The 261,140-nt window shown below is 37.2% G+C and overlaps 2 protein-coding genes and 1 pseudogene across 2 annotated transcripts; all 3 read right to left on the minus strand.

Annotated features, from left to right (window-relative positions):
• Positions 1-44,459: 44,459 nt before the first annotated feature.
• Positions 44,460-54,015, minus strand: KCNJ8 (potassium inwardly rectifying channel subfamily J member 8). Its single transcript, XM_069490135.1, has 3 exons — positions 53,711-54,015; positions 52,426-52,860; positions 44,460-46,122 (listed from the first exon to the last, which is right to left on the minus strand). The coding sequence occupies exons 2-3, from the start codon at positions 52,797-52,799 to the stop codon at positions 45,222-45,224; spliced, it is 1,275 nt and encodes a 424-aa protein (XP_069346236.1). The 5' UTR covers positions 52,800-52,860; positions 53,711-54,015; the 3' UTR covers positions 44,460-45,221.
• Positions 54,016-70,373: 16,358 nt separating this feature from the next.
• Positions 70,374-189,774, minus strand: ABCC9 (ATP binding cassette subfamily C member 9). The gene is made up of 39 exons (XM_069491280.1): positions 189,717-189,774; positions 188,217-188,378; positions 185,444-185,585; positions 180,425-180,546; positions 172,809-172,975; positions 171,630-171,872; positions 169,105-169,299; positions 166,642-166,794; positions 165,967-166,122; positions 163,892-164,026; positions 161,984-162,146; positions 157,826-157,866; positions 156,773-156,915; positions 149,339-149,447; positions 144,898-145,002; positions 140,906-140,978; positions 137,589-137,694; positions 128,209-128,247; positions 126,698-126,799; positions 124,604-124,688; positions 123,214-123,294; positions 116,926-117,063; positions 116,614-116,739; positions 112,644-112,740; positions 110,115-110,344; positions 109,264-109,412; positions 108,979-109,048; positions 106,824-106,981; positions 102,606-102,698; positions 94,382-94,484; positions 85,783-85,884; positions 85,083-85,203; positions 83,698-83,828; positions 82,842-82,920; positions 80,792-80,900; positions 79,305-79,408; positions 77,423-77,556; positions 75,678-75,740; positions 70,374-70,835 (listed from the first exon to the last, which is right to left on the minus strand). Exons 2-39 carry the CDS (start codon positions 188,356-188,358, stop codon positions 70,698-70,700), a joined length of 4,647 nt encoding a protein of 1,548 aa, XP_069347381.1. The 5' UTR covers positions 188,359-188,378; positions 189,717-189,774; the 3' UTR covers positions 70,374-70,697.
• Positions 189,775-213,027: 23,253 nt separating this feature from the next.
• On the minus strand, positions 213,028-213,522 carry LOC138397369 (translationally-controlled tumor protein-like; annotated as a pseudogene).
• Positions 213,523-261,140: the final 47,618 nt, after the last annotated feature.

Below are 261,140 nucleotides of genomic sequence, written 5' to 3' on the forward strand. Positions count from 1 at the left end.
CACTCTGGGAGGCCAAGGCGGGTGGATTGTTTGAGCTCAGGAGTTCAAGACCAGCCTGAGCAAGAGCGAGACCTCATCTCTACTAAAAATAGAAAGAAATTATATGGACAACTAAAAATATATAGAAAAAATTAGCCGGGCATGGTGGTGCATGCTTGTAGTCCCAGCTACTAGGGAGGCTGAGGCAGGAGGATTGCTTGAGCCCAGGAGTTTGAGGTTGCTGTGAGCTAGGCTGACGCCATGGCACTCTAGCCTGGGCAACAGAGTGAGACTCTGTCTCTTTAAAAATAAATAAATAAAATAAACATCCCTAGTATTGGAAAAATTGGTATTTCATGATTTTTGAAAGTTTTTCTCAAACTCTGTTTACTCAGGACATAAATATTACAAGGACACGTATTTAATTTCCTCTGATAAAGTGCCTGGCAGGAAGTTGAAAAAAAAATGGAAAAGATGGATTGCTCCACAAGTGCTTAAAAGTTGTTGAAGACATAAACACCACTAGGACAGAGATCCATTGAAGGAAACAGTATTTTTTTCCTGAGACAATGACCTATTGTCCCTTCTTACAGTTTGCTGAATGTGAATTTGCTGCAGGGTAATCACAGAGAGCCAGTTTTGCCGGATTCCAAGAGCAGCCATCCAGTGGTCTCGAGCCAATGGCAACATGCTGGAGACGCACAGGAAATCCACTGCTTTATGGGTGAAACAGGCCCTCCAAAGTATCTTTCATAGCCTGCTGTTATTTCACACGAAGCTATTAAACTGTCTTCATGAGAGACTTTCACTCCAAAGATCTTAGTCCCTTTCACTTTGGGTTTTGTGGCTATTAGGTAACAAACATGTATAAATCCAATTTGAAAATTTCAAGTCTTGTAAAAGGCCCAGAAAATTTCAGGTCAGTTAGCCCAGTTAAGCAGGCTCCTGGCAAGGTTTCTGCAATACTGAACAAGCACGTTTCTATGGGCCGTAAATTCAACAAGCCTTCACAGGAGTTTAAATAGCTTATTCTGGAGGTAGTCTTTGACAAAATGAACCTGAGAAGTGCTGTGTTGACCCAGGAAAAATGATGATTTAATGCCTTCTTTTATTTTCTTTTTAAATGACCAAAGCCTTGTATTTCATGAAATTACTTGGTATATATCAATATTAACATATTCTTGGTAGATTAGTGCATTGCCATCATCAGAAAGTGATAATGGTTGATTGTGAAGGTCTTGTCCTATCGAGTGCATAAAAGACAAAGGGCAATGAGGGTTTATTTTCCTCTAAGTCTAACCAAGAGTTCGTGGGAGCTTCTAACATGGCTTTGAAAGAGACAAACTTAGCAACAGTAATATAATCAGAGAGCATAAACCTTTTAAAAATCTTGCATTAAAAAGTCATGCAGAAAGGAGAAATTTAAGTTAAATATTTGCTTTTTTAAAAGAATGAAAAACTTACACCCATTTATCCTTTGCAGTATCCAAGTCCTATTGTTTCTAACTTATGTATTAATGGTGTGATATTTGGCAAGTTGCTTTAACTGTCTGAGCATGTTAGTCTTTTTGGAGTTAATTGTAAAGTCTGAATGAAATAATATGGATAAAAATACCTAGAACTTAATAATAGCTCCACAAATGTTTATTCCTTGTGACTAAATATAGGCCTTACAGGATTCACCACAACTAGAATAGCACAGGTGCCTTACTGAATCAATTTGCTCAGTTTATTTAACATATAATCTTCTCAATTTATTTCTTTTTCAAACAGCTAAAATTAAGGTGAAAAACTGAGATCTTGTTCACTGTAGGTAGGTTCTCCCTCTGTATGCTTGCTCATCCAGTGGTGGAAACTTCTTCTAACCTATTGTGTGTGTTGCAGGTTGAGTTCCCCCTCACCCCTGGGGAAAAAGCTCTAAGCTGGAGATCAGCATGCAGGAGGTATTTCACAGAATGCTCTCCATATCAATGTTTGTGGAAGAGAAGGTAAGGAAGCAGGATTGGGATGAGAAAAAAGTCATTTTAAGGCAGTCTCAGTAGAAGCTTCAGTCAACCTTCTAGGAAGTTCTGAAGAGGAGATGACACTTCAAAGTGGACCTAAGTCCATTGAGATGAAAGAGATGGACCTTTATAGACCTATGCCAAATAGTCTTTGGATGCAGACCATCCTGGAAAAGAACTTGACCTTGGACAAGGTGACTTTTCAGCTGAGTTGATACCTGAAGGAGGCTGACAGCTAGGGGCTTTGTACAGGCAGCTCCCCCACCAGCAGGGGTAACAAGTCCTTCATCACAGCAGGGGGATCTGAACAGTATTTTGTAGTGTTCTCTAGTCTGAGTAGCTGGGCTTGTGCAAGGCGGGTTCTCAAAGCTTGAAATACCCTCAAGGAACAAGCAGTGTGATCTTGACAGTTAATGCCATCACGAGACTATAGTGAGTACATGTGGCTCCTTATTCACGCAGATTTTATCCTGATGCAAACCAGCACAAGCAGATATTTATCCATTTGAGTGATAAATGGTGAAGAAATGGACTTGATTTAATACTCATGTTTGAAAGGACAGAAAGCATTTCTGGGTAACGTACAGAGTACTAGCACTGAATAGGTACTCAGCAAATACTAGTTGAATGAGTACGTGCATGCAAGGAAAAGGTTGCTGAGGTCATACTGTGTGGTTGAAGGTGAAGTTGAGGAGGAGTTTATTGGTCTTCTAGCCCAGGGAGGCTTTACGGAGGAAGCAGAAGCAACAAGAAAAAGGGCTAAGAATAAAAAGGGTTTGGGGATCTATATTTAGCACACAAGTTCAAAATGAGAAAGGTAAAGTTGTTGAAGAGAACTGGGATTGAATGGATCCAGGAGGGTCTTCTGTAGATTTAAGTCACAAAAGACGGGAAGGAGTATGGAGTGACTCAGAGAAGCAGTTTAGTCATAGGACTTTCAAGAGAATGCACCTGGGTGTCATAGACAAGATAAGGCACATAGAAGGCAGTCCTGGCAGTCGTGGTCATTCTATGTAAAGAGAGCATGAAGCAGGGAGTGCTGGCGGTTGAGATTTGGAAAGGAGGCTGTTTCAATAATCATAAGAAATGTTTCAGTTAGCTTTGGTAACAGCAGAGAATGAAGCAGAGGTTATGGGCAGGAAGAATTTAGGCACAGTTGAATTTTTCTTACTTGGAAAATAGTGCGTATAGGGCTGCAAATCACTTAGGGTTATATTCAGTTAGTATGTAGCCATGAAAACTGAGTTTTGTAAAGCACTATTTCTGTTTTTCGATAATAACCCCAGGATATAAAATTCCAGATTTGGAAAGGGCTGTAGAGGTCATTTAGTTCAACGCTTCCATTTTACAAGTGAGAATAGCAAGGAACAGAAACATGAGCAACCCGCTCAAAGCAGCGGAGCAGGAACACGGGGAGGACTCTGATCGCCAGGGCTATTTTCTTCACCATTTCTCTTGGACGCAAAGAGAAGAATGCGGATCATCTATAATCCCAGATTGTGCTGCTGCATTTACAAAGGATATTAAAAAAAATTAAACATATAAAAATATTTAATGTTAACCTCATACCACGATAATATGTACTGGGGCTTCACCCAAACTTCCAATCAGAACCATCAGATGGGCCTTTTCAGAACTAAAGATTTCGTAATATATTTTTAAAGATCCACAGATGATTTTGTTGCTGAAAAGAAAGGTTTAAAATGTAAACATCCTAAAAAATCAGAAGGCATAAGTAATAAATCAAGGATATACCCACAGGAAAAATTGTATTATGCTTGTGAAAACGAAATGGAATGTGTTTTATATGTATATTTGTGCATTCTCTGCAATCTTTGCTTGCATGAAGTTATTTGCAGAAATCCTGGCTCTACCAGATCGTTTTACAGAGAGACACAGATTAGCTCAGAGCCCTTTCTGCAGGGCCTCCACCGGAGACTAGGGAGGGGGTGAGTTTCAGAACTCCCCAAGTGTAAAATATGATACTTACCAAATATTTTAAGATTAAAAAATAGCATATTTATGTAAAAACAACATGTATTGAGAACAACCCAGTTGTTAGTGAATAGTTTAAAATATGTAAGATTTTCCAATGTATTTTTTTTAATCTGTTAGTTGTAAGAGTCAGTGTTCCAAAAGTAAATAGATGACACATTTAGATTAGGATAATTTCAAGATGGTTTAATAATGGGTCTCTTTACATGGGTGTGGGTGGGGTGTAGAGGAACCATAAAGGATAGGGCAGTCCAGCTGGCTAATGTCAGCAGAGCTGTTACCATCCCTTCTCCCAAAGCAGTGGGGGGAAGCAGCAGTTACTAGAATGGGGAAGACGAACTGCGTGCAGAAGGCCACCTTGAGAGGAGTAGTGACCTTAGGTCAAGGGGCACAGTCACCTCAAGGTGACCATACAAGGAGCTCAGAGGCAGCAGGAGAATATGTACTCTGACCTCACTCTCTTCTCTCCCCTTAATTTCCTATGATGCTCCCCACTGGCCAAGCCTCAGAAGAAAGCAAAGTGCAAGGGGGTTGGAGCAGGGCTGAGAGTGGACGTGGGAACAGAGGGAAGCTATGCAGTAGAGGGTCGATGGAGAGAAGTCGAGACCTTGGAAAGGTTAACATCAACTGGTAATGTGGTTAATTTATCCATCAAACATTTACTGAGTATTTCACTATGCATCAGGCACTGTCTCTAGTCATTGGGAACACAAAGATGAATAACTCCCAGTCCCCCCAGGTTAGACAGAAAGATTCACAAATACATGCAAGAAGTGGAAGGTTAACATTCTAAGTGAATGACAAAAGATTTGAAGAAGGATCTCAGCAACTGCTCATAAGAGGATATTTTCCTGCAAAGATTCCCTAAAGATAACAGGAAATCCACTTCCAGGAAGAATGTGGAATCTGATGGGTGAGCAGGAGAAAAAACAATATCAGGATGTTACATCAAGACCTGAGCGCAAGAAGTGAAGTTGATAAAAATGTCCAATTAGGGAAGTTTCTACATACACACACGTACACTCAAAAATTACTCACATTTCTTGAGAGAGCCATTCACAACAAATTTGTTATGTCTTTTATAGATTTTATGGAAAATTTTGCTAAGATAGTGTGGGGAATTAATCATAAAAAAGTGTTCCTCATGAACTGACCATCCTTTCTGTCCTCTCTCCCCATTTCTTCTCTCTTTCTCCCTCCAGATTTCCCCCCAGAAACTTCAATTATTTCTATCATTGTTAATCTTGTCAAAAGTACTTTAGCAAATATTTTTACTTTAGCAGGCTTAGTGGTTCTCCAAGCTTAGTGTTATCACAGTCTCCTAGAGGGTTTGTTAAAACACAGATGTCTGCAGTCTGAGAATTTTCTTTCCTAACAAGTTCCCAGATGATGCTGATGCTGCCGGTTTGGGGACGACACTTGCGGTGGCTTTAAGTTATAACACAGCACGTCTCTGACGACCACTTTAACTTTCAGGTGATTTCATTCCTCTATTGATGTCACAAGGACAAGTGCAGATAGATGACTTCAGAAAGACAACTCCAGTAACTTTGGAAAAGAATGTTTCTTTTCACTAAACTGAATTTAATCTCCTACCCTGGTCATTCTGAAAATATTTCACCAGGGCACGGTTCTTCTTTGATAAGAACTTACATAAAACCAAATCGTGCCATATTCCTTGATTTAATTAGTTATATGAAAATCAGGGAAGATAGTGATAGACTAGAGATCATTACATGATTTTTAATACTGGTTTGCCACTTCATAGTACTAATATTTGATATTAACTCTTATGTGTACTTCTATTGTTTATAAAAATAGACCCTCTGTTTAAAAGCAAGTATTTAAGATTAAATAGCAAAATCCACCAAAAATGTTTCCTACTGTTAAAGTTACATCTTGATTTATTACATTTATTATATTTTATATTTATTTTAACAAATATTTATCAATTCTTAGTATAGGCAGAGCACTTTCCTGTCCTGGGAAGAATATAAAATTTAGTGAAGGCTAAGTCTTTGGCTGATGGTTTGGGATGTAAGGGTAGACCAGATGGTGGAGCAAGGACCCCAGGATAAGGTGAGCTCTAGTGGCCTATGTCAGCTACCAGCATGTCTATCTACAAGTAACAGAACACCCAGCCAATGGCAGCATACATAAGCACACCTCATTTTATTGCATTTTGCTTTATTGTGCTTCATATATATTGTGTTTTTCACAAATTGAAGGTTTGGGGCAACTCTGCATTGAGCAAGTCTATCTCTGCCATTTTTCCAAAAGCATGTGCTTACTTTCTATGTGTCACATTTTGGTAATTATTGCAATGTTTCAAATGTTTTCATTATTGTTATATCTGTTATGGTGACCTGCGATCAGTGATCTTTGATGTTACTACCGTAGCTGTGCTCGCCCATGTCAGATAGCAAACTTAGTGGCTAAACGGTCTGTGTGTTCTAACTGCCCCACTAAGGGGCTGTTGCCTCATCTCTCTCCCTCTCTTTGGGCATCCCTATTTCCTGGGACACAACAGTATTGAAATTAGGCCAATTAATAACCCTACAATGGTCCCTATGTGTTCAAGGGAAAGGAAGATTCACAGATCTCTTACTTTAAATCAAAAGCTAGACATGGTTAAGCTTAGTGAGGAGGGCATGTTGAAAGTCAGGATAGGCCAAGAGCTAGGCCTCTTGCACCAGTCAGCCAAGTTGTAAATGCAAAGAAAAGACTCTGGAAGGAAATTAAAAGTGCTATTCAGGGAACACACAAATGAGAAGAAAGCAAAACAGCCTTATTGGTGATATGGAGAAAATTTGAGTGGTCTAGATCTGCGGTCCCCAACCCCCGGGCCCCTGACCGGCAGAGCTCCACTGCACCTGTCCCCCACAACCCGCCCGTGGAAAAATTGTCTTCCATGAAACTTAGGAAAGTAAGGTGGGGGGCTCACAGCAGGAGGCGAGCAGCAAGCAAGGCCAGTGAAGCTTCTTCTGTGTGTACAGCTGCTCCCCATCGCTCACATCGCCGCTCAGTCCGTGAAACTGGTTCCAGGTGCCAAAAAGGCTGGGGACTGCTGGTCTAGATAGAAGATCAAAGCAGCTACAAAACTCCGTTAAGAAAAGCGGGGTCCAGAGCAAGACTCTCTTCAGTTCTGTGAAGGCTGAGATGAGGAAGCTGCAGAACAAAAGTTAGAAGCCAGCAGAGGTTGTTTCGTGAGGTTTAAGGAAAGAAGCCATGGCCATAAAATAAAAGTACAAAGTACGGCAGCAAATGCTGATGTAGAAGCTGCAGCAAGTTATCCAGAAGATCCAGCTAAACAACAGATTTTCAGTGTAGAGGAAACAGCCTTCTATTGGAAGAAGAAGAAGCCATTTAGGACTTTCAAGCTAGAGAAGGTAAGTCAATGCTTGGCTTCAAGTTTCAAAGGACAGGTTGATTTTCTTGTCTGGGGCTAATGCAGCTAGTGACCTTAAGTTGAAGCCAACACTCACTTACCATTCTGAAAAACTCTTAAGAATTGTGCTAAATCAACTCTGCCTATTCTGTATAAATGCAATAACAAAGGCTGGATGATGGCACATCTGTTTATAGCATGGTTTACTGAATATTTTAAACCCGCTATTGAGATATACTTCTCAGAAAAATATTTATTTCAAAATCTTACTGCTCATTGACAATGAACGTGGTCACCCAAGAGCTCTGATGGCAATGTACAAGAAGATGGATGTTGTTTTCATGCTTGCTAACTAACACTGCATCCATTTTGTACCCTATGAATCAAGGAGTCATTTCGACTTTCAAGTCTTATTATTTACAAAATACATTTTGCAAGGCTATAGCTGCCATAGATAGTGATTCTTCTCAATGGATATGGGCAAAGTAAATTGAAAACTTCTTGTAAAGAATTCACTATTCTAGATGCCATTATGAACATTCAAAATTCATGGAGGTCAAAATAGCAACATTAACAGAGGTCTGGAAGAAGTTGATTCCAACCCTCATGGATGACTTCAAGAGATTAAAGACTTGGGCAGAGGCAGTAACTGCAGATTTGGTGGAAATAGTAAGAGAACTAGAATGAGAAGTGGAGCCCAAAGATGGGACTGAATTGCTACAATCTCTGATTAAAACGTGAATGGATGAAGAGTGGCTTCTTATGGATGAACAAAGAAATTGGTTTCTTGAGATGGAATCTACTCCCGATGAAGATACTCTAAACATTGTTGAAATGACAACAAAGGATTTAGAATATAACATAAACTTAGTTGATAAACCAGCAGCAGGGTTTGAGAAGATTGACTTCAATTTTGAGAGAAGTTCTACTGTGGGTAAAATGCTATCAAACAGCATCCATAACATGCTAGCAGAGAAATTTTTTGTGAAAGGAAGAGTTAAGCAATGTGCCAAATTTCATTGTTTTATTTTAAGAAATTGCCACAGCCACCCCAGCCTTCAGCAGCCACCACCTCAATCAGTTGGCAGCTGGCAACATGGAAGCAAGACCCTCCACCAGCAAAAAGATTAGGACTTGTTGAAGACTCAGGTGATTGTTAGCATTTTTTTAGCATTAAAATATTCTTCAATTAAGGTATGTACATTGTTTATTTAGATATATGCTATCTCACATTTAATAGTCTGCAGTACAGTGTAAACATAACTTTTTTTTTTTTTTTTTTGAGACAGAGTCTCACTCTGTTGCCTGGGCTAGAGTGCCGTGGCGTCAGCCTATCTCACAGCAACCTCAAACTCCTGGGCTCAAGTGATCCTCCTGCCTCAGCCTCCCTAGTAGCTGGGACTACAGGCATGCGCCACCATGCCCGGCTAATTTTTTCTATATATATATTTTTTAGCTGTCCATATAATTTCTTTCTATTTTTAGTAGAGACAGGGTCTCACTCTTGCTCAGGCTGGTCTTGAACTCCTGAGCTCAAACAATCCGCCCGCCTCGGCCTCCCAGAGTGCTAGGATTACAGGTGTGAGCCACTGCGCCTGGCCTAAACATAACTTTTATATGCACTGGGAAACCCAAAAATTTATGTGCTCACTTGTTTTGTGATATTCACTTTATTGCAGTTGTCTGAACACAAATCTGCAATATCTCTAAGGTATACCTGTATTTTCTTTTTGTAACAAGATGTCTGGGGATAGGTGGTCTGGTGTGTGTGTTCAGCAGTTCAAATTCATTGTCAAGATCTCTATGGTTTTGTTATTGTTGTTATTGTTTTTAAGACTTTTCCCTATGGTTTTAAGGTGGCACCTACAGTTCTATCAGCTTCTTGTATGCATTTGAGAAAGGACTAAAGGAGGGAAGATTCTAGTCCCCTTTTATTAGGAAAATACAAAGTTTCCAGGGTCCTTTGCAGAATTTTATTTACATATGATTGGCCATGTGTCACATGGCAAGCTCTAGCTGCAAGGAATGATGAAAAAGTATTTAGAGAGGTCCATTCCCATCCCAGATAAAAGTGTCTACTTTTGGAAGCTGTTTAATCCCATCAGGCTGGTACTATCAGTCCTCTGCCTGATTCAGCTCTATCAGGACTCACACTTGGGGATGTGGTGAATACAACAAAAATCTCAAGCTCTAGTATCCTACAGCTTTACAGTTTAATCTTGGTTTTGGCATTTACAAGCTGTGTGACCTTGAACAAGTTATTTGACCTATCTGAGCTTCAATTTTCAGAACTGTAAAATAGGGATAATAATATTATCTACTTCCTCAGGTTTTTGGTGATCTTAAATGAGGCACTATAGGTGGCACGTTTCCTTCAAGGCCTAGAACACAGTGAGTGTTCAATAAATTAGAGACTTACAGTTTTAGTCACAGAGATCCGTCTCAAGGAAGTGAAAGAATGAATGTTTCCAGGATGACTGCAGAAAAGACTCATGGTGAGATGTGGAATAAATGATAGGCTGACCCATAGCTCGTTACAGTCTCTCAAATTGTGGTTGTGTATATTAGCAAATTCTTTCCAGTCTACTTTTAGCCTGGCACCATTCACACTACTAAATTTTACAGACGAGTGTTTGTGTGAGCCAATGAAAATGAACTGTAACTCATGAAATGTAAGTAGAAGAGGTTTACGTGCACTATTGTAATGTGCATGTGGTAAACCATTGGAGTTTTCTCTGAATCGCATTCTCTTCCTTGTGAAATACAGAAGGTCAGTTTTTAGGTAGTTAAAAGTAACTTTCTACTCCTGATTCAATTCACTTAACTAATTACAGAATTTGTTTTATGACTTTTGCTTGATATTATGAAAAAAATAAGTCCTATATTTATTTATTGATTTGTGCCAGTTGCCATTATAAAATGGCAGCGCCATTCCTGTGCACCCTGCAGAACTAGTCATGGGAAGAGATGTCAGTTTCGGTCCCTGTAACTACGTGACTGGCAGGAATGCCCTGCATCAGAAAGAGCCCGTGGGCTAGGAGAGACCGCAGCAGCTGCTTCCAAGAGTGGCTAGGAGTGGGGGCAGTGAAGGAGTTCATTGCTGAGCCAAGGATTTGGTAACTGAAGAGGACAAAGTTGCAGCCATGTTGAGTGGGCAGCACAGGAACAAGGGCTCAGAGGCTCCATTCCAAGTTAATGTCATGGTGGCACCTGGTGCTGCAGAACCACATCACCTGCCAAGCAGATGTATCTGCTTCTCTGTCCTTTGTTGAGTGTCCCCATTGTCAAAAGGAAAAGAAATGGCTCTCCTCCTTGAGTCACCCTCCAAAACTCATCCTGCTTGGCCCAACCCATTTTTTCTTCTCATTGAATAAATATTAGGTTATTAACTATGAAATGCCCCATTTCTTTAAGTACTAAGTTTGACAGTTGATATCTCTGACATTTCACTCTGACACTTCTTGTTTTCATTTTATTGTGAAGGTAACGTCCACAGTTTTTCAAATGCACGGTTTGGCTCGTGATTATCTTTCAAATTTTTTTAGAGCAATTTTTGTGAAACCATGGATAAGTCCAACGAATTGGACCATTTGAAACAAATCAGCAAGTAAAGAAGCTGGATAGATGGGTTCCACATGAATTAATATGCATCAGAAGAGAAATCATCTCGAAACTTGCTTTTCTTGCTGTCATGACATAAAGACAAACCATTTCTACATGGTATTGTTACATGTGATGAAAAATGGATTCTTTTTGACAATCACAATTATCCAGCATGATGGTTGGATAAAGATGAAGTGTTAAAACACAGTCCAAAATAGAATATTCATCAAAAAAGCTACTGGTGTCTGTTTGGTGGCCCAGAGCTGATATTATCCACTACAGTTTCGTGAAACCTGGTCAGTCTATGACAGCGGATGTCTACTGCAACCAGTTAGATGAAATGATGAGGATATTTGTGATTAAGAAGCCAAAATTGGTCAGTAGAGTACAGGCCAATCCTCTTGCAAGACAATGCTTGACCACATATTGCACAAACAATGCTGTCCAAACTACAGAAGCTGGACTTGGAAACTCTCTGTCGTCCACTGTATTCACCAGATCTTGCACTACTTGGCTACCATTTCTTCCAGGCTTTGGACCACTTCTTGCAAGGAAAAATACCCATTCTCAATAAGCTGTGGAAAAATGCCTTTTGAGATTTCATCACCATTCACTCTCCAGGCTTTTTTGCTGCTGGCGTAAACAAACAACCATTAAGATGGCAAAACTCAAGATGTTGATAGTTTAGGCACATACTTTGATTAATTGTACTGTTTCTTATTTGAGATGTAATAAACTAAACTTTTGATTCAAAATTGGACATTTCATATTTAATGACCTAATCCCATCATCAGATATCTGCTGTGTGCCAGGCACAGTTCTAGGCAATTTGAACTTGGTCCTCCCTTTTCTTGGAATGTTTGCTTCATAGATGAGATCTTGCTATGTTGCCCAGGCTGGTCTTGAACTCCTGATCTCATGACCTAGATCTTTAAAATTGCATCCTTCACGCCCCCAGCCTATTCCTTCCTCCTTCCTTACTTTGTATTCCATACCTCACACCACCTTTGAGTATGCTAGGATTTTTACTTATTTTTGTTTATTTTCTATATTCTCTGTCTAGAAGGTAAGCTTCATGAGAGTTTTTCTTTATTTGTTTTTATTCTTTTGCTGTTCTGTTTCTTTTGCATCTCCATAGTCAAAAAGAGTCACTGACACCTAGTAAGTTCCCAATAAGTATTTGTGGAATGAAATAAATAGACTCCAAACAAATCCTTTTGTAATCTGTGTAAACCCCACTGTTAAACAGCCTGTGCAGGGATGATTCTGTGTATCTGGACTATGTACACCCTACTTTGGACCCTGGTCTTAATACTAGGGTCTTTGATAGGCAAAACCAGGTAAGCAGCACCTTTTATACAATATGATCTTACTAGGATCTTCTAACTGTGTGTATGTATCCATGTTATATTCTCTGCAAGTACAAATGGGTCCTCTTGGTTGGACATCCCACAGTTAAACGAGACTTCACTTTCACTGGTTTTGACAAATCACCTTCAAAGCACTAACTTTAAAACTGCATCCACTCCTGCCCAAGAGCTATGGCCTCTGTACTGAATGGCACCTAGATAAAAGAATTGTGTCTCTTGGCGATTTCTCTCCTAATTCTTATGCATTATTTCTATGAAAGCATAAGCAAAACAAATATTTTCCTTTCCTTGGCGTTTCACTGTAGATAATTTGAAAATATGTTATCTATTAGCTCCGTTTGGGTTGTGGGTTTTTTTTTTTTTTTTTTTTTGAGACAGAGTCTCACTCTGTTGCCCGGGCTAGAGTGCCGTGGCATCAGCCTAGCTCACAGCAACCTCAAACTCCTGGGCTCAAGCAGTCCTCCTGCCTCAGCCTCCCGAGTAGCTGGGACTACAGGCATGCACCACCATGCCTGGCTAATTTTTTTCTAGATATATTTTTAGTTGTCCAGATAATTTCTTTCTATTTTTTTTTTTTTTTTTTTTTTTTTAGTAGAGTCGGGGTCTCGCTCTTGCTCAGGCTGGTCGCAAACTCCTGAGCTCAAGCGATCCTCCTGCCTCGGCCTCCCAGAGTGCTAGGATTACAGGGGTGAGCTACCGCACCCGGCCTATTAGCTCTGTTTTTCATTATATTTTTCTATTGTAACAAATTCATACATGTGGGAACATGATTATTATATTATTTAAATGAATAAAGTGTTGGATAATACTCACTGTTATTGAGTATTTACATAGGTCACCTGTTTTATATATTTTCCATATATTGACCCATTTAATTCTCACAACTCCATGCATTACCCTTATTTTACAGGTGAGGGAACAAAGGTCCAGAGACGTTATGTTAAGCAAAGCCTAAATACCACCTAAATTCCATAGCAGATTAAGACAGAGTATTTGTGAATTGCACCCTCATGTAGGTTTCTAAACTCAAATATGACCACTGATCAAGAATTTTAGCACTCTTTGGAAGGTGACAACAAGAAAAATATTTGAGGTTCTTGGTTTTCTGGTTTCTTGAGCCAAGGTGACATTTATATTCATATGATTGCATATAAAAATTTACCCTAAGAGAAAAAAAACAGAGAGATTTAATTTTACTGTTTTACTTACTCTTCCTGTTTATTAAACAAGACCAGTGATCATGAAGGAAGGAAAGAATGGAAAATAGAAGATAGTAAATATATGCACATGAAGAAGAAGGTAGGAACACTAAGTGTAATTTGCTTTTCATAACTTCATCATGCAATAGAATGTTTTGTAAATGCTGCTGCAAAAATACTAATTCCCATTATTGCTAAATATCACAAATCTGCTTTTAAAAATTCAGTCAGGTGGCTAAATCTGGGACCAGATTAATAACATGCATTGACAATCTTTATGATGATTATTTCTGGCATCTCAATTTTTTATTGCTAAGAAAGTAAATCAACACCAAAATTCTTGCCTGTGAAATTTACACCATTTTGTTAGCTGTTGGGATTTATGATTTGGTTGCTTGTATTTCTGGCTTAAATTGTGAGTCCAATGGCTGGAATCCTATTTTCTGAATGTTTTGTCTAACATTAAGCATACTGTTGGCTCTTAGCAAATAATAAATTATTTCAGTCATAACTTCTAACACTCTTGTCTAGACAGTCATCCATGTGGTACACTTGTTCTTGTTTCCATATTTTCATCAATAATGGCAGAATGAATCTTGAGGTTTATATACAGATTTTTTAAAAAATCACAGCTTCTCAAAATAACTGGTGTGATCTATTCTGGGAGCCATATTTTATAACAGAACATTTTTGAAAATGCTCTAATTAGTTTGGAGGGTTTCAAAGGTCATTTTCATATCAAGTAGATTTTAATAAATAAGGAATTTATGGTATAGACATCTGAGGATAAACAATTGCTATCTCCCTCTCTATTGCTTCTGTCTAATGATTAATGCCTGGGCTACTACCCACTGCACAATCAATTCTGTATCCTATAAACAAGAATTCAATTTTTATTAAAGGTTACACAAATCAGCTTTATGTAATGTTTGGAATTCAGAATTGTTGATTTCTATTTCCTAAGGCAGGATGTGCTGCTACTACTAACTTATTTATTCTTCCTATATGTTGAAGTATATTTAAGAAGGGCTATGAGCACTAATGATATCATTCATTAAAACCTAGATATCATTTATACCTGGGACTGCCAAACAAGACCTGGCAATTTTAAGAGGAACAGGATTTTGTGTGCTATATAAAGTATGTTGTCGTCTGTTTAAAGATGATCTAACACATCAAAAAATACTGCTTATTAGAATTTAAATACTGTTCAATAGAATTTAAGCAATAAAAAATATTGTTTATTAGATTCCGTCAGTCATCTTCTGGGTTCTTGCCTCTGTTTTACTTTCATATTTCTTTGTCTTTTTAAAATGGGCAATGTGGCTCTTAAAATAAGAATATATTGAAATAATTTGGAACTAATACTGTGAAATATATTCTGATGAATTCAGTGATTTTTTTGTTTGTTTGTTTTTTTGTTTGTTTTTTGAGACGGGGTCTCACTCTGTTACCCGGACTAAAAAGTGCAACATTGAATTCCTGGGCTCAAGTGATCCTTCTACTTCTGCCTCCTGAGTAAAGTAGCTGGGACTACAGGTGTGTGCCACTACTCCTGGCTAATTTTTTAAAGCTTTTGTAGAGATAGGGTCTCACTGTGTTGCCCAGGCTGGTCTTGAACTCCTGGCCTCAGGCATCGTCTTTTATCTCAGCCTCCCAAAGCATTGGGATTACAGGCATGAGCCACGCTGTGCCTGGCCCTGAATTCAGTTCTTGAGAAAACTGGGCTAACATGCCTGGAGAGCTCTCATTGGTTATAGCAGTGATTTTCAATAAAATGTTGCCTGAATCTCCAATATATAAAATAGATAAAACGACTGGTTTACTAGAAGAGGGCTGGCCTGGAGCTTCATCTCTTTGGTCTCTCCTTGGATCCTGCAGGGGTGCTTGAAAATCCATAGGCTTCTTTAGAAAACAACTAGCTTATTGAATGAAGTCTCCGCTCTTTCGTTATCTGGTCTCTTCCTACCTATATAACACAATTTCCTTCTTTTCCCTTTTTGTTATGCTTCAGCAACATTGAATATTGCCATTTCTAGGACCCGCTTTTTTGTGTGTGTTGTCATTTACTTTCACAAGTTATTCTTGTGGACTAGAATGCCTGCCCCATTTCTTTTTGATCCTTCCCTCTCTTCCTACTCTTTGACATATCTCTCGGCAGCCTTTCTCAATTTCCCCAAGAACCCTTAGAATCACCTACATCTATGGTTCCATAATCCAAACTTTGTGCATCCTAGCAATTATAGAACTGTGGATTGCGTGGATGTCCACCTCTAAAGTGTAACCTCCTTCAAGTTGGCTCTGTATCTTTTCATCTTTTCTCCTCTTGTTCTTATCTCACTGTAGGTGATCATCACTGAATACACATTCAGTAAACAAAGTAATTCAAAATGTATTTGATGCAAATAAATCTATTGTTAATTTTCTATAGTTAAAATTATGTACCATCTAGGTTGTTGTACATCATTCTTGAAAACTTGGCTCCAGCTTAAAACATTGTCATGAAATCTGAGTAAAAAGAAAATTATCTCCTGTTGTACTGAGCGGAAGCTGCTATGATAGTGGGACTGCGGGTAGACTATTTTCTATTGGTTGAAGAATTCTTTTTTTTTTTTTTTTTTTTGTTTGAGACAGAGTCTCGCTTTGTTGCCCAGGCTAGAGTGAGTGCCGTGGCGTCAGCCTAGCTCACAGCAACCTCAAACTCCTGGGCTCAAGCGATCCTCCTGCCTCAGCCTCCCGAGTAGCTGGGACTACAGGCATGCGCCACCATGCCCGGCTAATTTTTATATATATATATATATGTATATATATATTTTTAGTTGTCCATATAATTTCTTTCTATTTTTGGTAGAGACGGGGTCTCGCTCTTGCTCAGGCTGGTCTCGAACTCCTGACCTTGAGCGATCCACCCGCCTCGGCCTCCCAGAGTGCTAGGATTACAGGCGTGAGCCACCGCGCCCGGCCTTGAAGAATTCTTGATTATAACTATATATATTTAGGATTTTGGAAGTAAATGTCTTGGAAAAAAATGGTTTTGGTGCTTCTTTGCTCATTTGGCTCTGCAAGCCAGTTCCTTTAATTCACTTCGCAAATTATCCTCCTGCTTTGACATGAGACACTTAGTTTGAACTTCAGCAGAGGGCAAAAAAGATAAACAGCCAAGCGAGGTCATATGAGGATAGTAAACTTGGCTGACTACTCTGTTCTCTTCTGGAGTTTGATCAATATCTGTAGGTGAAAATAACCCTCATTAGATCATTGAAATGTTTATTAGCTAGTTTCAAGTTTTCTGCTTTCCTAACTTTCTGGCATTATAAACTTTCTATATTTATTTAATAGTGGTTTTTGAAAATCATATATGGATTTTTAAAAAAGATTTATTTGGACATCACATAGACACTGGAACTTTTATAATCTTTATCTTCACATGCATATAAACAAATATTGATTCCATACAACTGTCATTTAGGGATTAGTGAATTTTAGTCATAGGTTTGGTCTGTTGGTTTTCTTCCATGTTCCTTCTGGGATGCCAGAAAAACCCTACTTGGCTCCAGTAATTCCAGATTATTCCAACAACTTCTTAAGATTGATAAATATTACTCTCAAAAACTATAAAGGCTAAGAGGGAGAATAATTAATAAATCATAGCTTATATTGCAATGAATGTTTGTTATACGAGTTAAATCCATTAATTGTGTAGGTTTTTTTTTTTAACCTAAATTTTTCAAGACTGATTGTTGTATAAAGACTTTTACAGGATTTTTAGCTCTTAGTAAATTAAAAAATTTAGAATTGTAATTAAAATAAAACACTCAAGGTAACAATTTATTTCTATATAATGCCCAAATATGTGATCACATCTGATCTTACAGCAATCTTGGGATGTGACTGTTATTTCTATTCTACAGATAACCTGTCTAAAAGTATGTTTAAATTTCACAAATTTATCCTTAGAAAGTTGAAGTTGATTAATTACTTCTCTAGTTGGGTTTTATAAAAGATTCTAGAACCTGTGGTTTTATTAGTTTTGAGATATTGTTAGCTTTTATCTCTTCAAATACTGCTTTTGACCATTATCTCTCTTTCCTCTCTCTCTCTGGAACTCTAAGTACAAGTATTTATACCTGTTAGATTCTTCCTCTCTCCTCTATGACTTTTGTCTTCTTAGTTTTCCACCCATTTTTTCTTCTGATCTCTCTTTCAATTCAGTAATTCTCTTCTCAGCATTTCTTGCCTGCGGCTATATCCTTTTATTATGTTATACATTGAGTTCTAATGTGCTATTATATATATCCATTTCCAATTCACTACTGAAATTTTTAATTTTGTCATTTTCTTGAACATAGTAAATATTGTTATTTTAAAGTATGTCTCCAATATCTGGAGCTTTTGTGTGTCCGTTTCTACTGTCTATTGTTTCTGTTGATTAGTTTATGTCATTTTATCTCCTGGTATGTCTGATTACATTTGATTGTACGTGAGACCTTGTGTTATGAACTTCATATTGTGTCCTCCCAAAATTCATATGTTAAAACTAACCCCCAATGTATGGGTATTAAGAAGTGGAGCCTCTGGGAGGTAATTAGGTCATGATGGTGAAGGGTCTCATAATTTTTCACTACCTTACTAGCTATCTGATGCTTTTAAACAAAATTTTAAAAATTACTTTGCTAAATTCTCTATTGCCTTCAGCAGGAGGCTAGTTCTGAGTTATTCAGTTTGCTATTACCCAGAAGCAGAAGACTTTTGTTGCTTCTCTGCACATATGTATACCTGGCCTACTTTATAGAACAAATAGGAAAAAAAATATGTTTCTTAACATATAACTAGTCTTAGATGCACACACAGCCTTATTTTCAAAAACTTTTTTGTAACTTGGTTGTTTGAATGTGAAATACACTTTTTTCTATAAAAAGAACTACATACTAATTAGGTTATCAGGCCTATTCATAAAAAATTCTGTTTTCCTCACGTCTTGGATTTGGTTTCCTAGAACAGAGCCTGACTAGGATCCTTTTGCAAGTTGGTTGAGAGAGTGTTCTCAGAAGAAAAACCTGTGAAAAACAAGGGGCAGCAGGATAGGGCAAGGGAAAAAGCCAGACAAAAGTGGGCTTCAGCTGAAGTCTGGCCTCACCCTTGGGGAGCTCTAGAGTATAAAATGTGCCACAGTATTGTCCCAAATGGAGGCAAAGGGGCTAAGCTTTTGCAGCGCTGATTAGTCAATCATTGACCACAGGCTGCTCCTGTGGAGGAAGGTTATTATTTCCCAGGCATTTTCATGCAAGGTAGTTCCTGCCAGTTCATGGCAATTCTGGGAGAAAACGGTGGCTGTGACTTCTGAGCAGCCAGCTCACAATAGGTGAGTGCCCTCTCTGAGGGAAGGGGATCTGGGCAGGACATCAACAGCAATCTTCTACATCCCATAAAGTACCTGAAGGATAGGGCAGTATTTTTGATACTATTGAATTTAATCTCTAAGAATAATAGTGTGTGTTTGAGAACATGCATTTAGATGTTATACTTGGAATACTTTTCTCGTTCTGTTGAGGCTGGCGCAACTTTCCCACACTTCCCAGCTGCCAGACAGATAAACAGGGATTTCTTCAGCAACAAGCCATAGCGGCAGGTCCGGTAGTCTGGCAGAGAGTGTCCGGAAAAGGAGATGATAGAAAGGCAACAGTCTTTATGGAGCCAGATAATAATGAGTTGTGGTGTGCTTGTGAGGAGCCAGGGAATCAGGACTATTCTTAGACTTTCTAATTTCCTGGTTACCTTCTGTTTTTCCCTCCCCACCCCCCCAAATTGTCTTTCCTGCTTTTCTTGTCTCCACCTGTGCCTTCCTCACAGGACTTCTTCCTGGACTTCTATGGAACATAAGAGCGACATACTTTCTGTCCTTTTCCTTTTCCTTCAGTAAAAATACAAACCTTTTGAGGATTCTCTCAGATTGATATTCTCCTATTTTCCTCTTTTTCATTGAGACTATGTATTAGAAAAAAAGGAAAACTAAGCTGCAAAGAAAAAGTCATTTTTGCATGGTAAAATGCACACCAATTTGGAGTTATGCAGATCTGGGTTCAAAGCTATCTTGGCTCTATTAATTACTAATTGTATTCTGAATAATAAGTAGAACTGTTCTAAGGATTATACAGTATATAGTCACTAGGAGAAAGGTCATGAAGGATCTACAAAAAGAAAAAAGTAAACGAAATATTTAAAATTATCTACATGGTATAACTTTATGGAATAGTCTTTTTTATCGTGGTAAAAAATACACAACATAAAATTTACCAGCTTACCATTTTTAAGTGTACAGTTTAGTAGTGTTAAGTATATTCACATTGTTGTGAAACATATGTCCAGAACTTTTTCATCTTGTAAAACTGAAATGCTATGCTCATTAAACAACAATGCCCCTTTTCCCCCTCCTCTCAGCTTTGGTAACTACCATTCTACTTTCTGTTTCTATGAATTTGATTACTTTAGGTACTTCATATTAAGTGTATCAAATAGCATTTGTTTTTTATGACTGGCTTATTTCACTTAGCACAGTGTCCCCAAGGTTTATCCATGCTGTATCATGTGTCAGAATTTCCTTTTAAGGCTAAATAATTTCCCCTATATGTATTAATATGTACCACATTTTGTTTATCTATTCATCCTTTGGTGGACATGTAGGCCGCCTCCATTTCTTGGTTATTGTGGTTAATACTGCTATGAACATGGATGTGAAAACATCTCTTTGAAATTCTGCTTTTAATTATTTTGGATATACAACCAAAAGTAGAATTGCTGGATCATATGATAGTTCTACTTTTAATTTTTTGAGGAACCCTCATATTGTTTTCCATAGTGGTTGTACTGTTTTATAATCCCAAAAACAGTGCACAGGGTTTCAATTTTTCTGCATTCTCACCAACACTTATTATTTTCTGTTTTTCAGATAGTAGCCATCCTACTGGGTGTGGATTAGTATCTCATTGTGATTGTGATATGCATTTTCCTAGTAATTAACAATATTGACTATCTTTTCGTATGTTTTTTGGCCATTTGTATATTATCTTTGGATAAATGTCTACTCAAGTTCTTTGCCGATCTTTGAAATTGGGTTATTTGATTCTTTGTTGTTGGGTTGTAAGAGTTTTTATATATTCTGGATATTAACTCCTTAACACATATATGATTTGCAAATATTTTCTCCCATTCTGTAGGTTGCCTTTTCACTCTATTGATTGTAACCTTTGATGCACAAAAGTTTTAAAGTTTGAGGTAGTCCCATTTGTCTATTTTTGCTTTTGTTTCCTGTACTCTTGGTGTCATATCCAAGAAAACATTGTAAAGACCAATGTTATAAAGCCTTTTCTATATATTTACTTCTAGCAGATTTATAGTTTTGGATCTTAATGTTTAGATCATTTATTTATTTTGAGTTAATTTTTGAATATGGTTTAAGATAAGGTCCAACATCATTCTTTTGCATGTGTATATCTAGTTTTCCCAGCACCACTTGTTGAAGAGATTGTCCTTTCCCCATTGAGTGGTATTGACACATTTATTGAAGATCATTTGGCCATATAATTCATGACCTTTCTCCTAGTGGCTTTATTTCTGAGCTGTCTGTACTATTTCGTTCATTTATATTTGTTGTTATGCCAATACCACACTGTTTAATTACTGGGGCTTTGTAATATGTTTTGAAATCAGTAAGTGTGAGTTCTCCAACTTTGTTCTTCTCTTTCAAAATTGTTTTGGTTATTTGCTCTCCCTTGAAATTTTATATAAATTTTAGTGTGAATTTTTCTACTTCTGAAAAAGACTTTAATAGAGATTTCACTGAATCTATATATCACTTGGGTAGTATGAACATTTTAATCATATTAAGTCTTCCAATCCATGAATACAGAATGTCTTGCAATTCTATTTGTGTCCTCTTTAATTTCTTTCAGCAATGTTTTGTAGTTTTCAATGTACATGTTTTTCACCTCTTGGTTAGATTTATTCTGAAGTATTTTTTTTATTTTTGATGCTATTGTTAAGTGGAATTATTTTCTTATTTTTATTTTTATTTTTTGAGACAGAATCTAGCTCTGTTGCCTGGGCTAGAGTGTCGTGGCATCAGCCTAGCTCACAGCAACCTCAAACTCCTGAGCTCTAGCGATCCTCCTGCCTCAGCCTCCCAAGTAGCTGGGACTACAGACATGCCCCACCATGCCCAGCTAAATTTATATATATATATGTATATATTTTAGTTATCCAGCTAATTTCTTTCTATTTTTAGTAGAGACGGGGTCTTGCTCTTGCTCAGGCTGGTCTCAAACTCCTGAGCTCAAACGATCTACCCGCCTTGGCCTCCCAGAGTGCTAGGATTACAGGCTTGAGCCACCCTGCCTGGCCTATTTTCTTATTTTTATTTTGTATTGCTCATTGTTACTGTATAGAAATGTAACCCATTTTTTTCATGTTGACTTGATATACTGCAACTTTGCTGAATTTATTTATTAGTGCTAACAGGTGTTTTTGCAGAATTTTTAGGTTTTTCACACGTGAGATTATGTCATCTGTGAATAGAAATAATTTTATTTTTTTTCCTTTTCAATATGGATGCTTTTTATTGCTTTTACTTGCCTGATTGATCTGACCAGTAATTCCAGTATTATGTTGAACAGTAATGGCAAGAGTTGGGATCCTTACCTGGCTTCAAATCTTAAAGAAAAGGCTTTCAGTCTTTTACTATTGAATGTGATGTTAGCTGTGGGCTTTTAATATAAGTACTCTATTATTTTGAGATAGTTTATCTCTATTTCTAGTTTGTTCAGTGCTTTTTCCATGAAAGGGTATTGAATATTGTCAAGTACTTTTTCTGAATCAATGATCGTGTGGCTTTTCTATTCCTTTATTCTGTTAATGCAATGTATTATATTGATTGATTTTCTTATGTCAAAATAACCTTGCATTCCAGGAGTAAATCCTACTTGGTCATGGTGTATAATCCTTTTATGTGCTGTTGAATTCAGTTGACTAGCATTTTGTTGGAAATTTTTGTATCAATATTCATCAAAGATATTGGTCTATGTTTTTTTTTGTCTTGTGTCTTTGTTTGGCTTTGGTATCAGAGTAATGTGGGTCTCATAGAATGAATTTGGAAGTGTTCTCTTCAATTTTTTTGGAAGAGTTTCAGGAGGATTGGTGTTAATTATTTTTTAAATATTTGGTAGAATTTTCTGGTGAAGCCATCTGGTCCTGGGGTTTTCTTTGTGAGAAGGTTTTAAATTTCTGATTGAATCTCCATACTAGTTATTGGTCTGAACAGATTTTCTATTTATTCATGATTCAGTCTTGATAAGTTGTGTGTTTCTAGGAATTTATTTTTTCTAATTTGTTGGCATAATATTGCTCATAATATTCTGTTATAATCCTTCTTATATCTGTGACATTGGTTGTAATGTCCTCTCTTTCATTTCTGATTTTATTTATTTGTCTTGTCTTCTCTTTTTTTCTTAACTAATCTTGCTAAGGGTTTGTCAATTCTGCTCATCTTTTCAAAAACCAACTCAGTTTTGTTGATTTCTTTCTGTTGTTTTTCTATTCCCTATTTGATTTATCTATGCTCTAATTTTTATTAGAGCTTTAGGTTTAGTTTATTCTTGTTTTTCTATTTTCTTGGTTAGGTTGTTGATTTAAGATCTTTCTTCTTTTTTAATGTACATATTTAAAGCTATAAACTTTCCTCTTAGCACCGCCTTCACTACATCCCATAAGTTTTGATAAATTGTGTTTTCATTTTCATTTTTCTCAAGGTAATTTGTAATTTTCCTTGTGACTTCTTTGACCTATTTGTTATTTAAGAGTTTGTTGTTTAACTTCCATGTATTTGTGCATTTTTCATTTTTCATTCCACTATTGGTTTCTGGTTTCATTTCACTGTGATTGGAAAAGATACTTTGTATGATTTAAATCTTCCTGAATTTGTTAAGACTTTTTGTGGCCTAAAGTGTGGTCTATCCTGGAAAATGTTCTATGTACACCTGAGAAAAATGTATATTCTGTTGTGTTGGGTGGAGTGCTCTATATATGTCTGTTAGATCCAATTGGTCTATAGTGCTAAGTTCTATATTTCCTTATTGATCTTCTGATTTTTTTATATTATTGAAAGTGGGTTTATTGAAATATCCTACAACTTTGATGTTGCTGTATATTCGACCCTTCATTCTGTCAAAATTGTCTTTATGTGTTTAGGAGCTCTGAGGTTTGTTGCATGAATGTTTATAATTATTATATTTTATTGATGAATTGGAATGTCTTTCTTTTTCTTTTGTAACAATTTTTGACTTAAAGCCTATTTTATCTGATATTATTATAGTACAGAAACCCCTGCTCTCTTTTGGTTACCATTTGCATAAAATATGTTTTTTCATCCTTTCAATTTCAGCCTATGTGCACACATTCCTAATTTGCAAATATCCCTCAAGATGATAACATGTTGTGAAATCTCAATCATTTAACACAGTTCTCTACATTAGTTCATTTTATGACTTTTTCTTAGACACCTAGATGAGGAAAGAAACTGCAAAAGGTCAAAAGTGAATCTCTTGCAGACAGCATGTAGTTGGATCCTGTTTTTAATTCATTCACCCAATCTATGGCTTCTGATTTTGGACTTTAATTCATTTATATTTAAAGAAATTACTGATAGGGAGGAACTTACTATTGTCATTTTGCTAATTGTTTACTGTATGTCTTAAACCTTCTGTGTTCCTTCTTTGGTCTCTTACTGCCTTACTTTGTGTTTCATTAATTTTTATAGTAATTCCCTCTTTATTTCCTTTTATGTATATTCTGTAGATATTTTCTTTGTGGTTACTATTTCCATTACATAAAACATCTTAAAGGTGTAGCATTTTATTTTAAACTAAAACAAGTTCATTTCAATAACATAAATAAAAACCTCTACTCCTTGCTCCATCCCTGACTTTGAGTTAGTGATGTCAAAAAATACATCTTTATATATTGCATACCCATTAACATATGTTTATAGTCATTTTTAATGTTTTTAAATTTTATACACCACAATTACCAAAATACAAGTTATTATATTCGTCCATGTATTTACCTTTACTGGAGAACTTTATTTTTTTCTATGGTTTCATGTTACTGCCCCTTTGTTTGAAATTGATAGATTCCTTTTAGCACATCTTGTAGAGCATGACTACTGGTCATAAATTTCCTCAGTTTTTGTTTATCTGGAAAAGTCTTTATTTCTCTTTATCTTCATTTTCAAAATATAATTTTGCTGGCAATAGTATTCTTGGTTGACAGTACTTTAAATAGATAATCTCACTCTTTCTGACCTGTAAGATTTCTGCTGAGAAATCCACAGATGATCTTATAGAAGTTCCATAGTATGAAATGAGTCACTTTTCTCCTGTTGCTTTTAAAATTCTTTCTTTTTCTTTGACTTTAGAGTTTATATTGTGTCTTCTGTCTTGAGGTGTTTCTTGGGTTTATTCTGGCTATAGTTCTTTGAATTTCTTGAATTTGTATGTTTATTTCTCTCCTCAGATTTGGGAAGTTTTAAACAATTATTTCATCAAATAAGGTCTCTGCCCTTTTCTTGCTCTATTCTCCTTCTGAGAGTCCCATAATGCATAGATTAACCTGTTTGATAGTGTTCAGTAAGTCCTTTAGATGCTCTTCAATTTCCTTCATTCCTTTTAGCTTTTTGCTCCTTTGATTCAATGGTTTTGAATTACTTGTCTTCAAGCTCACTGATTTTGTCTTCTGCCTGATAAGTCTTCCATTGAACTCCTCTAGTGAATTTTTCAGTTCAGGGTTTGTATTTTTCAGCTCCAGAAATTTCTGTTTGGTACTTTTAAATAGTTTCTATTCCTTTGTTCATATATTCTTCTTTTTTTTTTTTTTTTTCTTTGAGACAGAGTCTCACTCTGTTGCCCGGGCTAGAGTGCCATGGCATCAGCCTAGCTCACAGCAACCTCAAACTCCTGGGCTCAAGTGATCCTCCTGCCTCAGCCTCCCAAGTAGCTGGGACTACAGGCATGCGCCACCATGCCCAGCTAATTTTTTATATATATTTTTAGTTGTCCGGTTAATTTCTTTCTATTTTTTAGCAGAGATGGGGTCTCACTCTTGCTCAGGCTGGTCTCAAACTCCTGACCTTGAGTGATCCTCCCGCCTCGGCCTCCCAGAGTGCTAGGATTACAGGCATAAGCCTTCGCGCCCGGCCCTTCATAAGTTATTTTTTCTTAAAATTGAATACACTACTGTGAGAATCTCATTACCTCTTGCTCTTCTTTACTCACTGGGGAACCAACATCTGTATTACTAGTAGCATCTTGCATAGTACCTTCCCAATACATTTGTCTGTTCTCTTTACATATTGTAAATTATAAGTGAAGTTGCCAGCCAATATTTTCTATGTCAAGTTATTCCTTCTACCCATTTGGGAAAACTCTCTTGCATTAAAGTTACAATTTCAAAAAATGTTTTTAAACAATTGCTTAAATGCCAACATTTTTTTTGTTGAGCCTTTATGATCCAGGCATTATGAATTTGAAAACAAGTCTGCTGTGTTCTACTATTATGATAGAACAATCATGGCCTAAATAATAGATTCCTGCCAGACCTTCCTTGGTATTTCAGCTATCAGTTGGAAAATTATAGGGCACTAAGTGGTTTCCCCAGGTCCTGAAAGAATTTGGGTAGCTCTTTAAGGAAGCTATTTTTCTAACATGCTATTTTTGTTAATGCCTTAACACTGATGAACACTGAGTGCAGTAGAACATGAGATAGAACAACCTATTTGCTTTTGAAAATCTAACCTGCCAAGAAAACACCACCTCCTTCTTGGCCTGCACCAATGTAGTTGGAGAGGTGCTATACTTTTTGTGTGAGTAGGAGCTTTACTTTTTTCTTTGATTATCAGAAGTTGCGACTTGCACTTGTTCTGCCCCCCATCCCAGGTTGCTATTCAGAATGTCTCAAGCAAATTTTCTAGGAGAATGGAGCATTAGCAGATCCTTTTTCCATTTAGATCTGGGGTTTTTGTTTATTTCTTTTTTTAGAGTTTGTGTCTGGGATATCTGACGAGTGATTAGGAATATTAGTCTATAAATCTAGGCATAGAGTTTACAGAGTTGCCTCTCATTCTCCATTCTTCCTTTTTTATTTCTGTCCAGTAATGGACAACAGTAGAAGCAGCAGTCCTGTTCTAATATCCCTGACAGATTCAGTCTTGCACAGGTTGCAGTTTTCCAGCCTAGGCTGTTTCACCTGACACACAAATTGAGTCTTCTTGAGATCTTTACTAAGGAGCCTGTTCTCATAATGTTTCCAGACAAGCTGTTGTTGTTTTAATATATCTTTAGTAGACATCCTGACAATTTTTACAAGAACTCAGGTGGAGGACAAGATGCATCTGCAGAAACTAGCAGTGGATGCCTGGCTCCAGGAAATGGACTATTTACAATGTGTAAGCTTGATGGCCTGGTAGGTGTACCCCTATCCAATTTTATCTTTACTGTTTTCTTATTCACCTTTATCTCTTTTTATTTTCTCACCTTATCTTTCTCTTCCCCTCCTCTGCTCTCCCGACAAAGGTTTCCAGGAATAGTGAAATCATGGCTTATATCAATGTTTGTATTACCCTCCTCTTAAGTTTTTTTAAAGGAGTAGAAGCCAACAGCTCCAAAATTGTCATTATGATGTCTCCCTCCCAGCCACAAAGTTCTTCCTCTATAGTTTTCTTTCTTTCCTCAGCTAGGTGTCTAAGAAAAAGTCATAAAATGAACCAATGCAGAGAATTAATATGTTAGTGACTGAGCGAGCACAACGTGCTATCACCTTGAGGAATATTTACAAATTAGAAGTATGTGCAGGAGAGGCTTAGTCCCTAACCAAAGGTCTGCATTGCAAATATCTGCCTAGCTGTTTATGTGTTGGGGAGGGAGATAAAGATGGAAAGGAGGTTATTCTAGAGTGACAACAGGCTACACATGTACATAAGATCAACCCAGACCTGCTTTGTGTCTATCCCAGATGCCCCTGTCATTTGCAGTGGGCCTACCTGTCATATTGTTTCACATTTACTCAGGGTCCATGGCATCACCTGAGCTTCCTTTTACTTTAAGGGGGCCTGTTACCTGCACCACCTCTGGGACACCAAAATTAAAAGAGAACTAAGTAATGTAGGTAGCACTGAGCAATTCTCAACTGTGATTTCACATGGGGGCATGGGGAGAATGAGAGTGAGAGGGTTAAAATTTTCCAGTCCTCCCACTTTTATTTTTGAAAATCAAAAGCTTTGTTAATGAAGTGAATGAGATGATGCTAGCTGAGTATCGGCTGAAACTTTCTTCATTCCAGACACATTCTAGAATAAGATTCCACAGTATAAGAAGCTTCCCTTGGGCCTGAGATGAAAACAAGGTCATTTTCCCAGGGGAGTAACCCATCGAGCAAGCGTTTAAAATAAACAAACTGCCTGGCTCTGGCTTGAAACAAGCAGTAGTTATCAAGATTTACTGCAACTGACTTTGGACCTCATTCAAACGCTGAATTAATGCAAGTTTCATATTAAGTAAAATGGAGTCTCATTTTTGGCAGATGCAATAGAAAATCTCCTTTCTCAGATTCTGGGAGACTCAATTAATTGCCCTCTCATCCCCAAAATGGGTCTCTAAACATAGTCACGAGAGAAGCAAGTATCTTCTTAAACAAAGTAAGGTTTGTTTAAGAGGTCTGATTTCAATGTTCATGAAACAAAAAAGCAATATTCATTTATAACATGCATCATTGGGACAGCCTTCCTAGTAAGTTTTCAAAAATATGTAGCAACTCACTGTTAAAATCCCACCATGTACATACACATATACATATGGTGGGGTTTTAATTGTGCAATATATATGGTATATGTAATTGTGATAAATATGATATGATTTTAATATTTTTGTCTTTTTTCCAAGCATCTATATTGCACAGTAGAAAAGGCAGCCTACTGTGAGTTAGGTGCACTGGTTTGGCCCTCTCCCAAACAACTTGCCCTTAGATTTTCATCTGCAGAACAAAGAGGGTTAACTTACATAACCTCAGTTTCCTTTTAATCATAACATTATAAGGACCTACATAGCTTTTTTCTTCTTTTCTAGAAGATGAGAAATGGCTCAGCATTTCTAAGGAGACTTGGCTCTTCCATGCCTGCCCCACTAGTGGGTATTTAAATATAGGAATGTAAAAATGAAGATGTGACCTGGGCTTGAGGTTCAGATTTCAGAGTCATCTAATGACGTTTTGAAAGTAGATGAGGTTGTCTTGCTTTGGGAGAACGAAAAGACAGAGGAGAGACAGGGAATCGCTGAGAGTACATAACCTAAATCTCACTAGGACAATGGACCACTTTTTAAAAAATGTCAAAGACCCTTACTCACAGCTTCAAACCTTCCTGCACCTTCTGTGCCTGTACAAGACGACTGTGGGAAGGATAGTGGTTAAAAATCAAGTATCATCAGATTTGTGGGAAGTTCTGTGGTTTTTTCTCTTTCTCTCTATGAGACCAGCTCCAAGAGAATCACTCACAAAGTTTAGAGGTCCCTGTACAATATGAGGACTGCCATTACATGCCTTGGATCGATGTTAACTAAGTTACAGAACTTACAGGTCCTCTCAGATGGAGTGGGTGGGCCACTTTTTCACAAAACTTTACTAGTGTTTCCTAGAATATGCAAAACCTATATGAATATAAAGTCTAGTTTTGGCTTGTCATTTGGAGAAGTCTGAAGGTATGAGGCTTGATGGCATTGATGGCATTGATGTGACAACAGGGAGAAAAGATTGTGTTATAGTGTCTCTGGGAAAATGAGAGCAACCTTGGCCCCAGACAGATTCCCTATGGCTTTTGGAGAATGCAGACCTCAGTTCTTATGTGGCTCCACATGAAGGAGCGAAGTGAAGGAGGATAGAGGACTGGGCAGGAGAATGGGAGTGGTCCAGGTTTACCCAAAGGAGACTATTGCAGTTTGGGTCTAAGATGACCCCCGGGGTCTGAGCTACCTGGTATTCTCACCCTGCAACTCACTTACAACCAGTAGAACATGGTAAAGGTGACGGGTTGTCACTGTCAGGATTTCATTGCTAAGAGCATAATTTACATCTTGCCAGCTGACTCTTCCCATCGCCTTCTTGGCTGGCATGCTTTGTGGAAGCGAGCAGCCACGTCGACAAGCCCACGTGGCAAGGAACTGTGTGTGGCCTCTGGCCAAACATCATCTAGAAACTGAGGCCCTCAATCCAATAGGTCTCAAGTGTGGACTGAATTCTGTCCAACACCCATGAGCCCAGAAGCAAATCCTTTCCCAGTCTAGTGTTCAGATGAGACTTGTTAAGCCTCATGAGAGATCCCAGCTGACACCTTGTTTGAACCTGATGACAGATCCTGAAGGAGAGCCCACAATTGAGCCATGTGTGGATTTCTGAACCTCAGAAACTGTAAGATAATAGATGTGTATTGTTTTAATCCATTACATTGTGGTAATTTGTTACACAGCAATAGATAACTAGTACAGAGAAGTGAAGGCATGGCCATTGGCAGAGGATGAAAGGAAGCCCTATGGGGGTACGGATGGGGGTACTCAGTCATAATGGTGCTAAATCACCCCAGGAAAAATACACACACATCCCGTGGGTGGAGACCATTATACTGGCAGAGGCCACTAGCAAGAGATGGAAATATATTTGGTACAAGTTACGGAAGATATTTTCTACCATCTCTCTTACTTCTTGTCTCCCCAACACTCTGGGTGTCAAAAAGGAAAAGGGAGAAGATATCCAAGTGAAAGGCTGTTTCTTCAAGGTGAGAGAGGGAGGAGAGAAGGGTGAAAAGAGCAGGCCATGCCTTCCCCACCCATTCACTTCAAATCTTTGGGCCACACCTTTCCAGTGATAGAGGAGAAGAATTTTTCCATCTTATATATGATTGAAATTTTTAAGTAGACCAAGTTTTTGGAAATCAAGAGATTTTCTACCCAACCAGGAAGGAAAATTTGACAAAGTGTGCATAGGATAATGCTTGGAGAAAAATCGAGCTATTTTATGTGTATACATCCACCAAGTTAAACTCTTCATTAAATGAGTTACATATGAGTGCAGCCAAAAAGGAGTCTGAGGCTCTAGAAACTGGAGGATGGCTTTGGAAATGGGTTTTAGACTCTGAACAGGGAGAAAATGCTTCAACACATGAGAGGTACCAAGAACCACTTTTGTCCACTGACATACAACCAGTTAATTTAATATGGAAATTTCCAAATGTTTGACAGGAATTTATCCATACCTGAACGTAGACTCTGATGAAGTCTGCCTAGAATATCTCATGAGTTATATATATTAATACTCAAGTCAAATCAGGATATTGAATCATCTTAAAATATGATTTGATACTGACCACAACAGCTTGTAGAGATTTATTTTCCTAACGTTTTCTGTCACTTAAATACTATTGATCACTCCCATTCTTTGGGGAGTTCTTGTGTTTTAGGGCTTCTGTGAACTATTTTCCAGGGCTTTCTCCTTTCTGATTACTTCTCTATTTTCTTTACTTTTTCTGCTTCCAGGCTTTTGAAAGTTCAGCAAATTTTCTTCTTGGCTCTACTTAACCGTTGTTTTTTTCTCTTTCTTAGCAGGCTCTCTACTGCGGGGATTTCATCTGACTTGTCTGTGTAGATGCCCCCCCCCACACACACACACATTTATTGCTCTAACTCAACTCCTACTGCAAAAATTCTGTTGAAGATCATGCTTAACATATCAAAAACAAAATTTACTGTATTTCCTAGTAGTCTGCTCTTCATCCTGAATCTTTTAATGGTGAAACCCAGAGCTGAATTATGGTTGCTCTTTTTTCCCCTCATTGTCCCTTGCCTTCTCCTTGATAAATCAGTTTCCAAATTTCGTAGATTTCCTCTAGCAGGATGTCCTGTGCATCTGTCTATTTTTACACTCTCCTTACTCTAGTCCAAGCCCCTGTTGCCTTTTGCCTGAACTGCTACAATTACCACCAATCTGATCTTCGTGCCTCCCCTGTCTCCAACCAATTCAACATACTGTTAATGAAATAATTTTCATAAACGTGAAACCATGATCATGTCCTTTCTTTAAAAAGTTCAAGGGCTTTGTCTTTTCTTCTAAATTAAATTCAGACTCCTCATGCTGACACTTACTAATCTACTTTCTGAATTCATCTTCCTCCTTCCACTCATTTATTTCCTTTATACAGACTAATTTTTATCTCCTCTTGCTGTTCTCTAGAAAGACCCTTTCTTTTTCACTTTGCCATCAGCTGCAAGAATAAGCTTTAAAATATACATTGTCTCATATATAAATATAAACTAACGGGCAGTAATCCCTGCTTAAGTCCTTTCAATGTCTCCCCATTGCTTCTAGAGCAAAAGTGGAGGCTCTTGGTGCTGTGACTTTCCAGGTACTTTTCCCCTCAGGCACATGGCCCTTGTCTTGTTCCTCAAACAGACCCTGCCTCAAAGCTTTTGCACTTCTCATTGCCTTCACCTGGCAACCTCTTGTCCTGTGTGCTCCCATTCAAGTCATAGTTTTTCAGAGAGCCTTTCCCACATCATCTCACCTAAAAGAACATTCATCAGCACTTGCTCTGCCCAATCACATCACCCTGTTTATGTCTTTCATCACTTTTTATTTCTATCTGAAATTATCTTGTGATTTAAAAAGTATTGTTTACCTTTTTGTTGCTTGTCCTCTTTCATAAGATTGTAAACTCCACGAGGCCAGGGACGTTGTCTATCTTGGCTTATAACTGTGTTCCCAATGACAACCTCTTAGTGTCATCAGTATGCTCCAAAATTTATTATTTCTACATCCAAGTTAATGTCCATCCTTAGTGGTAATTAGAAATGCTAATAGAAAAGCAAAGCTTATAGTTTTATTTGATAAAACTATAAGGTAGCAACAGGGAGATTAGAATACGAACAGGATGTAGAATGTCCAGACCATCAAGAGACCATACGGTGGTTTGGTCCAACGTTTAACACAGTGTCATTCCCTGCTTAATAAATATATGTTGGATGAATTTGTGAATCTATGCCATTTGTTCTGCTTTGGTTACCCTACTTGCCCATCTCTGCCTGTTAAAATAATGTTCACCATTCAAGATCCATTTCTAAGTCTTCCCATTCCTTTGTCTTGATCTCTGAACGTTATTCTCACCCTAAATTTTTTTACATAGTGTTTTGTTTGCATACCTCATATGACCCTTGCCAGATTCTGTCTTGTTATTTTTAACCTTCCACTATCCCTTTGTTAGACTACAGTTTTCTTGAGCAATGGGGCTTTGTCATATTCACCTTTACATCTCATTACTGTGCCAAAAAAAAAAAAGTGTAGTTGAACACATCGTGGATAAGTTGAATTAAAAAGCAAGAGATAACACAAGAAATAATGCTAAGGTTTCACAAATGAATTCATAGTTCTGTTAGTTTTAGGGTTTAAAGGATGTCGTTGTGGAGCTAATTACTGATGCAAGAATTATTTTATGATATTCAAAATAGTACCAATTAATAGTTGTAAAAGGCAGATAACATAAGTCACATAATTCCAAGAAAAAAATCAAAGATAAAGATTTTTTTCTTTTTAGAATAAAATAAGTGGTTCCATGTCTATGGGCATCTAATAGACATAAGGGAACCATAATATAAGCTTGACTTTATTTCAAAAAGTAGAAGTGAGTAAAGCTGACAAAATACCAAAACTATATTCAAGCATAATTTGCTAGATTCCCCCTTAGTGCTCATTTCCAGAGGTGTCGCTTATGTTGACATGATTCATTTTCTTTATGCCATTTTCCACTCTGTTATATGTGTTTGTTTTATTTTTACTTTTCTTCACTTTAACTGGATTTATTGACTATTCTACCTCCATATGATCTCTTGGTGATCTGGACAGTCTGCATCCTGTTCACATTCTAATCTCCTTGTTGCTACCTTATAGTTTTATCAAACATATATAAGCTTTGCTTTTCTATTAGCATTTCTAATTACGATTACACATTTCTCTTTTTTTTTTTTGAGACAGAGTCTCACTCTGTTGCCCAGGCTAGAGTGCCATGGCATTAGCCTGGCTCACAGCAACCTCAAACTCCTGGGCTCAAGCAATCCTTCTGCCTCAGCCTCCTGAGTAGCTGGGACTACAGGCATGCACCGCCATGCCCAGCTAATTTTTTCTATATATTTTTAGTTATCCAGCTAATTTCTTTCTATTTTTAGTAGAGACAGGTTCTCGCTCTTGCTCAGGCTGGTCTCAAATTCCTGACCTCTAGTGATCCTCCCGCCTCTGCCTCCCAGAGTGCTAGGATTACAGGCATGAGCCATCTCGCCTGGCCTGCATTTCTAATTCTAATGACATTAACTTGTATGTAGAAATAATAAATTTTGGAGCATACTGATGGCACTAGAGGTTGTTGTTAGTTTTGCTATGTAGTGAAATATTTACAGATGCAAGTGTATGATGTCTGAGATTTTTTCAAAATAATCAGAGAAGGAGATAGGGAAGTATGTGGAGATAAAAAAGAAAGAAAGATTGGTCCCAAATGGGCTATTATTGATGTGGGTGATGAATACGTGGAGTTCACTACACAATTGTCTCCACTGTTGTATATGGCATATGTTTAAAATTTTCTATAATAAAAGGTTAAAAAGAGAAAAGAGTCACATTTTCTTCCAGTGAAATACAATTGACATTAATGGCAGTTTGCAGAAGGAAGTCAGGGATAGAATAATTTTATTTTGAATAAATCATGCAGAAAATCTTTAAATCAGGTGCCAGAAATTTTATTTAAGTTTGCTAAGTTCCCCTTGTCTACTGAACTCTTGTTCCTTAGTTATATTTACCATTCCAGCATTCCAGAGTAAGCTTTCTATGTGTTTCTCTGAACATTGCCTCCGTCATGACACACATTTCTACAGCTACTACACATTCTCGACAACCTAGTTACACTCTTTTTTTTTTTTTTTTTTTGAGACAGAATCTCACTCTGTTGCCCAGGCTAGAGTGCCATGGCATCAGCCTAGCTCACAGCAACCTCCAATTCCCGGGCTCAAGCGATCCTACTGCCTCAGCCTCCTGAGTAGCTGGGACTATAGGCATGCACCACCATGCCCAGCTAATTTTTTCTATATATATATTTAGCTGTCCATATAATTTCTTTCCATATATTTTTTAGTAGAAATGGGGTCTCACTCTTGCTCAGGATGGTCTCGAATTCCTGACCTCGAGCGATCTTCCCGCCTCGGCCTCCCAGAGTGCTAGGATTACAGACGTGAGCCACCGCGCCCAGCCCCTAGTTACATTCTTGAAATCAGTTCTTTTTTTCTCCCAGATCTAGGGTAATACCATTCAGCTGCAAAGACCATAGGCATGCCAGAAATCCTTTCCGTCTAGTGGGAGTTCCACCTAAAATGGAAATACTGTGAGTGGAATTGTGTTACGGGGTGATTCTTTTAAAAAAATATTTCATGCATATGTCAAATTTAGGACTGTTAGAAAATGCCAAAATTGTGATCTGTCAAGAAAATGTATTATTATAAGTAATTTTAAAACATAGATTGTGACCAAATGTTAAGAAACTTCAAAGGGTGTTGAATAAAACTTTAATTCAAATGCTATACTCAGCTGGGACTCTCTTCTTTTCCTCGGTATCACTAGTGGTGGCCCCAGTTGTCTGTGGACCCAAAGCCCCATTGGCCTCCACAGAAGCCTCAGACACTAGATCCCCAATTACTTATGACGCCAGTCATTGTGTGTCCGCAGAGCAGCACACATCTGCCACAGCCCTGCGATGTCCCTCTAGCGCTTCCCAGCCCCCACCATCTCTGAATGTTGGATAGTTCCTGACCTTTCTTGAAAAACCACCTGTCTAGCCACTGTGCACCTTCTTTTGAGTGACTATGGGTAATAGGTCCCAGCTCTGATGAGTTTTCCGAGCAACTCCCTTCTATTCTCTTTATCTTTTCCAGGACTTCCCCAAAATTTCTTTCCCACTGATGAAAGTCCTTCTTGTTTACTGGGGCTGCAATAGATTAATTCTGATTAAATTTTTTTTTCTTGGTTATTTCAAAGGCAAAGGCTAAGCTACAGGTATAGCTTACCATTTTGAGCTAGAAATCCTACTCAGACTCACTCTCCGATTCTTAATTGCTCAACCTCTGTACCTGCCTTAGTTGCCTTTGTTATGGCGGAGGAGAGCCACATCAGAGACTCAGAAGAAAAGAGTTTGATAGCTATCTATTTATCTCCTTTCCTGCCTTAAAATACTCAATTCTAAGATATTTATGTTGTTTGTGAAGTTAGACACTTGACTTGGGGGGGAAAGAGGGACGAAGAGCTGATGACCTGGCAGCCGTTATCAGCATCATCCTCCATCGTCTTCTTGTGTAGTCACAGTGGTTATTTTAGGACAATCTAGGCTTAATTCTCTGGTCCTTCCCATTTCCTTGGTCCCTTCTTGCCTTCTCTGTTAGACGTATTCTTTTTTTTTTTTTTTTTTGAGACAGAGTCTCACTCTGTTGCCCGGGCTACAGTGCCGTGGCGTCAGCCTAGCTCACAGCAACTTCAAACTCCTGGGCTCAAGCAATCCTCCTGCCTCAGCCTCCCAAGTAGCTGGGACTACAGGCATATGCCACCATGCCCGGCTAATTTTTTCTATATATATTTTTGGTTGTCCATATAATTTATTTCTATTTTTTTAGTAGAGACGAGGTCTTGCTTTTTCTCAGGCTGGTCTCGAACTCCTGAGCTCAAATGATCCACCTGCCTCGGCCTCCCAGAGTGCTAGGATTACAGGCGTGAGCCACCGCGCCCGGCCTAGAGGTATTCTTTATTTCCTCCCCCTTGATTGAGACTGCTGTGGAAACACCACCATGCTACTCCTGCTGTTACTGCTAAAGTAATAGTAATAGTAATTATACTAATAATAGTTAAGACTTATTGAGGAGTTAGTTACTATTTTTCAGATACCGTGCTGAACACAAATTCTAAATCTTCAAAATGACTATGAGACATATATAGTATAATAATGAATATATGTATATTATATATATTATATATAGTATTATATATAATAAATAATGTAATACTTAATTTAACCAATATGTTAAGTAAATTGGTCCCACTGATGTGAGAGCCAGTTTCTTCTGACTCCAAAGTCCCTACATGTAACCACTGTGCTGTGACATGTCTCTGCAGGTATTGTTTGGTAAATGTTTCTGTTCCATTAGGCTGCAGGCAGCTTGTGGTGACTTGGTTTATAATTTGTATCCCCAGGGTTTAGCATAATACCTGACACAGAGTCTTTGTTAAATAATCATTAAATGAATGATTATATTCATACTCCAGCATGAGCTACAAGTCCAATAGATCATGACAATAATGGAAATAAATGTATTTTAAAATTATATATTAATTTTATAGAGTCTTTTGACTGTCAGTCAGTATAGAAAAATTCAGTGCATTTACCACACAATTAGAAAAGTAGATTTTCATCAATGTTGATTAATTTTTAGTAATTCATTTTTTACCTGTCATTTTTCTCTTCTCTTTAAAAAGTATTTTCTAGGCCGGGCGCAGTGGCTCACGCCTGTAATCCTAGCACTCTGGGATGCCGAGGCAGAAGGATTGCTCTAGGTCAGGAGTTCGAGACCAGCCTGAGCAAGAGTGAGACCCCATCTCTACTATAAAAGAAAGAAATTAGCCAAACTAAAAATAGAAAAAATTAGCTGGGCATGGTGGCATGTGCCTGTAGTCCCAGCTACCCGGGAGGCTGAGGCAGGAGGATCGCTTGAGCCTAGGAGTCTGAAGTTGCTGAGGTAGGCTGATGCCACAGCACTCTACCCCAGGCAAGAGAGTGAGAGTCTGTCTAAAAAAAAAAAAAAAGTATTTGCTTGCCTAAATTATTTTAAATTTTATTGAAGGAAATTATGCATATAAAAAAGCACACAAATTATAATGTACAGCTCAATGTATTTTTCCAAGGTGAATATACCTAAGTAATTAACACATATTCAAAAAAAAAGAACATTAATAGAAACTCAGAAGTTCCCGCATGTTGTCTTTAAGGTACTACCCTTTTTTCCTAAGGATAAGTAATATCCTGACTTATAAACACCACAGAGTTGTATGGACTGTTTTTGACTTGATATAAATAGAATCATATAGATAGAGTCTTTTGATTTGCTCGATACTCTGTTTATTAGATATATCAATACTATTGGGAATAATTGTAAATTATTGTTTCTAATTGTTCTGTAGTATTCTATTGTATAAATATATGGCAATTTGTATATCTGCTTTATTGTAGAGGAACATTTGGGTAGTTTCCAGTTTAGGAATGTGTTCCGTTATTGCTATGGAACACAGTGATAATGGAACACATTCTTGTGTAAGCCTTTTGAGCATGTACCTAAAATGGAATTGATCAGTCATAAGGTTTGTTATATTTTGTTTTACAAGACGCTGACAGTTTTCAAAGTGATCATGGCAATATACCCTCTCTCTTGTAATATATTTGAGTTCCAGTTGCTCCTTATCCTCTTTAACACTTTTTTTTCCAATTAAACAGTTCTCATGGCATATAATGGCATTGCATTGTGGTTTTAATTTTGCATTTCTGGATTAGTAATGAAATTGCTTACTTTTGGATATGTGTGTTGCCTTTTTGGGTTTTCTCTTTTATGATATACTTTTCCATGTCATTTGTCAATTATTTATATTCACTTGTCTGCATTTTTCTGATAGATTTGTTAGAGTTCTTTATAAATTTTAGACATGAGTCTTTTGCAGAATATGAAGATTGCAAATATTTTCTGCCACTCCGTGGGTTACCTCTCCATTTGATCTAATTTAGCATTGTATTAGTCAGGATAAAGGCTAAGCTGTAGTACAGTAATAAAGCATGCAAACAAGCAATCAAAAAACAAAATAAGACAAACACTAAAATAATATAGACATTTATTTCTCTCTTTCTCTAACTATCTAGAAGTATGCAGTCCAGGCTGGTATGGCTCTATGGCACAGAGTCATTTGGTGTGTGAGGTTACTTCCATCTTTTTGCTCCATAGTTGTGTCTTCATCAGCCTGGTCGAAGTTGGATCTCCATCACATATGTGCCCAGTCCAAGGGAGGGGAAGATGTGGAGAAACACAAGCTCAGGGTTTTTAAAGTCAAGAATTGGAAGTAGTCCATTGGCTTCTGCTCACAGGCCATCAACCCCAAATTAGGCACATGTACACAACTAACTGCAACAGTGGCTGGGGAATGTACAACTTCCAGCTGAATGGTCACGTGCTTAGCTCAAACTCTGTTGCTATGAAGGAAAGAAAGAATGGATTTTGGGGGGATAACTATCAGGCGGCTATCGGCATCTATTTTAGGCAAGCCCTGTGATAAGTAGTTTGGGTAAAAGACAATCTAGTGGGAGAGCTACATGATATGAGAGTGATTATGCAATAACCAATAAATAGAATTATATATTGCAGGGATAAAGGCATAATTTAAGTGGAAGATTTGAGAAAGCTTTGCAAAAGCAGTAGTTTTGGTGGATAGAGCAAGTACAGGATTTCAGCCCCAGCAACTTGCAGACTTGAATGTGAGAGAACCATTCAGTGAACTCAAAGCATTGTAAGGTGTTGGGGGTGGGGGCAGAAAATGAAGCTGGAAACGTGTATCGGAATCAGACTACAAGGAGACTTGACTATCATGCTTAGAGACGATGGGCTTTCTTCACCAGTCAGTGGCAAATAATTGAAGCCATTTGAAAACTGTTCGTCTGTACAGTTTCAGTGACAAGCACTGCCTATCTTAACTTCATTTCTACAGATAACTGTTTTATCCCCCACTTTTTCAATGCACACTGAAGCAATCCAGTAGTGTGTGGAAATCCAGGCTTAATATTTTTGTTTCTTCAAGTAATTGAAATAACCTCGGTGTAATGCAATAGTTTTGTTCCAACTACCCCAGGGAATATTGGCATGGAGGGAGGGGTGCCACAGGGTACAGCCAAGAAAATGTTCATGAGAACTAGAACACCTCATGAAAACCAGTACTCATGAAGATGTAAATAATCTCAAATGAAATTGGACTCTGATGTGGTATTTTGATCTGGAGTTAAAGGCTTAAAATTTTCATGAACTTAAACTTATCTTTGCAGTAAATTATCAAGGAGTGTAATTAGAGTCACATCCTTCCTAGGTCTGTGGGGGAAATTCCCATCACCATTGATGAGAATTGTGTGTAAAGATCATGGGAAGCGCATGGCCCTGGGGTTTCCTCTCAAACAGCCTGTAGGATTTGTTATGGTTGCTTTAATGCGCTGGTCCTTGGAGACACTAATTTCAGTTCTGTCTCTACCTTCTACATGCTGAAAATAACAAAAGTTGGGGGTGGGCGCCCCAGGAGATGGAGATATCTTTTCATTCTTTCTTCTTTATCTATGATGGATTTATTATCAAAGAGGAAACTTCTCGGTCTAGGAATGCCAAGTCATTAAACAACAACAAAACGAATCCAACTATTAGAAGGGGAAAAAAATGCTGCCCTATGTTCACTAAGTGACTAACTTACTCTCTGAGAGTTAGATTTTCTTTGGGAACTAAGGTCATTTCCTTAAGCCACTGGGACACTGTCGGTTCTGTGATACAATTATGTGTCAGAACACTTGGCAAGGGATATTCAGAAAGGGCTATGTGCAGGGGCAATGGGATTTTTACTTAGAGTCTTGAACTAAGTGGGAGATTATGAGGAATTGTAGAATAAAACCCTGGTATTGGGATACAGTAAAGCAGGGAAAAATGATAGTTCCAAGGACAAACAGTGTTCTATTTCCTCACCCAGCTCTCAGCAAAGCTACATGGGCAACAGTTCTGGATCTTCCGCTTTCTTCCCATGCCTGCTCAGTAACTAGGCGTAGGTTTCGATTTTGATTTTGAGATGGAAGTGCCTCTTCTGTCATTCTGGCGTGGAATCCAGTTTTTCTCACCTGATACTTTCCACCTCTGATTACTCGGGAGCAGAATCAGCACGTGCCCCAGCCATCAATTTTTACTCCTCTTTAGGGAAAATAGACACACTTAGTTATTTTTGCCAGATGGTAAATGTCCAAAATGGCAGATGTTCAATATATATTACTAAATGAATGAATAAATGATAGACATGTGAAACCAGAAATCTCTGTATGCAAAATGTTTCTCTTTATACATTTTAATATTTTATACGTGATAATCTTTGAAGACTGGCAAGTGGTAGATGTCAAAGAATCAGAAAAAGCAACCGGGAACGGGAAGATGTAAGGTCTCTGCTACAGAGTATTTTGTTTTGTTTTTATAGAGACAGGGTCTTGCTCTGTCACCCAAGCTGGAGTACAGTGACATCATCATAGTTCACTACAACCTCTAACTCCTGGGCTCAAGCGATCCTCCTGCCTCAGCCTCCCAAGTAGCTGGGACTACAGGCACATACCACCATGCTGGCTAGTTTAAAAAATTTTTTTTTGCAGCCACAGAGTCTCACTGTGTTGCCCAGGCTAGTCTTGAACTCCTGGGCTCAAGCGACCCTCCCACTTGGCCTCCCAAAGTGCTAGGATTACAGGTGTGAGCCCCCATGCCCAGCTTGGTTGGAGTTTTTAAGAGATCAGATTTAGGTTGCAAAGGTTTTTTGTTTTTTATATCTCTGTGGTATAGAAAAAACAATGTAATGCACTGCATTAGTCATTTACTAAGAGTCCAATTTGTTTCAAGTCGTTCTTTACCTCAAGCATTTGCTCTGGGTGAATGAATTAAATTCTTTTAAGCTCTTTATATATGTTAACTCATTTAATCCTCACAAAAAACCTGAGGGAGATACTATAATCATTCTGATTTTATATATTGGGAAATTGAGGCACAAAGAAGTTAATCTTGTCAAAGCCTCACAGAAGCTAACTGTTGAAGTTGAAATTTAAACTTAGAAAGTCTAGCTGCAGAATATTTTCTTAACCACCATACTCTACGGCCTCATGAGAGGGTAAGCAGAGACCTAAATAACAGGAGACCTGGCCGGGCGCGGTGGCTCACGCCTGTAATCCTAGCACTCTGGGAGGCCGAGGTGGGCGGATCGTTTGAGCTCAGAAGTTCGAGACCAGCCTGAGCAAGAGCGAGACCCCATCTCTACTAAAAATAGAAAGAAATTATATGGACAGCTAAAAATATATATAGAAAAAAATTAGCCGGGCATGGTGGCACATGCCTGTAGTCCCAGCTACTTGGGAGGCTGAGACAGGAGGATCCCTTGAGTTCAGGAGTTTGAGGTTGCTGTGAGCTAGGCTGACGCCACGGCACTCACTCTAGCCTGGGCAACAGAGTGAGACTCTGTCTCAAAAAAAAAAAAAAAAAAAAAAAAAAAAAACAGGAGACCCATGAGGCTTTCTGGGGTGGGATGGGGGGGTAGGGTGGGGGGAGGGGAGGTGGGAATGCTCCAGGTAGAAGCAAACTCTGAATGAGGAGGACACACGTCTCTGTGTCAAAGACCAGAAAGGCCAGCGTGGTAAAGCAGGGACTCACTGAGGGGAAGGGTAGTGACAACAAGATGTAGTGGCTCGTGGGCTCTGGTAAGAATTTTGGTTTTCATTTTAAGAAAAATTGAAAGCCAAAGGAGGGTTTTAAGAAGAGGTGATGTAATTTGAATAATGATTTAAAAGAATATTGTGGCTGTTTAGGGTGGAAGTGGAGAACCTAAATACTGAGTGTAAAATAATATTTCATTTTAATACATATCAAAATCATACATATAGAGAGAGAGACAGGGAGACAGAGAACAAGAGCATCAATCTTCTTGTTTCCTAAAACTAAACTATATAGTTCTCAAAATTGCTTACCGAATGAAATATATTTTAGCAAAAATAGGTGATAGGCCGGGCGCGGTGGCTCACGCCTGTAATCCTAGCACTCTGGGAGGCCGAGGTGGGCGGATCGTTTGAGCTCAGGAGTTCAAGACCAGCCTGAGCAAGAGCGAGACCCCATCTCTACTAAAAAATAGAAAGAAATTATATGGACAGCTAAAAATATATATAGAAAAAATTAGCCGGGCATGGTGGTGCATGCCTGTAGTCCCAGCTACTCGGGAGGCTGAGACAGGAGGATCGCTTGAGCCCAGGAGTTTGAGGTTGCTGTGAGCTAGGCTGACGCCACGGCACTCACTCTAGCCTGGGCAACAGAGTGAGACTCTGTCTCAAAAAAAAAAAAAAAAAATAGGTGATAAAATCATGCTAATACTCTCTAAAACATTTGCAGCTTTTTAGAAATTGTTGATGGGGTCTTTTGTTTGATGTGGCTGTCACTAGCTAAATGAGGTCCCCATCTGAGTCAGGACTTGACATAGGGAAGGGAAGCCCCATCAAACGCTTCCATGGCTTTGCCAGTTAAATTGATGGTCATTAGGTCCTTAGCACCCAGCACTCGGTTGCAGCTGGAAGGTGGCTGGGGGAACTGCCTGTGCTCCACAGCCAGCTTCGCCCCTGGTGCCCCTGGACTCAGAAGTCCTGCATGTCAGCTCCACTGACTGTGTCCCAACATCACCTGCCCTGCAGCCTGTGTCACCTCCACAAACCTTGGGCTGCTACTGACGACAGTCAGGCACCAGATGCATTCGTACTGCTGGGGTGGCAGCTGCCTTCTGGGTTTGCTCAGCTGCCATGGGGCGGGGAGGTGGGAACCCGCATCCGTTCCAGAACTGCGACGAGGTCTGATATCCACCACTGTAGTTGCTGTTGGGCTAAGTGTTATTAAGATAGATTTTCCTTAGCAACATATAAGAAATGTTTTGCTGTTCTAACAATTGGCCTTCATACACACTGGGTGATGAACAGCCCTGCTTAGACTCTGACGAAAGTGCTGCGGTGGAGAGAATGGGTCATACTCTGGATGTATTCTGAAGGCAGAGCCAAGAGATGTTGCTAAAGGAAGGCATGGAAGGCCTGGAAGAGGCATCAAGGATGACTTGCTGGTGTTGGCCTGAGTGACTGGAAGAAAGACTGGACGGAGGGGCAGGCTTTGTGAGTAGGAATGAAACATTTGGTTTTACACATAAGTTTTAACTGCTTATTCGATATCCAAGTGGAGCTTCAAGTACCTGTTTGATCTATGAGTCTGGAGTTCAAAGGAATGGTTAGAACTTTTTCAGGAATGATTAACTCAATAACCTGATAACAATTTCCATTCACCTGGTTAGAATCATGAGTCTTTTGTTTAAGATAGGATTGGAACATATTTATGATTACCTGTCTATTTCAATGTTCATAAATAGAATAAAATAAACACAAACCAAAAATCTATGTGAAAGGTTATACAATAGCTCAGCTTTCTGATGTTTAGTTGTATGAAATATTAAGAATAAAGCCATACATAGCTTAGTAACCTAGTACTTCTCTCTACTCACTCATTCCTTCCTTAAAGAGGCAGGAGCTAAAAATGGTTAAATCAAGATTTGATGGAAAATCTCATATTAGCAAATGAGATAAATGCTAAATCTACGTATGCCAGGCCTGAATTCAAATATTAATGGGAAGGGAATATAGTTTTTAGATGGGAGGTGGGAGATTCAAAGAAAAAAAGCTTATAGGATTTTCATATTTCAGGCTGAAAAACCAAGAGGACATTTTAAAGCTTTAAATAAAATCAAAACAAAGCAAAAAAAAAAAAAAAAAAAGAAGGTAGTTCTGTTGGCAATAGATCTCAGAGAGAGGAATCTCAGAGGTGAGTGGTATCACTGTTTGACATCTCTTTTACATGCCTCTAAAAATGTTTTTTCATGAGTTTTAACTTGGGATGATTCTGTGAAAGAGGAATCACAAAACTACAGTGAGTACAAAGAAAATGTTTTAATAAAATATTCAATATAGTATTTCCCTGTGGGGGCTCCTAAGAAGTGAGAAGTTGAAGGAAGTGGCTGTCACTGTTGGGAACCCAGTCCTAAATGAGACAGGAGTTAGCTTTTGTCCAAAGACTCCTTGTCCAGTTCTGCTCAACAGGCTGCATATGGAGGACCAGGAAACCCCTGGAAGTCATTATGAAGGACCAAGTGAATGAACTGAATCCAATTAGACACACATTGACCTAAGCAGTTTCTGCCTGAGGCTTCCAACCAGGTGTGGTATCATAGAGAAAGGAGAAGTTTGATATGCAAAAGGTGTTAACATCATTTTGGTTCTCCCTCCTATTCTGTTTGCATTCCTAGAGAATAAACAATAGAAACAGATCTCCAGTTTCACTACCTAAGCATTTCAAACAGACTCATTCCTTGGCCAAATTTTGCATTAAATGTCTATTACTATTAATGTAATTCTTGTGTTTCAAATGGAAATAAATGAGTGCACACCACTTCCTATACATAATTTAAGCATATCACTGCAAATTTTGCACATAGAAAACAAGTATAAGCCATGAATCCTTCACTTTGTGTATTATTGTTTATTACTATAGAAAGTGCTGTTGCTTGAATATGAATATCATTTAGTGTAATATAATATAGAAGGACAAATTATTGTGTTCCAGCTATGGTTTGGCCTGACAGTGTCAGGCATAAACCATCCAAACTTGATAAAAGACTGTCTTGGAGTATCTTGCTGTCATGACTCTGATGTGTTCTGATTTCCTTCTGGAGTCATAAATTGCACCTTGGGCACAATAAGGGAAGAGTTGTTCCTTCGGATAGAGTTATTCCTCCTCATGGAATTGTTTCTTCGCATGGAATTGCGCTTCCTCAGAGAATTTTGATGGGACAGTTCACTCTTTTGGAGAGTCTGAATAAGGATGGAAGGCTTCTCATCCAGCTCTCGGGCACTGCACCGAGGAGCAGCTACTTTAACAGTGTTGCCAAATTTGGAGTAATCCACAGAATACACTCCTTCCTCCTCGGTCACGATAGACACAAAGCGGTGGCCCCACTGGATCTCCTCAGCAATGTAGGAGGTTCGTGCTTGTGTGGTGATGCCAGTAGTTTCAACCACTCCTTCCAGGATGACTATGACCTCCAGGTCTTGGTTGGCCAGGTCAGTTGCTGAAATCTCATACAGGGGGCTGCGCTTGTCAATCACGTGGCAGATGATCAAAGGGGCCACCAGAAAAATGTTATTGCTCTCAATGGGGTTATCGACAGGGATATCCAGTTGGTGAATAGGCACCACCTCCCCTTCCGGCGTAGTTGTTTTCTTGACCACCTGGATGCGCACTGAGGCACTAATGATCATGCTTTTCCTCAGGTCGCCCACTCGGAACATGAAGCACAGCTTGCCATTTCGGACGGCAATCACAGCATGGCGGCTGAAAATCAAAGTTTCTGCCCTTCTGTGAGCCTGAGCTGTTTTCATGAAAATGCAGCCTAACATGACTGCATTGATGATCAGACCCACAATGTTCTGGAGAATCAAAACTGTGATGGCCAGAGGGCATTCCTCTGTCATCATTCTCCCTCCAAATCCAATGGTCACTTGAACCTCAATGGAGAAGAGAAAAGCAGAGGTGAAAGACCTGGAAGGAGTGATATCAGAAAACAACAGCATCAGGTCAAATTGTGAATAATGAAATGGCATGGCAAGCTGCACTTTTCTTTTTCTTCCTCCAAAGATTATGAAATGCTTTTGGAAAGACTAGCTAACTTAACTTGGAATGCCCTCTCTGTGTTGCTCTCTCACTCTCTCGCTCTTTCTTCTGCACGCATCTACCTCCAGACTTCTGGGATCCCATTCTATTAATGTTGCCTAGGTCATGGGCCTAATTGTGTGAAAGTCTTCATACAATAAATATGGATATTTATATTCTTAGGTATATTTTAATTTGTCTAATACTTTACTTTCACAAAGGCATAATTTACTTAGTAATACTTTCTAACAGGTAGATGTTTCTTATTTATTGCATATCTATGTTTAAGAGACTTGACTCATATGGGAGGTACTGAGTAATGCGTGAACTTTTTATTATTTATAATCCCTAAAATCATATGCATTAGCTAACAGTTATTTTCCACCTTATATAGAGAAAGCAGAGTGCTAAAAAGTGGTACAAAACACATCATTCCAAAATACTAGTATTTTTAATTAAAAAATAATGTTTTTCCACTTGAAAAGAACTGTTTCTTATCTTATTTTGTTCTCTAAGTGCTCAAGAGAATATGGGGCTACTAAGGGAAGAATTAGAGGCAGAGATTAGTAAATGACTCCATCATGATCATGTACAGGCACACCTTGCTTTATTGTATTTCACAGATACTGTATTTTTTTACAACTTGAAGGTGTGTGGCAAGCTGTATCCAGCAAGTCTATGAGTTCCATTTTTCCAAGAGCACATGCTCACCTTTGTGTCTCTGTGTTACATTTTGGTGATTCTCACAATACTTCAAACTATTTCATTATTGTATCTGTTATTGTGATCTGATCTTTGGTGTCACTATGGCAATTGGTTTGGGGCACCAGGAACCACGCCCATATAAGATGGCGATCTTAATCAATAAATGTTGTGTGTTCTCACTGCTCCACACGCCAGCTGTTCCCTGTCTCTCTTTCTCTCAGTTTGGGCCTCCCTATTTCCTAACACACAACGATATTGAAATTAGCCCAATTAATAACCCTATCGTGATGTCCAAGTGTTCAAGAGAAAGGAAAAGTCACACTTCTCTCACTTTAAATCAAAAGCTAGAAATGATTAAGCTTAGTGAGGAACGCATGTTCAAAGCCAAGACAGGCTGAAAGCTAGGCCTCTGGCACCAAATGATTAGCCAAGTTGTGAATGCACAAAAAAAATGCTGGAAGAAAATCAAAAGTGCTATTCAGGGAACACACAAATGATAAGAGAGCAAAACAGCCTTATTGCTGATATGGAGAAAGTTTGAGCGGTCTGGATAGAACACCAAACCAGCTACAACATTCCTGCAACCAAAGTCTAATCCAGAGCAAGAATCTCTCTTCAATTTTATGAAGGATGAGAAAAGTGAGAAAGCTGTGGAAGGAAAGTTTGAAGCTAGCAAATGTTGCTTCGTGAGGTTTAAGGAAATAAGCTTCCTCCATAACATAAAAGTGCAAAGTCAAGCTGCAAGTGCTGATGTAGAAGCTACAGCAAGTGATTCAGAAGATTCAGCTAAAATATAATAATTGATGAAAGTGGATGCACTAAACAACATATTTTCAATGTAGATGAAACAGCTTTCTATTGGAGGAAGATGTTACCTAGAACTTTCATAGTTAGAGAAAAAAAGTCAATGTTTGGCTTTAAAGCTCTAAAGGACAGGCTGACTCTTGTTAGGGGCCAATGCAGCTGGTGAGTTTAAGTGGACATCATTGCTCATTTACCATTTTGAAAATCCTAGGGTCCTTAAGAATAATATACTAAACCAACTCTGCCTGTCCTTTATAAATGGAACAACAATGCCTATATGGCAGTACATCTGTTTACAGCAGGGTTTACTGCATATTTTAAATCAACCATTGAGACCAACTGCTTGGAAAAAAAGGGATTTCTTTCAAAATCTTACTGCTCATTGACAATGTGCCTAGTCACCCAAGAGCTTTGATAGAGATGCGCAAGGAGGTGAATGTTGTTTTCATGCTTTCTGACACAACATCCATCCTGTGGTCCATGGATCAAGAAGTCATTTTGACTTTCAAGTCTTAATATTTAAGAAATACATTTTGTAAGGCTATAGGTGCCATACACAGTGCTTCCTCTGATGGATCTAGGCAAAGTAAATTGAAAACCTTCTGGAAAGAATGCACCATTTCAGATGCCATTAAGAACATTCATGATTTATGGGAGGAGGTCCAATATCAACAGGAACAGGAGTTTGGAAGAAGTTGACTCCAACCCTCATGGATGACTTTGAGTTGTTCAAGAATTCAGTAGAGGAAGGAACTGTGGATGTAGAAATAGTAAGAGAACTAGAGTTAGCAGTGGAGCCTGAACATATATGACTGAATCGTTGCAATCTCACGATAAAACTTGAACGGATAAAGAGTTCGTTCTTGTGGATGAGCAAAGAAAGTGGTTTCTCGAGATGGAATCTACTCCTGGTGAGGATACTATTCACATTGTTGAAATGACAACAAAGGATTTAGAAGATACATCAACTTAGTTGATATAGCAGTAGCAGTAGCAGGTCCTGAGAGGATTGACTCCCATTTTGATAAGAAGTTCTACTGTTTTTACTATGGGTAAAATGTTATCAAACAGCATTGCATGCTACAGAGAACTCTCTCATGAAAGGAAGAGTCAATCAATATGGCAAACTTCATTTTTGTCTGACTTTAAGAAATTGCCACAGCCACCCCAGCCTTCAGCAACCACCACCCTGATCAGTCAGTAGCCATCTACATCAAGGCAGGACCTTCCATCAGCAAAAAGATTATGACTTACTGAAGGCTCAGATAATTATCATTTTTTAGCATTAAATTATTTTTTAAATTAAGTTATGTATTTTTTTAGACATAATGCTATTGCACACTTAGTAAACTATAGTATAATGTAAACATAACTTTTATGTGTACTGGGAAAAAAAGAATTTGTGTGGCTCATTTTACTGTGGGGCTCTGGAATCAAAACTGCAATAGCTCAAGGTATACCTATAATTGATATGAACTTGAATCCTCTCAATTCGGCCTAGTCCTCTGAACGAAGCAAAGGAAGGGGGCCAAGAAGTGTCAGGATTTTGTTGGGAAGCTTTTTCAAATTATACGTATCTGAGTAAATTACTCCATATCTGAGTAAACAGCCATTGATTTGGTAGGTTCATGGTGGACCTGGTGAAGACTCTTGAAAAGCTCTCGGGTGATTCTGATTTATCCCCCTGCTGAGAACTATAACATTTGGTTATTATTAATTTATTCACTTAACTACCTATCCAGTGCTGCCATGGCTTCTTCACAGAAACAATCTTTGCTCATCCTCTATTTCTAACTTATCTAATTTTATAGAAGACAAGCCCTGCATCAGCCATCTGTCAAGGTATTATCTATTTATTAATGCCACGGGCAATGAGTGAGTGAAATGTTTAAACATTTGAGTAGTTAGTATACATAATGCACTTCGGCAGGAAACCATGAGGGGTAAGCAAAAATACACAAATTACTCTTTCGATTAACTTTTAAGTGGAGTATTAAAGTTGCTTTTTCTCTCTTTTGTTGCTAAAATGAATCACGGGAAACTGCAGTAATTGCTTTTTGCACTAGCAACACATAGCAAGATATATAGTGTGGTCCAAAAACATGGCAAAGAGTAGAAATGGACCCCAGAGGACGTGCATGGATACAACATTGATTTCTGATAATGCTTCCATGCTTCAGGGAGCAGTGTGCTGATGAATATCCCAAATGTTTTGTTTTAATGGCTTGAGAGACTATTCATGTTTTGTACATTGTTTATGAAAGAATTTAATTGTAAACATTATAAATGGTGCAAGACCCAGCCTTTTATTGACACCTGCCATGCTAAGCAATCTCAAGAGATAAAAGTGTCTAGCTGCTCCTTTGTTCTGTTACAGAGAAAGTTATGCTGAATACTAATGAGAAAGAGGAAATATATTGGACTATTTTCTGACTTATTAAAAAATCATCTACACGAAGGAGAAAGTGAGTCACCCTAAAATGCAAATGGTCAAACATGATTTGGAAATACTGCTGAATATCCATTTTAAAAAGTTGTTTCCAATTTTGATGATATGGCTGGACATTGAACTTATGAAGGGAAAGGACATGCAAAGAACTAGAATTATTATTGGTCAACTTTTAAATTTCCATTGGGAGGTAATAAGGATTTTTCTGTTTCTGTATTTTAGTGAAACATTTTTTATTATGTACGGTTTGTTATGAGTAAACTATGTTGAGATTAAAGTATAAATAGAACCATAACATTAAAATAAAATCAATAAGAACAACCTCAAAAGATGTCAAATAATTTTAAGTAAGAAGTGCAATTTAAAATGCTAAAATTGTTATGCTGATAAAATCAACTTTGTCCCATTGTATTTTTGACACCATATCTCACAGTTGTCTTAATGTTCACACCAGCAGGAATGTTTCAGGGAAATGAATATGCTTCAGAACACATCTTATTTGAAAAATACAGGTACCAGTAAATAGCTTTTAATAACCAGTGTAGCCTGTAAAATTCCTTCAAAAAAACTATTAAAGGATATCACTTTTGATGATATATATTTAATAAATTGCTCAACAACTTCTTATTCACAAAAATATATTTGTCTTGTGAATAAAATCTGTCATTTATTAATATTTTCAAGGTTTATTATCATTTCTTTTGTCTCTTTTTATCAGTACCCACCATATCATTTAGTAGATTTATTAAACATTTAATTTGATATGAAAATGATTCAATTAGTGCCAAGTTTCTTAAGGAGAAATATTATAGATACTATTTGAACTTCAAATATCTATTAAACATTTCCATAGCTATTTTAAGTATTTTGTTTCCTTTATATCTCGTATACTGATGATCACCTATGTTTTTCACCTATATTTTCTTTGAGACAACAAAGTTTGAGAAAAGAAAATAATATCTACTCAATGGTGAAAGCAAGGGATCAATTCAATATAGTTTCGCTCCTCAAAATTCCACCTGAAATCTGTGATCTCTGCACACTAATGCTGCCTTCCCTTCCTGAAGGGCTGACATTGTAGTTGCTTAGCAAATGGAAGGGTGGACAAGTTCACAGTCTGGGGTCTGCTGCTTGCAGTGATATGCTAGCTTCATAAGATTACAGGGTCACTAAAGGTCTTATTCTTTACAGTTTCCTCGCAGTATGGTGATTTTTCAAGTATCTTTGCTTTGCACATTATGTGACTTTAGAATGTTATTCAGAAAATGTTCTGGAAAATTTTCCAGTATTATTCCACTATTGTTTCACTTCAGAGTAAATATTTTTGCAATTGATATAAATTATCTGTCTTCCAACAAAACAACTTAAGAAACAAATCACCTCAACTAAATGTTCTTAGGGCCTGTGACAACATGACAGGGGAATCACTGAAATCAAATTCATTTTACCTATCTTTGAAATACTTACAATATAAAAGACAGAAGCCAAAGTTAGGTCATCTAAGAACTGTCTTATTCCTATTCTATTAAAACTCTGAAAGACCATAACATTCAGTTGCTTCCACATAATCCCTGCCACAAAAACTTTGGATTAATTTCCATTAAAAATTAATACTTTCTAGTTCTGAATCTTAGCATAACTTTTAACTTCTGGATACAAAGAAATCAGCTATGTTAAGATAATCTTGATGAAGACGGGCTTATATTTATTTGTCATTTCATTTTTAGTAGATTTTTAATCTAGGACACTTCCACTCACCCCGTGTCTTCCCATTTTTCTTACTATTTCTGAAAATGTCATGGGTAAACGAAGTCTTGGAAAAATGTCACTGGCATTTGCACAATATTTTTTATTGATCCGAGATATTTACTTGTGGACACTGGAACTATGGACAGCAGCTTTTTCATACAGAAAACTGTGTGCTTTTTTTGGAGCAAGTCACTCTGTGGAATCCTTTGAACTACCATTTTTTTCATAACTGGTATAATATTTTCAAGGCTTAGCCCAAAGGACTGAAGCTCGACATTTTCAGACTCTTTATCTATAAAACCTCATTTAAAAAGATGTTTAACATACTAGGTTTTGTTCTTTATTTTGCTTTTTTGTTTCTGAAGGTTCTAAAACAAACCCTTTATTTCACTTTCAACAAAATAAACAGAATGGTAAGAGAAAGGGCATTTTGATATTTTTCCTATATTGTTTTCAACTCCTGTCGCATCCCACTGCCTTCTTACCTGACATTAGTCACACACACAGTGGAATCCAAAGCACTTTTCTCCATTCCACTTTTCTCCATGTAAGCATAGATGTCCCCGTGGGCAAAGGCCACCAGCCACCACATGATAGCGAAGAGCAGCCAGCTGCAGAGGAAGGACATGGTAAAGATGACCAGCGTGTGGCGCCATTTCAGGTCCACCAAGGTGGTGAAGATGTCCTGCAGGAAGCGTCCTTGCTCACGGATGTTCTTGTGGGCCAGGTTGCAGGCCCCGCTCTTGGCGATGAAGCGGGCTTTAGGGAGGCGGTCTCGAATGCGCGGCTTGCGCAGGTTCTCTGCCGCGATGCGAGCCAGCACATACTCCTCAGGGATGATGCTCTTTCTGGCCAACATCGTCCTGTCACCATAGCCAACCTATGCACCTGCCTCGGATCTGGCTCTCCTTGCAGTCCTCCTGCACAGGGGAAACGCTGATTAAAAAACTTAAACAAACTCCATATCCTCACCTATTAGTCCTTGTATTGAGGGATATGTCTACACATCTGACGTGTAAAATCAAAGGTTTGATTTTATTAACCCAAACATGAATCTAGCATTGTGCTCGAGTTCTGGGATCCCAGATAAATTATTTGGTCTGAATCGGAACTGTTTCAATTTTTCTTATCATTCTGAACACACATGGGCATAGCCTTAGTTAAACAAAACCAGGAGCCTCCTGTAAACAGCAGGTTCAGAGATAATTCTCTGCTATTAACCGCGTCTCTAGATTAAGGCAAGGATACAAGCACGTGGCGTCGATTATGAAAATTAAGGCCAGCTCGATCTACTCATTAAAGTGTTTCGATGATGTAGCATTATTAAAGAGGAGAAAGTCTTCCTCCCTTATTTTTAGAAGTAAGCAAAGGCAAGGCCACGGCCCTTTGCGCAGTATAAATAACATGTTCAATGTAATCTGACAAAATAATAATAAGCGATGTGGTATGGAATTTAAAAATGATGAAGAATTATTTTAAATTTGAAGGAAGTCTGAGTTGCATTTTAAAAAGCCGACAAAAAAGTTTCCTATGGAACTCATAATATTATAAACTGAAAACTTTTTTCTTTTACAACGAAGGGATCAAACCGTACAAGCTGCAGGAAAAACCCGGACAGCAGCCTGCGGGCTGCGGTAGAGTTAAGCAGGGAGTGTGCCCCGAAAAGTCCATCCAGCACTGTAAACCGCCGCTGTGTTTTGCATTTTAAATCATTTGCGGGGACGCGGACAGCCTCCCCCTCCCCTCCCCGGGAGGAGCGTTGAAACTTACAGACTCCGGGCAGCGGGCGCGGCGGCACCTCCTCGCACTCCCCGACCGCCCGCCGGCAGGTCGCTCGCTCTGCCATCCCCGCGCGCGGGAGCCGCGGCCGCCAGGGCCGGAGGGACAGATCCGGGGGCTGCTGGTCCTAGGGGAAGAGTTACAATAATAAAAGGTGCAATTGACTCTAAACGCGGGGTGGGCTGGAGGAAGGGGGATGGGTGTAGATCTTCCCTTCCCCCTGCTCTGCTCAACTCCCTTGGCCGCCGCCGTGGGCGGAGGAGGGGCTGGGGAGAGGGGGGGGGCGCGGGATGCGCCACAAATCAGCCTCCCAGTTTGGGCTTTGACGCGCGTCAGACCTCGGAGGCCGCGGCTGTGGCGGGGTGGGGGCCAGAGGGGAGGGGGCGAAGGCGAGTCCCGGGGAGGGAGGGCGCAGGCCCGAGGGAGGGGCGGCGGGGGAGGGCGGGCCCTGGGAGCCAGCTCTTTGCCCAGTAGCCGCGACCTCCCTGCTGCCAGCGTGCCACACAAGTCTTTAAAAGGCTCTCTGCTCAGGGGAGAGAACTTGGAGAGTCCAAGTGCACTGACGTAAAGAGATTTATTTTGTTTTTTTATTTTTGTTTTATTTTGTAACGTGAGTAGATAAATGGGCTACTTCGGATTGAATAAAACCAGATAAAGAGGTCAGAAAATATTCTTCCCGGGCGTTCAAGCTGTGCGCATACACAATTTCATTTACATTAAATTTCCGTCTAGTGGGGACGATACAGGTGGAAGATGTTGTGAAACCCACTGTAGTAAACTATGTCTTCACCAGCCAAAGCAAGTTCTCGGGAAATTAAACACACACACACACACACACACACACCCCAAAAACAATGCCCAAAAAAAAGAAAAGAAAAGAAAAGAAAGATAGATGAAAGAAAGGAAAGGAAAGCGAAGGAAGGAAGGGAGGAAGGGAAAGAAAGAGAGAAAAGAAAGGAAAGAAAGAAAGAGAGAGAGAAAGGAGGGAAGGAGGGAGGAAGGAAGGGAGGGGGGAAAGAAAAGAAAGGAAGGAAAGAAGGAAGGAAGGAAAGAGAGAGAAAGAAAAAAGAAAGAAAAGAAAGAAAGAAAGAAAAAAGAAAAGAAAGAAAAAGAAGCCACTCGCAGCAGTCTCTTTCAATGAAGAAATTTTACCCCAAACAGGGACCGCGGTCAACACTTGAGCACTGAAATGATCATTAGGTCTTCAGTAATTGGTTGCTTTCTGAAATGTTGCAGCTTCTTCCTCTTGTCTAGATTGTCTGAATGATAAAACAGTAATTGCGCACAAGAAAGGCCCTACAGTAAATATCTATAGCTTTTTGAAAAGAAGCCAGCAAAGACAAATGTGCTTTCTCCCACAGGTCAAGCCTCCTGATTTTTGGCACTTGCGTTAATGGAAACTTTAATTCTTGGAAATTTCATCTATTTTCCAAGACTCTCAGGGTCTAAAGTGTATGGAGCATAAACAATGTGTTCATTTAATTACCAAAAGACCTAAAATTAGTCTTTAATGAAGGCAAATGAAGAACAACTTTTTCCCCTTGTGGTTAGATCTGCGTAACCCCTTCAAGCCTGTAGATGCTGGTGTGTTAGCCGTAGTTGTCCTCTCTATTGGCATTAATTCTGCAGTAATTTATGTAGGAGTTTTACCACAAGCATGGGGGATCAATTTGTATAGTCAGTCCCTTTCACTGTTCTATTTTACAATTGTGTTTGGTGTACAAATTGTTATTCATTAGTTTAGCTTGGGGAACATTCATTGAACACTTATCGTGTGAATTTTTTAGATTTACGTATCTACAGATATATAAATATATCATAGTTGCTGCTCTTAAGAGACAGGTGTCAAGACAAGACATTGATGTCATAAACTCTAATGCAGCAAGGGTGTGATTAGGTGGGAGAGGAACTACAACAAAGTGCCATGGGAAATCACACGAGAGGTATTTAACACTCGGAGGCTAAGGAAAGCTTGATGGATTATTTGGCATCTGATTTTGTCTTCGAAATATTAGATATATTTGGGGTATACAGAAAAGCAGAGAAAAGACATTTTGCAGAGAGGGAACAGCATGAACAAAGTCATGGAGTATTGATAAGAGGGGGCCGTGTTTTAGGAACAGAAGCTAATTTGATCAGCATTGTAGTAAAGTCGCCAAGATAGCAGGATTGGACACTTGAGTCCAAAGCTCCCTGCCTGGGCAGCCTCTTTCACCACGATTCTCAACACTTGCTGAGTTATTTGTGCACTTGTCCCCATCCTTCCTGTCCCGCCTCCCTTAAACTGAGAACTGCTAGAGGAGAGGGCTGTGACGCGTTCATCTTAGTAGCAAGCCTCTAGCATGATCCAAATTACAGAGGTGCTCAAAAATACTTTTGAATCAATGAGTGAAAAACATGAAGTTGATAAAGCATGTTGGGGGCTTGAAAAAAAATGCATAAATAGCCTTAAATCCTCAACAAAGTAGTCTGGAGAGTCTTCATCAGGTAGTGGTAAGCTGTGGAAAGATTTTCATCAGAGAACAACACAGTAAGAGCCTGTTTTAGGAGGATTGATCAGGAAGCAGAGGACACAATAGCTTTAGGACTGCATTTCTAAGTAGAGTTCCTTCAGGCCCCAAAATTCTGTGGTTAGCAGGAGGGGAAACCCTGGAAACTATTACATCAATTAGAGAAGGAATGAGGTCTGGGGCTAACAGGCAATGTCAGTGGGCAATATAAAAATACATGCAGAAGGAATATTATACAAAGTCAATACTGCGAGAGGGTAAGGTCAGAGGTGACTGTGATACTTACAGTAGTGATGCAGAAATAATAAGAAAATTGGAATGAAGAGATGAGTTGTTGAGGATAATTTATGGGAAGATTTGCATCAAATAAATCCATATCTGAATTCTCTGGAAAATACTGTTCTTTTGCTATAACATTAATTTCAGAGTCAAATTTTTTCCAGTGAGATATATTCTTCCAAATATGCAATCTTAAGTTTTGATTTGCTTTGATGACAAGCTATGTCATATTTTTATTAGTCAATAATTTAAATTGATAAAAAAATAAGGGTACATCATGAAGGTCAAATTTTAAGGAATTTGTAAGTACATTTTTGATGATAGTATGCCTAAATAGTAGCCATTTAGAAAAAAGGTGAAAAATGTTTACCATAAAAATATTACAGATTTTTTTTCTTTTCTCTTTCTATTTGCTTCCACTCTTCCTTAAAGAGTGTGTGTCTTTTTTCTTTAACTAGTTTTTCTCCACTGAGGGCACTTTGCACGTTATCACCACACACCCACACCCCTCAAATTGTTCTTAGTAGTAGGCACTCAGTAAATACTTGTTGAATGAAGGAAAGAAGGAATAGTGCTTGGTGTTTCTCTCCTTCCCGTATTTATTCTTTCATTTCTCTTCCCTTCATGGTTTTGCAACCGTTTCTCAGAACCCACATAGGAAATTTAAAGTTTGGCATTCTCTGTGAAGTCTATGGCGGTACCTGTCTGCAAAGATCTCCTTACTGTCTCTTCTCTCTTTACCTTTCTGTTTTTCTCCTTTCAAACGCTCCCATTTCTCCCTTCCTCAGCAACATCCCTTACCACTCCAAGTCAGCAATACTTAAACTTGCTAGCATGTGCTGGCTGTATTTCTCTTTACAACTCAGTTTTGTGCTTAGTGGAGATATACCTCTTGCTGTGTCCCCTTAAAGTCTTTCTGGACACACAGTAGCTGCTCAATAAATAATTATTATTGACAGATCTCTAGCTCCCCACTTTTCATCTTCCTCTTCTCATATTATGGTCCACATAGTGAGCATTTAAATTTACCTTGGGTGAGAAATTAGCAAAGGAAACTAATTAATTTTTCAAGAACACATTTACTGCTTAGGGCTTATTTTACTGATCTACTTATTCAATCACTATTTTGCTGAAGTCCACTAAAAGTTACAACTATTTCCTTAACTTCAATAATTTTCCTAATTTTTCTTTCAGGAGTGAAGACTAATTTGTGCAGTACTCCTAGAGAAGACCAGTAATAAGTTTAGAACAGAGCTAACTTTATTTAAATATTATGATTTTCTCGAAGACTCAGGAATCCTTTTAGAATCTGCTCATGTTGCATACCAAAGAAATGTATGCAGTTGAGAAGTAACTCAGGAATATCTATTCACTTGTAAGTTTGCATCTAGCAGGTTCCTTTTAGACCCCATGGGCATTTTATTTGAGTTTCTGAAATTCTCATTCTCTTAAGAAAAAAAGCTTGTCAGGTGTCTTCAGACAAGTGGAGAAAGTATTAGGCTGGTGCTTTTCCCAATTGTCTGCTGCTTTGATTACCAAATACAAATCAATAAAGTCCTTGAAGGTACCCTGAGATCAAGGGTGAAGTCCTTGTATTTGATGACTTTGCCTTTGACTTGACTTGTGAATTTTGAACTCTTGGATTTCCTGAGCCATACTAGACTTAAGAATTTGGAGTGTCTTCAAAATGACAATGGAAACGATTCACGTTAGCAGCCCAAATAATGGCTGTTCTGTTTGCTTAGTATGCTGCTTTATTAGTGTCCTCATATAAACCACTTTGGAACATAGTGCTTTGGAATCAGCTTAATAAAATTGTTACATAAACTAGTAATCAAAACAGCATGTTATAAACTCACTTTTTTGGAGTTATCATGAAATTGGAATGACAGTAGAACTCTTCTTAGTTATCTGTTCCAGTGAATTCAGAGAATATTTCTTTTTGAGATATGTATTTATTTGTGTGCAGAAAAACATCACTCTCCTTTAAATTGGGTCACCCCATTTCTTCTTTGTATGTTCAACTCCTCAAACTTAAGCTAGCCCATAGGTGTGAATCAGTAAAGTCAGGAAGGGGCATTAATATAATAACAATCACTACCCTTCTATTTGCATCTAGGTGAACAAAACCAAATCCCAGCTCCAAGGCATTCTTGGGGAGGAAGCTGTTAGCAAACAAGTAGATAAGTAATACATTATATAGTTATCAATAGTGTTAAAATTTATAAAGAAAATAAAGCAGGATAAAGATTGAAAGTAACTAGAGCCAGAGATGGCAATTTTAGACAGAGTTCAGAAAAGGCCTCTTTAAGATGGTGAAATCTGGATAAAGAATCAGCCAGGTCATCAACTGGGGAAAGTGCTTCAGGCAGCTCAAGAACAAGTGCAAAGGCTCTGAGGCAGGAAATAGCCTGATGTGTGTGAAGGACAGTAACAAGATCGGTAGAGTAGATGAGGAAGAGGAAAGGCAGAAGAGGCAGGAAAAGTGGGAAGTGCATTCGCTGATCTATCATCTCTCTGCATTTACCCAATGAATAAAGATTGAGAGTAGGCCAGGCACTAGGCTAGGAAATCGTTGACCTAATCCTTGAGACAGCTGCATGAGAATTAGGTTATTAATATTTTCCTCATTTTGCATATGAGTTGATTCAAGTGGAGCAGAACGGCTAATGTAAACTCACCTACCTAGTAGGTGGAAAGCTATGACAAACTCAGATCCCGATCCCAAACCCTGTGCTTTTCCCACTAGACAAAGTGTATCTCAAAGACATGGTTGTGCATCCATGGCCCAGCTGCATGAGAAATGCCTGGTAATGTTATTTTATGCTCCTCCAGAATTTTGTTGAGCAAGGATAGAATAAGATATAAAATATTTGGCCTGGAAATTAAAGTATCTCTAATAAGAAGGTATACTTCCAATAAAGTAAAGCACACTTAAAAGTTACCCTGGAGATTCTCTTGCCCGCTCAGGTATCAGAACCTCTTAGAATTGTTATGAGAGCAAGACAAGATGACATAAAGTGCTTAGAATAGTTCCTGGCCTGTGATGTGTACTTAATAATGTCAGCTCCTATTAACATATTCGGGCTGGTTTGGGTTTGGTGATACTCAAAAAGTTCTCAGAGAACAGTGTAGAGTAGAAAAGGGGGAGGTATAGCTCACAGATTTATTTTATCACTTTACAGACTTGAGTATTATTTTTTAAATCTTACCAACCTTCAGAGTGCTAACTAACTGATACTGGTACTGGCGTCTCTTCAACTCTTGAATTTAATTAAGACACTGAGGATTGAAAGGAAGCCAACCAAGGTACGGGTAATAAAACAAGGGCTCGAAAATTAACACATCTGTTTTACTGTAATAGAGTCTCCAGGAGAAAAGCAGTTCCTTGAATCAAGGAAAGAGTACCCGTCATGATTATTTTCTACTGGTAGGCTACAAAATGCTAGTAATAAATAAAGCTGGTAGGGCCTCTCCCAAGAGAAGATGAGGTATGGTGGCTGTCACTGTTGATTTTTTTCAGGGCCTGATATTCTCATGCCAAAGAAAGGCAAGTTCGCATGAACCTGGGATCTGTCCTGCTATAGGAACTCTTCACAGGGTTTCTGAAGCTATTTTCAAGAATGTCCTGATCCATTGGTGTGCTTTCACGTCACTACCGTTTTGCAAAATCAGTGACTCATGGAATGCTTGGAAAGAGAAACCTGACATTTTCCAGAACTCTCTGTGGAGCTGCTCCTTATTGCCACCTTTCAAAAATGTCAGCTACAGTGAGGTTTATAGAGGTTGAAAGTTTTAAAGTGATATTCAGACTTGTTGGGCCCAATGAAGCCAAGATTTTTTTTTTCTGCTATTAAATGATATGTAGGGTTTTTAAGGTAAAAACTATCTGTGCCAGAAAAGCTTTCACCAGGTCATTTTTTCTAAACAGATTCACACTGGAATTAAATATTTGAGATTTGTTGCTAATTTAAAATTCCAAATTACCTCATTTATTGTTAGAATAAATGGGATAATAAAATAATCTCCTCTCTGTAAACCTATAGAAATTTATTATGCATTTGAAAGTCAATCTCAAAAAAAAAAAAAAAAATACCAAGGAATTGTGGAGGATGCATGAGATATAACCTTCTGTTTAAGTTCACAGAGCTTGAGAGGCAGAAGGATTTGGGATCGAATACCAGTTCTGCCATTTACTTGGTCGATGGCTTTGAATGACATACTTGCCCACTCTGAGCCTCAGTTTCTTCTTCTGTGAAATGGAGACACCAATATCTATCTCTGAGAGTTGTATAAATTAGAGTATGTAAAGAATTTACCATAGGCCCAGAAAAACATAATATTTTCTAAAATAATTATAAATTTCATATAGTTTCCTTAATATTTATTATTTAATTGATTTATTATTTTATTTTTTCTTAGCTTGCTTTTGTTAGTATTTTTAGATCAATGGTAAATAATAATGGTGATAACAGGGATGTTTTTCTTCTTGGTGATTTTTTAAAAAATACTTCCAGAATATATAATTTACATACTTATTATTTTAAGGTAGTGTGCTTTTTGTACTTTTCTGGTTTTTTCCAGTCAGTGATGGATATTGAATTACACTAAATGCCATTTTAGGATTTACTGTGTTGATCTTTTTTTTCTTTGTCCAGTTAATATGGTGAATTAAGTTACTAGATTTAAAAAAAAATGTTGAACTATTTTTACATTCTTGAGATAATATTTTTACATTCCACTTGGTCATGGTGAATATGTTAAAATATATTACATTTTAATATGATGCTGGATTGTTTTTGTTAATTCATTTAGGACTTTTGCATAAATATTTGTGAGTGAGATTGGTCTGCATTATTTTTTCTGTGTTATCTCTGCCTGGTTTTGGATAAATGTTATGAGTCTTTGTAAAAAGGATTGATCTGTATCTTCTCCATAGATTGGAATAGTTTAAATAGAATAGGGATTGGCTACTTCTTGAAAGTTTGCAATAATTTTGAAATCATCTGAGTCTGGATTTTTTAGGAATAGCTCTTGGCTCTATGAACCCTCCTCATCCCTCCCCCCACCTCCCTTGCTGGGATCCCTAGTTCAGACCTTCTCACCTCATTTTATCCTCATACATTCCAGTTGTTCATCCATGTTTTCTATCTGCTTGTTCTGGGCTGCATTCTAGATCTGTTTCCAGTGGGAAGAATCTCCCTTTATCTAAGCTTCATTGCTGTTTAATCTATCTATTGAATTTTTAAATTAAAAGTTTAATCGTTTTTTCTAGTTCTACTTGAGTATTTTAAATTAATTTGTTCTTTTTACCATCTTTGGGAACCTACGTATACAACTATATAATGACCACACAGATAATGGATCAAGATATAAGACATGTCTATCACCCTAGAAGATTTCCTCTTGCCCCCTTTCAGCAGAGCTCACTCACCCTATTGTGACTTATTTCATCATCAGTTTGTTTTGCTTGTTGTTGAGCTTTGTATACATGGAATCATACAGTAGGTACTCTTTAGGGCCTGCCTTCTTTCACTCAACTTAGTGTCTATGGGGTTTGGCAAGGTTGTTCTACACACTAGTTTTACATACTAGTCAATAGTATTTCATTGTGTGAATATAACAACATTATTTATCCATCCTCCTAGTGATGGGCATGTGGGCTGTTTGGGGTTTTTTTGTTGTTGTTGTTTTTTTACTATTATAAATAAGACTGCTATTAACATTTCTGTACAAGTCCTTCTATAGACATAGGCATTCATTTCTCTTGGATACGTGCCCAGGAATGGAATTGTTGGGTCGTTGGTATAGGCACATATTAGCCTTGGTAGAAACTGGCCATTTTTCCACACTGGCTGTGCCACGTATACCCCCATCAGCAGCGTATGAGAGTCCAAGTTTACTACACTTGGCCTTGTCAGTCTTCATCATTGTAGCCATTTTGATGGGTAGGTAGTTGTTTTTATTTGCATTACTGATAAAGAATGTTGTTGAATACATTTTCATATGTCTGTTGGCAAATATACATATCTTTAAATCTCTTATAGATTGTTTTATAATTATTTCTAGCTTTTGTGCTAATATTCCTATTTGTTGTGTCCCTTGATTTTCATCTTGGTGCTTCATGTTCTCATGTGGTTTTAATTTTGAATGTGAGCTAATTTTATTTATTTTTCTCCCTAGGGGATCTATATTTTACCCCAACCAACTGATTTTGCATTTTTCCTTTCCAGAACCTCAGGGGTATCAATATTCTGGAGCTATTTTTATATTCTCATCTCAAATATATGATCTTACCCATTGCAAAGTTGGAATTTCAATTTGTTTTTAGAGTAAATAAGCCATTTATTTTGGGTTTTAAGAAGTCCCACATAGTGCCCACTAAGATGTGGTAAATGTAGTGGGTTCTCAATACTAATTTGTCACATTGGAGTATGCTTTTCAAATCATTTTATTTGAGATTAATAAAAACTCAGTGAGGCCAGGCGGGTATTTGTTGTAATGTCTTTTAGTTTTCCTTTTTCAAATGAGGAAATGGGGACTCAGACTATAAGTGATAAATCCAAGGTCATGTATCCAATTGATAGAACCAGGACTAGAACTCAGGTCTTCGTGGTCCAGTTCACTTTTCAGTAGTATCAATTATTTCAGTAGGCTCAAATAATTACTCTTTATTATATATCACATATCATATAAACCATTAATTCTCAAGAAAAGTTAACTCACTAAATTAATCTTTTGTATAGCACATGGCTAAGAGTGTGGCTTTGAAGTAAGATTGCCTGAGTTTGCATCTCAGTTCTATTAATACTAAACCTTGGGCAAGTTAGCCTCTCTAAACCTCAATTGTAAAATGTAGATAATAATATTTACTTTGTGGAATTTTTTTCAAGATTAAATGAGTTTATATTTGTAAGGCTCATTTCATATCTGCCTAATATCTATTAGCTATTATTATCCTTACATCAAACTTTTAATGAGGTGGTGTATGCAATATGCATTCTACTAATATCTGCATTGGTTTCGTGTTGCTTCTCTCTTCTTCTCCCCAGTGATTTTTCTTCTCTAATGTTGTTTGATAAAAGATGATACTAGACATTACACAGATTATATGATACTTAAATCATAAATCATTATGTCATCTCTATGCTTTATTGGCACATATAGCTAAGCTTTATTAAAATATTATTTAAACCAAGAATTTTCCATGAAATATTAACCTTGCTAATTTTTTCCCTACATTTTTGGCCCAAAGACTAGATGCCTTGTATTTCCAATAGAATGTTTTGTTGCTAGAATTTCAGTCAAGTGGGAACAAAGAAGAGAAGCTCCTATTTTCAGGTGAAAACTTGTCACCCCAAATCACCACTGCCTCCCATCATCCTCTCATTCCTGTTTGCCAAGGACATAGGAAATGCGGTGCCTGGGTTGAGTGTGTGGCACTTGTAAGTGTCTGAGCGTGATAGTCACTGGGAGAAATGGCTGCTTCTATCTGAAGTATGCTTGTAATGATCGTATGTATTGGGGATCCTAAACTGGGTGGAATAGCACAATTCTGGTGGGGGTTGTTACTGCTTGTTTTGAGTGGGCAGTTGTGAGAAAATGTCTCATAAACTGTGTGTTATGCAGTCATTCCCATGGGGAAATAAAACTTGGGCTTAAAAAGTCAATATTTGGAGGTGGTTACTTATGGCAGGAGATTTTGTTTTGTTTTCTTGTTTTAAAAGAAAATTACATCTTTCTTTCTCTAGAGCAAAGGTAGTGTGGAAGAATATGAGTAGAATGGACAAGGGTTTTAGTAACCCAGCTTATTTTAGTGCTGTTGTGATAGAAGAATGGTTTTCTACCTCCCCAGTTTTTTTTTTTTTCCCCCAAGAAAGATAACCAGTACCAGCCCAGTCTCATCACTCTGTTTCTGGAACTACTGGTTGTGACTTGGGTTTGCATTCTTGCTTTCATGTCACTCTCCAGACTGTGTTAGCTTCTCCTCGGCATAAGACATTACTTCGCATTGGCATATACTACCTGGCCACAGCTTTTTAGATCAGAGGTAGACCCCTGCCCCAAAGTGATGTAATTCAAAGCTGTCTAGTCATGTATAAGGTAAAAAGATAAGCTAGACAAGGTAGATTCCTCGCTTAATACTTTAAAATAGACAATCTGAGAAATGGAGAGAGTGTGGGCCCAGAAGCTGGAAGATTTCATCTCAGAGACAGGAATGGTTCACAACGGTTGTGTGTAGGATGAGAAAGAAGTAGGCAGAGATAAGAAAGAGGCAGAAGAAAACTAAAAAACTGGAACAGAGAGATGGAATTGAAGGAGTACACTGTCCCCTAGACAGGTCCCCAGACTGCCTCAGTCCTCCCCTTCCCACTCTGATGATGCTGATTTTCCTAGATTCCAGTACAGATGTATCCTTTCATTTCCAGCTCCATCTCTCCACTTCTCGACCCTGCTGTTTAAAAGTACAGTGTCTGGAGCCAGACAGGCAGACTTCAAATCAGTGATTTGGGGTAAATCATTTAAATCCTAGTCTCAATTTCTTTATCTGTAAAGCAAGTAATAAAGACACTCATTGCTTAAGATTTCATACTATTTTTAATATACTGTCTAGTTATGGCCTACCCTGACGAATAATCTCCTTGAATAGTGCTTTGCTACTCAAAGATGAACACATAGAAGATATTCAACAAATTATCAGTCAAGATGACATAACCAAAGTTTATTTTCATGTAGCATCCCCTGGAAGAGAGGCAACCACCTCATAGATACCCAGTTCACTACCTTTCATGAAAATCATTATCATTCCTTCCTTGAACTAAAAACAGCCTGCCCCCTGTAACCCAGCAATGTGTTGTCAGTGTTGTCTTAAAAAGTAGGTTTTTTTTTTTTTTTTTTTTTTTTTGAGACAGAGTCTCACTCTGCCGTGGCGTCAGCCTAGCTCACAGCAACCTCCAACTCCTGGGCTCAAGCGATCCTCCTGCCTCAGCCTCCCGAGTAGCTGGGACTACAGGCATGTGCCACCATGCCCGGCTAATTTTATATATATATATTTTTAGTTGTCCAGATCATTTCTTTCTATTTTTAGTAGAGACGGGGTCTCACTCTTGCTCAGGCTGGTCTCAAACTCCTGAGCTCAAACAATCCACCTGCCTCAGCCTCCCAGAGTGCTAGGATTACAGGCGTGAGCCACCATGCTCAGCCAAAAAGGTTTTTTTAAAAAACAGCTGAACCTCATTATCAATAGAAACACATTTTATGATCTATCTAGAAGTGAAATTTCTTTCTAAGGTAATTTAGGTCTGGGAGATATACTTCTTGATTATTGGGGTTGTAAGAATATTTCTCTTTATGCCATCCATTCTAGCCATCTGTATTTGAATTTTCTATGCATTGTGTCAGTATGTGGTGTAAAGATTCATAGCAACTGCATCCTTATTTAAAGCAGCAAGTTAAGGTAAAATGTGAGTGTATACATTTTACACACATGTACTGAGGAGTCAGAGGATAGGTTGTAACCTGTAAAATAGAGTTAACAGTACACTTTAATGGATTCAAACAGCTGGAGATTCTGTTTATGTCTAACTTCAAAGCATTGGTATACATTTGGGGTGACTGAAAGAGATTAAGAATTGTTTACTCTTTACTTGACTAGTGTTGGAACAAAGCCCCAAACTACTATGAGTCAAAGAGCAAATACCTAGATATGAAAAAGCTGGCCTAGATCCACTTGGCTCTGATAACACTGAAGATCAGTAGTCTTTCACTTAATAATAACTGGAAATGTGTCTAAACAGTACATAGTTCCACAATTCTCTTAGAGAAAAACAAAAATGAAGTAGCACTTTTGATATGTATGAACAAGTTACTTATTTTACCCAGTGGGCAGATTATGTAACAAAAATAATGGTCTGAAAACAAAGCACTTTGACATTAAGATGGAGTGTGTAACTGGAGATGGTCCGTGATGGTAGGGGCACTAAATCACAGAGTGCGTTCCTCTTAGAGCCAATTAACTGTTTAGCCAGATATGGCTCTCTTGATCTTTGTCATTTTTGAAATGGCACTGGTAATCATAGCGGGACTGGCTGAAGGCAATTTGCTACTGTCCATAGAGAAAGAAATAATTTAAATTCCATGCGCTAGATCTGTAGAATGAATATATCACGCTTCATACGTCAGAGATGACGACACTTGCAGAAAAAATCATGAAGATGGAAAGGAGAATAGTCATCACAGATAATTTTCTTTCCTTCCATATTGTGAAATATGAGTAGTGAAACCTCCCCAAATTGGTGACATGTGCATACTAGTAACCTTTGAAGCACTGCATCTTTGTGAAAAAGTTTTATCCTTACATCACTTGTTGCTGATTAAGCCACAAAAAAAATAGTGTTTTAAGTCCCTGTTGATAACTTCTCAGCTCATTAAACAATGTTTCCTTTTTGATGAGCTCAGGCAATTCACTTAATGACACTAAGAGGCTTGTTTTAGCAATTCAGGATAAGGCAATATCAGCAAAGATAGGAAGCAGGTAAAAATCACCTTTAATATTTTATGGCTCCACGTTCTGTATAACAAAGAAAAACTGGCATGAGGATTGAGGTAGATCAGTGATTCCCAAACTTGGTTAGTTATGAATCTCATTTGGAGGCACTTGCTAGAAATACAAATACAAGCTCTTTCATTGGAGAAGTTGATCCAGGTGAATCTTACTCATACTTCAGAAAAAATTTGATGTAAATGATATGTAGTTACTAAAGAAAAAATCACCCATAAGTTACAAGATACATCCTCTTGGGTCTTGATCATTGCTTCTTATGTTAAAGACTAAGATTGCATTTAACTTTGGATAATGAATCACTAAGGGAATTATTATAGTACTGTAAATCACAGAACTCCAAAGACTATGTTATAAAATAAATGATAAAAGATGCATTGGGCTGGGTGTGGTGGCTCACACCTGTAATCCTAGCACTTTGGGAGGCCAAGGTAGGAGGATCTCTTGAGCCCAGGATTTCAAGACCAGCCTGAGCAACATAGCAAGACCTGATCTCTACAAAAAAATAGAAAAATTAGCCAGGCGTAGTGGTGTGCGCCTATAGTCCTAGCTTCTTGGGAGGCTGAGGCAGGCAGATCCTTTGTGTCCAGGAATTTGAGGTTGCAGTGAGCTATGATGATGCCATTGCTCTCTAGCCGGGGCAACACAGTGGGATCCTGTCTCAAAAAAAAGAAAAAAAGATATATTGGAAAAAAAACATAGAGTTCATCAATAAACCTTGGGAAACAGTCCAGACATTCAGTTATTTAAATAGAGATGTAAAAACATTTATTAATATAGCTGTTCCACTTAATGGAAACTTCTCTAGGGTCCATATACAAAGCAATAAAGTGCATGACTTGCAAGTGTGAAACAAGATCATCAAGGTAGAACCAGGTATTGTTTTGAAACTGGTGTCGATTTGTACCTATTGATCAGTCCTGGTTAATACTCAGTGGGATTATAAGTGAAAAAATAATTACTCTCTTTAAGCAAACAAAAAGAGTAATTTATTACATAATGGTAAGTCAATATGTTTTTATATATTATAGAGATAAACATATTTCATATATTGTAGAGAATAAATAGTAGCATAAACACAACATAGAAAAGTGAAGAGAATAACCCATAGTTGTGGGCATATGGCTAGTGGCAAAACTAATCAATGACTCAGTCAACTATATTTATTAGGGCCAACTGTGGGCTAGGCACAGGGCACAAAGACAAACAAGAGATGGTCCCAGATCTCAGGTATCAGTTGCTTAGAAGTCTTCTGGTAGCTAATCTACAACTGAGTAGACTTTTAAATGAATCATGACTAATAGAATAAAAATAGAGGATGCACAGTCCTTTAAGGGAAGTATCTTTTCTCTCTCAGTGACATCAGTAGCCCTGTTATTTTACCATAAAGCTTTATGCATTTATTGCTTTTTGTAAATATTAAGGAATTAAAATTTCTCAAATTGGTTTGGTTAATTAAGTGTAAAATTTCATTTGGTTAAACTGGTCTTTTATAGATATGTACCTATACAGTAAAAAATTATTTCATCATGAGTCATTTCTATATTCAATAGATAATACAGATAACAAAATAAACAATTGATCAATTAAAAACATTATGCTTCACTTTATTTAGTCAATTTAGTTTTGTAAACAATTAAACATTTACTCAACTTAAGTAACTAAAAGTTATGAGGGGACCAGCAACCACGTGGGTGTAACGTGATTCTCAGTATAGTGTGGTTAGATATGCTTCTACTGAGGTTGGCTATATAGTAGTATAATTTAAAAATATCACAAGAGATTATTTCTATGGGTAAAAACCCATTTCTCTGAGAATGAGGTATAACTCAGTAAGAAGCATCATGCAAATTCAGCCCTACAAAACATGTTTACACCAGCAATATTTTAGGAGATTGGTTCAATTTTTAGAAAATATTTTCAAGATCGAATTAATGGATACTGATTCTGTTCTGTTTAACTTTCAAGAAAAAATACAGTTATTTTCTTCCAATGAAATTTTATATATACAACAAAGGGTGTCAATTTACGCCAAATAACATGAACCACTTTTGTCCATCTTTATGGAATTTATTTTTTATAAATATTAGGATTCTATATTTGGGTGAAGACAAAAATTACATATTCTGGATACACAAGTATTACAGATTTTCCAAGAGTGAATACACCATACAATAAATGGAACACAGGAACTGCAGGAAGGCAGTATAATTTCTCTTTATCCATCAATTGTAAGTCTTCAAAATATTATAACACATGCAGATCCTCATATGAAAATCAAATCAATGATATTTATACTGGGTGGGCACAGAATTGTAGAAACTGTGGTTGCTAGCGTTGACAGTGAAGGTAACTTTTAGTATTTTTAAATTTATTAATTTACATTTAAGCAAAAAATAACACCAATATCCCATCAATTTTTGATATACTCTTTCCAGGCACATTAAAATTCGAATAACATTTTTGGTATACTTTTTACATGCACATTAAAATTACAGCAGCAGCAAATGGACGCATGTGTGAGACACCATTTGGCATAAATGTCTAGAAGAAATAAACTCTTCCAACTAGAAATAGATACTTGTTATATGTATAACTTCAAAGTGTGAGATATTTTCACCCTACCATTGGACTGTTTTGTAGGAAGTATCTGGCACCTTAGAGGAATGTTCACCTGCCATTATTAACATATGGCTAAGATATGGTGTGTGTGTGTGTGTGTGTGTGTGTGTGTGTGTATTCTGTGACACGTAAGGCCACTTCCCTATGCTCCTTTAAATCTTGACTAGTGTGGCACTTAAGCGCTCAGAATCACAACCACAGCTACTGATGAATTAAACTAGAGAAGGCTTAGCTGGCTTACCACTGAAAAACTGAACTTAACCACTCTTTGAACTTCAGTCTGGAAAAAGCACATTATGCCTGGTATTGTAAGAATTCTCTCCTTACTGAACAGGAAAACAGAGAAACTTAAGAATAATTTTTCAAATATCCATACTCTTTTCATGATCTTTCTAGTTAAGGCTTTGGCTTTATAGAACTACTATAAATGTGATAACTTCTTGGTGACAGGAAACAATTTAGAGGGAAAAAAAAAAGAGACTGCTAAAGACATCAATATTACTAATGTTAATGAATATAAAAAGTATTCTCCTAAAACAGGTAATGAACATGAATGTTTCATTAGAAAACGTGCCCTTCAAAAGAATAAAAATTCTCTTCCAGGAACATCTGCTGTTCCAACAACAAAGAAAATATATTCTTACAAATAGGAGGATAATAATACTGACTACTCATTGCAACTTCTATGCCTGAGAGATATTTACCAAAGTTATGAGAAAACATAAGCTGTTGATTTACCTCTTAAAGTAGCGTACATGTTTTAATACAACCTGTTATCCTTAAAAGAGGAGTGGCTTGATCATTATAAAAACACCAGTAATGAGCACATTAAGCAGTAATATCTCAGAAAACTGTTTAAAAAGCAGGAAAAAGAAACGTCAACTTCTTTTTTTGTGCAAAATCTTTAAAAGTTTAAGATGCCACTTTATGAAGGTCAATCTGATGATCCATTAAATAGGTTACAACTGCATTATTTTAAACACATACATCATTTTAAGACACCCCTTCACATGTCTGCACGAACGAAAGAGGCGAATACTCCATCTTCCTGAGCCAAGAGGCTTTCTGGAGTGTCATATTCTAAAATATTTCCTCGCTTCATCACAATAACCAAGTCCGCCGTCAGAATAGTGTGAACCCGATGCTGTGAGTAAAAAGAACACATGTGTTTGTTACAAATTTCAAGGCACAAGCCAAAACAATGGAATATGTATATTTCACAAATTATTCAGGGACATTTATTTATCTTGGGGTGCCAGGAGATGCGGGAAGCACAGCCCTTCTTTTTCTTCTTATTGAAATTATTGTTTATTTACCTACTTTTAAATACCAGCCTCTATGGCTGGGTTTTGTTTTTTTTTTTTTTTTTTTTTTTTTGAGACAGAGTCTTGTTCTGTTGCCTGGGCTAGAGTGCCCTGGTGTCAGCCTAGCTCACAGCAACCTCAAACTCCTGGACTCAAGTAATCCTCCTGCCTCAGCCTCCCGAGTAGCTGGGACTACAGGCATGTGCCACCATGCCCGGTTAACTTTTTCTATATATATTTTTAGCTGTCCAGATCATTTCTTTCTATTTTTAGTAGAGACGGGGTCTCACTCTTGCTCAGGCTGGTCTCCAACTCCTGAGCTCAAGCGACCCTCCCGCCTCAGCCTCCCAGAGTGCTAGGATTACAGGCATGAGCCACCACGCCCGGCCCATGGCTGGGTTTTATATGGGCTGTATCAGCTTGAGTGTAGCTAGTCTATCAGTGTCATCATTTTCACGGAATCTTAAGTGTAAGTAGGCTAATGAATGTTTGTCAAATGATTCAGTTCTAAGAGGGGCCATCGTGAACCACCTGGGTTATACTTTAGTCTCAACAACTATTCTCTCTTGTGTGGAGTCAGCTAATTCAGTGGGCTGGTACACAATTTGAAGAACCCTAGCAAGTGATTGAATTCTGGGAAGACAATATGAGGCAGTCTACTGTGACATGCATTATTAGAATGGATTATCCAGGCCGTTAGACATGTAGTCTCTTAGTCTTTGGAGATCACTGCCACTCACTCATTCATTCTCACTTTCCACGTGGCCCTCTTTGGAGAGAGGCCTTGGTGTTAGTAATTAATAATGATAAAAGCTACCACCTATTGAGCATGTGCCAGACCTTAAGTGCTTCATATACATACTTGTGAATCATCAGAACATTCCTCAGCTGTGGGTGTTATCTCTCTCCACTTTACAGGGGAGACCACTGAGGCTCACAGAGAAAAAGCAAAATCAGGAGATCACACTGGTAATAGGTGGCAGAACCAGTACAAAAACCAGGTATACTGACTTCAAAATGTGAGCTATTCGCATTCTGCCATCTAACTGTTTCAGAGGGAGCATTTGGTACCTTAGAGGAATGTTCACCTGTCATCATTAGTGTTACGGTTAAAAGTTAAGCTGGGTTTGTATATTTCAGCTCTACCACCTGTTAGTTGTGCCATCTTGAGCAGCATACTTAAGTTTGTATCTTTCCAGTTTCACATCTGTAAAATTATGGTAATAATAGTATCTGCCTCAGAGTATGGTGGTGAGGTTCAAATGAGACAATCCACATAAAAAAGATCAGTACCTTGTCTGACACATAAAAACAAATAATAAACATCAATTACTAGTAATATTATTTTTTATTTTCATAATTTAGAAGGGAAAAATCTGTGTGGTTGACCTTTACTCTTGGTACTATCAGTGCTGTCCAACAGAAACATAATGTGAGCCACTTGTAATTCAAAAAGTAGAAATAAATAGGTAAAAGCACTTTTAAGATATTTTAAGCCAATCTATTCAAAGGTTATCATTTTGACATGTAACAAATATAATAAGTATTAATGAGATCTTTTATTTTCCTCTATTAGTACGAAGTCTTTGAAGTCCAGTATGTATTTCACACTTCTAGCACTTCTTAATTTGGACTAGTCACATTTCAAGTACTCAGTAGCCACATGTGGTTAGGGGCTCCCATACTGAGACTGGACCATGTAGGTCAAGATATTACTGTGCTGATGGGAGCTCCGCCCAGAGCTCTAAAGCTAGAAATACCATCTATTTAGCTCATACATAGTCTTCCAAAGTGCCTTCTCCTAACAATTCAAAATCCAGTCTAAAGCTATCCCCATAGGCAAAGACCTATGTTTTGCCCTGTTCCATGTAGATGGAGTGGTTTCAATGTTCATGCTTTCAGAAAAGCAAGCAGTTAAAGTTGTGACTCACCACTAGAGGGGAAAAGAAACACGTATACATAGTGTGATAGTGATGTCAGTTTAGAACATACGCCACTGTTTCCAACAGCCATAGACAAGCCTATCATTCCAATGTCCATGTCCAATTGGACATGTATCATTTCCAGTACACTGAGTATTGGAAATAAATGATATACATTTTTAGGAATAAACAATACTTTGGAGAATAATGTTTATCTTTGAGAATGGACCAGAGCCATTTTCACACCCATGCATTTAGACAAAAAATAAACTTAATTAACTGTTTAATATCTCTCTGGAAAAATATTAGTTCTTCAAGGACCATATCATAGATGCCTGAAAAAAAATGTGGCCTCTAAATCCATAAATATATATTATAAACATTGCCTTGATAGTCTAAAATAATGTTTACTAGAAAAAAATAAAAACATTGAAAAACCTTGGCCAACAGGAATAACTATAGTTGGTATTTATCCCATTAATCCAAATTATTTTTTCTCTGACAAAGTGTAGTGTCAATTGTAATTGTGTTGATGAAATTTTCAAAAGGGTCTAGAGAAATTAATCTAATCAAGCACGAAGAATAAATCGCTTTCATAAGTAAATACCATGGACTGTTCTGTTGTGTGAGTACTTCTTTTAGAAGCTGGAAAAAGTTATCTTTTTAAGATATTCCACAATTTTCAGAGGCAGTTAACCAAAGTAATGCAACAACTTTTAGGCTGGGAAGGAAAAATAGTTACTCTTATCAGAGGTGAGGATCATTCTACAAGGAGTCTACCACAAGTGTGGTGGTGTTCTGTGAGCCTGTTATGAAGAGTTGATCCTCAGAAGAATCCTGCAGTAATTCCTCCCCAATAGTATTATGTATATTGGGAGAGGGGAGCAATTCTAAGTATCCTGCGGCCACCATGGTAGGACCATACTGGTGGTCCTGAGATGAAGAATGGCTGAAAGATGCGTAAGTCTATGGACAAGTATTCAGTGAATGTAGAAAAACATAAATCAGGTAAGAGAACATAATTTTTTGGTTAAAAATACAAATTATGCTCAAGTAGTATTCCAGCTGTAGACTCAATGAGACCACTCCACAAGGCCATGCTTCATGCAAAGAAAATAAGTCTTCCGAGTAGGCAAGGGTAGGCTTTCTCCCTCTCCGCCCTACTTAGTTAGGGGCAATGGGAAGTTCTTTCTCTCCCAAAATATCTCCTTACCTTTTCCAGTGAGAATATTCTTAAAAATATTAGAGAACTGTTTTTCAAGTTAGCTAATTCTCTCATCCCTTAAATCATTCACACCTTAGTATAAATGAGTTAATCGGGTGACTTTCCTCCAGGGTGGAGGAGCCACAGAGTTCACTGGGAAAATGAGAGACATTGGGTTTTTCTTTACTTAGGCACAGCTTGCAGAAAGTGGGCCCTGCTGGGAAGTTATTTCCTGCCATCTTGAAAGAGCTGCAGTGCAAAGGGCTCTATTTCTCTCAGGCATCATCCACAAAAGATGGAAGCATAGCAAGCACTCCATACACAACTCCCAGTATGCAACAGTTAAACTTAAGTAATTACTTAAATTAAACAATGCATCCTTGAGGGCAGGTAAGGAGAGTGTATGATATTTTTAAGGATGCCTACAAAACATCCCTAAGGAACAGTGAAATTTTTTGTTAAGGTGGAGGTAAAGCCCACTCCTGAGTTTCATAAAAACTCTCTCTTGCATGTGTGCATTTGAAAACACATGCATCAGCCTCATTTAGTATTGAACATAACTGAAGCATTGGTTGAGCTGACTTGGTAGTAATACCCTGCAGTTTGTTCCTTCACCCCCGCCCTCCCCTTTAATCACAGTGTTAGCCTCGCCTTAGTGAGGGGACCCTGCTAAGATAACTACCAGAGAATGGGGTACTTGGCAGAGTAGATCAGGATGGTCTACTTGTTGGTCATCACCAAAGTGGAAAAGAGGCCATTCTTGTGGGCGAGCAAGTTTGGAACAGTATCACATTCCACTAAAATACCCTCAGAAAAGACTAAAACAAGGCCTGCATCCAAAATAGAAGAGACACGGTGCTGGAAAGAAAAATGGAAAGAAGAGAAGAGAATCAGCAGGAGGAAAGATGTCCAAGTGGCTCATTAAAAAAGTTTTTGTTAAGCAGTAAGCCTAAATGTGAGCAAGAACTCATCCATTTGCAAAGAGGAAAAGACAGAAAACCATGCCTATTTTAAGTAAGCTATAACATGAATTACAAAGATTTAGGCAATTCTTCTATTTGGTGCTATCTAAAATAGAAAAAATTACCTGCTCCTGCTGTGAGGTATCTCAATGCTTTTTTTTAAAAAACAAAACAAAACAGATAAGTGAATAGAAATATAGAAATTAAATATAAATAGTAGCAGAATTGGCAATCAAATTTAGGAATTTTGCTTCTTCCACTGCTCATCAGACCCTCAGATTTCAATGAAGAGAATTATTCTGTATAAAGTACCATCGTATCTGGTGAACAAGCAGAGGCCATGACCTGCCAGAATCCTTAGATTTAAGATGTCCAGTCACTGTAAGTTACAGGAGTCAGCTAGAGCAGACAGTTTGGAAAAGAGCAACATTTTCAAAATAAAGCTTTATTTTTCCTTCTTTTTGCACAGACGGAAACATTAGCAAAGAAATGCAGACTTTAACACAAGTATATTTTAACTGCTCGAACTTAAAGATTATAGCATCTTAGAATAAAACCAGAGAAAAGTATATCTACTGTGTCTCCTATACTTACAGCTATTGTCACAACGGTGCGGTCAGCAAAGGCCGTCATTACCACTTTCTGCAAAATGTTTTCCTGCCGAAAAATAAATAGAGTGTAAATTTTCTCTGGACGACTTTCTCTTGCCATAATATTTTGCCCCCAAGAACAATGTCCCACCACGCCCAAACCCTTCGGAGCACTTTCACTCCTAAGTCTTCCGTGGGAGATGGCAGCAGGCGCATACTGGATTCTGTCCATGTCTTCAAAATGCAAATAGAACTTGGTGATCAGCTGGGAATGAGCAACGGATTTATTGCCAGGAAACCCAAGGGGGAAAATGAAATCAAATGGGCATAAAATTGCTTACTGGAGTTATACCACAAACAGTATGTATGCAAAACTAAAACCCTGAAAGGTTGTTAACCTTTGAGTCAGAGAAGGGAAAATCTGAAATTCATGCCAAAAATTTGGACTTTGACCCATAGAAGAACATTCTAGGCAGGAACCGTTTTTATTCCCACCACAAACGACTTGTATCATTATATTTTAAAAGATGTTCTGGGTAAAGATTCCATCTCTCTCCTAGAGCAGTGGTCCCCAACCTTTTTGGCACCAGGGACCATTTTCACGAAAGACAATTTTTCCACACACCGGTAGGTGGGGGCTACGGTTTCGGGATGATTCAAGAGCATTACATGTACTGTGCACTTTATTTCTATTATTATTACATTGTAAAGTATAGTGAAATAATTGAACAACTCACCATGGGTTGGGGACCCCTGTCCTAGAGCAAAGATCGATTATCTAAATCTTAAAGTGAAGTAGTTTGTTTTTTCAATCAAGTGGCTCACTGTTGCTTAATTCATTTTCTCTGTCTCTCTCTCTCGTTTTTCACTGTTGGGGAAATATTATCCTTATAAAAACTTAGTAATTAATACTAATTTTGATGGTAGTTATTTAGTGAAATGACTGATTAAAGAATATTTTATTGCTTTAAATTATGTTAACTTTGAGAAGGCTGGATAACTTTGTATAGGTGCTTTGAGTAGTCTTAATAGAAAAAAGGATGTCAAACTAGTAGCTCCATGTATATTGGCTCTCAACAATCCTGAAACTGTTTCACTTATTTAGGTAGTTTTACCCAATCTCAAGAGGGCAGCAGGAAAATAACATGAGGTTGTGAGTGGTTTTTTCTTTTTCTTTTCTTTTTTTTTTTGTTGAGACAGAGTCTCACTTGGTTGCCCAGGCTAGAGTGAGTGCCATGGCGTCAGCTTAGCTCACAGCAACCTCAGACTCCTTGGCTTAAGCGATCCTACTGCCTCAGCCTCCCGAGTAGCTGGGACTACAGGCATGTGCCACTATGCCCGGCTAATTTTTTCTGTATAGATTTTTAGTTGTCCATATAATTTCTTTCTATTTTTAGTAGAGACGGGGTCTCGCTCTTGCTCAGGCTGGTCTCGAACTCCTGACCTTGAGCAATCCACCCGCCTCGGCCTCCCAGAGTGCTAGGATTACAGGCGTGAGCCACCGCGCCCGGCCAGTTTTTTCTTTTTCCAAAAAGTTGTAGCAAATTAATTTTGTTTATTGGTAATAGGAATGCCTTTAAAGTGTGTTGTGCCTCATTTATTACAATTCTCAATGTGTTATCATCAGTTGATCAGGGGATGACTGAGAAGACACTCAAAACAATAATACTGAGGATTCAGAACCCAATCAGGAAAAAAATAAATTGTAATTTTCATGCACATTTCTAAAAGCTGAGCTAATGCACTCACCGTGGCCATGTCAATGGAAGCTGTCGCTTCATCCATAATGAGAATGCTGCTCTTGCGAACAAAGGCTCGAGCAAGGCAAAACAGCTGTCTCTGTCCAACACTAAAATTCTCTCCACCTTCAGTGACAACTGCATCTAAATCAGAGAAAGAAGCAAGGATTTCATGAAAGAAATGCTACTAACATTTTCCTTCCTTGGGCAAAGGACATAGTAGCTGAATAAAACGTTGTACGGATAAATGAATGGTATGTCCTCAGTATCCTTTCCTTTTTTGTTTCCATCTACATTTCATAAACTATACTATTGTGAGTTTAAGACAAATTCTGTTTCCAAAATTTCTTTTTTTATTAGAATTCAGTTTTTGGTAAGTTCCTGGGAGAGATTTCTCTTGATTATATTCTTGCTGCATCAAATTCTTATAATTTCTCATGCTTAGAGGCTATGTATTTATTCTCTAAATTTTAATTTATATAATAAATAAGGAGGATGCTGGGCATGGTGAAAGTTCTTCACTAGAGTTGGCCTGAGCCACGTCTCCATTAAGGAATCGATGTAATCTTTATAAAGACAATGAGCCCCAGGTTCAGTGGGTCACATAGTGTAAGTACAATCCCCTGTTGCTTACCCTGCACCATAATCCACAAACACTATGCCCACAATTCAAAACAGGTGTATGCAGCTCTCATGTTGGTGAAAAGGTGTATAAAGATGCAATTGCCTGTCTTTCCAGCTATTAATGGTGGGAGGGAGGGTCTCTAAATGCCAAGAGAGAAAGTACTGTAAACATGTATCAATTTCCCGAGTAGGCCTGCTGGACTCTCCATAGGAGACATCAAAAATTATTATGGGAAAGTTCATGAAGAGTTCTAGAATTACTCCCACAATCTGACACTGGCAAGATCAATAAACTTTTCCTTAAAGACATGTTGTCTTAAGTTTTGTTTGTGGCATGCCTTCTCTTTGGAACTTAATTAAAATAATAAAATGTAGTGTTTGAGGATAGGTTCTTCTTTCCAAATAAACTAACAAATAAACATGGTTTTATTTCATAGGTTGATTTTTAAAAAGCTCTATGCAAAAACAGCACAATCAATTTGATGACTGTGTATTATGTATTAAACTTAGAATATCAATAAACTATTATCTTTCCTATTGCTTTCTTAAATGCGTTCAGGCTTCAAGGAAGCAAAAGTCTAAAACTATAGATGTTCCTTTTTATGAGTTAAAGACTACAGGAATCTATTGTTTCATTAATCATGTTGTTCTTTCACTCTGTCATGGTTTATTTTTCAGAAATTGTACTGCCTCTTATCAGTGATTGAGTACGTGTTGGCTCTTTACACAAGCGGCTAAAATTGACACTGCATCAAGAAAAACAAAATAGTGTCTTCAAACACGAAGAAAATTGTGTTATATAAATAAAAGAAATATGCACTCCAAGCAGCATAGAAACTGGCCACTAACATGGAGAAATTGCCTTCTAAATGCTGCCAAGGACTCTTAAACTTAACAGCCTCTGCCACCCTGTTATCCATTTCCTGAGGTAGGTGATAGTATAGGGCACCTGAGCAAGAATGACCACAAGGAAACATTCTGATTAAAACGACCTGTACCCACCAATAGTGAGAAGACTGAAAAGATAAATGTATTCATTGGAATATGTTGGAGTGTTCACGTAGAACAGAATTTGTTCTAAGGTTCATCCTCTTGTACTCCATACAAAATCATTAGATTTTAAAATACCCTAATGACCTGTAGGAGATTATTTTAAATATAAGGGGATTTAACACTAGAATTATCTGACTATAGAATTACATATAGACAGAGATATGTAGAACTAATTGCATATATAAAAAAATAAATGTACTGTTTAGAAAATATACCTAGACCTCCTGGTAGAGATTTGACCATGTTCTTCAGCTGAGCAATTTCTAGAGCCTCCCAGAGTCTGTCATCTGTGCATTTGCACTCCGGATCTAAATTAAATCTGTAGGGGAAAAATCAGTTAATTAGTCAATAAATAAAAATAGAGAAAAAATCATGTATATTTGCTTATTGCTTTTCTTTCTTTAAAAGGTAAGTTCTATTTGTATTGGTTACTTCTGTCTATTCAGCACCTAGAACAGTGCTCAGGTCAGAACAAGCACTGAATTCATGCTTGATGACCGAATGAATGAATGGCTCAATGATCTTAATGCTATCAAAAATGGTTCTGATGAATCATTAGGTAAGTTTACATTCATAATATGTTATGATCAGCTTTGCTGTGTGGATCCATCTACTCCATATTATGCTTAGTATAACCTCGATAGTGTTTAGCAAAATATTCCTGCAGAACTGATGTTAACCTCATAAATCTATAGGGGAACAAATGATGCTATTTTAGATAAGCTGTGCTGTTCCAACCACAATAGTAGTATTCATAATAAATATACTCGGAGATATAAATTCACTATGGTATTGTTAATTAACTTGATATATCCAGAACTTTTAATTAAAGTAATTTTACAGCTGAATATTCAGAAATTTTACAGACATTTTCTCCTCAAGGTGAGTACTTAGTAAAAGGGGGTAGTAAACACTTCTTAGTAATTAAGTGGACGGAGGAGGAGAGCAAGAGAAAACAAAAGATGGATGAAATGAGAGACATGATTTGGTGGATGATGCCCGGGTGGACTTTGAAATCAGACAAAATTCACATGCAATCGCAGTTATACCACTTATTAGGCAAATGAAGTTGGGTAAGTTATGGCTTCTTTGAGTTTCAAAACTCTCCTCTATAAAATAAGGATAATATGTATCCTAGACCAATGCTTTGAGAATTTAATCAGACAATATATTTAAAGCACCTTGCAGATGGTAGATCTTCCTGTGTGTTTGTGTGTGTGTGTGTGTGTGTGTGCGCGCGTGTGTGTGTGAAACCACAAACCAGGCATGGAGAAGGCTGTAGCAGCTTATTCAAAGCAATTTTGGCTGAAGGTAAAGTTATGAGAGGTAGGGGGATAAGCAAAACTTTTAGCCAAAGTCAGAATATCTGCCGAAGCCAGGCTAGATACACAAGAGGCAGACAGGCTACCTGTAGGGTAGAACAGCTCAGAAATGTCTGCCAAGAAACACTCTCCCAAGTATAGAGGAAAAAGTGGCTTTTATAGAATCAATTTGAAAGAGATTTCCTGGAGACATAAGGGATTGGCTTCTTCTATAGGTTAATTTAGCAACTCTAGGGTTTTCCAGCCCAAATCCTTGAACACCATATTTGATCTTAGTGTCTTGATAATGTCATTTCACAACTATATGAAAAGCAATTCTTTCTTGTGAGCCAAAGGGTAAATCCTGAGGCACATATATTTTTGTTGAACATGTCACCTACCTGATAGAACCACTGAATAGGATTGGATCCTGCAGAATGATTGAAAGTCTAGAACGCAGTGTGTGCAGTGGTAGTTTAGAAATGTCTATCCCATCAATGACAATCTTTCCTGTTAAGGAAAAACAAAATTTACAGGCACGTAGGAAAATCACGAGCAAAATAATATTTATTTACAAACTGAACGTTCTTTTTTAGTTTAGGGTTGAAATTCAGATGATGAAGCTTTCCTCTTAAGTATTAAGTGTCATTATGTGTCTGTAAGAAAAAAACACAGTTTGGTGATAGTCTGTCTTTCTTATATATTTCTCCTAAAGGAATTTTTAGTTTTTATTTAGTTTATATCATCATACAAACCAAAAGTACTTTTTTTTTTTTTTTTGCCTCTTGAGTCCTCTCCTTTCTAGTATTCCTTTATCCTCCTTCCCTGCTTTATTTTTCTTCACAGGATTTGTAAGAATCTGCTATTCTGTATATATTTACTTATCTTTGTTATTGTCTTGCCCCCAACTAGAATATAAGCTCCGTGGAAACAAGGATTTTTGTCTGTCATTCATTCTTGTATTGATTGAATAGTACAATGCATTACAAATAGGAAAGTAAATTCTAAGATATAGATAACACATTTTAATAACTTCCCCATACTCTATGTGGACTTATAGAGACTTGCACAATGTTGATGTTCTTTCCTTGAGCTGAAAGATTCATTTTATCAAATCACTTTTGTGCAAAGACAGTATCTCCCTGTGAGGTAAGTATGCCAGGCTCGGAAGGACAGCTGCAGTCCTTTCACAGGGTAGATGCGGATTCAAGAGCAGTTACGAATAATTAGCTTAAACTGTACCTTTCAAGAATAATAAATTATCTACTAAAATCTTAATAGCCTAATGCTATTAAAAAGAGAATAATAGTTCACAGGGGGCCTGAAATCATGTTTCTGGATTCATAAGGATCAGAATAACCTAATATGATCTGTCATAACCACAGTTTTTTAATGACAAATGTCAGTCAAGTAATTTGGGATCATGTAATTGCCTTGTACTGCAAATCCCACCGAAAGTCCTTAAAGTATCTGTGCATTATGACTCGCCATGGAACAAGCAAGCTGCCAACCCAGTGATAGATGCTTACCCTGTTCCTGAATCTAAGCCCCCCCAAATTACCATTATTATAGTTCAACTTTGTTTCCATAAACTGACCTGTTTATCTCACAGAGCTGTTGTGTATATTAAATTCAATAATATAAACTGTCAAGTACAATAAATATGCAAAATACAATAATCATCATCATAATCATCACAGATGATAACATTAAACACTTCCTTGAACTAGTGGTCAAGTTCATTGCTAGATTCCCTGTCATGCAAGATGGTTTATGTGCTGGCCTATTTATAGGCTACTTGATAGACTAAATAATCTGACATATTTTTTCTAAAACAGGTTAAATTATTTCTATGCTCTTGTGTATCATGTTATAAATAATTTGGTGTATGAATAAATATTTTTGTATATCGTTATCACGAGCTTAGCACTTTATAGCAAATGTTGCCTCCTCACAAAATGTTTAACATTATCAGACCATGTTATTAAGAAGACGATGGTAAGAGCTATGCACCAAAATTAAAAGTCCATACTTATCTTCTTGTAATTACTTATCTTCTTGTAATTTTTTCCTTTGATGGAAAGTGATATATTTTTAGTCTCCGGGAAGCAAAGCAGTCTTCCTCTCTTTTCCTTCCTCTTGAAATGCTACCTCCATCCACTGCTATTCGAAGTGGGTGGCCCTGTTTTCATTTGACCGGTTTATCAGAACTCTTTAGCAATAAACTCTAGACATGAGTGTAGGGCTAATTAGTTTATTTCCCCAATTCCATGGTTTTTTTTTTTCTTGTTTTTACTTCTGAGCTGTTTATTTGCGATATCTGCTTCAAACCATGTGTAGAACACAAAGTCCTTATAAATATTTGCTTTTTATTTCTGCAGAATTAGGTAAGTTGATTTTTTTTAAAGGAAAGCACCACATAGCCAATTAAAAATTGAGTTAGCAACTCACCATCAAATATATCAACCATTCTGAAGAAAGCCAGAGATAGAGACGACTTCCCACTGCCAGTGCGACCGCATATGCCCACCTAAAAGAGCCACTGTCACTCAAAGAGAAGAGGACTCAGACAAAGGACACAAAATGGGCAAAAGTATTTTTCACTTAAACAAGAAATTATAATAAAACTCCAATTCTATTTATTAATAAATGGTTACATCACAATCATCATTTTCTTCTCAGAGCTCCCTTATGAAGCATCAATATTAAGATAAAAACACGAAGTTCTTGCCAAATCTTTAATGATTCCATTCTAATTCTTTTATTTCCATGCTGTTGTGCTTTTTTTTTCTTCATGGCTTAATTTTTACATTTAGTATATTGTTGGACTAAAAAATAACTATTCCATTTATATTAGAAGTGATGGTTTTATAACAAAAAGTAGAAAGAGATGATTTTTTTTCTGCACACTTATTCTTTTTACAATAGCTAAAAGAAGTCATTTTGGGAGTGGAGCTATTATGAATGCAAAGGTTCCCTAGGGAATGTCTAGTATGGCCATGAGTCACAAGCCAGAAGCCAGAAATTAAAACACCACCACCACATGCCTATTGTTGACTTTTTTGATCTTTAAGGGAGACTAATGTATGGCAATATGACTTAGAGAATATATATCATACTCTGGTCCTGTCTTTCCCTTTTTTCTTTTATGCAGATAATTTGACCTCTACTGGGTAGGAAATATTATGTGAGCCCAGGGAGAATATACTTGCTCGGCTGGGATGTCCGAAGAGCTTAGATGGTCATGGAATGAGCTCCTTTGGAGGTTTTATGTATAAAACAAATCAAATGGCAGTGAATTCCATACCTTTTGCCCAGGTTTGATGTAAGCCTTGACATGTTTAAGAACAGGTTTCAGATTGTTTTCATATCTGACACACAGATCATGAATCTTGATCTCCCCTTCCTGTGGCCAATGTTCTGGAACTTGTGAAGGATCTGGGGAGGGGTGGGGAATAGACAGACAGATAAATGGATAATAGCTAGAGATGGATATAGACAGAAACATACAAATACTTAAATATATTTATACATACACATACACATATATCTATATAAATATATATACATCAATTTGTTTCTAAATTTAAAGTAATACTGAACCAAAGTCTGTACTGTTTTATTTTTTTAATTTAAATCACATTTAAAGTAAATTCCTCTTGATTAAGAACTCTTAAAATAGTTCTTTTGGTTTGTTTTTGGCATATTCACCAGCATCATGTCTCTTCAGTATTCCACCACTCAATTCTACTCAAGGTGAATAGAGATAGTTCATTTGTGAATTGACTTATTTGTTCATCAAACATTTGGGTGTTTAAAATGTGAGAGGTGCTGGGCATATGGAGATGACAGACGTGGCTGGAGGTGCTTGCTGTGTCTTTGGGGAAGTGTACAAGAAGCGCAGCATCTGCAGCGCTACACAGAGAGGGAAGGGAAGTAAACCCACGGTGTTCTGCAAGCATCTGAGAGTTCCAGGACAGCTCCAGGAGGAGGTTGTGCCTAAGATGAATCTTAACGGATGAGAGATGGGGAAATTTATTTCAAATATATATACAGAGGAGAACAAAGATGAAAAAAAAAAAAGCATAGCATGTTAGTGTGGCCAGATTAAAAGTTGTACAGGTAGATGATGAAAAATGAGACAAGGTAGGTGGGCAAGGGTTGTCTGGTGGTCTTAGCTAAGTTATTTGGGTTTCATCCTTGAAGAGCTACATAGCTGTTCAATGACTGAGGTGAAGGAATGCCTTGGAAGCTTGAGATTTGCACTTACTAAAGATTATTCCACCCTCAGTATTGAATTTCCTGCCAGTTTTATTCTAGCAAAGCTGAGAATCTCAGTCAGTATTTTAAGATCCAAGTTTCTTGACATCAAAATTAATACGGTCTTGAGAAAGAGAATACAGTAGTTTATAGTTTACTTTGGCAATTAATGTAATAAAGCCCAAATATTTCATAATTCTCTTTAAATATCATTAAATAATAGCTATTTGGACTCTGGCTCTATCTAAGACTTTTCAGGCCTAAATAGTCCTATCTCTTAGGTGTTCATAATTTAAAAAAGTCAAGATGGCAGGGGACTCTCTGGATATTGAAGTAGAAAGCAAAAGCAAAACCAACAACGTGCTTAACACACACTAATATTTGCTTAAAATAAATACTTAAGTGAAAAAAAAAGAATATTCCGAACAATACCCATGGTGCCTTCATAGTTCTCTGACTCCATAGTCAAGAAACTGTTCACTTTCTTCACTGCACCCATCTGGACCTCCAGGTCAGCCAAGTTCCTCACAACCCAATTCAGATAATTGGTTATCTGTGTCAGGTGACAAAAAAAATCAACATATTTAGGTTAAAGTAAGACCCTTTTGTAATTGCTGGATATTTTGGGATAGGATGACGTAGATGGTTAGTGTGTACTATGTGGTATAACTCATAAGGATATTAGAGAATGTCATGGGATATATTGGCAAAGAAAGGTGTCTGCTCTCTTCAAGGGTCCCCAGCTGTCACTGATTTGTGAACTGTCCTCTGATTTCCCTGCACAATGGATAGTTGTGTACACTTCTGTTTGTACTCATCTCATGAGTGTTCACATTCACTTTAGTGTCCCCAACTGAGTTGGGAACAACTCAGGAGTGGGATCCTAAAAAACCCTAGGAGCACCCTGACCATGGGATCTGAGCAGTTTTAAAAATTGGTTGACAATGTCAGAAATGAATCCAAACCGTCCTAAAATGCAGGGTTTGGGTCCTGATCTATAATTATTTGCAAGATGTCAACTTTTTATGAATTTCAAACTTCTCCTCTAACGTCCATGAATAAGAGTTGATAATAACTATGGCAAGTACCACCAACACTACACAAAAGGAGAGAGATTTTCATCCATACCTACCGTAAGTGCATACAGAAGACCTAAGCCCACTAATCCAGAATTGGAAGACCCACTAATGCATGCAATAGATGCAGTGAGGACAATGCAAGCTCCCAGATAATCCTAAAAATGAGCAAGAAAAAAATAAAAGATTATTCCCAAGTTTTTAAGCCAAAGATCTCAATTAACTTACAGAGGTGATCACGAGAAAAATACACTCCATTCTATGTGTGTCTTGTTAAATTTCAGAGGAAGAATACCTAAGATGTACAAAAATGATAACTTACAATATAGGGCTGGAATGGAGAGTGATGCAATGTCCTCATTATATATAAAAAGATGCAGGTTCAGAGAAATTAAATACCGAGGCAGAAGTTAAGTTGCAATTGGTGGTACAACCAGGATCAGATGTAGGATTTCCTTTTTGTCCCTTTCTACTGCATTGTGTTGCCAGATAACCAACTATTTTTGGACCTGATTTTCTAGCTTAAATTTCATGTGTTCTTATGTCAGGACTGTGATTAGCTCTTCTGTGTGCTGTAGCAAGGCCCTTGCAGAAATTTGCCTCTGGTTAACTTGGTATTTGTATCTGACCTTTTTGTCAACTATCTGGGCTCAGAGTCTGGGACATTCAATCTATAGATTTCACGTAAATAGGAATAAAGGCTGTATTTTCTCCAAAATTCTAAGTATGGACATGTCTTAGTGTATCTGGATTGTGTCTGATTCAATCATAAACTCTTTCACAAAACTTTAAAAATTCATTAAGGGTCACCTTAGACTCAAATGAGAGACAGAGACATCTGTCCCTTTTCTAACACCCTCTTCTTTTCCCATCTCTCAACATTCTTAGGTGTTGTTCTGTCTTATCATTCAACAAAGAAATCCTAAAAACTTCTCATGCTAATGTATCACATGTCCCAAATGCAGGTAGAATTTCAAGCATGGGTAATTCTAGAATTTTCTCGAGTTTCCTCCCACTGATGAACTTTTCTAGCTAGACACATTTCTGGTCCTTCAAAAAAAAAACCCAAAACAACAACAATAAAAACCAGGTAGCAACTAGGTGGTAATACATTAATGACAGTAATGGAGTGTTTAACATGTTGAAATCAAAGAATGAAGTTTCTCAAATGAGCTCACATGTGTGCATTCCTATCTCTTTTAAAAACAGCTCCAAAGATCAAACTGTTGGAGAATAATCAATGATCCCAGCCTTGGAGTCAGAATCTGGGTTCAAACACTGGCTTTGAGCTTAGACAAGTACTTTAAGCCCCTTTGAGACTCAATTCCTTCTTTGGAAAATAGATATTATATCTAATTCACAGGAATTTTAAAAGGAATAAAAATGTTAAATACCAGAAAAATTTCCCCATCTCCATGTACCAGTATGTTTTTTCTCTCTTGGATAATTTTCAAATGTATGAAGCAATGTTAAAAAATTTGTGTGCATCATAAAACACCAAAGGTTAAAACAGGCACTAAAATTTAATACCATATTGATTCCCATGCTCTTTAACCAGAATAAAGAAAAAAAATCAAATAAAGTTTATCCTTAATAAATTCCACAGAGGTAGTAAATACTTCTTTGATTATTTCTTCTGATGTATCCATTTGTTAACAACTTGTCACACCCCAATCAGACAGTTCTTCCTCTTTTCCCCTTTATTGGAAGCAGACTCTTATCAGTGTGGGCTGTTCTTTTTATGGTTATAAATGCTAATGTACTCTCAAATACTTATAAAATATTTATAGCAATATGAATTTTTTCCTTTCAGCCCTCTTGTGTAAAGTTAATACTTTCAAAGTTATGTTATACATTATTTCCATATTGTATTTTCAAAAAAGATACATGAAAGAATTTCTGTGATAAGTTCCAGAAAGTAAATTAGTACCAGAGTATATTTCCAGCAAGGTGTTCCTGGCCGGACATAAAGAAATATGTTATTTGCCTGATGGGAAATTTCTGTGGGTAACATTAAACGTTAAAGGTTTTAGGCAAGGCACTCCTTTTATTAATATTAACTTCTATTCTCTGCTTTCTGCCACGTGACTTCACTGGGAAGGAAAACCTCATTCATTTATTCATTCATTCATACATTTTTTTTAAAGTGTAAGTCAGGTCATATAATTTGCCTCTTTAGAATTATCTATACCTTCCTATCACACTTTAATAAATTCACATTCAGATGAACTACAAAGCCTTATATGACATGACATCTAGATTCTATGCTCTGTCTACTCTGACCTTATCTGAGATTCCTTTCCTATTCCTTCATTCTGCTCCAACCACACTGGCATTTTTCTTATTCTTGGGAACACATCAACTTTGTTTCTGCCAATGACTGCCTGAAATGCTTGTCCACAGGTCTCTGACACCTGGCTCCTTCTCATTTAAGGGTCAACTCAAATATCCCCTCCTTGCAGAGGTCTTCTTTCTTGGCCCCTAACTCCATCCCTGGAGCTGTTCTCCATCCCATTGTCCTGCTTTATTTTCTCAAAGCACTTAGAGCCATCTGAAATGATCTTACTTGCTTAGTTGTTTACATGCTCATTATCTATTTACTCTCACTAGAATCTAAGTTCCATGAGGACAGGGTCTTGGTCTGAATTTTTACCACTATTATCTCCAGCAACAGGAATAATGCTAAGTGCATTGTAAAGGTTCAGTGATTCTTTATGGAATAAATGACTGGATACATTCACCCTTTCATAAAACAGTCGATGAGTTTTTTTTATCAGCCAAATATCTTCTAAATTAGAACTTCTCCTAACTGCACTTTTAGGATTCCTATGAATCACTTAATTCTCCACCAATCTCTTTTCCAGATTTTAAGAGTGAACATGTAAAGATATTACGAGGATGCATTTTGTTATAAAGTGGGAAGTCCAACACCAAGTTTTAAGACTTTTTTATCCCCCATCTAGAACTGTATGTGACTGTCTCTCAAAAAGCTTTGCTATGTATTAATATAAGTGTTAGGGTTGTTTCCCTTTCTAAAGTGATAAGCAATCTTTCCTAAGCTATGAACTTCATCACACAGTTCCAAATTATTATTATTTTTTACTATTTCAATTGTGGGGAACAAACTCATAAAATGCTGTGTTGGTGTGTTCTCCTTTATAAAGAGCAGATCTGAATAGGACTAGACTAGAACAAGGTCACATCTGAGAAGCTGAAACAGCAAAAATCACTGGGTCTAAATAAAAGAAATTAAGCAGTGAGTCTAATACAAATATAAATATAATAAAAAAATAAAAAAGTTATGCACTCTCTCTCTCTCTTAAATTTAGTTTATTACAGAAATCTTTGTATGCTATATTGGGCTCAGGGATTCACCTGTTGTATAGAAAGAAATGGTAGCTCAATTAGATGACAATTTTTAACTATTTTCTATTGAATTAAAATAATAATTATGGTACCATGTGGGTAGTTTTATCTTGGGGAAAGAGCCAGAAAGTGAAGTGAAAACAGATGAAGGGAGAAAAAAGAGAAGGCTGATCAATAAATTGTCAACATATATTTCCTGGGCCTCCTTCACATGGCTAATTTTTCAAAACTACTCATAAAGCTTTAAATACGATCATTAGACATTATTAATTATTGGTTTGGTAATTAAAATATGCACAAATTCATATATAATGTTATGCAGATAATGTGTTTGACACTTCAGCAAAAAGAAAGCATAGCTTTTTGAGATATATTTTGCAGCAAAATTTCCAAGAGATGAACCCATTTTCAAAATCTATAATCTACTAAATTCAAAGAGATATGATAGCTTGAAAGCCAATATGTTTATAGTTTAGTATCTATAACAAAACTGTTATATTTATCATAAAAATATTCTTTTATACTTTTTTAGAAAGTGCTATTCATATTTTCTTTTAATTATACCAACTACTTTCCAGCTCACTCTTGGATTATTACCACAGCTGAAAAATATTTTTTCTAAGGAATTGAAAATGTTTTGGAGGCATTTGATCTGCATAGGGGATGAAGTTCCTTTGTGTACAATGTTTATCAAGAAATTGCACAGCGAAATCACTAAATTCCAATCACTTCCCATCAAATAGTATAGTAGTATAAAAATGTAAAATTAATAGACAATATAAAAGCCTATGTTATCTCCCCAATTTTCCACTTCCTTTACCGTTAAATTTAAGAAGTTTAATGAATCACAAAGTGACCCTATGGTTATACCTTCTTTCCATTCTTCCACAAATATGTGAGTAGCAAAATGGCTTAAAAGCAATAAATAGAAAAGGAGAAGCAAATGGTCTGAATAACTGACACACAGGAGAGCAAATACCTAGGGATCATCAATAGCATTTATTTTACTGCTATGGCCTCACACATCCCAATCAATCTATTCAGTGTAAAACATCTTCTGTCAAAATGACACAACAGAATACAAGATTCAACCTAGGAAACAGAAACTACTACATATATGAATTATTCACTTTCAAAAGAGGGCACAAACATCAGGACATTTTATATGTATACTACTAAATTACAACTTCCAGCCATTTTGTGAATTCAACACTCCCCTCGAGAAGAGAAGTCTTTGATTCCCATGTCACAAAGAGAGGCCTCTTGCCTGATTTCTAGTGATTCAATGACATCTACCTGTATGCAGGATTATAATGCAAACTGTAATTCTCTACAAAACAGATTTGTAAATACTTAATAACAGCTGAAAAATACACAGTCTCTTTCCTTCCTTCACATAGCTCTCGAGAGTACATGCCTATGGTACCATTCATTGGGAGATTGTATCAGGGCCTTCAAATTATAAGATCAGTGCACACCTGTCTATTGTGGAGTTGTGAACACACACAAAAAAACTTTGTGTTATTACACAAAATAGACTCTTGTGCAAGCTCACCCTGAAGACTATTTTCACTTTAGCCTATTGACTCTAAAGACCTTTTTTTTTTCTTTTGGCTTCTCGATGTGAATTTTCTTTTATCCTTTCACCACACAGCAAGACAAAGCCTTGGAAAGACAGCCTTTAGATAGAGTTACACAATTTTCGCAACTGGAAACACTGATGCCAAAGAACTGGAATTGTTTAGTGCAGAGGGATGAAGAGAAAACACTGTGCTGAACAAAAGAACGTAAGCAGCACTCAAAGGTTAGGCGATGGTGACACATCGCACACAAGCGTGGCCCGCTTTACTTGGCACCCGGAGGAAAAGCAGTCCCCTCTGCTGCCAAAGCAACCCTGGTGGCCACAGTCTAGCTACTTTTCTACCAGCCAAATTATTTTATTCTTTTAGACGCTTGTCCTTTTGGGATTTGACTATGTTGTGGCCTTTACTTCTTTCCCAATTCAAAATGAATATGAAATGAATATGGTGGACCAGGCTAAATCTTCCACAGGGAAAACTGTTACCCATAAAGAATAAAACATGATTGTCTTAACTCTTACTTAATATGAATGGGAAAAGAAGCAAAAGCTATTATAGTTTTAAAACATTTTGATGGGGCTCAGACAGCTTCTCAAATTCAATAAAAGTTGTTTTTACTCTGGTTTCCTTCCTTTTCTTCTTCGTGAGATTTTCTGTCAATAGCAGCGGCATGGCTTTGGAAAGCTGAAACCAGGAATGAAGAGAAAGTGAAGGGAAATATAGCCACAGAAAGCTACGATACCAGGTTTTCTCCTCTTTCCCTTAAGGCTCTGAGTGCATCAATTAGAGTTGGTGAAGTCTGCATCAAGAAATCCTGCTTGCCTCTTCTAATTTATGCCCTAGGCATTGACCTTTTTGACATTTCTTGTATCTTTTTTTTGTGTTTCTGCTCTGAAAACTCTAAGAATGTTTACTATAAGCAAATATTTATGATACGTTACTGAGTACTATGGCAAAGATAGGCAAAGGAGGGGACTGTGTTGATGCTGTAGATAAGATCAATGCAGACATACTGGGTCAAATAGAAGTTTTCATTACTTATTTTTTTTTAATGACTTACAAGGCAGAATATGTCCAGATGTGGGGTTCAGAGAACAGTTTACACCCTTGTCTCCAAGGTCCTATATCTCAACGTTCATACTTCTGACACAGATCCAGTTATTTCAAACTAAAATCATGTCTTCAGTGATGTGGACGTGTCCACAGGAGCACAGTAGTAATGAGGTCATTTGCATGTGTACAATTGGGAGAAAAGGTTATCTCCCAATAGAAGTCATCAACTTAATTTATTTAACACTCCTGTTATGGCATATGTGCTTGGATTATAGCATTATTGGATTAAATTATATTTATTTTTAAGTATTCCTGACCCTTCCTCTGAATACACTGTAAACTCTCAGTGTATTCAGGACAGAATGAGAATGAATCTGACTGGTCATGGATCTCTGGGACTGTCTAGAGGGTTGTGTGTGTGTGTTTGTGTGCACATCACATGCATATCCATATAAACTTACTGACACATAAATACAACAGATGGAGACATATCATACACAAAGGACCTTGAACCCTGTCAGCAAATATGCCTGGAACTTTGCAATAAATCAACAAAAGTTTCTTGTCAAAATTTACCTTGACCCATCAGAAATAAAAGCAAAGGACTCCTTAGTTTTTTGTGTTCATTTTTAAGGGAGAGTTATAGTGATGAAATTAGATAGCAAATCTTGGAAGGATTATAAAACACAGAAAGCAAAGAGAATACATAATGACGAATGTATTACAAAGTAACAAAATGAATGGCAGATTCTGTCCTTCCTGTGTAAAATGTCTGTATTTTCTACAGTTTTCTGCAAGTGGAACTAGATTTGTTTATATTCCAGTAGGTTCAGCTGTTTTTTCACATGGGGGTTAAAGTACCGGGTTGTGAGTCCAATTAGACTAAAACATTCTGATTTTGGCTGCTGTTCCTTTCTAATTTATCCTGACCTTCCCTTTCTTGGCAGTCCTAAGGCTCTAATATCTTGTCTTTTGGCTATGAGAACAGAGCATATGGTTTGCTTGAAGGTTCCTGTTCAACACTTATCTATTAACCTGACAGTAGGAAGTGCTAAAGAGCAGGCACAGGAGTCACAGTGCGACTCTCACCTCAAGTTCAGAGCAAACACACTTGCCCCTTAAAAGACGTGCTTGATCTTCAAGTTCAGGAAAATCAGATACAGAGGTAACTACTAACATTTTTCCCTTATGATTTTGAGACATTCTTTCATTAAGCTATTTTATCATTAATTATATTAATCAGTATTATTATTTTCCCTTAGAGAAAACAGTAATAAAAAAAAAAACCCACAACAAACAGAAGCTTAAAACAAAGATTTATGGTCTGGGGCTAGGAATAGTGTTTTGGTTTTGTGATAAATCCTAAGCAACGCTTGACTTGCCTTTATGGTATCTATAAGTCATTCTCAAGAAACTCTGCCCTGCCTCCTTCCAAATCTCACAGTTACCTGGAAGGAATTTATCAACAACCAACACTTCTCTCAAAAATTTGTGAAAAATTATTGTGCCATGTTGCTGAATAATTTCTATATAATGACTAATTTAGTAGTAGAGAATCTTTGTAAACCAGTGAGTAATCATAACCAAAGCTCACAAGGGTGTCCAAGATTCTGTATCCATCTATAGCTGTCAATCAACTACTCAGATGTTAACTTGGCCTCCTTCATGTCAACCCTATCAGATTCTCTTTACCATCTTCCCTCTCTGGTATATTGAGTTTTGAAAGAAAGCCAACATATGTTAGGAAAACATCATCAGTGGGAATAAGGTTCTTGTAATAGTACAGATAAACCTGCTTTTTCTTTTCAAAACTGACAGATGACTATTAAAAAAAAATTAGTGTCAACTGACCATTGCCACCAAAGTAGCTTATTCTCGCTGCAGATTACACAGACTGCAAACTATATTCCTTCCCTTCCGGAACATCTATCTCATCTGTCTCCCACTTTATACTCCCACTGATTGGCTTATAAACTATTTACCAGGGTAGGTACTATTTCCATTCATCTATTCTTTCATCTATACATTCAAAAGACATTTCATGATTGCATTTGCCAATCAATATACTAGGGGATTTATACTATTTTTAATACAAGGTACATATTCTTATTCCTGTTTTATAGGTGAGAAGCTGGAATGCAAATAAATTAACTTGCTAGATCAAGTGTGATGCCTGAGCTGGTGCCTGTTCTACATCGTACAGGACAGAAGAAGGCAACAGATGATTAACTGTAGTTTTTTACATTTTATTCTAAAATGATCCTACATTGACTCACAGCGTAGAAAGTTGCCATCTCTCCCAGGCCTGTCCAGCTCAATAAAGGAAATGAGTACGACTGTTTGCTTGTCAAATGTACTCTTTTGGAAAAAAAAAATTAAAGTTATACAAATATTTGCCATTCCATTAACTTATGTAATCTAGAGACTAATGAACACAAAATAAATTTTTGCTTTTTGGATTATTTACCTTGTCATTAGTGAAAACATTATGACAAATTCCATCCATAACATAAACAAACCTGAGCTATTTTAAAGTCCAGGAAATGTGAAGCTAGTGCTAAATCTCAGTGGAAGACTAATTTTTACAACTGTCTGCCTCTTTGTGTCAGACGTCTTCTCTGTTTGGTTTCATTTTGAAATCATGAAATGAACGTACCGTCCTAACCTCCAGCCATCTGTTGGCAGCTGAGAGAAATAAGTAGGCTATGTTGTTTGTGTCTGTCAGTTCCAGCATACGTTGTTTAAATCTGGTTTCATGCCTGCAAAAAACAAAAACATTATGATGTTAGCAGGAGAAGCAATAAAATACAGTCACACTTACTACTACACTATTTACTCAGCATAGTGACACACTGATGAGATGGGATGACTGGTAAATGGACTCCTTTTTCAAAATAGAGACCAGCTGCTACTGCTCTGCTGTATTCTTAGTAGAGATGGTGTGGTCAAGTGTATCTTTCCTTTCTTATACAGTTACCAGGAAAAGGAGTCGGTCTAATGACAAAGTTTTATTAAAGATCATTTCATAAGTTTCCAAATAATTATATAGCCATGAAAACAAGCCATGGCCTATGTTGCAAGGGTCTTAGAAAAACCAGAGTAAGTTGTTCAGAAATGCAATATACTCTACCTACTTTTTATGGATTTATTTTACTTTTCCAAATGACGCAGTTAGAGTTGGGTGGGAGGTGCTGGATGAGAACCAGGGAAGACAGAAAACTATGCATTTGCAACAGGCAAATATATACTTTAAAAATTCTCTTTTTGTCTCTTGTTTCTGGGAACCAAAGAAGAAAACTAGGGTGGCAAGAACTAGCAGGGGGTGCCTTGGAGATGGCAAATGTTCTCGTTAGATAAGATAGTTGTACCCCAAAATTCTAAACTATTTGTAAGGATGGTCACTACATAAGAGGAATTCTTGGTTTGTGGTACTTTCAGAGTTCTATGATACATACAGTTTAGATATTGATATTGAACCCTGACAAATTAAGGTCATCCTTGGTGCTCAAGATAATCATGCCAAATCTGTGTAATCTATTTTATAAATTAAACTGCTAATAAAAGCCTTAACCATTTGAACATCTAAGCAACTATCTTAAAGAAACTCATGCTACGTGGTGAAAAATCTTTTCTAAATCACAAAGATAGTCTCTTCATTTTTCAATTATTTTCCCCAAATAACAGAAACAATGGAAAGCTGGATAATCTATTGAAAATAACCAGTATGAAGGTTGGGGAAATGCCAAATAAAAATGTGGTTTATTCATGCTCTGCAGCCATGGCTTGTCTTATATAGACTTCCCATCTCCTATGTGTTCAAGGAATCACCACATTTCCTCTGACAGCATGCCGATGTTTCCTGTTTGATGAAAGACTGCTCCAGCACCCCTCACCCCATCAAATCTTCAAATAAAATTGCAAAACTTCATAATGAGCCATCGCTTATGTCAAAGAATGAAGTCCTGGGTGGGGTGTTCACTTGGCCCACTGAAGCAATCCATACAGGCCAATATAAGGCAGATACTTGATATCCATCCAATCGATCTGATCATTCCAATATGGCAAACTAGATAGATAATTTAGTCAGACAGCAAGCTCTGATACACAACAATCAAAGGATTTGGAAATTAGAGCCAAACAATTATCTCACTTTGAGCTATGCATCCTTGACCCAAATGCCACGCACAGAAGGACCTGGCAGAAGGCAACACACTGATGTGGGACCAAGCACTCCAGGGAACATTCTTTCCCTCCAGATGATCCTTTTAGGGATGAGTATAGTAAATAACTAAGAGGTGGGGAGGGCGAGCTCATGGAATTATAGGATTTACTGAGATAGTGGACAGGAACTGTAAAGAGATATATACACATAAGGCTCATTTTTTTAGTATTTGCTAGGTACACGTTAGGTAGATTTTCATCCATTCATTCAGAAGCATTTAGCAAGCATCACCTCTATGTGAGACATTATGCTAGACGCCAGGGATATACACATGACCAGGACACGACCTCCTCCCCTGGGGAGCCTACTGACTAGGGAAGGAGGTGAACACAGCATTAACAAGTAAAGATCGTACAACACACCCTATAATGATCTTGTGCACAAAATGCTACATGGACGTGAAGAAAGGCTATAATTTGCATTGACTGGAAGATCAGGATAGTAGGAAATGGAGTGAGGGATGGGGAGAGGGGAAAGGTTAAATGAGATTTTACAAAAGACAGGGAAGATGATCTGAGATGGGTTTTAAGAGATGAGTGGAATTTTTTAGGTGAACAAGGCATTCTAAGTAGCAGGAACAACATAAGCAAAGGCACACATTCGAGAAAGCCCCACATGTTCAGGGGACTAGAGACAGGTTCCTCTCCCTAGAGGACTGTGAAGATGGAGGGACTAGAGGTGACTATATTTGAGATGAACATCAAACACTCGATTCTGCCAAAGGGCTTCGTCTGAGACTCTTCTGACTCTCCACTTCGTTTGGGATACTGTTTCTGACACACTCTTAGAGAGTTTGTAAATGGAGTTGGCAACAGTTTGAGGCAGCAGTGAGAGGGGAGGGGTGAAAATGCAGCGAACATTCTTTCTGCGTGTTTCTATTTGGCAAGAAACCTTCTGTTTTCCTAATGGAAACTTTGACACACTCAGTCTGTATCTTTTCATCCACATCCAGCTCATCCTCTGAACATTCTTAGACCTTTATTCTGTCAGACAAAAAGAAAAAAAATAATAGGAAAGGTCACTGAAATCTCAATCTAATTTAACTGTGATAGTTCGCGGTACACTACTTGAGGGAGTTTGTTGCTTTGTCTGAGTACACCACGAACCCTCCGCGCAGGGGAGGAAAAGCAGCCTAATCAGTAAATACTAACTTTCCAAAAGAGCTCAAGACTCTGGGGACTCTGGGTAGTTTGAAAGAGAGGAACAGACGGATGGAAAACAACGTGTTGGATTCTTGACCATGAGCACCAAATGTAAAGATTCTAGAATTTTATCCACGGCACCAGGGCCATCCCCACATTTATAAGACTTCTTTTGGTTTAAAAAAATGCTGACATTTAGGGTATTTAATATTTACTTTAAAAATGAACTCTGGAAGATCTAAACTAAATGAGTATCATGCCGGCACTTCTACAAAGAAGTTGGGCTGTCTTTTGTATCTTCCAACTCTAATTCAAGCATTGAAGGTCAACAGAAGATTTTGTTCTTTGTACATCTATCTAGAATTTTTCCTAATTTAAAACTAGCAATAGCTCTCACTTTATGTCCTTCCTTTGGCTCTTTTCCTGCTGCAACAAGGGGCCTGGTTGTCATCTGTGGCATATGTACCATGCTCTGTAAACCTATATCTTGCTCTTGCCCTGTAATCCTATCTTTCTCTCCTCAATAAACCTCATTTTCATACTTGCCTAAAAAAAAAAAAAAAACAACTAGCAATAGTAATACTAAATTTTGCTCATGTGTCCAGTGAAGAAGGTAAATGAAAACTCTTAACCTTGACACCTGGTCAATTTCCTCTTTCATTTTAAATCTTCTCATTCCTTTCAATATGTTCTGGCTCATTCTTGTCCCTGTCCCTCTCACAAGGTAATCTCACTTTGTCCCTCTGAGAGAAAATAGAGGCTGTTATATATTGAACCCATCAACTTCCTGTTATTTGACCTACCAGCTTGCCCGAATCCATTCACGTCCTTTCCTTACCTTCACAGAAGAGCTATGTACCAAATACTGCTCAAGAGGAGCTGGTCTTTCCACTTGGGCACTTGCACAAATTCCTGCTAATCTGCCGTGAAAATCTGCTCCATCAGTTGTCCCATCCTGCCTATATCTCCAAGCAGTCTTTAAAAATTTTTATCCCTTCAGTCTTTAAAAATTTTAAGCTCATTACCCTCTCAAAATAAAAAGACAGAGGTTAAAAAAAAAAAAAACCCTCCTTCTTTTAATTAGCTCCCCCTCAACTTCTTCCTAGCACAGTGAAACTTCTTCAAAGAGTAGCTTTTCCTTGCCACATCCGTGTTCTGACTTTCAGTTCATTCCTTAACCTTCTGAATTCTGACTTTACTCCTTTCACTTTATCATTCCTGTTCTTGCTAAGGTTGCCAAGAGTTGCGTGGTTGCCATATCCAATGGGCACTTTTAATTTCTTTTTATTCTACTTCTTTCGTTTTTACTACCATTGACCATTCAATTTATTCTTAAAATGCTCACTTTTATACATTGTAAAATGCTTTTATTCATCCACACTATCCTGATTCTTTGCCTACTACTTAGATGGTTTATCCTCCCATAGTGGGAAGATGAGGTCTGCCCTACTAAATGGTACCATTTGGCACTGTTATATCATCGAAGTCTTAGGAGGAGGAGTACAAGACTGAATTAAGGTCCACTACAATGATGTTGCCTAGGGTACATAAGAATCAAACATAGGTACAGCAGTCCTTTAAGCCTTCTAGACTTGTCCTTGGCCTGGATAGAGCTACTGGACATACATGTTTGCTCACCATAAGGTGTCATTTGGCTGAAGGGCTATCAAAAATCTGAACTGACCATTTAAGGGCCTTAGGAGCCTCAAGGGAGGCAAAGTGCTTGGGTGCTGGCCTCTCCTATCTGGATATATCCAATGAAGGGACGTCTCAGTGAATTTGATCTTTACCACCCTTAATTTCTCAGTCACAGGGTAGTCGATTTTTACAGGGACCAACTTGATAAAGCAGTAGTCACAAGATCAAGGTTGCCAAGACCTAGACCCTCCTTCTTTAGAGAAGGCTTTGGTTTGGATTTGATAGCATCAGGCTGGCCGGTGTTGGGGTCGGCCAGGCTCAGGAGGAAGTAGGTAAGCAGGAGTGTTAGCGGGATGCCTGAAGCCACAACAAGGGGCAGTACAACCCTTCCCCTTTCCTGAGGAAGTTGACTGGAAAACAGAGCTCAAAGAAGCTCTCCAAATTAGAAGCAGATAAAAGAAGTTGAAGAGTCATTACAATATCAGCAGGAAGCAACAGGTTGAGCAATGGAGTGTCCTTTAATTCATTCATGAAACATTTGAACACCTACTGTGTGCCCAACTCTGATAATATTCTGAAGATAAAGATTAAAGACACATTACCTGCTCTTAAGGAGCTCCCAATCTTGTGGAGGAATGCACACATGCAGTTGATTATGATACAGTGTGGCAAGTTTAGGATACAAGTTAACATAGAGATCTCAAGGGCATGGAATCTATATTCTAATGTTCAGGGAAGGCTTCCTACAGTAGATGATAATAATGAACTGATATTTCAGCAGTGAGATAAGCACTAGTTAGTCAAATATAAAAGGTGGTCAGAAAGGACAAGTAATATTATATATCTTACTCTGAAGCATAACTAAGAGAAGCAGCTTTGTTTAAAGAGTTAGCAATTGGAAGATCGTATTTTCCATAAGATCGCTTTTATCTGTTTGCTCCTTAAGTGCTGGTAGTCTGAAAATTTTGTCCAAGCTCCTCCTTTCTTAGTCTACACCCTCTACCTTGGCAATCAAATCCATGGCCAAAACTTTAAATAATATCCATAAGAGGGTGATACCATACTTACTATCATTTAAAGGGTACATGCATACACATGGACATAGAGTGTAGAATGATAGACATTGGGGACTTGGAAGGATGGGGAGATGCCCTAGGATATCTCTTAAACTCCAGACCTATATACCTAATTGACCACAAACATCTCCACCTGGATATTTCATCAGCACCTCTACCTGTCCATAATTAGATTCATCATTCGTACTGCAATTCTCCACATCATCTTCAGTTTTCTAACTTGGAAAACTACTTACTCATAGGAATCAGAGACCTAGAAAGAATTACTTTTAACTTCTTCTTCAATCTTACTCCTCACATTCCGTTTGTCTCTAAATCTCAACTATCTCACTTTTTACATATTTTTCAAATCTGCACTTTCTCCCCAGGTCCTTAGTTCCTGAGCTAGCCTTTGTCATCTCTCACCTGGACTATTGTCACAGCCTCCTAGAATCTTCTTGCCTTTAGCCTTAACCAACCGCAATTCATCCTTTACAGCAGACCAGAGTTATCCTGATGAACACAACTCTGATCACGTCATTTTCCTTTATTTCTTCAGTAACTTCCAAGCATGGAAAGAATAAAGTCCAAGCTCCCTAAAGGTATTTATTATTTACCACTCTTTATATACGAGCCTCTCTTTATGGTTTCAACCTTCATCCCAATAGCCACCTTCCTTGTACTTACTTTATATTTCAATAATACTGGATTCTGTGATTTCTATATAAAACGAAATCTTCATGCATTTGTACATCTATCACCTCTCTTTTGAACATTCTATCCCTTTTATCTGCCAGGTCAACTATTTATCATCCAAAGATTTGTTATTCAATAATTATCTCCCCATTCCTTTGAGACAGAGTGCTACCTTGCTTTCTCATACAGTTGTTTCTTGTGATACGTGTATTAGACTATGTATCATACTGTATTGCTGTTGTTTTTCTTAAACCCTCTCTCCTACTAGGCTGTGAGCTCCTTAGGACAGAGTCCATGCTAGCTAGTTAGTCAGTATGTATTTCTTGAGCACTCAGTCCTGGGCATTTTCCCCAGGTAATGTTTATAAAAGAGTATGGTGGGGAGGGAGGCCTGACAGGGCTCACATTCTCCTGGAAAGGGATAGACAACATGTCAACAAACAAACATAAAAGATAATTTAAAATACTCAGATAAATACCATAAAGGAAGTAAATAGGATAATATGGCAGGTATGGGGTGTGGGAGAAAACAGTGTCACTCTTAGCTGGGGTGAAAATGAAAGGCCATGCTTTTTAGTCTTTATATATCCACAGGAAGAACAGTACCTGGCATATGTTAAATACTCAAATATTTCTTAAACAAATTAACTTGAAAGAACTTATTTGGTGAAAAAAGTAATATTTGACATAGTATATTTATTGATACCACTGGTCATTGCTGGCTACTATTAAAATATAAATTTTATCTTAATATCTATATTGAATGCCAATAAATAGTTTTGACATCCCCCATGAAAGGCATTACACCCCCAGTGTAGAAATGGTTTTTTTTTAATTTTTTTATTTTAAATTAAAAAAAATTTTTTTTTCTTTAGAGATGGGGTCTCAGGCTGGTCTCGAACTCCTGAGCTCAAGCTATCCTCCTGCCTTGGCCTCCCAGTGTGCCAGGATTACAGGCCTGAGTACCACACCTGGCCAAGTGCAGAAATGTTTTAAGCATGTTTCACGACGAAACCTACATGGATTTATGCAGAAATTCTATGATATATAACGTTGTGGATAGTTGCTTCTTTATAGTCTACTCTGTGATCTAATTCTATATTTAAAAATAAATTTCTTAGGTTAGGAAAATCTCTGATTAAAATCCATACATGCTTGCAATTACAGCTGCAGAAAGATATAATACTTTAAAATATTAATTTTTCTAGATTAAATGAACATTCAATAATGTTACCTTCTTTTCTGATCTTACTTGAAAAGGAAAACGGAGTTAGAATTTTTTTTTTTTTTTAAGAGACAGGGTTCTCACTCCATTGCCCAAGCTGCTAGAGTGCAATGGCATCATCTTAGCTCACTGCAACCTCGAATTTGTGGGCTCAAGCCATCCTCCTGCCTCAGCCTCCCAAGTGGCTAAGACCAGAGGCATATACCACTGCACCCAGTTAATTATTTTTTGTAGAGATGTGGTCTCCCTGTGTTGCCCAGGCTGGTCTCAAACTCTTGGCCTCAAGTGATCCTCCTGCCTCAGCCTCCCAGAGTGCTGAGATTACAGGTGTGAGCCACAGCACCTGGCCAATAATTTTTTGAGGGTTAAGTATTAATAAATACTCTCAATCAAAAGCTTAAGTTATTATTTTGTTTATAAAAATTGAAGAAAAAGGATTAAATTATAAAACAACTTTGGTGTAACAGCATTATTCTTAAGATCATTATTATTACTATTATTATTTATATACTTATTTTACTGGATGCTTCTTCAATACTCACTGTGATTAATGCTTTACATACATTTTATCAATTAGTCCAGTGACCCTAAGAAGCAAGATTGATTTCTCCATTTCATAGGATGAGAAAACTGATGCTAGGGAATTTAAAGCCTTGTCCAAGTCACACAACTAGTATTTTTCCAATCTGTTGCTTCATCCTTTCTTTATTTTTGGTAAAATTTCATCAGATGATTAAACTCTAGCTCTGATCATTTCTGTCCACATTTTTCTCACTCCCAGCTTAACACACTATCAGCACATGGTGGGCATCCAGAAATGGTAGCAACTGTCAGTTATCTGCAGATAAACATTTGTCGATGACATAAGTGGCTAATCAGCAATATGAAAGCATGTTTGCTCACCTAAAGGCCCGAATGGTGGTGAGTCCCTCAGCTGTTTCTGAGAAGTGGCAAAGCAGAGGCAGCTGGGTGGTGTCATCAAGTTCTTGGAGGTCCCTAGGACAGATAAAGAGGCAAAAATAAATGTCACACGCATCTAGGTTCAAAGACCACCGTGTTCATTCTAAATAAAGATTATTTTATCATTATCTTTGTGTTTGTCATTGTAACTATTCCCCCCAGCACACAAGTAACAAAAGCTTCAACAGCTTCCAACCTAAAGAGACAGAGAAGGACGGGTGCATAATGAACACAGGTTGAGGCTGAACATAATGTGTTGTACAAAGCTGTCGGCTTTGTGTAACAACTGAAGTAAAGTGCTGTAGGACACAGAGAAACGACACTTAATTCATACCTAAGAGATGGGTGGGGTTTTCTTTGAGCAGGTGGAATTTAGGCCAAATATTAGGCCAGCTGAGGCATTTAATGAAATAGACAAGAAGTGCATTCCAGCTAAGAGAGTAACAAGAGCAAACACAGGTGTCTGAAGAACCTGGCAAATTTAATCCGGCTGGTGCCAAGAATCCTTTCTGGGTGTTGCAATGGGAAAAAGCTATGTCAGGGATATGGCCTTGTAAGGGTGGGAATAGATCCTAGAGGATCTTTATGGGCTGAACACAAAAAAATCACTGGAGCCTAGAAATAAGATGATCATACTGGTCCTTCCTCAACATAACTTGGGAGACAATGGAAAGGATGAAGGAGAAGGGGTGAGTAGGGAAGGCCAGTTAGGACAGCCTATATAAGAGGTTTTTTAAAAGTTCTGAAGTAGTGTGATGCTGGTAAGATTTAAAGCAAGGAGGGGGCAAGTGTGAGACTGTTGACTTTCTAGTCTGTTGACTGTTGACTTTATAAGCTGCAACAATCAATTAGTTTTTCCAGGGTAAATAAGAGAAGAATCAAACACGGCCTGGCTGTTTCTAGTTTGGCAGACTTGAAAAATGACCACGCTATTTACCAGGCCAGGGGACACAGAAAGAAGAGATTTGGAGAGAAAAGATAATCATTTTGGCTTTGGCCACAATGAGTTTGAATCCCTGCCTTCCTGAAACTTCCATGCACAGTTCCTCCAAGAAACTCTGTGTGTGTGTGTGTGTGTGTGTAAAACACAGGTATAGAAAGTATTCAATGGATGCAAATACTTGACTTTGACCTTTTTCATGAAGATGCATATTCATGACAACTTTTCTTTAAACCATAGGATCTAGCCCGTCCAGAAGACAAACTAAGAGTTGTATCACATGTTTCAAAGCATTCCTCTTTTTTCTTCTCAGTCTTTTTTTCCTGCCCTTCTCAAAGTCTTTGGGGTTGAGGGAATCAGAGAAGCAGCATCAGCATTCACCTGCCAGAGTCAGGTGAACAGACACACACGGTTCCACAGTCTTCAACAATTAACTTAGGCCGCTCTGGGCTGCCTGTGTAGTCTCACCAACAAATGCCAAGTCTTTTCAATCTGGAGTCTCTAAAATGGATTCCCTCATTTCAGACACTGCACGTGGGAGTTTAGGGAGAAAAAGACAGAAAGATGGGGGAAAAGGAATATGAAGGAATGTGAATTGTCTGTTTTTTTTAAACATAAAACCAAATGGCCATTTGTAAATCTGACACAGCAACAGGTGGTCACTATGCTGAGCAGCGAAGGAAAAAAACTTAGGAAGGAGGAATGTTTGTTTATAGGACTGTGTTTCATGGAACCAAAGAGGTGAGGACACAGCTTGATCTTGTATTCTTGCAACAAGGAAACACTTACTTACAGGGCTAACCACACATTAGACCTTTAATTTGAGATACCCAAAATTTCACGGCATTTCCTGTAGCTAGTTCCTCAGAAATGTAGCTAGTTCCTCACTTAAATTCTTTTTAGCGTATGCAAAAATAGTCTGTCAAGTTGCCTGAGCTTATCAACATGGGTGAGTCCTGAAGCACCTCAACATCTAGAAGGATCCTCTTGTCTGTGAGATTTCATATCATGCGGTTATTTTTTTATTTTTTATTTTTTTTGAGACAGAGTCTCGCTCTGTTGCCCAGGCTAGAGTGCCATGGAGTCAGCCTAGCTCACAGCAACCTCAAACTCCTGGGCTCAAGCGATCCTCCTGCCTCAGCCTCCTGAGTAGCTGGGACTACAGGCATGCGCCACCATGCCTGGCTAATTTTTCTATATATATTTTTAGCTGTCCATATAGTTTTCTTTCTATTTTTAGTAGAGACAGGGTCTCGCTCTTGCTCAGGCTGGTCTCGAACTCCTGAGCTCAAATGATCCACCTACCTCGGCCTCCCAGAGTGCTAGCATTACAGGCGTGAGCCACGGCGCCTGGCCTATATCATGTGGTTATATCAGCTAACTTCCAGAGAATTTCAAATGAAAATGGTATATAATCCATTATCAATTTTAATTCTTTGAAAATGATCGTCTCTCCTCCCTATTTTAGTCACTACCAATGATAACAGATTATTCTCCCTGACAAGGAATAGAATTCGCAATTCAAATTTGTAAGGAACTAGGATTATCTGCCTAAACTTTGCATTCAATTTATATTGCTAAAGGGCAAAATAGGCCCAAATAAGTGTATGATTGAAGTAAGATTGATATTAGTGGTGGGATGGCAAGCATAGCTTTGGAAACAGTGGAAATGAAATAACTTTGAACTTCCTTATCCCTCCAGCAAGCGGCACCAGCAACAATATTAGAAGAAATGAAAAGAAATAGTGAATTTGATTGCGAGCTTCTCCCTTTTGGTCTGAATTTGCTGCAAGCAAAGAAGATGAGTCTGGGAATGAAAAAAATACTCCAGATTTAATATGGATCCCTGACATTTGAAGGATCTGAATTTCTAGCTCTGAGGGAGAAAAAAGCTACATTGTTTTAAATTATGAAATGTTATATATGTTACGTTCAGAGGTTCTCAACTACAATCTTTCCCTTTCCTTCTTACCTTCCCCTATATTCCTTCTTCTTCCCTGTAATCAGGTCATATTCATATTTTCAATTTCTTGAATAAACTCAATATCTGCCTTCTCATCCTAGCACTTAATCCACATATTAGGATGATTTTGCATATGTTTTATCTTCCCAAGACACTGTACATTTTTTGAGAACAGGATTTGTCATGCTGAGCTCTTCATCTGCCACGTGGCTTAACACAGTTATTTGTACCACAATAAGTGCTTAATAAGTATTTGTTAAAATAACATGATTCTTGCAGTAATATAAAATTTGCTGTACTATTTATAGCAGGGCTTCAAATTTAAACTGAAAATTGCAAAACCGGCCTCATATTTCATTTAACTATTCAACATCTCAGCAAATGACAAAACCCTATATTAACAGGAGAATCTAAAATTCACGGCTACTTTTTATTTATTTAACTGGATCTGCTTAAATTATAGCACTCCTGTCAGATATTCAAGATTATCTACTTTTATAGTCATCATTCTGATTTATCTCTTCAACCTTTCTTTACTTCTACTAGTATCTCACACAATGTATTTTAAGAATTTTTAACTTTTTTTTCCATATGTGGACTAAAATGATATTAATTCACTTATTCTTTGTGATTATGTTTGATTTTGTAAGCTTCCTGTCAATGTCATGTCCAGAAAAAAGGACTATAGTATGAAAAATTTGGCAAGCTATGGACTCAAAACTCAATAGATCAATCGACATGTTGATAGAAGCCCAGGGTTATGTAAGGTCCAGACAACCAATTACAGAAATAATTCTAATAGATCTTCAAGTGAAACATAATGTAAGGGTAGGTTTCATCATGTTAAAAATAGGTTGCATTTCTAAACTCCATACCGTATCTTAAAAAACACAGTAAATAAAATACAGTTGTCCCCATAGGGGATTGGTTCCAGGATCTCCTGTGGATGCTCAAGTCCCTTGGGTAAAATAGCATGGTATTTGCATATAACCTACATAATCCTCCCATCCACGTTAAATCATGTCTAGGTTACTTATAATACCTTATACAACACCTACACGTCGTTTCATTAGTGTGGATTCACTGTAGCACTTGGCATATGACAAATTCAAGTTTTGCTTTTTGGAACTTTGTGGCATTTTTTTTTTTCAAATATTTTCGATCTGCGGTTGATTGAATCCATAAATGTAGAACCCACTAATACAGAGGGCTGACTGCAATAAGCTTTTGAAAAAGAATGGAATGCTGTTTTACTTACTTAGAGGCAACTCGGAAGTATTTCTGGATAAAATAAAAGGCAACCCCAAGGGGCAAAAGAGCAACCAGGAACATAGGAGTAGCAAAAGAAATCATCCCGATGGCAGACAGGCAGAGCAGTGTTGAGCGAGTTAAAGATTCCAAAGTTGGAGGGATGTGCTATTAAGGTAGTTTGAAAGAAAAATATGTTTTAGCTCAAATGAAACACTGGTTACAATGAATCAAAAATATTTATTTTATATTAATGATAAGTTATATGATTAGTTACAAAAGTATTAAATAGTACATAAACATGTTAATTGTAAGTAATTCTTCACTTAATTCCCGAAGTTTAGTATATCTATGTATCTATTTATCTATATACATATCATTGATTAGTTATCTATCTACCTACTTGAGTATTTATGTAAACAATACTACACTATAAATCTTTGTTCATGTGCTTGTTTTATTTTACTGAACAAGATAGACTATAAACCTTCTCATGTCAGTGCATTCAAATCTATTTCTTTTTAATGGTTGCATGATATTAAAAAGCTTATTTAGCTATTTCTCTCCTGTAAGACATTTAAATTAATTTTCTGTAGTTGCTTGTCATTTGAGTATTTTTGATTGGATTGTTTATCTTTTCCTTATTGATTGGTAGATGCTCTTTGTATACTATGATGTTTATTTTCTTTCTTATACAGTTTTTGCAAGTTTTTGTCCTAGTTTACCTATTATATTTAAGTTTGTCTTTGGTATTTTAGCTCAATAAAAGTTTAAAGTTTTTTATAGTCATTTCTATTGGCCTTTTTGGTTATTGTTTCTGAGTTCTGGGTCTTATTTAAAAAACCTTTTTCACACCAAGATAATAAAACTACTCTCTTACATTTTATTTTATAACTTTATGTTTTTATTCTATATGCATTTGTTTTGTATTTTATGGATAACTAATTATCCCAATATCATTTATTAAAAAAATAATCCTTTTCTTACTAAGATGCTACATTTATCCTATGTTAAATCTCTACATATGCTGATGTTTTTGAATTTCTTCGTTCTGTTCTTTTGATCTACTTGTCTTCTGTGATCAACAGAGTGCTTTAACTTGGTAGTAATCTTTGAATATCTGATAGGGAAATTCTATGTATACACAGGATTTTTATGACTTCTGGGATTATTGGATATCTTTTCTTCATATTGCCTTTATTTCTGTTTGTATAGTTGTTATTATGAATGGAACTTATTTTTCACTAAATTTTTAACTGGTGCAGAGAAAGTTGCCAATTTTCATATGATATATCTTATGCAGATGCTCTGCTGAATTTTCTAATTGGTTCTTTATTTTAGTAACTATTCTGAATTCTCTAGGTAGCAATCATATCATCTTCTAAATAATGACTGTTTCATCTATTCTTTTTCAGTATGTATTCTTTATGAAGTGTTTTAGGTGCAATGTAATTCAACACTAATGCTGTGAAACCATCAAAATTTCTCAGCATACTTTTTAGTCAGCTGCATGTATCAAACATTTGTTTTCTAAACTAGGGGTAATTTAGGTGGAAAGTCAGAAGAGGCAAGGGCCAAATTTGATGAATTCCTTTCTCAATCATCCTAAGGGTTCTGCTCTTGGTGTGATCCAATTTAATAGTTTGATATCTTTAATTTCAGGATAAACTTCTAGAGAACTTAGGCTAAACTGGCCATTCTTAGAATACTCCCTAAAATATCATATCATCTAAAGCTTCAAGAACCAATCTAATGAAAGTAAAGGGCATCTAAGACAGTTTGGTATTCCATCCTTCACTTCTGAGAGACACTCTGTGTGAACACTAAACTTTTAAGAACTTCATATTATGAATGGCGATACAACATTGATCAAAATTATTCCTTTCTATAGTGAAAATTTTTAAACGTTAGATCATTGTTTACTATTTCATGCTTATTCTCTAAGTATTCTCTTTTACATAAACAAATTAGTTTGTATTAAGGTTTTCCCTTAATATTTTATCCTAGAAATCATTTGAATGTATAATATTGATCTGAATGCAAATAGGCCTTCATTTAAATTTTAGCAATACTCTATTATTAATAGGAATCACACTTTATCTCAAAATCCTTAGTTTTACATGAAGAAATTTATTTTAGAACTTCGAAGTAACTCAGGCACTCACCTGATCAATGATATTAGTATCAGCTGAAAAGCGATTGAGAATTAGTCCTAGGGGTGTAGTATCAAAGAACCTAGGAAATAAACAGATTGAAGTGCATAAAAATGCTAAATTACCTGGAACTTGAACATGGCTAATGGGCATTCTTAGAGTGATGAAATTGAGAAGAACCCTGTTCATTTGCTCAAGGACTAAAGAAATTCTTTAAACTTTCCCATTTCACTTTAATTTTAAAATGCATGTTTTAATGATTTTGTGTGTGGGAATGAGAAATAACTACATTTTTACCTTATTGGTCCAAGAATTATCTTATTGAGAAGATTGTGGTGAAGATTTTTGGCAGCTGTGAGACCCATCCATTCTACAGTGAGAGATGTAACCAGGCAAAGGAAAATACCTGCTCCACAAAGGATGCTAAATCCAGCCACATAGTAGGTCTAAAAAGCAACCAACACAATAAGTGCATAGGAAATTACCAGTTGAGCTTTTTTCTTACTGGAAAACCAAACGTCAAAGTCAGACAAAATTGTTGACTTCATGATTTTTATACGTTTAGGCAGTTGAAGGAGTGTAGCTCTTGGAGGCTCAGGGCAGTATTCCTAACACAATCCCAAGCCCTACTTGCTCCCTTCACTCTTTTAAGGTTTGCCTAAGAGCAGATGAAGATACAGAGTTTGTTTTCAGGTCTGGGGCATATTCTTGGCTTTCCATTGTAGAGCTCATTCTTCCCATCCCTAATCTCAGAATGACCTGAGATTAGTGTATTAGTAATACACTAATACAGGTAGTTAAAATCAAATACCATCAGAACGATGAAAAAAAAAAAAGTTTGGATGTGTATAACATATATAAACATATATCTAAAACATATGCACATAACTCTCTTGAATACAAATCCAAACATTATCTTTAAATGTTTTTTATGATAAGCTTTTAAAGATAAAAGTAAAAATAGCAGATTCCATTTTTCACCTTTTTGATGATTTATTCTAATTTAGGTCCTATTGTAATTATTAACTTATTGAATCATCACAGAAGTCCTATGACATCTGGGCTATCATTTCCTAACTAGATGAGACGGTATCACTGTTAATCTCAATATTTCCTTGAAGATTTAAAAACAGACATAACCATTGTACCTGATCAGTTTTTCCAGTACTGTTTATACTGTACTCTGACGTCCATGTGGCCAGCCAATAGTCTATACCTACGATGACTGAATGCTTCAAAAGCTTAGAGAAAAGCATCAGGAGGAGCAAGATGAATCCTCCAGAAGTGAGGTACCGCCAACAGGTTTTCCATGGCATTTTAGTCCTAAGCCTCATTACAGTGGACATGTTATCATCCTCATCTTCCTCCTCTTCTTCCTCTAAATATTAAAAAAAAAAAACTTATTTAGGCTTCAGATGGGCACCAGATAGATAGAATTTTTGTTGTCCCACAAAAAAGTATGTACGTTTTACTTTTGGAAATTTTAAATGCTTTTAGCAGGACAAACCTCATTTCTTTTTGAAAACACGTGGGAAATGAATGAATGAATGAATGGTGAATGACAAAATAAACATAGAACTATGTCTGAATGAGATTATTTGCTGCTTTTCTGCACATCAAATTGACTTGGAAGTGTAGGCTAGAAGCTTAGTAAGTTATTGAAGGAATTGTGTTGCCAATAAAACCACATTCCTGGACTATAAACATCTATAATTATTTTTTACCTGTAAATGTCTGAATATATCAAACCACAGCAAGAGGAAATAGGCTCTAAAACCTGTGCACAGCACAGGAAGGGTATACCCCATGCTCTCTGGGGCCTATTTTAGACGCAGTCATGCAGGGGGGTGGGCAAGGAGGAGCCTTCTAGAGGGCAAAGTCAGGGGCCACAGAGGACAACAGGCAGGGAATTCCTCTCAGATGTTTAAACCACTTGGAAATTCTGAGATGGGCTATCCTCAGAAGGTACTCCACTGCTAGGGCAGGGAATTTTTGCATTTCCCCACCAGCAAAATCAGATCATTTGTATGGTCCAGTGACTGCTGCCTGTTTGCTTTCCTTTTCCCAAGGCAGTTTTCATTAACGTTATCCTGTATATACCTCACTACCGTGTACTTATCAGGTTGTGGGTGGGAAGGACAGATAATGTCTCTCTAGTTTATAGGTTATCAGATCACAGAGATTCAAATATGAATATGATAAGCATCGCCAAGGATTTTGATATTTGAACTGGCTGCAGTAAATGACCAGTCTCAGATTCTCTCCCCTTTGGCAGGGGTGCGTTTCCTGTGTGAGAAGGACAGGAATGGAAATTTGCATGACCAAAGGGATACAGTTGCACACTGCTAGCTGTCTCCCCGATGTCCATTCTTTGCTTCTACATTAATTGAAATTTCAGCTCCCCAGCTAAAGACAACATTTCTTCATTTTCCCTGTACCTATTCTGTCCAAGTAATGACCTAGCCATAGTAAGTAGAAACAACACATGTGACTCCAAGTCCCTTAAGGGAAAGGAATTGTCCTCTGTTCTTTTCTTCCCCTCCTGGTGGCTTGAACAGACATACTGATAGGACCTGGAGCAGTACCCTAGTGGGTAATATGCACTGTAATTGGGTCTTTCACATACATTACTTCATTTACTCTGTAAGGAAAGTATTATTATTTTATTTTATACCTTAGAAAATGGATTAACACAGCCAGCCAGGGGCAGCCTCACCATCCCCAGGGATATATTTTTCACTGGAACACTGGAGAGAGTAATCAGGCACAACTCCATTTTTTAGAGTGCATTAGAAGTAATTGGTTTAGAATTCTAGAAGCTGATGTCTACAGCACCTAAAATTCCTTAAGAACATTTTTAATCATAGAAACTGAAATGCAAAATTTGTGCTTCATTTATTCATTCATTCATTCACAGAATAAGGATTTGTTGAAACACTAAATAGCACATTTTGGTACTACTTGGCTTGAAATTATAATATTCTCTGTTTTTTATTTGTTTTGTAGAACTGTAGTCTTAAGTAAAAACTACATAGGAAAAACAAAGTATCACGCATTTACTCTAGGGACTTAAGAGGTGGTTCTTGGCCACAAATGTCAAAGCAATGTAATTATTTCATCTCATTCTTCAAATTTCCAGTCAATCTTTTTTTTTCCCCCCAGGATACCTTATTATACCCAGAAAATTGAAATATAACAAATGGCTTTCTATTTTTTTTATCCTTCATTGGTACATTGTCATGAAAACCTCAGGAGGACTTACTGAATAGATCAATCAGATATTTCAAAACACTCTCTTTCCCATATTTCCCATTTATTGTTTATTTCCAAAGGACTGAAATTTTCTTCAACTTATACTGGACCTTTCCAATTTTTTTTTTTGAACAAGGATCTAGATCTATTGTTCTAAATCCACTGTCTTTCCGTTTTCTCACACACACAGCACAAAAGAGTGAGACTCACCGTGGGGAGCCCCTCAAGACACCAACTGACGGATCACACACACTTTCCCTGGACTCTTATTCTTTACATTTTCAGTGTCACGTATTTGACTTTTCCTTTCCCCCCTACAAAGTGGCTTCTTATTCCTCACAGAGACTCTCACGCATCAATTGCCACGGTAAAACCCTCGCATCCTATTACCTCATCTGAATAGTTCAGAGACAAGAAAGATCTACCTTCGTCTTCATCCTCCATTTGGGCTTTGGCCTCTCTTGAATACATGGCCCTTCGGAGAGTTTTCCTCTCTAAAGTTGTCTGGTCGGCTTCCATGTCCTACAGTAGACACGACGCTGTCATTCAGGGGGCTCACGGCCATAAGAAGGCTTTGACTTACCCGTGAATGACCCACGGGTACCAATGGTTAGTTACCTTTACCAGTCTCAAGGGCTCTCTGCTCGCTCTAGAGATCCACAACTCTTGTCTCGGGAGCGGTTGTGGGGGCAATGACTTAGATCTGTAGGAAGTATCGTGGCGCTCAGAGGCACAGGGCAGTATGAGGCCAGGAAAAGCAGTGACAGGGAGACGGAGCGGGGCCCAGGAGCAGAGAGATAGATCCTTGAACCCTAACACATAGTTCCATCTGCTGCTTGTTTTATTTGTACATCACTTTAAGACATTCCCTGGAGTTTTTCTGACGAAGGATTCATTCATGTTAATAAATGTTAAAAATGTACATAGTTCTAGGTTGGTTAGACTGCTATCCACCATCCACTATTATGAATTATTAAATCAGAATGAGCTTCGTTAGCATCTCATTGAGGGAGGTGCACGAAAGGGACTTCAATAGGATCTGAAGGAATGTACGCACTTTTGAAATAAATAGGCCGTGAGGGTATTTAGGTGCCTAACAGTTGAGAAGAAATATGCAGAAAGAAAAGGGAGAGGTGCCCAGAAACAAACTTTGCAAATTTTTGGGGGTTGCTGGAGAGCTGTCCTGTGCCCAAGAAAGGGAGAAGCATTTTGTTTTCTCCATGCCCTGGCTTCCAACACCCCAGCTCCCCCAACCTCAGGACTAGAGTAGTAATATCAGTTCGATTACACTGCAGGTTAAATCAGGCTCTGCAGATCAGTCTGGAAAATTAACCACCCCCCAATTTCTGTGGGGCAATGCATTCTGAGTTTCAAACAACTGACCCACAAACATTTGGAATCTACAGTAAATTGGAGGCTTCTTGTATACGCCAGTACAAAGGAAAAAAAACTCACACAGTTTGATGGTTACATCAATAAACCAATAAACCTTTGGTGGTCGGTCCCTAGGTAGTGACCTTGGTTTTTCTTGTTTGGACCTCATACAACATGTATGATTTAGGAAACTTGCTACTCTAGGGGGCTTTATTATTTCCAGATTCTTGATTAAAAAGAGTAAAAACAAAAATGTCTCCTGAATATCATTTTTACAGAGGCAATTTGACATCAGACTTTAATTTTGCCTAAAGATATGAAAACCAACAATTGTAAATGAGGCTACATAAAACACAAAATTAAAAAGCATCCCTGCCCTTTGTGTATCATGTAACAGAATAAAATAAACCTGCACACTGAAAGTAGATTTAGCTTTGATTCAACTTCCCATGCTGTGTAAGCAAAAGATTGAACATCTCAGAGACTTAAAAAACAAACAGAAAACAACCTTTAAAGCAATTTTTCTTAAGCATAAATGCTCATATTAAGCTCACTATAGGTTAAATATTTTAAATTGTGTTGATGTTTGGATTAAGTAAATACAAACTTAGTTTCATTTATCCAACAAATATTCAGTGGGCCAGGCCAACGTGAAGACAGGGACAGGGAAGTGGGGAGCGTCAAATGATACTAGTGCTTATAACAATATGGAGATAATGGTTGATGCCATCCAAACTAGAATTTTTAATAACATTTAAGTCAGTTAAAAATGTCTCCTCCTCCTTCTCTGTAGTTTTCCTTACTAACATTTTAGCATACTCTTTCCCATCTGTCTGCCCCTTGATGCTTAAACTGCCAGTCCTTTCTAAAGCCCTGAACTAGGAGGTTTCGTGTGTCCTTTGGTTTCATCTTCCTTCTCCACTTGCTTGATCTGCTCTGGCTTTAGACCAGGCTTTCTCAACCTTGGCACTGACATTTCAACTGAACAGCTTGCTGCGGGGTCTGCCCCGTGCACTGCAGAACGCTGAGTAGCATCCCAATCTTCTACCCACTAGGTGCTAACAGCATCCCCCTGCCCCAGTTGTGACAAAGCAAAATGTCTCCAGATGTTGCCAAATGTCCTCTAGGGGGCAAAATTGGCCCTGGCTGATAGGTAAACACCTCGTCCTGTCATGTAACAGACTAAACAGAGAGCTGTTTGTACAGAAACTTCTCCAAAGTATTCTAGTGGTCTTATTCTCTGCAGTGTGATTCTCTCTGGCTCCAGATGAATTCAGGTGCCTGTCCTTTGCAACGTGGCAGTGATCTCTTCCCTTCCCACATGAGGTTTCTGGGCAGGTGCTTGATTCGTTCCGGCTTCTACTGGCCACCATTCCTCCTCACAACTGGATTTCCCTGTACAGAACCTAACATGCTCCCTACCTCCCTCGGTTGATATATAACCCTGTAATGTGTCTTTAATTATAGAGCTATGCTATCTCAAGTGATCACTTCATTTCTAAATACAACTTAATGGACTTTCTTCCTGGCTTGCTTAGCAGTAATACTATAATATCCAGCCAACAGTTCTCATTTTTTTCCAGATCTCCTTTCCAAAGTAAACCATAAATTGTCCCACTCCTTAAGCTTACGTCATATTCTTTTGTCCCTGGCATTCAGATCACTGAAAAAAAATGTCATTTGGAGCTATCCCCAGTACGTTTATAATCAAGCTTCCCACAGTGCAATTCCTAAGTGGGCACTTGTTGACTATACCTTGTAATGTTTTGGGGGTTTTTTGTTTGTTTGTTTTGTTTTGCCAAATATCCTCATTTCAATGGTTCTGTGATTTGTCCTATTCTACTCCTAGATTTTTACATATATCTTTCCTTCCTTATGTGGTTTGCTTTTGAGATCTTCAGCAAATCTGCAGTAGATAGAGAAATCACAGAATTTGACTGACTTTTTAATCTCCCCTTTACTATGGAAACAGAACCTTTTGTCCCCTTCTAAAATAATATATTTTAATTTCCTGACATTTTTTAGAAATTTGCTGACATAAATATTTTATTTTATAATGCTCATTCCTGGCCAGGAATACCAAATTCTGGACGCTTCCTACTTCCAACTCAAGAGCAAAACATTTTAAAAATTTGCAAATTTAATTTATAATTTCACCTTTCAACTACAAGTTGTTCCCCTTTTATTGCACTTAATCCGGTTTCCGACTCTGTTATCACCTCATTCAATGTTATACTTACATCATCCATAGCATTATATTGGAATTACATTGATTATGCCCCTGGGTTTAAATCCCACTGGTATCACTTACTATATATACAGTACAACTTTAAGTAAGTTACTTAACCTCTCCTAGCCTCAGTTTTTTTTTATCTGTAAAAGTAAGATAATATTTTCTTTGCTTATTTCTCAAGAGTTTTGAGAGAACTAAAATAGATCATGTAAAAAAAAAAAAAAGGCTTTGTGGACCTGAAAAAACTATGAAAATGCAAAATTTTATTTTTATTTCCTTCTGATCATCTCTCTTCACCCCCCCCCCCAACCATATCCTAGACATGCCTTGCAACTTTGCTCACCGCTCACAGTTCTTCCTTCTTTCAAAGTCATTTTGGCTTTTGACTTGCCCATGACCCCCTCTTTGTAGATGGTGAGTGAAAATATTCTCATATTACAGATGAGAAAAATAAGATACAAACAAGTAAAAATAAGACGAAATAAAGAAATGTCATGCTTCAGTAGTTAGTCTGTCTAGGTTTTAAACATACGTATAATTGCGATATGATTCAAATAAAAATCCTCTAATAACCTGACAGCACTTCATCTAAAAGATAGCATAGGAATTTTATAGGTTCTAAGTAACCTGTTCATCAATAATGTATAAAGATATAATTACTCTGGATTTCAAACAAGGACTATTATGTTATCAAGCGTTAAATAGTAATACTTCTTTAAAAGCACTCAGTAATTACACAGTACATTTCTGAGCTGGACTCTGAACTCCTCTGAACTATAAGCAATTACCTTTTCTAATTCTTGATCTTGCCGATTCATAAGTGTTTTCCAGTGTTCATAAAGCTCAACGTCTTTGGTTTGAATGTCCTTCAAAGTCCCTTCTCTTAGTACACTTCCATCTTTCATAGCTATAATCTAAGGAAAGCAGATATTAATAGAAATGTGACAAAAAGCCTAAATTGCCAAACGAATTACCTTTATTTCAGAAAGAATTTCTTCCTCTTATTTTTTCTTTTTATACCATGTTGAAAAAGAATTTCTTAATGTCTCTATTCATATGACTATAATATAAAATTAACAAAACTCTCTTTAAACTCTTACCCAGTCAGCATGTGTCAGATACTGTAATTTGTGAGTCACAAGAACGAGTGTCCTTTTGTCATCTTGGAGAAATTTCAAAATCCCTTCCTGCATTAAGTGATCACTCAAATGAATGTCCAGGGCAGAGAATGGATCATCCTGCAATCAGTAAAATGAAGGAAAGATGGACACTTTCTATACCCTTTACGTAGCTTAATTCCTCTAGAAAGCAGAGACACAAATAACTAAGGACAAATTATCCCCCACATGCAATTTATAAAAAAAAAAGACTGTATAATTTTTTAAAAAGTAAATAACAATATTCAAAGTTGTTTGAATTCTTATAAAATATTCAAGTTCAAAAACCAACATTCATTAGCAACCTATAACAACAGACCAAAGCAAAGAATGAAAAGATAATTGGAGTAGCTGAATTCTAGGTAACAAAAATAGGCATTGAAAATGTTAATTGGATCACAACAGGACTTACTTAATGGGGATGGTCTCTGCATTAAATGAGATAATACGTATAAATTGCTTAGTATAGTAAGTATTAGATACAAAAGAGACACTAGCTACTATTATTATTAGGTATAAGAATAACATGCCTAACACTTACCAAATGCCAAGTGTCTTGGGAAGAAAGAAAGTTTTCATGCACCAAATGATTAAGATACTTAGAGAATAATTTAGGAAACTATATTCATTGACTTTTTCATGATGACATTACTATAAATGATTTTTATATATATTTATTCCTATAATGTTAAATAGAGCATCAAATTACATGTTCCACATTTTTTGTATATTTAAAAGAAGAAAACTAGAAACTAGTGGAGAAAACTAGACTGTTTCCTCAAAACTATGAATCGGAAAGCAAAGTAACCTGTAGGGAGGATACTGCAGTAGCTATGCAATCACCTCTTAGAAACAGCAGTGACCACAGGAAATGAAGGGAAGAAACTGAGGGAGCACTGAAGGGACAAAGCAATAAAAAATGGTCGCAGTTCCTGGTAAGGAATTAGGAAGAAGGAACAGAACAGTGGGCAAAAAAGTTTATGAATGTCTTCTTCATTACCCTTCTTTCTCTGTTCTTTCTCCATATATGTAATATGCAAACAAATTTCTACTTTATCTTAGGGGCCCAAGAAAGAAGTAGCTGGTTTCTCATCCTACTACACATAGGCTGCATATTGAGATATTTAGAAATTATAATTCAGCAAAATTTTCTGAACAGTTGAGTACAATCATAGTCCCTATACAGATAAATTGCATTTGTTAGTTATCTGGATAATGAAAAATAAAAGCAATTTCTACTGAGATAAAATTGATGTTTGGAAGTTAAATTTATGTGTGTGGTCATTATAGACAGTGATATGATTAGCTCAATAATTTTTCAACTCTCCATCAATCTGCCTGCATAGATAGAAACTCTAAGCAATATGGCTTTATTAAAGGATTTAGGAGAAGCCTTATGAAAAAGAAATATTAACAAAACATTTAGATAAACGGTGATTCAGAATTGTAATAGGCTTTTAAAAATCAGTATAACTGATTATCATGGTTGTGAATAAATAAGTGACATAATTGTCCTCAAATGGCTTTTCTAGAAGTACATTTTACAACACGACACACTTCCAGTTATTTTATTTATTTAAATAATGGGATATTTTGGATAATGTAATAATTGACAAAGTAATTGCCATTATAAACATATACATATACACATACATGCACATATATATATATACAGGTATAACATATCTCTTACTCTCTGTATTTAAAACATGACAATGAAACAAAATGAACTTACTAACAATTATCATGATTGTCTTGAAATTAATTTCTCTGGGCGATGTGGGAAATATTTCAAAATCTTTCAGACCCTCTGGATCATCTTAATGCACACCAATTATTTCTGAAATGTTCCAGGAAGTAGTATGTATGGGAAATTGAATTGGCTTTCTCCTGCTCACAGAGTTGCTTTTTTGAATCATCACAGACACCAGCTCCTTATTTGTCATTTAGCTCTTTTTAATAACAAGAACAAAATACTTTTTTTCTGAGTTTTCTAATTTTTAGATTTTGCATAAGTGATAGAAAATTCTACCACTAATACATGAAATTTCTTTTAATATAGAAGTGATGATGGAACTTCAGAATTACTTAAAAATGAAAGCCTCTGTATCTATAAGTGATATGAGAAAAAGCAATGTTTCCACAGCAATCGAAAAATATCAGGATTACATTGAAAAAGTGTCTCTATTTCCATTTCCAATAGCGCAGCAAGAATGTAATGATCAAGATTTAGCTAACAGTAAGTAAATCATTGGTTTTAGAAAATCCGGAAGTCATTACAGGGGGACCCAATTGCTTTTGAAACATCCTTCTCCTCTGGTTCTAATAAATCCTAAGCATCCTTTGTGATACAGACCAAACTATCTCAAATAATTCTTTCTGAGAACTTTTCACAGCAAAACTAAGACATGAATTGGAAGTGAGTTTTTATAATAAGCCCATTTGGCTTTCCATAAAATTCTGACTTTACATGTTATAAGATAGTAAGGCATAATGGAAAGTCCATTATCTCTAAATTAAGAGACTCAAATTATAGTTACAACCACTCTCTGACACTGGGTAAAGTTTCAAAATCAGTCACTTCCTTTGTAAAAAGAGGATAATAAGGAGACTTATCAGAAAGCACATCAGATTGCTGCAAAGATCCAATAAAACAATGCAATAAAAGTCTATGTAAATCACTTCAAAAGTATTATTTTCTTATAAATAGAGCTGTGATGGATTAACATTGTGCATACTTCTTTAATGCATCACAGTGAGCGTTTAGCATCTTCCAGGAATCTCTTAGTAACCAGGAAGAATGTGGCAGTTAAGAACACGAGCTATGGAATCAGGCCAGCTGGCTTTGTCTTCCTGCTTCCCTCTTACTGTCTGTGTGACCTTGGATAAGTTATCCCCTAAAGCCTCAGTATCTTCATTGGTAAATAGCAGTAATAACAATAGCAACAATAATAGTAATAACAACAATGCCAAACCTAAAGGGTTATTATGAGAATTAAGTGGGCCACTGTGTCTGAAGTACTCAGAAACCTGCCTTGGTCATAGACAGCTATTAATAATGGCTGCTATCATTTATACATCATGGCTTCCTTGTAGGGTATCTTGATGTTTTAGTCAAATGTAGCCATTTATACCACTTAATAAAAACTTGGATTTGATAAATTGAGAATCATGTCTCAAGATTCACTTTGTATATTAACATTTTGGGAAAATATCACATTTAAAGAAGCAAGACAATTCATTGGATGGCCAATTCAATGAATGATCAGTTCTTCATTTTCACGAATATACGATTTACTTAAAAAAATATAAATATATATATATATAGTCTTCATTAACATATTCTCTACTATATTCAATGCATGTATTTAAGTAGTATATTCTTTGTATGTTTCTTTTTGTAAATAACTTATTAGTACATGCATTTATACACAGAGCAGATGCCATAAAGTTTCAAAAATAACTAATATTTTTGACTCACAATTAAGATATTTTCATTTGACTTTGATATAGTGTTAAGGCTAACATTATAAAGTTTATTTAGAGCAAAATGTAAAACCATTTAAGTAATATGTGTACAAGTAAGATTCTTAAAGATAGGAATAATGCCTTTTTTTCCCTTTGTTTCCACTACCCAGCCCAGAAGATGGGACTGGGGAAGTTCACTAAATATTAATAAATGGAGAGGTGGGAGGGAGGGAGAGAGGAAGGAAAGAAGGAAGGAAGGAAATGAGTGAGTGAAGAAGAAAAGGTGAAAGGAAAGGAGAGAAAACGATAATACAGCAATAATTTCAGGAATACCAGAGAATCTTAGCTGGTCAAAAACACAATGCTCAAAGACATGCAGCTCTAGCCCACACTCTATCACTCACTAATCATTAGTCCTTGGGTGAGGCACTTGGCCTCTCCATGCACAAGTTTCCTCATTTAACATGAGGGTACCACCCACCCTCACAGCACTGTCATGAGAATCAAATAGGATAACTCCGTGGTTCAGAGTGCTTTGTGAATTTTTAAACAATGGATGTGTAAGATATTATCGTTTTTGAAGTATTATTAAAACACATTAACAGCATTCCATTGCTGCTAGAGTGTATTTAAATTTTAGGTTGCAATGAAGTATAAGATTTAGATCATAAAATCCAGTAGTTTTAAAGTTATCTGAGTTGATCATAGTGCATCTAGCACATGATTTTTCAAAGGGAATCTGACACACACTATTACATCCAGGATTAAGAAAAGTTATAAAAATTATGTCATGTGTGGAAGAATTGAAAACACTATGCTTGCTTAGAGAACTAAGGCAAGTTATGACAATAATATTAGAATACTGATCTATAGCTGCATAAAAGTAATATATATGTTGTTGCAGAAGCAGAATGAGAGCCATTGAATGGAAAATACACAGAAGCAGATTTCAGTCACATAGTAACTTTCCAATAATAAGAGCTATCTGTGGTAGGTGGAATAATAACCCCCAAAATACCCAGGTCCTGATTCCCAGAACCTGTGACTATGTCACCTTACACGGTAAGTGGGACGTTGTGGATGTAATTAAGATTAAAGACCCTCACATGGGGAGATTATCCAGATGGGCCCAAACTAATTATATGAATCCTTAAAAGCAGAAAGGTTTCTTTCCTGGCTGTGAAGAGAGGAAGACGTCACTATGTAAAAGTGGTCACAGAGATGTAAGGTTGCTGGCTTTGAAGATGAGGAAGGCAGCCGTGAGCCGAGGAACGTGGGCAGCTATAGAGGTGGAAAGGCAGGAAATGGATTCTGCCCTAGAGCATCCGGATGGGAACACAGCCCTGCTAACACTTTGCTGAACTCCTAAAGAACTGTAAGATAATAGATCTATATTATTTAAGACACCTATTATGGTAATTTGTTATAGCAGCAATAGGACGCTCATATACTGCCCAACCAGGGAAAGGGTGCCTTAAAGGTAGGCAATGTGTCTTCCGAGAAAGTCATCAAGAAGCTATTAGAGATGATGCTAAAAGTAATCCTGTAACGAACGGGTGGAAATTCACATCAAATTAACCCTGTGACTTCCTTGAATTCCATGATTCTTCAAGTCAGGGTCGTTAAACTGCAGGCAGTGAAATGAAGTAGAGTAGAAAGTCACAGCCAGGGGACCTTGGTCCCTTTCAGATTTCTGAGTCAATTCTTCAGGTGGTTCAGTCATTAATTGATCCCAAGGTTCAAGAAGTCATTTCTAGTTGTGGGTCTATTCATTATAAAAATAATGGACAATTACATGGGTTACTCTTAGATCCTGCTAATAACACCTTTTATGGTGTTATTTTGGAAAAGTCTGGAGACAAGTTATCCTTGGGGAGATCAACCTGAAATGAATGCCCAGTATGTCCAAATTCTGCTACATTCCCCAACAACAGATCCAAATTCACTGGGAAACTCCAAAACCAACTTACTTTTTGAAGAGGTTCTAGAGATTAGATGGAGCGGAGACTCTAAAAGAGGTCTGGGAGCCAGGTGTATAAATGGTTAATAATTGCACAGAAGGAGAAGGCAGGGAAAGGATGCATTTACATACTCTGTTGGTCTCTAACATATATTGTCTATCTGTAAACTAAGTTATTTTGGTTACATTCTGCTGGAGGAACCGAAACAGAGCAAAATCATAATCAACACAATCCTCAAAGTTTATTTGTGGATCCACAGATAGAACTAAGTTATTAATTCACGATAATCATGAGAATCATCCATGGAGCTTTTTAAAGATTCTAGACTCCACCCTTCCAGATTATGGCTAGTAGGTCTAGAATAGGACCGAGATTTCTATAGTTTACAGAAGCACACTGACAAATCTTAACCACAGCCTGAATTGGACATCATTGGAATGGGGTCTACCAAGGGTGTATTTTCTGGCCCTTCTTTCTTTGCCATCAGATATAAATGAGAAGACCTATGATCCTGTCTAGTTGATCCAACACCATCCACCCTCCCTTATTAATGATCTTCCGGTTAAGAAATTCAGATAAGCAACCACTTAGAGCATCTCAGTCTCTTGGGTACCAATCCGGATCCCCTAGATGAACTCTATACGTTGATCTGTTGATTTATATTGTGAGGATTTGTTTCCCTGATATACTTTACACTTTCACAAGTTAAACTATCTTTGAGTTACTTGACTTGTCTTTCTAATGACTCATTTGTCTAGAGGGAAACATGAAACAGAAATAAAAGCAAAGGCCATGCTCTTACCAAGAAGACGATGTTGGTGTTTTGATAAAGAGCTCGTGCCACACAGATTCTCTGCCTCTGGCCCCCACTCAGGTTGATTCCCTAGGGAGGAAGCACCCACAAACACCCATTTGTTTCATTAGTAAATGGTCTGTTAGTATGAATTACCTTTAAAATAGAAATGTCTCTTGAAAAATCTTACATTACTAGTAGTTTATTAATTAAATTGTGAAAACAATGGTAAGAAAAAGTGAAAACTGTCTAAAGGTCAGTGCTCCGATTATATCACAATAGCTTTTGATGGATAACATTAAAATGTTATTAATCCTCCTTCCACTCTGACAGACAGTCCTGCTGTGCAAAAGCGTTATTAACCAGAACACTTGATGAGTGTGAAAGACTGCAAGCAATGCTAAGGTTTTTTTCTAGTTTCCTGATTGTGTCTATAGTTTACTTAACATCTATACCCCTTAAAATTAATATTACAAATTATGGTAAACAGTACAACAGTATGCTTTCATAATGTATTTATACTAATTATATACTTTTTAAAAACTAGTATTAATTGAGAACTTAGTATATGCCAGGCTTGTGTAAGTGGCTTTACATTTCTTACTTCTTTTATTCTTCATAGCAATGCCAATATGTTGGTATTGTTTTCATTTTACACATGTGGAAACTGGGGCTCAGAAGTTAAGTTCATTCTCTTAAACATTGTACTATGAAGCAATAAAGAATAGACATTAAGAACAAAAGCTACAGAGTCAGCATAATCCTGGCTACACCACTACCTCTGGGATTGGGCAAATCCCTGCCCCTCTCTTGGCCTTGGTTTTCTCAGCCATAATATGCAGATAACAATAACACCTGTAGCACAGGCTCATTATGAAAGGAGATAATGCATATAATGGTTTTGCCCAGTACTTGACACTTATTAAAAACTTTTAGTCATTATTGTTATAAAGATTACAGGCACACATTTTTCAGCTGATCAGAATAGTATGACATCAGTGTAAAACAGGTTACTCAAACAATAAAGAACACTTTAATAAGAATAAATAGATGTTGAAAAGAGTGGAAAAAATTGTTGGAAGCAATCACAGTTTCCAAACCCATTACAGTAAGTTCCACGTAAGCAAAAATACATTTGGTTGAAGCCAGAGAGTATGTTCTACTTTCCTTAAGAACTCTCGAGTGGCTAGCACCATGTTAAGCATATGGTGGTTATTCAATAAATACTTAAGGGAGCATAGCATCAAGGCCTCTGTCCTCACATTTCTGGAACTTATCACTGGGACAACATACAACTCCTAAGCTCTCAGATTTTGTTGTGTTCCATTACAGATTAAAAACAATCAGAAGACATTTCTAGATTTTTGCTCATTGCTTAATTAAACTATACATAGCTCACCCTCTCTCCAATTTCAGTTTGGTCTCCAAATGGTAATAAGTCAATATCTGGCTGAAGAGAACAGGCATCTGTGACAGCTTTGTACCTTTGGGAGAAATGATTTTGAATTTTTAGATCACTATTAATACGCAGCCCATAAACCAAGTTCCAGGTTCAATGTCTTGGAAGCTGAAATAAAACATTTATTGAATAACTTATTGTATGCTAGCCTCGACACTAGATTTGTAGATACAAAGATATATAGATCTGGGTTCCTACTCTTAAAAAGCTAGCATGTGAAACCAAAGACTGATACAAAAACATGATGAAAGCGGACCTTGTTAGGTGCTATAGCGGAGGTGAGTACACAGCACTCCTAAAATACAGGGGAAGACATGATTGTGTACACCAAGAAGTTACAGAGGATGCAATGCTTAAACTGTATTCGGAGAGGTGAGTAATAATTTTCCAGGAATAAAATGAGGCAAAGAAAGCTTAAGAAAACTTAAAGGCCAGGCGTGGTGGCTCACGCCTGTAATCCTAGCACTCTGGGAGGCCGAGGCAGGTGGATCGCTTGAGGTCAAGAGTTAGAGACCAGCCTGGGCAAGAGCGAGACCCCGTCTCTACTAAAAATAGAAAGAAATTATCTGGCCAACTAAAAAAAAAAAAAAAAAATATATATATATATATATATATATATATATACAAAAATTAGCCGGGCATGGTGGCGCATGCCTGTAGTCCCAGCTACTCGGGAGGCTGAGGCAGAAGGATCGCTTGAGCCCAGGAGTCTGAGGTTGCTGTGAGCTAGGCTGACACCACGGCATTCACTCTAGCCCTGGCAACAGAGCGAGACTCTGTCTCAAAAAAAAAAAAAAAGAAAACTTAAAGGTGACAAAATCCATGGTGCATGTGAGGGACAACAGGAGGTTCATCATGGCTAAAGCACAGGTGTGGGTGGGCGTTCTTGCATGCTACCACGCATGCTTAAGGGAGGGGAAACAGATGGGGAGGACCGACAGCACCCAAGTTGATCTAGGGCTGAGACTGGAAATCAGATGAATTGGAAGTACAGGAAAGCGTGGGGATTGAAGGTGCTGGGAAAAGTATTCATGGTTTCATTTTCTTAATCACTTAGCCTGAAAATATTCAAATCATTCTTGATTCTTGCCTCTTCTTCTCCTTGTTTATATTTGTCCATTCTTAATTTAGAATTTTTTTTCTCAACCATCCAGTCTTTTACATTTCTACTGTCACTCCCAAGTGCAGGCAACAAATACTGCATTTCTGGGTAATTATTCCAACTAACTCTGAAATGTCTCCTTGACATATCTATTTGTCAGATTTCACTTTCAGATTTACTTAGCTGTTCCCCTTTCGAAAACTTGCTATGCCTCCCCAGAATGCACTTCGTGACATCCAATTGGCTTTTAGGCCCTCCACTATCCTGTCTCAGCCTTCTGAATCTCTTTCTGTCTGGTTTGCTCCCAGGTACTGACCATCCCAAGTAATCTTCCTGCTATAGGAAGATTACTTTCCTCCTCCCTTTCCCTTCCTCATTCTCCTCAACTTTCAAGACCCAGCTTAGGGTCCTAAGACCCACACTTTTGAGAGTGGCTTGAGGAAAGGTCATACTTCCCTATATGGCAGTGGTATTTAAAAGATGGTTGGGTGATGGCATATTCCAGCTGTCCTGTCAGTAGCCTCCTCAGATCCTACATTCTTTATCTTTCCATGGTGAACCTTCCTTCTGCAATTTACTTGGATTTTTTTCCTTCTTTATCTGCTCACCAATAACCTAAACAACACCTCCTATCCTATCCCCACTATCGCCCCGGACACACACACACACACACACACACACACACACTTCAATTGCTGCTCTTCAGTCTTGGTGTACAAATTGTTCTCAACAAGTGTGTAGGATGGGCTGAAACTTCCAATGATGTGTGTCTTCAGAGAATTTATTCCAAAGACCTTGGTGATAAGGATGAAAATGGGGCAAGCAGGGAAGAAAGGAAGTCCCCCATGTAAAGGTTCCAGAAACCATGGACCAAACACAAAGATCAGAAATAGCTGCCATTTCAGTTTTAAACTTTATATGCTCAAAATTACCTCTGTTTGTTGAAAGGACTCCCAAAGGTAATATTTTCTTCTACTGTAGCATTTAATAGCCAAGGCTTTTGAGCTGCATAAGCCACAGAATACCTGCTCCTACTGAGAAATGGAAAAAAAAAAAAAAAACCAGAATTATGCAAGGGTGCTGTGCTGTGTGTATTTTAGCATAACCAAGGGAAACAAAAATTAATAAAATATCTCAAACACAGAAATGGAAAACTTCTAAAAGAGAAAATTTTAAAGATCACCAACCTTATTAAGAACTGATTAAATATGTCACCTAAATTAAAGGGATTAGAATGTAATAAAAATGTCACATGATGTGTAAAATTTGATTTTACTTTGCTAAAGAAATGTTTTAAGGTATAAAGTACTAATCAAAATTTTCTTTTCTAAAATGACTATAATTTAAAAAATAATTAAAAGATTAATAATTCACTCTCTCCAGTAGCCACAGATATTTTACTTTAGATAAAAAGCACTTTAAAAAACTGTGAATTTTATGTGCAGACCTTAAAAAAAGATATGAACTGATACTATAATTATAATATGTGTTTGTGGCTTAATCACATCAACATATTTTAAGGTACTAGATATATAAATATTTCAAAACAAAGAATAGTATCTTTCAATATTGAAATTGCACATTTAAAAATACATATTTCAAAACATATTGAAATAATTTATTTTTTTAAAAATGATAACTTCTTCCCCCCTCTATTTCTTTTGGCTTGAAAATTCTATCAGATGTATATATATATATATCAGATTTTAATTTGCAATAATTAGGAAAATACATATGAGCTGAAGATAAATAAGAAGATGGGATTGGAGTAAGAAAGGGGTAGGTCAGACTTCCAGTTAGTTTATGATCTGTAAGTACTAATTAAGGAATTAAGGTTAAAAGAGAGTAAGGTTAAGAAAAAGAGTAGTTAGAAATGCTCAATGATCTTCCTGAAACATTATGTCTTAGGAGTCAGAAGACATGATAACGTATAGTATGGTAGTAGTCTCTTAGATAATCATATTGTGCAGTAGAACAGCGGTTCCCAATCTCTGACATGTCTGCCTCCCCTGCCCCCTGGTATTTAAGTCTTTTTTTTTTTTCCTTTTAAGTAGATAAAGCAGTTGACTCTCCATCTTTACTTTATAGGCAGACTCCACCACTGTTTAACTCACAGTCAACATATATATTAATTCTTACATTTTTATTTTATGAAACCCCAGACCCAGTTTACTAAGGACAATTTGAGTTTCAGCCAAAATTGAGACACATGTAACTCACTGAGAGGAAAACAGTTGACACAATGAGCCATTTTGTTTGGAAAGTTCATTCTTTTCGCAGCCTGCAAAGGTTGAGAACCACTGCTATTGGAAATACACTAGTACATGTGGATAAATAACTGTATATCATCAGCATGAACGAAATAACCAGGAGTAAGAGATTAAAGTAAAGTCTGAGGAAGGAAGTTATTCTTAGTAAACTCAGGTTAAAATAGAAATAATACCTTCTGGTTGCTTCAAAAGAAGGCTCAGATTCATTTACACTGCAAGTATGGCAAACAATGTTCATTAATTATGAAGTACAAATATAGAATGAATGTGCGTACATATCAGGTAAGAAAGAAAATAAACGTTGGACATATTAAAGAGCTAAATTTCCCAAATGGTTTTTAACATTAATTTCAAAGACAAATTAGATTAATAATATTCTTCTTTTATTTCTTCATCAACTAGGAAATATTACTTAGTAAGATTCCAAGAGATTGCACTGTTATCCTTCCTACACAGTGATCTGGGTTCTAGTCTCAACTCTGTTCTAATTAGCTGCGACCTTGGGTCATCTCTCTAGAATATAGTTTCCTAGCTTCATAAGGATTTTATACTTCCAAGTCTTACCCACCTTTAAAATTTGAATTTAGTCTATTTAAATTTTTAATTAGCTACCCTAAAGCATGAGCAGAAGAAATACTTTTGCTGCTCTAAACATGAAAGGTGCACAAAACACAGCTGACCCTTCAGGAGCATGCCCAAGAAGTCAAGCTATGACATCTGAGTGTAATTAACCACTGATCGATATGATTTATATAAAAAGTCGGGTTTGACTGATCACATTTTGTTATTCCTATATTATGGGGAAAACACTGGAAGATCTATTTGTTTTATTGTTCTAATTTTTAATAATTTAGGGTCAGTTCAATCCCATCATTCTGAAAGACCTGATTTCAATAACTACATGCATAATCAAAGCTTACAGGAACTCCAAAATCAATCCTATTTGACTCTAAAAAGCATCACATGCTTTTGTGGAGAAAATTTACTTAATTATGTTACTTACTGATATTTGGTTTAGAGTTACTAAGGATCATCTTCACTATCGCACACTGCTAATGACATCTTGGGATGGTTGATAGAGGCAAGAAAAAAAACAATCTCAGACTAAAAATTTCCTTTCAATGATTATTCACTGATTTAAGTTACTCATTAAAAATAAAGAAATGCTCAACTTCACACATGATATTTTCCACATAATATGCCTTAGATACCAAGAGATTTGCCTTTATTTTTTTAGTGGTAAAAAAAACAATAGATGACCTCAATAGTTTTAGTTAATCTGAGGAAGAGAGAGAAGAGAGGAGGAAGGGCTGCTGTGTGGCAGAAAGTAACGTACCCAAGTGCCCGTCAATCCATGAGTGGATTAATAAAATATGGTATATGTATACAATGGAATACTACTCAATTACAAAAAACAATGATGATCTAGCACCTCTTATATTATCCTGGATAGAGCTTGAGCCCATCCTCTGAAGTGAGGTATTGTAAGAATGGAAGAATAAGCACCACATGTACTCGCCATCAAATTGGCACTAACTGATCACATGGTAGTAATATTCACTGGGGGATGGGGAGGTGGGGGTGGGTAAACTCACAACTAATGGATGCAGTGAGCATTGTATGGGGGAAGGGCATGCCTCTAAGCCTGGCTTGGGTGAGGCAAAGTCATAACATGTAGCCAAAATGTTTGTACCCCCATAATATCCTGAAATAAAAAAAAAATAATAAAAAAAAACATACAAAAAAGGAAAGTAATGTGTCAACGTGCCTCCTCCTGGCCATCCAGGTGGAAATGTGAATAGACATGAGGAAATGTCTATGAGATGGCGATATGGATTTAGAAGTCATCAATTTATTCAATAGTGATTGATTGAATTCCAACTGTATTTATTCAATATCAATTCAAAAATATGTATTGATTATCACCTAGTGGCAAGAATACTTGAGATACGGTGAACACGGAAGATCCAACCTTTCTTTCATGCTGCTTTCACTTTCGAGGGCGCAGGACAAGGGAACAAGTGAGAAATAAGTAGGGTAAAGGGAGGTATTAGGGCACAGATAAAGAACCAAGATAAAAGAACCAAAAAACCAGGCCACCTTTGACAAATCATAGTAAACAACGTAGTTGACGCCAGAAGGGATAATTAAGAGTGAGCAAGATGAAGAAAAGGCCAAGAGTACTTCAGACCCAGAAAAAATACCCATTGGATGACCAGGAGGTATCCCAATCATACGAGGAACTGATGTAAACTCAGCACGGCAAAAATGTAGGTTTAAATGGCAATGAACTTCAAAAAGTAAGCACAGCCAGAAAGAGCTCATAAATCATTTTACTGAGTTTGAACTTTTCCTCAGAATAACAGAAAAGCACTGAAAAGGTTTAGTTTAGAGATGTCACTCTGATTTCAGAATGTAACAAGGGAATTGGAGGGACAAGAATGGAGGTGACACAGAGCCCATGGAGGCCGTCAGAGTCATGGAGATCAGAAGGCAGTGCCATGAGTTAGGGTGTGGTGAATGAATGAAGAGAAGGAGACACATGAGAAGATACCTCGGATCGTGCGATTAAGTCAATATAGAGGAAAAAGGAGAGGAAGGAGTCAAGGACAGGAAGCACATATGATGGGGGTAGATCATGAATTCAGCATCAGACACATTCAGTTAGAGCTGCCTAAGGAATATCCCAATGACCATGGCCAGGAAGCAGCATTTAAAGCTCAGGAGAGAGATCTGGGAAACAAATGAAGACTTTAAAGAGTGATTTTCCCTCATGATATATGTCTTAGATACCAAGAACTTTGGGTTAAAATAGACATTTATTTATTTATTTATTTATTTATTGAGATAGAGTCTCGCTCTGTTGCCTGGGCTAGAGTGCCATGGCGTCACCCTAGCTCACAGAAACCTCAAACTCCTGGGCTCAAGTGATCCTCCTGCCTCAGCCTCCCGAGTAGCTGGGACTACAGGCATGTGCCACTATGCCTGGCTAATTTTTTTCTATATATATTTTTAGCTTTCCAGATCATTTCTTTCTATTTTTAGTAGAGACGGGGTCTCGTTCTTGCTCAGCCTGGTCTCGAACTCCCGACCTCAAGCAATCCTTCTGCTTCGGCCTCTCAGAGTGCTAGGATTACAGGCATGAGCCACCACGCCCTGCCTAAAATAGACATTTAAATGTAAAGACAGGTGTAAGAAAATGAGAAGAATGGAAATAGTGATTGGTTAAATTTTGAGGGCAATGGAGAGAGGAGGGTCTAGGTCAAATTTCTGGGCCCTGACTTGGGCACCCGTCAAGTGATTTCAGGGGTTGGGGACAAACCCCTCCAAGACACAGAAGGAGAAGCAGATTTTGGAAATATAAGGCATCAGAGTTCAGTTTGGATATGTTGAATTTGCAGCTTCTGTAAGACTTTTTGGAGACGCTATTAGATCTTCAAAAGAAAGATCTTGGCCAAAAATGTATATCGGGGTGTCATTAGTAGAGGAGCTGGAGTCAAAGATAAAATTTAAGGGATAAGCAAAGGAAGGGAAGACTACAATAGACTGAGAAGAGCAGTCAGAAAGATTGAAGAATTAGAATATTCTTCCCCACCTTCCATCTCCACTCCTATTGCAGCTCCTGACTTTTGGAATGATTAATTTTGGCTTATCCTTAAAATGCAAGTTCAAGTAACATTTATTTACTTACTCCATCAAGAAAGCCTTCATTGACCCCACAGACTCAACTCAGTCAGGTCATCTATTATTTGTTCTTATAAAACTCTGTACTTCTCCTTCCTGATATTTATAAAAAAAATAATCAAATAATTAATTATCAAATTATTTTCTTACTTCCTTGTGGTCTCCCCTGCTAAACAGTAAGATTCTTGAAAACAGGGACCTGGCTTACCTTGTTCACTTATTTATCCCCCAACAACTAATCGATGATTTGCATGTAATAGGTGTGTAATAAATATTTTTAATAAATGAATAAATGAAAATGTCATGGAAACCAACAAACAAGTTAGTCTTGAGGAGTCATCAGCGGTGAACAGTTTCAAAATCTATGGAGAAGTTAAGTAGGACTGAGAACAACTTATTGGGACTTAGCACGGAGTCCATCATTACACAAAATAACCTGGTCAGTGTCTAGACTCATCTTCCATCATTCAGTGTGGTTGTCAATAGCACTTAAGGCAATAAGAAAAAGCAAAGAAGTCAAAGCAAAGATGGAAAATCCCCTTCAGGAAAATGGAATAATACTTCATTTATGAAGGCCTCTCCATGTAGGATTTCTGTGTATTTTCTTCCAAGAGTAAAAGTTAAATTTGATACAGTATTAGCAACTTTCAAGTATTATGGCTGACCTATTATGGAATGATAGGGTGACTTTTGCAAGCTTAAGTTAGGAATGATATCTGGTAAAAGGAAGGTTAGATGTCGGCACACACATGCTATATTACATCTGATGCTGGAAAGCTGGCTCCATGTGTTATTATTCCTTCATGCCAGGCAAAGTCATATGAAAAGGAATAACTCCTCAATTCATCTGTCTTAAAATAATTGAACCACTGTTATAAAATTGGTTACACCAAGATGGTAGAACATAGAACATCAGGACACATAGAGCCTAAAGAGTAGGATGGTTGATGGAATGGGTGAGAGGGAAAGGAGAAGGAAACCGAAGATAAATGATGGCTATTTCTCCCATAATTACCCCAATTACTACACATTCTGGACTCTCTCACTGGAACTATCCATCAGATAAAGACTTTTAGTTCTAGCTCTCAAGTTATCAGTAGAAGTAATTGTTTTTCATGACAGTCAGGAAAGGATAACTTCATGTCAGAAGAACTTTTGTTTCTCAACAAATATAAAGCACGCCTGAATACAAGATTGATGTGCAAATTATAATAGCATTCTGACAATTTTGGAGATTTTTTTAGTTTCTTCCTCTTCTCCTCTCACCTTTGTCTTCTGAGGCTATGATATGTCAGACTAGGTCAAAGATATCAATTCCCAAGGAAATATCTGTCAGTGTCTTTGTATACCAGGTTCTACGTGTGTAGATGTGTCCTGGATGAACAGAAGTGCCTTCAGTCCTGCCTAAAGTAAATATTTCTTGCTGCAATAGGTCATAGTACTTTATTGGATTTTGCTCATGCCCATATATGAGGACACACTTAAAAATAAAATTTATGTAACCAGAGACATATGCAATGGTGAAAGAACGACAATAAGGCACTTGGTGTCTTACCGTAACATTTAGATTATTGTTCTGCTTTATTTGTTTTGAGCTTTTAAAAAATGTCAAACAATTTAGTTTGCTGATGTAAAGGACTTCTAAGCATTTGCACATCAGCAACCTATTAATATCAATAATTTCTAAATTAGCTTTGCTCTAATTAATAGTTATATGCCTTTCTTTCTTGGACTGGGCACACAATTTATTATTCTGGAATGAAAAGAGTAATTACAAACAACTCTTTAAAAAAAGGTCAATATTTTTAAATATTTCTGATCCTAAAATATGGTATATCAGAGATTAAGGATAGCATGGAAGAAAATTAAGTAATTATTTTAATTAAGGAAAAATAGAATTTGCATTAGCTTATTCACTCTCTTAGAGGCTTGGTTTTTCATTTGTTTGTATGTTGAAGCCAACCCAAACATTTTAAAAAGAAAACCTTTGTCCTTTCTGCCATGAAGAGATGAAGTTTTTGTCTAGTAAGGCAAATGCTCATAAAAAGATATTTAAATTACAGGGATTTTTATAAATACTCTGAATTATCTTAATTCTCTTCTCATGTCTTCATGCTATTGGCTCTGACTCTAAAATATATGCTGAATCTATTCCCCTTGGTCCATTTCCACAGCTATTTCAAGCTACCTTTATCTCTCAACTGTATACTGGTATATTCCAAACACCAGTCGGAATCCTCTTTTCAAAATGTAAATCATTTCTCCGCTTAAACTTTTGCAACGTCTTCACATCGAACTTAGAATAAAATCTTAACTCCTTATCATGTTCATAAGGCTGCCCCCCTCTCCAGGCAGCCTGAGATTGTACCTCCCTTAGGCAATATCCACCAGCCATTCTAGTCCCCTTTCTGATGCTCACACACACCAAGTTCATTTGCACCTGAGGTACGTTGCACATGCCAGCTTTCCTATTCATGGTCCTGGCTTGGCTGGCCCCACAGAATCATTCATGACCCAGATCAAATGTCAGTTCCTCAAAGATCTTTCCTGAAACATACTCTAAAGTGTTCCCCATTCTCTACCTTTCACTATATTGCCTTGTTTTATCATCTTCACAGCATTTCTTCTGGTCTAATATTATCTATTTTTCCTTGTCGATTACTGTGTTGCATACAGGCCACATTCTAGACTGTAAGCCCTTGAGATCAGGGACTTGCCTTTCTTGCTTATTTCTCCATCCTTCATATCTAGATCAATATTTGGCACAAAGGACGTTCTCACTAAATGTTTGTTGAACAAAAAAAGAAGAGGATTAAGAAGCAAAATATCTATATTCCAGGCTAACATACTAAGAATGGAAGATGGTCCCAATAAGGTGCCATTCATCCCTTTGTCCAAGTGTAGTTAATTGCATTCCTGGATCAAAATGGACAGTGAAGATCTTCATACTCAGGCCACGCTGTTTTGATGTTACCTATACCACATCCTTCCCCCTTCCACATGCCCCCTAAGCCCTCAAATAACATTAAGTAAATTTTCTATTATTATCTTATCAATTTTATTGGTATTTAATTGACATGTGGAATTTGCCTTTAAATAAATTTTAGGAATATGGAGGACATTAAGAATTATATAACATTTTATTAGGATACATTAGAGAGGTTTCTTTCATACTTCTTTCCAAAAAGAAAAATAATCATAACCCCTACTGAGTAAATGTATGCTTCTATCTCATGTTTCCCCCTTTGTCTAGCTTCTGTAATGGTGAGAGAGGAATTTGGGGCCCATATTTTATAATTATGCAGGACTCTAGTACATGCATGTCTGTCTATTACCATCTCAGATTATTATTTAAACCTTATTTTCCTTCTAGATTTCTTTACCTTTTTGAAACTTTACTATACCATGCTATTTTAAATAAAATAATATAGAACCACTATGGAATGAGATAGGATATAAATGTTACATAGGTTTAGGAAAGCAAGAAGATAAATAACTAGATTATATACAATATTTTCTGTAGTGTCATGTCATTTATTTATTCATTAACAAAATGATAATAATTACTATTGACAATATTGGGAGTCAATATTGTCCCAAGTGGAGCTAGAGCTTAGAAAGTTAAATGACACTGGAGAAGAAGAGATTGGGAGAACTTCCTAGAAGTAAGAGAATAAAATCTCAAGCTTTTTCTGTCACTGTCTCTCATTCTTTCTCTCTGTTTTAATGATGGAGAAACAGGGTGAAAACAAAAACTAAAAACTTGATTGTGGTGGTACAAGTCATACAATAGAATTAAATCCAGTAGGACCTGCTTCTCCATCCAAAGTAGAAGGTGATAGTGGCAGGAAAAACAGTCTAGTGCCTGAGATTAGTGACCAACAGGAGCCTGCCATGAAGTAAATTGAAATAGCAATGATTTACTGAGATCTCTGCTGGATATACACTACCAGTGGTCCCTGACCTTTTTGGCACCAGGGACCAGTTTCATGGAAGACAATTTTTCTACACGGGGGCAGGGGGAAATTAAGGGGGCACGTGGAGCTCAGGCAGTGAGGCAAGAGATGGGGAGCAGCTATAAATACACATGAAGATTCACTTGCTCCCCGCCGCTCACCTCCTGCTGTGCAGCCCCCCAGTTCCTAAGTTTCATGGAAGACAATTTTTCCACGGATGGGGGAAAGGGGAGTGGCCGAGCTCTGTGGCCCAGTCCCTAACAGGCCATGGACCAGTACCAGTCCACAGCCAGGTATTGGGGACCAAAGCACTAAATAGTTTCAGGGCTACCACTATCTATTAGACTTATCCAACAGGGATGAAAAGTATCTTCAACATTTCTCAGCCTCCTTCGTTTGCCAGTGACACTGAAAACAGGATTTATACATCTATCGATTCCAGTTCTAATTTTACATCCAAGCATTTCCTTCTCTTAATTGGAATTAAAAGTAGAATTCATTCTAAAAAGGCCCATAAATAGTCTTTACTCATTCTTGAGAGATGTCTGTATACGTAAACAGCAGACTAAGCCACAGTGGAACTCACAATGATAGGTACCAAATGATATTAAAGGCCGGGTGCGGTGGCTCAGAGGCCTGTAATCCTAGTACTCTGGGAGGCCGAGGCAGGAGGATTGCTTGAGATCAGGAGTTCGAGACCAACCTGAGCAAGAGCGAGACCCCATCTCTACTAAAAAATAGAAAGAAATTAACTGGACAACTAAAAATATATAGAAAAATTAGCCTGGCATGGTGGCACATGCCTGTTGTCCCAGCTACTCAGGAGGCTGAGACAGAAGGATTGCTTAAGCCCAGGAGTTTGAGGTTGCTGTGAGCTAGGCTGATGCCACGGCACTCTAGCCAGGGCAATAGAGTGAGACTGTCTCAAAAAAAAAAAATGATATTAAAGAACATCTGTAGGTCTAGAGCAATGTTTACCAACTTCAGCACAACTGATATTTGGGGAAATACAACTCCTTGTTGTGGAGGCTGTCCTGTGCATTGTAGAATACTGAGCAGCATCCTGGCCTCTATCCACTAGATCAGTAGCAGCCCAATGACCCAATGTGATAAACAAATATGTCTCCTGCTATTGCCAAATGTCTCCTAGGGGCAAAATCCCACCTGCTTGTGAACCACTGGTCTGTAGTCCAATTTCTTAGATACGCTATAGCCAATTTCTTCATAAACTCCTTATGAGGAGTGTACTAGATAGGTCAAACTAAATATAATTTACTCGTTATCAGCCAATTATCTATTATGGTTCTGAATTACTTTATTACCACAAGGTGCTTTGAAGACCCCAAACCACCATTCAAATATCTGGAAGAAGCACCTCCTTTTCCTTGTCTTTAGTGTTGCAGGACACACTAGTCAGATCTATCCATATCTCTAACTAGATAATTCCAGTATCTAGTTCAAATTAGGTATGAAGAGAAATAGTTGATTTTTCAGGCTCTTATGAAGGTTTTAGAAAAGATTATTTGATATTTCTTCTCTGAAGACTGAAACATTAGGGAACTATTTGCATCTAAGCTTTATAAATAATGCAAGTTTTCCATAGCTTGTTTTATTATAGAATAAGTTTTTAAGTTATTTCTTTGAATGTTACCCATTTAACTTTAAAAATCTATCTTTACAATTCCAACCTTACTTTTATCTCACAACATGCTAGTTTATATTATTATAAATCTCTATAATAAATTGTTTTATAATTTTTTATTTATGACATTTAAAGTTCCTACTAATTTTTTTAAGAGCTGCACTTACTTCTAAGGAGTCCTCAGACTCACAACATGGGAATTTATTGCTCTAAGTTTTTCTCTTGGAAGACTATCAGATGTATGACAAAAAACAATTAAAAATACACGTACTTGCTCCAGTGAACTTTCCCTTCCAGTGTCTGCATCTCACCGAGGATGGCAAGGAGAAGAGAGGACTTTCCACATCCCACTTGGCCCACAATCATGGTTAACTGACCTAGAGAAATGAAACACAGGATCATAACAGGATGGGATGGAATTCTCTTTGCAAGATATAACCAAACGGCATTTAGAAAAGACTAATGTTTCACAATCATTAGCCCAGTTTTGGTCTCCAGCAATAAGGTATTCCAAATATCTCCTTTCCCCGATACATATATCTTTTATAAAAAGGAAAGAAAAATTAAAACATATTGGTCTTGATTTATTATTTTTAAAACTATGGGAATAATTGACATTAGTAAAGAGAGCAATGAAATAATTACCTAGATCATCTGTATTAGTTTTAACTTTATTATTCAAGTCATTCAGGAGAAAGGTATTTATCTAAAATAGGTAATTGGAATGAAAGTTATTTGGGCTCAATATTAAGACACTCTCTCCATTTTTTCACTTTGACTTGTATGGATAATAGAAAAATCCTAACCTACTATCAGACCAGGTTAAAAAAAAGATTTCTGTTCAATTATCTAGATATTTTAAATAAAAGTTATTGGATTTATTACCAAATATTTTATTCTTTTTGATGCTATTGTAAATGTTCTTGTTTTCTTAATTTCCTTTTGGGATAGTTTATCAGTCTATAAATATTTAGGAATAAACTTAACCAAGGAGTTGAAAGACTTGTACCTGAAAACCATAGGACACTTACGAAAGCAAGCAGACACAAATAAATGAAAAGACTGGAAGAATTAATGTTCACAAACTGGAAGAATTAATATTGTTAAAATTTTCAGGCTACCTAAAAGAATCTACAGATTCAATGTAACCACTATGAAAATCCCAATGGTATTTTTTAGAGGAATAAAAAAAAAAATCCTAAAATTCATATGGAAACACAATAGAACCCAAATAGCCAAAGCAATCTTGAGAATGAACAACAAAGCTATAGATATCACACTTCTTGATTCCAAAATAGACAAAGCTACAGTAATAGTATGGCATCAGCATAAAATAGCCATATAGACCAATGGCACAGAAGAGAGAGCCCAGAAATAAACCCACACATATACAGTCAATTGATCCTCAACAAGCGTGTCGAGATCATACAATGGGAAAAGGATAGTTTCTTTCACAAATGGTATTGGGAAAACTGGATACCCACATGCAAAAGAATAACATTAGACTCATACATTACACCATACACAAAAAATCAGTAAAAATAGATTAAAGACTTAAATGTCAAACCTGAAACTAGAAAAATCCTTGAAGAAAACATAGGAATAAAGCTTCTTGAGATTGATCTTGGCAATTGTTCCTTGGATTTGACATCAAAATTACAATCAACAACAACAACAAAATAGACAAGGAGAACTACATCCGACTAAAAAGCTTTTGCACAGGCAACAATCAACAGAGTAAAAAGGCAACTTATGGAATGGAAGAAAATATTTGCAAGCCATCTATTTGATAAGGAGTCAATATCCAAAATATATATTAATAAGAATCTCCTACAACTCAATAGCAAAAAACCAAATAATCCAATTTAAAAATGGGCAAAGAACTTGAATAGATATTTCCTTGTATAAGACATACAAGTGTCTAGCAGATATATAAAAATATGTTCAACATCACTAATCATCAAGGAAATGCAGGTCAAAACCACACTGAGATATCACTTTCCACCTGTTAGGATGGCTACTAAGAAAAAACAAAAGATAACATGTGTTGGCAAGAACATGGAGACATTGAACCCTTACACATTGTTGCTGGGAATGTAGAATGGTGCAGCCATTATGGAGGTTCCTCAAAAAATTAAAAAAAGAACTACCATATGATCCAACAATCCCAGTTCTGGGTATCTATATAAAAGAATTAAAATCAAGACCTCAAAGATATATCTGCACCCCCATGTTCATTGTAGCATTACTCACAATAGCTAAGATATGAAAACAATCCAAGTGTCCATCGACAGATCAATGAATAAAGAAAATGTGGTATATATATACAATGGGATATTCTTCAGCCTAAAAAGGAAGGAAATCCTGATATTTGCAACAACATGAATGAACGTAGAAGACATCATGCTAAGTGAAAATAAGCTAGTCACAGAAAAGCAAATATTGCATGATTCCACTTATATAAGGTATCTAAAATAGTCAAATTCACAGAAGCACTAATCATCAGGGAAATGCAAATCAAATCCACAATGAGCGATCATCTTACCCTACTTAGAAAGACAAAAATCGCAGATGTTGGCAATGATGCAGAGAACAGGGAACTCTTACACAGCATTGGTGGGAATGTAAATTAATATACTATTAGGTATTTACCCAAAGGAAGAGAAATCAGCATATCAAAGGAATACCTCCACTCACGTGTTTATTGCAGCACTATTCACAATAGTAAAGATATAGAATCAACCTAAGTATACATCAACAGATGAATGGATAAAGAAAATTTGGTATACATACACAATGGAATACTATTCAGCCATTAAAAAAATGAAATTATGTCATTTGCAGCAGGTCATTACGTTAAGTGAAATAAGCCAGGCACAGAAAGACAAATATCACATGCTCTCACTCACATGTGGGAGCTAAAAAGTCGACCTCATAGAGTTAGAGAGTAGGATGAGAGATACCAGAGGCTGGAAAAGTGTGGATGGGAGGGGGGAATGAAGAGAGGTATGTCATCAATGGGTCCAAACAGACAGTTAGATAGAAGGTATAAATTCTAATATTTGATAGTAGAGTAGGATGACTATAGTTGACAACAGTGTATTGTATATTTCAAAGGAGCTAGAATAGAGAACTTGAAATGTTCACAACACGTAGTAATGAAAAATACTCAAGGTGATGAATCCCCCAATATCCTGGTTTGATCATTACACATTCTAAGCATGTAATAAATACTCCCATGTACCCCATAAATATGTATTCATACAAATATTATGTATCAATAAAAAATTAAAAATCTTTCTTAAACAAAATGAGAAATCTACTACCCCATTATTTAAATGACACAAATCAGCAAATGAACAGTAAATATTAAGTAACTTCTCTAAAGGTACACACTCTGTAGTGAAAGGCAGGTCTTATAAGTCCCAGTCATTCCCACAGTGACACAGTGATTCATGAGTGACATGGTGCAAATAAGTAACCTTAAATAATGTTTATGCCTTTAAAAAGTCTTCTCTTTTTTGTGAGGTGCAACTGTCTTGGAAAACTATGGCTGTGATAATTAACCATTGCAAAAATGATTCTTACCTGTTGGAATTCGAATATCTATATTGGATAATGTAGCTAAACCACTGCCCCATGAAAAGTATCCATTTGTGACCTAGAAAAGAAGAATATAGAAATTCAATTATATATGTGGTATTAAAGAATAATTCTAATTAAAATAAATTTTTAATTTTAAAGTGCCGAAAGACTTTCAACACAAGGTAGCTGTTTGACCTTGGAAAATCAGCTAACATATAAATCAATCTTTGCATAGGCTCATTAAGGATACGTACCATGATGATCATCCTAACAAGGTTTGTGATAGAGGGACGCAATTTAGCTAGCACCCATCACTAGGGGATAAGTAAAATGCAGTGATGCATACTACAGAATACAGTGGTACAGTTAAAAGGAGCCAACTATCATAAAAACATTGAAGTAAACTGAAAGTAGACAGATGCTTACGACAACACGACATATTTTACAACAACATGAGCATGCTTAAGCAAGCACATTACAGCTGGCACCATAATCGCTGGGGTGGGTGGTGCGGTAGGGTGGGGAAGTGGGTGGGGTGGATAGGAATGAGGATCAGGGATACAGAGAAAAAAATTAATTAAAATTTAAAGGCAGGAGCCAGACAGACACAAAAAATCACCAATTGCATGATTACATTCATATGAAATATCCAGAATAGGCAAATCCATAGAGACAGGATAGAGACTGGCTGTTGCCAGGGGCAATGGGAGTGGGAAATGGAGAGCACTGCTTAACGGTTTGAGGTTTCCTTTTAAGGTGATGAAAATGTTTTGGAACTAAGTAGAGGTGGTGGTTGCACAATATGTAAAAAATGCCACTGAACAGTTTGCTTTAAAATGGTTAATTGTATGCTATGTGAATCTCACCTCAATGAAAAGAACTTTTTTAAAATTTAAAGGCAGGGCCTTATCAAGGCCATTGTCTATTTCTTCCTGCTGAAAATAAGTAAAAAGCTGAACAAAATATAGCTTGTGAAAAAATCTCATTAAAGCAAGGAGTTAGGAAATGCCAAGTCAAAGTATAAGGAAAAACGTAAATTCATGGATATGAGCCCGAGAGTACCTAAGCCTCTTTCTCTCAAAGGGCCACGTATGTTAAATAGCTAAGAAGAAAAACAACAGGGTATAAGGACTTGTTTTAAAATATACCAGTGTTTATTAGAAATCTATAATAATCACAACAGTGGAATACTGGACAGACAAGTGAACCAGAGAAAAACATAGGCCAGCAATAGAACCACACATAAATAGGTCTTTGATATGTAACTGACACCATACCAAAGATCTTAAAAAATTAAATCAGACCTGATTTACTACTAAATGCAGTAAAATGACAATGCTAAATTTACTACTGCTAAATTTATGACAATTCACTAATAAATCATTCATTTCTGATTTACTTAACTAAATCAAATCTCTACTTAATACTAAACACAAAAATGGACTCTCAGAGTATTAAAGAACTTAAAGTGAAAAGTGTAGCTTCAAAGCTTTTAGAAATTATATAAAATATCTTCACAACCTCTAGGTAGGAAAAGTTTTCTTAGATAAGACAAAAAAAAAAAAAAAAAACCCAAAGCATTAACTATTAAGGAAAAGTTATATAAACTAGACGATAGTAAAATTAAGAACTTCTGCTCACTAAAAGAAAACATAGAGTGAAAAGCCAAGCCACAGAGTGGGAGAAGAATTTTGTATCACATATAACTGTCAAAGAAGTCGTAGCCAGCATTTTTTAAAAGGAAAAGGGCAAATAAGCAGACAATTCATGAAAAAGAAAATCTAAACTCAAACGGCCCAAATAAATACATATAGACCTCTTCTGTAATCAGAAAAATACAAATAAAAACCAGAGCAAGATACAACTGCACATCCTCCCAGTGCACAACAGTTGGCCAAGAAATGAGCAGCGTTGGTGAAGATTCGGAGCAACTGGAACTCTCAGTCGGTACTGGTGGAAGTGTATATTGGTTCAATCACTTTGAAAAACAGTTTGCCATTACCTAGGAAAGTTAAGAATGCACATACCCTAAAACTCAGCAATAGCCCCAGACTGAAAAATACCCAAAAGTCCATCAAAATTAGAACAAATAAATTCTGATATATGTATACAGTGGAACACCATTCGGCAATAAGAATGAATGAATTACAACTATATACAGCAACATGGATGAATGAATTGTACATACCTAATGTTGAGCAAAAGAAGGAACACACACAAACACGCATTTAAACTCAAAAAAAAAAAGAAAACTAAAAATATGTTTTTAGTGAGGAATGCATAGCAAGGATAATCAAGGAAATGAGGACTATAAAAGTTAAAGTGGTAATTATATATATCAGGCGAGAGGTATGAGAGCAAATGTTGTATTGGGGGCATTTTCTGCAGGAGCTAGCAATATATGCACTTTTCTGTAGTTATTGTATTTTACAATAAAATATTTCAAAAATGATAAATGGACTATTACCAATTTGAGAGTTTTCACCAAAATAAAAAAATTAATTTGGGCTTGAAGGTGAGCCTGAAACCACAGTGGCCATTTAGAGGCACAACAAACTCAAAACCATTAATTGGTAAGCTTTTTTTTTTTTTGGGCACATGAAGGGTCAATTTTGGAAAAAAGAAATTATGGTAGCCTCTTTTTTTTACCTTCAAAATGAAAATAAATTTAATAAGGCATAAAAGACATATTTTTAGATTCTTACTATATTGAACAGAAAATGTCAATTAAAAATATTGGTCTCATTTTTTTAGTTATTATCTGGGCATATTTGGGAAGCAACAGCATAGAGGGCCGTTTCTAATCTCTCATTCCTTGTCTTTTCATAGCCTCTAGTTCCCAGCCTGCCTGCACATTATAATTGTCTAGGGAGCTACTAGAACCATTTTTTTAAATGATGCACAGGTGTGTGTGTGTTATGTGTGTGTGTGTATTTTATATATATGCCATATATATATATATATATATGTATGGCTTTCTAGATGATTCTAATGTACAGCCAAAGTTAAGAATCACTAAATCTCTTTTTAAAATTCACACGATATATCCTTTTATCTTCAAAAGGCATGGTAATTTATCCAAACGTCACATATCAAGTTAATGATAGCGGTAGGGCTAACACTAGCTTATTCCATACAATAACGTGTTTACTCCAGCTGCCAAGTGCCTATTTGTGGGAAGATATCATGTCGGGTGTCAAGGAAAGAGAGAAGATTTAAATGTAGCTCTTGGCTTTACTATACATCCCATGCTGAGCCTCCGCCTCTCCACCTCTCTCTGATTGGCCTGTGCCATGCAGGGGAGCTGGATATCCTGGAGTAGCCAATGCAGCCAGTTTTCTAAAAGGACTGGTTTCCTGAACTCCAGCAGCTCTGATGGCTGGAGGCCCTTGACCTCTGCAGGCATCTGTTCCAGTCCACGGTAACACTGACCACTCCCTGGGGCTTGTCCCCAACTGTCAGTCTCCAGCTGGTATGCCTGTGGTTGCCTGTTGTACCTTAAGCACACAGGCCTGGAGACTGTACAAGAGGCCAAGTCTGAAATGAGATCAAAGGCAGTATTGGGAAGCTGGGTGAACCCACACAACACTGGTTCAGGCCTTTCTTGGTTCAAAACAATTATTATCTAATTTATTTCTCTAAAATTTGAACTTTTGATATTGGTGTTCCCTATAAATCAATTTACTTGGTTGATAAATGTTAAGAGAACTAGAGGAAATACATTCCACATTATCTTCTAAGGCAGATTCACCAGAAAGGCTCATTCTTTAGTTATCGAAATGTACTTAACGCTGCCGGAGCAAAAACTGGGGGTGGGAGGTGGAGAAGAGCTGAGAATTACAAACTCATAGGAATATTTTTTTAAATGTTATTAGGATTAATGACTATGACAAAGAGACTTTAAAGACATGATGTAGAATACATTTGCAGAACTTCACCAAAAAGTAGTAACGTAAATGCTTCTATTCACGTAAGAACCCAGGAAATAAAACAACCTTTATTGCAATATCCTCCGTCTCCGCGGGGCGTAGCCGTCGTGTTGATTGCTCATAGCTGTCCAGGTGATATCTTCCAGGCTGCTTCCTGTTTATAGTTTTCGGCTGCCGCATCCCAAATGGAAAAGAACACAAGTTGAAGCTTTATAAGAAAATTGAGGTTTCACTGAACATTAACTCACATTGCTACTTCTCCACTTAAATTCCAAGAAAAAGAAACAAGTACAGTGAATACTTTCACATTTAAATTACTTTGACAGCTTCTCCCCAAAAAAGCAAATAATAAAAAATTGTTAAGCTATAATTTTAAACCTAACTCACACACCTCATAAGAGAAATGAAAATATAATATGAAGATACAATACTTACAAAGGATGAAGTTCAAGTACTGAGTCACCAACTAGGTTTGGGGCAATCTTTCTACAGGGAGATGGATGAATATACCCAGGCAATAAAATACCGTGTGCTGTGTCGAAAGGTGATCAAATTAACTCAGGTCAAACTAGAATCCACTTGTCAGGCTATCGGGCTTGTAGACATTTGAGCGCTACATTATCGATCATCCTCTGAATCATGAGGATTTTGAATCTGATACACTCACATAAATCAGATTGAGCTGCACATCACCCAAGAATTTATTGTGGATTAATAAAAGTATAAACATTGAGAATTTTTTGCCCAAAGATGTACAGTGTTTCATATGGAGATCCATCAGCTACATAGAATGATCTAGTCTATAGCCAATGTTATAGCGCTATTCCTAGTCAACAGACGAAAGCATCCTTTGTAAAGAGGATGCCAGCTGAGGTGTGACGGTCTTCACACATTTAAAGTGAACTTTAGTTAGGTCATAACTGGAAATCTGTCATTCTCTAATTTTTAGTTTAATTTCACATCGAGATAAATGGCTAAAGAGAAGGTAGAATATTTAGCTCTGTAAACTTCTAATTTGGAAAAATTGAAAAGCTCAAAATTTCTTCTAGAAACTTAATGAGCAAATATTCCAACATAAATAATTATCTGTCTTCCTTAAATACTTTAGGGAGATTATGAAGGCTAAATAGTAATATGCTTTAAAACTGTTAAGTTACCTAAAAAACAAAGGATTTTAGAATTGTGAAACTTTTTTTTTTTTTTGGCCTGGAATTGCAGGTTTAGCTTTTTGAAAAATCCACTGGGTTCTACCATGGGACTTAGGAATGTCCTTGAACAATCAGAAATTTAATCCAAACAAGATATTGCTCTTCCAATTTCCATCAACTTGTGTATCAACAGCACATCAAACTATCAGATAGTACATTGCTAGGCTACATGCAAATAAATACACACGTTAAAAAGCCACCGAGAAGATTGAAAGTAAAGTACTAGCAGTGCTCTGTCACATAGAAAATACTGCATACATTTTGACTGAGAGAGAGAGAGAGAGAGAGAGGGAGCACGTGTTCATGAAATTTTATTTTAGCTTTGTTTTTCCTTCCCACAGCCCTCACAGACAACCCTGGAAGTACATTGCATGAGATGTTGTAGAAAGCCACTATCCTTTAGGGTAAATATATTTTCCACACAAAACAGGTCCATACCTATATATAAAATTCAGTCTTCTAAAGTCTTTAATTCTATAGTAGTATTGCCCCCAGAGATCTAAAAGGAATGACTTCATACCCTTCACAAAACTAAGAAGAGGGTGGGAAGAAGAGACGTGTTGACAGAGATTTGAGTCGGAGCTCCACAGATGTAATTTGAAGAGTCTTTGGCTCTAGAATGCCACTAATTCTCCACGGAGATTCTACAGCCAAAACCACTTAACTCCAAGCTTTTACAGAATACATAGTATCTTAAGCGCTCTCAAGAAGGAGTTTCCATTAGTGTTACTTTCAAACACAGCTTTTTTCACTCCATTTTAAAGGGTTTGTCATTTGTGGTTTGGCCCATCAGCAGTGATGAATGACCCTGAAAGACATCAGAAGTCCAGCCTGGTTTCAATATCCCTGAAGATATTGGATGCATTTGAAGGGGAGTCTTTTTTCCTTCCAGAAACCTTCCCTCAGTTCAGTTTTTCTTCTATCCCTCATCTCCTACCAAAAAAAATTATTTACATTTCCCCAGCTCCATGAACTTGACCTCCTATATCCCTTTTCCTGAGGTCATCTCACACTGTTCATCCCCACATCTCTGAAAGATGATCGAATGAGTCCTTTGATAGTCTAGGATTATCCAAATTATGTGATGAGGCTGGTTCTAATCAAATATTTCCCTTTCCTGCTGCCTAAAATATAGACACTCTCTAATGCATTTTTGTCTTCATGTCCATGTCCACACAATACCAAGTGAGCATTTTGAGACATCATTACTCTAGTGTATACAAGCATGCGTGGTAGTTCCTTCTCCGACAAAATCACACCTGCCCTATAAAACAACTTAGAAAGTAGAAGAGTAACTCCAGAAAAGCAGAAGAAAACAGTAAGTCTAAATAAAGCCAAATGCTTGTCTTAACTACTGTTAGCAGTTTTAAATATGATATAAAAAATTAATATAGATTGACTCCCTGATAAAGGCTTTCCAAGTTCTAATCAATTCTAGTAAGAAAACTGCATGTATATTTTTGCTAGGTTACATAAATGATAAACATATTCATATTTTTATCTAATGGTAACATGAATAACTAATGTTAACTTATAACGTGACTCACTTTGTAATAACACCTTCCTACTTTACTGTTGTGAGATATACATATTAATTTGAAAGAATTTTTCAGGCACATCCTTCAAGAAAGTGGTATCATTCAGTTCCATCAATTTAAATGTTATCTAATGGCTAAATGACTCTTACATTTACATCTCCAATGCTGATGTCTCTTCTTGGATTAAGAAGAATCTCAAAATTAGCATGTGCAAAATATACCTCTTGATTCCACCTCAACACACATCTACTCATATCTCCGCCTCCCTATTTCAGTTAATGGCTACACTGTCTACCAATCGCTCAAGCCAATAACGTAGGATTCCTCCTTGAGTTCTTTTGTTTCTTCATCTCCTAATCCAATCTACTAGCAAGTTTTTATCAGTTCAACCTGAAAAATGGACACTGAATTTGATCACTTTTTCACAATGTCCACTGCAACTGCAACAAGAACTCTAATTCTAACCATCACCATCTCTTGTCTATGTGATTATAACGACCTCTTTACTGATCTACCTGTTCACTCGTTGTCCCCATTGACTTCTCTCTATACAGCACCCAAAGTGATCTTTTAAAAATATGTATGAAATTATATTAGTCCCTACTTTAAAATCTTACAATAATTTCCTATTGCATATAGATAAAATCCAAACTCTTTACAGGGTCTACAAGAACCCCAATCATTGTTCTTACGCTGTCTCAACTTTCCCCTCTTCACCAGGATCCAGCCATAGTGCCCTTGTGTTCCTGGAATACACCAATGTAATTCCTATCTCAAGTTCTTTGCATCTGCTAGCTCTCCTGCTTGGAATTCTCTCTTCCCAGATCTTAGCAGGAAAGATACCTGCTCTTCATTGAGGTCTCAGCTCAACGCTGGCTCTGCAGAGGGCCTTCTCGGAAATGACCACCTTGCTTCAAGTACTCCACTCACTCTCTGATACCCTCGTTTATTTTCTTCACACAGTGAAACTATCTTATTGTTTTAATTTGTTTATAATCTGCCTCCTGCCTCAAGAAAGCAACCTCTGTGACAGGAAGGCTCTTGTGTGCCTTGTTCATAGCTACATCCCTAGGTCTTGCCACAAAGTACAGGGTGGTAAGTCAGTCTAAAAGCACAGACAAATACAGAATAAATGGTTTATTTATTACAAATACATTACAAAATAATACTGACTATGTTTCCAGACTTTATGTAGATACTAAGTATGTATCATGGAAGAATGAACTGTTCTGTAAATTACAAGACTCACGTTTTAATTCTCACTCTGCCACTTGCTAATCTTATGACTTTATTCAAACCATACAACATGCAAACTCAATGTATTCAGCTAGAAAATAAAAACAAGTAATGTAATGTAATACATTAAATGGATCAAAAGATGTGATGCAACAGAAAGCATGTTCTCAACTAAACAATGTAATATAGCTAAAAGGTGTTTTAAGAATATGGTGCAGGAGTAGTAAGCTTATTTTGTATTGTTTTTACACAAAGCTTAGGGTAAAAAAACCTTTCAATTTCCTTTCAAATTGAGCATGTGTTGCTCCTCTTAGAATAATTCTTTCATGATTTATAAAGACAAGCCTTATACATTTATTTATTGATTTTAGACTTGTGAGGCTGTACAGAAGCAGGTAGCAATTTTTCTTCATATAGGTTAAAACATTAAGTTTATAATTTCTTCTAATTGCACCCCTATTAATCCACCCATTCTGCTGAGACTGTCCACTACTCCCAGCCTCCATAACAAGAAAAAGCACTTACAACTCCAGTGTGTTTCTTGCAGGACTCGAAGGGAAGAGAACCTTCACCAGTTCTCCAACTGTCGTCACCAATCTCGTCACTCAAGAGAAACTCATTCAGCTTTTGAACACTGCAAAAAAGCAAAGAAACAAACACAGAATTACAGTTAACAACAAAAACCGCCTCCAACAAAGTACTACCTAAATAAACTCCCCCCATTATCATGGTGAATAGCCTATGAGAGTCATTTTTCAAGACCAACTGGGAATTCAGCTAGATTGACCACACATCCTAAATTGCCCAGGACTGAGGGGTTTCTAAGACATGGGACTTCCAGAGCTAAAACCATATAAATCCTAGGAAAACCCCTAAATTCAGCAGAATTTCCTTTGTATTTTTTTTTTCCAATTATACTCCTTGCCAAAGATAGTGGAGTTAGATAGGAACTTGAAACAGGGTGGTTAAAAATAATAATACCAATGAGGAAAGTATCCATATTATCCTAAATTTATAAATGAGGAGAAGTGAGGTAGTTAAGTAAGCTCCCTAAAAATCACTTAGCATTTAATATGCAGATCTGGGGTCCCTGGCCACAGTGTATCCCAATGAAGCACTATGTATGACATGTACTTTCTGAACCTGGCAAGGAGCGGGCCTTCTAGAGTCCCGCTACTCAAAGTGTCGGCCAAGGACCAGCAGCACCAGCGTTAGCTGGGAGCTTATTAGAAACAAAAAATCTCAGTCCCCATCCCCAAATATGAATCAAAATGTGCGTGTTAACAGTATCCAGAGGTGCTTCATAAGCACGTTGCAGTATGAGAGGCCCTGCTCTGGAAGGGTGGTTTGCAAACATTTACTGTGGGCTCCCTGGGCTGGGCACGAGACTCCTTGGCTCATTTACCTACTCATTCTAATCTTCTCAAATCAGTATCATAGCATCCGAAGCAAAAATAAACACACAAAACAAAGAAAACAGTAACATGGGGCTGGGCACAGTGGCTCACGCCTGTAATCCTAGCACTCTGGGAACCAGAGGCGGGAGGATTGCTTGAGCTCAGAAGTTCGAGACCAGCCTGAGCAAGAGCGAGACTCTGTCTCTACTAAAAATAGAAAGAAATTAGCCAAACAACTAAAAATAGAAAAAATTAGCCGGGGGTGGTGGCGTGTGCCTGTAGTCCCAGCTACCCAGGAGGCTGAGGCAGGAGGATCGCTTGAGCCCTGGAGTTTGAGGTTGCTGTGAGTTAGGCTGATGCCATGGCACTCTAGCCCAGGCAAGAGAGTGAGACTCTGTCTCAAAACAACAACAACAACAAACAACAGACAAAAACAAACAAAAAGACCAGTAACATGGTTTGAAAACACCCTCTTATAAATAAAATAGTACACAAAAGAAAATTCTGTTGCAAAGGGAAAGAAATGCTCCTTTTAGCGTGCTAAGATGCTGCAAGTAGACAAACTTGTTTGGTACCTACAGCAGCAATGACAGGGGAGATATTGCCTTTGATAGGAAACTAGAAAAAATATATTTCAAATAAAAAGCTTTCTTTTTAAAAAAATTTTTATTTGAGCTTGTAGTCAAGTGCCTCCAGATAAGTCTGCAGAGTTTGTTTTTGTAACATGCAATAAAATGAAAAAAAGGAAATTTAATTCAGTCTGTTGCCCATGATCTTTCAGTCTTTTGGCCTCACATTCGATAGAAACATAAAAGTAGATAAAATGCATTGAGGCAGTCTAACTATTAACTTCCAAATGGCACTTACAGGGAACCAAGAGAGATAGTTGTTTATTAAGAGCTTCAGTTTGTACATGTTCTTTGAGTCTTTGTCAGCAAAGTCTGAGAGTATAGACTTGAAAGGCACGGTGTTAGAAATGTCTTAGGAAATAGTATTTTATTCATCTTAAATGGCAGTTAATCCTTCTTTACTTTTACATAATAGATTATAATTGTCCTGCTGTTCCTATGTTTTGAAGACATTTGATTTTAAGGAGCACAGCTCTATCAACCAAAGGAACAAATACCTTCCAAACAATCTCACGCTGTCTCTGCACACAAAGGAAAGTACAGAAGCCAGGCTCATTTGCCTTTGTAACTCCAAGTCTAACAATACCTGGCACACATTGTTCTACGAATGTTTTTTGAGTAAATCAAAGATAGAATAAACCAACAATTCAGACATTTAAGTAAAGTTGGTTAATTCTCCATTTCACTTTTCTAGTATAGACACAAATCTTACTGAAGCTTTTATGGAATAAATGAGGCCCATTCTTGCTGAACATCAGAAATAATGCTCCCTGAACTTAATTGCAGGTGGGGAGAATTTTCTCTTCATAGCATCCCACTGTGGAACACCAATTACAAAAAACGTCAATGGACCCCAAGACTAACCCTTCTCTGAACCTGTCTCCCCTTCCCCTCCCATGTCTCCAATCATTCTGGGGTTTCTTACTGAGAATCCCCTGTACTGATATTTTGTCATTGTTTTGTTACTGTTGGTTACATGTCTATCTCTCCCATTAGATGATGAACTCCTAAAGAGCAAAGATTTTCATCTTCGGAATCTAGCCCAATGCCTAAAATATAGCATGGTAATTCCTCAAGACATGTCTGGTGAATGAATATGTGGGTAATATGAAAAGTATTTCCTGTTCCTATGAGGTCCTTTCAAAAATCGCATAGGCAAAACAATGATGGAAAATGCATGAATCCTGACCAAGGGTGAAGTAATTTCCACCACCATGCTACCAGAGTTATATTTCTTAAAACGCAAATATATTCATGTAACAGTCCTCTCTTTAAAACAACAAATGGCACCCTTTGCCTTACTGCGCCTTTAGCATCATCTAAAAGCTGATCAGGATTTTACTCTCCTGCTTCAAGCCCTAATATTTTCTACATCATAACCTTTTCTCCAATGACATTGAACTACTTTAGTCCCCTGAATATACCAAGATTTCTCATCTACTTATTCACCCCTTCCCCTTGCATATTTTGTTTCCTCTGATAAAACATGTTTTCCCCTTTTTCTCTAACTGGCCAAGTCTTACTTAGTTTTTAAGATGCTATGAAAGAGCCACCACCTCCTTTTAAATCTTTACTGATCAGATAGTCCTCCTTCTCTCTCAGTAAGCTTCAGTGACCAACACACATGGGTCCATGACATTCTGTGATTAGCTTTATCACACCATGTTAACACACCGTATTTTAATTAGTTTCCCTTTCTGGTCTCTCCAACTAGACTATGGACTCCATGAGGATTTCTGTCTGCCTTTTATCTTTGCAATCCCTAATGCCAAGCAATGCACCTGAAGTATTAATAAATGAATGTAGATCCACAGAAGATGCTCTGAAACATGAGGTGGATATGGGTAAAATGGTGATAAATTAGGAAAATGGAGATTTGTAAAATTCCTAAAATATTTAGGCAATGTGGTAGGTACTTTTTGTGTATTACCTTAATTTTCTTTTTTTTTTTTTTATTTCTTTTTTGAGACAAGAGTCTCACTGTGTTGCCCAGACTAGAGTGCCATGGCATCGGCCTAGCTCACAGCAACCTCAAACTCCTGGGCTCAAGTGATTCTCCTGCCTCAGCCTCCCAGGTAGCTGGGATTACAGGCATGTGCCACCATGCCTGGCTAATTTTTTCTATATATATTTTTAGTTGTTTGGCTAATTTCTTTCTATTTTTAGTAGAGACGGGGTCTCGCTCTTGCTCAGGCTGGTCTCGAACTCCTGAGCTCAAATGATCCACCCGCCTAGGCCTCCCAGAGTGCTAGGATTACAGGCATGAGCCACCACACCCGGACTCTTGTTTAATTTTCTTAACCACCATAAACAGGTGACGTTATTGTGCCCATTTGACAAGTGAGGAAGCTGAGCTATAGAGACACTAAATAACAAGTTTGATATTTGAGGTCAAATAATGAGTATTTCATGGCAGTGCCAGAATTTGAAAACAGGTATATTTGATATCAATCAATTTGCTATGACTCCACCACTTTTCTAGTTCAGTGTTTTACTAATTTCCCATTTGTTTAGATTATTCACAAAAGTATTTAAGGTCTTAGTTACACATGTTATTTTTTTACTTCTCAAATTTCACTTTGTGTGTTCAGATATAGCTTGGACAGGTGCTATATTAATTGGGAATAACTGATTTTGTTGCTAGCGGTCACACGTATTTTCTGTAGGAATCATGAAAGTTTGTAAACTGGAAGACAGCGACCAGGCCAAAGTGTAAGTATGCTTTATGATAAGTGTCAATGCAACTTATTTCACTGAAGGTAATGACGTAGGCTGGCCAAACATACATTCCTCTGGGAAGGTACATGAAAAAAAGGACATGGAGTTATTTCTCAACAAAAAGAAGCGATTGGTTTTACACTTTTTCCCCTTGGCAAATAACATCTTTGGACATAGATATTGCATTATACATCAAATACCAGAAACCTCAACTCAAGTTATTTATAAAGGGTGTACCATATTCTCCCCCAGAAAAGCAAAACACGTAAATTATTTCCTTACAAATAAAGTGGAGAAGTGAGGCAGGTATCCTGAAAAACATCATTCAGTCCAGTATTTTAATATTTTAGATAACAGTGACTTTTCATCACTCTGTTTTGCAAATGTAGACAATAACATTTATCATAAAATGTCCATGAAAACTCCAGTGGTGTGGGGCGCTGGGGGTTTTGAGGAAACAACCTGAATCATAACTGCCTCTTCCTTTCATTTTATTATGTCTACACATCATAAATGGGTCCCGCCCATTGAATGCCATGAAGACAGGTTTGGCTAACAAGCTAAACGTCTTTAAAAGAGAGCATAGAACTTTCCAGAAGCAGAGAATTTTACATGGTGTGGCATTTTCCTCCAGTAGACAAGTTTACAAATCTCTTTATGCACATATAACACAAGTTTGGGAGTATGCTTCAGCCCATTCTAACCCACCAAACTTCTGAATGCATGGCAGTGCAGTGAAGGGCTTGTGATTTTCACAGTCCTGAAAAGGAGGTTTCAAAATCAGCTGAACAAAGTTTCCCATCATAAACAGGCTGCTTAACTCACAGTGGGCCAACTGGCACCAAAGACTGGTCACAGGTTCTCAGGCACAGAAGAAAATGCCACAAGTTCAGTCAATACTGGGAAAGGACTCATTTGGGTTCCCAGAAAACCAGCACATAGTGTGTAAAAGGACTGGCGTCCTCTGCTGATCAGCCATCTCTGTAGGACCCGCAATTCAACCACTGAAACTCATTTTCGAGAAGCAAGTTTTTATAAGCAGATTCTATTTGGCCTATGGCTTGGGAAAGCTGGAACTGAGCCCTGAAGGCAGACTGGTCTTTATCAAACTGGCAAATGCCTTTTCCCTGAGACGTGCAGAAGGGCGAGTGCTCTGCAGAAATATACAGGGGATAATCCACCCTCCACTGTACTAGGACTTCCTACCGCAGAATTGTACGTTATAGACTTGAGGGACACCCCTAGATTGCTTTCGTTTTTTTTTTTTTCAAATCAACTCTTAAAGTCCTTTTGATGTTTGATAACCTGATTTCAGAAGAGTTATCTATTCTAAGTTATCAACGGCTTTCTATTTCCACTTGTAGGAGAAAGTCACAATTCTAATTAAAAGGGCAACCATGAAAAGGACAGTTGGGAAGTGTAGAAAATGAAAATAAGGACCAAAATAGCAGACTCTGGCCATTTATCAATTTTATTGTGTGAAGTTGCTTCCCTTCCAGAGCACTGCCTAATTTGGAAGTGGTGCTGCAAAAAGCAGTCAGTGATCTGTATAAATGTTTCAGAAAGCAGAACACTAAGAAAATGAGGGTGGATGTGGTCAGAGGGCTCAAGCTCTAAACACTAAGATTTGGTTATTAATGATATGTCTTAGAGTAGTGATCCCCAACCTTTTTGGCACCATGGACCGGTTTCATGGAAGACAATTTTTCCATGGACAGGGCTGGGGGCTGGGGGCAGACAAAGCTCAGGTGGTGATACAGACCAGTCCCTAATAGGTAATAGACCGGTACCAGTCCATGGCCCAGGAGTTGGGGACTTCAGTCTTAGAGAATAAAATTGAAACTATGTTATGATACTATCATATCCTAACAGAGCTTTGTTTATAATAAGATAATTTGTATGCATTTTAATGTTATTTTGTATTAAGCATTGTTAAGCCAAGGTAAATTATTGCCTAAAACTGGAGATTCTGGCATTTTGAACATTAAATACTACTTTTCTTAGCAATACATAGACATCAGGAAAATAATCTCATTTTAATAGACCTTACAAGAGATGTTCTATGTTGCTGTCAATGGCAACATCATACCTCATATATTTAAGGGCTTAATTTTCCAATTCTCCTTCAGTATTGCAACATCTTGGCATTTCTTCCAAAGGCCAGATATAAAGATGATAATGACTGTTTATGAAACTTGCTGAGGTTTTATAAAGTTTATAAAGATCATATATCAAAAAAGCAACACGCTACTTTAAGACTGCCTTGTTGATGATAGACTATGGGACATGTAGACTATGGTATAGATAGGGTAGTATCATGCAGTTTGGTACACATTTATATAAGTAAAAATGGTGCAGAAATGGTCTTTATCATATGACATCTATTTTTATAGTTGTGTGTTATGGTAAATTATAAGTGAGACACTGGTTGAAAACAAGACAGAAGCATATTTAAATGAGCAAAATACTAAATGGTTTTAGAATTCTTTCCATTTTCAGAGATTATGAGGCTGGATTTTTTTTTTTTTTGCCAGACTAAATTAAAATTAAAACAGTAAATATGTGTTGATGTGAGTACTCTCTGTCACTATTGGTGGCAATATAAATTGGCACAGCTTTAGTGGAAAACATTATAACATTATGGCTGTATTCATAAAAAAATCTTAAAAATAATACCCCCTCTAACCTACCACCACTTCAGTGGAAAGCAACATATTCATCAAGGACCTTAAAGATGTGCATATCATTAGAACTAGTATCTCCACTTAGAAATCTGACCTCAGAAAATCATCAGAGAAAAGTTCAAAGACAAAGAAAGATGTGTTTACCTAAATGTTATTTATGTTAGGAGAAAATAAAAAAATTCTAAATGTCCAAGAAAAAAGTAATCATTAAATAAATTGGAGAACTTTCAAACAATGGAATATTACATAGCCAGTAAGTATCACGTATTATAAGATTTTAATGAGGGAAAAATAACAAAAACAATAAGTGAAATAAGGAGTCAAAAGATAAATAAATTTAAAGTTTTTATTTTAAAATAGTGATTTTTATATGAAATAAAAAAAGACTGAAAAGTAGCATGCCATAATTGTAACAATGGTTATCTCCACGCAGTGACTTTAATGTTCTTTCTTATACTTTTTCAAATTTACTCCCATGAGCACACGTCATTTATATAATAAGCAAAGAATTCCAGATACTTCGGTGCATACCTTATGATGGCTTTGACTGCAAATCTGACCACTGTGGAGAGCAGGAAGAGGGGGGTGACCAGGATGTGGAAGAGAGACAGCGAAGCAAAGGCCTCCGCAGGTTTCAGATTGTTCCTGCTGGTATACGCATGGGTCACAAACGTCTGTGCAAAGAAAGGAGGTCTTTAGAGAAAGCTGGAGAAAGTTTTATACATGCTTGCATTCAATTTTAGAAACCTAACATATTCTGCTATGCTAATATGTCCGTTGCAACTATGAAAACACGACTTTACCAAAAACTCCCTAATTAAAACAATAGTTGCTATTGGTGAGTACTTAGTGGTTTATGTATCATGTTAGCGGTAAACTGGGGAGAGAGTCAGGACAGATTTATAGACAGATTAGGAAACTGACTTCTGTCAATTACTGAGTAGGGGGATAAATGGGGTGGAAAACCTAGAGTTTTCAACAACCAGTCAGGTTCTTTCCAACCAATATTAAATATTCCAGGAGAAAAGAGAACGCTCTCTTGTTTTAGGGTCCCAATTGTTGACCTTTACTAAAACTGCCAGCACTGGTGCCCAATGAAGACTTATTTACATTTCTGCAGATAACATTAGTTGCTGGGTTTGTCATTTTAGTGTGAAATATAATGTAATTCTTTAACATTTTCCGTTTGTTGATCTAGCTCTATCCTATTGTAAGAGTGTCTGGGAACCAGGTCATTGAGATCAGAACAGTTAATTCTCAAGCACTGTTAATTCTGCTCCCTAGGGGACATCTGGAAATATCTGGGGATATTTTTGATTGTCATGACAGAGGGTGCTACTGGCATCTGGGAGGTAGAAGCCAGGGATGCTGTTAAACATCCTAAAGCAGAGGACAGTCCCCTACAAAATGTGTCCATAGTGTCATGATTGAGAAACCCTGGATTAGAACTATTGCAATGGAAACTGCACAGAGGGAAGTCACAGAGGTGAGGTAATATATATTACTACCCACACACTCTTCTTCATAAATCATTTATAAACACCAACTTGGTTCAATTTCTAAAAGCAAGAAAAAATGTCTTACAGCAAGAACAGCTGCTATGGGAATTGCTGCATTCATGAAGACTGTGGAAAGAAATCAAATACATTAGTTTCATTGACCTGTGCAAACATTTTCAGTAACCTTAATTAATCATCTATTATTATTACTTTAACTTTCCCTGAAGACAGAAAGGACAAAGTGTATTAAACAACATTTGTCTGGAGGCCACAAACATTTCCCAGTTGGTATCTCCTACTCTGCAGTTGTATGAGCTTCCACATGTTAGTCTTAACCAGAATCTGTTTTTCTTTACTGAAAATTTTTTTCTTATGAAATGTTACAAACAACAGAATGCAGATAAAATAATCCTTTCATCACACAAATTATTAGAATTTAACAAATGTGCATTCTTGAGAGGGTTTACAGTCTCTATTTCGCTTGGTCCACCAAACTAATTCAAATCTATAAAAATCGGGTTATTACACAGATTTAAAACAAGAAATTTGACGTCACGTGAAGCTCTCTTTCCAGTACTGATATTAGTGATCATTTACAGACCTTTCAGTTAATAAAGTTACTCCAGTCTCCAAGCCCTCTGATTGTTTAGATATATCTGCAGGAATATAGTTCACTCTCATTTGATGAGCATGACATGCCTAGCTGAAAGAAGAAAAACTCATATTTGAAGGTAAAATAGTAGCTCTGGGGAGTAATAGCAAAAATGCAAAGCCAAGTGGGTGATTTTTAGTCATACTGTTCATGAACTGTAGAATTTTAAAGACCAAGGGCCTAAAGATTAAGTGAATTGTTGGTAACAGAGCCAGGCAATGCAGAGTGGGAGCTACAGTCTAGTTTTCTTGACAGTACAGAGCCAGGATTTAAAAAACTCATCTGCTTTCATGAACTATCCTTCCCACGGCACACGAGACAGAATCAGACTGTGCGTTTGCAAGTCCAGACGTGACTTAGTTATCAAATACAAACTCTTGCACAACCCTGGGAATCCAAACACTGATCTGAGCTTCATAATAACACAGATAGAGCCATGACTCTGCCTCAGACTTCTTTCTCTGGTTATTGTCACCCTACTATCTAAGTGCATTTTTTCTCTTATTTATTCTTCATTATTTGTCATTTCTCTTATCCATCATTCTTTATCACTCATTTATATTCTGCACGTTTAAGTAATCTCCCCTTGAGGAGGAAGAACGAGAATAACTACTGTCATTTTATTAAAAACTATGTGGCAATCTGTATCAGGTACCAGTAGCAGGTGCTCTTACTACCTCGATATGAAGATGAGAACGAGAAGCTCAAGGCCACACGGTGGGATTCAAACCCATGTAGTCTGGCTCCTCAGTCTGTGCTTAGCACCATATTGTCCTGCTACTACTCAACAATTCACAGTCACTGAGGTATGACAGTAGTGTTTTACATATATTCTCAAATTCAATGATTACAATGACACTACACAACAATAAGAAAACCCCTCAGGAAGGGGAACATGCAAGATTCTAAAGAAGGAGGTGATAAAGCTTGGGATAAAACCCAGATCTTTCTGGTCCAAGAGCTTCATGTTCTTTCTACCTCTCCATATAAAACTCTATCAAAGTGAAGAGAGAAAAGTAAAATGGTGTCTTTTTGCCTTTACTAATGAATTAAACCCGTAAAGGATACATGAGCATTTAACAATGGAGACTAGGAAATTGTTAATAGAATGTCTTTTCCCCTCGAATGTTACCCGAAGTGGCGAGAACACTGATTCATAAAAGTAGAAATGAGTCTTTAGTTCTGCTGGTATTTCTTCTGTTTAACTTTGTTTTTTGGTATTTGTAGATACCATGGAGTACTTTTATGCTTCTAAACACCTCACATACATTACCTTATTTAATTCCCCAAGGAACTATGAATACATCCCAGCTCACTGATGAGGAAGCTGAGAATTCACCAAGCAACCGACCAAGAGTATACAGCAGACACGTCGCTGAGTCGGGATTTGAGGTCAGGTTACCTTGCCCTCTAGGACACAAGGGGAACCACTATTCTATATAGTTGAATCTTTTCTTTTTCTTCCTTTTGTTTTTCCTTTGGTATTGCATGGTACTCTACAAATACTATTCATAAAATATTTTCACATTTGCTAAACAATGTCACATTCTCTGCCCCATTTGATGCTCACAACTTACCTGCATCAAAGGTATTATTATTATTATACCAATTTTTAGATGAGAAAACTGAGGGACAGAGGTTATTGGCACTAGACTATTTGCCAGGTGGTTCAGATGAGGTAAGGAATATGAAGCATTTGACATAGTACCAGGAGTAGAGTGTGCACTCAGCAAACATTTGTATCATTCACTATCTACTTTGATCTTTACTACAATCCTACGTGGAAGATATTATTTTCATTCCATGTTACAGATGAAGAAACTGAGGCTAGGAGGATATAAGTAACTTGCTCAAGGCCACACCACTACAAAGTGGCAGAGCTGGGATTCATAGCCAGCTCTATGAAACTCACATAGTTCAGGCTCTTAACCATCAACAACACAACACTGTATTTGGTCGAATCAAAACTTGAAGTGGTCAAACTGATACTTTGCTCCATTGACTCAAGAATTCCTGCTGCCAATCATGAACACACGATCATGCATTTTTACCTTTATGACTTCTTACTGTTCTCCGCTAGTATGGCCTTTTCTCCCCTGTCTCCTGTTACAGCTGACTTTCAAAAACCAACCTAACTCTTACCACTTGGAGACAGGCAAACTGGGTTGTTAATTTCTCACCTCTGCTGTTTAGTAGCAGGATGGTTTGGGGGGCAGTTCAAGTTACTTAAACTATTTACACCTCAATCTTTTAATTTCTTAAGTGGAGTTAATAATAGAATCTAAGTTATGGGGCTGTTGTGAGGATTAAATGAGATGATATATGAAAATTCACTTATGGCAATAACTGGCTGAATATACTCTCAACATTTTTTTGTTGTCATTTTTGCTGTTATGATGATCATTATTTCTGGCTGCATTCGTTCTCCCCATGAGAAGGTCAAGCCCCTGCAGGGAAGGGTGTACTGTAGGGCCCACCAGTTTAGAGTACAACTATATAAGCAAGTAAATTTCAATCACTCTGTCTTCTAGCATTCTGACACCATATTAACAGTGGTGCACAGCTGGAAGATAAAACTCCTTCCAATTTCATTTATAATGCATCAAGTATTAGGGCTAGAATAAATTAGCTATATAAGCCAAATATTTTCTCTGAGTCTATTTCATAAAAGAAGTGTTTATAATCTCTAAAATCTAAAGCACTTTGTAATTCAAGAGGAAATGATATCTAAACTTCAAAACTAAGTTGTTAAAGGTCTTAGGAATGATAGCAATGAGCAAAACTGACAAACAAATCAAATCAAATATTCGTGGGAATAGTCTGGCTAAGTTTGTGTGAACTGTATTAATACTACTAGGAACCCACTATTCTCGAGAGTGCTCAGAGTTAACACTTTGAGAAAAGAAAATAATATTTTTGAAATAATTTCTTTTTAAAAATTAGAGTTGAAGACAGAAGAGCTATGTATTTAAAAATCCTTGAAAATATATTCGGATAAAGGATTGTATGTGAGTGTAATTTGACTTCTTTTACCTGGAAATGATATTTTTTCCTCATCAATTTTCAAAAATGGCCATATTTTCTTTACAATCTTCAAAAAAATATATCCTAAGCTCTTAAAGAGATAGGTTAAAAAAAAAAACCCTGCAAATAATATTAAAGGACCTTTGGGGATAAGAAGATCAATAATAATACAGTCAAATCAATTTCAATAACCAAATTTTTACTGAAAACCAAATATTCATCCCAATTGTAACTAAAAAGGTTTTATTTATAGGTACTGCTATCATCACCATCCTCATTTCACAGGTAAAGGAACTTAGGATTTGAGCATGGCAAAGGGTATACTACTTGTAAGGAATCAAATCCAGGTCTATTCAACTCTAAACCTGTGCTTACTCTGGTCTTTAATTTAAATGTCAATAGATAGCATCATGTGGCTAGTGGCTACTGGATAGCATATGTCTACAAAATAAATGGGCTTCCTTTAATGTCTAGAATGTCTCATTGATCACAATCTAAATTAAATAGATCATGGGTTTTTTGGTTGCTGTTTTAACATCACCTGTTCTTAGAGCAACAACAACTTACTGGAGAGTGATGTATAAAGTGCAAAGGTTTTGAGACTAGACAGTTCTTTCATTCTTGTTTCCTCCACACTTTTGCAGAAAATGTGCTCCCAGGCATACAACTTTAGAAGTTTGATGCCTTTCAATATTTCATTTGTTTTCTTCAGTCTCTCAGTGGAATAATCCTATAAAACAAAGGAATAAAAAATAATGCAAGCTGCATCCAAGTGACTCAGAAAGGCAGGACCATATGATGAACAGGGATGGAGGAGATCTTGATTTCTTCCTGGCTCTGCCACTAATTAGGATGTGAAATTCCCAGGAGAAGGAGTGAAACTCTCTGTGCTTCAGTCTCCTCAACTTTAAATTGAAGGGTTTAATGAGATGGCCTCAAAATTTCTTTCTACAGCAGTTTCTTCAGTTTCACATCGTTTCCTTACATAATGTCTGCAGGTAATATAAACATGAACTTAAGGAAAAAATAAAGAGACATATAATGGCCTCGAACACCTAAATCATTTTATTCTTCCCCCCACACTATCACTCATACCTAGAAGGGAAACAGTGAATTTAAGGAAAGTTAGTTTGCTTCTTATTTGGGAATGTGAAGGGACAGTGTGGTGCACATTCACACTGCATCTTCGTTATACAGTTATTGAAACCAAGCTCTTGAACTTTAAGAGATCTCTACATACCTCTCTGCAAGCTCTTGTTTAAGGCGTAAATTAGATTTACTAACAACTTGGATTAATTGTAGAGAGATTTGTAGCAGATAGAAAAGCCTCAATTTAGTCAACTGTTTTAGCTTCCTCCGCCACCAAATATTATACTAGAATTACTAGTAAGGTGCAGTATGATCTATTAAGTAACAAAAGGGGCAGGAGAGTGGTCAAAAGACAGGAGAAAGTGAAAGTAGCAAAATGACCTGATTTGCATTCATCTTCTCATTTCTACAGGGTCTTACATGCCTCCCAAGCAATTGTTCAATGAGTGAATGAACGTGGTATGAACAGCTAAATGAAAGACAGATGTTTGGGGATAGTCCTATGTCCCCTTACACTCCTCTTCCACACCTTTCTATATTTGTGTGCTGGAGTAAAAGGGGTAGATTGCTCAGACAGAAATAACCTTACCTTACCAGAAGCAGCAGACAAACAAGTGACAAAAACCACTTGCATGACATGCAATTCGCTTGTCACAGTGGAGACACCAACTTGAGAAATAATTCCATCAGTGGCAGCGTCTCTACATTTTACGTCTGATTTACAGACAACCTTGCCCATACTTAATCAAACTTTATTTCTAAGCATGCTGTCAACAATTTTGTTATTTGTAAATATTTCTCTAAAAGAAGCCAATTCTTGCTCAAATAAAATGATTTCATGGCAAATTGCAGCCAGAAAAGGTCAATAATTGGGCTTATTCTCGTTGCCAAGTTGACCAGGAACATATTCAGCCAGAGAAACTGCCACTGAAAACATTTCAATTTAACTCCATAGATCCTCAACGGTTTGACAGTACCCTAGGGAAATTTAATTTCAGAAGCAGCAAACCTAACCCTTCACTTGTCCCTTGATCCATTTCTTCCATGTCAAACACTGACATCCAATGGTCTCAAAGTACACTTAAGAAGATTCTTTAGACAAATGATCTAAGAAAAAGGTTCAAAGCCTCATCACCTCATGGCACTTTAAATCATCAGGAATTGTGATTCTAGTATTTTGAGTCTATGCTCAAGTCTTAAATTTCTAATCTACTTTTAAAAATTGCTTTTGCAACCTAGTAAACACACATTTGTGCCCTAAGAATTGAAAATGAAATATAATGATTTCCAAATTATCCTGAGTGGTATGTATTAAGTTCCTATATTATCAAAATAACACAGCATTACTAGATTTCTCTAATAAAGTTTCCAAAAGATGTTACTTACAAGTGTGCTCTTCTGAGCCTCTGCCAACTTTGTAGCGATGAAATACTGAATTGGCGCAAGGAGCACAATGACAGCTGCACCAACCAATGCGCTTAATCCAAGTAAATTATAGAGCAGAATCACTCCCATTATGATCTAAGGGGAAAAAACACATGGAAAGGAGAAAATGAATGGGAATGTGGGAGCCACTGCATGAAAGGAAATAATTTTTAGTGAAAATGTAGTATTTCTTCATTACTATATTAAGCTTATTTGGAAGTCAATTCAGCTGTGACAGTTGGGTTTACTAAGATTTGTTTGGGAAAGGCTAAGGACGAGGAATGTATTTTTAGTCTGATGATCTGTACAACTGGTGTCAAGTCAATTTATTGCATGAAGTTGTAGAGTGGGTCCCATGACGTTTGCAACCTTCTAAAGCAGTCTTCAAGTCTTGAAAAGGGCATAAAATTGTTCTTGAATATGCTGTCATCCACCATAAATTTGACATGCTATATGCTCTTGGAATTGTACTAGCTTTTCAAGGCTGAGAGGATGGAAAGTAGAAGGCAGAATCATAATATGAGTACAGGATGGTTGTCTGTGACCAAAGAAAGGAACTGAGCTCCTCACCTCCTTAATGACTCCAGAAGTCACTTAAGGACAAGAAGACTGAGCCTAACCAAGACTGTGAAAAAGCTAAAGTTGGTGCCCCAGCGTAACACACTTCCCTTTTTAAATTTATTTCCCAAAACCCAGAGCTGAACCATTTAGGCGTGCCCTCTCTGGCTTGCTACTTTCTTCTTCTTCCTTTAAAAACTCAAGATTGAACCCTGCTATCTATCCTCTCTCCTTGAAAAAACATTTTTTCTAGGACCTCCATTTATCATGGCTCAAAATGTCAATTAATGAACTATATCCAGGCAGTTCAAGCATATAATTTATGCCCATGTACCAATGATAACAGCTTAACAGCAGCATTCCAGGGGCAATGACACATGTTTACTAACTAATTAGGTATTTTGGGGATTCCAATGAAAACAAAAACTTCATTAAGGTCACCCGGGATGCATTCAGTTATTTTTTTTTTTTTTTGCTTACTTTAAGTTATACCATATAGGGAGTTACCTAATTCACCTATGTATAAGTACATTTTGAATAAAATAAGACAAAGCATATATTAAATCTTACTTTATGCCAAGCACTGTGCATGATATACATTTTTATTTGACTTGGCTTTCCATTACAAAATGGAAACGCAAACAATAAATGAAAAACTAGCATATCTTTTTTATTATTTTATGTGCTTTAATAAATGTGGTATACAGAGACATACGAGATAGCATCAAATGATATCTATAGTTTAAGCTCCATCCGCAGGATGCAGAATTTGAGATAATTAAAAATATCCATCCTCATATCAAGGAAAAAATGAATACATTTCTTTTGCCATTTGTACCCAGTGAGGGGGGAAAAACACATATCTTTCCTAAAAATGCTATTTTACATAGAAAATAGCTAAATATCCCTCCAGTTTGTCAGTATTCCTACCACCTTATAAAGTTTGACATTTTGTGATATACTAGCTATTGAAACTATGGAATGGATAAAAGCAATTGCTCTAGTTTAGAAATACCATAAGAGAGCTTGTCAAAATGAAAGGGGTCAAACTGTGGCTTTCTGACTTACATGAAACGAGGCAATAATATTAGTAACAATTACCAAGTGTCCATGAAATGTTAGGCACTATGCTATATGCTCTACGCATATTAACTTATTTAATCTTGGCAATTCCCACAACTCTACGAGGTAGATACTATTATTACTCCCATTTTACACTTAAGGAAACTAATGTTTTGAGGAGTTAAGCACTTGTGCAAATGAGAGATATGGCAGATATTTGAACCCAAGCAGTATAATTTCAAACTCCACTCTCTTAATCTATGCTATAACATTTCGGAGTCTCAGCTTCCTTGTCTGTAAAGGAGGTATAATAATATCACATATGCAAAAGGTATACCCTTTACTGAGCTAAGTATCTTACTACTCTTTTTGTTTTATTTCCTCCACAAATGAGAATCTTTCTTATATTCATCTACCTGAACAGGCATAGCCCATAGATTGGGACACAGGAACAAAAACCACATGAGTTGATTGGTTTCAATGGCAACCAAGTTGTTGATCTGTCCCAGGGTCATCTCGCCCATGGATAAGTTAGATGTAGAAAGCCTAAGGATTTTATTGTATATCATGGCCTGCAAGGAAAAAAAAAAAAAGAATGCACTTAAAGTTTTAAACTTAAAATCAACACTATGGTTATTCATTTTTCATTGAAAAAAACAGCAAACTTTTTTTTTTTTTAAAACAAGAAAAGAAAACCACCATAAAGCCATCTTCTTACATCAGCCAGTACATGTATTTCCATTTTAGTGTAATTACTTTCAGTTCTCAACTAAATATAAACTTATTTTTTCTAGTGATACAATCAAAACATACATTCAACTTTAAACATAAGGTCTAGAACAAACAGAAATACAGATAAGGAAATGCAAGATTTCAAAATATTTTTCTTAATAGTATTTTAAATTATTTTAAATTCAGAGGGTTTATCAATTAGCTCTGTGTTTCTTTTTGTTAAATAGATCCTGGAAATGTTGTTATAACATCAAAGTAAACATGGAATGAAAAAACAAAACTGAAGCTACTACTATTTCTTTCATGGGATGGTATACAGCATTTTCAAAAAACAAAGATCATTCAAACCCTTTACGTACCAGCAGAGCTCCACGGAGGTTAATGCCAGTTTCTATAGTTACATAGTAGGAAGCCTGCAAAAATGTTCTTTGCAGAATGAGAGCCAAGAAGAGAAGAACTGCTAGAACATAAGCATTTTCAAGAAATTCCTTTGATGAGAGGGTTGCTGAAATCTTGTCCCAAAAGAAAAAAAGAGAAAAATTAAAACAAGTCTTTTCATATACCAGGTGTACAGTTTGCATTTATTAAAGGATACATAAATTTCAAATATAAAAAAATGTCTTTACAATACAGCAGTGGAATAAGCCACAGCAAAGCAATTTTTCTTTCCTTCATAGTGTCCACAGATACAAATACAAACAAGTTCAATACATAAAATCCCCAACTGATAAATAAAATTGCTAGAAATACCTAATTGTAGAAAAAAGGTAAATTTTAATTTTAAAAAATTTGAGTACATTTCCTGCAAAGGACTATTCTACTTTAGTTAAGTAGTTTAAAAAGCAGGAAGTAGTAAAAATGTTAGAAGTTAATTTAGACTCTAATTTAGAAGTAGAAACCACAAACTGATAACTGGTCAGCAAGACCAGTGGGACAAAAATATAGATTCTGTAGCCTTAGCAGGTTAAAATAATTCTACATAATTGACTTTTTCTGACTTTCATGTATCTTAATTTATATTAATGCAATGAATTATAAATTGTAAAACCAGTAATTTGGCTACTAATTTCTCTAGTAACAAAACACAACTCATGAAATATTGTTTTAGTAGGAATATGACTGAATTTGGCATAAGGATATACAAAGTTGGTTGATCTTTGTTTGTCATAATAGCATATGGCAAGTTGTTAAAAGAGAAGGAAAGATAATACTCGACTAAGTACATTATGTTAATTTGGACACTCGTCTTTTTTCATGATTTAGACCTAGTAAAAGTCTACTTCTGGTCCCTTCCTCTTCTTTCATGAGAATATATACAAATGTAGAAGTCCTGCTTCTTCTCAGAAAAACACCTGGTTAATATGTGTAAGGGAGAAGCATAATGGAAGCACCTTATGTGGAATTTAAATATCTTTTTTTTTTTTTTGAGACAGAGTCTCACTCTGTTGCCCAGGCTAGAGTGAGTGCCGTGGCGTCAGCCTAGCTCACAGCAACCTCAAACTCCTGGACTCAAGCAATCCTTCTGCCTCAGCCTCACGAGTAGCTGGGACTGCAGGCTTGCACCACCATGCCCGGCTAATTTTTTCTATATATTTTTAGTTGTCCAGCTAATTTCTTTCTATTTTTAGTAGAGATGGGGTCTCACTCTTGCTCAGGCTGGTCTTGAACACCTGAGCTGAAACCATCCTCCCACCTCGGCCTCCCAGAGTGCTAGGATTACAGGCGTAAACCACCGCGCCCCGCCCGAATTTAAATATCTCTATGTCATTAGGCTCGTAGGGACAAAATATCACAAAAGTGTAGTCAGTGGTGAAAATATCTGATTCATTTCAATAATAATTGAACCCTAATGTGGGCTATGCACTGTGGGCACAAATATGAACTGTTCATTGTAATTCTGTTTCATGAGCTTATAACCTAGAAAGATAAGCAGATCCATAAATAATATGCTTCATCATGAACAGTATATACAGTAAATGCCAACGTGAAACAGAGTATGTTAAAGGAATACCAAGGAGAGTCAAATTGCAACTAGGATTATCAGAAAAAGCCTCACTAAAGAGGTTGCTTTTCTGCAGGCTCTCACGATGCATAATACTTTAATTGGTAAATAAAAGAGGATAGGGAATCAAATTAAAAGAATAGAAAAGGAAAATTGATTCATCTGGGCTAGAGTTTCTATGTGTGAAACTAGAAAATCAATTCTTAGAAAGAAACTAGAACATTCACAGTGCAGACTTTCTTAAGTATAGAAAATAAGATTATATAACAGTAAATGTATAGTATTTCATACTGTAGAGTCCCAGATAATAGCATGATATCTAATTTAAAATATCATGATTGTACTTGCCCTGATCACTGTGAAACAGGGCGATGGCTTTTATTTCATAAGAAGAGAAATGTACAATATTACAAATCAAGTTGCTAATATTATTGGTCACAGGCCTCTACAAAAGTGACTCAGCCATTCCTCATGTACTCATGCATGAAAATTCTTTAAAGGATTGCTACAAAGATCAAATAAAACCATCAATGTGAAATTTCTGCACATATAATAGTTTCTGGCACACAGTAGATGCTTATTAAATGTTTATAGGCTCTGAATCTGAGAAATAATTTTTTTGGCCAGATTCAGTCAATGAATACATAAACACATGATTTTCTCTACAAGGAAAATTACTGCTTTCTTTCTTTTAAAAAGCATTCCATTCTCTGTAAATAAGCCTGTTTTGAACTACTCATAAAACCAAATTAATAAAAAGTGACAATTACAATGAAAACTACCAATAATATGTTTCCTTTCAAAAGCACCATAAACTTACTCCAGTTGTGTTACTTGTCCCATTCTGGGTTTCATTCACACGCTGAACTATTCCAGAAATACAGAGAGGTCCAGCAAAACCCAGTAAGTCAGCCAGATAACGGAATGTGCTACTAAGTAGAATTGGTCGCCCAAAAGCACTGTACATTGCAAGCCATATAGATGGAGTCCGATTTGGATGATCTGCTACTTTTTTCTGAAAGAAAAACCAGATAGAACAAAATAAAATTGCTTAGAGCAGTGACTGATCTCAGCAACTATGGAAATTCCTTCTGACGTTTCTGAAAATATCTTAAAGGTTTAAAGATAGATGTTCATGAGTCCCCTTCAGTGTAGTACGCATGATTTTGTATGCTTATATTCCACACAAACAATATCTATGGAATGCATTTTAATGAAACAGAGAGAATAAGTAAGAAGGACAGTTTTTCTAAGACTCTGTATTATTTTTAACAGTCAAAGGATGACACAAAATTCCTAAAGCCAAATTCATTTTTAATTCCCTATCATTTGGAAAATGTGTATCTATCATGAAAATAACCAGGCAATGTTGTATAGAAAAGAAGATAATAAAGGACTAAGATCGAGGTTATTGGCAGACTGGTTAAGATTTCGGTAGTTACCAAATCACAAGGTATTTGCTATCAGATTACTACAAACTGAACAAAATAGATCATCCCAACCTCAAGTTGTTTCTCCTCTAGGTATTTCTCATCTCCATAAATAGTGGTCAATACTTTTAAAAATTAAGATAGACTTGTGTTTCTTACGTGCTATGATTTGGATATGTGATCCCTCAAAACCTCATGCTGAAATTTGATTCCCAATGTTGGAGGCAGGGCCTAATGGGAAGTGTTTGTGTTGTGGGGGTGGATCCCTCATAAACAGATTAATGCCCTTTCTTGGGGGTGAGTGAGTTCTTACTCTATTAGTTCCTGTAAGAGCCAATTGATTAAAAAGATCCTAGCACCTCCCTCCTCTCTCTTGCTTCCTTGCTCACCATGTGATTTCTGCATGGTCAAGCTACCCCTCACCTTCTGCCATGAGTAGAAACAGCCTGAGGCCCTCACCAGATGCAGGTCCCCAATTTTGAACTTTCCAGCCATCAGAATCATGAGCCAAAAGGACTTTTTTCTTTAAAACCACTTAGTTTCAGGTGTTCGTGTATAGCAACAGGTGATGGACTAAGACACTAGGTATTCCTCAAGAAATGCAAAATGAAGAATGGCATCTATGCTTAAGTCAACTTGTGGCTTCACACATTTACACTTGTTTGTGGTAAAGATTTTAAGACCTGAAAATTCATCATAATTAAGACCAGGGAAGGAGGTGAATAAAGTTTTTTCACTGTGGTAAAGAAGCCAACTTCATGGAGCAGAGTTTGATTGTGTTTCATGTTCAATCTCCTGTTAGCATGAATAATTTGAGTGCTTTTTTAAAGTTTATTAATATGACATACACACACCAACTGCAAGCTAGTCTCTGTTGTAAGGAGCATTCAGAAAACTTAAGCTATTCTTAGGCTATATTGCAAATCTTTACTTTAGCAGAGAAAATTAAAAATTTTTATGCAATACTTTTCCCAGAGGTGAAACCAGAGAAATGACTCAGGTTCATTGGTAGTAACCATTTCCTGCCATATTAGTTTCATAACACACATTTCTGACACAAAACAGAGGTCATTTTCATCATTTACCATAAATGCTTTGTTGATCTTGATTTAGAACAGCCAAAAACTCTTTAACTGATTCACCATACCCTACTCCCTTCCAGTGTTGTTCAGAATACTAATATTTTAAATGGCACTGAATTTGTAGATGATTGCGATAGAAAACACATCTACCACTGTGGATAGTGTGCATCACTAGTTAGAATGATGAAAGACAAAATAAAAATAACCAAAAACTTTCATCTTTAATTTTTAAAGCAATTATTAATATTTGTTAATAAAAAAAAGTGCCAGAGGAAACCAATTCTAGCAGACATATAGGATGATACATGGAATAGGTGGACAATGCCCCTTTAATTTAGTTTCCCAAGTTTGAACTACAGAATCCAAATTTTAGTAAATAATTAACATAGGCTTTTAATTTCTTAAAAGTGGTTATTACTAGATATGATCTATTTTTACCTTTACATAACAAAATTATTCACAAGATGCTTTGGAGAAAGACTTCATAACACAAATTCCATGAATTAATAATATTCTGTGGTAACATGGATTAGTTACACATGATCATTGAACTTAATTCTTACTTTCCACTGGGCACATGTCACAAAGAAAAGACAGTTCTCTCTCTGCCTTTTCTCATGTATTGACTGAGCAACTAACACAACATAACTGTACTTCATTGGCTCTTCCAGTCTTTCCTCAGTGGCCCAATTAACATAACTCAGAACTACAGGGGAAGACAGAAAATTTGCTCTTCCTTAACCCTAGATAGTATTTATTTAAGCCTTGTGTCTATTATAGTTAATAGGTTCATTTTCTACAGTTAAAGACATGGAAGACAAATACCAAATTACCTTTTGTTCTTCATATGCATCTTTCAGGCACACATAATTTGTTACCGCCCTCATTGCTATTGGCAACTTTCCAATGGCCTTCAGATCAATAGGCTTTTTATGAGCAGATATGATAAGTGTGTTCATCCACCAGTATGTTGCTTTTGACAGTAAATTCACAAATGGTTGAAGAAATCTCACTCCCAGATCCTGGAGGTCTTCAGGAGGCTTTACTTTCTGAGGAGTCGTGAAGAATACATATCTCTATTGCAATAAATAAACAAAATAAAATTCCACAATGTAACAACTAGCTTAATTCTTTTTCCACATATTAAAAATAAAATTTCAACCTTTTCCACTTTTTTATTTCAGATGACCAAAATTTATATTTTAATGCCTCCTTCTATCCCTTTCTGAAATATTCTTTGAAATATTTCCCTTCTGTTGTGACTGGATTATTAGTAACTAGTTAAATGTCAGAATTTCACATTTAATCCTCTTGGGGCCAATTCTAAAAAATCAATTAGTCTTTTAATAGATAGTTCATACTAAGAACCAATCTTTCATGATATCCTGGGATTGAGTGAACTAACTTAAGATTCATGGCAGCATATATCTTTCCACTCATAGAGCAACTTCCAAGTTTTCTGATAGAAAATGAATATTGAAAAATCCATCTCTAGTATCTGACACAACACAGCTGACAATGTTATGTGGTGGAAAGCACAATAGATTTGTAATTACAGACCAGGTACAGGTCTTGACTGTATTATTTTGAATAAATAGCCAGTTATCTCTATAAAAGTTTCTTCATCAGTGAAATAAGCAAACTGGATTAGATTATCTTCTTTTCAGTTCTAAATTTCTGGGACTGCAGCATTTGCTTAACCCAGATGTGCTTTGGAACAATCATGGATGATGGAACTTTCTGCTGAAAACAATTTTTTTCTGTAATATGAACTGAGCATGATGTTTGGCATATAGCAAGCACTCAATCAATCGATAACCCTGAATGACTAAATAGACTCTAGGTCACACTGATATGGCCTGAAGCTGAGCGATTAGTTTAACTTTATATTTACACATACAGATAAAATACATTTTTTCATACTTTAAATACTGAAGATTTCTGACTAACTGTAATCTTTAATGTTGGGGTCTTGAATCCAAATAACTAAACAAAAATCATTAGACACTTACTCTGACCCGAATGACGTTGATCTCCACAGCCATCAGGAGCCCATTCAAGATGACCATCATGCCTGTGATGCAGAAACGCAGGTCTGATATGCCCCAACCAGACTGCCAGTCCTTCACCAACTTTATTGTTTTTGTAATAAAGGCCATTACCCAATACAGGAATAAGGCTGAAAAAATAAAAGAAAAAATGAAAAAGATACAATCTTTTCCTGATTTTTTTTCAAACTGTACTAACATTTCAACATAAATATAATGTTTTTTAATAACAAAGACAATTTTATATACTCTATCTTTATTTGATAAGAAAACAACATAAATGTTTTCTTGTACTTCTGGAGATTTGAATAGGAGGTATGATAATAACTTTGGAATGTTGAGCGTTGCCACTCTGATTACATGTGATAGATGGGAAGATGTAAGGAGACATATAAAAAAGGATAATCTAGACTCTTCAAAATTTACGTGTAATTCTGTAAATTTAAAAATAAGTGGCTTTATCTTCTGGACTTGTTTTCTAAGTGCCCTGACTATATGAATAATTTGCAAGTTGATATCTGTGTAACCAATCCATTAAGTGTTTTGCAACTCCCAGGGATATGTATACTGGCATTACCCTGGAATTATCACGAAACTCATGTAACTACATAATAGGGTTTCTGTTTCACAGATCGTCATTCAAGTAGTAAGTGACTTTCCTTATCCAAATGATTTAACACACCATGCTCATCCACAGAGCACAGAGAACAGTGACCTTACAGAGCAAACCCAGACCTCAAATAGTCAGGCCAGAAAGGCAGATATCATACTGTCTTAAAACCACAACCAGCATTTTGTAGCAAATATAGAAGAAAGCAGAGACTTTCTTAGAAATGTGTTGGCAAGGATTCAGTCTACTTTGAACTTTGAATAGAGGTTGGTACAAATGAATACGGTATAAGAAAGAACTCTAAAACACATATAAGACAATCCAATTTGGACAACACTTATCAGAGCTAGAAAGGTTAAGGGTGATCACAACTTCTTTGGTGAAAAATAACTGTACATTGGCACATGAACTAAACGTATGTCTTGTTTTAGCTTAAAATACAGAGATGGTCAGAATGAATTTAGAAAAAAAGAAGATCCAATTTTATGCTACCCTAAGATATTCACCTTAAATACAGAAAGTGTAGATTAAATATAACTGGATGGGAAAAATATACAACGGAAACAGTAAGCATAAGAAACCTGGGGTAGCTATATTTATATCAAACAAAGTAGACTTCAAGACAAAGAATATTATCAGAAATAAAAAAAGACTCTTAACAATAGACGCGTCAATTTTTCAGAAAGACAAACAATTAAAACTGTGCATATGGCTAATGAAGACATAAAAGATCTGAACACTATCAATTTCCTCATACCATTTGATATTTATAAAACGATTTGACATTTAGTCCAAATATCAAGTACACACATCTTCAGAATACATATTCTTGTTAACTGCATATGGTACTAGTACAGACTCCATGCTGACTCAGAAAACAAAGAACAATAAATTTACAATGACAAAAATCACATGGAGTATGTTCTCCGATCACAATAAAATTAAATTAAAAAATCAAGAACAGTAAGCCTATTTTTTCTATTGGGCTTAAGAAATTATTACAAATTTAGCTGCTTAAAACAGCACACACTTATTATCTCACAGTTTCCATAGTTCAGGAGTCTGAACATGGGCCCACTGGATTCTCTTCTCCAGGGTCTCCCCAGGCTGCAATCCAGTTCTTGACGGGGGCTACAATCTCAACAAAGGCTCAACTGATCTGAGGCCTTACTACATGTCATACTTTATTGGCTAGACACAAGGCACAGGGCTCACTCTCACTCAAGGGGAGAAGATCATACAGGGTATGAACATCAGGCACAGAGATAATGGAGATAAACTTTGGGTCTTTTTGTATAATACGATATCCAGAAGTCCCCAAATATTTCAAAATGAAATAACACATTTCTAATAATGTACATGTTAAAGAAGAAATCACAAGGGAAATTAGACAATATTTCACCTAAATTATAATGAAAATACTACATGTTTAAAATGTAAGGAGCGCAACTAAAACAAGACTTAGAGGAAAGTTTATACCTTTAGATATTCATTTTAGAAAAAAAAGGTCCAAAATAAATTACCTGCATTTCCATCTTAAAAGCCGGAGAAAGAAGAACAAAGAACCACCACCAAAATAAATAAATAAATAAATAAATAAATGGTGAAAACAATAGAGATAAGAGGAGGAAACAATAAAACAGAAAATGAACAAACTCAATAGGTTGATTAAGAAAAGATTAAGAAAATTGATAGCTTCCTTAGATAGATGGATCAAGAAAATAAGAAGAACACAAATTACTAATATTGAGAAAGAACGAGGAGCTATTCCTACATGTCCTACGTACTTTAAAAGGATTATCAGGGAATATCATGAACAACTTTACGACAATATATCTTAAAATGTACATGAAATAGAAAATTGTTTGAAAACCGTAACTTACCAAAACTAACATAAGAAGAAATAGATATTCTAAAGAGTCTATACCTAATACAGAAATAAATTCATAATTTAAAATCTTTCCTTAAACTTCCAGGCCCAGAAGACTTCACTGGTGAATTCTATTCAACATTTAAGGAAAAAATAAAATTAATCTTACACAAGGTTTTTCAGAAAACAAGAAAGAAAGAACACTTTTCAATTCATTTAAGAAGCCAGTTTAACCCAGCATATGATAACTTGAGAAAGACATTACAAGAAAATAACAGACCAATATTGCTCACCACATAAATAGAAAAGCCTTAACAAGCAAAATTTAGCCATATCTACCATACATATAATGACTATGCGTGGTTTATCAGAGTAATCCATTGTTACCTTATTTGAAAAACAATTGATGTAATTTAACACATTAACAGAAATATATTTTTTTCCAATGGGTTCAGGAAAAAACTTTAATAAAATTCAACAACTATTCATGATTTTAAAAAACATTCTAAGAAACCTTTAAATAGAAGAGAACTTAGCAGATAAAGGTCTTCTATGAAAAACCTATAATTAACAGCATAATTAATTATGAAAGACTGACCATTTTTCCCCTAATATAAGGAATCAGACAGGATTTCACTCTTTATCATGTCTATTTGGCATTTTACTGGAGGCCCTAGCTAGGGCAATATGGCAAGGAAAAAAAAAAAAGGAAAGCATTATAAAGGCTGAAAAGAAATAAATGGCTCTATTTGCAGATGGCATGTTCATTTATACGGAAAATCCCTTGAAACCTGCAAAGCAATAACTAGAAGTAGTAAGTGAATTGCCAAGGTTGCAAGATACAAGGTCAATATACAAAATTAATAAACAGCAGAAACCACTGAAAAATGAAATTTGAAATACAATTCCATTTACAATAGTGGGAAGAAAACAAATACAAAAAATACCTTGCAATAAATTTCACAAGGCATGCAAGACCTCTACACTGAAAACTACAAAACACTGCTAAGGGAAACAAAGGAAGACTTATATAAATGAAGAATAGATTGTGAAACTCAATATTTCTAAGATGCCAATTCTATCCCAAATTGTTCTATACATTCAATGAAATCCCCATAATAATCCCACCAGGATTTTTTGTTGTAGAAATTATAAACCTGATTCTAAACTGTATATAGAAATGCAAAGGAACTAAAATATCCAAAGCAATCTTGGGAGAAAAACAAAGGAAAAAGTTGTGTGATTTATAATTCATGAGTTCAAGACCTCCAAAGCTATCATGATCAAGAAAAAACAGTAGTGGCATGAAAATCCATGAATAGATCAAAGAAACAGAAAATAGAGCCAAGAAATAGATCACTCTTAAATAGTCATTTGATTGAACTTTTTACAGAAGTACCAAAGCAATCTCATGGGAAATGGAAAGTCTATCCCACACATGGTGCTGAGACATGTTGATATCCACTTGGGAAGAAAAGAACTTTGACACCGACCTTATACCATATACACAATTAATTTAAAATGGATCATAGTCCTAAAAATAAAAACTGAAACTATAAAGCATCTAAAAGCAAACAGGAGAATAGAACAGGAACATATTGTGAGGGAAGGCAAAGATTTCTTAAGACCCAGAAATTAATAACTGAATACAAGAGGAAATGATAAATCATACTACATCAAAATGAAAATATTCTGTTCATCAAAAGACCCTGTTAAATAAATGAATACACATGTCCCAGACTAGTCAGGAAATATCCTCAAAACATATATACGATGATATTCTAGTATCTAGTGCATACAAAGTACTCCTACAACTCAGTAATAAAAATGCAATCCAATAAAAATGGGCACAAGATATGAATAGCCACTTCACAAAGATAACAAAAAGTGTTCAGTGTCATAAGTTATCAGGGAAATGCAAATTAAAACTGCAATGAGTTACTGGTACAACCCATTGGCATGGCTAAATTAGAAAAACCAAAATCACCAATTGTTGGTGAACGTGTGGAATTGGAACTGCCATATCTTGTTAGTGAGTATATAAGATGTCACAACCACATTGGGAAAAGATCTGTCAGTTTTTTACAAATATAAACATTTACCTACCTATCCTATAACCCACCAATTTCACTTTTAGGTATTTACCTAATAGAAATAAATACAGATAGCCACACACACACACACACACACACAAAAAAAAACTTGCACAAGAATGTTTATAGCAGCTTTTTTTCATGGTAATCTAAACATGGAAACAGTCCAGATGTCTATGAACAAGAGAATGTAAAAACTATGATATGTTCGTACAATGGAATACTATCCAACAATTACAAAATCAAAGGATGAGCATCAAAAGATCACCCTGAGAGAAAGAAGCCTTACTCAAAAGAGTTTATAGTGTATGATTCAATTTACATGAGGTTCTAGAAGAGGCAAACCTAATCTACGGTGGGGAAAAATCAGAACAGATATTGGAGGGTGGAGGTGAAAGTGGTGATTGACTAGGAAGGGGCAGAAGAAAACCTGCATGAGCCAGGCGTGGTGGTGCACAGCTGTGATCCCAAGGACCTGGGAGGCCTAAGCAGGAGGATTTCTTGAGCCTAGGAGCTCAAAGCTGCAGTGAGATATGATGACACCACTGCACTCCAGCCTGGGCAATAGAGGAAGACGGAGGAGGAGGAAGATGAGGAGAAGGAGGAGGAGGAAGAAGGAATGAAGGAAGGAAGGAAGGTAGGTAGGAAGGGAGGGAGGGAAAGAGGGAGGAGGAGGAGGAGGGGAAGGAAGGAAGGAAGGAAGGAGAGAGGGAGGGAGGGAGGGAGGGAAGGAAGGAAAAATCTTGCATGGATGATGATGGCTATGTCATGACAGTGTTTATATACAAGTGTATGCATGTAGCAAATTAAGATTTCTGTTTGATATATTTCATACATTTAAAATTATCTCACAAAAAGAATGGTAAACAAATATTTAACTCTAGTTAGTGACATGCATGAAGTGTTCAGGGGTGAAGCATACTAATGTCTGCAACTTATTTTAAAATGCATCAAAACTAAGATGGATACAGGAATGGACAGAGGGCTAGAAAGATCTAGACCTGATAGAACAAATAGAACAAATGTAAACTGAAGAATTTAGGTGACAGGTAAATGGAAATTCACATCATTCTTTTAACTTTCTGTACGTTTAGTGATTTTCATAACGATATGTTGGGACAAATGACATTGTAGCTTTGTCATTTTAAAGTAAGAGTAATTTTTCTAGGTTCAAATGTTTTTCTCTTAAAATAATGAGAAAGTTAGACTCTCTTTTATCTTTATAAGTCCTTTGAGAAATAGGATTAAATTATGCCCTCTGCCTTGCATCTACATAACAATTACAGCCAGGATTACATTTCCTTCAAAATATTATTAATATATGCATCCCTTTCTAATTACATTTTACAACCTTTCTATCACTATCAATTTTTCAAAAATGTATATCTAGTATATTGAACTCAAGTGGTATATTTTTCTTTCCAGTTACCTATTGCAAATGTCACTTTTCTTTTTCTTTTTTTTCTTTGGCATCTTTACACACATGTCATAATGTCTGCCTCACATTTTGTACCAAAGAGCTTTCCATTAAGACAATTCAGACTTTGACAAACCCTTTAAATTAATATTTACTTTTGTCTACCTTTTTTATTAGATTGCCTTTGCCTGATTCATGTAGTGTGACACAACATAGAATAACATAATTAGTATTTTCCATGCACCTACTTTAAATACTAATGTTTTCTGGGAAAATAAATAAAATACTATTTATGTATTTTAATGATTTATTCACCTAATTTCTGTATCAGTAGTCAATGTCATTTTCTTTTTTTTTTTTTTTTTGAGACAGAGTCTCACTCTGTTGCCCAGGCTAGAATGAGTGCCGTGGCGTCAGCCTAGCTCACAGCAACCTCAAACTCCTGAGCTCAAGCGATCCTCCTATCTCAGCCTCCCGAGTAGCTGGGACTACAGGCATGCACCACCATGCCCGGCTAATTTTTTCTATATATATTTTTAGCTGTCCATATCATTTCTTTCTATTTTTTTAGTAGAGATGGGGTCTCGCTCTTGCTCAGGCTGGTCTCGAACTCCTGAGCTCAAACGATCCGCCCACCTCGGCCTCCCAGAGTGCTAGGATTACAGGCGTGAGCCACCGCGCCCGGCCAATGTCATTTTCATTACGTAACAATCAATTGAAATCTATGAACTTCAGAAACTAAGCATTCATCCACATAAACACACAATTCTGCCTACAATTTTAGGAGGTTCACAGGCCCCTGAAGTCCACCCATGATCCATGTTCTACACCTTCATCTCTTTATGAAATGTGTACAGTATACCAAGGAATACAAGGATGGGTCAGAGTATTGAATCTAACTAATTGGGAAGCATTATATTATTTGACCTAAGGGAAAAATAAAATTCAGAATATCTGAGATGGTCTCTGATTTCCACAGGACAAGGAAGAAAGAGGGGCTAATACGGCAATCTCAGTGACGATGCAGATGTGGGAGGCTGTGTTTGGAGGAAGCTGCTTCTCAGGACAGCAAACTTTCCATCATGCTACGAAGCATAGTTGGCTGCAGAAAGACCCCTGATGCCTCCACAGCAATTCCTGGGAAATGTGGCAATCCCACAGCATCAGTGAAAGGCTTGGGCCTTTGGAAAATGCCTCAGGACTCCAACCCAGAGGCAAAAACATGGAACTGGATGAGATGACTTGTTCACGGGGCAGCATGGTGCAGCAGCTCCTAGCAAGAGCTCCAATCCTTAGAACGCAACTTCTGTGAGCCAGCAGACCAACACACTCCCTCCACTTCCATACAGTGACACACCACGAGGGCATTTATTGGAGAACGGATATCCTGAGAGAATGAAATTTAACAACCTAGACTAGAGCAACTCAGCTGATCTGATCTTCAACCGACCTTTATTGGGTGACCACAGAATGAATTATTGTGGTTTTCCCATGCTTCCCACTCCCAACCCACTCTGACAGTATTTATGATGAGGAAAAAGAAAAATAAATAACTCTCTTGGAGGGGAAAAAAAACTTGGTCATACTTACCTAACAGTAATTTAGGAAAATTTGATGTTTCAATATTATGATAATATACTATGGATGTTGTAGTGGCAACGAATCCCATCACAGCCGGCATGAAGAGGTGGAGATGCCGGGACTCCCGCCGTCTACGAAGAGCAGTACAATGTCAGTGTCTAGAGCTGAGGGCTCCAGATAATTCCTCATATTTCCCCCAGTGTTTTCATTAAAACTCTCTCTTAGCAATAAGGTGTTTAAAATACAGAATGCAGTGGTAGTTGCTAAAAGAATGCATACGGGAAGCATGTATTGAAAGAGATAATTCTGCAGGAAGCATTTGTCCTAACATGGAGGGCTGAGTAATCACAGCAAACTATACTTAAAATGCTTACAACAAAAACAAATACATGGCTCCGATATTGAATGGCGGAACTACTGAAATAATTTAACAGGTAAAGCAAGTAAAAACAGTCCACTGAATCTGAATTCTAATGTATGCAAAAAGTATGTTTATTCCCAAACTTTATGGTCTTCAGTGATTTCTCTATTCTCATTAACTCATTCAATGCAAATGTATTTGCTGGTCCAGAAAGTTTAGGTTTCTGGCATGCAGCAATGAACAAAATAAGCTACAGCATCAGAGGTCACAAAATCTAGAGTCCATTGGGGATACCAATAGCAAATAAGAAATTATAACACAGGTGAAGAGACAGTGAGAGCACACAGGGCTTGTGTCTGTGACAGACAAACTTTACTTTGTAAAGGAAGTGACTTCTAAAATGGGACCTTATGGATGAGGAGCTGCTACCCAGAGGAAGAAGAGAGGAAGACCATTCCAAGCAGAATCCGGATGTGTTCAAGGATATTGCAGGCAATTCAGTGCAACTGCTAGGGGACTAGGCTTCACTCTGAGGGCAGCAGGGAGCTCTAGGTGAACCACAGATATGACAGGATCAGATGTGCATGGTGGACAGCCCTCAACTCCAGTGGCGTTAATAATTCCACAGAGTAAAACATTTAACTTTTCTCAAATTACTTGAATATAGATTAATACACAAATGGCATAGAGAAGAGTGACCAGTTCAAGATTGGGGGAAAGCGGACATTTGAGGAAGTCATTTCAGAAGAGGCAAGATTGACAGTGGGAACTGAAACATAAAAAGGAACCCATTGGTCAGGAAAATGGGCACTTTAAAAAGAGAGAAGAGAATGTGCAAATATATAGAAGCATGAAACAGCGTAACATGTTCAAAATTCCAAGTAGTTTAATACTCTTGAAATAGAAAGTTTAAGATAAGATGTATCATGAAAGGCTTAGTATACCACGGTCAGGAGCTAGAATCACTTCTTGCAAAAAGTTGAAACACATTAACAGGTAGGTGATATGCTCAGATGTGTATTTTATTTATTTATTTATTTTGAGACAGAGTCTTGCTCTGTTGCCTGGGCTAGAGTGCCGTGGAGTCAGCCTAGCTCACAGCAACCTCAAACTCCTGGGCTCAAACAATCCTACTGCCTCAGCCTCCCAAGTAGCTGGGACTACAGGCATGCGCCACCATGCCCGGCTAATTTTTTCTATATATTTTTAGTTGTCTGGTTAATTTCTTTCTCTTTTTTAGTAGAGACAGAGTCTCACTCTTGCTCAGGCTGGTCTCAAACTCCTGACCTCGAGCGATCCTCCCGCCTCGGCCTTCCAGAGTGCTAGGATTACAGGCGTGAGCCACCACAACCAGCCTCAGATGTGTATTTTAAATGGATCACTCTGGCAGGAATGTGGATGAGGGAATTAATAGGTGTATGTGGGTTTATGGAGGGAGAGAAATGGAATGAAGAAAAACCATTAAGAAACCATGGGTACAACAGATGATGAAGACCTGGCTTAAGTTTTGGCAGCAATAACATACAGGAAATAATAAACATGGAAAAGATCAATTGTTAAAGTGGGCAGGACTTAAATAGTGTTAGAGTATGAAGACGATGCCAATGGGGAGGTAGAAAATAATGTCCGGGTGGATGGTTTTGTAAGCAAATAAGATATTAAGAGGATGAGCAGATTGGAGAGAGGAAGCAAGTAAGTTTCAGTGGAGATGTGAGGATTGTGAAGGTGTCTAATAAACATGCAAAGGGATTTGTCTAATAGGTAAATATATGAAGAGATTTGGGAGATGATCAGTGAGATAATTTGAATCATTATAGACATGATAGCAAATATTTCAAAGTAGTATGGTAGCACTTAAAAACCACCTACCACTTCCCATAAATAGTTCAAAATGGTCAAAGAGAAAAAGTAGGAGATAAATATTTCATCAGCACAGACATTAGAAAAAGCTTCCAATATTCTCTGATTATTGAGTCAAAGAAGAATCCAAAAGTCATTTACTGAATATTTAGAAAATCTAAAAATTAGCACACTCCTTATCAAGGACTGTAAAATGTGGTCACAACCATACCTAGAAGAAAGTTTATAACCTTAAACAGATTCAAATAGAAATAATTATAATAAATTAATAGTCAATTTAAGAAGTTAGAAAAAGAGTGACAAAACATCATTAGTGAAAGTAATTGTAAAGAATTAATAGAGATAACAGCAGCTACAGTAAGGTTTTATGTTTATTATGGCATTTCTTTTTTAGGGATTTAACATGTATTTTAGCCATGTTAGAATTTTTTATTAGAATTGCTATCATTTTGTTAGCTCTCTATGTAAAGAATTGTATAGGTTTTGAGTGGTCTCCTATCCTTATTTTTTCCTTAAGCTCTATTATTTTTTAGAATATGGTTTTCAGACCTCAATGGTTTAGAAGGAGCTCATCTACCATATTAGAGCAGAATATCTTTAGTCAGAAAGTTAGAAAGAAAATTTAAAAAGCATTGCATCATGAAGGTCAAAAGAATAATTTCAAAAATGAGAAAATAATAAAAATTAAAACCAACACAATAATTATGAAGATTTTAATACACTACTTTTAGAATTTGATAAGCAGTACCAAAATAACCAACATATGGGACTTTAGTAATCCAGTCAGTAAACTCAATAAAATTTTGTCTCCTACAAAAGTAAATATATTACTTTCTAATTACTCATTAAATACTTTCAAAATAATCAAATATTTGACTATAATGAAAATGTTGATAAATTCCAAAAAGGAATCATTTTATAAACTGCATTCTCTAATAATAAACCAATCAAATTAAACTAAAGAGCAAACTGAAAAATGACTCCTATACCTACGAGAGTATTGAAACTGGAATCACAGATTGTTTAGGTAGAAATAAAAAGGAGAACAAAAACCTGTACAAAACAGATAAGCATGTTCCAAAAAAAAAATAATTAATAGCTTCACTTGTTTGTATTACTAAAAATGAAAATCAGATATTCAATTAGTGAAGCCTTTGCATTGTTTCACTAATTATAATGAGCATTTGTTATATATTAAGTAAAGAATAGTTCATAAAAATTTTGTTAAAAAAAAAGAAAGAAGGAATGATCAGCAGTGTCAAAAGTAATAATTATGATAAAGGCAAAAAGGTATGCATTAAAGTGTCATTAATGGTCACAGAGATTCTTGTAGAAGCAGTTTCCAGAATAAGAAAGGGCAAGAGAGAAAGGAAACTAAACTTTTGGGTTTGGAAGTAACTGGAAGATGACTTTTTGAAAAGCCTGGATAAAAAGGAGAAGAAGAAGTCTAAAGAGTGGGAGAGCATAGCACAAGATCAAGGCTATATTTTTGCCTGTCTTGTACCCCTATTACTACAAAGAAGCATCCACTATTAGCACATGTCATTATCATTATTAGTTCAGTCTGTGATTTCCAAGTCTTACTGAATATCATCAACCATGAAGCTGGAAAGAAAGAGCCCTCCTTACCCATATGAAGTCAAGTTTTTGAGAAATATTGGACTGCTCTATTAATATCTTCCACTTTACACATACAGATAGAAACATACAGAGTCAGCCTAAATGTTAAGGAAATAAAAAAAATTAAGACTAAAATTGACTATGCTAGTACAGATACACCAAAAGGTTTTAAACAGTTATCAGTAAGATAACCAATTAAGCTGCTAAATGCTTGGAGGGATGGCATATATTAATAAGTCTCTGATTTTTCTTTTTATCATAAATGAAGAAATGCTCATATCTGCAACAAACCCTTATAATACATTACAAAATAGTTGGCTCTATGAAGAAAGCTTAGAAATTTCATTCCTTGCTAATTGCAACAGAAAAACATAAACAGATGTCAGAGGAGGTTCTTAATAGATAAGAAGAAAATTATTTTGGAAGTTTACTTTTAAAGACTTTAAAGGCCTTCTTGTATTCAGTCTTCAGGGAAAGGTAATTTAGCACAATTTCATAATGAAAAATTTCCTACTGCTTTGAGTTTATCTTGCTACTATATATGAAAAATATTTTCCCCAGATTATTTTAAAGTTTACAAATATAATTCATTATATTCTAACTGCCTAATGCAAACTTCTTCTTTTACAAGAATGACAAAATTTCTTCAAAAATATGCATTTCATGACAAATCTTGATTTTAAAGTAATTGTGCACTTTGCCTTAATTTGTGGCTCTGTCCTCACTGGTTTTTGGACCTTTTTAATGCCTGCCTCATCTATCTTTGCTTCTTTACAAGATAAACTGAAACATCTGAGAACTAATTAATATGTAAATATATAGCTATTTCGAGCTATATATCAATATAGACAATCTTTCTATTTATACCTATTTTTAAAGATAAATTAAGCATTGAAATGTTTAAAAGGAGAGAAGAACTTTCTGCAAGGGTTACATGAATCAGGGAGCCAAGAATATAAAGTACATGCATGAGCATGTCAGAGATCTGAACTTGTGTGAAAGAAATATGTAGCAACAGAAAAATACAGACAAAATATATGATTGTCATATAAAATGGATGACAGCTGTCATTCCTAATGGGTTATGCCCCAAAAGTTAAGCCTGACTTGATATGCTCTTAGCTACCATATCAATATACCCATTGGCATAATATCCTGCAATGGTGTAATGTACATCGAGTCACTTACGAGTCTGAAACAATGCCTTCTGCTATTTCACAGACATGCACAAATAGGAGAGCAAAGGTAAGGATCCATCTCAGGTTATGTCCAGGAAAATGAAGCCATGTGTTGTGGTGAATTTGTACTTTTGAGCTTTGGCTTCCCCATCCTGGAAAAAAAATTAAAAAGAGATAAACAAAAGGATCAGTTTTAATCATGGCAATAACTTACATTATGATAAGCTTTTGGGGGAGGGGCTCCTGAAACATTAGTGCTTTCTAGGGTAGCAATGGAAATCCTGGTCTATTTTCATTATGTTAAAAAAATAACAATTTCAATTAATTTTTTCAAGACTGCCTGGGCTGACACATTGACATTTGTTGCATTGCTCAGGAATAACACCAACTCTAGATAACAACATGGTTTTAACTCATGCTAATCAGAAGCTCTTCCTGATAGTTTTCTGATTCATTCAAAAGGAAACAAATTGATGATAATAATAAAAGAAATTTGGTATCTAAAATCTTTCAAAACATGGGATCTGTGGAGAGATAACCAAAAAAAGACATATTTGGTTATGAACTACAGGATGCATTAGTTGAGTCAACTCTTAATCATTTACATATCATATGAGAAAAATTATTGCCCTATGACTGGAGCAACACTATTTAACAAGTGATACTGAACTTTTCTCAAAGAAAGCTGAAGTCTGTTCATTGATGATTTTTCAAGCAGGCTCAAAAACATTATAGGTCTACCCTTAGCTCATCACTGAAGAAAAAAATTCAGATTACATTTTAGTAAAATTTTAATGGTTTCCTCCCAAAACTATAGGTAGAATAATACCACTTCACATATGATATGTTCTAGGAAAGGACTCCACTTTTGTCTCCTTTCGTTTTCTCATTTTTTTGCAGGTCATTAAGAATGCCCCTTGGCCAACAGTAGAAAAATGGATATTCACTACTTGAAGAAAAAAACAAGCCCCATGAACTTCAAGAATAAATGGGGAGTTGTGCTTGAAATATTGTAGGAAGGAATTTCTGTATAGACAAAAGGGACCCTTGAAACATTCTTTGAAAAGAAAGTTGATTTACGTGTTAGTTGTTTCCAAATTGACTTCATCATTGGAAGGTTAGTTACAATTAATATATTCTACTGGAACTTTATGCTATAAACTCTTGCAGGCAAGTTTTGTGCCTTTTTTGAAAAATTATAGTTTTCCTAGTACCTGAGACTTCCTTGATATTTATTTATGATCCTTCACTGACTTAAGTAGCCAGTGCTATAAATGAGCAGTCTGCATTTTATTCCATTTCCCTTTGACAATGTCCGTTCCAATTCCACTCCATTCACATACCCTGGTTGTCAGGCTCTGTGCTGGATACTAGGGATACAAAAGGGAATGTCACAGTCCTTGCTCTCAAGACATTAATTAAATGTCAAAAATAAATTATTAATTACAATTAACAGTAAAAAATATTTATTTTTCTACTTTTGGCCAAAGGGCGTTCTTAATACCCTACAAATAATATCACATAAAAAATGACTAGTGATTCTACATATGGCCACTCTGGTCCCAGTATATTTAGTGTCTGCATTTAAAGTAAATATATGCCAAGAGCTATGTTGGTCTCAGTATATACCATATGACAGAAATTCTTTGATCGCTGTTGGAATGCCAAGTGCATAGTATCCTCTCAATTAATATTTGTTAAATAAATAAGTAAAAGCATACAAATCATCTTCAAACCTTCCTTTTAAGCAGATCATTAAATTATCCTAGTTTTCTTAAGAAAATCCATCTGATACCTTTTCCACTTATTTTTATAGGCAAAATCATGCATGGGAAAATTATACACAAATAATTTAAAATAGTATAATAGTAACCTCCTATGACGAGATAGGACGTGGGAAGAGTAACAAGATCAGGAAATGGTACGCAGAGGGACTGTCTTCCATTCTTGCTATTGTATTCTTTAAGGTGAGTGGTGGTAGGTTCAAGGGATGTTTATCTTATGAATGTTCATCACTTTTTATATGAAGCTATTTTATAATTTTAAAAAAGTTAAATTGTCTATTTTGGTGGTTTGTAAGAAGTTATAAAAATTATAAATAATTGTCCTAAATAATTGGATTTTGTATATGTAAACTGTGAAATAATAGAAGAGATTGTATTATTAATTTCTTTCCAAATAGTTCGTGCATATGCTCTCACTACCTAAAACACAACCTGTTACTCCCACTTTAATATGCACATTCTGAATCTTTCAAGTCCTCAAACATGTCACTTACTATCAACCTTCCCTGGCAGCCCCAAGAAGAGTTCATTGTTCTAGCAGGTTCATGCCCAGGAGAATTTGTTCGTGTACCTGTAAGTCGGCTTACAGTGTGGCATAGTCATTTCTCTTGACTTTGACACATCTACTCCATTAGACTATTCCTGGAAGGCAAGTACTCTGTCGTACCCTTATTCATTCCCTTCAGCTAGCACAAAGCGAGTGCTCAACAAATGCTTTAGCTCTATCTCATATGATTACCTCTTTCCTACTTTTTCAAAAACTACTCCTGCTACCTAAAGGCCATTCATAAGCACGCATGCAACTGCCATTTCACCTGTGAAATATTACATGCCAAAAATATATAATTGGAAAACACAAAACACTTGCTTGTTCACTTCTCATAGACTTACACATTAGCTTTGATGTTGGAGAAATTAAGTCAGCATTATCCCATGTCTAAGCCATTAATAAGCCTCAGAAACATCAGGGGGTGTATTATAGGACATTAGATTACTTACCAATAAACAATATTGGAAAAGTGATGAACAACAGAAAGACATGGGGGACCAGGTTGAGTGCGTCCACAAAGCAGGGGTTTTCTAACACACCACCATAGATATCATATGCAGAGATGTTGTTACCACAAAATGAAAAGCTCATTTCTTCTTATACGGTTTACTCTAAAAGGGTGAGAAATGAGAAAGAAAAGCCCTTGTTATCATTAAATTCTTTCATAAGATGATAACCTTAAATAGGTGGTTATATCATAAAATTAATCCCCCTTGTTTTTTCAGTTGAGGAAATAGGAAACTCTCCGGCAAAGTAACCTGAGGGCTTCTTGTAAATGTCTTGCATGTGCTATAAGGTCCTCTTGTCCATAGCTTTTATTTCCAGAGAAAAATACTTTATTTTAATTTGGAAACTGTATTATAATTAATATCCTACCTGTAGTCGTACCTCACTAAAATGATTTTAAAGAATAAAACATGGTAATATATCAAGAAAAAGGATGGGAAAAAAAAATAAACTAAATGACTGAAAGGTCAAAATGTTGTAATTTCAAATCCTTTCTTGCATTCATTGAAAATGCATTAATGGACAACGTCAGCTGGACACAGTTTTCTGGAACATTTCATTAACTTCAGGAAAATGAAATACACAGAGACAAATGTGACTGGTAATAGTAATCAGTCCTTCTCTGAAGATTATTAAAACTCAAGTGCTCAAGACAAATTCAATATAACTCGAGTGACAAGTTAATGAAACTGCTCAGGTCCCATCATCAGAATATTCTCACATGACATGCACTCTACTCAAGTTTAAAACTAAGGATGTCTTTTAATTGGGAATCTGTACTTCATGAGAGTAGAACTAGATGAGTTTAGAGAGGAAACAAGACAAGATCACACAGGGCTTTATAAGTCATTGTCAGGACTTTGGCTTCTATTCTGAGAGAAGTGGGCCCTGGGGCTTTTTGAGCAGAGGAGTGACAAGCTCTCACATTCTAAATGGATTCCTTTCATTGCGGTGCTAAAACACAATGGCAGAGGGGTAAGGGTCTGCTCCATAAAAACACTACTATGAAATCTGAGCAACAGCTTTAGCATTCTGAAAACTTCTTTTATCATGCCTACTATTTATTTAGCACCTACTAAATTCTGGGCACCTTGCATACATTACCTTAAGTCCTCAGAACAACCTTGTAAGGTTAATGGTGTTATTCACCTTTTACAGTGGAGAGTACTGAGGTCCACAAAGGTTCACTAATGTGTCAACAAGTAGAGAAGCCAGATCCACACCCACATGTCTGACTTATAAACTATGTCTTTCCACTGCATCATGCAAACTCAAACCTCTTTTTTTTTTTTAAAGAAATTATCTCATCTATTCTTGAAAACAAGTAGCAGCTTAAGATTTTAACCTCGCTAGACTTTGTTTCTTTTCCATAATTATGTCATACTGGATTCTGAGTTAGATTATTAAAGGCTAGCAAAACTTTTGATTAACTAACATAGTACCTTTTCTTTCTTTCCTTTCATTGATAATTGATTTAGCAATGGTCACAAACAATATTTTTCCTAGAAAAAAACAAAGAGTGTTACACAGAAAAGATTGGCAACAGTAAGTAAATTACCGGGGAAATCAGATTTCAAGCAAAGAAAATTTCAAGTAAAGCATTATATGAATACAACAGCTAGAGAGTCTGTGTATTTGTAATCTTAAATGCTTATACAGAATCCCTCTCAGATATTATTTCTGATAAACTATTTTTTGATAAGTCACTGATATGCACTCTAGTTGAGTATTTTTCTCGTCTTTAAAAAAGTTATATTTTTTAAAACTCGGGATGAAGTTATGTAGTTGGCAGATTGTTACAAGCTATTAAGATTCTAAGCTGGATAAAAGAATGTAAAAAGACTTGAGATTTTTAAATAACAGCAAAATGGAAGGTATTGATTCACATGTGTATGTTAGATGTATCTCTGGTAAAGACAGAATAAAACAAAAACTAAACAATAATAGCTAGTAATGGAATTTCTAAGACTACTTCCTTTATTTAGCATAAATGATAAAAAGAAATTTAAAGCCCACTCTTAATTGAAAGACGTGTTTCTTAGCATGAACCAGAAAATAATTTCTGCTATTTTTGTAATTTTATCCAAAATTATAACATTCCAGTTGACCATATTTATAAACCATTATCATTGAGCCCAGATGCTAAAATATAACCTGAATTTGCAAATAACATCCTTCATTAGCTCTAAGAATTGTCTGCCTAGTATTTAATCAATCCTGAAACCTACCAGTTAAATCATCTTTGGATAAATGTTGTGTGTAACTATGGTAAGAAAATCTCAGAGAAGTATAACATGAAAAAGTTTGAAGACATTTTTTAGCATATACCAGATATCTGGGATTTTAGGCCACTAATGAATTAACTGTTAAAATACTTATTGATGCTGACCACATGCTAGTTACTAGGAATCCAACAGTGCAAAAGACAGTGCCTGTGGTTTTAGGCTATATAAATTAGGCTATATTACTTCCAATAGTTCTTGGTATACTGTAAGGGTATATGATCTAAAAGACATGGAACTATACAGTGACACAATCATGCAAAGGTGTGTACTTTGCATTGGTAATAGCAAAGGTTTGGAATGATTTCTTCTTTCTACCATAATCTCTAACTTCACATTCTCCCTGGCTACCAGCCTGTCCACTACCTCTTATCACATGGCTCCTGTTACCTTTCTTTTCTTTTGCTTCCTCCTCTATCCTTTCCCTGTGACCTTTAGTCTCCTTCTCCAGTATGGAAGTGGCCATATGGCACATTCGAACAGCCAGCCCACATTACAACCCAACATGGACAAAGAGAGAGAAGGAGAAACTTATTGCAGATACCTTGATAATTATTGTGTTTATCAAGGATATTTCAGTCAATCAAGATTTCTAACTAATTCCTAAATTTCCAATTGTCATTCAGTGTTCCCTTCCCAGAAACCAGGTTAAGTTAGGAATGCTTTGGGAAGGGTATAAATTGTTGTTCTTGCTGACTAAACTCTGTCACTTGCCATCCGTGAGCCCCGCCCCTTCTGGAGCTGCCTAGGTTCAGCTAAGCACTGACAGGGGCCCTCTGTCAAGGAGGAGGGAGAGGAAGAGAGGGCAGATGGGAAGACATAACATTTTCCTCCCCACAAGAATAAACCACTGAAAGATACTCCATGTTTCTGAGAGTTGATAGAACTGGACTGAATAAACTTTAAAGACAAAAATCAGAAGTGGAACTTTGATTATAAAGATGATCTGTAGCACAGAAAACCCAAAATGAAAATACTTCTGATGCTCTAACTTATGATTTCATGGCAAGAATAGTACCCTCAGTATTCTTACCCCTGGAAATGCATTACATGAAGTTCTACACACCTAGACATATAAATTTTGAATTAAGTCAATGAATATAATAATGGACCTATCAGCTCTTTTGGTTCCTCTGTGAGGAGGGAATAGTAGTTACCTGATTTAATTCTAAAAACACATTAAAACATTAAGGTATATCAGATACACCATTTATTTTTGCCAGCCCTCTCATTTGCAAGTAGACTGTAAGTAAAGTAAGTGAAAACTAGCTCTCTTTCCTATTCAGCCAGCAGAAAGTGTCAAAGTTCTAATTGAGTAGGAATTCCAGAGAACTTTAAAATGCTGGGAAACACCTGAAGAAAACATGCTAAACTCAACATAAAAATTTTCATTCTTACATACAAAACAATTCATTCTTTAGTTATTTAGAGATTAACCAAATTATGAGAGAGAAACATGACATTTTAAAGAACTTAGGGCTTTCCTGGTATCTAGGGCATTTTCAGGAGGGAGATCACTTGTGAAACAAATGCTGTAATAACTTCTCTGAAGTTATTTAGTCGAGGGTTCATGAAAAGAACTAGAGGTCTTTCTAGCTAGCTGGCTAGCTACCATAGCTATAGCTAGCTAGCTATGACAGATCCAAGTAGGAAAATCACTAGCAAAAATGACCGCTGACTTCTGATTTAGTGCCTGGTCTGAATCCACCCATTTATTCTTCAGTGGCTGTGAAATTCTATCCTGCACCAAAAGAAATGCTGTAAATATTCGGCAGATATCCCTTAGATATTGCAATGGGATTTTTTTTAAAAAAAAAATCCCAAACTGAACAAATAAAGCAAAAAATAAATAAATACCTTGGGCAATAACTTGAGGCTGCTTCAAACCCCTACGGGTGCACTTGTGCTACTTTCAAAACATCCACTTCCTATACTGCCTTAAGATGTAAATTTCAAACCCGGACGCAGACCTCCTAAAACAGCAAAGAATAACAAAAATTAAGCCGATAGCAAGCTACTTCACGAACAATACAAGAGATGTTTATGGGAAAGGAGTTAATAATGACTCCTTTCACGGTTTCTGCAGGAGCCGGCAGTTTAAAGTAAAGCTGGAAATCGGACCCCCACCCCCTCTCCTCTCCAGCCGGGCCTCGTCCCTTGATCCCAGAACTAGCGACCGTGAAAGCGAAGCGCCAAGAGACTGAGCGGGCGCCTTTTGGTTGCCGAAATGTTAGATCAAAATCGACAGTTTACGGTTACTCTTAATTTTTTTTTAAATGAAATATACGTAAAAGACACGGCTTCACTTACTCCGATGACAGTTTTCCTCCCCTAGCCGAAGCAGGCAGTGCGCCGGAGCGGATTATTTTTAGGGTGGTGGGAGATCAGCTGCTGCCTCCTATCGAGTTTCTAAATTGCACAGACTGCTCCGGGCTGGGGCGGACACCGCGGCTCCGAGGCAGGAAGCTGGGCAGAAGCCCCGCGCGCAGCGCCTGGGGACCGGAGACCCTCCCCACCGCCGCTCTGCCCCGCTTTCCGCCCCGGAGCCGCACACCCGGGGCGTACGACGCAGAGATTTTACAAACCCAGTAATATGTGACCCCCAGATTTCATTAGACACTGAAACTTGCAATATAGGATTCAGTGATTCCCCAGAGTCAGGTTTTCAAACGTCAAAACGCTCAAGGTACTCGTAGTTTTCCACCCACGCCCTGTAAGCACTCTAAGGAAGAGGATTTGGGGGTTTCACTGTCCCCTGAACGGATCCGGGAAATGAAGGGCTCGTTCCGAACCCAGGAACCCGCCGCTGAGCCGCGTAAGTGCGCGCGAAGGTCTCACACGAACAAGCAGGCTCAAGTCTAGTATTTCCCCCGGCGACGCGGAATTTAGCTGCTCCTGTAGCCGTCGCCGCGCTCTCAGCAGGCTCCCCGAAAGCGAGACTTTGCGTCGTTCCCACGGACTGCACAGTTTCCCCGTCTCTTGCTCCCAACCAGAGACGTAATTAACTCTTGACATAACATGCACGCTTATAATACAATCACCCCACAACCACTCCCCACAAAACGCAGGCTGAGGATTTTGTCCCCGACAACCCTCTTTAATTAATACTGCGTTTTCTCCAGGGCTACTTCCGAGTCACCTTGAAATAATCATTGTTTTCAGCAACTGTCCTAGTCTGATAGAGGAGGGTCAGCCAGGCGGGCTGGTGTCTCCGGGACTCTGCGCCCAACCCCCAAGGGGCACCGCTCAGGGACCGCGGGCTGCTGGAGCTGCTCCCCAGACCTGAGCCCTTAACACCCGTGGCGTCCCGGCTTCTCTGAATGTGGACAGAGGCCACCTCCAGCCCTGCCACTCCCCGGGGATCTCCCCGCGAGCGCCTCACTCGCAGGAAGGTCGCTGCGTCCCCGGGTGAGTGCCCGGCTTGGGCCTGCGACAGGGGCTTGAACCCGCGGCCGCTAGGGGTCTGCGAGGCCGTGTCGGGGCGGCACCGGGGAGGGTCCGTTCCTGTGGCCTTTGAACGCCTGCCAACTATACCCTGGAGCTGTTTGCTGCGACGCAGGCACTGGGAGAAAAGAGCGCGCACTTCAAGAATGGAGATCCGGCTGGTGCCGCGCGTGGAACCCGGGGAAACCCGGGGAGCAAGCTGGAGGGGGGACCAGAGGCTCCCCAGGGCGCCTATGGAGAGAGACGTGGAAATACCCGCTGCAGATAATCCTAAAATATATACTCGTGTCACTACACAAGATGAAGTTGACGTGAGGATTTTTTTTTTAATATTATTATTACTAAGGTCATTTTTTAGTGATAGAAAATAATGCTTATTGTAGAAACTTTGGAATATGTTGAGGATAAAGGAGACTAGGAGCCCTCCCGCTCTCCCCCCCCCCATAAAACTACTAAAAATATTTGTGTGTGTGTGTGTGTGTGTGTGTGTTTGTGTTTAAACGAAGACAGGCGGTATGGTGCATTGATTAAGATGCACGAGGGAGCCATCCTGCTTGATACCAAATCCTGCTCCTTAGCTCAGTGATTTTGAAACCCCTCCCTGTGTCAGCTTTCTCTTCTGGAACAAGTAAATGCTGATAAATAATGTTATCTTTTTTTTTTCTATGCATATTTTTATTGTTGGCATCACAACATAATCATCTCTTCACAATATCTTTTAAAATAATTTATTTTCTAATGGTATTTAAAAATCTTTGTAGAAATAATTTAAATGGCTGCATAATATTCCATTGTGTGGCCATACCGTATTTTAACACTTATTTTACCATTGTTGGACATATAGTTAGTTGCCAAATTTTCAGTAGCATCTGTGATCCTATGATGAACTTTTTTGCATAAATTTGTTTCTTTCCCACAGGTCATTTCTCTAATATACATTCTCTGAAAACCAATTACAGGATCACAAGTGGTGAATATTTTTAAGGCGGTGAATAGAGAATGCAAAATCACCCTTCTAAAAAGTTTAACCCCCCAAGCAGTATGAGATGACCTGTTATACTTACACTCAAACCAGCATTGGATGTTCTTATTTTTTATTTTTAAAAAATCTTGTAATTTGCCAAATAATTTGCAATTCATTGTTATTAACATTCAGCACGATTCCCAATGTTCATTAATGTTTGTATTCCCTCTTTTGTGACAGTTCATTCACATACTTGTCCATCAAATGAGTCTTAATGAAGTTTCTTATCATTTGTATAAACTTTTAATAAGATAAGGATACTAATCATGCTTCATATACATAACAACTGTTTTTTCCAATTTGTCATTTGAAAAAATGGTAGTGATGTGGCTGTTCAAAAAATAAAAACAATTGTTTTCATTTATTGCATGAAGATTTATTAGAACACACACCATGTACTAGACACAGAGACTAGTGATGAGCCAGACCTCCTGTCTTCATGGTACTTCCTTCTAAGGAAATGTTTAAGTAGGCAAATTTGTTGCTTTTTACCACTGTAATGTATTCCAATGCTTTAGTTAATTAATGTTAACCTTCATTTATATTTGTTTAAAGGCTTCTTTTTAAATTTTATTCTGGAATTTATTTTACCATATGCCATGGGATGAGAATCTAAATTAATATTTTATTCATTACACCAACACCATTTACTGAACAGTCATTTTCTTCTGCCTTGCTACATAATACCTCCTTTTTCATGTACACATAATTATTTTATAATAAGAACTCTTTCTGGGCTACCTATTCTGTTCAATTGATCTGTTTTTCCTCTATTTTTTTTGTTATTACTATGATTAGACTGATTTGATTCTTTTAGCTTAAATTATATTTTAACCCTGGTAATGCCAATGCCTTTTTACTCTTTTCAAAATTTTCTTAGCTTTTGTCTTTTGGGAATTTTATTGGAAGTTCACTAAATCTAGGAAGTAATGTTTAAAGAAATGTCATATTTTTAGTGTTATGTCTTTTAATTTGGAAAGAGACATGTTTTCCCATTTATTTCAGTCTTCTTTTTATCTCAATATCAAATTTACATAGGTCTGTACATTTCTTGTAAAGATTGATCATACAAATTTCATATTTTTGTTTTCATATTTTATACTGCTATTAAAAATGCACTATTTGTTTATATTGTCTAAGAAATTATATATTTATCTCATAGCTAGGCACTTTACTAAGCTTTCTCAATATTATTATTATCCCAGTATTATTTCATCATATTACCTTGACTTTCCAGAAAACATGATTTTATCTGCAGTGACACACTTCCTTCCCCTTCTCAAATGCTTGCAGCTTATTTGTATTTTACCTCTAATTTTTATCAATTCTAAGTGTTAGATCACAAATAAGTCTTAATAAATTTAAGAAGCTCAAAATCACCTCAAGTGTCTTTCCAGCCATAATAGTATGAAACTAGAAATGAATAACTGGAGGAATCTTGAAAAAGTCACAAATACGTGGAAATTAAACAATACATTCCCGAATTTGACAATCAATGGGTCAAAGAAGAAATCAAAAGGGAAATTTAAAAAATATATTGAGACAAGTGAAAATGGAAACCCAACATACCAAAATTTATGTGATGCAACAAAGAAGTACTAAGAAAGACATTTATAGCAATAAATACCTACATTAAGAGAAAAAAAGACTTCAAATAAACAACCTAATGTTACACCTCAAGGAAAAGAAGAACAAAGTAAGCCCAAAAACTCTTAGCTATACTGAAAAAAAGAGAAGACTCAAATAAATGAAAACAGAAATGAAAAAGAAGATATTATTACTGACACCACAGAAATATAAAGGATTGTGACAGATTGCTATGAGCAATTTGCCAAGAAATTAGATAACTTAAAAAAGGATAAATTCCTAGAAACACAAAACTTACCAAGATTGAATCATGAAGAAATAGAAAATCTGAATAAGATTAAAACTAACAAGGAGATTGAATCAGCAATCAAAACTCTCTCAACAAAGAAAGCCCAATACCAGATGACTTATTGGGGGAATTTTTTAAAGAAAAATTAATACCAATTCTCAAACTCTTCCAAAAAAATTGAAGAGAAAAGAATGATTTCAGATTCATTTTATGAGCCCTAAATTACCTTGATGCCAAAGCCAGATAAGATAACTACAGGTAAAGAAAATGACAGGCCAATATCCCCGCTGAACATAGATATAAAAAGCTTCAATAAAATACTAGCAAATCAAATACAACTGTACAATAAAAGGATCATACACCATGATCAAGTGTGACTTATTCCAGAAATGCAAGGATGGTTTAAGATACAAAAATTGATAAATGTGAAACACCATATTAACAGCATGAAGGGTGAAAATCATGTTATCATTCCAACAAATGAAGAAAAGAATGTTGAAAAAATTCAACATTCTTTCATGATAAAAACTCTCAACAAATTAGGAATAGAAGGAATATACCTCAACAAAATAAAGGCTATAGATGGCCACCCCATGGCTAATATCTACTCAACATGAAAAGCTGAAAGCACTTCAAGATCAAGAAGAGGACAAAGATGCCCAGTCTCATCACTTTATTCAAAATAGTACTGAAAGTCCTAGCCAGAGCAATTAGGCAAGAAAAGGAAATAAAAAGCATCAAAATTGGAAAGGAATAATTATAATTTGAAAATGATATGAACTTACATATAGAAAACTCTAAAGATTGCATCAAAAAATGTTAGAACTAATAAACGAATTCAGTAAAGTTGTAGAATATAAATCAACACACAAAAATCAATTGTAGTTGATATATTAACAACAATCTATCTAAAAGAGAAATTAAAAAAGTAATCCTATTTCAGTTCATCAAAAACAGCAAAATACTAAGGAATAAATTTAACCAAGAAGTTGAAACATCTATACACTACAAACTACAAGACATTGATGAAAGAAATTGAATACATACATTTGCAGCACCATGGAAAGAACTGGAGCTCATGATGTTAAGTAAAATAATCCACATTCAGAAAGACAGATATCACGTTCTCACTCATATGTGGGAGCTAAAAACGTTGATGTCATGGAGAAAGAAAATAGAATAATGGTTATCATAGGCTAGGAATGGTGAGGTGGGGAGATGAAGAGAGGTTGGTTAATGGGTACACAAATACAGTTAGATAAAAGGAATAAGTTCAAGTGTTTGATAGTACAGTAGAGTGACTATAGTTAACAATAATTTATTATATATTTAAAAATAACTAAAAGAGATGATTTGAAATGTTCCCAACACAAAGAAATGATAAAAGTTTGAGGTGACAGATCTTATAATTCTAATTACCCTGATTTGATCATTACACATTGTATGCATTTATCAAAATATCACATGTAGCCCATAATATGATAATTATTGTGTATCAATAAAAAAGCAAGAAAGAAATTTAAGGCATGAATAAATGAAAAGTAATCCCATGTTCATGGATTAGAGGAAGAAATATCGTTAAACTCTCCATACTACCCAAAGCAATCTATAGATTCAATGTAACTCCAATCAAAATCCCAATGGCATATTTTACAGAAATAGAAAAAACTAATCATAAAAATCATATGGAACTGCAATAGATCCCAAATAGCTCAAGCAATCTTGAGAAAGAAGAACAAAGCTGAAGGCATCACACTTCTTGATTTCAAAATATATTACAAAGTTACAGTAATCAAAACAGTATGTCACTGGCATAAAGACAGACACATAGACCAATGGAATAGAAGAGAAAACACAGAAAGAAACCATGTATATATAGTCAACTAATCTTCAACAAGGGTGTCAAGATCACACAATGAGGATAGTGTCTTCAACAAATGGTGTTGGAAAAACTGGATATTCACATGCAAAAGAAGGACATTGGACTCTTATCTTACACCATGCACACAAATAAACTCAAGTGGATCAAAAACTAAATGCCAGGCCTAAAACTATAAAAATGCTTGAAGAAAATATAGGAGGAAGTTTTTGACATTAATCTTGGAAATGATTCCTCAGATTTAACACCAAAGGTACAGGCAACAAAACCAAAAATAAATGAGTGGGGCCTCATCAAACTAAAAAGTTTTGCACAAAAAAGGAAGCAATCAACACAATGAAAAGGCAACTTACAGAATGGGAGAAAATATTTGCAAACCATACATATGATAAAGGGTTAATACCTAAAATATTAAGGAACTCATAGAACTCAATATCTTAATAAGCCAAATATTCCAAGGACCTGAGTAGACATTTTTACAAACAAGATATACAATGGCCAACAGGTACATGAAAAGGTTCTCAGCATCACTAATCATCAGGAAATCCAAATCAAAACCACAGTGAGATCTCACCTCACATCTGTTAGGGTTGCTATTATCCAGACAATAAAAGATAATAAATGTTGGTGAGCATGTGGAGAAAAGGGAACCCTTGAGTGCTGTCAGTAGAAATGTATATTGGTACAGCCATTACATAAAAGAGAGTGGAGGTTCCTCAAACAATTAAAATTAGAATTACTGCTTATCCAGCAATCCAACTTCTGGGTATATATCCAAAGGAAACAAAACTAGTTCTTCATCATTTTCAAGATCGAGTTATTCAATGCACTTTTCACATCTGTGAAAATTTTAAGATTAGCTTGTCAATTTCTACAAAATTCCACTGAGATTATGATTGTGTTGAATCTATAGATCAATTTGGGGAGTATTTGCATCTTAACAACATTGAATGTTCCAATCCCCATGAACACAACCTGTCTCTCTTTTTAGTTAGGTCTTCCTTTACATCTCAGCCATGTTTTGAACTTTTCAGTGTATAATTCTTGCATACACAGCTGTTCATTAAATCTATCACAAAATATTTCATGATTTTGATAATCCTATAAACAGCATTCTTAAATATCATTTTCTAATTGTTCATTCGTAGTATATAAACGTGTTTTGTATCTTGCAACATTGCTAAATTCACTTATAAATTCTAGGACTTTTGTAGATTCCTTAAGATTTTCTATGTTCATGAAAATATCTTCTATGAATAAAGACAGCTTTACTTCTTCTCCATCTTTACCCTATTTCTTTTTTTTCTTACCTTATTACTCTAGCTAGCTCCTCCAGTATGATACTGAATAGGAATAATGAGAGTGGACACCATTGGCTTGTTCTCAATTCAAGTGGTGAAGGGATTTGTTCTTTCACTATTAAGTAGGATATTATGTGTAGGTTTTTTATAGATCACTTTTTATTAGATCAGGGACATTTCCTACTGTTCATAGTTTGGTGAAAGAGTTTATCATGAACAGTTGTTGAATTTTACCAATGTTTTTTTCTGCATCTATTGTGCAGATCATATGCTTTTTCACCTTTATTCTGTTAATAGGCCAAAATGAATTTTTTAATTTTTTGAGTATTAAATCAACCTTACATTGCAAGGATAAATTCCCCCGGTCATGATATCATCTTCCTTTTACATATTTCTGGATTCAGTTTATTCAAATCATATTTAGAATGTTTGCATCTATCTTAATGAGAGAATTAGTTTTCTTTTCCTTTTCTTTTGTTTTTTGTTTTTGGGGGGGGGCTTGGAGGTTGTGTTTGTTTGTTTGTTTGTTTTGGCAATGTCTTTTTTTTTTCCGATATATTTTATTTTATTTTTTTGTTTTTCAGCTCATTATGGGGGTACAGAAGTTCAGGCTATATACATTGGCAATGTCTTCATCTAGTTTTTATGTCAAGATTCTGCTGGCCTTATAAAAGGAATTCTAAGTTATTCCTTCCTGCCCTGCTTTCTGAAAAAATTTTATAAAATTATTATTTTTTCTTTAAATTTTTGGTAGAATCCAAGGTCAAAGTCTTGTGGGCCTGAGGTTCTCCTTGTAGAATGGTTTTTATTTAAGAACTTAATTTCTTTTTTAGATATGATGGTACTCAGATTTTCTATTTCTTCTTGTGTCAGTTTAGATAATCTGTACTTTTTAAAGAATTTGTACATTTATTCTAATTTATTGAATGTCTTAGCATAAAGTTGTTCATACTCTTCAGTATCTTTTTGATATCTGCAGGATTTTTATTAATATATCCCTTCTTTCATTCCTAATATTGGTAATTTACATTGTTTCCCCTGTTTTTTATTGATCAGTTTAGCTAAAGATTTATCAGTTTTATTTAGCTTGAAATATTTTTGGTTTCATTTACTTTATATTTACCAATTTTCTTGGAATGTTGTCTTTGACTCATTTGTTATTTAGAAATGTTTTAATTGACAAATATTGGAGATTATCCAGATATCCTTTTTAAAAGTTTATTTAGGTAACGTTTATTTAGGTAAAATTTATATAATGTGAAATCTAATCTTTTAATGTTAACAGTTCTATGAGTTTTGGCCAATGTATACAGCCATGTAACTACCACCACAACCAAGATACAGAATCTTTCAATCAGTGGCCAGTGTTGGAGAAGGAGGCTCAACATGTCTCCCAAGCAAAGAGAATAGCATATGCCGAAGCACAGAAGCTGAAAGAAACTTGCATGCTTGGAGAACTTTAAGTAGCTTAATGAGACATAAATAAAGACATAGTAAGCTAGAAGAATTGCTAGAGACTGGTTTGTGGTGGGGATATATTTCAGGATAAACAATGCAGAGCTGCTTCTCAGGTTTTCTAAACAAGCATGAGGTGCTATGATCAGATCCCTGCTCTTAAAAGATCACTCTGCAGTCAATGTGGAAGATGGATTGGTAGAGATGAGAATGGAGACGGGGAGGCAAAGCAGGAAATTTTATAGTAGTCCAGGTGAGAGATGGTGAGTTCCTAAACTATCACAGTCATAGCAGGACCGTGTAACTGTACCAGGAGGTTCCTTAGTTGCCAAATGCTGCAGAGTCTTTTGTCCTGGCCTCTACCACTCTGATACCCTTATTTAACTATTCCTTTTTGAAAACTTTGCTTCCTTTAGTTTTAACACATTAACCTTTTCTGCCTTTGTAATAGTTTGCCTCTTTTCAGTTCCCTTCTGTGACTCTTTTAGTGCTTACTTCTTACCTGTGGGTTCCATTCTAGACTCTCTTCTTTTATCACCTTGTACACTTTCTAGGAGAGAACTTTTTCACTCCCATGGCTTTAGCTAGTGTGGTCGAACTGGTAAGAAACATAGACTGTCATGAAAGATTTTGCACTACCTACTCTCAGAGGCTCAATTTCTTCAGCTGAAAATGAGTGTATGATAATGTCGTATCTCCCTAAGATTTTTGCCGAGATGACTTAATGAGCTAGATACCAGGTAAAATGTTTGCCGTATGTTTTCCATACAGAAGGCACTCAACAAGTAATATTTCCCTTGGTTATTCTTCTCTCAACTTTGACTTCCCTAAATGGATGCTCCATAGGTACTTTCAGTAAATACAACATTATTATCTGCTCCACATCTTCATCCTAGGAATTTTTCCCCCCTCTTGATCCACATGGTTTCTGTAGGAGCTACAATGTTAGCTGGTGATCCCAGACTCCTAAACACAGGTAATTTGACATGTAATGGGTACATCGCCAAAGCTAGACCAATTGGGATCTTTCCTTAATATTTTGAAATTGGAACTGAAAAAGAGAAAAAGAGAGAGAGAGAGAAAATAGAGCTCAGTTTCTCCCTAGGTGACTGAATCTGACTGAGAGAAATAGAAAAAGAAGAAAAGAATATCTACAGAAAGCCAAAAATAGAGACAGGACAGAATCTGGATGGAATTAGTGTCCCTGAATCTAGGCCAATAGCATCTCTCTCCCAAGATTCCTTCTGTGGTCCCAGGATCCCTGTGGATTCCTCCTTTTTCTTAAGCTAACCAGAGAGGGACTATGCTATATCTGTGTTGGAAGAAAACTGTGCTGATACTGTACCTGTAACTCTCTATGTCTATAATTAAACTTATTGTTCCCACCACTCCAAACCACTCTGATTTCCTATGTCTCTTCATGCTGCCACTCGCCCTGTAGTCACACAATTTAGTCACCTCAGAATCAGTTCTCCAGCACCACACTCAACTGATCGTGAACGCCTATCAGATATACCTACCGCTTCTCTCTTCTTCCCTATTCCCACTGCTACTGCCTTAATTCATGCTCTTGTTCCTCCTGAGATTATTTTGATACCTCCAAATGAATGTTTCTGGGGCTGAACTGTCATCCTCCAACTTTCCTTCACAAGACTTACAGGGTTATCTCCATACATACAAATTTGATCACATCACTCCTCCCAGATCCCTCAAAGTGTGGTCCACCAACGACCTGCACCAGAAATGCCAGAATCTGTCCACATCTTTGCCCCAAATGAGCCCAATTCTGCCAGGAGAAAAGGTGCTCCAACCAAATATTGGTATATTTTTACAAGCATCCTAGGTGATGCTTAGTGCTATTAAATTTTGAGAAAGAAGGACCTACTCGGTAAAAGCCCAGTGCTTTAATTTTAACTCTAATTTTTCCCTGTCCCATTTTTCATACCATCTAGCCACCTTATGCTCTAGGCACACCAAATGCCCACTATCCACAAATAAAATATGCTTTTATGTCTTCTAAGTCCTTGTTCATGCTTTTGCTCCACTTGTCTGAAGTGTTCTTCAATTCCTTATACAGCTATTGCATACAGCTTAGCAATTACATTCTTTATGTTCCCATGATTGCTGGTGGTTATGTCTTTTATTGAACTATACATTGCATCACGTTTATTTATATGTCTCTCTTCCCATGAGGTTCTAAACTTTTTGAAAGCTGAAAATATGTCTTCTTCAACTCTGTCACTTCAATATCTATTACATTATCTGGAAAACAACAGGTAATCGATGAATATGTGTTGGATGGAATCTGAGCTTTCCCAGCAAATTGTCCTTTGTTACTTTTTTTTTTTTTTTTTTTTTTTGGCCATGGTGTTACTATAGGCCAAGTGATGCAGAAAGGAACAGAATGCAGAAGTATGTCCCTGTCCTACAGCAAGACACGGCCTTGCATGACTAATGACACATAAGCTTTGGAATCTAAGGCTCCTTCAAACTGGAGGGTTCTTCATTTCAGGTGGGCCATACTGATCACCAAAGTTCAGAGGCATCTCTGTAAACAATCACAGAGGCATCAGGAAGCAACAGCATCTACTTGCCCACTAATAGTCTTATCTAGAGTATTTTCACGACAGTGCCTTTTCATTCACTAAATCTCTGTGATATTAACTTCATGAGTACTGCTTTCTTTGAACTGGCCTGGCAAATCTAGAAATGCTGTTTATTCCTTGGTGCAGGTTCAATACTGACTTGTTAAAACAGAAAAAAAGAGAAGTAGGGGAACCATTTACATAAATGATATTAAGTATGAAAAGTAATATAGATGGAGAACAGAACAAGAACTCTAAGTCCTTGTTTGTAAGATAAAGGGGGCTAGGCTAGTTCCAACATTATTCAAATTTAGTAAAGATATTGATTTCTGGAAAAACTAAATATTCACACAATTAGTGATTCACACTTTTGCCTGTTAAATTAAATACTTCAGGAAACTGTAAGTTTTTATTTATTCAAACCCAAAATGGTCAAATTATTTTTACTTGGACATGGTAATAATTTTGATAAGATTATTCACATGTGTAGTATTTCTGACAAAAGCTTATCAGATTAATATTATAAGCATTTTCACGGTGTTAATTACATGACTTGAAAAAGTAAAGTACATTAGATATTTAAAATGAAGCCTATTAATAATTAATGTGCTCGTTATCAATATTTCTCACATAATCCTTTAAACAGACATCCAGAGGTCGTACATTAAATTAAGCTAATTAGTATTAACTAAAGGTCATATAATTACTTTTCCTTGGTGAAATTTATAATTAGTTATTTTCATTCAAACTCTCTCTTTAATATGCTTAAATTTTTAAAGAATTTAGTAAAGAAAATTCTAGAAGTAATTTCTCATTGATGTTTTCTAATGCCCTGATTCAAATGTATTCTGTTCAAATTCATGTTGAAACTTCATCCCTATCTTCGGGGTAATAGAAAGTGGGGTCTTTTTGTAAGTGATTGTTATTGGTGTTCCACCTTTATGAAGGGACTGGTGCCTTAACAAAGAGCTACAGGAAACTGGCTTAGGCCTTTTTTACGCTTTCACTGCAAACCCTGGAAGCCACAGAAGTCATCTTGGAAGCAGAGAGAACGGCCCTCACCAGACACCAAACCTGCTCGCAACTTGATCTTAGACTTCACAACATTCAAAACTGCGATAAATAAATTTCTATCATTTATTTATAATTAGTCTGCGATATTTTGTTATAGCAGCACAAATGGACCAGACATATGGTATATCAGATTTGCCCCAATTTTATAGACCATGTTTAAATGTCTAATTTTAACACTTTTCTAGATTTTTCTAGGTGTATATAAAACTCCAGATGTGTATATACTTGTCTACACCATATATGTTATATGGAGTTTACATAATTTTTTAAAAGGGTGTTTTATGGCTATTACTGGTTGTCTATACATTTAACAAGGCATTAATTTCAGAGTGTAGGAGGGGCAGAAGGATGAAAAGATATTTCTCCAGCTCCTTCCAACTTTCTATTTGAACGCATAACACAGAGAAAGTCAAGAGATGGCGTCAAGATGGCTGACTAGAGGCACCCAATACTCACCTCCTTCACAAACAAGGGACAAAACAACAAATAGATAACCACTTGTCCAATAGAGCATCTAAGGGAGAACACCGGAATTCAGCAAGGAAGTGACAAAGACCCTCTGAAGCATGGAAACTCCAGATGGCAACATAGAGAGGGGAGCAAGGCAGCCAGCCAGATGGGCTCAGAGCCAAGACAGATTCTCCAGTGCAGGGAAAAGGTAAGCAGGAGATCCCCTGCAGTCCACATTCCCACCACAGACACCAGCAATCCTAGCCCCTCATCCCTCACAGGCCCTGAGCCTGGTGTAGGGACTTGCCTGGAGTCTATGCGACCGCATTATCCCAGAGAGGAAAAATTTTTTTTTTTTGAGACAGAGTCTCACTCTGTTGCCCAGGCTAGAGTGCCATGGCGTCAGCCTAGCTCACAGCAACCTCAAACTCCTGGGCTCAAGCGATCCTCCTGCCTCAGCCTCCCCAGTAGCTGCGGCTACAGACATGTGCAAACATGCCCGGCTAATTTTTTCTATTTTTAGTTGCCCAGCTAATTTTCTTTCTATTTTTAGTAGAGACGGGGTCTCATTCTTGCTCAGACTGGTCTCAAATTCCTGACCTCAAACGATCCTCTCTCCTCGGAAGATCCCAGAGTGCTAGGATTACCGGCATGAGCCACCGCACCCAGCCCAGAGAAGAAATTTGTTATCATCTTGTGTTTCAATTTAAAAATGTATACAAATTTTACACATTGCCCTATAACCCCACCACCCCCACTAAAGAACCATATCCCTTTTCCAAATTAGAATTTTGCAGCATCTGCCATTCTACCTGAATGCAACAAATATTTGTTGAATGACTAAATAACACATCCGAGTTGACTTCAATGCAAAAAAGTTTATCTTCCCATATCGTTGTATAATATCAGTGCACCAGCAATATACTTCAGGATCACTCCATTTTGGCAAGTATTTGCTGCACATACCTCAATTTAGAAACATGGTGATACAAAGGCCTCATAGCTGATTGTTTACCAGGACAACTTCCAGAAATACTTTTACATACAGGTAATGGTGCTGAGTCATACTGCCAAATATAGCTCTTGGGCCAAGGCAAATATAATTTAACTTATCCTTCCTCGGATATTCATGCTCTGGTGAAATCGCCATTTAAATAGTCAAATCTAAGCTTTTCACCACACAAGTGAGTAGTGCCTCTCTTCCTTCTACAGATTGTTTCAGCTTTTTCTTTGCCTGGACTCTGTGAAGTAGAAAGCTGAAACCACCATTCTTATAAGTTAGGTAAAAACTGACAGTGTTGGGAAATGACAATTATGCAGATCATTGGTTGCAGAAGGAGCCAGAAGGGAAGACTAAGAAAAACTTCTTGTCTTTATGAGCCTATTTGGAAGGCACAAGGATTCAGGACTCTGTTCATGAAAAGTAACAATAACAAGTAATTTGAGCAATTACTATGTGCCAGACACTAGGAAAAGCATCTTACCCAACCTCACTATTGTCCTATAAACTAAGTATTTAGTAATCCCTGTGATGTTGCTGAACAAACTAATAAAAAGACAAATAATGATATTCCTCCCCCGCCCCCACCACCAACTCAAGGCCCAGGGGAAGTGACTGGAATTGTGCCTGCTGCTGTCCTTGAAGAGTGCAGAGGACATTACAGAATAGAAATAAGTAAACAGATAATTACAATATGTTTGCTTTACAATTATAAGGAGGATTAAACATAATTTTGGAGGGCAATAAGGGAAACTGAAAAATATTGATATTGGTCAAGAAAAATTGCTCCATATCTTGAGGACTTTGGTAAAATCTAAACATTTTTCTGAAATAAAATGCATAATATCAACATGCCCTGGAGATGTAATAAAAATGTAAAGTATCCATAGTCTATTCTTTCTTTTTCCCTCTCTCTTTCCCTGCTCCAGGCTAGTTCCACCTCCAGCTTCCCTGTGTGTTTGCACGGCAGCCGCGGACCCAGAGCTTTGCCTGGAGTTAGCCTAGAACGCACCGCTCCTTTTCTCTCACTCTTCCCCCTCCATCCTCATGCAGTTATTAAATCATTTATATGACCCTCAGCAACGACCTGCCTCCACCTCTTCCTTTCCTTTCTCTCTGCCTGCTTTCTTCCTTAGATTCTCATTAGTTATTCTATCAACTTTTTAATAGGTCTCTCATCTCCCGAAGCATTTTACACACACATGTCATATTAGCCTTCCTAGAATGCGTCTCCAATTATAGCTCTAGGACACTCACAAACCTCTCATCACTCACTGATGTTGTGACTCTGTCATTTAAAGTCCCCACAAAGCATGTCTCACCCTCACTGACCCTTTATATTCCAACCAAGCTCTACTACTTACAGCCCTGGCACGGCCCCTGCTCTAACCACCTTATATCCTTACTTTTGCTCATCCAACTGTTTAAATGATCTCTCTTCTGCTTTTCCCTCCCTAACTTCTGTCCTCTTTCAACGCTCTTCCCAAACACCTCATTTTTTGTGTCACCCAACTCTGCATCTAGCAGTAGTGTCTGCCACACCTAGGAGGCACGAAATTGATGCTCCAGCCCTTTCTTTCTGCAGCTGCTGTCGTAGCACCTCCTTCAGTGTGGCTTTTGAGTGTTTCCCCTACTTACCACGGGCTCCAGTTCCAGCCAGCAGACTCCTCACCGAATCTAAACAGCCTAGATGGCTGCTACTCCTTCTCTAAGCACAAAGCATAGATTACCCAGCCAGTGGGCTCTAACCAAACAAGTAGTCTCTATCCTCTCCTAGCTATGCCCTGGCTCCCACTGACCCACAGCAACTTTCATGGACAAGTTTACACTGTCCTGCCCTGGACTCGTTAGAGGGAGAGCAGAGAGTCTAGTGAGGAGAACTGCGGAGGCTGAGAGCGATGAGCTGTGTTCCTGGGAGATACCAGTGAGGACTGTGGTAAGTGTGAGCCCAGTAGGATTCTGAGCCAGACACGTTGTTTTTACAGCAACGAACTTAGTTCTGAATCATACTATAGCTACATGAATAGAGCAATAGAAACCAGCGTGTGGTTTCCCCTAAAATGACAGTTTGTGGGAATGAAAGATGCTCATAGTATTTATACAAACAAAAAGAAACTTAAGTAAAACCTATATCTCCTTTATTACGCATCATGTAAGTCTGGAAATATAGACTCATACACCTGCATTTAATACTAAATATTCAAAAGTTTCTATTAAGGATATGAATACAGATAAACTTCCTTAGGAAATGCTATAAAAGGACATAAGGCTAAAGTCAAAATAAAAAAAGAAAAAGAACATGATGTTGTTCCTGGAATAGCAGATCACAGAGGCTAATCTGGGAAACAGATCCTGAGGGCATTCAATAAGCTTAGATAAGCACTAACGATTACATTGGTTCAGTCACGTAATAACAATTTTTTGTTCTATTGCAAATACAAACCATTTAAAGAGTACATTGCCTTTTCTAATGATTCATTTGGGAAAACAGTTACTGGTCTTAAGCCAGAGAAAATACAATTCATTAGATCTTGGTGAAAATAAAGTAGTGAAAAATCAACAGGTTCATGTTCTTGATTTCACCAGCCACAAACTTCACAAAAAAACTTCACAAAGCATTTGTTTCTTGAAACAAAGGGTAGTAGGACTTGGATTAAGTTATTCTTTCCCCAAATATTTATTGACTGCCCACCCTGTGCCTCACATGTAGTGGGAGAAAACAGCACCAAACAAGATAGACATGCATCTTGTCTTTCTAGAGCATTATCCCAACAAGAAAGAAAATCATTAAACAAATAATAACACTTTCTTAATTAAAATTGTGAAAAGTACTCTAATGGGAAAGTACAGAGTAGAGTGGGATGAGAGTGTGTTATTGCACAACCAGACCAAGTCAGAAAAGCTTCCCATGGAAATGACATTGCAGCTGCAGCTTGGAGGATGAGAAGGAGCACGCCACATGAAGGGAAAGAGGGTTTAGGGAAGACACTTGTGTTCTAAGCCAAAGAACACGTGCAAAGGCCTGTGGTAGAAGGAGCTGCATGTCTTTGAGGCACCAACAGAAAGAAGGCCAGTGGCTGAAAGACAGCTAGTTCAAGAAAAGTAAGGCGAGACAAGGCAGAACAGGCAGGGCCTTGGTCATAGTAATGATCTTGGATTTTACTCTAAAATCAATAGGAAGGCAGCCAGCAGGTGAACATTTAGATTGTTTACTCTTTTTTTTTTTTTTCTATTTTAAACAAGCCCACATACAGATCTTTAATTCATCTTCTTTTCTCTGTTGAATTACTTTCTTTTGATACATTATTAAGAATAGACTTACTGATTTAAATGGTAGAAATGTCTTTATTTCCTAACATAATATTTTAATATAACTTTTCAGAAGCAAAAGCAATCCAAATAAGTACATATGAGTTACCTACTTAGAACCTTGAGCATTATGATTTTTCTCTTGTATATTTTGCTAATTTATTAAGCATTTGAATTAGGGCAATGCTTTCTCAAGGAGACTCCAAAAATTTATTTGTCCTTTATATTATAGTTCAAGACTTATGGTCCTGATGAACAGATGGCTTTCTTCCATGTGGTGACTCAAGGCCTCAGGTTTCCTCCAGCTGGTGGCTCTGCTATCCCCCAGGACAGTGATTTGCTGCACATTAGAATCACTTGGGAGCTTCTAAAAATTTTGATGCCGAGGTTGCACCCCATATGAATTAAGTCAGAATGTCTGGGGTGGGAGCAAGGCATCCAGATAATGATTGAGAAAAAGAGAGTGTGAAAAATGCACACAGGCTGCCTAAACACCTTGTCTCAGAAGGGACACATGTTCCATTGGTTAGAACTGGGCACATAGTCCTGCATAACTGCAAATGAGGCTAGAAAATGTAATCTAGCTCTGAGCCCAAGAAGACAATGGAACAGCTAATAGTCTTTGTCACAGAAAGTATAAAAAAGACTTCATGTGTTGCTCCTGCTTTAGTCCCTCATTTTATGAATGTTCAATGTGAGTTTTCAATTATTTCAAATATTTTTGTTTTGTCTGGGCTTGGCATCTAGAAGATCATTAGTGAACGTTTGCTAAATTTTATCATATAAGTTAACCTATAAGTACGGACTCAATCAATATAAGTTAATCTATAAGTACGGACTCAAAAATGTTGAGCGATAATCTTCTGATATGTGAAGCCATTTATTTAATATCAGGGATGAATTTTGAAGTGGACATTATTGACTCTGATGAAGAACCAGCTCTCATAACATTTACTTCTCTGTGCAGCAATGCATAGTACGCCACTGCTTTTCAAAATTTTATTTGAAATAGAAGTTTTGGTTGAGAGCAACAGATACCAGATATCACACTGAGGCAGAACACCCTGCAGGCCTTGCAAAAACTATGTGGCCAAAACTTGTTACATAATTCTTAAAGTCTCCTTGCCCACAAGAGCAGAAAAGAGTCAGGAATTAGTGCGTAGAAGGTGATTTTCGAAGGGAACTTTTGAAGAAAAGTCTTTAAATAGAGCTCTCCCAAAGAAGAAGAGTCAGATAAAATTCCTGGTAACCCCACGTCATGAGAGAGGGGATTTAAGGAGACCACTGGGTGGGCTTAAGATGTGTCTCTTGCAACTTGAAAGACAAAGCGGACAAATATTGTATCATACCTGATAAATTTAAAGGGTGAGAGGCTGCACCAGGGGCTGAAGTTTGGGAAGTGCTGGAACTTCACTCTCACGTTCTGTGCTTACCCCACTGTGTTTCTGACTGCTCTGGGGTCTCCCACCCACCCAGAAAGTGGGTGAGGACTGCCCCATGGGTGTCTGGTATCTCTGGGTTCTACTCTCTTAAAATCTCAAGAAAGACTTTTGTTTTAACATTGCATTACATATTATTTTCAGTCTTGTTTTGCTGAAGACTTTGAAAACTCTGAAAGGAACAGTTCAGCCTTTTGGGTATTTTTATACAAGATTAAAATAAGATAAAGTGAAAGCCCTTGGCAAACTGTAAAACACCATAAAATTGTAAGACATTAGTAATATTGGGTGTTTATTTATTGTACATACTTACTGCATTGAAAAGACCCCTTCTCAAAATGTAATGTAGGAGTATGTGACTGTATTTTAACCCAGTTCCATTTGTCTGAGTCTTTACTGTATTTAGTCTCTAGTCAAGTCTATATGGGCTTAAACTTGGCAAGAAAAGTGAAAATCTTAAAAAAAAAACACTAAGTTCACTTAAAACATTTTCCACAATTCTCCACTTTCTGTCCCTCCCCTAATTTTTTGTTTCTAAGGAAAAACACCAGGGAAAAGATTTCAAGTCATTATTTTGAAAGACAAAGAGGAAGTTAATTGGAGTGAGACCTCTTCTTTGAAAAACAGTAAATAGTACAATGGACATAATCTATATCTAAAAATCAATCTATTAATTATAAAGGCCCAGATCTAATACCTCTCCTTATTAACAAATAAAAAGCAATAACAACGAAGCTTAGTCAAAGGATAGGAAAACATATAAAACTTTTTTTTCAACTGTATTAGTGTCTTTATATTCTTTCGGTACTCTCTTCCAGAGTTAACTATTTCTATTTCTTGGTGATGAAATGTATAAGGATCCACTTCAAATGTTGACACTACTATGAGCATGGTCTTTCCCTTTCCTTGAACTCAGAATTAAGACTTTTGGTTGGGCCGGGCACGGTGGCTCACGCCTGTAATCCTAGCACTCTGGGAAGCCGAGGCGGGTGGATCGCTCGAGGTCAGGAGTTCGAGACCAGCCTGAGCAAGAGCGAGACCCCCGTCTCTACTAAAAATAGAAAGAAATTATCTGGCCAACTAAAAAAAACTATATATAGAAAAAAAATTAGCCAGACATGGTGGCACGTGCCTGTCGTCCCAGCTACTCAGGAGGCTGAGTCAGGAGGATCACTTAAGTCCAGGAGTTTGAGGTTGCTGTGAGCTAGGCTGACACTACGGCACTCACTCTAGCCCGGGCAAGAGAGCAAGACTCTGTCTCAAAAAAAAAAAAAAAAAAGACTTTTGGTTTATGTTCCAGTCCCAGAAGTAGTTTTCACTGTAGAAGTTGTCTGAAGACAGTCTCATGCTTTCTTGTAGTGAAAATCTCCTGATTCTCCGGGTGATTTAGGTTAAATATGTATGAAACTAAGAGGCATTCTTTCAAATGAGTTTCAGTGCACTTTATTTCTAGACAAACTACATAGTATTCTTTTTCTTAAAAACAATGCCTCTGCTCCAAATAAATTAAGGTCAAAATAAATGAAGAGCTCGAGATGACATCAGTCCCACTTGTCTAAGTCCTGGTGTTGGGTAGCTGACAAGCAGCGTCCAGTTATGTGATAGGTGATAGATCCAAAGTAATTGCCAAATTTGTTAACATTTTTCCATGTCTAAACCAGCCTTAAAGAAAGTCATATATGGGGTCCCACCATCTTCATGGTAGTCCTGCAGGGCCACCATGCCTTCTGGATGCATGTTTTCACCAATAGAGAACAGGTGGTTTTTGAAATTAGCAAGGATGTGCTTGATTAGCTCTACGGCTCTTGTCAGAAAGGGTTTTTACTCCTTCTGGTCTCTCTTCAAGTTTGTCTTTGATTAACTTCATGTAATTTTTTGATGTACTTCTTAGAGGCTCCTTTTGTGAAGCTGGTTTCCATCATGTGATGGCCTATGACAATATTAACACCAGTGACTATTGCACTTTCTGAATGTTAGCCCTCAGGACCTTCAGGACCAGTGAGTGAGTGAGTCATCAGTGCCACCCTCTGTCCCAATGACCATCCTCCACAGCCTGTCCTCAATCCCCCAGATCTTATAAGTGTCAGAGAATGTCTCATCATGGCTAATGAGGTCCAGGTAGATAATCATGGTGGCATTTGGAGGGAAATGAGGAGGGTGCTGGCTTGGCAGGAGCAAGCTGCCTCGGAGCAAGCAAGCGCAGTGCAGCCAGGAAGGAGCCCGGGGAAAGGGGGAAATGTGCAGACAAATTTAACAGAGCTGGAAGTTTCTTTCTAAAGGGAAAAAGAAAACATCTTTTCATTTGATTTACACCTATTGGGAGTAAATTCTTCTTATAAAGGAAAAGAAAAACATAAAATATGTATAACTATAAATCCATGGAGTCCACAGTGAGCATGAAACGAGATCTTTCGCTGGAACCGTTAGGGAAGATGTTTAATGGTGGTGTGTGGCAATTGTATGCATCCATGTTTCTAGCCAATGGGGCATCTGCTTCTAGCTCAGGACCAAACTGCAAAGGTGAGAAAACTGGGGCTCATAGAATGTAACAATTTAATCAGGTTCATATTGTTACTATAATGTTGAGCTGGCATTTCAACCCAGAACAGTTTGAATCCAAAATTGAGTCTCTTTTCACAGTATCAACTTGACTGTATGCCTAAGAAATAATTAAAAATGAGGGTCCTAGAGGAGAAGGATATTGTCTTGCACAGAATATCATCACACAGAACTGTAGGGAACGAGGACAGTGGGGTACCCTTCCTGTTGGACGCTCTAGGAAGCAGATGCCATGAGTTAAGAGTGCAAACAATTTACTGGGGAGTAACATCTTAAAAGGAAAGAGGAGAAAGTAGGATTGGGAGCTGCCAAACTTTGACATGAACCTGACGAGGTTTCTGCCAGCCCAGCAGGGAGCTCCAGAGCTAAGATTGTCCAGAGCGAAGCCCTTGCTGGTACCACCTTGCAGCACTGCTTTGCTCAGTCATTGGCTGCAGGTGCACGCTAAGAAGAACTTAATCTCTATTTGAAGCTTGAGGCAGATCCTAAGAGAGCCAATTGCAGGAGACTGTCAGATACTGCAGTCCTCATGGCTAGATAGCAAGAAGCCCTTCTGAAGCAGACTCTGAGCAGCACGTCTCAGTGTCTGCCACAGATACACAGAAGAGCAGCAGAGCTTGGATAACTCAGGATAAAGCAGAACAGAGATCATTCTTCTGACCCTACATATGTAACCTACATTTCCTGGTACACAGTAGTTTAGATTTAAAAACAAATTTACAAAAACAACTATTTAAGAAAAAAGTTGGGGGGAGGCGAATAATTCTACTTACTTCCCAAGCAATATAAACCCCAGAATTTCTTCCCAAATAAATTCAAGAATATCCAGTGGGTGTCTCACATGAGTTCTAATAACATTCTGTTGACTACCATGGGGGAATCTACCAATTTTCTTATCTCCTGGCCTAGATAAACAAGATAATACGTCTAACTGCAACTAAGTTAAGAGTGGCAGCTATGCCATTGTTACCCACTGACAGTGTCACTGCTCAAACACTGTCCCACAGGAGGTACCACTGATGATGCCAAGTTGCCCAAGACTGCAGTCTCTGATTTCTAGTCAAAGGTTCTGCTCTGATGTCTTATATCCAGAGAATAGAAGGCACTGAAGCCAGCATTTCATCACTATCCACGCAAACAATGCAACTATTGTCAACCTTGCTAACATTCTCTCCTGTGTCACCAATATTGTTACTTCCAGGAGGACTCAATGTCTCATTGAGGTTGTAGCTTTTTGAGATTTTACTCACTTTTAATTGCAGCTCCCTTGCTCTCAGATTGAGAGTGGCTGGTCTGATTGATAGTCTCAGTGACAACTTCAAATACACTCCCTTCTGACAATAACATGTTAACTTGACCAAACTTCTGAACTTCTGCTTTCTCTTTCCTTAGAATGAGTTCTTTGTTAGTAGAAAAACTGACTCTTCTTGTGCTGGCCCCTGTAGTCTTCCAGATTTATGCAGATATTCTTGTATCCTGGGATAGACATGGCTCACATAGATGCAAGCTGAGATACCTGCAGCATTTGCTTAAGAGTTTTCTCCAATTCCTAGGAAAAGGGAAATTAATATCAGAAATGAACTGAATAGCTGATAATTTTTATAACATAATCATATTTAACTATGTCTATAAGAAATTGAACACAACTATCATTGACAGTGTGAATAGAGTTATTCTCAAAAAACCCTTTTCCTGCCTTTATAAAGTGTTAGAGAACTCTCCTGGCAGAATGGTGGACCCCACATGGCCATTACTGCTATAGGTCTGCTGCCCACACTGGGAAGAATCAGCATATAGCATCTCCTATAAAGAGTCTTAAGATCTCTTTCTGTTTGATTTTGTCATGTATTATACTAATATCAACGTAGAATATTTTCAGCCCAGCTACTTTCATTTAAGAAAGTCAAAATAATGCTTAATGTTAGGGAACTATGGCTTGAAGATTTCAGTATCAGTCCCACAGTTTGCATTTGGATCATTTATTATAAGTTTTAGTTGCTTGAAGCCTAAATGCGTTTCACACAGCTTTATTTGGGCTGTTAGCATATAGGACAATGTTAATTTTCACTAACCATGAGAAGGGGCAGTATAGTGTCAGTACTTCTAGGATAGCATCACAGGGAAGAAAAATCAGAATTTAAGACTTTAGTCTCCTTTTCCATCATTCATTCAGCATATGGGGATTTTTCAGGGTTTTTTTTTTTTTAATAAAATGAAAACTGAACAAAGTTGTATTTCCTTTGTTCTCCAACTATCCTAGAAACCACATATAATTTCCTAGGAAAAAAGAATGAAAAAGACAGTTTCTCTAGCAATTCTTCTCATGCTACTGAAATAAAATACATCTGCAGGCCACAGAACACACAAACACATTCACCTCATCTTCTGGTTGTAATGGTGATATGTTCTTCCTGTTTATCCTTCTGAAGGATATCAACTTTTCTCCACTTTAGTTCCCAGAACTCTTTGATCTCACAGTGTTCTCTAAACCCTCTCTCCAGTTTTCCTCCACCACTGATTTCAACAATTGCGACCATTTAAGGTTCACTCAAGACTGCTAGGGTCCAAACCAAGACTAAAGGGACTTCTAGTTTGAATTTGAAGTCCCTCCCACAAAAGCCTCATCTGAGAGAAAAGAGACGGAAGATTCGAAATTGCAGGATTAAGTAAACAGAAAACCAAAATAACAGTAAGAAGAGCCCTTTCACAGACAAAACCCAACCTCTCTAACCAGACTAGTGTGCCAACACATATGGCCATGAAATCATAATTCCCTGGAATTTTTTTAATGTAGTTTTAAAAAGGAGCTCATTATTTTGGTGTTAATGGCATTTAACACTCTTTTGTGATAGTGACTATCATTGAATATGGCAAAACCATAGGAGCTTCAGTGACATCAAAGTATCATTTAAATGCCAAGCAAACTGACCGAGGATCACACACAGTTCAGGATTTGCACTTAATTCAATAAACGGTAGATACCACAAGTATTTATTCAGCTCCCACCATTACCAAGCTGAGCATAACTGAAACAATTGATTAAGCAAAAAGCACTCAAGACAAAAGAACGAATGTAAGCAAGGGTAAAGCATCTGTAATAGAATCAAAACAGTAATAGATTTAGTTTGACCAGAGTGCAGAGAGAAGCTGAAGAGAAGTAGAAAAGATGGCCCGGGTGCGGTGGTTCATGCCTGTAATCCTAGCACTCTGGGAGGCCGAGATGGGAGGATCGTTTGAGGTCAGGAGTTCGAGACCAGCCTGAGCAAGAGCAAGACCCCGTCTCTACCAAAAAAATAGAAAGAAATTAGCTGGACAACTAAAAATATATAGAAAAAATTAGCCGGGCATGGTGGTGCATGCCTGTAGTCCCAGCTACTCGGGAGGCTGAGGCAGGAGGATTGCTTAAGCCCAGGAGTTTGAGGTTGCTGTGAGCTAGGCTGATGCCATGGCACTCTAGCCCGGGCAACAGAGTGAGACTCTGTCTCAAAAAAAAAAAAAAAAAAAAGAAGTAGAAAAGATGGAAAGGAAATAGGTTAGAGCTAAATCAAGGAGAATTTTAAATAGCAGATTAATAAATTCATTATTTCATTAGGAAATACAAAAATAATTAAAAATGTCTAAACAAGAGAAAGACATAGTTAAAGCTGCGTTTTAGGTTGATTAAGCTGATGATGATCTGCAGATTGGATGCTGGGATACAGACCTGCTAGATGTAGAGACATTTGACAGCTATGAGGCTGTGGCTTGGTTTTCATAGACCAGAGTAATGGCAATGAAAGTGGAGATCAGAGACTGAAAGAGGAGGGCGTATGAGAGTAGAATAACATGACTCAGGAAATGACAGTTGATGTCATTGGAGCTTCTGTGGTTTTGCTATATTCAGTAATCGTCACTGTTATCAAAGACTATTAAATTCCATGAACACAAAATAATGAGCTCCTCTTTTTCAACCTCTACATTCGACTCTCACATCTTATTGAGACATGAGATATTACGGAAAAGGAGTAAAAACCATCTCGCGTTTTAGACCAAAATTTCTGAAATGGGGCTGTCTCAGTTCATTTTGCACTGCTACAAAGAGACGCCCGAGGCTGCGTAATTTATAAAGAAAAGAGGTTTATTTGGCTCCCGGTTCTGCAGACTGCACAGGAAGCATGGCAGCAGCATCTGCTTCTGGTGAGGGCTTCAGGGAGCTTTCAAAGTGTCAGGCAAGGGAGGAGCAGGCCTGTCCCATGGCGGGAGAAGGAGCAAGAGAGGGAGGAGGAAGTGCCAGGCTCTTTTAAACAACCAGCTCTAGAGTGAACTAATAAAGCGAGAACTCACTCATTATCACAGGGAGGGCACCAAGCCATTCAGGAGGGATCCGCCCTCATGATCCAAACACCTCCCAGCAGGCCCCACGTTCAACACTAGGGATCAAATTTCAACATGAGATTTGGAGGGGCCAAATATCCAAACCATGCCAGGGACTGTCACTACGACAACATCAGTTCTGAAGTACACAATTACTCCATGAGATTATTTAAAATAACATGCTGATGACTAAGGAGTTTATTAGAGAGTGAATATCTTTAGTAATAAATGTATACAGTAAGTACCAAGACACTTTTATCTTTAACCCACTTTTAAACTAGTGACTGAGAAATAATAATGAGCACTGAATTCTTAATCCCTACAAGACACTATGTCACTATTACTAACATGTACCCTGCATGTTCTTTTGCATGTATACATTTAAAAATTTGGGGTCTCAAATATGAACTGTCAACTAAATCATGTTTGCTTTCTCAAAATAGATATTTTCTTAGCCATTTATTTATTTTACAGATACTTGTCAAAGGTTTATAACTTACTTGGCTCAGGTTACAGAGAGCAAAACACACAGTGCCTATCCTCAAGATGCTTACTTATATTCTCACAATGAAATGGATAGGCAAAAGTTACAGAAGGACTTCTGGTTTCTATTAGATGCCACAAAATTTTATGTGAAAAATCTTGCACACTACAACTCCTAGAAAATCTGGATTAAAAAAAAAAAAGACTGATGTATAGCTGAGCTTCCCAAAAAGAAAAGGAAATATCTAGATGTCAGAATCAAAGAGTTGTACGCATAGAGTTTACACTGAGGCAGCCCTAAAGGATGGTATGGGATGGAAGTAAGGGGATAATTAGACCAGCTAATACCTAGATTGGATTTTAATCCTTGCATAGGACAAGGAATTAGGGTTTGGAACTGAAACCTTGCTTAAAGGCCTTTCCTGGAAGAGCCGTATCCTTAATAAAAGAGAAACTAGGAAGGAAGAAAAATACCTCAGCAGTCCAGGGACCTGACCTGCAGCCTCACCTTGGCTTGCACTTTGGGTGAAAAACAAGTCTTAAATGAGAACTCAGCTCCTTTGGCCCACATTTTTCATAGGTTAAGAATAGAAACCCACATGGTATCAGAGAATCCCCAAGCTAATAAACAAACACAACTATTGGTCTTCAGCCAGTTGTACTCTTCTGTGCTTGGCCGGATCAAATGCAAGATCACCTTGGGGAATCATTATAGTGGATAATATCAATGTCTACTACTTCATCCAGATCTCATGACCCCATTTTTACTATTGGGTGAGGGCAGCGGGCTCCTTCTTTGGTGTGCATTCCCATCCAACGGCCAGCACCTACTGAGTCTTCTTTTTCATCCAACTGCCCTCCAAGGCCCACACTTTCCATCAGTTCCTTTGCCTCAATTTCGAGAAACTCCAGAGTACCACGCAGAATCAGCCCGAGCTCACTCTCTGTGGGATTTTGCCTGAGATCACACCCTTGCTTGGCTTCCTCCCCATCTCTGTCCAGTTTCCCCCACTCCCTTGCCAGTTTCTCCAAAGCACTTACTTAGGAAGCACTATCCCTGAATCCTCATCCCCATCCCACATGTCTGCTTCCAAGGACCAGGACCCAACACACAGGATTCTCACAGGAAAATAAACAAGCACCTCTAAAGACAAACTCTCTAGCAAAACATTACAAAATACACAAGGGGAAAAGAATCCATCTGAAACAGTCTGCAGAAACAATAACAGAAGTATTCGTGCAACTAAGAACATCATGTAGTAGAAAAACAACTTAACAGAATATATAAATTATCTGGGATACAGATGGAGAGAACTAAAAATGGAAAATATGGTAGAGGGTTTAAGATCTACAGGGATACAAAGATCAGGGTTGACACAGGTCTAATAGTAGTTCCTGAGAAGAAATTAGACAGGAGTGGACAGGGCCTATCTGAAACAATATGTCTAAGTAGCTTTACAGAACTCATCAAAGACAGGAAACAACACAGTTCCTATATAGGGTAAATACAAGTTTAATGCATATGAAAGAGACATTGCACAACACAAAAGTAGACAGAGCATCTTATTAATAAAAGCAACCAGATAGAAAAAGGCAGATAATCTATAAAGAAACAAGAATTAGACTACCAGGAGCATATTCTATATAGCAACAACGGAGTCCAGAAGACAGCAATATAATGTCTTCAAAGTGGAAAATAACTTGCAACATAAACTAAACCAAAACATCACTTAAGAAGGAGGACAAAATAAAGACATTTCCAGATAATTATTGTGACATTTTATGATACAACTAATAAATTTTCACTACAGAAAAATATTGACCTTAGAGGGAAGGTCTGAGATGCAAGAAACAAGGTGGAACAAAAAAACAATGGGCAAACATATGGGCTCAGCTTTATCCTCATCAAGTCTAAAAAATATCAACAATCCTCATAACCAAAATGCTTAACTTGGGGATGTGAGAGCTTAAAATCAGGATGAATTTCAGAAGCAATGACATGTGACTAGAGCACAGAGGAGACCAGAGTGAATGCATTCTACCAATGAGATATTGTCTGAGAGGAGAGTAAAGATACTCGTTATCATTATACTTTGCATGTCATATATGAATGTTACAGATTTATCTACTTAGAGCATAAAAAGTGAAGGTATTCTCACTATACAATAATCAAAGAGGAATAAAAGGAGATTTTGAAAAAACATCATTTATCCAATAAGAAGGGAGAAGAAAGGACACAATGTAAAACACAAGAAGTAGAAAAACAAAATGATGGGGCTGGGCCAGCTAATCAGGTGAGATTGACAGCAGACAAAATAGACGATTGGGTTGGGGGAAGAATTGTTATTTTTAAAAAGGGTTGTTATACTATGATAAATGAGCAATTAATTGGGAAGATATGTTCATTCTGAACTTGTATATGCACCTAACAATATATATGAATTACAATAATATGAAAAGCAAAAACTGACATACTTACCAGGAGAAAGTGACAAGTTTACAATCATGATTGTAAATTTTAGAACTGGTCTTTCATTACTCTATAGAACAGATAAAAAAATTACTAAAGACAGGGGATTTGAACAACATAGCTAACATACTTGATATAATGCACATAAATAAACATTATTTTGAAGGACATGTGGAATATATATAGTCATACCCTGCATAACGGCATTTCACTCAATGGTAGACTGTGTATACAAGGTTGGTACCATAAGATTACAATGGAGCTGAAAAATTCCTATCACCTAGCGACAGCCTGTGACATTGCAGCCCTTATAATGGCATAGCGCCATGCATTACTTAGGTGTTTGTGGTGTTGCTGGTGTAAACAAACCTAATGCACTGCTAGTCATATGTATAAAAGTATAGCACATAAAATTACATATACTACATAATACTTGATAATAATAAATAACCATATTACCAGTTTTGTATTTACTGTACTATACTTTTTATCATTATTTTAGAGTGTATTCCCTCTACTTATGAAAAAAAAAGTTAACTACAAAACAGCCTCAGGTAGGTCCTTCAAGAGATGTTCCAAAAGAAGACAATGTTGTCAAAGGAGATGACAGCTCCGTGCACACTATTGCCCCGGAAGACCCTTCCAGTGGGACAAGATACGGAGGAGGAAGACAAGTGATATTGATGATCCTGACCCTGTGTAGACCTAGGCTAATGTGTGTGTTGGAATCTTAGCTTTTAATGAAAAAGTTGAAATAGTAAAAACAAAAAAATTAAAAAATATAAAAAGGCTGATTGAATAAGGATATAAGGAAAGAAAATATTTTTCTACAGCTATACGATGTGTTTGTGTTTTATGCTAAGTGTTACTACAAAAGGGTCAAAAAGTTACAAAAATTTTAAAGTTTTTAAAGTAAAAAAGTTACAGCAAGCTAAGGTTAATTTATTATTGAAGAAAGAAGATGTTTTATAGATTTAGCATAGCAAAGTATATAGTCTATACAGTCTATAGAGCGAAGCATACAGTTTATAAAATCTACAGTGGTACAGTAATGTCCTAGGTCTTCACACTCACTCACCACTCACTCAGTGACTCACCCAGAGAAACTTCCAGTCCTGCAAGCTCCTTTCATAAGTGCCCTATACAAGTGTACCATTTTTATCTTTTATATAGTATTTTTACTGTACCTTTTCTGTGTTTAAACATGTTTAGATACACAAATATTAGGTTATTAAGTATGGAATGTCTGATTTCCTTAAATACTAAGTTTGGCAGTTGATATTTCTGACATTTCACTTTGACACTTCTTTTTTTTTATTGTGAAGGTCCATCCTTATTCTTTCAAATGCACATTTTGGCTTGTGATTATCTTTCAAAATGTTATTTAGAGCAATTTTTGTGAAACCACAGATAAGTAAAAAATTTGTGTTATTTCTGAATATGAGTTCCATCATGGAACCAACGCAGCACAGATAGCTTGAAATATCGACTAAGTGTTTGGGAAAGATGTGGTTTATGAGTGCACAGTACATCAATGATTTGAGAAGTTCCATTCTGGTGATTTTAATCTTGAAAATGAACCATGTGGATGACCTGAAACCAAGGTGGATAATGATGAACTGAAAGCTGTAGTGGAAGAGAATCCATCTCAACCTATGCGTGAATTAGCAGCAAGGTTTGGCATTACTATTCCAACTATATTGGACCATTTGAAATAAATTGGCAATGTAAAGAAGCTGGATAGATGAGTTCTGCATTAATTAAACAAGTGTCAGAAGAGAAATCGTCTCAAAGCTTTCTTTTCTTTGCTGTCACGACATAAAGGCAAACCATTTCTACACCATATTGGTACATATGATGAAAATTGGATTCTTCTTGACAATCACAAGCATTCAGCACAATGGTTGGATAAAGATGAAGTACCGAAACATAATCCAAAACTGAATATTTCTCAAAAAAAGCTAATGGTGTCTGTTGGTGTTCCAGTGCTAGTATTATCCACTACAGCTTCATGAAACCTGGTCAACAGTTTACAGCAGATGTCTACTGCAGCCAGTTAGAAAAAATGATGAGAATGCTTGCAATTAAGCAGCCAACACTGGTCAATAGAGACAGGCCAATTCTCTTGCAAGACAACATGTTGCACAAACAACACTGCTCAAACTATAGAAGCTGGACTTGGAAACTCTGTCATCCACCATATTCAACAGACCTTGTACCAACTGACTACCACTCCTTCCAGGCTTTGGGCCACTTCCTGCAAGGAAATATATTCAATTCTCAACAAGCTGTGGAAAACACCTTTCATAATGTCATTGCCACTTGCTCTCCAGGAGTCTTCACTGTTGGCATAAACAAGCTACTGTTAAGATGGCAAAACTGTGTTGATAGTTTAGGCACATTTTTTGATTAATTGTACTGCTTCTTGTTCGATATACAATAAACTAAACTTTTGATTTGAAATTAGACTTTCCATATTTAATGACCTAATATCAATACTCACCATTGTGTTCCAATTGCCCACAGTATGCAGTACAGTAACATGCTGTACAGGTTCGTAGCCTAGGAGCAATAGGCTATTCCATATAGCCTAGGTGTGTAATAGGCTATATCATCTAGGTTTGTGGAACCACACCCTATAATGTTTGCACAAGAAAAATCACCTCAGGACACATTTCTCAGAATGTATCCCCGTCATTAAGCAATACATGACTGTCTGACTGTATAAAAATTGACTTTATATTAGGATACAAAGCAAGTCTCAATAAATACCACAGAATTTATATCATACAGACTCATATTTTCTTACCATAACAAAATTAAAAGTTAAAACAAGATAACCAACAGCCCATATATTTGTAAATTAAAAAATACACTTCTCAAAACTTAAACTGTCAAAGAAGAAATCTTAATTAAGATAAAAACATGCTTTATGTTTTATGAAACTACATATCAAAACTTACAAGACAGAGTTAAGGAAACGCTAAGATGAATTTTATGGTGTATGTTCATATATCAGAGATGAGAAAATATTAAAAATGAGTAAACTAGGCATTAAAATCAGAAGTAAAAAAAAGTAAACCTAAAGAAAGTAAGAAAGTATGATTAAAAAAATATCCTATGGGAGGCCAAGGTGGGAGGATCACTTGAGGTCAGGAGTTCGAGGCCAGCCTGAGCAAAAGTGAGACCTTGTCTCTACTAAAAATAGAAAAATTAGCTGGGCATGGTGGTGCATGCCTGTAGTCCCAGCTATTTGGAGGCTGAGACAGGAGGATCGCTTGAGCCCAGCAGTTTGAGGTTGCTGTGAGCTAGGCTGATGCCACGGCACTCTAGCCCAGGTGACAGAGTGAGACTGTCTCAAACAAATAAATAAATAAAATAAAAATAAAGAGCAGAAAACAATAACAAAGTGAAAAAAAAAACAAACCCACTCGGGTAAAGCAAGAAATTATAACACATTATGATAATTTATGAGGAAACTATGTGCAAGCTTCCATCTGTCTTCAATGGCTGACTACTGTCTTCATGCCAAGACCCGCCAAGTCCTGTCTTCCTGTTGAAGCCCACTTCCCACTGCTTTTCCTCTGGCCCCTTAAACATGCCAACCTCCTTCCACTTTGAAGACCTTCACACTTGCTCTTTCCTCCACCCAAAACACTCTGCCTTCGCATTCTAAAATTCTGCATTGTATTCATGTTTGCATCAGAGAAGTGTTTATATTCCTGGCACTGTCCTAGGCTCTGTGATACAGCGGTGAACAGAATAGACAAAAACCTCTGCAATTATGGAATGTATGTCCCAGTAGCTGGAAAATTTTATCATTGAGTGAGGCCTTTCCTAACCACTAACATAATGTCAATGTTAGTTATTTTTTTTTGTCTTCCTATTTATTTCCTTTCTTCCCACTAGTGTACCACTGCTTTGAGAGGAGAGACCTTGTCCATCTTGCTCATCACTTTACTCCAAGAGCATGGAATGATGCCTGAAACAATTACGCTTTCAGGAAATATTTGTTGAAAGAATGAAGGCAGGAATAAGGGATTCACGGAAGGTGTCTCAGAGGAGAAAGGGTTACAATTGCATTTGAGGAAAACAGAAGAGGTTGTCTGCAGCAAGGTTGTGTGTGTGTGTGTGTGTGTGTGTGAGTGTGTGTTTGACCCTACGCAGAAAAAAGATCCTATAAGAAGGCAAGAGAACAACTATTGTGACAGAAGAATAAGAGGTTAGATGGGCAGGCAGGGAACAGATGCGAAGAGTCTGGTTGCCAGGCCACAGAGTGTATATTTCATCATACAAACATCAGTGGCATGATGACCGTTTGTTTCAATACAAGCTGGGAATTTTATATCTCATTTGGGGATTTGATTTAGAAAGTAAAGGATGTTTCTATTTTTTGACTGCATAAGCTACATAATTGGTAAAGGACATTTTATATGATCAACTTTATATCATGCTTTATAGAAATGCTGAAATAGGTGTAGATCTAGCATTGGGACTCAGCTATGTACAAACTCAGGATGTATTTTCCCATAACTGGTGTCATGTCTCCTTCCAGTGGACCCACTTGTGTCTTGGTGGTAAGCTTGTCATCACCGTCATCATCATATCTAACTTGTATTGAGTAGTTCTTATATTCAAGACACTGTTTTAACCCATTTAATTCTCTCAAAAACCTAACTAGAGTAGCCAGAATTTAAAATATGGTAGCTCCACAGCCCGCACCTTTACCACTACTCCCTGCTGCTTCAGTCCTCCCTGATAAATTCAATCCCACCCATTGAGTTTTGCCGCCTAATCTTCTTATGAAAACATGCACTGCCCAGCTTTAAGTCATCTTCCCATGCCATCCTTGTACATCTCACTCATTTTCCCTGCCCACCTCCTGTCCTGTTGCTCCTCACAGGCTTCGGCTGTTGGTGCCATCCCAGGTCTGGCCCTGGAATTGGAACTATTGGTCAAAGACAAAGTTACAGTCAGGTGCATTCAAAGGGATGGGAGGGAGTCCCTGTTCCTACTCAGATTCAGTCTGACATCAGCTGTCTCCACTGATGTGGGGGACTCCATGTAGGTGTCATATGGGATTTTCTTAGCCAATGTTCTGCCCCTGACCCCTCACCGTGGTGCACACACCTTTCTGTGTGTACATTCTGCTGAACAATGATCTAGGTGGCTCCTGTCCCTTTGTTCAACTCTTGGCTCTCTCACATGGAATCTTGAGGACTAGCTTTCTGGGATCTGGGAACTGGGATATAGTGGCCCCCGCCTCTCATCCTCATAGGTGCACTATGAAACTCTCATGCCCTGCTGGCCTCCTGCATCCATGAGTCTCACCATCAGTGGGGTTCCTGCCTTTACAGATCTCCAGATGAAAAGTCAGTAGCATTCCCCAATGTTTAGAGCCCCTCAATTTCAGAATACAGAAATCTAGTGCCTCCTCCAATCTGGGGCTGGAGGGGGGCAGGTAGTTAAATGCTTTAAAAACTATGCTCTCGAGAGAGTGACCACTTTTCTCTTTTCCCTTCAGGGTGCTGTGAGAACCCACCACTTTATAAAGCCAATGGTGAGATGTCTCATAACAAAGGAGTGGGGAACAGCAGACCTTCTTAGTGCTTATATGGTGAACTCAGTGCAATTTGCTCTTGGCTGTGAGTTTAGCAAGTCCTACCCACCAGAGGAGCTGGAAAGGCTCTGAGTCGGTACATCACATCCCTTCATCCACATCAACACATTCATGTCATGAAACTGTCCAAAGAAAGTGATACCAACACCACCTGAATCGATATAAGGACATACAGAGACTTTATAGGGTATCTGTGACTTACGATAATAAACACTTTTCTATTTATTGACTCAGCTCAAATAAGTTAATGTTTTTTTTTTTTTGAAATTAATTTATTTTGGCTGAAGTCATTATGGAAGTCTTCATGGCTAGGTAGTGACTTAAAAGAGTGTGTGTGTGTGTGTGTTTAAATTTTTAAATATTTAGAGAAACGGAATCTTCCAAGTGGATAGAAAATAGAACCGTTGTAATATTTTGGCAAGAAGTCAAGCCATTCTATTCCAGTTACACTGGGAGGGTTTGCCCTGACATAAGTTCTGGTACATGCAATCAAATAAGTTAATGTTAAAACCACCACGTTTAAAAGTCAAGAACAATATCACCTAAGCTTTTTCCTTTGGCAATAAGATATATAGTTTCCTTTGGAAGGGTTAATCTTTGTACCCAATGTCAAAAACCAAAAGCTACAAATTTTTCCTAGATAGTACACACTTTTAAGTGTTTATATTAAATCGAAGAGTAAGGTTTACCATGTTTTGTAACAATTCTGATCATATTTAGTATATAAAGGTATTCCAGTGTGGTGATCAAGTAATTATTAGCGTAACATTTGGATCATATTAGGCCTGTTTCCTGATTTGAGAAATATGGCTGGAACCACCCACCTCATAGTGAAATGGAAATGACAACATATTTAAAGCACAAGGACAGGCACTGAGTACATGCTAGCTATTAATATTTTTCTGTCCACAGTGTTGCAATTTTTTCCCACAAGTCTTTGTCTTTCTTTCAAAATTTCTTGAATTTTTCAAAAAGAAGTTCCTACCAGGAAATACCATAGTTTGTTCTCTGCATTATATAATTATCATCCATTCTGAAAGTACTTAGTTTTCATGGGTCTGCTTATTGAAACCAGGTCACCATTGTATTGCTTATGGCCAAAAACTGTTCTACCTACTTATTCTTGCCTTATCCTTGCTAATTGGCAAGACTTGGCAGCAAAATCCTTGAGAATGATGTGCCCTAGTTTCCTAGATGCTGTTTAATGTATACACTTCAAGTCCCAGTCTTGGAATAAAATCCCTCAAAAGGACTTCACCTCTCCAACGCAACATCTCCAAAGCAGTAAAGAAGGTGATTTACTGACTGGTGAAAGACTTCACTCTCCCTCACAGACTGTTAGACATCCTACTACCTTCAGCCATTTTTCTTCTGAAATTTTGTGATTTTTAATATTTCTATAACAATTGTGAAGCTCATGTTTTCATAACTTTTCTTCTGCAGTGTTGCTCCCTCTAGTGCCAAGTTAAGAGACTGGATATTCATATGAATGTAAAAATTTTGCTAATTTAACTGATAGAAAAGGCAACTGCAGAATTATAATATTTATACATGAAAAGTATTTCTGCACATCAGAAATAGGGTCCTATTTCTCACCAAATCTCCAGTGGCAAGTGCAACATTGACTCCTGACAAGTAATCTTTGAACCAAACTGCTGAGAGAATACATTGAATAGAAAAAACAATTATCAAGACTCTATCTTTATCTTAAGTTTTTAAATTTAACATATGCCTTTTATTTTGGTACCTACAGTTTTAGAAACATCTTATCATAAACAGCATTATCTAACTAGCTATGGAAAATGTAATAAATTCTTTCTTTTTTAAAAAAAAAATTTTCAAAGAATGAAGTACATGATTCAAATATACTTTTCTAAATAAGAAGCAAAGAAGCAACTTAGCGGTTTCCAACTTAGCAAAAACTTTGACCTTTGGATGTTGTGCCCACAGACTTGAGGAATTTTTCTGCATACCATAGGTTAGAGCTGCTGAACCTCTGTGAATCTTACCGTCATCCTTCAGTGTTGGTGACAGCTGCTAGCAGAGCTTACCTTACCCCCTGAGACCTACCCAGTGAGAGTTCTCCTGAATCCCATCTCAACAGCTGCCAGTGTTGTCTCTACCACTTATCTCTCCTTCCCATTTTCCCCATATCCATAGAGCTCCATCCTTGAACTTGAGCATACCTTACTCTTTGACTTGCAGATTGTTGGATATGACCCACTCTACAACTCTCACTTCAGGTTTGGAACAGGATTCTCCACTGATAGATAGGAAGGGACATGTCAAACTGTTTGGCATGAAATATCATCACTACTCAATATATTATAAGATACCTATGTACTTTTAAAAAGCATTGATTTTGTAAGACAATCTACAGAAAGTAAAGTTTGACAAAATTGCCTTGGCTCATGGGAAAATGTAGCTACCCAGTGATTTTCAACTATGTCCTCTAGGGCCATGTCAGAATCCCTAGAAGTTGGGTGGTCGTGACAGTTTTGTGTTTATCTGTGGGTTTTTATAGTCAAGCCATACAGGTCTAATTTAGAGGGGCCTCTCTAAAGAGTTATGAGGGTTTAAGTCCATGATCTTATTATACCCTAAGAACGACAGCTCAAAATTATACAATCCAGCTACGAAAAAGTAATTTCAGAATAACTCAAAGTCTTTACTTTTATTTCACAAACACTGTGAAGTTTATACATAACCCCTGTCTTCTTTTCCATCTTTGTTTCTTCTGTTCCACGTTCCTACCACTCTCTTCTGGATTCTGTGAAGCTCAGAAAAACTCAGGTGGCAAAGGTAGAACCATCCTAAGAGGGAGAAGGAGAGGAAACTTGGCAGACAGAGTGAGTATCTCTCAGGTCAGCAGAAGTAAAAGAAAGGTTGAGAACACATATGGGTTAAAATGTTTTGACCCATCACATAAAAGTGTGTAATTTGGAGTTGGAGAAATAAAAATGAAAAGAAGCATTTCAGTCTCTTACATTACTGAGGCAACAAAACACCTCTGGTAATTTCCAATCTGGTCATTCATTGCATGTTTAAATAAGGCTTAAAGACACTCTCGACGCCTCTCCAAATGACAGAAGCAAAAAGCTGATCCTTAGCTTTCTCTTCAGTCTTTATAAAGACTCCTTTGAGCACAAACCACCGCACCGGCAGAAGCTGTTACCTTGCATAGGCAATTGATTTAGAGTTTTAGGAAATTTTGTTATCAGTTTAGTCACAAGAGTATGCAAAAAGATAAGACAGGATTCAGTGTAATGAGGGTTCCTACCTTGCAGGCTAGTAATCTATATAGAAGCATTAGAAAAGATTATTTCTTGTGTTAAACAACATAAAATTTTAAAAAATATTGCTATTAAGCTCAAACATTTAGGAATGGCATACTTCTCTGTGCTTTGCTGTTATTTAGACAGTTAACACTTCATCAGACATGCTTTCTGAATTGCAAGTTTAATTATCGTATTATGAATAGTTAATCCCAGAGAATTTTGGTTTACTAATTCTCCATTTAATATTTTTAAATACAAAATCTTCTCTATGTAGTGCTAGTATAAGGAGCTCTAAATTTCTCAGGAGGGAAGCAGCTGGTTTGGAAGAGGTAATTTTCCTATTTGTAAGACTATAATAAAATATAATGAATGAATGTCTTAGAGCAGCAGTGCCCAACCTTTGTGGCACCAGGGACTGGTTTCATGGAAGATAATTATTTTTCCACAGCAGGGAGTAGGGGGGTTGGAGGGGGGCATCTGGGGGAAGGAGGGAGGCAGAGCTCAGGCAATGATGCAAGGGATGGGGAGTGACTGTCAATACAGTTGAAGCTTTGATAGCTCACCCACCACTCACCTCCTGCTGTGTGGCCCGGTTCCTAACAGGCCACAGACCAGTACCAGGCAACCGCCAGGGGCTGGGTACCACAGTCTTAGAGGATTTGTCTTTTCCAATGCACAGAAGAAAGTATCTTCCCTACCACTATCTTTAAGATCTTGCTTCAAAATGTGGTTTCTACCTAGAATTCTGCTGCTAGTTTCCTATGGCTTCTGATTCTTGAAATTGCTCATCATACAACCAAGAGAATGAAAGTATGTCAGTTAGGATTGGAGTCAACTGCATATAACAGAGACCCTGCTACAGAAGTTTAAATGCGCCAGTTTATGCTCTCATGTTTAATGAAAATCCAAGCGCAGCCCAGGCCAGACACAGTGGCTTCCTGCAGTCATAAGGCCTCATCAAGATCTCTGAGCTCTCCTATCCTCTATGCTTACAAATGCATTACATCTGCATCTTAAGCAGCAGGAAGGAGGGAGTGACAGAGAGGCCAAAGGGCACACACCAGCTGTCTTTTATGAAAATTTCCCAGAAGTTACACATTTCCACTTCCACTTCATTGATGGTGCTGAATAAGATCAAGGTCAGAAAGAGAGAGAACAGAAATTGGGTCAGACAACCAACAGTCTCTGTGGTGGTGGTGACACAGCAGACAGTCATTTCTGATTTGAATGTAATCAACTCAGTATTTAAATTCAATCACTCAAGATTTTCCCTCTTAGTTTTCTTTTTCTTCCCTTTCCTTAAAGCAAACTTAAATTTCCAGAAAACTCACATATCATTCTGTAATCAGAAGAGGGTCTCTGCCTTAGCTATAGTGTTGCTGATCACAGCTGGGCTTTTCATTGCCATGATGAGGCTAGGAGTACTGCTGAGTCTCTGCTTTCCCATGGTCCTTGATCATGACGTCCACATACTCTACACCCTACTCATCCCAACCTCAGGCCTCTTCAGGTCCTCCAGGCTTCTGCCATTTGGGAGGTTGAGAATTCTGTATGTGTCCTAAGTTAGGGTACAAGAGGCTATGCTGCAGTGAAAAGAAAAGAAAAGAAAAGAATAGAAAATAAAAGAGAGCAAAAAGGAAAAAAAGAACGGGAAAGACTATACCCAAATCTTAGTGACTGACCACACAAAGGTTTAGTTCTAACTCACTGCATATCCATTGAGGTTTCTGGAGGGTTCCGTTACAGTCACTCATGGGCCATGCTGAGGAAGGTTGCATCAATCACCTTTTAGCCATATCATCATGTGGCCTCCTCTGTCACTATTGTAGGGGAATAAAAAGAATGGAGACTCACCCTGGGTTTTTTTTACTATCTCAGGTCCCAAATTGATCTATCATTTCCTGCTATGAGCTAAATGTTGTGTCCGCCCCACCCAAATTCATATGCTGAAATCCTAACCCCCAGTGGGATACAATTGGGAGGTGAGGACTTCGGGAGCTAATTAGATTTAGGTGAGGTCATGAGGGTGGGGTCCTCACAATCAGATTAGTGCCCTTACAAGAGGAGATCAGAGAGTTAGCACTCTCTCCTCCTCTGCCATGTGTGGTTACAGCAAAATGGTGGCCACCTGCAAACCAGGAAGAGGGCATTCCCCAGACACGGCATCTGCACAGCCTCCAGAACTGTGAGAAATAAATGTTTGCAGTTTAAGCCATCCAGTCTACAGTATTCTATTATAGCAACCCAACTGACTAAGACACTTCCAGTCTCATTTTATTGATCAAATTAGAACATGGTCCATCTAGTTGCAAGAGGACTGGGAAGTGTTTCTTTCATATGTCTAGAAGAACTAGGTGCTGGATAGAATTAATAATGTCTATTTTTTTAGCTTATTGTGACTCTGTTAGGCTACCCTCAAGCCCATCAGTCTTGTTACCTCACTCAGTCATTGCTGATCTACCTCTAAGGTCCAGTGCTTAACGTGAAACTTCTCTATGAGGCTTGTGGTCTCCTAGACCACTTTCAGGAGTCCAGAAAATGGTTACCGTGTGTTCTTTAATACTTCTAAACATATCTGGGATTTCAATTTTCCCATGCAAAGAGTGAGTAGGGAAGGATTTTTCTTAGAACCCAACTTGTTCTAAACTATCAGTATGTCACCTCCATTTTCTTCTTTCCTCTGGTCAATCTTGTACCTCTTTTCCTGAGGGTAGTTTAACTTATTCTTTCGTGTCATATCCTGTATTCTTTAAAACTGCTTCAAGTCATACTGGCTCAGTCATGTCAAAATTCACTTATTCTTTTTCTCTCAATAGAGCCTTGCTCTTGCAAATGAAAGCTTTGTGTTCAAGATAGTTGTTTCTGCTACAGATTTACAAATCCCATTCATCATTTTAATTGGCTTATTTGTTGTACACTGTATCTACTCAACTCTTGAGGGCAGTGCATATAGAAAGCTATTTTTACCACTTGAATGGGGGGTAACAATGGATACAAAAATGGAGATAGGTTGTAGATAATTTTAAAAATTTAAATGTATTATGCCAAGATATACCTGAAATTGGAACACTGCTATTATAGCGGCTATAATACTTGGAAAACTTTAAGCACAAATATGCTTATTTCATGTAAACTGTTATTGTTTGCGATTCACTATCCTTTAAAACAATGGGTTTTAGGGCATCAGGGAACCATAAAATCCCTAATCAGCTTTGATTGCTGAATTAGATTTTTTGTTGTTTACTGTGTAGGGAGAGTCTTGATTTAAGAGCAAGACTTGCAAAAGACAAAAGGGATTCCTAAATTCCAAAATGCCACTTGCAAATCACAAGGAAATTCTGGTGGATTTTGATAGTGGAGCTGTATCACAACTCACAGCGAAGAGTGCTCAGAGAATGTGGCAGAAGGAATGCCATCAACTGGAAAAGAAGGTGAGATGGGAGGGGTGGGGGAAGAAGTCAGACTCAAGGGTTTCTACTCCCTTTCTCAAGACAGAAATATTTTAAAGTGTTCTTGAGGTGGTAACAATCCCAGGTATGCCAACAAGGGAGCCAAAACAGGTCCTTTTTGATGCTCTAACAAGAGACCATTTCATGGTAACAGGTATCTTTTGCCATCATGAGGCAATTACTGCTGTGAAGTAAAATAAAATCTTAAGCCCCCCAGCTGACTGAATGGGCCCCCACTTTATCAACGGGACGCCCCCCCCGCTCCAAAATACCTTAAAGCTGAGTTGCCAGCCATGAGGAGAAGGAGGTCAGACATACCTTGTTATGCCCTGTCACTTTGGGAGTTATTCTTTGTAACAATAAGATACAAAATCATTAACAAACCTAAAGCCATGTAAGACAAAGGTTAAACCACACCTGCAGGTCATCAATTTACTGAACAGATCACTTGAGTCTTGGTATATGTCCAGTATATGTCTAGTGGCTTGTTTCTGATTAACAGAATTCCTTAACTTAAAATATTCCAAGCCTTTAGACAAAGCTTCATTTTTTTAACCAAATACAAATCAAAGACTCTGTAAACCCACCTATAACCTGTAATCCCCCACTTTGAGATGTCCTGCCTTTTTGGGCCAAACCAATGTATGCCTTCCGTGTATTGATTTATGACTTTACTTATAATTCATGTCTCCCAAAATGTATAAAACCAAACTATATAACACAACCACAGTGAGACCACTTGCTCAAAGGCTTCTTGAGCATGGCTTTCTGGGCCATGGTTGTACATATTCAACTCAGAATAAAGCTCCTTAAATTATTTTACAGAGCTGGAGTTCTTTTCCATTGACACTGCAAGGGAAAATGGTAGTGAAGCAAGTTTAAGCAGAGAGAAAACCAGAGATAACCCCAGCCACCCCACATGCCTTTTTGCTCACTGCTGTGGTATGAATGTTTGTGTTCCCTAAAAATTCATAGATTGAAATCCTAACCCCCAATGTGATGGCATTAGAAAGTAGAGACTTTAGGAGGTCATTAGGATATGAGGGTGGAGCTGTCATGAATGGGATTAGTGCCCTTATAAAAGAGACCCAGAGGACTACCTCATCCCTTCTACCATGTGAGGACTCAGTAAGAAGGTGCCATCTATAAACCACAAAGTGTGCCCTCACCACTGAATCTACCACCCCTTGATCTTGGACTTCCCAATCTCCAGAACTGTGAGAAATAAATTTCTGTCTTTTATAAGCTACTCAGTTTATGATATTTTGTGATAGCAGCCCAAACAACTAAGACACCCACATTTCTAGTTGAAATGGGTTATGTCCAAAAGTTCCCTCATGCTCTCAGCAATAAGATATAAGGCACGAGCCATATGTCCTTCGTGAATGAAAGATTTATTTCCCTAACTGCTAGAAGTACTCCCAGCAGACAGCCCCAGCTGTTAGTCCTTTTTGGTGGGTACCTCTGCTGAAGAGTCCCGCCTCACCCAAAGTCATGATTTCTTCCCAGGGTAGCCCATATTCATGGACTGGTCAACTCAAAAGCATAAACATCTACCCCTCTTGTCCTCAGCTGAGACAGCTCCAAAGGACTATCCCAGTTTTAAAACTCCCCGAGGGGTCAGTTGAGGCCCTTGTTGAGACTATGGTGCAGCCCAACTTATCCCTCTGCCCAATCTTGTCTCCTTTCTTTCTTTTCTAATCCATAGATATTGATCTCAAGAGCACTTCCTAATGAACTTCCTGCTCTGTAATCTTTGTATAAGATTCTGCTTCCTGTGGATCTAATGATACAATATTGGTACCAGAAGCAGACTCAAGAAAGCAGATGTTAAAATGGGTTTTTGGAGTTGGATTACCCACCACTCACCTGGGAATGAGGACTCCAGCACCAGTAGCAGTTGAAACACAGATTGTCCCTGTACTTGATCTTAGCCAAAAAAGGCCTAGAAGTGACCCAGATAGTCCCCAGCATAACAGATCCATGATAACAGGATTTTTTTCCAGCTCTGAGATTTTAACTTTAAAACTTTGATTTCGCAAAGAATTTTCTACAGTATTAGTCAACATCTCAGAGCATTGATAGAGAATGCTTTTGCTAAACCAGTTTTTCCTTTGCCTTTTGTGGAGCACACCTATTTGAGGTATGATATCATGGTATGGTCTTTAAAGGAGCCACGAATCCTATATATATTTGGATGGGCATGAGGAGAACTTGAATTTGTAGAAAGTCATCAAGAACCTGATATAAAAAGAACATATTGACAGTTCTATGGGAGTTGCCCACTTTCAATTCTTCTTTTGGTGATGGAAATGGGTACAAAACTATACGAGTGGGGTTGGGAAGCACCCACAGTTTTAGCCCTAGAGTAGCTATAATGGCAAAGACAAAGGACAAGAGGGAGATGCTAGTTATTGTCTGCTGCTATTGGTTGGTTCTTCTTTGCAGCTTTCAGCAGAAACAGATGTGAGAAGTATATCCTTCCTCTACACAAAATAAGGTTTACGTTAATTGATAAAAGTTATTTTTCCTCTAAATCCAAGAATTTTCAAGTAGCTGCATTGCTTTTCTCAATTCATGTGTTTCCAATACATTCTCCATATGAAAAAATCATCATCGTTTTTGCTACCGTGGGAATGTCTTGCTACTTAAAACAGATGTTAATGACCATTTGATTAGAATGAAATGTCAGAAAAGTCAAACGGGCTGTGGGAAAGAGTGTTAATACTCTTCGGGGTTAGAAAAATATATCTATGCTGCATTGACACACTTGGAGAACTAATGTCATATTTCTTCCTTTGGTTATTTTTTCATGTGAAACAGATTTGTAAGCCAATCCTGAAGGTCTCTACACTTGGGAGACATTTTCCTAAATGATTGGTTTTGAAATGTTTCTGGGGAGGAATAGTAAAAATATTCTCCTTAGTAATCCCACACTATTTCTCCCCACTAACTGCCCCTCCTTGTATCTGCAGTTGAAGTACCAGATAGTCTATACACTTACTATGGTCTGAGGGTATGGAGAACAAAAGGGGGAGAACCCAGATAGGGCTGCATGAAATACTTGCTCAGGATCTAGACTCTGTTTTGTCTTCCAAGTTTCTATTAATGGTCCTACATCAGCGATCCCTCTTTCCAATCAGGGTGTGACCCCTTTGCATTGTGACTCATTTGCTCCATCTCAGCTCAATGCCATGGAGCCTCTACTGAGGTCTTCGGATGGAATGCTGGGGTTTCTTCTCTTGATTTTGCTTGGTGTATTCATGAACTCTTTCCTCACATTGTCTTTTCACCCCCTTAGCCAGCTTCTCTCCAAATTGAAAGGTAATAGTGATACTTCTTAGAATCTTATTGTTTGCTCTTCTGTCCTCCCTACTGCTCTTGGGCAAAGGTGCTTGGAAAGAGGGTGGTGGCCATGCCAGAATCTTTGGCTTCTATTATTAAGTAAAAAAAAAATTGAAATTTTCTCCCTAATGTCATTCCCTGTTCTTTGATTAGTTTCTTCTGGTGAATTCTTAGCTTAACTTATCATTATTATTTTTGCCTTCTTTCTCTGGGTACTGAGGAAGTGACGTTTTAGGATACTACATCACTATGCTATCCTGACTTGCAAATATTCCTGCTTAACTCTTTGCATGTGAGAAAACTCAATGGAGCTTTGTAGGGAGATTTAAGTAGGAATGAAGAAAGACCCATGAGCCATTGATAATGTATGTAGGCAGATTATCTTCTTTCTGAGTAAGATGACAAATTGAGGTGATTAAGTCCATTTCTCATTCATCATTGATTCTTACATAGAAAGGGAAGAGTCATAGCAAGTTTGGATGTTAGAGGTTCAGCACTCTTGTCTTCAGAAACATATTTTTGTACACTTGGGTCAAATCTATATTATGTAAACAAAGGAAAATAAAAATATGAGCAATTATCAGTTGAGCTTAGGCAATGAACAAACTACATGTTAATTATCAGCCTTAGCTATTTCCTTTGGCTAAATTCATACGAAAATTGCCCAACACACTCCTTTTTAGCTTAGCTTGCTTCTTTGGATTTCTAAAGAATTAGGATCTGACTCACAATTTAAAGTCTGATTTTAAACACACATACATACAGTCATATGTCACTTAATGATAGGGATAAATTCTGAGAAATGCATCCTTATGCAATTTCAACATTGTATGAACATCATACAGAGTGCTTACACAAACCTAGAGGGTATAGCCTACTACACAGCTAGGCTATACAGGATAGCCTATTAATCCTAGGCTGCAAATCTGTACAGCATGTTACTCTACTGAATACTATAGACAGTTGTAACACAATGGTAAGTATTTGTGTATCTAAATATATCTAAACATAGAAAAGATACATAAAAATACAACATAAAAGGCAAAAAATGGTACACCTGTATTTACCATGAATAGAGTTTGTAGGACCAAAAGTTGCCCTGGGTGAGTAAGTGGATGTGAAGGCTTAGGATATCACTGTACACTACTATAGACATTATAAACACTGTACACTTAGGCTACACTAAATTTATTTTTAAAAATCTTCTTCAACAATAAATTAACTTTAGCTTACTATAATTTTTTTACTTTATCAACTTTTTAACTTTTTAAACTTTTTGATTCTTTCATAATAACATTTAGCTTAAAACACAAACATATAGTACAGCTATACAAAACATTTTTAATTTCCTTTTTCCATAAGCATTTTTCTATTTTTAAAATTATACATTTATTTTTTTACTTTTTAAACTTTTTTGTTAAAAACTAACACACAAACATACACATTAGTCTAGACCTACACATGGTCAGGATTATCAATATCACTGTCTTCCACCTCTGCATCTTGTTCCACCGGAGGTCTTCAGAAGCAATAACACGCATGGAGTTGTCGTCTTCTATGATAAAAACGTCTTCTTCTGGAATACCTTCTGATTGGATGCAGAGAGAAAGGAACACTTACACACTGTTGGAAGGGCTGCAGATTAGTACAACTTCTATGGAAAACAGTATGGAGATTCCTCAAAGAACTAAAAGTAGACTTATCATTTGATCTGGCAATCTCACTACCAGGTATTTACCCGAAGGAAAAGAGGTCATTTCATCAAAAAGACACCTGCACCTAAATGTTTATTGCAGCACAATTCACAATTGCAAAGATGTGGAATCAACCCAAGTGCCCATCAATTCATGAGTGGATTAATAAAATGTGGTATATGTACACTATGGAATACTACTCAGGATGAATTAAGGCCTTTTGCAACAATTTAGATCAAACTGGAGACCATTATCCTAAGAGAAGTACCTGAAGTATGGAAAAACAAACACCGCATGTACTAACTATTAAATTGTAACTAATTGATGAGCACACATATGCAGAGAGGGCAGTAAAACTCAGTGGAAATTAAGCAGGGGGGATGGGGAAGGAGGGGCTGGGTGAAAACCTACCTTACAGGTACAATAAACACTATCTGCCTGATGGGCACACTTATAACCCCGACTAAAGCATAACAAAATCTATACATGTAACCAAAAACATTTGTAGACCCGTAATATTTTGAAATAAAAAAGTTTTAATTTTTAAAAAATGCATATATATAGGGAGAGGTACTTTGAAACTAGGGAAAAAGTAGGATCTTATACAACCCTTTACTTCTTTAAAAGATCAATTCTATCCTAATATCTTGCTTAATGACAGGCAAAACATAATATATAAAGAACTCAACGTATAACACTATTAAATTAGGAAATTATTAACACGCTAAAAATCTTGTATAATGTCTTTAAAAAATTCTAAAGCTCTTTCAGCATGTATTTTTTTATTTTCACATCAGTAAGAGGAAAGCATTGACAGAAGGAAATTCAAAGAATTAGCATTGCATTTTGAATACCTATTTATTTATTAAACACCTAGTATATGGCAGGTACTTAAGGTTTAATTTCTCCAACAATACCTATAATTCTCTCATAGGAATGTCTGTTCTGCTCTGTTCTTATTTGTCAATAAATAAATCATTCACTAATAAAATATGTTTTTAGCACCTGCTAAATTTTCAAACATACACAACGAAACTTATGAACCAAAAACACAATAGAGCAATTAAGGAACACTTATTTGATCTGCATGAGTGATATGAAATGCACATATTACAGCAGCTGGATTTATAAAATGGTTGCCTTCAGGCACATTATGCTTAAAATAATAACTCAATTTTCAAGCAGATGCTGATTCTCCTTTAATAGATTTTGTCTTTTGGGTTTAATGTAGTCAGCGATAGCAAATGTCAACAAAAATTTTCTTCAGATTGTATGTTCTTTGTGAACTTTCTTGATAATCGGATATTAAGTATTTAATTTTTCAAAGGGTATGCACTTCTGTCTTTTGGAACTCACCATTGCCTAAATGTTTTATGGAAAAATACAAAAGCATTATCAAATAATAAAATATAAATAGTTGCAGATTTTCACCATACAATAAATGATAAAAAACCATTATAGGAAATGCATTGAGACTGTATTACCTGTGACCTCTGTGAGGATTGCTCCACCCACAATCACCTGCATGTATTTTATGAGGACCTAACATATAATTTCCTACAGGTCACCCTACCCCTTGCAACTGGTGGCCAGGCAGCTTTCTGGCTTTTGCAGGCCAGGGCATGGACCATGGCACAACTGGTGATCCTTTAAGTGGTTGCAAAGGTAGTAAGTCAGAACACCTGTGTATCACCATTGAGATGGGCAGGAGTTTTGTCTGTATATGCACCTTTAGGCATTCTGTATACTGCTATTTGCAGAGATGTGTTAGTTATACTACATATGGGATGGGTTAGGAAAAGAGAGACAGTGTTGCTAGGTGTCTTTCAGATTTAATCCATGTTAAATAGACTCTCCACTGTACACATACCTCACACACCACCTGAGGAGATCATTGCAAAAGCAAGAAATGAATAGTGAAGCTCTATCAAACCCATCTTGGATTATTTTACTGCAACAATTAATAATTAATGCTTAATTATAAAATAAAAACTCTGAGATAAATGCTAAGCCAGATAGGAGACCAGAGCAATGAGTATAAACTGTAATTTTTCAGGCAACTAGAACATATACCCTTGACCTCTTATTGAACATTTACTATCATGGACTCTCCTGGCCTTTTGATGTTCAGCCACTGAAAACTATTTTGTAGGCCAGGGCAATGCCCTGTGTGATCTTTTGCTTCTTGGTCACAGAACCTTTGGAATTTGGGCCATCCCTAAGCCCTTGAGATGAAAAGGACTCTACAATGGACTGATTTTTATGTCCCCCAACCTCGAAATCCATATGTTGAAATCCTATTTCCCAAAGCAATGTTATTAGGAGATGGCGCCTTTGGGAGGTAATCAGGTCGTGAGGCAGAGCCCACATGAACAGGATTAGTGCCCTTATAAAAGAGGTCCCAGAGAACTTGTTCATGCACCACTTTTGCCATGTGAGGACACAGCAAGAAGGCACCATCTATCAACCAGAAAGTAGGCTCTCACCAGATAAAGAATCTGCTGGCACCTTGGTGGTAGGCTTCCCAGCTTCCAGAACTGTGAAAAATAAATTTGTTTTTCATAAGCTACTCAGTGTATGGTATTTTGTTACAGCAGCCCAAACAGACTAAGACAGATTCAACTTGAGCCAGCTTAAGCAAAAATAACAACAACAAATGATATTTTCTGGAAAGCTATTGGTGCAGCAGAATTAAAGATGAGGAACCAGGTGTCAAAACAAAAACAAACAAGCAAAACAGAAAACCAGAAGTCAGAGCAGCCTCAGCCTCAGCACACTCAGGGACCAGAACCAGGAATTTAAGGCCACTATGTGCACACACACACACACACACACACACACACTTTTCATCTTCCTGTGTGTGCCCCCCAACCCCGCCCCCACTGTGAACCAGCTCCTGCCACATGATGGCAGTCATGGCCTGTAGCAGCTGTACCACCAAAGGAAAGAACTTTATTACCTTAATTTAGATACCACACGTGAGTCTCCTTAGATATAAAACGCTTGACTATATTAAAAGATCAATGTCACCTTTATCATTAAAATGACAATAAACATACACTTTCCCTATACCTTAAAATCACACAGGTGTTCATAGCTATAGGACCTCGAAATGAGGGTTTTTTTCTCAAAATGTTGTGCAAGCTGTGAAATGAGTTGATAACCCAAGTGAGGTACAGCTGAATAGATCTCCAAACCAGCTTTCACAGACTGAGCTTGTTTCCAGCCATTCTTATTCCAACATTAAGAGTTACTAAAAACAGAAAAAACAATGATAACCCAGGACAAGCACAAAGCTGATTTGTTTTGATACTTTCTGCCTTTCTAATGATATATGTGTATGTTATGAATTTTAGATCTGTGGGATTATATTACTGCATAAAAAATTAATTCTTACCTCCATTTCTGCTAAAAAATGTTTTTCTATGGTGCAAAAGCAATTTATGTACTGGAAAAAGAATAAAGAAGGTTATTAAGGCATAGCAAGAGAAAAAGCATATTTTAGGCTTTAAGGCTAATTGAATCACATAATCTAAGTCTACATGTATGTCTGGTTTTCTATTTTCCCCCCAAGAACACTATTACAATATCTCCCTTTTCCTTGTCTGTTTTTGAGCATATATATTCTGTATATACGGTGCTTTTTAATGTCGTGGCAGAAATTACGTCAACAAGAAAGTGTTGGTTGATTTCCAGAAAAGGAAGGACAAAAACAGTATACACAAACAGATTTTTTAAAAATGTCCAGCCTTCTTCCCCAAATCATTTGTTTGTTTGAGAAAAATGTTTGACCTTCCATTGATAAAACCTTGTTCTTTCTAGGGGAATTAAAGTCTTGCAAAATTCAAAGCTCTCTGGAAAATGCCAAGATATTCTCAATTAGCAATTAGGTATAAGCAGAAAATGTTTAAAGTTAACAAATTGTATTTTTGATGAATTTTTAAAATTTGAGCACCATTATTTACTTCATCATATTTGGCCATTGTTCAACACCTTGACCCTGAAGTCTGGCTCCACCACTTAGTTAATGAGTAACCTTGGGCAAGTTAACCTCTAACAATTTCTTCCTCTAGAATAACAAAAACAATATTAACTTTCTTAGAGTTGTTACAAAAAGAGATGATATATGGAAAAGCACTTAATGTAGAACTTGGCATATAGCAATGTTCAATAAATTGCACAAAAGATTTTGCTGTAGGGTGAAGTCTATAGCTCAAAAGATAGCTATCAAGATGTTATGTGATGTAAAGTGTAAGTCCTCACAGCATGAAAAGAATCAGGTCTTTCTTGGTCTTAGAAATATGAGGGCTGGGCTCTTAATATAATGGACTCTTAATATAATGATTAAAACAATAAGATTTAGCAAAGAAACAGAAAACCTCCTTGAACTCTTCCAATGTTACCTATACTCCAAATTTTTTTCTGTTTAGAAGGGAACATGATTTGAGTTTCATAGGAGTATAATAGATTTGCATAACAAAATAAATTATCTCCTGGTGTTAGGTGACCTGCTACTCTATTTCAATTGTTTCGGATGCTTCATTAGTCCAGGGCTGAAATTGCTAATTCGTCTCATCCTGTGATGGGTAGTGGCCAACAAGAGTAGTATGGTTGTGTTGAATGAGATTGTAAAGTGATTAATAATATCAACTTGCTCTAGGTGTGATTCCTACTTTTGCTTTGTGAGGTACCAGGTTTAAATTCTAAGCCCATTCTTTCCGCTAGATGCTCATGGCACAGACTGAATGTAAGTGTCTTTGAATCTTTGTCGACTAGCTTAATTCCTAGAATTTGAATTTCACAGGTGGTTGTTGATCTGAGCTGCGTTGCATCATATCTGAGTCCTTCATGTCTTTTCTCCTGTGTCATCAGGGTTTTGTGCAGTCAAGGGCAAGAACGGCATGAATACAATGCTAAACTTAATTGCCACAGAGAATGACGTTTCATCAGCTCCTAGAGATTGGGGGTTTATGGTTCTCTTCCTTCCCTTCCCCCACAGAATGACATATAAGGACTCGGGGTTACATAACCTTAAATTGGCCCCTGGGGCTGCCAGAGAATTAAATTGAATCTCTTACAAGCAAGGAAGTTGTTCATGTGGGAAGTGTTATTCCCATGGGATCTTTATAGGCCTGTTCAAATTTAAACAATATATCTGAGGAAAAGAAAGAATGTGGGGGAAAAAAATATCATGAGTTGTTCTTGTGTGTTTGCATAATTTCTACTCTTTGGCCAAAAGGAGGTAATATATAATCAATGGTTTCACATTTTGGTTTTTTTTTTTTTTTTTTGGCACTTGGTCTGGAGCCAAATTGAAAAATAGCTCTTCTCCCACTGAGGATTATTCCAAGTTTTCAGCGTCTCCTTTGTGTTGTGAGAACCACATCCCGGGAAGTTTCCCTTGTTCAGAACGGGGAGAGTGGACGTGCAGACCTGAGCACTGTGGCCTGGTCATTAACACTCGCCAGCTGTCTCAAGACATGTGATCCCAAAATAAAAGTGACGTGGAACATCCCCAGGCCTAAGAAGTCACTCGATTAACACCAGGGCATGAGAGAGGAAAGAACTCTCTGTGACTCTGAGCTATAGCTTAAGTGCCAAGGGAAGAACAATTTCCCTGATGGTATTGCTACAGAACGGGTGTGGAGGGAGTCTGGGCTCTGTCTGATCCTCAGCCGTCTCCAGAGAGCCAGTTGTGGGGAGCAGATGTGTGTGTTAGGGGATGTCACTTCATTTCAAAACAACACATGACCTTGGCGTGCACTTTGCCTGTGCTTTGCCCTTTGAGCCATTATCCTCCAGAGTCTGGGACCAGAAGAAGAAGCTACTTCAGACAGAAAGAAGTACTTTGTTCTATTTTTTTTTCTTCCCACCAAATTTAGGACAAGAGACAGGTTAATTTTTTTTTTTTATAGGAATCAAAACAAAATCTAGACTGGTTGTTAGAGTGATCAGAATAACCAGACCGTAAGGTCGGGTTGATTTCATTGTAAAGATCATGTTGCTTCGTTCTTTATGAAGGGACTAAACAGTTCAATGTATAATAGGACTTGAAAAATACTAACTTCACTCATCCAAATCTAGAATATGTAGGGATCTAATACCAGTGTTTCTTTTCAATCTATTTTTATCTAAATTAAAATCAAATAAAAATCAAATTGATCCTGGACCACGGTTGGAATTGGAGGTGAGTCCAGAAGTTGAGTCACTTCTAGACTATAAATAAATGTTCACAAATCATTGGACTATCTGATTTTTCATATACCTGTGCTTGGTTTTAGTACAATAAATACATTTTGTTAAATATTTAAATATGTTTTCCTTAAAAAATAGGGAGGTGGCATAGTAAATGTCATTAATGAGTATGAGCTTAGGAATCAAAACTGGATTTGAATTCCAGGTGTGCTACCAACCAGTATGTGACAGTGGTCAAGTAATTTCATGTCCCTGAGTCAAAATCTCCAAGTCTGCAAAATTGGAGCAATACCGACATCACAGAGTTGCAAACAGTAAATGACAATACATACACAAAAGACTTATAGTGTCGTATGTATGTTAGTAGCCTGATTAATGTCAAGTTCCTTTCTTAATAGGCAATCTAGATATTCAATATATGAAATATTCCTCAAATATTAGGCATCTTCTTATTTTAACTTGAATTGGGTGAGTTATATTTTTACCTAGGCCAGCTGTATAATATTTTGAAATTTCATCCTACTGAATCCACCATTGATTCAATCAGCTTTAAAGGGAAAAAAAAAACCCTACTATAAAAACAGTGAATCATTCTTATAAATATGAGTGATAGTTTCCAAGTCAACACTAAGTAATGATTCTAAATACTGAAAAGATTATGTACTACTCCTCCATTCATTCATTTATTAATCATTTAACAAATATTTATTGATTACCTACAATGTGCCAGGCACTGTTCTAAGCACTAATAGAGAAGTGATTCAAAAAGTCATAATCTCCACTCATATGACGATTATATTTTAGTGCAGGAAATAATTAATAAATATAGTAAGTATATTATATCATTAATTTAATATATACAAATGCATTGATATACAAACAATATATACATTATATCAAAGATGATATATCCTTTGGAAAAAATAGAGAGTAGGTTAAGAGAGGTGGGATTCTGGGGCCAGGGACGTTTGAAACTGTACATAGTCATCTCAATATACTCCTCAGTACAAGAGGTAACGAGAACTAGGAGCAGAGATATGGAGCCATGTAAATAATAAGAGGGGAGATTTTCAGGTGAAGGCAACACCTAATACAAAGGCCCTGAGACAGGAGCATCCCTGCTGTGTTTGAGGGACAGTAAAGGAGGCCAGGATGACTGGAGTGGAGTGAGAGAGAGGAAGAGTAGTAGAAAATCAGCTCAAAGAGTTAATGAGGGCCAGACGGTGTTTGACCTCAGAGTGTATCATAAGGACTTACACTTTCATTCTGGGTGAGATGTGGTCACTTCAGGGTTTTGAGCAGAAGAGTACTACCAACTGACTTACATTTTGACAGGACCACTCTGGCTGCTCTGTTGAAAATGTATTATAAGGCAGGTAGGACAGAGGTTGAGGGATCAGTTGGAAGGCCATTGCAATAATCCAAGGGGAGCATGTTAATAACGAGATGGTGGTAACAGTGGAGGTGGTAAGAGGTGGTCAGATTTTGGATATGTGTAGAAGATGTAGCCAACAGTACTTCCTGACAGGTTGGAAATAAGGGTGTCAAGAATGCGCTCAATGTTTTTGACCTGAGTTATAGAAAAGGTAGGAGTTAACATTAGCTGAGATGAATAAAACTGGGGTGGGAGAGATTAGTGGTAGGAAGAAAATTTGGGGACATTTTATTTGAGATTTTAATTAGATACTCAAATAGATATCTTGGATAGTCAACTTACCAAGTAGGAAGTTGAATATGTGTCTGGAATTCAGATAGGAGGTCTATGCAAGAGATATAAATGTAGACACTGTCATCATAGAGATGATGCACAGAACTCATCATAACACTACCCATGATTTTTTGGGCCTTAACTATAACTTGATTAGTGATCAGAACTCTTCCTCTGCCTCAGGTTACCCTTAAAATAATGCAGTAATTCCTTTTATACTATTGCATCTTTTGTACTTCACTGAAAATATGGAGATTTTACTTGTATTTAAAACCATAAACCTAGATACCAGTAAGGAACTAAGTGTAGATAAGAAAAAGAGGCTGACCAAGAACTGATCTCAGGGGCATTCAACATTAGAAGATTAGAGAAAAGTAGAAAAAGCAAAGGAGACAGAGAAGGCATAGCCAGTAAGCTAGAAGGGAAACCAGGAGAGTGTAGTGTCCTGAAAGCCAAGAAAAAAAAAAAAGATATTTTCAAGAGAAAAGAATAATTAGCTGTGTGAAATGCTTCTGATATGTCAAACTACATGAGGCCTGAGAATTAAAAATTGGATTTAGCAACATGGAGGTCACTGGTAACTTTCAAAAAAGCATCACTTAAAATTAAAAGTAAAAAAATCATAAACGAAGTTAAGAAAGACCAAAAAATTCTTATTTTGACATTAGGTCTACTTCTTTCTTTAAAAAAATATTTAAAAATAAGGGAAGGGTAGCTTAGTGCCTAAGGAATATATTCAGTCCGCATTTTGAATACTATAACACTGAAATGATTAACTCATTAACATTACTCACTATACTGAATTAAAATGTAAAAGGGTATACTTTATTATTGAGATATCAGTAACAACATCTTTTTCTACACACACACACATGCAAACCCTTAATATTAATGGTTATAACTGATGGCATTTCAACTAAATTTTGAATAGAAATTCTGAATATATCAGAAATGTATTTCTAGACCTCAGGAAATGGTACATTCCTTTTTGAACAACATTAGGCACAACAACTTTAAGTATTAAATATAAATTACATGGAGTTTATTATAATTTGGCCTCTGATGCATATATACTTATAGTGCCATCTACTGTCTGGTGGTAAAATCGTAACATCATCCATACTGGTAGGATAAAGCAATGAAACACAGGTATCTTCCTCTTATCATCAGTAATCTTTTTCTGAAAATCAGAATTCTGTGTGACAACACTAACTTAGGGAATATATCAGATAATTTCAATAGAAAAAAGTATAACTAACACATTACCTAACACAAAACTCCTACCAATTTCATGGAGTGTACGAAAGCCCGCTTAAAACACAAACATATATGTACATGCACACATATACCTACATGCAACAAATTATCATGTTAGTAATGCTTAAAACATTACTTTCTAATTACCAATTAATATGGTGTTTAATAAACAACTGTTTAGCATGTGGTAACATTTGTTGACTATTGACATATTTTCCAAAAAGTCTACAAGTGATTCCAACTGTATTTGGAATGTAACATCAGATTTTTCCTTTGATCTTTTTGTTTAACATTTATATCTACTATAATACTATAGAGTTATCTCTAGGGTATATTGTTAAATGAAAAAAGTTAGAAAAAATTGTGTATAATCTATGGTTTATCTTTTAAAAAGGGAAAGGATAGTGTATATTGTTATAATATACAGATGACCCTTGAACAACACAGTTTGAATGACATGGATCCACTTCTATGCAGGTTTTTTTCTGCCTCTGCCACTTCTGAGACAGCAAGACCAACCCCACCTCTTTTTCCTCTGAGTTGAAATGCCTTTAAATTAAATTTAAGAAAACCTCAAAGGAAAGTGACAAGTTACAATGTAGGTAGTCGGAGAAACAGTCCAGACATCTTTATGTCTATCAGTCCAGTCATAAAGATGTTTAGTGCTAGAACCCAAAGGGCTCCAAATGGATTTAGAGTTAGAATCATGATGACTAAGATGCCAGACATGTAAAATGTGACTGCAAAACAAGTGACTCCTATAGGTACTCCCTTGACTCACCTTTATAGTGAGGCAAGTAAACATCCTGTCAAGCAATCATTTTTTGATTTGTATTAAAATACTATTACAAGTACTTTATAACCATATTTTAGAATTTAGGTGATAAATTAAGGCAAAATATGAATGTGATGGTTAATTTTATGAGTCAACTTTACTGGGATAAGAGATGCTCAGATACCTGGTAAACCATTATTTCTTGGTGTGTCTGTGAGGATGTTTCTAGAAGAGATTAGAATTAGAATTGGTAGACTGAGTAAACAAGATTGGCTTCACCAATGCAGATGGGTATCCTTCAATCAATTGAGGGCTAAACAGAACATAAAGTTGGATCAAGCCAAATTTGTGGGGTTGGTCTTACTGTCTAAGAAGCAGCAGAGGCAGAAGAAAATTTGGGCCCACTAAACAGAGATTCTGCATTTAATGTTGCAGTTCAGGGGATTAGAAAGAGCTATAAAAGTGTGTTTGGTTTATTGGCTAAAACATGGATCAAAAGTTGGTTCATTGTGAATGAACTGGAAATGCCAGACATGGCTTGGTTTGGAGGAAGGGATTCAAAGGCTTAGGGAGATTGGAATGTTAGAGTGGATTTGTCATTTAAGACCTACTCACCCACACTGAGAGGGTCCACAAGACATACCTTTCACCAATACTGTGAGAAATAAACTTGTGAGGGGAGCCCCAGCATCCATGAAAATCTCTGTGATCACTTTTCTCCGCAGGCCAGACCTCACAGAAGGAACAGCAGTCAGTGAATTGGAAAACCTAAATGCAATGAGAGTAATTGAATCCTGGGCTGGCAGGGCACAGGGACTGGCACTTAACCACCAAAGGCAAGGTGAGAGTGGTTACCACAACAGACAGCAGAGTCAAAGCAACAGTCAGAATAGTCTGACTTGTGTAGACCTACGGTATTAGCTAATTAATTATGGAGATCCTAATAGTGAAATAGATGGGGAGCCTACTGAATTCTTATTTGATTCGTATAAGCGGAAAAGTTCTAGGTCAAGTGAACAAAAATCCAATTAAAATCATAATAACAGAAATTCACAGCCCTCAGTCGATTCCCAGACTTGAGCCAATTTATAGACCAAGAACGGCTTGAATGAAAGGGAGGCTGGGTCCCTTTGAGGAAGGACCTCAATACTCTATCAAACATTTATGCTATTAATCTTTCTTCCAGCCTTCCCTCTAAGGGACCTGCAGCCTTTAACTAGGGTAACTGTACATTAAGAGAAAAAAAATAATCAGATCTTTTAGGGACTACCGAACACTAGCTCTGAATTGACACTGATTCCAGAAAACCCCAAACATCACTGTGGCCTACCAGTCTGAGTAGGGGCTTATGGAGGTCAGTGGATCAATGTAATTTTAGCTGATGTTCATCTCACAGTGAGTCCAGTGGGTCCCTAAAATAATGCTGTGCTTAGTTTCCCTGTTCCAGAATGCATAATTGGAATAGACATACTTGGCAACTGACACAATCCCCACATTTGTTCCCTGACCTGTAAAGTAAGGGCCGTTATGGTGGGAAAGGCCATGTGGAAGCCATTAGAACTGCCTCTACCTAAGAAAATAGTACATCAAAAGCAACACTACATTCCTAGAGGGATTGCAGAGATTAGTATCACCTTTAAGATGCAAGGTGGTGATCCCCACAGCATCTCCATTCAGCTCTATTCGGCCTGTGCAGAAGACAGACGGATCTTGCAGAATTACAGTGGATTATCATGAGCTTAACCAGATGGTGACTCCAATTGCAGCTGCTGCACTAGATGTGGTTTCATTGTTTGAGCAAATTAGTACATCCCCTGGTACCTGGTATGCAGCTATTGATCTGGCAAATGCCTTTTTTTTCTCCATCCCTGTTAGTAAGGCCCACCAGAAGCAGTTCGCTTTCAGCTGGCAAGGGCAGCAATACACCTGCACTGTCCAATCTCAGAAATATGTCAACTCTCCAACCTCTGTCATAATTTAGTTCTCAGTCATCTTGATCACCTTTTCCTTTCACAAGATATCACACTAGTCCGTTACACGGATGACGTTATGCTGATTGAACATAGTGAGTGAGAAGTAACAACTACATACTCTGGACTTATTGGTGAGACATTTGCATGACAGAGATTAGCCAACAGATCTCACTAAAATTCATGGGTCTTATACCTCAGAGAAATTTCCAAGAGTACAGTGGTGTGCAGCATGTCAAGATATTCAAACTAAGGTAAAAGATAAATTATTGCATCTGGTTCTTCCTACAACCAAAAAAGAGGAGCAATGCCAAGTGGGCCTCTTCGGACTTTAGAGGCAATATCTTCTTCATTTGGGTGTGCTATTCCCTTTTACTGAGTCACTTAAAAGACTGCTAGTTTTGAGGGGGACCCAGAGTGAGAGAAGGCTCTGCAACAGAGTCCAGGCTGCCATGCAAGCTGCTCTACCACTTGGGACACAGGATCCAGCAGACCCAATGATGAGTGAAGTAGCAGTAGCTGTTGCTGTTTGAAGCCTTTGGCAGGCCCCCACAGGTGAATCACAGCACATGCCTCTAGGATTTTGGAGCAATGTCCTGCTATCATCTGCAGATAGATACTTTCTTTTTGAGAAGGAGTTCTTGGCCTGCACTGAAACTTACTGAAGACTGAACACTTGACCATGGGCCACTAAGTTACCATGTGACCTGAGCTGTCCATTATGTTTTGGGTGTTGTCCAACCCACCAAGCCATAAAGTTGAGCAAGGACAGCAACACTCCATCATCCAATGGAAGTGGTATGTGTGCGACTGGATCCAAGCAGTCCCTGAAGGCATAAGTAAGTGACATGAAGAAGTGGCTCAAATGCCTGTGGTTCCCATTCCTGCTACACTGCATTTTCTCTCCCAGCCAGCACCTGTGGCCTTATGAAGAGTTCTCTGTGATCAGGTGACAGAGGAAGAGAAGATTTGGGCCTGGTTTATAGACAGTGCTTCATGATATGCAGGCACCATCTTAAAGTGGACAGCTGCAGCACTATAGCCCCTTTCTGGGTCATCCCTGAAGGACAGTGGTGAAGGGACATCCTTCTAGTGGGCAGAACTTTGGGCAGTGTGCTTGGTTGTACACTTTACTTGGAAGAAGAATTGGCCAGACATGGGATTATACATCAGTGGTTTGGCTAGATGGTCAGGAACTTGGAAGGAACATGACTAGAAAATTGGTGGCAAAGAAATCCAGGGGAGAGATATGTGGCTAGACCTCTCTGAATGGGCAAAGAATGTGAAGATATTTGGATCTTACGTGAATCCTCACCAAAAGGTGAACTTAGCAGAGGAAGATTTCAATAATCAAGTCCCTAGGATGACCTGCTCTGTGTATATCAGTCAGGCTCTTTCCCCAGCTACTCCTGTCACTGCCCAATAGGCTTCTGAGCAAAGTGACCACAGTGGCAGGGATGGAAGTTTTGCACCGGCTCAGCAAGATGGATTTCCACTCAGCAAGGCTGACCTGGCGATAGCCACTGCGGAGTGCCCAATCTGTCAGCAGCAGAGAACACTGAGCCCCTGATGTGGGATCATTCCTGGGGGTGATCAGGTTGATTACACTGGACCACTTCCATGATGGAAGGGGCAGCATTTTTTCCTAAGTAGAATAGACACTTACTCTGGATACAGATTTTTCCTCCTTGCACACAATGCTTCTGTCAAAATTACCACCTGTGAACTTACAGAATGCCTTATGCACCACCATGATATTCTACAAAGTATTGCTTCTGATCAAAGAACTCACTTGACAGCAAAAGAAGTGCAGCAATGGGCCCACTCTCACTGCAGTCACAGATATTACCATGCTCCCTACCATCCTGAAGCAGGTGATACAATGATGGAGTGGCATACTGAAGATTCAGTAGTAGTGCCAGCTTAGTAGCAATCCCTTGCAGGGCTGGAGCAAGCTTCTCCAGAAGGATGTATATACTATGAATTGGTGTCCAATATGTGGTACTGCTTCTCTGATAGCCAGGATTCAATGGGTCCAGAAACCAAGGGGTGGAAATGAGAGGGGCACCTTTCAGTATTACCCCTTGTAACTCACTGGCAATTTTTTTGCTTCCTGTTCCTATGAATTTATGCTGTTAGACTAAAGGTCTGTGTTCCAGAAGGAGGAATGCTGCCACCAGGAGATACGACAATGATTCCATTAAAATAGAAGTTAAGACTGCTACCCAGCCATTTTGGACCCCTCATGCTTCTGAATTAACAGGCAAAGACAGGAGTTAGTATTGGCAAGGGATATTGATCCAAATTACCCAGGAGAAATTGGGCTACTACTCCACAATGGAAGTAGATTATATCAGTATCTTGAATACAGGGGATCCCTTAGAGTGTCTCTTTGTATTACCCATGTGATTAAGGTCAATGGAACACTACACCACCCAATCCAGGAAGGACTACACATGGCCCAGACTTTTAGGAATGAAAGTTTGGGTCATCCACCAGGTAAAGAATCATGACCAGCTGAGGTTCTTGATGAAGGCAAAGCTAATACAGACTGGGTAGTAGTAGAAGGTAGTTACATTAATTAATACCAGCTACAACTCTGTGACCAGTTACAGAAATAAGGACTATAATTGTATTTCCTCCTTATTTTGTTATGAATGAATTTGTATATGTGTATACATATTTTTTAAGAAAATATTTTTGTTTTATTTCTTCTTTCATTCCCTTATTATGTAAATAAGATGTTTTGATGTAATATCAGTATTAAGTATTGTTAACTTTATCTCATAGTATTTAAGTTACGGGATATCAGGAGATACGGGCTATCACTCAAGGACTTTACCTCCTCTTCTGGAGAAGTTGGAGAAGGGATTAATTAATGCGTTTTCATTTCTACTCATGTTAGGTAAAATTATGACCTTGTTATTATCTTTATTTGGAGATTAAGTACAGGTTAAGGAGATGTATATGGATGTTAAGTTGACAAGAGGTGGGCTTATGATGGTTAATCTTATGTGTTAACTTGATTGGGCTAAGGAATGCCCAAAGAGCTGGTAAAACGTTATTTCTGGGTGTGTCTATGAGGGTGTTTCCAGAAGAGGTTATCATTTGAATGGATAGCCTGAGTAAAGAACACTGCCCTCACCAATGTGAGTGGGCCACATCTACTTCACTAAGGGTCTGAAAATAGAACAAAAAAGCCTCAGCCTCACAAATTTTTCAAAAAAAAAAAAATGGGAAGGTAGATCTCGGGGCTTTTTTTTACTTATTATAAAATTAAATTAAAAGAAATACTAAAAGATATTACATTAGTAAAATCAAACTTGTAAAAATCTTTAAATAGATACAGATTTATGCCTTTAAATTACCAAAATTATTATAAATTAAATACTGATACAGTCAAATATTTGTGTCCCTCAAAATTCAGATGTTCAAATCCTAATCACCAATGTGATGATATATTAAAAGGTAGAACCCTTGGGAGGTGATTAGGTCATGAATAAGCCTTCCAACACGTGAGTATGCAGTGAGAAGTCCTTCTGCGAACCTGAAGATGGTCCTTACTGGACAGTGAATCTGCTGACTCCTTGATGCTGGATTTCCCAGGTGCCAGAAGGGTGAGAAATAAATTTCTGTTGTTTATAGCTACCACATTTATGGTATTTTGTTATAGCAGCCATAATGGAACAAAACAAATATACACTATATAAAGGTAAAATTGTTTGGTTTTATATATATGTATATATATATATTGGTTTTATACATGTATGTGTCTCAATTTTATATCATTTGAGATATATATCTCAGACATATATTCAGTCATATATTAAAACATTTTGAATATATATCTAAAATAGTCAAATTATTTTAATACAAACATTGAAAGTCAAATATATATAGTCACTAAGATACACTATAAATATCTATTAGCATAACATTTAAATTCAAATCAAGAAATGGTGTCCACTCTGCAAGAGTGTTATATGACGTGATTAATACAAGCTTAAAAAGGCATGGCTTCTGTACTTCAGGAAATGACAAAGTAATGAGGAAGGCAGACACATGCATGATATGCAATGATGTGTACAACAAATAAGTACAAAAAAGAATAATAAGAGTGTCAGGAAAGAAGTGATTTTCAAATGGGTATTTTGAAAGTCCTTCATTAAGCAGAACCCTGAATTAGCATGATTCAATTATTCTACACTGTATACATATATCATAACACCACTGTGTACCTCATTATTATATACAATTACAATTTGTCAAAAAAATTTAAAAATTGTTCTCAAAAAGCAGAATGGTGAAAACTAGTAATTACATCAGCAAACAGAAATGAAGAAATAGATCTACCAGGAAAAGCACAAAAGGTAAACATAGTTACGGAATCAATGAATGAAGAGTATTTTTAGAAAACAACAAATAATTTTATGTCAGTGGAAAGTTTGGATGTCAGTATATGGAAGGTTAAAGGGATTATACTATTTGTGCTGATGAATCAGAGAGGGTTTCGAGGAAGGAAGTCACATGGTCAAATGTACTTAAAGAAGTTAGTTGGTACAGTAAACAGGCTAACTGGATAAGCAACCAAGAATAATAGTTGGAGGTATTCAGGTGTGGAGTCCAGACTAGGGTGTGATCAGTGGAAATAAAAAAGAGACAATGAAGTAAGAGATATTTTAAATATAGAATGGACAAAAAGAGGCATCAAATATGATTCCAGGATTTTCAGCCAGATTAGCTGGGAGAACTCTGGTGCCATTGGCGTAAAAGTATAGAGAAGGGCAATAATATCAGAAGTTTCTCCGAAATATCTACGTGAAGCTGACAATAGGCAAAAAGGAGAATAATCAAAGGACAGAAGCAAGGAAGAGATGACAATTTAACAGTCATTCCTTTAGATGAAACTGTGAGCACAGATAAAACTACAAAGAAGAAAATTGTAAAGTGGGAGAAAAGAAAAAAATTAAATAGCAAGGCCCAGAAATGTCCAAATTCAAGAAAGAGATATCTTGTTTCAAAATAGTGGCATAGAATTGTCATTTCTGACTTTTTCTGGAAATCATCCAAAAGCAATGAGCAAAAAGAGAAACAAAAGCACTAAAGATATTTTGGGCAAGACTACCAGACAGTTAAAACTCCAAATCAGAAAATAGGTAAAAGAGCTTTCAGAAGCAGTGAAGATCAAGAAGGCAAATGCTTACAAAGAAGCAGAGGGAAAAAAAAAAAAAAAATTCTGTGGCTGTTCGTCTCAGAAAGAGTCAGAACAAAAGTACATTTCATGAAACAGAGGGTCACACCATAAGATGCAAAAAAATCTATGTCCTCGGTCTGCAATGGTAGGAAGAAGCAGCATGCACTAACTATAAGAATTGAGTTTGTTTCCAAATAGTGGTGCAGGCAAAACAAAATGAGGAATCCCACAAAGGAGCCATTTTTGCAGAAGCAGGTTTTCTCTGTAGCAGTGGGGGACAGACTTGATTTTGTTAAAGAAACAAACAAAACTTAGGTTCCCTATCCAGCTATTTTGCCACAAAACCTTGGTCTTCTCTCACTCCCCCAAATTCCTGCAAATATCTGGAGGAAGTGACCTGTTTCAGTAATGGATAACAAGAAGGAAATCTGTTCAGGATCCCCATAAAGATACTAAGAGAAAAAAAAATCAAAATGAGAGAGAAGAGAAGATGACAGGAACAGGAAAATCAACTGACAAATTAGAGGCACCTACCAGAATAATGTTGCCAAGCAGTAAATAAAAATTGTCACCAGAGATTTAACATAAATGATAAAATCTTAATGAAGCATTTGCCTTTATGGGAAAGAAAAAAGAATAAGGAGCACAGATCTAGCAACTCAGCAAAGATTTAATGAGGAAATAGAGATAAAATAAAGGCTGGGAGAAATCAGAAAAGAAGGGGAAACAAAATCATCTACTGAACAAATGTGAGTTGAAAGAAGCACAAGGGGAATAGGTGTTACTAACAATACAGTGAGTGACACAGAATATAAAAATAAGGGGAGCCCACAAAATCCAGTGAAAACGAGGAGTTAAAAATGATTACAGGCCGGGAGTGGTGGCTCACGCCTGTAATCCTAGCACTCTGGGAGGCCGAGGCAGGCGGATTGTTTGAGCTCAGGAGTTTGAGACCAGCCTGAGCAAGAGCGAGATCCCATCTCTACTAAAAATAGAAAGAAATTAGCTGGACAACTAAAAAAAATATATAGAAAAAATTAGTCGGGCATGGTGGCACATGCCTGTAATCCCAGCTACTCGGGAGGCTGAGGCAGAAGGATTGCTTGAGCCCAGGAGTTTGAGGTTGCTGTGAGCTAGGCTGACATAGACAGTCATAGCTAGCTCAACATAGCACTCTAGCCCGGGCAACAGAGTGAGACTCTGTCTCAAAAAAAAAAAAAAAAAAAAAAGATAACAGAAAAGTCACAGAAACTGACAAAAGGCAAAGACAGGTAACACACATCATTGAAATTCCCATCTTAAACAAAACTTCAATAGAACAGAATATATATGCGAAACTCCAGTTGACCCTTGAACAACATGGGTTTGAACTGCGTGGGTCCACTTATACACAGATTTTCTTCTGCCTCTGCCACTCCTGAGACAGCAAGACCAAACCCTCCTCCTCCTCCTCCTCCTCCTCCTCCTTCTCTTCCTCAACCTACTCAGCGTGAAGATGATGAGGATGAAGATCTTTATGATGATTCACTTCCACTTAATGAATTGTAAATATATTTTCTTTTCCTTATGATTTTCTTAGTAATATTTTCTTTTCTCCAGTTTACTTTATGGTAAGAATATAGTAGATAATATATATAAAGACAAAATATGTGTTAATTGATTGTTTATGTTATCAGTAAGGCTTCTGGTCAACAGTAGGCTATTAGTAGTTAAGTTTTTGGGGAGCCAAATGTTATACTCAGATTTTTTACTCTGTGTGTGGCAATGACACCCCTAACCCAAGTTGTTCAAGAGTCAACTGTACATTTTTTTTTAATTTCCTGAAATAAAAGAGGACATGAATCTTTTCAGGGAAGCAATCAACACCATGAAATAGCCTCGTAAAGTTTCTGGATTTGAATAATCTTTAGGAACACAAGCATGTTTGCATGGGAGGTTATGGAGACCTTATTTAGTGGTTGCTGAAGTTTGAACAAAAACTATCACAGGCAATAATGAAAAGAATAATGACCAAAATCTATTAGATAAACTAGATGAACAAATTCTAGAAAGACACAAAATATCAAAACTGACTCAAGAGGAAATAGAAAATCTGAATAGGCCCAAAACAACTAAAGAGATTGAATTTGTAATAATATCTTTCTACAAAGAAAAAGCCAAGTTCAGCTGACTTCATGGGTAAGTTCCACTAAACATTTGAAGAAGAATTAACATCAATTATTCAGAGATTGTTCAAACAAAAAAAAAAAAATAGAAGAGAAAGGAAAACTTCCCAACTCATTCTCTGCAGCCAGCATTACTCTGATAACAAAAACAGGCAAGATATCACCAGAAAACTAGAGGCCAATATACCGTCTGAATATAAACACAAAAATTCTCAACAAAATACTACTGTATTAGTTTCCTATGGCTGCTGTAACAAATTACCACAAACTTGGTGGCTACAAACAAAAACATTTACTCTCTCAGAATTCTGGCTGCCAGAAACCCAAAATCACTTTCATCGTTGTCAGGAGCTCAGCTGAGCTGGAAAGAGAGAGAGTTTATCTGCCAGGTACCAGAGTAACTGCTTAAAGCAACTAGCCAAAAGTGAAAGAGTTAAGGCTTTAACCACTTACTGCGATGTTACAAGCAAGACTCTAACACCAGAAGAAGCATCAGCTCTCCCATTCCATTTCCCCTGTAGAACGTTACCCTTTGCGGGGTCAAGTGGATCAGCGTAGATGTTGTGGTCGTCTCACTGTTGAGAGAGACCCAAACAGAAGGCTCTGGCATTTTTACCAACTCTTGGATCAGAGGGAGGGCAAGGAGAAAGGACTAGGAGTAGGAAGGTACCGGGTGCTGCATCAGAGTGGGGAAAAGTGTCTTCAAAGTTTTTCTGTCCTTCCTTCCTGTACACATATGAGGAGACCTTAGCAGAGACACCTGAAGAAGACCTCTTGGTACGGTTTCAGACAAAGAGACCTAGGAATGAAAGTGCCACGTCTAGGGATACAAATATGCAAAGAGCATGACTGGCCAAAGCGGCCCGAGTCCTCCATTGCAACTCCTTTCAGAGACTGCAATACACTGGCTGTGCAACCAAGCCCGGGCTGGGGAGGACGGCTTTCTCCCATGAGGTCTGCCAGATAAAGCCTTTGTAATCGCCTACGGTCAAACCTGAAAAAAAAAAAAAAAAATACACACAGGTCTCTCACCAGAAGCTGCCTTCACACTGGTGTAAAATCAAGGTATCATAGGTATTTTCCTTCTGGTGACTCTAGGAGAGAATCCATTCCCTGCCCCTTCCAGCTTCTGGTGACAGCCAGTATTTGCTGGCCTGTGGCCATATCACCTTTCTCCATGTCTTTAATCTGGTCTCCTTGCCTTCTCTTGTCTTTAATCTCCTTCTGTCACTATTCTATAAGGACACATGAATGGATATAAAGCACACCTGGATGATCCTAGGTAGTGTCCCCATCTCAAGATCCTTAATTTAATCACATCTGCGAACTCTTTGCCATATAAGGTAACAATCACAGGTTCCAGGGATTAGGACATGAATATCTTTTGGGGAGGGAACATTATTCAGCCTACTACAACTAGGACACCAAATCTAGTAATATAAAAAGGATTATACCCCATGGCCAACTGGAATTTACCCTAGCAATGCAAGTTTGGTTTAACATCCCCCGAAATCAATGTAATATACAATACTAACATAACATAGGACAAAAGACACATGATCATCTCAATAGATGCAGCAAAAATCTAGTACCCTTTCATGACACAAACACTCAAACTAGGAATAGAAGGGGACTTCCTCAACTAGAAAAGGCTGTCTATGAAAATGACACAGCTAAACCATACTTAATGGTAAAAGAGTGAAAGCTTTCCCCCTAAGATAAGACAAGAATGCCTGCTTTCACAATTTATCTTCAGCCTGGAGGTTCAAACCATGGCAACTGTGCAAGTAAAAGAAATAAAAAGTATCCAGATTGCCAACCTGAGCAAGAGCAAGACCTCGCCTCTACTAAAAATAGAAAAGTTAGCCAGATGTGGTGGTGTGCACCTGTTGTCCCAGCTACTTGGGAGACGGAGGCAGGAGGATCACTTGACAATGTAAAGAAGAAAATCTCAACCAATTGCATGGCCTCCTTCACCCCTGGGGTAAAGTGAAAATTCTGGGGGGCTTATGTCATGTCAAAGAATAAGGCTGAAACATCCATTCTTGGCCACTGCAGTCTATCTATTGTGGCTTCTGCTGCCACACTCTGCATTCCAGTCTGGTCTTCGTTGTGTATCTACGCAGGTCACCACTGCATCCTCTTTGTCGTGACTAGGAGAACATGGACTATGAGCCTGGCTACAACTGACACACACACAGGCTCTCTTTTTGCTGCTCCTCCGGAGACACAGGACACTTGGTGAGGTTAAGGCCCTTACACTCCAGGTTACTCTCCAGGACACTGAAAATCACCTGGCTGTGCCCCACATTGCACCAATAGTGAAACACAATCTGGCTCTCTCAGGGCCCTCTGCCAACATATGCACACCCTGGGAACCTTTCTTCTCTCCCCCTTCTGACAACACAGTGGCAGCAGCCAGCTGTGGGATCTCACCATTTTCCCAGTCTCCGCTTAGGAACAGAGCATTGGTCCTTTCTGCTTTTGGAGTGTTCAAGTTTAGCTAGTATTTTTTGCTCCCCTCCTTCTACCTATGGAGCCATTCTAAGCAAACTTAAGTAAGTGAAAAAAGAAGGAACTTTCTTTTAGTACGTAATACATTTAAAATACATCTACAAATCAGTTATATCCATACATACATACAGAGCCAAGGACATACATGAAACACAGGTTAAGTGTTTATGATAAGGAAGAGAAAGCAAGTGGGGAGTAAGAATGAAAGGGAAAAAAACCTAGAGGGGAGCCCCTCATAGACCAATGATAACAGAACATAATGAACAGGACTGTTATCTCAAATCTCAGCACTTAGGAAACAAAACAAAACAAAACCTGCTGCCCAAACAGTGGGAAGAACAAACAGATAATAGGGAGGCTATATTAGCATTTTTCAAATTTTATCAGTATTTTCAAAATATTTTCTTGTTACGATGGCTTTAACTTATTTCCATTTTATTTTTCATTAGTCTTTAAGAGAACATAGTAAAATTCTCCATTTTTCCCATTTCCTGGACTTTCTAATATATTTCAGATCAACTTTACGGATACTTCTCATTTCTCTTATGTCTGAAAATATGGAAGCCAGATTTAAAATGGCTGTGTCTCAAAATTTCATTTTGTCAGTTATTGGAAAGTCAAACACATTTTCCTCATGTAATACTATTATAAATGTTAGTGAAAGGAAGTGACAGTGTATCAAGTATGAAAATAAAGAATGTCTGATGGTTGAACGCATC

The sequence above is a fragment of the Eulemur rufifrons genome, chromosome 16 (assembly GCF_041146395.1).
Source record: "Eulemur rufifrons isolate Redbay chromosome 16, OSU_ERuf_1, whole genome shotgun sequence".
In the NCBI taxonomy this organism is placed as follows: Eukaryota; Metazoa; Chordata; class Mammalia; order Primates; family Lemuridae; genus Eulemur; species Eulemur rufifrons.

Excerpts from the sequence above, each read along its gene's own strand:
- KCNJ8 (XM_069490135.1), bottom strand. The coding sequence starts at position 52,799 with ATGTTGGCCAGAAAGAGCATCATCCCTGAGGAGTATGTGCTGGCTCGC. Across the intron at positions 46,123-52,425 it reads GTGTGTGTGACTAATGTCAG|GTCTTTCACCTCTGCTTTTC; the intron begins GTAAGAAGGCAG and ends CACTCCTTCCAG.
- ABCC9 (XM_069491280.1), bottom strand. The coding sequence starts at position 188,358 with ATGAGCTTTTCATTTTGTGGTAACAACATCTCTGCATATGATATCTAT. Across the intron at positions 149,448-156,772 it reads GCAGTCAAAGCCATCATAAG|TGTTCAAAAGCTGAATGAGT; the intron begins GTATGCACCGAA and ends GCTTTTTTGCAG. Across the intron at positions 126,800-128,208 it reads TCTTTTGAAGCAACCAGAAG|TAGGAGCAGGTATTCTGTGG; the intron begins GTATTATTTCTA and ends TCCATTTCTCAG.